This window comes from Carcharodon carcharias, chromosome 9, assembly GCF_017639515.1.
Source record: "Carcharodon carcharias isolate sCarCar2 chromosome 9, sCarCar2.pri, whole genome shotgun sequence".
NCBI lineage: Eukaryota > Metazoa > Chordata > Chondrichthyes > Lamniformes > Lamnidae > Carcharodon > Carcharodon carcharias.
The window spans coordinates 11,075,867-11,364,224 of record NC_054475.1 but is presented as its reverse complement, the minus strand read 5'-3'; the positions used below and the strand labels follow the sequence as shown (position 1 = coordinate 11,364,224).

Genomic DNA, 288,358 nt, shown 5'->3' with positions numbered 1-288,358 from the left:
CTGGTCCCACTATGGTGGGGCTGGAAAATCCCGGCCAATGGAACAGGAAACCTTGACTGATAGTTCCCTTTCTGTTGCCCAAAGGGCTCAGGCTAATCAAAAGGCAGAACCCAGCGAAAGGAGCCACAGGATTTAATTGGACCGGGTACCATCCTGGATTCCACAGTTGCTAATACATGTAAGGGCCAATGGCATCTTACACATTATCCTGTTATGAGGAACTGCAGCCTCACAAATGAGGCATCAGATATCGCCATTTATTGTGTAAATATCATCATGATTTCTCCCTCTTCCTCTGTATATTTTGTTTATTTCCTTCTCTCACTCATTCTCTTACGTTTCACAAGCTTCAGGTATAGAATCAATATCAATTCATTAGCTTTCTTAGCTAATGAGGGTTACTACTACTTTTATTGCTGTTTGATCCTAGAAGGACCAGTAGTTTTGCTAAAGAAAATACATACGCATGCCAAAAAATAAGAGTTATATGTCTGTGTGGATTCTTTGAGACAGAATCTGGCTCTGCTTTCTCAGTTGAGGGCCTGAGTTGGTAGGAGGTGAGCTGGCTATTTACAGCCTCTTATTAAATTACTGGGAAGAAAGGCCTGGTCTGTAATCTAGCTGCAGGAGGTTGCAGGTTCGTCTAAAGTAATGTTCTGGCAACAAGTTCAAGAGAAAGCAATTTCCTCTTCTAAGGTGATGCATTTCAAGAGTTTTCATCACATGACCTTTTGTACTCCGCACCCCCCAGCTGCCCTGCCCCACATTCCTGCCATTGGTTGTCTGACGTGATGCTTGGCTATCAGTCAATCCATTTCAAATCATCTCCACTATTTTTATATCTAAATAATGAAACGGGAAAATAAAACCACATTTATTTATTTTAACATTCCTAACATTTTTCTCCCAGGCTTTGCTGGTGGTAGTGTCCTGGAGATTAATCTTTAATAACTTCAATCTTTAATAACACCTGGAGCTTGGATCACATGACCCCCATCTCCCAATCCTCAACCCCCATACCCCTACCATTGGCCACTCGTAACACTGAGCACCCAAAGCGCTGTTAGAGAAGTGGTTCCCAGAATTTTGACCCAGCGACAATGAAGGAATGGTGATATAGTTCCAAGTCGGGTCAGTATATGACTCGGAGGGGAGTTTGGAGGTGGTGGCATTCACAAGTGCCTTCTGCCCTTGTCCTTCTAGATGATAGAGGTTGTGGGTTTTGGAGGTGTATGTGTAAGCGAGCCTTGCTTTCCACACAGAAAAAACCCCTATGAGCTTGCTGAGCTTGAATTTATCACAGTTGGCTCTCGTCTTTTGAGTGAGATCTTAAACCAAGACCCTGTCTGCCCTCTCAAGTGTCCATATACGATCCTATGGCTCTATTCGAACAAAAAACAGGGGAGTTCTCCTCAATATCCTGGCCAATATTGACGTCTCAACAAACATCACTGAAATGCATTACCTGATAAATTTATCTAATCGCTGTTTGTGGGAGCTTGCTGTGCACAATTAGCTGCAACCTTTCCCTGCATTACAACAGTGGCTACACTTCAAAAGTGCTTCAGTGGCTATAAAGTGTCCTGAGGTTGTGAAAGTATCTGTCTGAATTCAATTTGTTGCTCTTTGCAGCCTGCACATGCTACAATCACGGCCCGCTCTAGTGAATGTTTTACAGGGCGAATGAGACCTAGAAGCAATGTTGCCACTAAGCTGAGTGCACAAGAGGCCATGCAGCAGCCTGTTAGGTACCATATCGGCCTCGACTGTGATAAGTACACCATGCACACGATTGTGCAAAACAAGTTGAGGTACCACACATTGAAAAAACTGGCTACGCACAACAATAAAGTTTTAAAGGAAACTTTGCCTGGAAGGCTCCTGGTTCCAAAGGAACCTTCATTGTCAAGTTGATTCCTGTAAGTCATATGTCATAGATTCACATGAAATCTTTAAAAAAAACACCATCAGGTCAAATTGATGAATGTGTCTGTTGAAATACCTGCGTGGGTGGTATGTTATCTTGGAATCTCAGCTGACGTATGTGTATGCGACCTTCTCCACCTTTCCTTTGGCTTCTCCTGAGTGAGTTATGTTTTGTACCTCCCTGTTATGCACTTAGTATAATACACTGCAACCCACTTTGACTTTAACCAGCTCAGTTTTGAAAAGTCTGCACCAAGTTTCATGATAGAATAGGTTGCTTTCTTTCCCCCCTATCGGATAATCTCACCATCTTTTCTGACAAAGAAAGACTTGCATTTTATTGTGAAGTTCAGGGGATGTCTCTAAGAACAGAGAAGAGAGATGCGGAGAAGTTTACAGAGGAAATTCCAGAGTTTAGGGCCCAGCCAGCAGAAGGCACAGAAGCCAATGGTGGAGTGGTGAAAATGCGGGAATCATGAGGTCAACATTGGAGAGATGCGAAGATCTTGGAGGGATGCAGACCGGGAGGAGATGACAAAAATAGGGAGGGGAAAGGCCATGGAGGGATTTGAAAACAAGAATAGAGTTTTAAAATTGAAGCATTGCTGGAACTGGAGATATCGCTGTTTGTAAGACTTTATTATAAACAAATTGACTGACGCGTTGCCTTCAAAACAATAGTGGCTGCATTTCAAAAGCAATTTTTTAATATACATTCATGGGGTGTGGGCATCACTGGCTAGGCCAGCATTTATTGCCCATCCCTAATTGCCCTTGAGAAGGTGGCGATGAGCTGCCTTCTTGAACCGCTGCAGTCCAGGCGGTGTAGGTACACCCACTGTTTGACTATGAAATGTTTTTGGACATCTTCAGGATGTGAAAGACATTGTATGTAAGTCCAAGTTCTTCCTACAACTCATGGTCTTCACACTGAGCTTTGGCTCAACAAATTTTGGAGGGTTTCAACGCTGTCCCCTGTGAATGGGGATACAACTTGCTGCAAATTGACGTTATTACTCAGGGAGTCCAAAGGGCATGACTGGAGTATGAAACAGAAAGGGAAAGGAGAGATATGAATGCTGTTCTGTGATCAGTGTTGAGGCACATTGCTGCGGGTGCTTTCCTGTACAACTGAGTTAGTTACATCTACCTCAAAGTGCTTGATGCTGACCCCAGGTGATGGATTAACTTTGACAGTATAGGAATTCAAACAAGGATTGAAGATGAAATCATGCAGGAGATTGAGGAAGGTTTTGAAATCTCAAAGCATTAGCATTCAAGTAAAATGATTCCTATGTCGGAGATGGAATTTTGGTATTTTACTCTATCCCTTTATCTAAAACCCTGAAATTTTATATTGAGTTAAGATCGACATCTCCAAAGCCAGATAATCTCACTGCTTCTTTACGCTACAGTTGATCAGAAAGGAGACTGAACAGAGACTCATTGCTTTCAGATAAAATGCACGCACTAAAATCTTAGGAATAAGCTCATAAGCTGGTCAGATAAACTAAAGAGAAGCAGCATCAAGGGCTGAATGAGGGGACCTGCTGCCAGTGCACCACATGGTTACAGATACAGTGATGCGTGTCAGTGCAATCTTACAGCTGTATGGCTACAGGTTATTGACATTAACTTTGCACCCCATGGTTGGTAGGAGGGAGATGATGGTGTAGTGGCAATGCCACTGGACTAGTAATCCAGAGGCTCAGGCTAATTCTCTGGGGACATGGGTTCAATTCCCACCATAGCAGCTGGTGGAATTCAAGTTCTATTAATAAATCTGGAATTGAAAGCTAGACTCAGTAATGGTGACTGTGAAACTAACATCAATTTGAAAACCCACCTGGTCCACCAATCCCCTTTAGGGAAGGAAATCTGCTGTCCTTACCTGGTCTGGCCTACATGTGACTCCAGGCCCACAGCATTGTGATTGACTCTTAACTGCCCTCTGAAATGGCCTAGCAAGCCACTCAGTTCAAGTGCAATTAGGGATGGGCAACAAATGCTGGCCTCACCAGTGATGCTCACATCCCATGAACGAATTTTAAAAACTATGCTGTTGTAAGTGGTGCCCATCCAAAATGAGCCTTGCAATTGAAAGCATTGAACAAGATGGACACAAAGCCCTTTGGGAGCTCTCACTGGCAACAAGACTTCAAACATGTATCTCTTAACTTCCTTCAACCTTTTCTTCCTCCCACGGGTTCTTACGCCCAAGTTTGGCATCCCCTAAGTCCTACTTCTTAATTTATCCCAACTTCTTTTCTACTCTTTTTAACTTTGGTAGTCTTTTGGATCATGGGCTCTGGTTCATAACCTGGGTGTCTCTAGAGAATAATGAAAGACTTAAGTCTTGTCTCATGATGCTCTCACATCCTAAGGTTTCAAAGAGTCATAACCTACTTGAAAAAGTCAAATCCACATATCTACAATAAGCAAATTGAATGACAGGACACCAAAATATTTCTGCAGGAATCAAATGGCCATAACGATACCAAAGGCCACTGGGCTTGTGAGCACCAGCACCATTTGCAGAGAATTTACACAGCTTCCTTGGTCCATCCAATACAATGGATGCCTTCCTTAGAACTGCACATCGATCCAAAATGGAAGACCATTCTACCCATCATGCCTGTGCCAACTCTTTGAATCCAATTCTGCCTCCTTTCATATTATTCCTCTATGTTCACCCCCACTACCTACAAGTCCACACTCATAGCATTGTCTTTCACTCTAATCCTTCCTTCAAACTTCAATAATGTGAAATGCATCAACCCTCTCAATCTTATAATCTGTAAACTCTATAGGACAAGTTTAGATATGACCCAACCAGATTTGTTTTCATTTATCCTATTTTCCCTCATATTCTTTTTAACTTTGGTAAATTCCTGCACAATGGATCATGGCCTGTCAATTTAACTCCTCAGTTTTAAATAACAGCTTCACATCTTCCTTTTATATGAATGGATCTGAACATATATGTATTGATGAGTCTGATTATACATGTGCTGATGGGTCTGTTCATACACTGACGTAGTATCACAGTATCTTTACAGTGCAGAAGGAGGCCATTCAGCCCATTGAGTCTGCACTGGCTCTCTGAAAGAGCATTCCACCTAGTCCCACTCCCCTGCCTTATCCCCATAACCTTGCACATTCTCCCTTTTCAGGTAGCAATCCAATTCCCTTTTGGATATCTCAATTGAACCTGCCTCTCAGGAAGGTTTTTACAGATTCCAACTACCTTCTTGTTGCAAATGTTTTTCCTCACATCACCTTTACTCCTTTTGCCAATTATTTTGAATCTGTGCAGTGCTGTGTTTTATTGTAAAGGCAGTGATCAGAAATTCAGCATTTATTCTCCAGATTTTCAATGGGAAGTTAAAGTTTTTTGTGTGCATCGAGTCATTGAAATTGTAGTGTGACTGCCTGAGGGTGAGAAGGGATCCAGCTCCCGATGTTAGCTATAAGGCTGGTATGTGACATGAAACATCTTAAAAAGAAATGAGACACTTTAAAAAAAACAGTAAACATAGTGCTGCAAATCTCCTTGGGCTGCCCTTGGTGACTTAAGTTAAGCAGAAGTTCATTGGCATTGCCAGCGGTGTGTGGATACTGTACCTGGTGACAATCAAGCTGTAAAGACCAGTAAGATCCCAGATTTGATCCTCCTTCTAGCCAAGCTATTGGGTCTCAAGACAGGGATACAATTGGACTCAGTGCCACTCTGTTATGAAACTGAAAATTGGGTAGGTTTTCTGTTCTTGTCGACTGTCCAGGAACCCACTCTGTCCCCACCGCTCACCCCCACCCCCCCCAACACACACACACACACACACACACACACACACACACACACACACACACACACACACACACACACACACACACATATCAGGATACCATTTGAGGGCAAGATCAGGCTCTACATTGATGCCATAATAAAGACTTCCATTTATATAACACTTTTCATGACCTTAGGCTGTCCTTTACAAGTGTTTTACAGCCAAGGAAGTACTTTTTGAAGTATAGTTACTGCTGTAATGGAAGAAACATAGAAGTTGATTTGCACACAGCAAGCTCCAACATACAGCAACGTGGAACTAATCAGAAATTTGTTTGAGTGAAGGTGGCTGAGGGATAAAAATTGACCAGAGAGAATTCTTCTGCTCTTCTTCAAAATAGTGCCATGGGATCTTTAGCGATCGCCTGAAACAGTAGAAGGGACCTTTAGTCTAGCACCTTATCTGAAAGATGGCAACCCTAACAGTGCAGCACTCCTGCAGTACTGCTCTGGGTTGTCAGTCCCAATTGCACACTCAGGTCCCTGGAGTGGGATCTAACCCCATAGCCTTTTGACCCAGAGGGTGAGAGTGCTACCCACTGAGGCAAGGCTGACCCCCACAAGGAGCATGCTGACACTCGCTGCCCAGATTCACAGACAATGGAGCAATGCAGTGTGATGCCTCTACAGCAGCTGGAAACCTATCCCTGCATGAATCAATGCAGGGTGCCCTGATAGAGACTTTTAAAATTATGGAAAGTTTTGTTAGTGTAAAGGTACAAAAAACATTTCCACTTGTGGGAGAGTTCAAACTAAAGGTCATAAATATAAGATAGTGACTAATAAATCTACTTGGGAAATGAGGAGGCAGTGGTTAGAATGTGGAAGTTGTGTAGTTGTTGAGGTGAATAGCATAGCAGCATTTCAGGGCAAGCTGGATAAATACAAGAAGGGTGCGCTTGTTTCATGACCACATACACACCCTATGGAGAACAGTGGGCAAGTATTGGAAGGATTAGCATCAACTTGTTGAAGAGCATCAGAAATGTTCCTTCTGCAGCCAACAAATCCTGGAGTGGGACTTAAACCTGGCTTCTGGCTCAGAGGTAGGGGTGTGACCCACTGAGCTCACCTAGTCATTGTCCCAAAGGACCCACAGGCATCTCTCTCCACTGGAGAGAGGCATTTTTGCCGACTTGCAGTTTGAGGGGTGCCACTCTGCAAACATAAGCCAAGGCAAGGAGACAGGACCTCCATGAATTACCATAGCCGGTGTGGAGATTGAACCCATTGTTGTTGGCACCATTCTACATCACACTCCAGCCATCTAGTCAACTGAGCTAACCAATCCCCACCCACTGGGCCACAAGGCCACCGGAGGATATGCTGATCAGATTAGATAAATAGGATAGGGAATATAGGTTTGTGTGGAGCATAAACACAAGCACGGATCAGCTGGGCTGAATGGCCTGATTCTGTGCTGTAAATTATGTGTAACTCGATGTAAGGCTCGTGAGGGTGATTGGGTGGGGGATGAACTGAAGCTACAGCTGGTGTTGCCGTGGAGCGGTTCAAGCGCAGAGCTGAAGTGGGATTAAGGACAGTTAATGGCTGACTGGCTCCAACTAACTGTGAATGCACTGATGTGGAAACAGAATGGAGCAGGTGCTCACTTCATATTCAATCAACATGCTGCTGCCTCTCGCAATCAGTTTGCCCTGGTCCACAGATAAGTCAGTTGGAGAAAGAGCATTGCTTCCCATAAATATTTAATTGTTAAGGCTGTGCGCTGAGCTTTAGTGTAAGGTTTCTTTTGTCTCTCACTGACAATCATACCATTGTCAAGAGCAGATTGTAACCCAACCCCCATTACTGCTATCTTCCCACTCCCTGTCAATAAATTGTGCAATCTCATTGGGTGGTCCTTGTTAAAGATTAAGAAAGAGATAAATAGAGAATTTATACCCGTCTGCTATTCCCTCTGAACATTACCTACCATAAGAAACAAGGCCAACACCCACTTGCTTTAGGGTAACTTTACTTCATATAAAATTAAATTAAAACTTACAGCACAGAAATAGGCCTTTCCGTTCACCCCATCTTATCCCAGCATTTTATAAAATGAAATCATAGAATGATTGCAGCACAAAAGAAGGCTATTCGGCCCATCAAGCTCATGCTGGCTCTCTGAAAGAGCAGTTTAGCCAATCCCATGTTATCACCTGTACCCCGAAGCCCTTTAAATTTTTTCCCTTCAGCTGCTTTTCCAATTCCCTTGCAAAAACCATGATTGAATCTGCCTCCAACACCCTTTCCTCACTCCGCACTGGCATTCTCCTGCTATTTATTCCAATCAAACCCCCGGTCCCCTTGTCGAACCAGGAAGAATGACCAGACCACCACCAGGATAAAGAAGCCCATTACTGATGTCAGCATCAGGAGCTGGCTCATAGACACTGGAGTCCCAGATCCGAATATAAACAGCAGCAAACTGGAGTGGCTTCACTGTGTGAATGCTCTGGGTTTCTAAAGCTGCCCTGGTATGTAGATTCGATAGAGAGGAAATATTGAAAAGCGTCCCCTAAAGGCCGCTCGTGACCCGTGCTGTGACTTCAGATAATGGGAGCTTTCAGTAGCAGTAACAGGGCTTCGAGTTGGCTGAGATAAGAAGGATCACATGGAATATAAACACTGGCACAGACCTGTAGGGATGAATGGCCTGTTCCTCTATTTCTCTCTAACTCTACATCATCCATGCACTCAGCTGTAGGATTGACAACCCTTCAGGATTGTCCAGGAATTAAGGATTACGCAGGAACAGTAGGACCAGGAGTAGACTGTTCAGCTCTCTTCGAGACTCCTCCAGCATTCAATTACTTCATGCTCGTCTGCGCCTCAACTCTATTTTCCCCACCTTCCCTACCCCCGCTTGATACACTTACCTAACAACAATCCATCACGGTCTATCTTTTGGGGAAACGAGTTTCAGATTTCCACTACCATTTGTGTGAAAAAGTGCTTCCTGATGTCCCAACTGGAAGGGCTCGTTCTAATTTTTTAAAGTCCCCTGCTGTACTTGATTTTGCCATCAAACAAAATAGTTCCAAATTTAGCCTGACAAATCCTTTTAACATCTTAAACACCTCAATGAAGAAGCTTGACACCATCCAGGGCAAAGCAGCCCGCTTGACTGGCACCCCATCCATCATCTTAAACACTCACTCCCTCCATCACCGATGAACTGTGGCAGCAGTGTGTACCATCTACAAGATGCACTGCAGCAACTCACCAAGGCTCCTTTGATAGCACATTTCAAACCCATGACTGCTGCCTTCTAGAAAGATAAGGGCAGCAGATAGATGGGAACACTACCAACTGCAAGTTCTCCTCCAAGCCACCACACCATCCTGACTTGGAAATATATCGCCGTTCCTTCACTGTCACTGGGTCAAATTCCTGGCACTCCCTCCCTAACAGCACAATGGGTGTACCTACACCACAGGGACTGCAGCGGTTCAAGAAGGCAGCTCACAACCACCTTCTTAAGGGCAACTAGGGATGGGCAATAAATGCTGGCCCAGCCAGCGACACACATATCCCATGAAAGAATAAAAAATACAGTCACTCCTCAATCTTCTATTCTTGGGGAAGTTTATGCAACCTGCCCTCATAATTTAACTCTCTGAGGCCTGGTATCTTTTTTTAAAATTAATTCCCAGGACACATACACATGGAAACATAACCACCTAAAAGTTCCCCTCCAAACCACTCACTATCCTGATTTGGAAATATATCGCTGTTCCTTCACTGTCACTGGGTCAAAATCCTAGGGCTCCCTCCCTAACAGCACTGTGGGTGTACCTACACCACATGAACTGCAACAGTTCAAGAAGGTGGCTCACTACCACCTTCTCAAGGGCAGTTATGGGTGAGCAACAACTGCTGGCCCAGCCAGCAATGTTCACATCCCACAAATGAATAAGCAAAAACCGAGTTATCTGCACAATAAGTGCCAATCACTCAGTGCTAATTAACAGCACCGATGTCAGATTTCAAACGATGGCTAGCTTGGAAATGAGGAATGCCTGCAGCACAACAGTTCCTTCACTGTCGCTGGGTCAAAATCCTGGAACTCCCTCCCTATCAGCACAGTGGGTGTACCTACACCACGGGGACTGCAGCGGTTCAAGAAGGCAGCTCACCACCACCTTCTCAAGGGCAATTAGGGATGGGCAATAAATGGTGGCCTAGCCAGCGACGCCCATATCCCATGAACAAATATAATAAAGCTAAACTTCAAAAGTATTTCATTACCTTGTAACATGAGGTTGTAAAGGCACTATGTAAATAAAAGTCTTTCCAGTGTTCTAGCACTCCTAGAATGCTAGTACTGCAAACTTTGTCCTGTCTGGAGGCATGATTAAGATATCGTTGGGTTAAGGCTGTGTACTCCAGTCTACTGCACTTAGGGGGTCAGTTAGCTCAGTTGACTGGATGGCTGATGACTAATGCCAACAGTTCAATTCCTGTAGTAGCTGCAGTCATCCATAAAGTGCCTACTCAACCTTGCCTAAGGTGTGGTGACCCTCAGGTTAAAGTCACCGCCAGTTGTTTCTCTTTGATGAGAGAGCAGCCTATGGTCCTCTGGGACAACAGTGACTTTCATTTCTTAATTCAAAGTTAATTATCTGACAATTCAATTCGTTTTTAGTACCAGATTCCCACTTTGCTGTGATATTCTGTCACTTAATCTGCTTTATTGGGTAATTTGAACTTTTTGTACAGAAAGCAACCATAAATCACTGTGAGCTGACACTGTTAGTAATTACATTACAGAAAGTATTCAATAGCTCTTCAAAATGTATTTGTAATAGTAACTGCAGCATTTTTCATTGGCTGGAATGCACTTTGGCACGACGTGAGGTTCTGAAAGGGGCTATAAAAATGCAAGTTCAATATTTCTTAATGAACGCAGGAGCTGATTATTTTAAATGAATTGAATGGTTTCAATAACATTTCTGCAGAACTCATTAAAGATTTTGTTGGCTAATATCACAAAGCATGATTTCCGTGTATGATACAACTGTGGGAGCAGAGCCTACAGAGAGCTTTACGCTCCATCAAATCCTAGACCATGTAACATCTAATCTGGGAGTGACATTGGGTGGAGGAAATAGAACAATTATTCCCAGCACTCCCTAATCTGGTCCAGAACAAAAAAGTTGCTGCTCAAAACACTGAGTAAGGTAATTTCTCCCTCAGGCTAATATTCCACTTTTACATTCACTAATCTGCTAGCACTGACTTTCAGCCCTTTTTAGTGAACACGGTGGGATATTAACAACAACTTGTATTTATACAACATCTGTAACATTGTGAAACATCCCGAGGTGCTTCACAGGAGCGTTATCAGACAACAAAAAATGACACCGAGCCAAAAGTGGAGACATTAGGACAGGTTGGTCAATGAGGTAGGTTTTAAAGAGCATCTTAAAGGAGGAGACAGTGTGAGAGAGGCAGAGAGATTTAGAGAGTTTAGGTTTAGACAGCTGAAAGCCGCCCACTAATGCTAAGTACAATGGACAGAAAATTGTATGGGGCTGTCTGATTTCTGTACCCACATTACAAAAGTGCTCTTGTTATGTGAATCTTTGTACTGGGAGCATTAATTGGTAAACTCAACCCATACAAGGCTACAAAACTAGCAACAATGGTGAGGCCAGAACTAGGGGCTGTAAATTTAGGATAGTTACTAATGAATCCAGCAGGGAATTTGGGAGAACCTTCTTTATTCAGAGAGTAGTGAGAATATGGAATTTGATATCATGGATTGCAAAGATGCATTTAAGGGGAAGCTGGATAAGCACATGAGAGAAAAAGTAGAAGGATCTGCTGATGCAGTTAGCTGAAGGAGGGAAGGAAGCTCATGAAGAGAATAAACACCGGCATGGACCAGTTTGGCTAAATGGCCTGTTCTGTGCTTGAAGTGCATTGTTATACCATGCAATGCAAAAGGGATGCACAAGCTTGTCCACTGGAGATAATTAATCCATATACAGCACAGGGAAGCTTGGCCTGAATAGCCAAGTGGTTATGGTACTGGGTTTGTAAACCCAAGATCAAGAGTTCAAATCTCCCAATGGCAAAAACTATGAAACTATGTAACTTCATCTGAAACAGATGGAAACGGGTTTGTACTCGAAAGAGTTACAGCACAGGGAAGAGCCATTGTAACTTATGTCAGGGCCCTACAGTGTAGCAATGGCACTTAGAGCTCCTAGCTATGTCATGATTGCTTTATGCTTGCCCAGATCAATGGGACCCCACCATGAACCAAAAGACTTACTGGCCCCACCCTGACTATGAAACTTCCTGAAGTTCCAGCTCAGTTCAAACAACATGCATCAGGATCTGAATTACCTGGAAAAACTCAGCAGGTCTGGCAGCATCGGTGGAGAAGAAAACCTGCTGTGTTTTTCCAGGTAATTCTGCTTTTGTTTTGGATTTCCAGCACCCGCAGTTTTTTGTTTTTGTTTTTACATCTGTGCATCAGAATCTATCTGCTAATCATCAATACAATGAAATAGCTGCCAAGACTCCAGATTGTTATGCTGCCTCGCATGTCAGATACCAGGGTTGGGCCACAGGAGCATGGGAAACAGTGGCATAGTGGTTATCTTACTGGATTATGATCTGGAGAACATGGCAGTCCACAGCAGTGTGGCTGACTTTTAATTGCCCCCTGAAATGGGTCAAGCCACTCAGTTGTATTCAAGGAGGTGGCTCACCACCACCTTCTTGAGAACAATTAGGGACAGGCAATGATTGCAGGTTTTGTCAGCTATGGCCACATCCCATGAATGAATTAAAAAATAGGCCTTTCAGCTCCTGGGGCCTGCTTGCTGTTCAAAATTAGGTTGTGAATGACCAACACTTTGACTTCATTTACCCATTTTAGCTCCATATCTACTGATAACTTTCTGGAACAAAAATCTATCAAGCTCAGTCGTAGAAGTTCCAAATGCTCCACCAACATTTAGGAGTGAGAGTTCCAGATTTCTGCAATACTCAGTGAGAAAAAAGTGCTTCTTTCCTCCTGAATTTTAAGATTACGTGGCCTTATTCTGGATTCCCCCCACAGAGGATATCATTTCTCTCTAGCTACTCAATTGAAACCTTTTCTGATTCTAATCACCTCAATCAACTCAATCTCTAACAGCACTGTGCTCCACTGACAATACAGATACTGTTCGATGCCGTGCATTTGACAGCAAAAACCTTCCTTAGATCTTCAGGAAGAAATGAAAGAATCGGACAGGATGGGGTTTGTAAAAATCACTAAGATCGTACAATTTGTCAACCCCACCATCCACCCTGTTCCTTCTACAACTCAATTGTAATCGGCTAATTCTGCACAAACCAGGAACATCCCAGTGCATGAATTCAATACGTTGAGTTAGCTTGTCCCAATCAAGCTGAGGGGGTGTGGGATGTGAGTGGGGGGCTGGGGTAGGTTTGGGGGGTGGGGGGGGGGGCGGGGCTGCTGGGTGGGGGTGGGGGGGAAGGTTTATTACAATCAGCTTTAATGCTCTGAGGCTGGGAGTGGGGAGCCTGGGCTCCTAGCCCTGATAATTTTTCAGTGGACCCTGCTGGACTGTGTACACACAGCAAATGTATACATATTTGGATTCGGCTCAATGTAATTGTCTCCCGACTGAGTTTTGTGAAGTCTCATTTAGAAATAGACAGGAACGATAACAATTTGCATTTATATATAAGGGCCTTTATCAATGTGAAGGGACTTCCCAAACTGATAACCAGAAGAAGGAAGCAGAGGGAAGATAAGGGGGAGTTTGTTTATGCAGTGAGTTATTGTGATCTGCAAGGGTGATGGAAGCAGATTCAACAATAAGTTGCAAAAAGGAGTTGATATCACAGAATCACAGAATTGTTACAGTGTAGAAGGAGGCCATTTGGCCAATTGTGTCTGCACCGGCTCTCTGAGCATTTTAACTTGGTGCCAATCTCCTGCTTTTTCCCCCTAACCCTGCACATTGTTTCTATTTAAATAATCATCCAATGCCCTCTTGAATGTCTCAATTGAACCTGCCTCCACCACACTTCCAAGCAACGCATTCCAAACCCTAACTAATCGCTGTTTGAAAAAGTTTTTTCTCACCTCACATTAGTTTCTTTTGCAAAACACTTTAAAACTGTGCCTTCTTGTTCTCGATCCGTTTACGAGTGGGAACAGTTTCTCCCTATCTACGCTGTCCAGGCCTCTCATGATTTTGAAACTTTTATCAAGTCTCCTTTCAGCCTTCTCCTCTCCAAGGAAAACAGTCCCAACTTCTCCAAAGTTTCCTCATAACTGACGTATCTCATCCCTGGAACCATTCTCGTAAACCTCTTCTGCACTCTCTCCAATGCGTTCACATCCTTCCTCTAGTGTGGCACCCAGAACTGTACACAATACTCCAGCTGAGGTCTAACAATATAAGTTCATCATAACCCCCCTGCTCTTGTACTCTATGTCCCTATTAGTGAAGCCTGTATGCTTTAGAAACAGCTCTCTCTACCTGTCCTACCACCTTTAATGAATATACACCCTGGTCTCTCTGCTCCTGCACACCCTTTAGAATAGTATCCTTTATTTTATACTGTCTCTCCATGTTCTTTGTACTGAAATGTATCACCTCACACTCCTCTGCACTGAACCTCATCTGCCACCTATCTGCCCACTCCACCAATGTGTCAATGTCCTTTTGAAGTTCTACACTGTCCTCCTCACAGTTTACAATTCTCCCAGTTTTGCTTGAACAGGAGAAATTTCAAGGACGATCAGGAAAGGGCAGGTAAGTGGGATTAATTGGATAACTCTTTCAAAGGGCTTTTATTTTATTTATTCATTCGAGGGATGTGAGCATGCCTGGCTAGGTCAGTATTTATTGCCCATCCCTAATTGCTCTTGAGAAGGTGGTAGTGAGCTGCCTTCTTGAACCACTGCTGTCCATGTGGTGTAGGTACATGCTGTTAGGGAGGGAGTTCCAGGATTTTGGCCCAGTGACAGTGAAGGTACAGCGATATATTTCCAAGTCAGGACTTGGAGGGGAACTGCAGGTGGTGTTCCTATCTATCTGCTGCCCTTGTCCTTCTAGATGGTAGAGGTTGCGAGTCTGGAAGGTGCTGCCTAAGGAGCCTTGGTGAATTCCTGCAGTGCATCTTGTAGATGGTACACACTGCTGCTACTGTGAGTTGGTGGTGGAGGGAGTGAATGTTTGCGGATGGGGTGCCAATCAAGCGGGCTGCTTTGTCCAGGATGGTGTCAAGTTTCTTGAGTGTTGTGGGAGCTGCACTCATCCAGGCAAGTGGGGAGTATTCCATCACACTCCTGTTCCCTATAGATGGTGGACAGGCTTTGGGGAGTCAGGAGGTGAGTTACTCGTCACAGGATTCCTAGCCTCTGACCTGCTCTTGTAGCCACAGTATTTATGCTATTTTTCCTTAGTTCTGTTAAAGGGTCATTCGGACTCGAAACATTAACTGTGTTCCTCTCCGCAGATGCTGTCAGACCTGCTGAGTTTTTCCAGGTATTTTTGTTTCTGTTTTTGTTTTGGTTTTCCTGCATCCTCAGTTTTTTGCTTTTATCTATATGGCTGGTCCAGTTCAGTTTCTGTTCATTGGTAACCCCCAGGATGCTGATATAGACGTTTCTTCCTGTGATGTCAATGATACTTTGATACCGTACTTCACAGAGACCCAGTGAAACAAGCAGTAAAGAATCTAATGAGACAGGCTGTGATAAGAAGCCTGACAGGAAGGAAAACTTGTTCCTCATGGCTTCAAGTGGAGGGGGTCTGAGCTCGCATGCTTTCTCAGTTAGTAAACTTGTTCCGTAAATTCATTCTAGCTCTTGTGGGCAAGGCCAGCACCAGCATTTATTACCCATCTGTAGTTGCCCTGAGAGGCCAATTCAGAGGGCAGTGAAGAGTCTACCACATTGGCGTGCGATTAGAGTCACATATAAGCTCAGGTTGAGTAAGGTCGGCAGGTTTACTTTCCTAAACAATATCAACTTGCATCTATATAGCACTTTAATGTTTAAATAGCCCCAAAGTGCTTCACCAGAACACAATCTTTGACATTGATCCCCATAAGGAGAATTATAGAACAGGTTACCAAAAGGCTTTGTCACAGAGGTAGGTTTTGAGGAGCAACTTAAAAGAGGAGAGAAAGGAGCAGAGGTTTAGGGAGAGAGTTCCAGAGTTTGGGATCTAGGCAGCTACAGACATGGCCACCAATGGTGGAACCATTAAAATCAAGGATGCGCAAGAGGCCAGAATTGGAGGAGGTTATAGCGAGCTTGAGGGCTGTTGAGCTGAAGGAGGTTACCAGTTGGTTTTCTAGAATGATCTCATGGCTTTGTGGTCACTTTTTTTCCTGAAGGCAGCATTTTTAAATTTCCAGATCTAATATTTCCACCGAGGGTGGTACTGAACCCACTGATTGCCCTCAGCAGTTTGCAAACATCTGTCATTAACTGGATTTGCCCATTTACACCACTTTCCCATACAGAACAATTGAGCGTGGTCCCTAAAAGGAACAGGCAGATTAAATAGAGTTCCACTTCACATACTTGCTCCATACCCCAGATGACCCTCGAGCAACACCACAGGAGGTCTAAAACAAAAACAAAAATATCTGGAAAAAAACTCAGCAAGTCTGACATCTGCGGAGAGGAACACAGTTAATGTTTCGAGTCTGTATGACCACAGGTGGTCTGCTAGATTATTACACAATAGTGCAAAAATTGTCCCTTTTCTTTAGTATCCCACTTTCCTAAAATATTATTTTGATATTTTTAATAAAGAAAGACTTGCGTTTAAATAGCACCTTCATCACCTCAAGACATCCAAAATCATTTTACAGCCAATGTAAATGTACTTTTGAATAAAAAGCAAAAAACTGCAGATGCTGGAAATCCAAAACAAAAACAGAAACAGAAATCTCTGGAAAAACTCAGCAGGTCTGGCAGCATCGGCGGAGAAGAGCACAGTTGACATTTCGAGTCCTCATAACCCTTCAACAGAACTAAGTAAAAATAGGAAAGGGATGAAATATAAGCTGGTTTAAGTGGGGTGGGGGGGGTGTGGTTGTTGGGACAAGCAGCCAGTAATAGGTGGAGATAACCAAAAGCTGTCACAGACAAAAGGACAAAGAGGTGTTGAAGGTGGTGATATTATCTAAAGGAACGTGCTAATTAAGAGTAGAAAGTAGGACAGACAAGGTACAGATAGCTCTAGTGGGGATGGGAGAATACTAAAAGGTAGAGATAAACAATGGGTAGAAATATATTTAAAAATAATGGAAATAGGTGGGAAAAGAAAAATCTATATAAATTATTGGAAAAAATTTTGTTTTTTCCAATAATTTATATAGATTTTTCTTTTCCCATCTATTTCCATTATTTTTAAATATATTTCTACCCATTGTTTATCTCTACCTTTTAGTATTCTCTCACCCCCACTAGGGCTATCTGTACCTTGGCTGTCCTACTTTCTACTCTTAATTAGCACATTCCTTTAGATAATATCACCACATTGAACACCTCTTTGTCCTTTTGTCTGTGACAGCTTTTGGTTATCTCCACCTATTACTGGCTGCTTGTCCCAACAACCAACACCCCACCCCCCCGCCCCACAATTTAAACCAGCTTATATTTCACCCCTTTCCTATTTTTACTTAGTTCTGTTGAAGGGTTATGAGGACTCGAAACGTCAACTGTGCTCTCCTCCGCCGATGCTGCCAGACTTGCTGGGTTTCTCGATGTACTTTTGAAGTAGCCACAGTGGTAATGTGGGAAACACAGCAACCAACTTGCGCACAGCAAGCTCCCACAAACAGCAATATGATGTTGATCATATAATCTGTTTTTGTGCTGCTGATTGAGGGATAAATATGGGTCAAGAAACCAGGGGGAAGTCCCCTGCTTTTCTTTAAAATAGTGCTGTGGGACTTGTTATGTCAGATGGGACCTGAGTTTAATGTGTCATCTGAAAGATGGCATCCCTGATAATGCAGCGCTCCCACAGCACTGCACGGGAGTGTCAACCTCAATTTTTCATGATCAACTGACCAGAGTGGAACTTGAACTCACACTCATCTACTTGAGGGGTGAGAGTGCTACCCACTGAACTGCAAGTGACAAAGACAGCCTAATGATCATAGAACCAATAATGACATTGCTTGGGAGGCAATGGTCTTTTAAATATGATGGAATAAATGTCAATGGGATAAGAGAAAAGCTGCTTTCATTCTAGCTCCTGAAAGGGGAAAAACCTGAGCATTCCTTTCCAACCACCCCCGCCCATCATCCAATACCTTCCCAGGGTCAAACACATTACAAGAATACATGGCTTTGAGTGGAAGCTGAATACCTTTGATCAACTTAATCTGTTCTCGTTACAGAAACAGACATGTGGTATTTCAGCAATGCCCCGCCCTCTGTCTGAATTGGTTTTTATCAGTTTGAGACACGCGCAGCCAATGCTGTTCCCCTTTGATCAGAAAAACAAAAGAATCTGAATTTCTCAAACTGGATTATATTTATTAGCGATCTAGTATTTTAGTCTGATACTGGGCACTTTGTTATGTCTGGAATGGTATCTGGAATAACACACTGTAAAGGGTCCAGTTACAAGTACTCATTGAGCAATAGGCAGCATTTTCCTACCAGGTTCCTCACACTTTCTTTCTGCTTAGTTCCTGGGCCACAGTTGTACATAGGATTGTCAGCACCCCCCTGATTATCCTGAAGTGTCCAGGAATTAAAGACTAACCGTCATGAACAGCCCAGGAGCAAAAAAAAAACCATTAAAAATCAAAAACCACAGAGAAATGGACACATTTGTGTGTTTGTAGGTCATGATCAGTTTTGCTCCAATCTTGCCAACACATCTAGGCAGAAACCACAACCTCATCCAAGAGGAGCGGGTTAGATTTCCCTCCCTCACACAAGGAATGTGTGAATGCAGCACCAGGTTGGAGAAAAGAGATTAGAGGAGCAGAACCAAGAGTCCACGCAATGTGATGAAATCACTGTTGTTGGCATCCTATCCAATACGAGAGACGATGGACACACTGCAAACAATCCTGTTAGGTTGGGGGAGTGGTGGTTTGTGGGGGAGGTGGTGTCTTCATATAACTCATCTTTGCTGATGGCTGAAAAGGCCAATCCTTGAGAAGAGGCAGGTTCTGCCACAAGTGCCACACATGAAGCTACTGGGTGTTGTTTTGGGCTAATGTTTTGGTGTTGCCAAGCCGCTGTAGCCACTAGGTCACTGCGGTGGTGCAAGACAGCCCACAGGTGTTGCCATTTTGCCATTCTTTTCTGTCTAACTAGTGCCTCCCAGATGTAATAATCAATGCTTAGGGCCTTCATGCCACACTTGCAAGCACTCTTGAAGCGGGTTTTGGGCGCCCAACTGGTTGCCTGGCTCAGTCTACCTCACCATACAGAAAGTTCTTGGGTATATGATTGTCATCCATCCTGTAGACCAGCCCAATCCAATGAATCTGCCTCAGTTTGATAACTGCTATCGAACTTGGGAACTCTGTCTTTGAGAGGACTGCCCCACTTATGACTTTGTCCCGCCAGGATATACACCTAATGCTCCACAGACAGCAAAGGTGGAAACTGTTGAGCTTCTTTTCTTGATAGCTGTAGGTCGTCCATGTTTCACAGCCATACAGTAAGGTGCTGCGAATGCAGGCTTTATGAATTATCATTGGTGAAAAGGTGATAGCTGCTATGGTGGAATCAGCAGTTCTAATTCTACAAGTGCTAGGTCATTCTTCATGACTGCACTCAAAAGGCCACTTTTTGTACGCCAGACGCGGGGCAGAATTTCTTGTGTATTTTGCACCACAATCACATGTATTCAGGACGTAAGGTTGAGGCAATTTACACACTTGTATCATGTACATGATTACGCTCCCCCAGAATTTTCTCACTTTTTTGTGGTTAACTATTGATCCCTGTGCCCCAAACCATCTTGGCTTGTTATATGGTTTCACCAACTGCCTCTCCCCGGGCTGCAAATGTAAATTTCCTGTAATTGCACTGGTTTAAAACAGGTTTAAAATTATGCCCAGAATTTTAAGTGCAGCAAGAAGCAAGCTAATTTTTCATGTCTTGAATGATTTCATTTTCTTCACTGAGATTAGATTGCTGCATTTTTTTTCTGTTTCTTCAAATTCATCTTAATGACATCAGTATGAGTCAGATTAAAAATTGAAAACCTTCCACAATTGCATGTTCTTACACACCCTGTGCTGAATGTGCGTGACCTGTGGTTATGCTTGAAGCTTTTATTTCCATATTTAAAGAAGGAATATATGGCGTGACTTCATACCTTCCTCCAGCCAAATTAAATCCAGCGTATGTTACTGAAATTGGCAGGAAACTTGTGTCTACATCCCGAATTATGCTCACATAGGAAGTTCCAGCTCTGAATATCCGCAGGCTGTTTGATCTGCAGGAGGAGGTGTGAGAGAACACTAGGGGGTAATAACAGACTTATCCTGACTGAGATACCTATAGCGGGAGAAGAATTGTGAAAGAATGTATGAGAGGGTTAATAGTTAAATGTGAGGGTGAGAAGAATGTGAATGAAATGAGTGCTAATAAACATATTTGAAAATGCACTTTGTAAGGGACCAGTTGTGTAGTGGTATTACTACTAGACTGATTATCTAGAGGCTCTGATGAATGCTCCAAAGACAGGAGTCCAAATCCCACCAGGACTGTCGTGGAATTTAATTCGATGAATTAATAACCTGGAATAGAAAGTTAGTCTCAGTAGGGTAAGTATGAAGCTACCCGATTGTTGTAAAAGCGTTCACAAATACCCTACAGGAGAGGAAATCTGCCCGTCTGGCCTACATATGATCCACAGCAATGTGGTTGACTCTTAATTTTCTGCATGGACTGCAGCGGTTCAAGAAGGCAGCTCACCACCACCTTCTCAAAAGCAATTAGGGATGGGCAATAAATGGTGGCCCAGCCAGTGAAGCCCTTATCCTGTGAACAAATCCATGTTTTATCTAATTGCCCTCTGAGATGGCCTAGCAAGGCACTCGGTTGTATCAAAGCGCTTCTGTGCTTATACCTGGGCCACAAGGGCTGTAGTGGTTCAAAAAGATGGTTCACCACTGCCACCTTCTCAACAGCAATTAGGGATGGGCAATAAATGCCAGCAATGCTCCCATTCCTTAAATGAATAAAAAATAAACCCTTCATGTGTGGGAACTTTCAAGGGGCTGTACTGTACACCTGAGTTCCCTAAAACAAGAGCCAATTTATTCAGCAAGAGGGGGGAATTAATGCAACAGGAATCCTAAGTCTCTTGAACTGGCCCTGCAGCCTACTGGCTTTTAAAGCATAAGTTTCATTTCATTTCATCAGGACTTTCCAATTTACCTCCCCTTCACCCTTTGACCCTCTACTCTGGCATTTCACCTCAAGTTTCCCCAATAAAACTTTTAAAAAGTATTCTCATTGTTCCCAAAAGAAAACAAAATTTGGAACCGGGCAATAAATCTGAGTCATTTCAGACTGTCAAATCATTAACAGGATCTCATAAAGATAAGGAAAGTGTGGTTATCAATAGTCCCCAGATATCTTGTTCTGGTGCCTGTGAGAGTTAAAAAAAAACACAAAGGCCCACTTTCTATTTTGCCTCAGCTTAATGCACAATAATCGGAATGAACTGTTGCCCACTATTCCCAGGAGCGTTTGCTGGAAGGGTGTGTTAGTCTCCTGATACAGGAAGTTAATTGCTTCAATCTGCCTGTAACGTCTCCTCAATAATCCCACCTTCTTCAACCAGCCACCTTTCTCACTCCTTTAGGGGAGAAACCTCAACCCTCCCTTGCTTGGGTTATACAGGCTGCACGCTTATCATATTACAACTCGCAAGCCGTCCCATGTGCCCCTTCCTTCCCTGTGCGTCGAGAGGCTAGCTTCAGCCGTGGGCAAAAAGAAGAAGCTTTGAACTAATTATGAATTTGATAGCAAAATGTCTGGCTGTTCCCATCGTGTGTGTGATTTTTAAAAAGTGATTGATGTACTGAAACACTGGGATGAGATGGATGGAATGGTAATGGATAGGGTACAGTAGCATGGTGGCTACGTCGCTAAACAAGTAATCTAGCAGTTTAGACTAATGATCTAAAAGCATGGATTCAAACCCCATGATGACAGCTAAGGAAAGTTAAATGTAGCTAATTAAGTGAAAAAAATCTGGAATTGAAAAGCTACTATCAATAATGTTGACTACAGAATTATCAGGTTGTCATAAAAGGCTTCATTAATGCGCTTTGGGGAACGAATTCAGCCACCCTCACACAGACACCGACAAGTTTCCTCACCTCCACTGTGATCACGCAGGAACAGAGCCGATGGTGTTTCACTGCCTCCAGCCTCCCCCTCTGTTCAATTAGAACGTGGTTCATCTGTACTTTAATGCCACCCACATGCCTTGGCTCCATATTAGGGTTGCCAACTGTGATTAAACGTATTCCCGCAGGTTTCAACACATGACCTCCCCCATGCTCCAGCCATTAGTTGGCCAACACGTTTGTCCTTGTGGCGCATTACCTTCCTATGCTAATTGAAGAGCAAAAAAGATTCATTACTCAATTGGATGATGCTTGACTGTCAGCCAAACAGCCATTCTTCTCCCCCCTTTTGAATATTGTTAAATCTGGTAAAGAGAAAATGTTTAAAGAAAAGGACAAAAAAAAAGGATCTTTTTTAATGTCCCACCGATTTTTCTCCAGGGTTGCACACTGCAGTGTCCTGGAGATTGATCTCCGATTCCTGGAGACTCCAGGCTAATCCTGGAGAGTTGGCAAGCCAACTCCATATCTGGTAATAACTAAAAGCGAACCACTGTGGATGCCGGGACTCTGAAATGAAAAACAGGGGCAGAGTTTTGCACCTCACGGGCGGGCGTGGGCCCAACCCGAATGAATGTGAAATAGCGGAAGATAACATTGGGCGAGAGTCCCAACGTTATCGTTATCCCGATGAGGGCAATCTTCGGGTTGGCGGGCGTGGGCAGGTGTCTTGGTGCGCCACCACCCCCAACAATTTAAAGGCCATTTATGGCCATTAAAAAGCCAATGGCACTCGATTTTTCGTTGCCCGCACAATTTCGCGTTCATCACAAGGGTGAAAAGGGCAGGCAAGCAGCCCACTTCTAACGAAACCCCATCCAAGGGCAGGATAAACAAGGGTCTGCAGCATTGCCATTGTGAGTACTGAGGAGTTTAGGAGATAGTTTGCTGCTGGTTTCTTATTTGAACTTGACGGACTCACCTCTGTTCCGAGCTTCATTTTTAGCATTTCCAGGCTTTGTTTCAGGACTCATTGCTGTCTCCAAGGCCTCCGGAGAATTTGGTGTGGGCCCTTCCAGGTAACAGGCAGCCTTCCCTTACCCTGGGAATGGGGATTGTGGTCTCCGCTGGTGGCACCTCCTCTGAGGAGGAAGAGAGGGGCAGAAGGGAGACAAGACCAGGTGGCCCTATGCAGCCTCGAGGGGAGGGACCTGTGGGAGGAGAGGTGCAGGCACAAGGGGCGCAGGACCAGCAGGTAGTCCAAGGCGGAAGGGGCTGCAGATGATGCCACTATTCTGCTGCCAGGGTTCACAGGCGATGCAGCTACCTCAACATGTCCGAAGTGCAAGGCCAAAGGAGGCTCCGCCTCTCCAGGGAGGCAGTGACCTCCATTTGTCAGATGATTGGGCCTGAGATCAGCTCCGACTGTGTGGGTGGACAACCATGCCAGAGGCTCTGAAGGTCGCAGTGGTTCTCATCTTCTATGCCTCTGGCCTTTCCAGGGCTCAGTGGGGGAATCTGTGTGGAGTCTCCCAATCAGCTGTCCACAGTTGTGTCAAGCTGGTAACTGAAGCTCTGTTCAGGTTGATACTGAGATTTATTCATTTCTGAATGAACGAGGCCAGCCAGGCGGAGCGAGCCACAAGGTTTGCAGCGATTGCTGGGTTCCCCTGCATCCAGGGTGCCATCGACTGCACACATGTGGCCATTAAGGCACCAGTGGGTCAGCCGAGTGCCTTTGTCAACAGGAAGGGATCCCACTCCATGAATGTGCAGGAAGTGTGTGACCTTAGGATGCAGATTCTGCAAGTCTGTGCAAGGTACCCTGGCAGCCCCCATGACGCCTACATCCTCAGACACTCACGAGTACCAAGGCTCGTCAGTGCTCCAGCCCGACTGGATGGATGGCTGCTGGGTGACAAGGGCTAACTGTTGAAAAGGTGGCTCATGACGCATCTCCACCACCCAAGAACAGAGGCAGAGCAGAGTTATAGTAGGAGTCATGCCTCCACAAGGACAATGATAGAGAAGACCATAAGTCTTCTGAAGATGCACTTCTGATGCCTGAACCGATCAGGGGGAAAACTACAATACCCCCCAGAGCAGGTGTCACTGATAGTGGTTGCATGCTGCGCTCTCTACAATCTGGCACTGGCAAGGGGGGACCCACTAGAGGAAGAGGATCTAGAGGCAGCTTCACAGGCCACAGAGGACGAGTCCAGTAGTTATTCAGAAGATGAGGACAGTGAGGAGAATGCTGAGGGCGTGGAGTGAGACCTCTGTATCCTTCAGGGAGGCAGGGACACCAGGGACGCCTTGACCCAACGCTCCTTCAGCTCAACTGCCAAAGAACCTGCTTCCACCTCATGCCAGGGCTGCTGCCTCCATCCAAGATGTTTGAAATGACCCATTCCTTTGAACCCAGAGTCCACTCAGTGCCTGTGCAATAAAGTTTAGAGCCACTCGCGTCCAGCATGAGATACTGACATACCCTGCACCTACAAAACAAGTGAAGCATACTTAGGTCATTAAGACAAAAGCAAAATTTATATCATTTTGACACTCAAATCAAATGAATATAACCATACCTGGTGTTAATGGCCACACCAGTGAACATATTTACAAAACATGGCGTAACAGAAGATCCCTCTTGTGCTCATGGTGCCTTAAACTTACGTCTGTGAGTGCTATGTCTTGTTGACCTTGGCGGTCGTCCTCTGGCCAGTGGAGCCTGTGTTGGCCCCGCCAGGGAGGGAGTGGCCAGTGCCATGGCTGGCATCACCCCAGTCACCGCTGCCTCGTCAGATGCCAGGGTCAGTGGCAGAGGAGCAGAGGAGCTGCTGCCCTCATCCAGAGCGCCCTGAGAGGAGCCCGCAGAGACAACAGGCAGCTCGTGCGCCAACATGAGGACACTTTAGACCTCCCTGCTCGGCATTTATGGACGGGCACCTTAGCTGGGATACTGGGTGCCTCATCCATCTCCCACACTGACACTGACCACCTGATTCTGTCCTGGAGCTGCCTCTCCATGAGAGTTGCCACTCTCTCAATGAAGGAGGCAGTGCGCTCGGCCATGAGGGTCAACACAGTGCTTATGATCCACGTGGACTCCTCCACAACAGAGACCAAGGCACGCAGACCCTCATGGATCTCTGCCAGATCCTCTCGCACATCCCACTGGACATCCAGCACCTGCTGCCTAATGGATGACTCCAGTGTCTCCTCATCTGCCTTTGACTCAGCATTGTCCTGGTCTCCGGCAGTTCCCCAACTGCCGGCAGACTGGGCATTCTCTGCCTCCGCCTGCACCTCAAGGAAGTGTGATGTGCCCTCATCGCAGTACATTATAGCCGATGATCTAATGCCCACCGAGGTGCTGGTGCCTGCGCTGGTGTCTGGTTCAGAGAGTGGGTATGATGCAGGTGCATATGAAGCCCAGTGATCCTCTGGCATCAAGGGTCCTGCTTTCGTATGTCTGCTGGCGAATCTAAGGGAGGACAAAGGCATTTCATTAGTTAAAGTCATCACACGGTTACTGTGCATGCCAGGCACCCTGGTGAGACAATGGAGATCTGCATCACGGTGCCATCATCTTTCAATGATCAATGGGGACTCCTGGTTTGAGGCTCCCATCAATGAAGAGACTACACAAGAATGGTTGCACAATCCAAAACTATCACCTCTGTGCACTGCCCACTGACCTTGGTCAGAGGCACTGGCCTCTTCGCAAATGGCTGACTGAGGTGGGAGGCAGCTCTCCAGCTCCAATGCATCCATTTTGTACCTCTTCAAGATTAAGAGGTTTGGGGGGCCTCTGCCTCTCTGCAACCTCTCGATGGTGTTATGGCTCCTCTTCTCCTGAAAGGACAGAAGAGCATTGATTAGTCCACTCTCTACCTGCAGCGCCATTGCAACCTGGTCAACCTCAGCTGAAGAACACCTCGCAGGGCACAACCAAGCCGTGGCCCTTGAGCCGCAAGGCACTCAGTCCAAGCAGCCAGGGCTCACTCCCTTGGCCCTTGGCCAGCTCTGGCGTCATTGACAGTTGGTACTCAGACTCTAACACCCCTGAGCCCCAAGTTGAGGGGGGCGGGGGTGGGTGGGGGGGTGGGGTGGTGGTGGAGCAGCCAGCCCTTAACACCACCAAACTGACCCATGCCCATTCGGTACTCACCCTTGCCGAGCACAGCAGGTCGTTGAACCGTTTGCGGCACTGGACCCATGTGCGCCGCACAACGTAATGGCTGTTGGCCTCGGCTGCCACCTCCTCCCAGGCTTTTTGGTTTTGGCGCAGTGGCCTCCTCCTGCCATTGCTGGGTACGAGAGCGCCCCGCCGGACGCCGAACTTCTCCGCAAGGACCGTGAGGCACTCATCCAAGAAACGGGGGTGGGGGTTGGGGGTGGGGGGGGAGGAGGCGAGTGCTCACCTGACTTGCCCTCCCGCCTGATGTTTCTTGCCACTGGTGAGGCCATTGTTCCAGTCTCCGGACCGACTCTAAAGATTCTCCCCTGGCGGCCTTCAAGGGAGCTGCCTTTGCCGGTTTTAAAAGGCCCACCAGGTCGCCATTGGGCCCAGTGCCTGACAGATCCCCCGTCCCACCCTGCCCCCAGCCCTTCCCGACCATTCAGAAGACGCGTTTCATGCTGGGCGGACCTTAATTGGCCAGCCAGGGTGAAATCACACGTATGCCAAGTTGTGAAATTCAGGCCCAGAAAACGCCGGAAAAACTCAGCAGGTCTTGCAGCGTATGTGGAGAGAGAAACAGAGTTAACGTTTCGAGTCCAATATGACTTCTTCTTTCTGTTTTTATTCCACTAATACCCTTGCCTAGCAAGAGTCCTGCAATTTCAGATTCAAAATTATTAATTGAGCTAACATCTGCTACTTTATGCGTGAGAAAGTTCCACACTTCTACCAAACCCTGGCATGAAGGGATGCTTCCTAGCTTCACCCTGAATGGCCTGGCTCCCATTTTAAGGTTCATGTCGCCTTGTTACGGATTCCTCCCGTCAGTGGAAAATATTTCTCCAAGCGCCCCCATCAGTTCCTTTCAGATTCCTAAAAAACTGACAGTCGAGTCAGCTCCTAATCTTCTGTATTCCAGGGAACACAATCTCAGTTTATGTAATCTCTCCTCATAAGGTAGGCCTTGGAGCCCTGACAACATTCTGGTGGATCTGTCCTGTGCTCCATCCAAGACCAATATATCCTCACAAAGGTGCGGTGCCCAGAGTTGTTTGCAGTGCTCCAGATGTAGTCTAACCAGGGATTTGTACAGCTGGAATACATTACCCTTGGGGCTCAGTGAAAGAGCGAGACCATTGTCGTGGTAATAAAGTGGGCGGGTGTTGTTCCAGCTTTCCAATTTTCCCTCTCCTTTTTCTTGGGATGCGGTTGTTGACAGAACTAAGGGAAAGCTTTTAAAGTCAGTGTGATATTTCCTCTTCTGCTGAGGCCATGACTTCAAGGGGTATGATAAGGTAAATATTAATAGATTATTTCCACTGGTCAGTGGAATGGTATTGAGAAAGCATAAATTAGAACATTTGCTTCAGATAGTGTGATTAGAATAAGGAATTTTCTGTCGTTGCTTAAACAAAGTGCAATTTTTTTTTACAAGGTGTTAGCTATTTGCTGTAGCTCAGTGGGTAGAACTTCCCACCTCCTAAACCACAAGGTGCTGGCTTCCAGCCCCACTCCAAGCCTTGAGCACAGAAATCAAACCCGACACTCCACTACAGTGCTGAGGGAGTGCTGCATTTTGGAGGTGCTGTCTTTCAGACGAGACATTAAGCCAAAGCTCCATCTTCCTGCATCAACACCTCTTTGTCCTTTTGTCTATGACATCCTTTGGCAATCTCCACCTATCACTGGCCCTCTATCCAGCTCTACCTGTCCCACCCCTCCTTAAACCAGCTTATATTTCACCTCTTTTCTATTTTTTATTGGTTCTGTTGAAGGGTCATACGGACTCGAAACGTTAACTGTGTCCCTCTCTGCAGATGCTGTCGGACCTGCTGAGTTTTTCCAGGTATTTTTGTTCTTGGGTGGATTTAAATCTTCCCATGGCGCGATTTTTAAGGAAGGGCAGGGGTGTTGTCCCTGGTCAATATTTATGCCTCAATCGACATCATAAAAGGACAGATTGTCTGGTCGCTTTCACATGTGTGGGAGCTTGCTGGGTGTAAATTGGCTGCCATATTTCTACATTACAATAACTACACTTCGAAAGCGCTTCATCGGCTGTTAAACGCTTTGAGACACCCAGTAGCTGTGAAAGATGCAAGCTTTTCTTTCCTGAAGTGAATGTTAGAGAACGTGGGGAGCGAGGAGGAGAGTGAGATTGAAAATTGGGCTGTGGGGCTTGCTGGAATTTTCCAGACCCTCATGCCAGTGGGATCTTCCCATCCCGCCGAAGTGAATGGAGGTTTCAATGGCTCACTGGCTGGAATTCCACCATGGGAGGCTTGGCCGTGGCAGTGGGGGTGAGGGGGCAGGGGGTGTTTTGGAAAATTCCGGCCTGGGATTTTAAAAGAATTATGGGATGCGAACAGGAAAGAGGGATTAGACTGGGTGGGATATTGAAGGATATGGAGAATTTGTGAGGGAGCTTATTCACTTTTTAGCTGATGTGACAGAGGACAAGCTGGGCTGGATTATGACGGGGTGAGAGTGAATCCAGAGCCCACTTTACATCTCTCCTGACGAGGACTCGTAACACTTAGCCTAAACATTTTGGGTTCAAGACTCGGGAGGCTTGAGCACAAACTCCAGTCTGGCACCTCAGTGGAGTACTGAGGGAGTGCCACACTGTCAAAGGTGCTGTCTTTCAGGTGAAGTGTCAAACCAACGCCTTGTCTACGTGAAGAAAGGGCAGGGCTGTCTTGGTGTCCTGGGCAATAGTAATCCCTCAGCTAACATCACCATATCTATTGGCTGGAGTATGTATCACCTTCTATAAAGCCTGACCTGAATCGGGGGTGAGTGGTTCCCTGAACAAGTTTCAATTTCCCAAGGGAGTCAGAGGAATTTCAACCCCAAAGATCAGTCTGAGTTTTTAATCTGTGTTCTTTTCACCTCTCCAAGGATCTCAGGAATTTCAAATGAGGTGGGGAGTGTATTTATTGTGTTGTACAGTCTCAGATGTGTGGGACAGACTGCAGGGAATAAAGAGTTTTTTCCTGTCTGCTATTGCTCTTTGTATCTCATTGGTGTTTGTGGGATCTTGCTGTGCGCGAATTGGCTGCCTTTATTCCACACCATCTTCCAGCAGTGACTACTCTTCATTAACTGCAAAAGGCTTTGCAATGTTCTGAGACGATGAAAATTGCTTTGTGCAATCCTTTCCCTTCTGAGACCACACTTCCACTCGAACCAGCTGGAGAGGGAGAAAGCAGATGAAAGAAAGACGAGGTCTCTAGCAAGTAGAAACTCGGCACTGAACGAGTAATTACTGGGACAGTGGTTCAGACAGGCAGGAGATGCTGTGAGCATGAGGTCAGACTCTGCTATGCCAGCTGTCCTAGGCTCCCGCTCTTAGACCAGCCCAAAGTCAGATCTGTGGCTAACCATGGCAACCGTTCAATGAGACTTCAGAAGCATTGAGGAATGTCAAAGATCCCTCAGAACATTGAATGCTGAGCCACCCAAGGCCTTCGGAATGTGGCTGTTTTTCAGAAGTCGCTTTTGTGTGGTTCTTTCTGGTTATGCAGGTGTATTAAACAAACACATGCATGCAAAGCTCCTGCCAGGAGATGGGCGAGAATCCAAAATATTTTTACCTTTCGACTTGATTTAACACCTCATTACCCTGGAGATGATGCACTGTCCCTCTCTACAGTTCTCTCTGGACTGGCGGGGGCAGGGGGGTGGGTTAATTTCATTGCTTAAATTACCCCCAGGAAGGCACACCCCCCACCCCCCCCCACCCCCCAACTTTAAAAATCCAACTAAAGTTTACAGATGACGTGGTGAGGAACTATTAATCTAGTGAGCAGAGAAGGCGCCAGACTTGGTTTCCCAGCCTCAGGCAGACAGGGTTAGAGAAGGGAGCGCTGGCTGGCCCTGCTTCCAGCCTCTATAAAGCAACCCCACCTGGAACTGCGTGGACAGTAAGTAAATGCATGATCCATCCCCACTGCAAAGTTTCTGGGTCAATTATCCCATTACCAGTGTTCACACTCGAATAAGTTGAGTGTCTTTGGAACTCTCTTCCTCAAAAGGGCGTTGGAAGCCGAGCCTTTGAATATTTTTAAAGCAGAGCTAGATAGATTCTTGACCAACAAGGGGGTGAAAGGTTATCAGGGGTAGGCAGGAATATGGGGTTGAGGTTACATTCAGATCAGCCATGGTCTTAATGAATGGCGGAGAAGGGTCAAGGGGCCAAGTGGCCTACTTCTGTTCCTAATTCGTAAGTTTGTATGAGGCACCATAAGAGGGGAGAAAATTAACATGGAAAGCCATTTTTAAAAATGTATTCTTTAATGGGGTGTGGGCAAGGCTAGCATTTGTTGCCCATCCCTAATTGCCCTTGAACTGACTTGCTTGCTTGGCCAATGCAGTGGGTTGTTAATAGTCGACTACATTGCTTTGGGTCTGGAGTCACATGTAGGCCAGACCAGGTAAGGAGGGCAGATTTCCTTCTCTAAAGGACATTAGTGAACCAGGTGGGTTTTTACAACAATCAACAATGGTCTCATTCCAGATTTCAAATTTTTCAAGTTTAAATTCCAGCTGCCATGGTGGGATTTGAACCCTTGCCCTCAGACCCTTAGCCTGAGCCTGAGCCTCAGGATTTCTAGTCCAGTGGCATTGCCACTACACCACCATCTCCCCAAGTCCATGTGAAATACTCTGACCTGAGAGGAAAAGCCTTTGTTAATGTAAGTGAAAATCCACCATGAGTGTTTTTAAGCGGAAGCATTAGCTTGAATTTATACAATCGTATCGGCCACCTAGAAATGGAAGATCCCATTGTCAGCTGACCTGGAACGAGTATTCTGTTCACTGGTAGTAAAACAGGGCGGAATCTTCCGGTCCAGCTAGCAGCTGGAAGCTGGGCGGGTGAGGGTTTGGGGGGGTGGGGAGGAGTCTTAACTTGGCAGGAGGTCAAAAATCAGATTCCTGATGACGGGGTGGATTTTTGGGATTCTGTTCTGGAGACGTTAAAGGTGGGTCAAGTTTCCCAACGAACAATGTCGGGAAGCCTGTTTTCATCTATTAGCATCTTGTGCATGTTCATGAAAAGGCCACATCACCGGAATTAAGTTCCTCCTCCAAATTAAACCCCCCACCCCACCAGCGAGAAATTAAAACGTTCACATTCACAACTGCACACAAGTGGCATGCACCTGACCAGGACTTGGAGGTGAGGAAACACTGCTTTGGTCTCCTCGGGGGCCGCTCACAAATCTCAGCTTGACTCAGATCGGGTGCCGCTAGGCCAAGCTGCACAAAGACTGGATACGAGGGCAGGCTAAAGATGGAAGGGTGGGTTAAGGTGGAAGGGTGGAGTGGAGGCTGGACAAGGTAGGAAGGCTAAAGGAGGAGGGGAGGTTGGCTGTCCAGGGAAGGAAGACAGATTGCCCTGGGCAGGGAGGGAGGCAGTGAGGGAATGCGAGGGGGCAGTGACACTGGATGGAGGGGAGGGCCTTGTTTCTTGGGTCTAGGGGGTCCTGGGGTTAGGTGGGGGAGGGGGTTCCTGAACAGAAGTGGTGAGCGAGAGATGGTCCTAGAGGGCAGGGTCGCTGCTGTCGACAGTGGCACCCTGGGGGCTGAACTGAGGGTACTGGGCAGCAGAGGGGACAGTCACAGTGAGACAAAGGAGTGGGAAGAGGTAGGGTGGCAGGTCCAGTGTGATAGCTGGGTAGGTGAAGGCTCAGTATGTGGAAGGCTGGGGAGGACGAGGGGGTAACAGAAATGGATGAAACAGGTGGCTTGGATAATGGGAGGGGTCAGGGTTAGGCTGGGCTTGGGGATGGTAATGGGTGTAGCTCAGTGGGGAGGGAAGGCATGTGGAAGTGGATGGTAATTGGTACAAGGGTAATGGGGGGAGGTTCAAGAGTGAGAGAGGGGAGAGGAATGGCTATAGTGGGTGAGTCAAGGGTGATGGGGTGAAGTTGGTGGGTGACGGGGGAGGGTAGAAGGCAGTGGAGAGAGTCTCGCATCTCACATGCACCACTTTGGGATTCTCACCAATGCAGCTGATGTAAAACTGTGATACCTCGAAGCGGGAGGAGGGTCTTTTCGGGTGGGTGGAGTTAAAGGTCAGCACAAGTGGCCAGTTAAAGGGACATCCTAATAATCATGAGGAAACTGGATGTCGAAGATGCTCAGTTGTGTTCTCCTCTCTATGGTGAACCCACACAGCAACAGGTTTGTTCCCGACTCATGGGTCTCATAACATGGAGATCCCAGCAAGGTGTGGAGCTGCCGTTCATTCTGTGCCATATGACATGTGCTGCTGTCAGGGGCAGGGATGAAGGGAGGGATGAAGGGAGGGAGGGAGGGATGAAGGGAGGGAGGGAGGTGGATGCCTCCAAGGGGAACGGCTGGTGGACGGCAGCAAACTCCCGACTCCAAACCGCCATCCTCCTGGGTGGATGGTCATGGCTGACAAGGACTCGTGTGGTTAGTCTCTCTATGCTGCCAAGGCAATGGTCTCTCTATAGAGTCTCGAGGGTAGGGGAGGCAAGTGGGATAGTGTCAGAGGGAGGTTTCCTGCACATGACCCTCATCACTCTGGTCAAAGTGCAATGTCTCCATGTACAGTCATGTATGACCCTCCAACTGCAGAGACCCCTACAAGTCTCAGTCCTGGATGGCCTTAGTATTAGTGTGAGACAGTGATCTGTCCTCGTGGACACTCCAGCCAAGGTAAACATCTTTCCTGCATAGACCCTATAGAGCCTTGTTAGAGCTGCTGATGCTTCACATGGATAAGCTCACAGTCATGGGTATGGTCCAACACATAGACCCATTCTACTCTCTCTCACCTCATGGACTAAGACCCTGCTCCTTCAATGTGATCCAGTGCACTTTGGTTGCAACCTCTTTATGAGAGGTCTATCCCAACCCTTGATAAAGAGACGAGCAGGCCAAACAAATCTCCATGTGAGGTCTCACAAAGGCTTCAGCCAACTGCACACAACTCTTTAATATTACACTCAATCCTTCTTGCAGTCAAAGCTAACTTGCCCGTTGCCTCCTTATTTGTAGCCTTCATCTGCATGTTGGCTCAAAATGCCAAATCACCAAGGACGGCCATTAACAATTGGACGTGCCCACAACAGCTCTCTCCGAATATGTAGGGCAGCCCCGGGTTTTCCACTGTTAAGAAGACAGTGTAGAGCTTCACTCTCTCAGCCCTGCATCTACAGTGTTCTTTGCCACTCACATAACAGGCTTAGTTCCACTAGAGTACCCGTGGCATCCACCCACATCTCATGTCAGGGCAACAGCTGCAGGAGCTGCAATGGCCTCTCTGAACACCTTTTCAGAGGCTAGAGTCTGGTGAGCTGCAAGTAATGGTGTGTACGACGTGTGCTCAGGCCTCACACTCACAAGTGATGGCTAGTGTTTAATCATGCACGTGTGGGATTATTGAGTAATCACTGCGTTGATGATGTGAGAGAACAGAATCAATAGGAGTTCATTACTGGACTTTGATGGGGGCCCAAGTTCCATACTGATAAATGCCAATGACCATTGAAGCAACGAGCAGCAAGATGAGAATCCAGGAAACTTCCAAACAACGCAATATTATATTTACAAGTGCCAAAACAATATACAATGGTTGTACACCTGTGCCACCTGTGTGCCTTCAAAACTTCTTTATCTTTCTTTGCCTAATCCCATGTCTAGGTGCAGTCCCGACATCCGCAGCAGAGAGGGAGGCAGCTGCTGACTGCTATGCCCTGTTGACTGTGTTGGCTTTGACAGGCATCCTATGGTGACCTGGGGCCCTGGCCTGCTAAGGGTCTCCTGTTCAGATACAGGTGCACCCACCTCAGCCTGACCTGCAGGAGGCCATGGGGTCACCGGGAGAGGGGAGGTGCAGCGGCATGGAGTGTCCTGGGGTGAAGCACCCAGGGTGTCTTGCTGGCACGTCTCCTACCTTGGGGATGGCACCTCCCTGACTCTTTGAGGAGAAGGGGCGCCTGGAGCAAGGTCGAGATGACCCGTCCATCGCTCACCTAGCCACTGCCGCATTGCACCCATGGATGGAGTGATGGAGTACAGGTCCGAGCGCATATCCGGCAGCCACTGTGCTGGACCTGGGTCTCCAAGGCGGCCACCATTCTTTCCATTCGCATGCTGGAGTCACGACAGCAGATGGAATAAGGACGGACTCCTGGCTGTCTTCGGTCCAGTCTGCACATGGCCTCTGGCATCTCTGCCTGACATTCCCCTGCCTGTCTCTGCATCTGCAACAGGTCTCTTAGGGCCGAGTCCACAACTCATCATCTGCATAGGGCTGAGCAGGAGCCTGGTCTCCAGCAGACCTAAGAGTGTCAGCGACATCAACTGTCCCTTCTCTGCCAGCTGTTGACCCGTGCTCACCAGATTGTGGCCCCGAGCCTACTCTAGGATGTAGACAGACTGAGGTAGCTGGTGCAGAGTTCAGGTGAACGCCGTGATGGTGCATCCTCTGAAGCATCCTCCTCAGCGGTGGGGTTGGAGATGGAGCTGTGGCTGTTCACTGCTGTGAGCCTCCCGCTTTTCTTGCTGGTACCTGGAATGGAGAAGAGAGAGATTTAGCGGATGCCTAAGCAGGCTCCTCAATTAAAGCAATGTGTCACTCTGAGGGGCACAGCTGACAACTGCAGATTCGAGGTATCCTCACTGGCTTCCCGGGGAGTCCTATCTCACCTTCTGCACAGGCATGATCCTGCCCCTTTCCGACTATCTCAGCGGCCTGCTCCTCATTGGGGTGAGGGCTCGAATATCCAGAATGCTGCCTCTGATCTTGGCCCACTCCCTCTTCTTGTGGGCAGTCTTGTCCTATAGACTGACAGAAGGATCGAGTGTCATCCCAATGGATGCATGAGCAGTTTAGGAACATGCATGCCTATGGTAGCTGCTGAGCCCTTCCCAGTAAGTGATTAATAAGCAGGATGTCCTGCAACTGATCGAACATTCAGAGCGTGAAGTGACTGGTAAACATTTAGCACGCATCAGCTGGTGAGTGCTGCAACCCAAACTCCTATCTGGCCTCCCGGTGAACTCACACGCTCACACTGCCTAATGTCCTTATGAGCATCAGTTTGTAGTGAGTAGGTGGTGCCGCTTACCCGGGCGGAGCGACGCTCTTCCTGCACTGCTGGGCATTTCTTTGGTGGGCCCCACGGGTGCTAATCTCCACTGTGACCTCCGTCCAGGCTGCCGTGGTCAAACAGGAGGGCCTCCTGCTACCATCCCAGGGAAGCAGCACCTCCCAGCTTTCCTGGAGGAGAATTTCGAGGGAGGCTTGGCTGAATCGTGGGATCACATGTTTGGTGTCTTCTCTGCGATATTCTGGTTGATGCAGAGTCTGGAGCTCCTGGCCTGCAGTGAGTGAATGGCTGCCTGGGTGCCCTTTAAATATGGCACCCAGACCTTTGTGACCCCCATGAGGTAATGGCAGGGACAGCGACTTCCTGCCCACCCCCACCATGAGACTGGCCGAGCTCCTTGTGAATGCATAAGTAGTGAACTGAACTGCGCGAGTTTGCATGTGGTCAGCCTCCCACTTCCGTGCCCGCTGCCAAAGTTAAACTCCAGAATGGAAGATTCCACCCCTGGTCTCTGAAGCATGAAAGGTGCAGGGCTTCAATCCTGTTCCACACAGCCCCAGAGAGCGTGAACTGAGCCTGCAATACCTCAGTGTCAGCAGTGGCTCACTTCGTAGCACTCTCTCCTCTGACTCATCAAGGCTCTGGGTTTAAATCCCACACTAGGGCTTAAAAATCAAGGCTGACACTCCAGCGTAGTACTGAGGGAATGCTGCATTGTTGGTGGTGCTACCTTTTAGCTAAGATGTCAGCCCCATCTGCCCACTTGGGGGGGATTTAAAAGATCCCCTTACTGCTATTTTGACAAAGGCCTGGGGAATTATTCCCAGTGACCTGGGCATTGTTTACCCCTCAATCAACATCACAAAAAACAGAGACAAAAACAAAAAACTGCGGATGCTGGAAATCCAAAACAAAAACAGAATTACCTAGAAAAAAACTCAGCAGGTCTGGCAGCATCGGCAGAGAAGAAAAGAGTTGACGTTTCGAGTCCTCATGACCCTTCAACAGAACTATGTAAGGGTCATGAGGACTTGAAACGTCAACTCTTTTCTTCTCTGCCGATGCTGCCAGACCTGCTGAGTTTTTCCAGGTAATTCTGTTTTTGTATCACAAAAAACAGGTTACCAGCCATTGTCATATTGTTGTTTGTGGGAGCTTGCTGTGCGCAATTTGGCTGCTGCATCTCCTATATTACAACAGTGACTACACTCTAAAAAGTACTTCATTGAATTGTAGACATACCACTTTGAGACTCCCTCTAGAAAAATGCTATAGAAAAACAAGTCCTTTTTTTGTGGTATTCTTATATGTCATCGTTTGACCATATTGGACCAACCCCCACTCAACCCCTATTGGCTGGTATAGCGATGGTCAGGGCCGTGGAAAGAGTTGTTCATGTCAGAGCCTGTCAGATGATTCAGTCTGTGAATACTTCCTCTATTCTCCAAGGCCAGGGTGTAAAGATAGGAAAACAACATCAGCTGATCTACTGTATTGAGAACTTGTTAAGTCCTTAGCATAATAGAATCTATTTCGAGAGCAGATATTCGGTCTGAAATCTCTTTCAGTTCCTCTTGGCTTGTACTGTACGTTGACAGCGTAAACAACTTAAAAGCTCCCACATATAGAAATACTGATGCGCTGCCCATATCTTAATGAGCCAAGTGCCCTCTACACTGACTCCCTGTCCAACAGTGCCTCGATTTTAAAATTCCCGTTCTTGTGTTCAAATTCCTCCATTCATTTGCCCCTCCCCCTCTCCTAATAGCCACCTCCGCCCCTAAAACTCTCAGGGGTATCTATACTCCTCAAATTCATATCTCTCCTGCATTCCCTATTTTACCATTCCACCACAAGTGGCCATTTTCTTCTGCTGCATAGGCACTAAGCTCAGGAATCCCCTTCCTTCTCCCCTCTGTCTCTCTACAGCTCTCCCCTCCTTTAAGATGCTCCTTTTCTTTTCTCCCTTCAACCAAGTATTTGGCCACTTGACCCAACATCTGCTTATGTGGCCGAGGGTGTCAAATTTTGATTGATTACGTCCTATGAAGCACCTTGGGGAATTTTCCTATCTTAAAGGCCCTATATAAATGCAAACCATTGTTATTGTTGTTACAATCCATCAGCTGCATTGCCAAATTTGTGACCACCCTTTCATGTTGACATATGGCGTCATCCAGAAGTTATACTCTTGACTATGTTTGGCAGTCACATGCTTTGTAACCACCCGTATTGGCCAATTGTTTAGCAGACATCTTTGGCTGTCTAAAGATCTTATTCGGTTTCTGTTATCTTTTTGGCCCCATCCCTTGGAGTTGCCAAGGAGGCTCCTTTGATGGTTCACCCCAGTGGCCACTCTTCATGCTTGAGTCTAAACAGTGAGTTGTGATAGCTCTCCTATCACAAATAGAGTTGCCAACCCTCCAGGATTGCCCTGGAGATGCCAGCAGTTAATGATTAATCTCCAGAACACTCCTTTGAGTAGAAATCCAGGAATAAAATCATGTGGGCATTAAAACTGTGCTTTAATGTTTTTTTCTTTCAAGTTTTCTATTTATTTGTTAAAAAATGGGGAAATGCCGCTTGGGGGCAGGTGATTAGTGGCAGGAGGTCACATGATGACACCTCCAGGAAGATGTCCTACCAGTGTTGGCAACCCAACACAGGAGGCTGCATAGTCAAGCCTGGCCTTATCCTCACCTGATACCAACAAGGAACCACCCATTAACAATTGGGAGTGCAAAACCATCTATTCTTGTTGACCTATACTGGCTTCTCGCCTGTCAATGGATCAAATTTCAAATTCACATCCTGACCTGCAAATCTTTCAATAGTCCCACCTTACCTTTATCAACGTATCTCACATTCTCCAGATAAGAGTTACCAACTCCGCTTGGGCATATTCATGGAGGCTTCATCACATGAACTCTCACCTCAAACCTCTCACACTCTGCTGCCATTGGTCCATCCTCCAGCTGAACTATCTTCCCACAGCCAATTGGAAAGGGGACAGACGTTTTTTTACCTATACAGATTCACTTTGACTATTGTGGAAGAGATGGGTACACCTTAGTCCTAGGCATTCACCGGCAGTAATGAAGAACAAGAGCCCAGGTTATTGTTCTCCAAGGATTGAGGCCAACTCTTGCACACGATAGTTGAGGAGAGCTGGGTAGTCCCAGCAGTTGATGTCTCCATGGACACGGTTAACGCTATTTACGCTGGCTGACTCATCTATTCTAACAATGTACAAAGGGGTATTACGTTAGCTACTGCGTCACCCTCACCTGACAAAAACACCTATAAATAAAACCCAGAAACTTGATCTCAACCAACGGGCAGTCCAGTGCATGGCAATTAGCACAATGTTGTCAACAGATTGCTTCGAAAACACCACATCACTCAGGAAGCTTTGTGGAATTTAAGGCATCCTCGTCATTGTATTACAGGCAAATAGCCCACTTGAATGGGAAAGGATTGCACGCAGCTCCATAAACAGAGATTATATGTGGGCCCCATAGACAGAGCTGTGCACAGTTGAGTGGTTCTGTAAACCTTCCCTCCACCTCTCCGCCCCCCTCTAGCCAGCTCATTAGGATTTCTTCTTCTGTCTTCTCATTACAATCATGCAGCTGAGGTCATTCATACTGACACTGCTGTCAATAGATGCTCCCACTGTCTGGGAATGTGACAAGGGCAACTAAAGACTTAAACAGTTTTTTATAGAAACATATGAAAAAAAAACAAATGCAAAGGATTTTGAGTAATGCTGAAATATAATTTCGTGGATAGTTTATTCTACATTTTGAATAATATTTACATCAAAGATGTGAGATATAATCAACTCAGAAAACCTGCTCTGCTCTCTTTCTCTACCCTTCTCGCTTCTTTCTCTGCTTTTGTGGTCTTTCCCTCTCTCCTTTCGATTTCTTCTGTTTCCTCACTTTCCTCTTTCTCTATTTTTTCTCTTTTTCGCCTCTGTCTCAGCCCACCCCCTCATTACTTTCTCTCTCCTCAACTCTCTCTTCTTTCTCCATCTTCTCTCTCTCCTCTCTCCCCTCCTTACTTTCACACTCGCCTCTGTTTCCTCTCTCACTCTCCTCCTGCTCTTTTCTCTCCTCTTTCATGGTCTCTCCGTTCTCCTTCGCTTGGAAGTCTGTTTCTCATTCGCTCTGAGCAGGAGGTTGATGTTTGGTCACAAGGGAATCTCTCAAACGTGGGGAAATAGCTCCCCCGATGGTGTATTAGATAATTGCGCCAGACAATGTGTATTGATCCAGAGACATTAGAAATTTCCACACCCAGAGTGTGCTGATTGTTGATGACACAAAATATACGGTGTTATAAGCAGTGTAGATGGAAGCATAGAATTACAAAGAAATCACAGATATTGATAGATTAAGTCAATGCACAAAACTATGGCAAAAGAATAGAATGTAAAAAGCGAGAAACTTTGGAGGTCCAAAGTGATTTGAGAATTCAGCACTGTTACACAGGTCATTAAAATGTCATGAACATGCACTGAAAGTAATCAAAAAGGCTCATGGAATACTTGTGTTTATATCTAGAGGACTACAATACATACTTCAGCTATACAGAGCCTTGTTTAGACCACGACTGAGTACCCTGAGCATTTCTGGGCACCACATCTTAGGAGGGACATATACTTACCTTGGAAGGTGAGCAGGTGCCATTGTCGGCATCCGTCCACCTTGGAAAGACGATGGACACGAGGCAAGCAATCTATTTCAAGATGGGGTCTCTTGATATGACATACTTTTGTCGATAGCTGAAAAGGCCAATCCTTGAGAGGCACACAAGTGCCACACACGAAGCCATTGTGTGTCGTTGTGGGCTAATTTTTTGGTGTTGGTGCCTGTTACCCAAGCCGCTGTAGCGACTGGTCACTGTGGTGGCGCAAGACAGGCCACAGGAGGTATCACTTTTTTTGCCTGTCATCAGCTGGTGCAATAAACCTGAGGACTGCCCCATTTGTGACCCAGGATATACATATAATGCTCCGCAGACAGCAAAGATGGAAATTGTTGAGCCTCTTTTCTTGGTAGCTGTAAATCACTATGTTTCACAAGCATATATATAGCAAGATGCTGAAAACACAGGCTTTGTGAATCATCAGCTTGGTCCTAAGGGTCAGTTTGATGTTACTTCGTGTGTGTTTCATAAGTCCACTGTGATAGACAATCTGAACCTTGATGCAGAACCTGATACACACATAAGGAAAGCAGCTACCACCTTCAGGGTGTGCAGGGTAAGTTTACCAGAATGTCACCCGGACTCCAAGGGTTAAATTATGAGGAGCGATTATACAAACTAAGGCTGCATTCACTGGAATTTAGTTGGCTAAGCAGTGCTTGATCAAAGTTTTCAAATTGTTAAGGGGAACAGATCAGCTAAGTAGACAGAAATTATTTCTACTGGTTGGGGAGTCGAGGATTAGAGGGCGTTGTGTAAAAATTGAAGCCAGACCATTCAGGAGTGAAATTAGGAAACATTGCTTCACACAGAGGGTGGTAGAAGTTTGGCATCCACTTCTGCAAGCAGCAACTGATGCTCACTCAATTGTTAATTTTAAATCTGAGATTCATAGATTTTTTTTATCCAAGGGTATTACAGCATAAGGGGAAAATATGGACTAGGTATTTATACATATTGTTAGGTCGCAGATCAGCCATGATTTCATTGAATGGCGCAACAGACACTGGGGGGTTGAACAGGCTCTTCCTGCTCCTATGTTCCAATTTCAGGTAAGGAGGAGAAGCAGCTGGGTCTCTGTGACTGTAGAAAGAGGGAAAAAATCATAAACACAGCCCTAAGGCCTCTCTGCCTTCTCAAATGAACATAAAGAGCTCGACAGCACTCTTTGGATGAAGAACAAGGGAGATCTCCCCTGGTGACCTGGCCAATACCTATCCCTCAATCAACGTCACTAAAAACAGATTGTCTGGTTCTTATCGCATTCTTGGAGTCTTAAAATTTAAAGTATCAACTCATTTAACCATCATTCACATACATCAGGCACAGCTCGTTTAGGAAGCGACAATCGGGGAGGCTTTTCAATTTTTAATCTGACTTAGAATTGATACCATAAAAAATGCATTCAAAGTAGCAGTTCTCAGTGATGATAAATTATTTAAACAAATGCTCAAAACATTGCAATTAAAAGAATAGAAAGGTGACTTTGTTTCCTGCACAGCCTGAAAATCTGAGAGCTCCCTCCCCAGCAATCCTCAAGCATGAACAATGTGAGGATTTAAACAGTCAGAAAAGATCCAGGAGACTTGGGTGTCTTGCAGTTACCCACATAGCTCTCTCAAGCCCAAAACTCCATGCTACTTTATGCCACGCAATTAATTTGCACCTAGATTATGGTGGCCTCTAAGACATTAAAGAAACCTAGAAACATCTCAAATTTATGGCTCGGGGGGGGTGGGGGGGGCATTCCATCCGACAGGTCTGTGCCAAATGAGAAAGAGCTACCCTGTCTATTTCCACTTTGCAGCTCCTGGTCCATGACCCTGTAAGCTATGGCACCTCAAGTGTACATCCATGTAATTTTTAAATGCCAGGAGTGTTCCTGTCTCTACCACACTTTCAGGCAGGAATCAGATCCCAACCTGTGGATGAAAAATATGACTCAACTGGCCTCTAAACCTTCCAACAATCACTTTGAATCTGACCATTGTTTATCGACCTCTCTGCAGATGGAAATTGAGCCTTTCTCTCCACTCTATCTGGGTCCCTCATAATTTTATACATGGCATTTAAATCTCCCCTCAGCCTCCTCTATTCCAAAGGAAACACCCCCTATCCAATCGGTCCTCACAGCTAAAACTCTCCAGTCCCGACAACATCCTCTTAGATTTCCTCTGTACCCTCTCCAGTGTGATCACGTCCTTCCTGTACTGTGCTGAGCGGAACCAAATGCAGTAATCCAGCTATGTTCTAATTAATGTTTTATAAAACTCTGGCATAGCCTCCTTGCCCTTATGTTTTATGCCTCAGTCAATAAAGGAAAATTAAATCCCACTTACCACCTTATACAAACATATAACTTCGGATCAGGATTAGGCCATTCGGCCCCTTGAGTCTGCTCTGCCACTTGTTAAGGTCATGGCTGATCTGATTGTGGCCCCAACTCCACATTCTGCCTATCCCTTTAACTCCCTTGTAATTCAAGAATCTGTCTAACTTAGCCTTAAAAATATGCAATGAACCTGCCTCCACTACTCCCTGGGGAAGAGAGTACCACAGACTCACAACCCTCTGGGAGAAAAAAATTCTCCCCATCTCCATATTAAATGAGAGAACCCTTATTTTTAAACTGTGTCCTCTAGTTCTAGTCTCCCCCACAAGGGGAACACCCTTTCAGCGTCCAATCTGTCAATCCCCTTAGGATCACATATGTTTCAATAAGATCGCCTCTCAAATTTTCTAAACTCCACTGGATGAGGTCCAACCTGTTCAACCTTTCCTCATAAGACCCCTCCTTCATTGCAAGAATCAGTCAAGTGAACTTTCTCTGAATTGTGTCTAATGCAATTATGTCCTTTCTCAAATATGGAGATGAAAACTGTACACAATACTCTAGATGTGGTCTCACCAATGCCCTGTACAAATATAGCAAAACATCCACACTTTTATATTCCATTCCCGTTGCAATAAATGATAACATTTCATTTACCTTCCTAATCGTTTGCTGTACCTGTGTACTAACTTTTTTGTGATTTGTGTACTAGGACACCCAGATCCCTCTGCAGCATGGAGTGGTACGTTATCTCCAGTATCTACCTGCCCAGCCACCTTCAGGATTCTGTGGATGTGTACTCCAAGGTCCCTCTGTTCCTTTACATTCCTCAGTATCCAACCATTTATTGTGAATTCCTTTGTCTTGTTAGCCGTCCCCAATACATTACCTCACACTGGCCTTGATTGAATTCCATTTACCACTTTTCTACCCACCTGACCAGTCCATTGAAATCATCCTGCAGTCTACAGCTTTATTTCTCACTATCAACCTCACAGCCAGTTCTTCTACTGCATGTAGATTTCTTAATCATGCCCCCGACTTACTAGTCGAAATTATTGATCTATGCTATGAAAAGCAAGGGAACAAGTACTGAACCCAGCAGAACTCCACCAAAAAATAACCTTCCAATCACAAAAGCACTCATCCATCATTAACCTTTTGCTCTCTGCCATTGTGCCAATGATCCCATGTCTGTGCTGACTGTCTTTGATTAATCCATGTCTTTCTAAATAACGATTTATATTGTCCCTCGGAAATGTTTCCAGTGATTTTCCCACCAACGAAGTTAGGCTGTCTGGCTTGTAATTAGTCGGTCTATCCCTTTCTCCCTCTTTAAACAATGGTGCCATATTAGCTGCCTTCCAGCCAGAGAGGATTGAAAAGTGCTGGTCAGACCCTGTGCTTTCACCTCCCATGATTTTTCTGAGCAGTCTGGGACGCATTTCATCTCACAGGGTGATCAACTGTCCCTTAGTTGACGGGATTGTCACACAATTTTATGTTTTGTCCCGGATGTTTGCTCTCCGGGATGCGATTTGTCCCGTATTTCTCAAGCAATGACTGCTGGGGAATGTCCTCTTGCTGCTGGACATGTGTCCTTGTTGTTTGTACATACTCACTGGACACCTATCCATGCGTTCTGCCATTGGCCCACTCGACCATGAGCAGGGGAGCAGAGGAGGAGGATTGCCTGGGGATATGTGGAAAAAGCCGTAAAAACGCTTTCCACTTTGCGCAGAAAATCAGCTCTCAGCAGATAAAATATGCTCAGGCTCAGTATGATATCTGTAAAAATAATAATAATAATAATAATAATTTTACTTGTTCCTCACATGATCTCACTCCTCTGCTCAGCAGTCTCCTCTATTCCACAATTGCATCTGTGGGAGCCCACCATTACCCAGAGCCAGGCGAAAGGTGGGGGACGGAGTTGGATCGGACTCAATCTGCTGTTACCCTCGACATGCTCGGGGAGTCGGCCGGCTCAGTTGGGACCCAGCAGCTAGGCCCAGGCACCAGTCAGCTCTGGCCAAGGGCTGGAGGCCTGGTGATTTTACTACTTTCACAGATGTTAAACCCCTGGCATAAAACCCTGATATTTCCTCTCTCGTTACATTTATCCCATTAAATGTTTCACACTCCTCCTTAACTACAATGTTTCATCATCCCTCTCTTATGTGAAGACGGTTCCAAAGTATTCATTAAGAACCATGCCTACATCTTTGGCCCCTACGCAGGTTTCCTTTTTGGTCTCTAATGGATCTTACTCGTTCCTTCTAACTCTCTTGTTCTTCATGTACCTACAAAACATCTCTGGGTTTTCCTTGATTTCATTTGTCATTATTTTTTCATGAGTCTCTTTGCTTTCCTAATTTCCTTTAACTTAATTTCACCTCTACTCTTTCTTTATTCCTCTCGGCTCTCTGCCTTTGGCACCTGAGGGCTCAATTGGGGTCTTTAATAAACAGGTATTTTCTGCATTTTATGAGATTAGCTAATCAGCATTGATTCTCTCTCAGGAAAGAGAATTTCTAAACACTTTGGCCTCTGGACAGTCTATAGAAACATCAAAAACAAAAACAGAATTACCTGGAAAAACTCAGCAGGTCTGGCAGCATCGGCGGAGAAGAAAAGAGTTGACGTTTCGAGTCCTCATGACCCTTCGACAGAACTTGAGTTCGAGTCCAGGAAAGAGCTGAAATATAAGCTGGTTTAAGGTGTGTGTGTGGGGGGCGGAGAGATAGAGAGACAGAGAGGTGGAGGGGGTTGGTGTGGTTGTAGCGACAAACAAGCAGTGATAGAAGCAATAATAATAATAATAATAATAATAATAATAATAGAAGCAGATCATCAAAAGATGTCAACAACAATAGTACAATAGAACACATAGGTGTTAAAGTTAAAGTTGGTGATATTATCTAAACGAATGTGCTAATTAAGAATGGATGGTAGGGCACTCAAGGTATAGCTCTAGTGGGTTTTTTTTTATTTTATATAATGGAAATAGGTGGGAAAAGGAAAATCTTTATAATTTATTGGGAAAAAAAAGAAGGGAGAAACAGAAAGGGGGTGGGGATGGGGGAGGGGACTCACGACCTAAAGTTGTTGAATTCAATATTCAGTCCGGAAGGCTGTAAAGTCCCTAGTCGGAAGATGAGGTGTTGTTCCTCCAGTTTGCGTTGGGCTTCACTGGAACAATGCAGCAAGCCAAGGACAGACATGTGGGCAAGAGAGCAGGGTGGAGTGTTAAAATGGCAAGCGACAGGGAGGTTTGGGTCATTCTTGCGGACAGACCGCAGGTGTTCTGCAAAGCGGTCGCCCAGTTTACGTTTGGTCTCTCCAATGTAGAGGAGACCACATTGGGAGCAACGAATGCAGTAGACTAAGTTGGGGGAAATGCAAGTGAAATGCTGCTTCACTTGAAAGGAGTGTTTGGGTCCTTGGACGGTGAGGAGAGAGGAAGTGAAGGGGCAGGTGTTGCATCTTTTGCGTGGGCAAGGGGTTGTGCCATAGGAGGGGGTTGAGGAGTAGGGGGTGATGGAGGAGTGGACCAGGGTGTCCCGGAGGGAGCGATCCCTACGGAATGCCGATAAGGGGGGTGAAGGGAAGATGTGTTTGGTAGTGGCATCATGCTGGAGTTGGCGGAAATGGCGGAGGATGATCCTTTGAATGCGGAGGCTGGTGGGGTGATAAGTGAGGACAAGGGGGACCCTATCATGTTTCTGGGAGGGAGGAGAAGGAGTGAGGGCGGATGCGCGGGAGATGGGCCGGACACGGTTGAGGGCCCATCGTTGACAGGGCCCTCAACCGTGTCCGGCCCATCTCCCGCGCATCCGCCCTCACTCCTTCTCCTCCCTCCCAGAAACATGATAGGGTCCCCCTTGTCCTCACTTATCACCCCACCAGCCTCCGCATTCAAAGGATCATCCTCCGCCATTTCCGCCAACTCCAGCATGATGCCACTACCAAACACATCTTCCCTTCACCCCCCTTATCGGCATTCCGTAGGGATCGCTCCCTCCGGGACACCCTGGTCCACTCCTCCATCACCCCCTACTCCTCAACCCCCTCCTATGGCACAACCCCTTGCCCACGCAAAAGATGCAACACCTGCCCCTTCACTTCCTCTCTCCTCACCGTCCAAGGACCCAAACACTCCTTTCAAGTGAAGCAGCATTTCACTTGCATTTCCCCCAACTTAGTCTACTGCATTCGTTGCTCCCAATGTGGTCTCCTCTACATTGGAGAGACCAAACGTAAACTGGGCGACCGCTTTGCAGAACACCTGCGGTCTGTCCGCAAGAATGACCCAAACCTCCCTGTCGCTTGCCATTTTAACACTCCACCCTGCTCTCTTGCCCACATGTCTGTCCTTGGCTTGCTGCATTGTTCCAGTGAAGCCCAACGCAAACTGGAGGAACAACACCTCATCTTCCGACTAGGGACTTTACAGCCTTCCGGACTGAATATTGAATTCAACAACTTTAGGTCGTGAGTCCCCTCCCCCATCCCCACCCCCTTTCTGTTTCCCCCTTCTTTTTTTTCCCAATAAATTATAAAGATTTTCCTTTTCCCACCTATTTCCATTATATAAAATAAAAAAAAACCCACTAGAGCTATACCTTGAGTGCCCTACCATCCATTCTTAATTAGCACATTCGTTTAGATAATATCACCAACTTTAACTTTAACACCTATGTGTTCTATTGTACTATTGTTGTTGACATCTTTTGATGATCTGCTTCTATCACTGCTTGTTTGTCGCTACAACCACACCAACCCCCTCCACCTCTCTGTCTCTCTATCTCTCCGCCCCCCACACACACACCTTAAACCAGCTTATATTTCAGCTCTTTCCTGGACTCGAACTCAAGTTCTGTCGAAGGGTCATGAGGACTCGAAACGTCAACTCTTTTCTTCTCCGCCGATGCTGCCAGACCTGCTGAGTTTTTCCAGGTAATTCTGTTTTTGTTTTGGATTTCCAGCATCCGCAGTTTTTTTGTTTTTATTATTATTATAGAAACATCAATGTCACTTAGTTCAGGCTGCCGTGTTGACATTTCTGAGCAGGTAGAATTGTGGCTTGCGAACCCCATTTCCTATGCAACTGTTTAGAAAGGACTAGGGTATGAACTTCAGCAGGATGTAAACTAAAAAGCTGACCTCGAGCAGGATGACAAACAGGGGAGGCCGGTAACCAGCTTGACAATTTAGGTACCTGTCCCATCTCCATTGGTCAGAATACTTCAAATAGATGATTGGCACTGGGTAAGCTACAGGCCCCTAGGAAAAGGGTATATTAACAAGTGCTCATGCACAGGGGCAAGGTCCTGGCGGGGTCATATACTGGTGAGATACTGCCGAAGGATTGTGTACGGCTGAGGTGCTGGTGAGGTGACAATGCTCGTGGGGCAGCTGCATTCTTCAGATGGAAGATGGGCCAGAGGAGGAGGAGGAGGATGAAGGGAATGGTTTCCTAATACTTCGACTAGAGAGCAAAATGCTGGTATCACAAGCTAATGAGATCAACACGCTATATGTATTATACGTAAACTGTGCTTCTTAATAAACTTAATAAACTATCTTAAAATACTTGACTACCTGTCTTAGGTACCTGTGGCCCAAAGCCCCTGAAATCTTACAATAAGCTTCCCCTTTTTGCATTTTTACTAACCTATATCCAGGGTGGCCTGGAATTGGGAGTCCCAGCCTTTTTTTCTTGTGGGAACTTTTTTGTTCTGAACGCCTCCTATTTCCTCCAATGCCTCCCACTGCTCTGATACTGATGCACCTTCAAGTAACTGTTTCTTTTGCCAAATCACATTGGCCATTCCCCAGTCTGGGTATAAATGAGGAGGTGAGGATAAGGAAACCGGAAGACTTTGGTTCCGAATCTCTGTAAGCCACCCGGTCTCCTGATGGAGACTGCCCTTGCACTTGAAGAATAGTTACTTGGTACTGGAGCCTATGGCAGGCCGGATCAGCAGCTCCAGAAAAAGGAGGCATTGCGGGGGTGGGTGGTGGGAGTTGGGGGTGGGGGGGGAGGAGGGGGGGCTGTTTGGGCAGTGGGAGTGGGGTGAGGTGGCGTTGGTGGGAGTGAGAGGTGGTGCGGAGGGAGAAAAAATGTAAAGCAACTGAAGGAAATCTATCAATATATTGACATTGGGCAATTCTTCAACGCATTGACAAGAAGGGACTATACAGCACAGGCTACCTTCAAATTCCCCACATAATGACTTGGCAATCACCAGTAATGAATTAGCAGTGAGAATAGTCACGTCAGCCAGCAATCGCTTCCTCGAGCTGCACGTCCTGCTCACACCAAATAGCAGACGAAAGGTATCTAAGCAGGTTATTATTTAATCAAGGTGGAGACAGGGACAGGACTCAGTGGACTGTAATCATCGTGTTGCAACTCCCAGTAACAGTAAACTGATCAAATACTCCAGGAATTTCACTGCTGCATTTGTATTGGAAACTCAATATCTGTGACAATCCCTTGGTTTGTGTTATGTAATTATAAATAACCCTTATTTGTGACTTATCACTGTTGGCAAAAGCTCTGACCCCTTTAGCCAAAAGGCTTAGGGGGAAGTTCCAGATGCAATGGCTACCAACACATGAATCAATAAACAAGTGGCACATTTGCATTCTCTGACTGGTAAAAGAAAGACTTGTATTTATGTAGCGCCTTTCACAACATCAGGACATCCAAAAGTGCTTTACAGCCAATTAAGTATTTTTTGAATTTAGTCACTGTTGTGGGGAAACAGGACAGGCAAGGCCATGAATTGTTCCTGTTGGCAGCAGGGTCAAGAACCAGATGGCAAGGTCCCACAAATAGAAATTTGATATTGATCAGATAATCTGTTTTCAACAATGTTGGTTGAGGGATATATTTTGACCTAGGACTCCCCTGCTCTTCTTCGAATTAGTGCTGTTCGATTTTATTTATATCCACCTGAGGGGGCAGGCAATGCCTCATCTGAAATTTAGCACCTCTGACAATACAGCACTCCCTCGCTACTGCACTGAAGTATACACATCCACAATGTATGAAGGATTAGAGAGAGATATGGGAAGGTAAGTGTAGCATGTCACCTCTTCTTGCTTACCTCAAGTTCCCTGTAATGAATCACACAGCTGAACATTCGTCCTTCTACACTGTCTCTTCTCTGTCAACTATCTCCATAGCACTGTCCCTTCCTGATTTAACACCAACCTATCTCAGCAAAGCCAACACATCTCCTGCAATGGCTTCATCCTCCTTCTGCTCTTTAGACTTTGATCCCTTTTGCACATCCCTCGTCCATCCGTCCTACCTTGACTGGCAGGATTGTCAGCCACCTCTGGGATATAACAATAGCACCTCCTTATGATCTGTCGTATGTGTATTATTGCTTTCTAAGAAAATTCGTGGTGAAATGGGGACTGATGTGAATTGATAAGATGTGTTCTTTCATTTTGAGGTGAACATGCAGAGCATAGGGGGAGGCGGTGGCATAGTGGTATTGTCACTGGACTAGTAATCGAGTGAACCAGGGTAATACCCTGGGGATCTGGGTAGAAATCCCACCAAGGCAGTTGGTGGAATTTGAATTCAGTAAAAAATCTGCAATTAAAAGTCTAACGATGGCCATGAAATGATTGGCGATTGTTACCCTTTAGGGAAGGAAATCTGCTGTCCTCATCTGGTCTGGCCTACATGTGACTCCAGACCCACAGCAATGTGATTGACTCTGAAATGGCCAAGCAAGCCACTCAGTTCTCAAAGGGCAGTTAGGGATGGGCAATAACTACTGGCCTAGCCAGCAACACCCTACCATGAACAAAAAAAAAATTTGAATTCCAAAGCATTCGCATCCTTCTGAAAGTGTAGCTCCTATAACTGGATGCAATACTCCAGCTGAGGCCAAACTAGTATCTTATGCAAGTTCAAATTAACCCCCCTGCTTTTGAACTCTATGACCCTATTAATAAAACTTAGGATACTGTATGTTGATTAGCCACTCTCTCAGCCTGTCCTGCCACCTTCAGTGACTTATGCACATATATACCCATGTCCTTCTGCTCCTGCACCCCCTATAAAATTGTATCCTTTATTTTATATTGTCTCTCCATGTTCTTCATACCAAAGTGAATCACTTCACTCAGTTGTATCAAACCGCTACAAAGTCTCAAAAAGGGAATGAAACCAGACGGACCACCTGGCATTGACCTCAACACCAGAAACAACAACTGCAATCACAGCCCTGTTGACCCTGCAAAGTCCTCCTTACTGACATCTGGGGGCTAGTGCCAAAATTGGGAGAGCTGTCTCACAGACTAGTCAAGCAACAACCTGACATAGTCATCCTCATGGGATCATATCTTACAGATAATGTCCCAGACACCAACATCTTCATCCCTGGGTATGTCCTGTCCCACCGGCAGGACTGACCTGGCAGAGGTGGTGGTGGCACAGTGTTTTCAGTCAGGAGGGAGTTGACCTGGGAGTCCTCAACATCAGCTCCAGGGCCCATGAAGTCTCATGGCATCAGGTCAAACATGGGCAAGGAAACCTCCTGATTACCACGTACCGCTCTCCCTCAGCTGATGAATCAGTGATCCTCCATGTTGAACACCACTTGGAGGAAGCACTGAGGGTGGCAAGGGCGTAGAATGTACTCTGGGCAGAGTCTTCAATGCCCATCACCAAGAGTGGCTCGGTAGCAACACTACTGACTGAGCTGGCCGGTCCTAAAGGACATCGCTGCTAGACTGGGTCTGCGGCAGGTGGTGAGGGAACCAGCAAGAGGGAAAAACATACTTGACCTCATCCGCACCAACCTGCCGGCCACAGATGCATCTGTCCATGACAGGATCGGTCAGGAGTGACCACCGCACAGTTGTTGTGGAAACGAAGTCCCACCTTCACATTGAGGATACCCTCCATCGTGTTGTGTGGCACTACCACCCTGCTAAATGGGATAGATTTCGAACAGATCTAGCAACTCAAGACTGGGCTTCCATGAGGCAGTGTGGGCCATCAGCAGCAGCAGAATTCTACTCGAACACAATCTGTAACCTCGTGGCCCTGCATATCCCCCACCCTACCATTACCATCAAGCCAGGGAATCAACCCTGGTTCAATGAAGAGTGCAGGAGGGCATGACAGGAGCAGTACCAGGCATACCTAAAAATGAGGTGTCAACCTGGTGAAGCTACAACAAAGGACTACTTGCATGCCAAGATAGACAGGGCTAGGTGGTCCCACAACAAACGGGTCAGAGCTAAGCTCTGCAGTCGTGCTACATCCAGTCATGAATGGTGGTGGACAATTAAACAACTCACTGGAGGAGGCATCTCCACAAATATCCCCATCCTCAATGACACATAAGTGCAAAAGATAAGGCTGAAGCATTTGTTACAATCTTCAGCCAGAAGTGCCAAATGGATGATCCATCTTGGCCTCCTCCAGAGCTCCCCAACATCACAGATGCCAGTCTTCAGCCAATTCGATTCAGTCCACGTGATATCAAGAAATGGCTGAAGACACTGGATACTGCAAAGGCTATGGGCCCTGACAATATTCCGGCAATAGTACTGACGACTTGTGCTCCTGAACTTGCCGCACCCCTAGCCAAGCTGTTCCAGTACAGCTACAACCCTGGCATCTACCTAGTTATGTGGAAAATTGCCCAGGTATATCCTGTACACGAAAAGCAGCACAAATCCAACCCAGCCAATTACCACCCCATCAGTCTACTCTCGATCATCAGTAAAGCAATGGAAGGGGTCATCAACAGTGCTATCAAGCAGCACTTGCTTAACAATAACCTGTTCACTGACACCCAGTCTAGGTTCTGCCAGGGCCACTCAGCTCCTGAACCCATTACAGCCTTGGTTCAAACATGGACGAAAGAGCTGAACTCCTGAGGTGAGGTGAGAGTGACTGCCCTTGACATCAAGGCAGCATTTGACCGAGTGTGGCATCAAGGAGCCCTAGCAAAACTGGAGTCAATGGGAATCAGGTGGAAAACTCTCCACTGGTTGGAGTCATACCTAGCACAAAGGAAGATGGTTGTAGTTGTTGGAGGTTAATCATCTCAGCTCCAGCACATCACTACAGGAGTTCCTCAGGGTAGTGTCCTTGGCCCAGCCATCTTCAGTTGCTTCATCAATGACCTTCCCATCATCAGGTCAGAAGTGGGGATGTTCGCTGATGATTGCACAATGTTCAGCACCATTTGCGACTCCTCAGATACTGAAGCAGTCCATTTCCAAATGCAGCAAGACCTGGACAATGTCCAGGCTTGGACTGGTAAGTGGCAAGTAACATTTGCTCCACACAAGTGCCAGGCAATGACCATCTCCAACAAGAGAGAATCTAACCATCGCCCCTTGATGTTCAATTACCATCACTGAATACCCCACTATCAACATCCTGGGGGTTACCGTTGACCAGAAACTGAACTGGACTAGCCATATAAATACTGTGGCTACAGGAGCAGGTCAGAGGCTGGGAATCCTGCGATGAGTAACTCACCTCCTAACTCCCCAAAGCCTGTCCACCATCTTTGGCACAAGTCAGGAGTGAGAATGCTCCCCATTTGTTTGGATGAGTGCATCTCCTACAGCATTCAAGAAGCTTGACACCATCCAGGACAAAGCAGCCTACTTGATTGGCACCACACCCACAAACATTCACTCCCTCCACCACAGTAACAGCAGGAATTCACCAAGGCTCATTTGACAGCACCTTCCAAACCCACGACCATTACCACCTAGAAGGACAAGGGCAGTAGATAGATGAGAACACCACCACCTGTAAGTTCCCCTCCAAGTCACTCACGATCCTGGCTTGGAAATATATCGCCGTTCCTTCACTGTTGCTGGGTCAAAATCCTGGAACTCCCTCCCTAACAATACTGTGGGTATACCTACACCACATGGACTGCTGCAGTTCAAGAAGGCAGCTCACCACCATCTTCTCAAGGGCAACTAGGGATGGACAATAACTGCTGGCCCAGCCAGTGAAGCCCACATCCCGTGAATGAATAAAAAATAAATCAGATTCTTTGAATTTGGATAGCACAATTTAAATGGTGGTATAGGCTAATTGGGCCAAATGACCTGTTCATGTGCTGTAAATTGTATGCAATTTATCTTTTGATAAATAATACAAAATAAAGAACATTCCACATTTCATTACATCACTGGATTGCCTTAAATAAATTGGCTTATTTAGATCAAATCGTTTCTGACCTCTCAGTTTGCTGAAAGCGCTTACAGATTTATTTCCCTTTCAAATTCTGACTCTTCTACATTCTAATTCTGTGTTTTTTCGCACTCAGAAATGGGGATAAAAGACTTGCCAATACAATGGGCGTGAAGTGTTTTTTAAATTAATAAGACAGCCTGACAAATTGTTTATTTACAATCAAGGGAAAAACAACATTAAGGCCAGCTCATTGGTATGTCAATGACCTCCCAGAATTTGTGTCAGCCAATCAGTCAGAGGGCAGAAGGCAGCATAGCAAACAGTCTACAGTATCTATTTAATCTATGAATAGAATCATTGAATGGTTACAGAACTGAAAGAAGCCATTCGGCCCATTGTGTCCATACTGGCTCTGTGGAGGAGCAAATCACCTAGTTCCACTTGCCGGTCTTTTCCCCATATCCCTACAAACATTTTCACTTCAGATAATAACTAAATTCTCTTTTGAAGGCCTCATTTAAACCTGCTTCCAGCACACTCTCAGACTGTACATTCACGACCACTCGCTGATGTTATAGAGTTAATCTTCAGACAACCTTTCTTAGTGGAAACGTTTAACTTTATTTACAAGACAGCAGCAGGAATTACACGTGTGCATCAAACTCCATAACTAAAGAAGAACTCCCTTGTAGAGGTTCCCCACATTGCTAACACATTGGTTTACACAGATCATGAGATCTTACAGCGCAGGATTATTCTTAAATCTACAGTCCTCCGTTTCCCAAAACTATAGTTACTACATTCCTCCCCCTTTAACTTTTCTGTACATTTTGTGTTTACAAAGATATTTATCTCGTGACATTACAATATTTACACAGGTCATGAAATTTACAAGTTCAGTCTTTAAGGTGGTTTCCTGATCCATGTGGAACATCGCAGCTCCATAACTTCCAGTTCTTTGGCAGGAACCACATTCTCTGGAACTGCACTGACATCAGGTACCTCATTAAGCACATGCAGTTCAGTGCCTTCAACTCTGACAAAGACATCAGGCATGTTTGCCCTTGGTTGAGCAACTTCAACAGGAATGACAGGTTCAGCAATGGTTACAGGTGGAACATCATTTTGTTGGGGTATCTCTCTTTTTCTTAAATGAGCCACATGTTTATAGGTGATCCGGCCCTCCACTTCCATGTGGTACAACAATGGTCCAGTCATAGAACTCACTTTACCAGGTAACCATTTTGGTCCTCCATCGAAATTCTTCACATTTACTGCTTTTCCAACAGTAAATTGTTGCTCACGACTATGCAAATCATAAGTCACTTTTTGGCTCCCTTGACTTTTCTCCACCTTCCCCTCCAAGTTGGGAAGTATCAGGCTTAGTCTTGCCCAAAGATGGTGCCTCATCAGTAATTCTGCATTCTCTTTCTATGTGTCTTCTTCATTTTACCACAGAATTTAATCTCGACCCTCTTTTTGACTTCACTGTCGGGCAGACTTCTCTCAGGTAAAACCTCAACTTGCCTTAGTTCAGTAGTTGAGCTGCCCATGACTTCATTACCTACTCACATCTTGGAATGATCTATGACTTTTGCTTTCGAAGCCTCTCCAGCTTCATTCAGCTGATTCTTCAGCTCTTCTGTCTCCTTCTTGTGTCTGTTGGCTTCCTCCTGGAAACTTGAACATTGCTGTGTCTTCTCTGCCAACTGGTTCTTCAGTTTGTTCAGAGTGACGTTAAATTCTTCCTGTTTCTCTTTGTACTTTTGCAGAGGCACAAACTTTGACCTGGGAGATCCTTGTCGTGCATGAATGTCTTTCAACAGGTTTTCCTTTTCTTTGCGAAGTTCACTCACTTCACCTTGAATCCTGTTATTCAGCAGAGTCTCCTTGTGTTTCTTCTGTTGTTCTTCTATGTCGTTGTTTAAGACAGTTTTCATTTCCTCAAGTTGTTGAATGCTTACACTCTCCTTTTTCATCCTGTTGCCGTCCTTGGACTCTCTAGGCTCTTTCCGAAGTACCTCGCCTTGTTCCTTTTTCAAGACATGAACTCTTCCTGCTTCCTTTTGAAATCTCACTGGCCAATCAAGATTAATTTCCCTCAACCAATTTCGATGTAGAAGGCTTGGTCCTCTGCTTTCTAATACCATCACTGGTAGCTGTGCTGATTGGTGTCTATAATGTACAGTTGCTCTGATGATACCTTTCACTTGGATTTCTTCATCTGTGTACGTTTTCAACCTGACAGATGTTTGTTCCAAATTTAATTGTTGAGCACCTTTATTTAAATATCTGAAAGTGTGTCCTCCTAATAGAGTGGTAGAAATGCCTGTGTTGACTTCCATTTTTAATGGTTTACTATTCACTTGCACTCTAACACTAATTGGCTCTGTCTTCCCAACTTTTATGTTGAATAATGAAAAAATGTCAGAATTGGTTGTTTCTGATTCTTCTATACTATATACTTCATCGGACTTCGATTGTTGTTTACAGGCCTGTTTAAATCTCGCTTTGCATTGTCTCATTAATGTGTCCACTTCTATGACAAAAATACCATTCTACTTTTTAAAATTGCCAATTGCCAGAAGACTGATTGTTTCCACATCGAGGAAAATTATTTTTCGATTTAGTTGCTAAGCTGTTTCCTATCTTTTTTTGGTTAGCGGGGGCTGTCCCCCGCTTCACGGCAGAGTCCCAGATTTTCACGCCACTTTCGACTGACTGTTCCTGTCCGACTAGGAGAATGGTGCTATTTTGAGCCCCTTGAATTGCCTGTGAATCCCTGACAATGATTTCCATCACCAATGCTATTTCTAACACTTTCTTAAAATCAAGAATCACTTCAACCAGCAATATTTGCTGAATAGTATCTCCCTGCATGCCACATACTAAATGATCCCTGAGCATGTCACTCAGGATTTCACTGAAATCACAATATTCCGTTAGTTGTTTTAATTTTGCCATGTAGGTAGCAGTTGTCTCCCCCGGGGCTCTATTCTGTGAATTGATCCTGAATCTCTGCAATTTGACTGAGGGCTTTGGGTTGAAAATGTTCCTTTACGAGGTCTACTAATTCCACTGAAAGTCTTCGAATCTGGGGCACTGGGGGTTTAGCTTAAAAGCATTCAGTGAGTCCTGAAAGACTATATTGTCATGGAAATGGGTGGAGCTTAGAAGGTTCTCTGGTTTCAATTTATCTGAGTTTTCACCAACAGGAGAAATGGCTCTACCCCAAAAAGGTGCTGCTGTTAGTGCTCAGAGAAGCTCTGAAAGCCATTTATAGCTTGGTGCAGTCGGGAGACTGGAATTCAGAGAAACCCAGGTTAGTCCCAATTTAGTGAAGCGAATGATCTTCAGAAGAGTTGGAAATGCGCTGGTAATTAGACACGGGAGTGCAGCTTTGTGAATTCCATGGAACACTGTCTCAGGAGGAGAGATTGAACCATCAGGAGATGGGCAGTCATTGAGGCATTCTGAGTTAGAGCAGCATTTGAGAGAATTCAGAGGCTACATCTCTGAAAGTGAAGAGTTGAAATCTCTCGCGAGGCAGACAGAGTTTTACATTTTTTGTGACTCACAGTGGTCACTGACATCTGGGTGGGTTGCTGAGAAATCTGTGGGATCTGTTTTAGTTGCATTTGCCATTTAATGTACAATGTGGTGTGTTTGACCACATTTTTCTCATGAATTCATATTTACCTCATTTTAATTCTAAATGTTAAGAGTATAAGGTACATATTGTAGATTGTTTTACTTTTCTGGCTTTGTATAGTAAAGTTAATTTTGTTGATTTAAAGTCATGGAATCTTGTGGCTTTATTTTCTTAGGGGGTAACTGGGATTTCAAAGTTTGTCTACTTTAAACAGCAAATTACAGATTGTGACATATGGCTGTGCAATAAGCAGAATTTCTGTGAACTACAGCAAACAGAACTAATAACCAAAACTACAGCAACATCTCCTGGTAAAATCAGGGTGGTTTCTTTTTTAAAAAACTGCAGTAAGTGGAGGATAGTTAAATAATGAAATACTTAATGCTATACTTAAAATCAATCCCAATCACTTACAGCAATGTGGTCCCCAGGTGTGTTTGATGGGGGATTTACTGAATCATTTCCATTCTGCCCAGGAAGAATGGCACCAAATGCAACAAATATCTACTGACTTAGAGCACTTTCTTGTTACATCTGTGAGTACACATGCTTTAAAAAACAGCATTTAAAGTACAGAAGTTGATTATTGCTGAAGAGAGAAATGTTGCCAAAACTTTTCATCTTACACTCACCAGGACAAACACAAGAATGTCAAATTTCAAACGATCACGACAATTTATGCTTCAGGGGAAAAGGGTGTGGATTGGATGGCAAGTTAACTCTGATTGGCGAAACAGTTGCTATGGAGAAAGCAATGAGGAACTCCCCAAGCTCCCAGTTAATTCAAAAAAATTTCAGTGTGCTAATAGCTACACTAACAACAAATTCAAGGTAATCAGTTGAGCTCATAACATGACTCGTTTATGCTTGTTAGAAATAACACACATTCATACGCAGGGACCCATTCTCTGCAAACAAAAGGAATATGTTCAAGCCTTGCGCCTTTATTGAATTACCCAGGAGCTTGGGGAGCCTATAGTTTCCCCATTTGAAATTTGGCATTCTTGCATTTGTCTTGATGAGTGCAAGACGAAAAGTTTTGGCAACATGACTCTCTTTTCAGCAATATTCAACATTCAAAGTAATCAGTAACAAGAGAAGACATAACCAGTCTTTGTCATATTTACAGCTGCTAAATGGCCTGCAGTGTTTTTCTAAAAATGTTCTGCTCTTAGTTCTGATTTTCAATCTCTTCTTTTTATTTCAATGTCCTTTGGGGGAGGCGGTGACATAGTCGTATTGTCACTGGACTAGAATCCAGGGACCCAGGGTAATGCTCTAGGAACCCAGGTTCCAATCCTGCCACAGCAGATGGTGAAATTTGAAAGCAATAAAAAAAATCTGGAATTAAAAGTCTGATGATGAAACCATTGTCGATTGTTGTAAAAACCCATCTGGTTCACTAATGTCCTTTAGGGAAGGAAATCTGCCATCCTTACCTGGTCTGGCCTACATGTGATTTCAGACCCACAGCAATGTGCTTGACTCTAAAAAATGCCCTCTGAACAAGGGCAATTAGGGATAGGCTATAAATGCTGGCCTAGCCAGTGATGCCCACATCCTATGAACGAATAAATAAAAAATCAAACAACGATAATCTGAGAATCTGAAGCCAGTTTCAAAAATCATGAAATATGGAAGTGTAAAAGTGACCATGTAGCTAATGCAAAAGCAAAATACTGCAGGGACTGGAATGACCTGAGATGTTAACTTTGTTTCAACAGATGATGTCTGACCTTACCATGAAGATGTCGAATAGTTTAAAAATCCAACTGGTTCACTAATGTCCTTGAGGGAAGGAAACTTACCCTCCTTACCTGGTCTGGCCCCTATGTGATTCCAGTTCCCATACCAATGTGGTTGACTCTTAACTACCTCCTGAAGGTCTCAATGGGAGCTTCTGAATGGAAACGCTTACATTCTGTCCTTCTGCTTCTGTCTCCAGAGGCAGCGGGAAAGCTAATTTTTTTAAGATGTATCTTCAGAGGAAACAGCGATATCCTACAACCCTTATAAGCTGGAGTTGGAAGTGATACCATTGGGAAAGTTTTAAAGTAAATACGGCTTTGCAGGGGCTTGTGTGGGTGTCAGCAAGTAGCTTTCATTAAACCATTGGGTTTATCCATAATCGTTTCTCAGTGCATGTTCAAGGTCTCACCTGCTCTGGGTGTGCCAGAACCTTGCACTCCTCTAGGATAACATAATGAGATTCTGTTAATGTATGTGTGTGTGCTTATGTATGTGCATGTGCATGTGTGTGTGTGGGTGCATGCACGTTTGTGGGTGCATGCACATGCATGCATGTGTGTTTGCGTGCTTGTGTATGTGTGAGCGTGCGTATGTGCACATGCTCATGTGCGTATGCTTGTGCATGTGTGCGTTTTATTGTGTGCATGTGCACATGGATGTGCGTGTTGTGTGAGAGAGAGTCTGTGTGTGAATCTATCTGTAGATATCTAATCTATTGGTAGAGGGTGAGGGAATATATATATATATATATATATCTATATTTGGGAGTGTTTTTGTGTCTGATGTATGTGGGTGTAAGTTTCAGACATGGATCTGTACAACCAGTTCAACTATAAAATCATACTCAATGTGTTCACAATGCATAATGAATTCCATTCCCTGTTCAAACATGTAATAAGGCCCACTAACTAAAGTCAGGACAACATCCTGTTTTGTCCATTCTCTGCCCCCACCCTATGGCACGAGTGGTATGAAATGATGTGCGGTTGGGATATGTAAAGGTGGAGTAAAACTGAATATCTGTACGTTCAACCCTGGTAGAATAACCCTGGTTAATTTGGGAAGCAATTTGAGTCTCTGCTTGGATTTGATATCGCTTTTGAGTTCTGATTTAAGGTGTTATCAGAATTTTTCTCTGACCCAAAATAAAGATGCATACATCCTTTTAGAATGTAGACATTTGTTTATATTGTTCCTAAGCCCTAGACATTCTACATGAGCTACATCACTTTTACATCAATGGAAGGTGAATTGTTCTTGCTATTTTTCTGAGGATATGTTTACCATCAAATAACCAATGTCATCCAATTTGCATAACTATTAGAATATTGATTAACATAAAAACTATGAAAAATGGGTGTGATCTGTTAGGGTACATCTTTCATGTGCAGATGTGTGTTTGTGTGTGTGTGCACGTCTGTGTGTAAATACGTATCTTGTGTGTGTGCGTTTGTGTGTGTGTGCGTGTGTGTGTGTGTGTGTGTACACATATCTTGGGTGGAGCTTTCCCAAATTTGCACTAAGTGAGATAGTGGGCGGGTAAAACGACATTCTGCCCGCAGGCTGCGAGGGTGGGTTTTCACGCTGTATCATCCCAAACCCGTCTCATTATTTATGCACTCCTGGGAAACACACCTTTCCATGGCGCGCAGGCTCTCGTTCACCCACCCACCTGTCGCCGCTGTGTCATGCCAGACGCCATGTTTTAAAGTCCAGCCGCAAATGCACATCTCAGTGCTTCCAGCTCACCACTGCTGCATGGAAGACATGGCCCTCAAACTGAAGAAGACGGCAGCCCCCAGGTTCAGCAATGCATCTCTCAAGTGACATTTGGATGCCGTGGAGGCCCGCCAGGGTGTCCTCTACCCCCGCTCTGGCCGCAAGATGGGCAGTAACAGCACAAGCCTGGCTTGGGTTGCGGTGGCAGCGGTGGTCAGTGCCAACGCCCTTCAAAAGAGGATAGCCACCCAGTGCTGCAAGAGGATGAATGATCTCCTCCATTCAGCTAATGTAAATCACTCTTCTCCTCACTCAACTCACACACTCACAAACCCATCACATATCCACAGGGCCCGCATTCACTGCCAGTTCAAGGGACATTACCATTCACTCTCTCACACTCACCGTCATTGTCCTCATCCCATCCATGGGACCACTCACCACCTACAGGCCAGGCATACTTATCATCTGGCCTGGCAGACATCCTGCTTACACTCTCTCCATCTCTGTTCATGGAGAACAAGCTGGCATACAACAGGAGGGAGATGTCGCTGACCGGTGGAGGAATTCCTGAAATCAAGGTCCTCACGGACTTTGAAAACAGAGCCATCCAGCTGGCCAGAGACAATCTGGACTATTCCTGTGCTAATGGTGAGGTCAGTGCTGCTCTACCAAGTGAGGATCCAGCAGTGCAACATCTAGTAGACAACCATGCTGTGAGTGACGTGTCCTCTTTCACAGGCCACAGCCATGCACTAATTATCTCCCCTTACTTTCGCAGGCACATCTGCCAAACAGCCAACAAGAGTTCATGACCCAGGGCCTCCAATCAAGCCCCGAAGAAACCTCTGTAGAGGAATCTGGAGGCACCCTACCTAAAGTCACGTCACAGCACCCACCCACACCCTCCACTAGCGCAGAGACACACACCTCGGGGGGACCTAGCTTTAGACTAGCCCCAGGATCATAATCTGGTGAATACATCACACTGTCTGATCCACAGCAGGCGGCAGCAGGGACTTTCCTGGTGTCCGGCATTCGGAGGACTGCTGGAGGCCAGAATGTTGCTGAGTCCAAGTCAGATGACAAGCCTCAGGGCTCAGTCATGTCACAGTTGCTGGACCTGCAAAGGCAAACTCAGGAACATCAGGAAGAGATGTCTGCTGCACCCCTCAGATTATAAGCCACAATGGAGCAGTCTGTCTGCCTTCAGTTTGAGGTGATAGCACCGTCATGCCAACACACCAAGGCCAACACTGGTAGGATGGCGGCTGCCATGGAGACCTCGATCTGAGATGTTGCTTGGACTCAACTCCATCACTCATGCCAGTTGGCCTCCAACAATGTATACGCGAGAGGGGTGCTGGGCAGCTCAATCTCACTCCAGTTGCCCCTGCTCCTCAGGGAGTCAGCCAGGGGCCTTTGGGCACCCATAGGGAGTAGGATCAGCAGGTGCATACTCTGGGCCCATCCATCCAGGTGACTCCGAGAGTTTCCGGCCCATCCCACTCCCCTCTTCCTGTGACCACAGGCCAAGGAGGGTGTCACTGACACACAGCAGGACCCCGAAAGCAGGCTGGGGTCCTCCAAGTCTCAGCCCTCCAGAGGACACCTGCCAAAGTCATCACAGACAGGTCGTATCTGTCAGCAGGCTCCCCCCACTTCCACTGTGGATGTCCAGGGAGCACCAAGACGTAGCGACAGGGTTGGGACAGTTAGGGAGAATTAGTTGCACAGCCTGGGCACGGGTGTTAATCACTTGTACATACTGTTCACTATTGTCAATAAACTCCCAAGAATGTCTCCCTGCTTGTGGCTCCTTGTTCTGATGAGCAGTGTTCTTGCCACTCGGATGTGAAACCTTCCTGCACAAGATAAAGGCAGGTGTCTCAGTCCAGGGCCTCTTCCTTGTTCTCTGTGCAGCCTTCAGACCAAAGTGATGGTCCAGCCTCACACTCCCTGGAAACATTACTGATGCCTGCAGCTCGGTGGTGCTGGTCATTGCTGCCAGAATGTGGTGGGCAAGAGACACAGAGTTCTCTCATTCTCTCCGTGTGCTCTCAGCACCTTTAAGGAGGGGCTGGCCCCCATCTTTTCAGCCTCTGTGACCACTGATGCTGTGCTCCAGCTCCTGAAGGGCTCAGGTGCTGAAGATGGACAAAGCATCAGAACTTCTAAAGTTTCATGGCTGCATCTCTATGATATGACCCTGATGACAGGGCACAAGCAAGCTACCCTCAGCCAAACAGGAGTCAGAGATTCTCAGAGACTGTCAAGATTTATGGAGTGTCCTCACTGCATGTTGTCATCATCCTCCTGCAACTGAGAGACTATTAGGGCCTCCACCACCTCTTTATGACAGGAGCATTGTCATAGAGGGTATTCACGCTGCCATAATCCAGACTGAAGTCAAACGTTCACAAATGCGATGTGAGGAACTATGGGGTCACCTCACTGCATGTTGTCATCATCCACCCCAAATCTAGCAGCTATGAGAGCCTCCCGAGCGTGCCTGCCTCATATAGTCAGTGCGAGGGCCTCATCCCCATCATCATCGCCTACGAGGACTCCCTCATCCTCATCGCCGTCAACATCATCCTCACCGGGGGAGATGTGCAGCACCTCCATCTCCTCCTCAGCCAGCTCCTCTCCCTGTTGCAGCGCCAGGTTGTAAAGGGCGCAGCAGACAATGACAATTTGTGACACCCTCTGTGGACTGTATTGCAGGGGTCCACCAGACCGGTCCAGGCACCGGAACCTTATCTTCAGCATCCCGATGGGCTGCTCCACCAAGTTGTGAGTTGCAGCATGAGCCTCATTATAGTGTCGCTCTGCTGCAGTCTGAGGCCACCACACGGGTTTCATCAGCCACAGCTTCTGCAGGTAGTCTTTGTCCCCAAGAAGCCAACCCTGCAGCTTCTGTGGACCCTGGAAGATGTCAGGGATCTGTAACCGACTGAGGATGTAGGAGTCGTGCACCTTCCCTGGAAACCGTGTGCAGACCTGCAGGATGCGTTTCCGGTGGTCGCACACCAGCTGTGGGGTGCAGGGGCGTGGAGCTCTGCAGAACTTGGTGGCACTTTGATGTCTCTGCGGCAGATTGGCTAGGAGCCCGGCCCCAATCATATCAATGTGGCTGCGCCTGAACTGTCTCAGCTGCAGAGAATGGTCACTTTCTACAGGCTTCCCGAATGCGTGGCCACTTACTTCCCTCGCCCACTCCCCCGCCCCCAACGAATGCTTGTGCGCTATATTCAAAGGCTGCGATGCCATTGTCCACCACTCCTCACCGCCACCAGTCGCCTCAACAGCAAGGCCGCACTTGCCCCCTGCTCCCCCCTCACCCTAAAAAGGTCACCTCAGAGGTAGGGTTGCACTTGCCCCATGATGCCTCCCGCCCCGACATGGGTGGACGATCCAGCAGGGGCCGCAAGAGCCTGGCAGGATGGCCTGATAACAATATGCTGATGTATTACCATGAGTTCCCAACAATGGGTGGCGGGAAACACAGCCCACCATCGGCAGGCTGAGCGGACAGCGGTGACCAGCCTTCCCACCGTCGCGAAACTGATTGCGCCCATATTGTCTGCTCACGCCATCCTTCAGGCACCCCCCCCCCCCCCCCCCAACAACCGCCAGCGGGCACGGAAAATTCCATCCCTTCCGTGTGTGGATGTCCGTGTGTCGGTGGTCGAGTGTATAGGTTGAACCAGAAAAATCCATCCTTTCATTTTCCTCCTGCTCTCTTAGCCCACACTGTGCACAAGATTACGTGGGTGAGGTTGTGAGGAGGAAACGATATCCCAGGAGCTTGATAAAGTCGAATTGCCTGGCCGGCTGGGCAAATCAGTATAAAAATATAATCGGTGTGAAAAGGGTTACAAAGCAAAATGCTGCGGACACGGGAAACCTGACATAAGAGCAAAAAGTGCTGAAAATACTCAGTAGGTCTGGCGGAATCTGTGGAGAGAAAATCAGAGTTGTTTCAGGTCGAGATGATTCATCAGAATGAAAGTTTCGATGAGAGGTCATTCCGACCTAAAGCGTTAACTCTGTTTCTCTCCATCTGACCTGCTGGGTATTTCCAGGATGTTTTCGTTTTATTTTATCAGCGAGTGGCACTCGCTGAAGAAAAGAGAAGATGGCCAGCTCATGTCATACTTCAATGGCCCAGCTGATCTTAGTGCTCGTCATTGCTTCCAAAAGGAATCATTTGGGGCAAAGTAGGTGCTTGCTCCGTTCACTCTGGAACTTTAGCTGAAAGAACTTGCATTTATTGTCACGCCTTTCACAACCTCAGGACGCCCCAGAGAGCTTTACAGCCAATGGAGCGTTCAGAATGTGAGAAACAGAACTTGTGCACAGCAGGATCCCACAAGCAGCGGCATGATAAATGGCCCAGTGATTTGTTTTTGTGATGTTGGTTGAGGGATATCAGGCAGAACTTGCCTGCTCTTCTTCAAAATAATGCCATGAGATCCTTTACCCCTTTTTTAAATTAAGTCACAGGATGTGGGTGTCATAGGCTAGGCCAGTATTCACTACCTACCCCTGACTGCCTTCACTGAGTGGCTTTCTAGGCCATTTTAGAGGGCAGTTAAAGCCAACCACATTGATGTAGGTCTAGAATAACCTATAGACCAGACTAGGAGATTTCATTCCCTAAAGAACATTTTATTCTGCTTTTACTTCCAGATTTACTTATTAACTGAATTCGAGTTCCCCAGCCACAGTGTTGGGATGGTAGATTACCTTTCCTAAAGGATATTAGTGAACCAGATGGGTTTTTACAACAATCAATGATAGTTGGCCACTATTACTGAGATTTTGAATTCCAGATTTTTAATTAACTGAATTTAAGTTCCAGCTGCTGTGGTGGGATTTGAACCTATGCCCCCAGAGCTAGATCACTAGTCCAGTGATATTAACACTAAGCCACCATCACCCGCTAATTTTGCAACTCATCCATCAATAGCACTATTATCTGTTGCTACCACTATGACCACAATCAGATCAGCCATGATCTTATCAAATGGCGGAGCAGGTTCAAAGGGCCCAATAACCTACTCCTGCTCCTAAACCCTGTGTTCTTATTCACTGTATCCACCTGGGAGGAAGGCCAGGATTTGGTTTGATGTCCCAACTGAAAGATGGGACTCCCAACAGCACTGGGGTGTGTAAGATTAAATTTTTGTGCTCAAGTATCTGGACTGGGGTTTGAACCCATAATCTCCTAATCCAAAGGCAAGAGTGCCAGTCACTGCTGACCAGAGTCATAAGTGCCAAGTGACAAGGTATGAGAGAATAAAACCCTCACTGAACATTTTTTCCTTTATTCTTTCGTGGAACATGGACATCACTGGCAAGCCCAGCATTGGTTGCAGTTATTTCAGAGGGCAGTTAGGAGTTAACCACTTTGCTGTGGATCTGGGGTCACATGTAGGCCAGGCCAGCAGATTTCCTTGCCTAAAGGGGTATGAGTGAACCAGTTGGGTTTTTATGACAATCAATGATAACTTCATGGTCACCATTGCTGAGACTAGCTTTATATTCCAGATTTATTAATTGAATTTAAGTTCCACTAACTGGTGCAGTGGGATTTGAACCTATGTCCCAAGAGCATTACTAGTCCAGTGACATCACCACCATGCCACCGTCTACCCCAAGCATTGGGACGATGTTCACTTATCAGTTATGGTGAGAAACTGATAGCTGCTGCCTACCCATCCACCGAGGTCAAAGGATTTTCAAAGGGTATAGACATATGAGCTGGAGGTCTGTGTTGAGTAAACCACAGATTATACACCCTTGTGAAAAAGGTCATCACGTTGGACATCAATGATAAAATTTCTCTCAGAGGTGTCATCTGAAACTTGGCTGTTGGTGAATCTAAGCCTAACGGGAGGTAACCCGTGCCAAGGGACCATCAGAGCACCCAAAGTGCTGATTCAAGCATGTGGCCAAGAGACATGAAAACCCTCAACGTCAATCACCACAAGTGGGAAACTCCAGCAGGTGGTACCAGCTGTGGGCAGGAGTTCAACGCCCACATGACAATATATGGTTTCAGAAGCCCTGCAAACAAGGCAGCAAACAAGCCCTGCAGCGGCACCGACAAGGGGAGATGTGTGGCACTTTTGGCAGACTTGGCCTTTCCAGAATCGTCTTGTTCAGCCATGAATATGGAAATAAAGCAGAGATGAGAAAATTGGAGAAAGCACAACAGTAGCTGGAAGATCAGAGCAGACACTATCTAAACACATTAGTGCACAATTATGCCTAAATCCAGGTCAGATTAATTTTTCCTAACTGATGTCTTTGCTGCTTCTTCAGAATGAGAGGGACTGCAAGAGAATGGTTTACCTGTAACCTGATCGTGAAGAAGAGAACAGAGTTTGGTAACAGCTGTCAGGCTGTTTGCCAAGAATTTGTTTCTATCAGGATTAAGCGTCATTCTCAGGTTCAGCCACCCAACCATAACAGGGCACAGGGACAGGTCGATATGAACTTACTGACTAATGAACTACTGACTAATAGCACCAGTGAGAACACGGTTTATTTAAAGGGACAGCTGGTGATAACTTTACTCATCATTTTATTAAACTTTATTATGATTGCTTCAACTTATACTTCACCAAGCCTCCCCGCACAGAGAGTAATTTATTTTGCCTTTCAATTTGAATATAAAGAGCATCTCTGGGCTATAAGATGCCCAAGTGAGGATGGGTTCTGGATTTAATGCCCTTCCACAGTCGACTGGTCCACAGAGACTTAGAGGTCAGAATTCCTTGGAGGGGTGAGCTCAGTGTTTACCCTAAGATGTTCCTCCTCCTCCATCAGTACTGACTCTGCTCAGTTTTGTATGCTGAGAGGGAAGAACCCCACTAGCATGAGCCAGAAAGGAAAAGGCGTCACTGTGGGTATATCGCCAGCACTTTCTTGTCCTGTGCAACTGGAATTTTTTTTATACTTTCACAGGATGTGGGCATCCTGAGCCAACGCTTATTGCCCACCCCTAATTGCCCTCAAAAAGGTGGTGGTGAGCTGCCTTCTTGAACCGCTACAGTCCATGTGGTATAGGTACACCCACAGTGCTGTTAGGGAGGGAGTTCCAGGATTTTGGAATAACCATCGCCCACCCTTCACAGGGCCTGGATAGGAAGTGTTCCAGTGTTGGGCCAATATTTATCTCTCAATCAACATCACTAGGAAACTGATGACCTGGCTATATCTCATTGATGGGTGTGGGAGCTTGCTGTGCACAAATTGGCTGCCATGTTTTCTACATCACAACAGTGACTACATGTCAAATGTATTTCATTGGCAGTCAAGCTCGTTGACCCGTGTTAAGGTTATGAAAGAGTCTATAGAATGGCCCTCTTTCTTTCTTTGTTTTCATTATTGATTTTATACACCTCCTCCTTCTAATCTGTTTAATCCATCTACAGGTATGTCAGTCATGGGCACAATTGTGAGATGTTTTGACTATTCCTGCTGGTACCTGAGCCCATTTCAAATGCAATTTCACGGCTTTAGGAGTGAAAGGAATGTTTATCCCGAGCGCTGGATCTGGAATGAGGTGTAGCCACGTTTATCCGAGTGTGACAGATTGGAATCTCGCAGCTGCCGCTGTTCCCAACTACCACCCGCCCCCGCCAACTCTACACCACCCCTCCCCCTTCCGTGTGCGAGTGTTGAAGGCTTTACATGATATCTGGCCACTAATGTTTCGGCTCACTCTTTTCTTGGGGAGTACAAGTGTGAGCAGGTACATGGAGTACGTGCACCAACTCAAGTGTATTGTTTACCATCTCTCTGTTGAGTCCTTATGTCACTCAAAATCCTGTTTTGGAAAGATTCTGCAGATAACATTAAACTTATGCAACCCAGTTTTATCTGATTGACAGATATATGGGTCCAAAATCCTAGATTGTCAACATGTTAGAGGAATCTGTTTGACAGATAAGATGCTTTTATTTATGGATGGTTTTATCACATTGTCAAAATACCTCAGCTTCACTCGATGAAATACTTTTCTTTGGGGTGACTGTTATGAAGAGAAATGAAGCAGCAAGGTTCCACAAACAATAATGGGAAACTCTATGTTCCTCGAGGAACAGCACTTCATCCTTCAGTTAGGCACTTTACAGCTTTCTGGACTCAACTGAGTTTAACAATTTCAGATCATACCCATTGGTCTCAGTTTTTCAGACAGCAGCTGTTGGTGATGGTTCTATTGCTGCCATTCACACCTCCTCTATACCCTTCTTTTGTTTCTTTGCTTGTTCCATTACCATCTCCTTTTGCTTTGCACCATCATCCCTTTTGGCATTTAATCACTCCAAGCAGAATTACACAGATATTATGGGAGGCCATTTGATCCATCATGCCTGTGCTGATTCTTTGAAAGAATAAGCTAAGTAACCCTATTCCCCTTCTCACCTCCGACTGCAGGACAAATTTTTCACTTCCAAGCATATATTTTGAAATTTACTCTTGACTACTTCTCCACCTTTTCAGACAGTGCAATCGAGATCATAACTCACTGAGTAAAACAAGATATTCCCATCTCCCCAATACCACCCCCACCCACCCAATCCCCCAGTTCTTTTGCCAATTATCTTCAATCTATATTCCTTAGTTGGCGACCCTCCTGCTAATGAAAACAATTTCTCTTTATTTAACTTATTTATTCAAAACGCCTCATTATTCTGAACACTTTCCATCCTATTACAGGCCTTCCCTTTTATTTGTATCCTTCCTTCCCCTCCCCCCTCCTTTCTCCGATTCTATATTTGCTTAAAATCTGTTAAATCTCTAATTTTTTTTCCAGTTCTGGTGAAAGGTCATCGAAACATTAACTCTGTTTCTCTCTTCACAGATGCTTCCTGACCTGCTTACAGTACTTCCCGCATGTTCTGCTTTTAGTTAATCAGAAGATTGACCATTTAATCCGTTTTGGTGCTAATGATTCAAGGGTGAATAATGGCCATGACATCAGTGATACCTTCCTGTTCTTCTTCAAGTAATATTAAATACTTTAGCCACTGAGACCGAGGAACTCCACTTAATTCTCTTTTGAAAGACTGCACCTCTGACAGTGCAGCAGTCCCACAGTTCAGTTCTGCACCCAAGCATCAACCTGGTTTAGGAGCACAAACCCTGCTGTATGATTTGAACCCACAACCTCTTGACCCAGAACAGTGTACTAGGCTTTGCTGTGTAACAGAGGTATCCAGCGTACAAACAAATGGGACTGATCCTGGGATTTACTTAGGAATATTGTAACAGGAAAAGGCCTTTCAGCTCCTCCAGCCTTTTCCACCATTCACTTACATCATGGCTGATCTGTGTCTTAACACCATCTCCTTGCTTTGATCCCATAATCTCTATCATCATTGCCTAACAAAAATCCAGCAATCTCAGATTTGGAAATTGCCAATTGACCCTTGCCTCGACCACTCTTGCATTTATACAGAAACATTTCATGACCTCAGGACATCTCAAAATATTTTGCAGCCAATGAAGTGTAGTCACCGTAGGAAACACAGTAGACAATTTGTGCACAGCAAGCTCCCAGAAACAGCACCATGATAATGAGCAGATAATTTGATTTAGGTGTTGTTTGAGGGATAAAGATTGACCAGGATGCCAGGGAGAACTCTACTGCTTGTCTTCAACAAAATGGACAGGAGTTCTTACACACCCACCTGAGAGGGAAATAGGACCTCATCTCATCCAAAGGACGACACCTCATTGACTGGACAACAGGAGAGTAAATGTGAGTTCGGAAGAAAAGTCATATTTGTCTCGAAACATTAACACTCCACAGATGCTGCCAGACCATCTGAGTATTTCCAGCACTTTCTGTTTTCATTTCAGATTTCCAGCCTCCACAGTGTTTTGCTTTTATTATAAGAAAGCAAACTTAGCGGGGCACAGGATGTGGGCAGCAGAGTTTTAGATACGTGGGTACTGAAGAATGCAGTTGATGATGGGAGCAACACATTTCTCCAGTCTGCTGCACTCCAGCAATGTAAAGACACTCTGAGCTAAATAACTCCTACCTGTTGTAAAGGTGAATGAGAAAGGCAATTGTCCCCATTCCCACACTCATCAGGCCATGTCTAAACATCACAAAGGCTGCCTGTAGGCAATTCTTGTAATTAATACGCATGAGAAAAAACACAGCAAAGAAAGGGGGAAAGGGAGGAGAGGTCGAGGGTGAGATTATAAAGGTTAAAATACCAGAAAATTATGATCAATTCTTTTCAAAGACGCCAAACTGTGATAGAGTCTCTTCACATGCAGATAAAATATCTTGGAGTGGGGATGAAATATTCTTCAGATAGGAAAAGACCAGCTGTGACTCAATGTCACCACTTCATTCAACTCCTCTATCTCTGAGCTGAGGGGTGCTGATGCCCTTGAAAACCGAGGAGTCGGGTTAAAAGTCATGGCTGCCATTTTTGGAGCAAGTTAGGCTGGTTGGAATGATTGTTGAAATCACTGATGTTGGCTGCCAAGTCAGACCGTAACATTTCTCAATAAATGTTCGCTGTGTCATCATTCATTTGCTTATGGATATCAGGGCAAAGAGATTTCCTCACAACGTCACTGAGGGGAAGAGCCTCCTTTAATGTGGGATCTCTCACGGAGCTGAATACCTTGCACCAGGACTGGAACCAAAGCTGTTGACTTTTAGCGGGTTTGTTTTTGTGCTGCTTTGAGCTTAGCCACAAAAAATAACAACCACTTGCATTTGTTGCAAAACTAACAACCACTTTTAACATAGCCAAAACACCCCAAGGTGTTTCGCAGGAGTCTTATCAGATCATGCCCCATAAAGAGATATTAGAACAAGGGAACAAAAGCTTGGCAGAAGTAGAGTTAAAGGAGCTTCTTAAAGGAGGAGAAATGGAGGAGGTTTAGGGAGGGAATTCCAGAACTTTGAGACTAGGCAGCTGAAGGCACTGCCACCAATGGTGGAGAGATTAAAATGAAAGCAAAATACTGCGGATGCTGGAAATTCGGAATAAAAACAGAAAATGCTGGAAAAACTCAGCAGGTCTGGTAGCATCTGTGGAGAGGGAAACAGTTTCTATGTTGTGTTTTCATAGAGCGCTGACTTTTGTTCTGCTATTAACACATTCCTTACATCTATGCCACTATCAGCATCATCTTTAGTCTTTACCATTACCATCAACTCTCTCTTTGTCCTGTGTCCATGACATCTTTGTCAATCTCTCCTTGCCTCCCACCCACACCCGACCTTCTATTTTGTTTCACCTGCTCCATCCCCTCTTAAACAGTATAAAATCCATCACACTTCTACTTCTCTTTAGCTCTGAAGAAGAGCCATACAGACTCAAAATGTTAACTCTGTTTCTCTCTCCACAGACGCGTTTCTAAAAATTCATTTGTGGGATGTGTGCACCGCTTGCTAGGCCAGCATTTATTGCCCTAGAGAAGGTGATGGTGAGCTGTTTTCTTGAACCGCTGCAGCCCCTGTCATGTAGGTACACCCAGAGTGCTGTTAGGGAGGGAGTTCAAGGATTTTGACTCAATTGCCAGACATGCTGAGTTCTTCCATGTTTTTATGATAGTGGAGAGATTAAAATCAGGGATGCACAAGAAACCAGATTTGAAAAGCATGGGGATCTCAGGTGGTTTTAGTGTAGAAAGAGGTTACAGATTTAAGAAGGAATGAGACAGTTGAGGGATTTGACAAAAAAAATGGGAATTTTTAAATTGACGGGACCAATGTCGGTTAGTGAGAACAGGGGGTGATGGGTGAGTGGCACTCGGTTCCAAAGCTATTGGTGAAGTTGGTAGATATTGGCCAGAGATTCCTGAGGCTCCATATTACTGGCGGGTCCTTGCCTGCATTGGGATAGTGGTTGGAAAATCACAAGCTGTGTTCCCAATGAGTTGTCTATTATGCATGAAGCCTCTGGAATCTTCTGCTTGTTTGCTTCAGCAACTGTTGGTTGTAACACTATTCAATGTTAGAGTTCCAAAGGAAGAAAAAGGCCTGTCAAACACAGTCAAACCTTAGGCACGAGACAGTGTGAGAAGGGCTTGTAATGAAAGAGGTGCTCAGCGCAGTAAAGACACTCTGTCAAGTGGATTAATTCACACAGACCACAGGTTTTCAAACTGGGATCTACAACATGTGGGAGCTCAAAGACCCACGAGGATTCTAGGTGTTTATTTGTTGATTTACTAATACCTTATTTTGGTAACTGTAAACACTAATTGTTTACTGGCAATGTAGCCAAAACTAACTTTTGGGCACTTCTCCTAACTCCTGCACCAGACATCCCTCGTCCTTTATTACTTTTGTTCAGCGCCAGTACTGCGGGAGTGCTGCACTGTTGGAGGTGCCATCTTTCGAATGAAATGTTAATTGGAGACCCCGTCTGCCCACCCACGAGGAAGCAAAGGGCCTTATGGGGGAGGGGCTGAGCAGCAGGAAGTGTGCTTGGTGTGAGTCACGAGGTGGGAGCCTTATGTGCAATGCAGAGTGGGCTGGCTGTCTCAACCAGGAGGGGAGAGTGTGTGAGGAATGCGGAGTGCAGCAGGAAGATTGCTGTATCCATAAGCAAACGTAAACATCTGTAAGCCTGTTTTCCAAGCATTATTCCAACACACTTTATCTACGGCGCTTCCACATTTTGAGTATTATAGAGTGTTTGATATAATGTTGGATGGGAGGACCCTTGATTACTAATTCATTTGAAGAAGATCCTTCAGTCAAAAAGGTTTGAGAATCCCATCCAACATTAAACAGTGACTACACTAACAGGCAGGAAAGTGGAGTTGAAGCCAAAGGCCAGTCCTGATCAGACTGAATGATGGAGAAGGCTTGACGGGCTGTATGGTCTACTCAGGCTCTTATCTCTTATGTTGTTATGTGCTTACCTCATAGTACTTCCAGACATCCTGAGATCGTGAAAGGCGCTATGTAAATGCAAGTGTTTTTTTAAAATTCCCTACTTATTATTTCTTCCCCTTCACGGCTGTGGAGCTTTTAAGAATTCTTGTCACAGATATTGTGATTATTTACTGCAGCTGTGATTCCACCACGAGGAACAAACTCCATCCCTAGGGCATTGTGACACACCAGCAACTCACAGAGCACAGAACCAGTATAATGAGATCATAATCCAGCAGACTCAGAAACCAATCTCAGCTAAACCACTCAGTGAGCAGAAAAGAGAAATGATACCAATGACAAGCTGCATTTAAGTGGCGCCTTTAAAAGAGGGAAATGTTCCATATGGAACTGGAGCCTTATCTCGAGGGGGACAAATGGAAGTGGGGAAATCATTAAGGAACAAATGTCTGTATTTCACCTATTGAGGTTTGTTGTAGGTGCCTACACACATGTGGCCTCCACTTGTGTCACTCAGATGTGTTCACCAGTTCTCCGTCTTCCTCTGTTGTTTTGTTAGTGGAAATCGTTCCACATAATATTCAACACAAGATAGAACTTACATTTCTATAGCTGCTCCCAAACTGCTTTACAGTAAATTATATACTCGCGAGTTGTAATCACTGATATAGGAAATGTAGCAGCCAGTTTGTGCACATCAAGCTCCCACTATCAGTGAGGTAGATAACCAAATAATCCGTTTTTGAGGAACACTTGGTGGACAAGGGCGCCAGGAAATCTCCGCACCTCTTCTTCCAATAGTGCCAAGGGATCTTTCAACCGTGAATGCAGGCCAGGTCTCAGTTTAAAGCTTTACCTGAAAGATGGTAGCTCTGACAGTGCAGCTCTACCCTAGTACTGCACTGGAGGAAGGGGGGGGGGTCCATCGTTTTGAATGAAACTGAGGCCGTGTCTGTCCTCTGAGGTGGACAGAAAAGACCCCGTTGCATTATTCAAAGAAGAGCAAAAGTCCTGCATACAGTTCTGGTCACTGCAATACAGGAAGGATGTGACTGCGTTGGAGGGGGTGCAAAGGAAATTTACGAGGATGTTGCAGGACTGGAAAATTTTAGTGGTGGGTGAGGCTGGTGTTTTCATTAGAACAGAGGAAGCTGAGGGGAGATTTAATTGGGGTGTGTAAAATTATGAAGGGGCCTCAACAGAGTGGATAGGAAGGACATATTTCCATCAGCAGAGAGGTCAAACACCAAGGGACATAGATAAAGTAATTGATAGAAAGGTTAGAGGGAAGTTGAAGAGGATTTTTTTTTTCACTCAGAGGGTGGTAGGTGTCTGGAACTCACTTCCTAAAAGGGTGGTTGAGGCAAAAACCCACATCACATTTAAAAAACACTTGGATTTGCACTCGAAGTCCTGCAACCCAGAGGGCTGGAAAGTAGGACTAAGCTGGATACCTCTTTCTAGGCAGACACATTGGACCAAATGATCTCCTTCACCAGTGTAAGTATCTATGATTCTCTGATAGTGTACCACTCCCTCAAGACTGCGCTGGAGTGTCAGCCGTTTCGAAGTACCGTCTGAACAAAGAAATGTTTTTGTAACCGTCACTTTACCCCTTCATCATCTTGACTTGATGCCCTCTCATTACCATCTCACTGCCCAGGGAAAAGTATGGTTGCCAACCCTCCGGGATCGGCCTGGAGTCTCCAGGAATTGAAGATCAATCTCCAGGACACTGCTGTGTGCAACCCTGGAGAACCATCACAGGGACATGAAAAAAGATTGTTTTCTTTATTTTCTTTGAACGTTTCTCTTTACCAGATACAAAAATATTGAAAATGGGAAAAAAAAAGAGACTGTTTGGCTGACAGTCAATGACTGTCTTTTTGGTAATGAGTCTTTTTGCTTTCCAACTGGCATAGGAAGGAGTGAGTCACAAGGATGGATGTGTTGGCTGATTAATGGATGGAGCGTGAGGGCAAGTCATGTGAAGAAACCTCCAAGAATACATTTAATCACAGTTGGTAACCTTAGGAAAAAGAATCTATCACTATTTCCCCAAATTTTAATGCAGATTAAGAATATTGGAATGTTTTTAAACTGGAGCTTGACAGCAAATTCCTAGCAAAAATATAGTTTCTGGAAATATTTTTACTGGAGCCCGAGGCAATGATATTATAATGACAGAGAGTTTACTAATCAAAAGCTATCATTAGCTGCAACAGGAAATGAGCTATTTTGACATTATCCACTTTACAACAGAAAATGTTTGTAATTACCTATCAGGAGAGAGCTGGGTGATGTTATCAGTGAGGAGGAACACTATTCTTTCCACTCTGAAGCCTGGGTTCAGATGAGGTTGGACCAATGAAATGGAATCTTGCTGTGCACCCAGGTGATAAGGAAATCATGGAGTCTGGGGCAATATGCATTTCCTAGCAGGAGTGTCTATGGCCCTAAATTAGCCCAAATTACAGGTTGTACTAAATGAAACTGGGAGGCTGGTGCACTAAAGAGGATGCTCTGAAGTCAGAGTGTGTTGTTGAAGGAGATTAGGGAGGGTTTACTTCTGCACCTGGTCTATTATGTAGATTGGCAATTGCAATTCTGGAGCACCGAATTTCCCTCACACTCTTCTTTGTGTCATTAAATAAAGACTCCGGGGTCCTGGGATAATGCTGTGGAATGCGAGCAGCCCAAAGCTTAACACATCTGTCTGAAATTCCTCCTGCTGCTGCTTCAGTGGAGGTATTAACCCATTGAATTGAAACAGGTGAACCCGCCGCTGAATTAGCTGGGAGAAATGTCATGCAAATGCATTAAAGTTTGTCCGTGGATAAAGAAAGAAAGACGAGAACGTTCCCAATTGCTGAGAGTAAGTAGAGAGTTGGTGACGCCTACTTTGGTGGACAGGTTGCCTGTGGCTCAGTTGGCAGAACTCTTGCCTCTGGGTTGTGGCTTCAAGTCCCAGTCAAGTGTTGTCTATGAAGACCTAATGATACCATCTCTGCCCCAGTCAGGAACCAATCCAGCTCTCAACTGAAAGCAGAGAGTCAATACCCACCATTCCAGCTGGTGTGTTTGGCACTTGGTGGTGGGTTACAGAGCAGTCAGAGAGTCCAAGTTGCTGTGGCAACATGCGTGTTATAGCCTGGAGCTGGCGGTGGTAAAGGCCCCAATTTCATTCCATCACAACGCTGACCAGGAACCTCTCCTGCTCTTCCTCCCTGCCATTGGTGTGATTTGGCAGGAATTGTAGATTGATATACAACCTGTTTGGCCACGCTATGAACACACCTCCCACAGCAATCAGGTCCTGGGGTGGGACTCAAACCTGGAGGTTCTGGCTTAAGGCAGGGACACGACCCACTGCAGCACAAGACCTCTGCTGTTTGACACTTACAGCTCCAATATTACCCTCTACTTACACACATATAATTCCCAGAAGGGGTTCCTGGAGATCTCTGGCCGATTTCTTTCCAGTCTCTCCATCGCTCTGGTGACATTCCTGTCTGCTATGTATTATAGTCGTATTTATCCGCTGAGCCGATGAAAGAAATATTGTTGGACATTTAAAGGGGGCATTGATTCCTTTTCTGGCTGGGGAACATTTTGGCCACATGTCACATGCTGTCTCAACAGAGGTCAGCTAACTGAGTCCAAGGTCAATGCATAAACCTGGACCCAGCCCAGGCTATACAGAGCTGCACCATACTGGGTAGTAAACACAAACAGTGAGCCAACAGGAAAACACATTAACCAAATCTACCTCAAATATTCTATTATAGATCAGACCTCTACTGCCAAAAGGAACCTTGATACCAGGTGGAGAAAGCTGATTTCCCCATCAATGCTACATCAATGTTATAGTTATACAAGTAAATGCGTGAATCAGAATTCAGCCTGGGAGGAAAACCAAATCAATTTTTCCAGCTGGTTAAACCTTTTGCCCCTCCAATCGGAATATAAAATAAAGATTTGCTTTTATATAATGACTTTCATGACCTCAGGAAGCTCCCAAAGTTCTGTACAGCCAAGGATGTATTTTTGAATTGCAGTCACTGTTGTATCATTGGAGGTGCAGCAGCCAAATTTGTGCATGGCAAAATGTCAATTACAGCAATGTCCTGAGGACAGATAATACGATTTTAGGTGCTGGTTGAGGTATAAATATTGGCCAAGACACCAGGGAGACCTTCCCAGCTTTTCAGAACAGTGGCCTTTCACATCCATCTGAGAAAACAGAGAGGGCCCTGGTTTAACTCTTCACTGGAAAGACAACATCTCTGACAGTGCAGCACTTACTCAACACCGCACTGGGAGTGTTAGCCTGGATTAAGTGTTCAAGTCTCTGGAGTGAGATGTAAATCCACAGCTTTCTGCAGGGATGGGAGCGCTACCCACTGAGTCATGACTGACTCACAGCTGTGAAAGGAGTCGAATGTAGACCTCCCAGTATTCACACATTGAATCGCATATCAGCTCACTTCTTGTCTGTAATCCGATGATTTTTGCAAATGCAATCCCACCGGACTTCCAGGAAACCTCCATATAAGGAATTCTAGGTCAGGAAACAAGAGCTGTGCAGCTGATACACAATGAGTTTCCGTTAGAGCCAGTCTTTTAACAAAGGAGGTCTGCTCAGGAAATATGGGCATTCAAAGGCTCTGAAAGCAGGGCATGCGCCCACATCTCAATCCCAAAGGAAGGAACTTCATTAACCAATCCCACACAATTATGCAGCCTGGTGCCTTGCTAATCTGTTGACAAGCTGATGATTCACGCCACTGGCTTATAATGTGAGTGGAAATGAGACAATCACATCACAAGCACATTCTGGATCTTTCCACAGAGGGATCCTTATTTGGCAGTGCAGTCAATATGGTGCTATTCCCTCGCAATAGCCACCCCCCCCCACCCCACCACCACCCCCCCGCAATTCTGACTGCCCTCCATTACAGATGGAGATTGGGGACAAATGGGGGAAGGTCTCTGAGGAGCAGTTCCCCAGCGTGGGCAAACCAACCTCAGCAGCATGGGGGATACTGTAGTTTCCTCGTGCGCTTCAAATGTCTGGAGCAGCAAATCAGTGAAACATATTTCTTCAAAGAGGGAAGATTGTAAAAAGCTCATGAACATTATGGCCTACTGGGGTGGGTTAGTGCTGGGAGCTTGAAGCTGCTTTGTGATATTTAACTATATCATTAAAGTATTCATCTTCACAACAATAACAGGCTGTCTGTCTTTCATTTTCTCTCGTCTCTTTCTCTCTCACACACTAAGCATCTTTTACCCTTTAAGGCAGGCTTTGTTAATGCTACATGCCTCAAGAAGATTTCTTAACCTCACAGAGAGCGAATGCAATTCAAGCTAAAGGAAGTGACAAGAATAGTGCAACAGACAGAAACTGATAAACAGTTTCCTGGAATGTTCCTCCCTCTCAAGACTGATAAAGGTTTTCTCAGGCAAGCAGTGAATTTTTTAAGAATGTCTTTGCACACAGACTGTGTCACCTGTACCAAGACTGGAGGAAAGCAGCAGTGAACTATCTGGCCCTCACTGGGGTACATCATCAGGGCAGATATTTGTGGAATAATTTGCATTGAAATAATTGGCATAGATTTACTGGCTTGATAACATAATCCACATCCTCCACTGATCTTTTTTGGTAGGAAGAATAAAGTAGCCATATTCTCCTTCCCCCACTTGTCTCCAATCTCCATCTTTAATGGAGGACAGTCAGCATTGGCGGGTTACTCCAAGGGAATAGCATCATATCAACCACTCTGCCAAATAAGGATCCCTCTGTGGAATGATCCAGAATGTGCTTGTGACGTGATTGTCTCATTTCCACGCACATTATAAGTCAGTGGCGTGAATCAGCGGGTGGAATCCTCCCAGATTTGCACAAAGTGTGGTAGCGACGTTCTACCTGCCCACCGCAATGTCAGGTTTTCATGCCATATTATCCCAAACTTGCCGCATTAGTTATGCATTCCCAGGAAACGCACCGTTTCGATGGCACATGGGCTCTCATTTGTCCGCCATGCCATCACCCCGCCACTTCATCAAGCCAGGGCCATATTTAAAGTCCAGCTGCACACATCTCAGTTCTCCCAACCCATGAACACTGGAGGGAAGATGTCCATGAAAGGCAACAAGACGGCAGCCCCCAGGTTTAGTGACGCGTCATTGGAATGCCTTTTGGACGCTGTGGAGGCTCGCTGTGATGTCATCTAACCCCGCTCTGGCTGCAGGATGGGCAGCGGCATCACCAACCAGGCTTGGTAGGCAATGGCAGTGGTGATCAGTGCCAACGCTGGACAGAAAACGTTGGCCGTCCAATGCAGATAGAGGATAAATTATCTCATCCATGCAGCCAGGGTATGGCAACCAACTCATCATTCTAAACTCACACACTGAAGCCCATCACACATTCACTGGCATCTCACTCACTGCCAACACAAGGGACATCATCACCCATTTCCACACACACCCCCTCACATGTCCATCTGGCCTCATTTCCTCTGGAGACTGCCTCCTCAGCCCTCACCATCTGGAGAGGTCACATACACAGGTCAACATCTGTCCCCACACACACACACCTTGGGATATCCTCCTTCCCCAGTACAACCCTCATCCTGCAGCCTCTTCCTTTGCCTGAGGCCACTTCTCCCCCTTCCCCAAGCAAGCCCCAACCCTGCAGCCATTGAAAAGCCACCTACATATGGCTGGACTGGCAGGTAGGGACCTGCCCATGAGCTCCCCTAAAAGTGATGTGGTGCTGTCTGTGAAGCCTGGCACTGCTGATTGTGAGTGCTGCCCTTGGCAAAGTAGGAAATCAAACCTTGAAGCCCCAAGTGGAAGCGCAGCCCGACAGGTGCACGTCGCTTATGTGCTGTTGTAAAAAATGTCGGCGTGTTTTCCTGCTGATGTGAGCAGATTATCCAGTGGAGGGGAGGTGGGGTGGGGGGATCGCTTCCCGCGGGCAGGCCTGATATTGATATGTTGATGTATTACAGTGAGGGTCCCGATGTCCGGTGGAGGAGAACGCAGACTACCATCGACAGGCTGAGCGGGCGATCGAGAACTGGTTTCACGCCATCATGAAACCGATTGTGTCATATTGGCCGCTCACACCACCAAACATGCCCAATGCAGGTGGGCACAGAAAATACCAGCCGGAGATTATCAAAGCATTAGGGCTGCACAATTGTGTGGGATTGGTTTAATGGAGAGGAGAAGCAAGATCTAAGTGTATGAATGCAGAACACGTTAAAAGTGGCTACACTAGTTAATCCTCTTGGGTCAGGTACCATGCCCTAAAAGGGCGTTGGTGACCATGGACCTCCATTGAATTGGTCCACGATTATGCTTGGCAAAGTACTGCAGTATGGTTGACCAGGAAATTCTCCTGCTCTTTATCACCGGCCATCAGGCATCTTGGAAGGACTTACAGGTTGACAATCAACCCATTTGGTCACTTTATGAACATACTTTCAATGGCCATCAAGTCCTGAAATGAGACTTGAATCTGGAGCTTCTGGCCCAGAGATAGAGATGCTACCCACTGTGCTACAAGACATTGGTTAATAAGGAGATAAAAAAAAATGTCAATAAAGTGTTGGTGTTCATTTCTAAAAGAACAGAATTAAAAAGCAGAGATGTTTTGTTAAAATTGTACTGGAACTTCGGTAAGAACACACTGCCCACAGTTATGTTCTTCGGTATTGTGTAGTAGTGAACTACCTAAGGACAGGTGCTCTGTTCATTTCCCCACATCTCACAGTCTTGCCCTTTCCTCTCCAGTTGCTCGTAGGAGTTTCCCGTTTCCAATTTCATTGGGTAATATGACTAGGGAAAAGAACACAAGGGTGTTTCCCATTGCCTTCTTCATGCGTACTTAGAGGAAACACAATCCTCTTCCCAAAAGATCCTCAACCTGAAAGCAGACGTTGGTCCTTGAGGCTCTATCTCTTCTACTACTGCCACCCAAAATTCCCTGCCTCCACTATTTTACTCCCTGATTATGGTTCCCCCTACCTCAGCCAGGGGTGACTCGCATGAGGGCAGGGCCAGCCACCCCCAAGGTCACAAATAATCCTGCTAGATACCCCCATATTAGGGAAAGGATACAGAGGCACTGGAGAAGGTGTAAGAAGGATTTACAGAGATGACACTACAACCTAGAGATTATATCTACCAGGAAAAATTGAACATGCTGGGGGTCTTTTCTCTGGAAAAGAGAAGGCTGAAGGGGTGATCTAGATGTCTTTAATATTTTGAAAGGGTTTGATAGAGTCAAGGTATAGATGTTTCTGCTTGTGGGCAAGAGTGGAACTAAGCGCCATAAATATGAGATAGTCACTAATAAAATCTGATAGGGAATTGAGGAGAAACTTCTTTACCCAGAGGGTGGTAAGAATGTGGAACTTGCTACCACAGGGAATAGTTGGGTTGAATAGTGTAAATGCATTCAAGGGGAAGCTAGATAAACACACGAGAAAGAACGAAATAGAAGATTATGCTGGGAGGGTGAGATGAAGAGGGGTGGGAGGAGTATAGTGTTGAGCATAGAGCTTTTGGGCAGAATGGTCTGTTTCTCTACTGTAAATTCCACGTTGCTTTCCCTCGGATGACTTGCTGCATTGAGCTTGTGCCTTACACTACTGGCTTGCTCAAAATGGACATGGAAGATGAGGGTGGTGTTATTATCGGGAGGCCAGTTGGGCTCCTGCAAGTCTTCGTTCTTGCCCCCATCCCACCTTTTGGTCTCCTCCCTGCCCCATCTCTTTGTGCCTCCTGCTCCAGCCATCCATCCTGGCAAGGCCCGACATGTTGGTCCGGTCCCATTCTGGACTGGCGTGAAATCCCATTGGCGGGGCGGTTGATCGGACAGTGGTTGGGGTGGGGGGAGGGACAATTCCAGTCAGATGTTAATTTGAATCCTGACAATGAGATGCAAAATGGCTTCCCGACAGCCTTTGGCAGGAATAGCGACCGGCCATTATCCCGCCATGACGGTGCGGACCGGAAGTTCCCTCCATCAGGCGTCTTGGTTAGATGAGGTGAGGGAATGGAGCATTTCAAGGGCTGTGGGGGACAGCAGTGATTGGTGGAAGTGGTTGGAGAAGGGGACCAATTGGAGAGGAAGGGTTCAGAGGGAGGGGTTGGTGATATTGATAATGGAATCCTGTGGGGCAAATCCCAGGGTATTGGTGGTGGGAGGGAACCGTCACTGTCCACTCTCCCACTTTGATGTGCCAGTCTTTATGACAGAAAGGTCACAGGATCAGGACCATTCGATGGTTCAGTGAGTAGAACTCTTACCTTTGAGCCAACAGCTCGTGGGTTCCATAAAGGCCCACTCCAAGAGACAACCGAAGCTCTCACTTCTGTGAGATACCCCACTGTTGACACGTTAAATCAAAACCCTGTCACCTCTCTCAGGTGGATGCAAATGATCCTGTGGAAACTTAATCCAAAAAAAAAGTAAGGAATTTGTCCCTGCCAAAATTTAACTCTCAACCAGAAACAGCGAGCGGAACTGTCCCCTCCCACCATTCGCAGGCTTCGTAGCAGGTGGAGTGACAATATGGCAGGGAGTGAAAAATCAGTTTCCCAACGGTGGGAAATGATGGCGTGAGTTTGCAGTCCGCAGCGTCATAGCGGGATAAGGGCCGGTCGCTATTCCTGCCAAAGGCTGTCGGGAAGCCATTTTGCATCTCATTGTCAGGATTCAAATTAACATCTGACTGGAATTGTCCCCCCACTCCCTCCCCACCCCCCACCCGCCCCCTCCCCTCACCACTGTCTGATCTACTACCCCGCCAATGGGATTTCACGCTAGACCAGAATGGCGCTGGACCAACATGTCAGGTCTTACCGGGATGGATGGCTGGAGCAGCTTGGAGACATGGAGCAGCAGGTGGACGGCTGGAGCAGGTGGACGGAGTATGGTGACCGGGTTTGGTGGAGGGAGGGGAGCTATGGAGCACAAAGAGGGAAGATGAGGCACAAATAGATTGGGGGAGGGTGGGGAGGCCAAATGGTCAGATGGGGGTAAGAACGAAGCCTTGCAGGACTCATGGTTGGATGAGATGGAGGAATAGAGCATTGCAAGAGCTGTGGGGACAGCAGGGAACCGTGAGTTTGGGGGGGGGGGGGGGGGGGGGGGGGGGGGGGGGGGGGTTGGTTGGAGAAGGGGACCAAGTGGACGGGAAGGGTTCAGAGGGAGGGGTTGGTGGTATTGATAGTGGAATCCTGTGAGGCAATTCCTAGGGTATTGGTGGTGGGAGGGAACAGTCACGGTTAAAGGGGGCAGTGGGATGTGGTAGGGTGGGGTGGAGGTGGTGAGTGTCCATTGATGGCGGGTGAAGGGGCTGTTTAGGGTTGTTGGATGGGACTGTGAAGTGGATATGGATCTTAGCGGTAGGCAAGACAAGGATGGGCATCTGGACCGTGGCTGGGGTGGGCTTGTTGGGGAGGGGGCGCACATCCACATTCACAGTGATGGGCTGAGGGGAAGGGGCGGTAGGTTCAAGGGTGATGGTAGGGAGGGTAAAAGGGGGTCGGTGGGGATGGCGGGTGGGGGGGAGGATGTGGGTCACGGGTGGAGGGTAGAAAGTGTTTGAGCAGGACTGGGACATAATACGCGCCATTGCTGCTGCAGCACTGACCACTATCTCGATGTCCAGCTCCCTAAATGCTGAATGGGAGGAGGGTCATTGGTGGACGAAGCTGCAGGTCAGCTCAACTGGACAACTGAAGTGAACTCCAGCATTTATTCCTGACCAGGGAAAGGTGTTCAAATGGAATAAGCTGTGAAGGGCAAGGGAACAGGGTGTGTGGGCTGCTTCTCATACACGGCTCACCAGGGCCCAGGTGAAGCTCTGAAGAAGGGTCACACAGACTCAAAACGTTAACTCTGTTTCTTTCCCCACAGATGCTGTCAGACCTGCCATGTTTTTCTCCCATTTTCTGTTTTTATTTCAGATTTCCAGCATCTGCAGTGTTTTGCTTTTATTCCCCTGTCAAAGATCGACACCTCCATGCGCAGGCATGATTCAGGGCAACATAGACCCTGCCCGGCTCGGCCCCTTGGATTTGGGGGCGTGCACAGGCATTAACGGAAGCAATAAAAACCAAGAGACCTCCGTAAAGTGCAACTATACATATATTTACAAGTGTGCAGCAACAATGAACAATAATAGTGCCCCCTTGCCACCAGAATGAACTCAGAATTTCTTAATTTTAAGGTGTCTCCATGACATCCACAGCAGGGGCGGAGGCAGCCTGCTGACTACTTTGCCTTCTTGTCTCCGATGGCCTTGGCAGATGTCCTCTGGAGGCCCGAGGCCTGAAGGCCTGTTCCCTTGTGTTTCCTGCTCTGGGGCAGGTGCACCCTCAGCGGTCCCAGAGGCTGGAGCTGTTGGGGGTGACAATCAGAGGGGCCTCCAAAAGCCTGGACATCCTTGGAGAGTCCTGAGTGGAGGTCCCAAAGGTGTCCGTCTGAAGTTCCTCCTCCCTTCGTTTGCCCGAGGGCCCCTCGCTGACTCCTTGAGGGAAAGGGACACCTGGAGGGAGGCCGAGTTGCTCTGTCCCCATCTCGTGTAGCCCCTGCATATGCTCACCCATGGCTTCAGTGATGAAATGCAGGTCTGTGTGCATTTCTGACAGAAACTGGGTGTCCTGCTGGACCAGGTTCTCCATGGTGTCCACCGTCCTCCCCATGGAGACTCTGACGTGCACACATGTCAGGGCCACCACACCAGGGAGCTGGTGGACAGACTCCTCTGCCTTGTGTGCCACTTTGTTGAGGGCCTCCGACACCTCTGCCTGATGTTCTCCCTGCGTCTCCAGCATCTTGTCCAGGACGGCTCCCAGAGCCTCGTCACCTGACTCTGGCTGAGCAGAAGCCTCTTCCCCAGCAATCCTCAGTGTGCCGGTGACCTTGGCTATACCTGCCCCCTCCCGCTGCAGTGGTCACCAGACTGCGAGACCCAGCCTAAACTAGATCTAATGCCCACCGAGGTGTGTGTCCCTGAGCTGGTGGAGGGCGGGGGGGTGACAGCTGGCACGGCTCTACAGGTGAGAATTCATCATCGTTGTCATCCTCCTCGCTCCTCTGCGGGCTGGAGCTGCTGCTGGACCCCGGTTCAGGGTCTGGCCTCACCCTCTTCCTGTTAGCATCTGTAGTGGAAAGAGGAGAGAATGGGCGACTGCATGGGCTGCCTCCTGCATTGCACCGAGCATCACCCTCAGGTTTCTATGTGCAGAGATTAAGCATGCTTCCTCACGGGATGGATGGGGGAGGCCGGCCTCACCATTGCCACAGGAGCATTCAAACATCCGCGGTCCTCCCCTGCCAACTTGGGAGCCCACTCTCCGTACCCTGAGAGGGGCTCAAAGATTGGGTACTCCCCCTCCCATCTCATCTCTCTCACGCCTGTTATGTGTTAACGTGTCCTGCATAAGGAAAAAAGATGGTTAGTGAGCACTTGTCATGCAGGTGACATTCGCATGCTGCCAATCTTCACCACCAACCCGCTGGCAACTGAGTGCCATATGAAAGGTGCACTGCTGCTGAACCCCAAGGGTACTTCAGCAGCACCCTCCAGAGCTGTGAGCTCCAGCAGCTATAAGGATGAGGACAAAAGAGGCATGGTAGCAGCAGCGCCTGCATTTGCCCTCTATGCCAACCACTTCTCCAAAGAATTTGAGCCCTTGGTGTTGCCTTCCTACCTGCAGACCACATGGACTGCAGAGGAGCTATGAGGCAGCAGCTCAGCACCTTTTATGCATGAGCAGCACAGATGATGGCCTTGCCACTGAGGCCCATTTCCCAATCCCCATTCAGTGAGGTAAACGTGGGGAGTAGAGGTAGTGGTGTAACACTGGGAACCTGGGTTCAAATCCCATCACGGTAGATGGTAGAATTTGAATTCGAATTGAATTCAGTAAAAATCTGCAAATAAAATGAATGACCTTGAAACCACTGTCGATTGTTGTAAAAACCCATCCAGTTCACTAATGCCCCTCTCGGGAAGGAAATCTGTCGTCCTTACCTGGTCTGGCCTACATGTGACTCCAGAGCCACAGCAATGTGGTTGACTCTTAAATGTCCTCTGAACAAGGGCAATTAGGGATGGGCAATAAACGTTGGCAGTGACACCCACATCCCATGAACGAACTTTTAAAAATCCATCCTGCTCCTGCACTGCAGGGCGTTCCTCCTGTGTGTGGAGTTGGCACTCACCACCCTGGCGAATGCCTCCCATGCAGAAGCGGTGAGAGAATGGGCAGGCTGCCTCCTCCCATCTCTCAGATAAAGGACGTCCCTCCCTTCCTCCACTGCATTCAAAAGTATGTCCAGCGATGCATTGCCGAATCTGGGGCCGGTGCTGGTCGGCTCCCTGCCTATCATGTCCTACCCCGAAGTCCAGCGCGTGCTGAATGAATTGCTGTCCGAGCACTGTTTAAATATGGCGACCTGAGATGACAGCTGGGTGCATGGCTTCCTGTCCACCCTGCCACTTGACTGGGCAGGAAATCCCCGGATGAGTAATTTATGAGGCCAGCATCACGCAATTTGGCGCAGGCTCTGCAGCCGAAAACACTCCCGCTTCCTGCCCCTTGCCGCAGGACTTAGGCCCGGAGCGGACAATGCCACTCAGTGTATCTGGTCATTTATCACATTGCTGCTTCTGTGGGAACTACGCCTGGCCTTATAATCCAAAGTCCACTGGCCCAAGTCCCATTCCAGAGGACCTTTCCATCATTTGGCAAAGCTTCTATCATCCATGGGCCCTTGCTGTCCACAAATGGACAGCTGCATTTCCTTACACTCTTCTCTACACATCAACCCGCCACTGGCTGTAAAGCATCTTTCGACATCTTGAGGTCATGAGAGGCACTCTCGAAATGCAAGTCTCTCTTCCTTCCGTGCAAAACAATAAAGATGCAGTCAACGGAAGCGCCATCCCTGGACTTGGCAGTTTGGAGATGTGGATCAAATCGATTCCTGGAAACGATTGGAATACAGTTTCCAGCTATCTCACATGTGCCTGCCACTGAGCAAGCGTCTAAGAGAAGGTGAAAAATAAAGTATGCACTTTGTCTACTCTGGAGCAGCACATGCACTTTAGATTGGCATGAAATTATGGTTGAACTAAAATTGCCCATACAGTTGGCATGAAGGGAAGACTAGTGAGTTGTGGATTACAGAGAAAGGGCCCATGGATGATAGAAGCTTTGCCAAATGATGGAAAGGCCTCTGGAGTGGGACTTGGGCCAGCTGACTTTGGATTATAAGGCCAGGCGTAGTTCCCTCAGAGCCACATCTGCACCTCTTTTTATCTGTTCATGGGATGTGAGCATCACTTGCAACACCAGCAGTTGTCGTTCATCCATCACTGCCCTTGAGAAGGTGGTGGTGAGCTGCCTTCTTGAATTGCCGCAGTCCATATAGTGTAGGCACATCTACAGTTGGGGGGATGGTGGTGTAGTGGTAATGTCACTGGAATAGTAATCCAAAAGTCCAGGCTAATTCTCTGGGGTCATGAGTTCAAATCCTACCACTGCAGCTAGTGGAACTTAAATTCAATTGATACATCTGGAATATAAAGCTATTCTCTGCAGTGGTGATCATGAAACTACAGTCATTAAAAACCCATTTGGTTCATGAATGCCCTTATAGGGAAGAGGACTTTGTCACCCTTACTCAGTCTGGCCTATGTGTGACTCTGGGTCCACAAAAATGTGACCCTTAACTGCCCTCTGAAATGGTCTAGCAAGCCACTTAGTTCAAGGGAGATTAGGGATGGGCAGCAAATGCTGGCCTTGCCAGTGACACCCACATCCCATGAAAGAATAAAGGGGGAAAAAAAGTGCTGTTAGGGAGGGAGTTCCAGAATTTTGATCCTGTGACAGTGAAGGAATGGTGATCTATTTCCAAGTCAGGAGGGTGAGTGGCTTGCAGGAGAACTTGCAGGTGGTGGCATTCCCATGTGCTTACTGCCTTTATTGTTGTGGGTGGTAGAGGTTGGATCTTTGGAAGGAGCTTTTGAAGGAGCCTCGGTGGGTTGCTCCAATGCATCTTGTGCTGTGCGCCAACAGTGCAGGGAGCGAAAGTTTAAGTTGATGGATGGGGTGCCAATCAAGCGTGTTGCTTTGTCCTGGATGGCATTGAGCTTCTTGAGTGCTATTGGAGCTGCACTGATCCAGGCAATCATCCAGGGGAGTATTCCATTAAACTCCTGACTTGTGCCTTGTGGACAATGGATAGTCTTTGGGAAGCCAGGAGGTGAGTTACCTGTGATTGTAATCTAAAGGAACACCTATTGCAGCAGCCCTAATCTATTCTGTCAGCCATCAAAAAAAAATCTGTCCCCATCTGGCTGGAGACTGGGAATTGGGCAAAGGAGCTGGATAGTCTTTTCACATCATCACGTTCCAAAGTAGTTTTACTCCCGAGTCCTTTTTCATTGTTCTATTAAAAGTAGAGACATAGCCTTTTCATATGATTAACTAGTCCGATCTCCGGAAAGCCCCAGCATTAAATCCAACATCGCAACGGGCAGGATTAGCCTGCTACAAATTCTCAAGGGTAGCATCACTGGGTTTATAATTTAGGCTGACGCTCCCAGTGCCAGTACTGAGGGGGTGCTGCGCTATGAAAGGTGCCGTCTTGCGGATGAGGCATTAAAAACCTCTGTCCTCTTAGATGAATGTAAAAGATCCCACTGCCACTGCTTTGACGAAGAGCAGGGGAGTTCTTCCTGGAGTCCTGGGCCCATATCTGTTCCCCAGTCAACACTTGGAATGGTATGTCATCAGCTGCGTATAAGTGCAGGATTGTCTCTGGCGGCCAGCAACCAGCTGTTTGAGGGGAGGCTACATCCACTGGATACGTCATGTTGAAGACACATTGAAAGACAAGGTTGGGGGGGGGGGGCGGGGGGGGGAAAATGCAACTGTAAATCCTTGAAACTCCAAAAGGGTTTGAATCCAGACCCAGCTACAGATTAATTAACGCGTCTAAAGCACACCTCAAGCACCCCAATCAGCGTGTTCAGTGATTACTCTGGGGGGGGGTGGGGGGGGGCGAATCAACTTCATTCTCAGTTCGCATCTTGGCGAACATTGTATCAATCATCGGCCATGACTCCAGAGGATAGCCAATTTGTGCCCAGCAATCTTCCACCAGGGGTCACTTAGCTCAGGTGGATAATGGCTAAAGTGCAGGGCAGAAGGCCAACAGAGACCATTCAATCTCCGAAATGGCTGAGGTGGTTCTTGGGGCCTGCTTCCTCGCCTTGCCCCGTAGTGATATCGTGACACGAACCAGGATTCCCAACCCTCGCTCAACAAGGATGCTACACAGAAAGAGAGAGAAGGTCCCACAGACAGCAATGAAATACTGGCTCAACCAATTTAGATGGCGGTTGACAGGTTTTGCTGGCCAGATCACCAGGGGGAACTCCTTAGTTCTTGTCTGAATAGCATTGTAGGATCTTTTATGTCTACCTGAAAGAAGGGGTGGAGCCTTTGAGAGATGGCACCAGTGATGGTGCAGCACTCACTCAGTATTTATCCTTCAAGCATTACCACTAAAGTATATGAGCTGATCATTACAATATTGCTACCATGAAACTACAGTCATCTGCTGTGCATAAACTGGCTGTTGCAGTTCCTACATTATAAAAGTAGTTATACTTCAAAGGTACTTGACTTGGCTGGATGGAAAACACTTTGGGACATCCTGAGGTTGTAAAAGGGGTGAAATAAATGCATTTTTTTTCTTTTTTAAACACATGACATGTTGGTTTGTAATTGGAGGAGATAGTTTATATGAGTCTCATAAACACTTGAACACATCCTTTATTAAAACATGAATTGAGTTTTATCCAAAACAAATATATATACTATATGATGATGTGGAAGCATTCCTGCCTTAACCCTTCCTCTCCATAAGACTGCTCTGACTGCAAATGTCACACTGATTCATTGCTTTACACCAACAATTACTGGAATTGATTCCCACAGAAGTTTCTGGTGAATTGTTTCATACATAGGCATTCAATTGAAAAATTTCCAAATTGTGATCCAGCATTAATTTGTGATTGCACCATAACCTCTCCTCCATGTTCCATCGATGCATTGTGATGAACTTTTATTGTAAATCATTAACAAGCACCAGGAGAAAGAAAAAAAAATCACTTAGTGAGAAGGTGTAACATTTTGTGCTTGTTTTGGTTAATACCCTGTAATAGGACATTTTCCAAATATTTGGCTCAGCATCAAGCAATTCCAGTTCAACTACAGGCCAGGTAAATCTCCTTCTATATTCTTCCCATTCAATCATCAATTCTTGTGGTGATTGCCGGCCTACACTGGTTCCTAGTCCAGCAATGCCATAATTTTAAAATTCTGACCCTTGCGTTTGATTTTCTCCATTGCCTCATTCCTCCCTATCTCAGTAACCTCCTCCAGCCTTGCAGCCCTCCTAGATCTCAGCGTTCCTCCAGTTCTGGTCTCTTGAACTTCCTGTTTTCCTTCACGGGTGGTCATACCTTCAGATGCCTGGGGACCCAGCTCCTAATTCTCTCCTGAAACCTCCCTGCATCCCCATCCTCTCTCTCCTTTGCATTCTTTCATGGGTGTGGGATATGGGCGTCACTGGCAAGGCCAGCATTCGCTGCCCATCCCTAATTGCCCTTGAACTGAGTGGCCTGCTAGGGCATTTCAGAGGGCAGTTAAGAGTCAACTACATTTCTATGGACCTGGAGTCACATGTAGGCCAGACCAGGTAAGGGTGGCAGATTTCCTTCCCTAAAGAGGCATTAGTGAACCCGTTGTTTTGTTTCATGATTTTAATTCCAGACTCTTATTAATGGAATTCAAATTCCACCAGCTGCTGTGGTGGGATTTGAACCCATGCCCCCAGAGTCTTATCCTGGGCCTCTGGATTACTGGGCCAGTGACACTATGCCACCAGTTTCCCCTCAGATGCTCCTTAACACCTACTTCTTTGACCAGATCCTGAACGGTATTGACAGAGTGGACGTGGAAAGAATGGGTTTCCTCTTGTGGGTGAGTCCAGAACTAGGAGGAACTATTTTAAAATTAGGAGTCACCATTCTAGGGCAGAGATGAGGAGAATTTTTTTTTCTCTCAGAGAGTTGTGGGGCTTTGAAACTCTCTGCCTCACAAGGCGATGGAAGCAGGGTCATTGAATATTTTTAAAGCAGAGCTAGATAACTTCCTGTTAGGCAAGGGAATCAAAGGTTACTGCGAGTAGATGGGAGTGTGGAATTCGAAACACGAACAGATCAGCCATGATTTTATTGAATTGCAGAGCAGGCTTGAGGGGCCGAATGGCCTACTTCTGCTCCTAGTTCGTATGTTCACCTGTACTAATATCACTTTATGTGACTTGGATTCAAATTGTGTTTGATAATGCTCCTGTGAAGTGCCTTGGGCTTTTTACTGTGTTAAAGATGCAATATAAATGCAAGTTGTTGTTTTTGCATGAAATAGAATGTGCTTTGAAAGCAAGATGCTTCCACACCATCTCCTTTGTCAGAGATGGGGCTGATAAACCTGTCACAATCTATTAGCGCACACTGTGATTCCTGCAGGATGCCCTGAGCGTGGATATTTTAAGCATGGCCATATTTAGTTTACAGATCATGGCACTGAGTTATTGCTATACAGCCTCTCACATTATCTGGGACAGTCTGTCCCGTTGGCTGTTCTGGTTTCCTGCTGTTCATAAATTGTAAGGGAATTCAGTAATGAGGCCAAATTTTGAAAAATGTCGGTGTTTTTGTCCTTCAAAAATACTTTCGCTTCGTCATAATTCTTAAGGCAGGTAGAGAAATACATGTTGCCCTTTACAGTTCATTATTAATTCAAATATTTAAAATTCTTGTCCACCAACCTTCTGACTGCTGGAAATATTTATACGCAACTGGTAAAATCTTTCAGATGAGGCTTATTTTCCAAAGAGAAACATTTCACCTGTATTCCACATTAGGAACATACAACCCTGGGACAGACAGTTAGCAGCACCTAGAGGAGAGTGCAAGAGGAGGATCTAGCAACTAGTCTATACTCAAGTAGGAGTATGGGTAAAATAAAAGCAAGGGTCCATATTCTATTTTGTTAAGATATGTCTGGGGAGCTCAGTCCTGTGATTTGCACATCCTGCGCTATGTGGGAAATCCTAGATGCTTCTGGTGGTCTGGATGACCATGTGTGCAGGAGGTGCCTCGTGGATAGCACGTTTCAGGATGTGGTCACCTCGCAGCTTAAGGAAGTGCAAGCAGAGAGGTAATGGGTGACTGCCAGGCAGAAGGAGGGGACAGGCATGTAGTGATGGAATCCCCAGAGTGCATCTTGCTCGCAAATGATTTTTTGGCCTTCAAAAAGGGTGAGAGTGACAGCTCCTCTGTGGAGGTCAACCAAAGCAAAGGCCACAGCACTGTGGGTGGTCCAGGTGCTCAGGGCAGGAGGAAGAAGTGTGGAAGGGCAATAGTGGTAGGGGTTTCGTTAGTGGGGGGAGTAGACAGGTGCTTCTGCGGCCGCAGAAGTTGCCACCCTGGTACCAGGGTCAGGGACGTTATGGAACAGCTGCAGGACATTCTGAGGGGGAGGGTGAATAGCCAGAGGTCATGGTCCAGGTTGGGACCAATGACATAGGAAGAAAGAGAAATGAGATCCTGCAAGCAGAGTTTAGAGAGTTAGGTAGGAAATTGAAAAGCAGGACTTCAAAGGTAGTAATCTCCGGATTACTCCCAGTGCCATGCAATACAGAGTATAGGAACAGAAGGTTAGAGCAGATGAGTCCATGGCTGGAGAGATGGTGCAGGAGGGAGGGCTTTAGATTCCTGGGACATTGGGGCTGTTTCTGGGGGAGGTGGGACCTGTAGAAGTTGGACGGGTTACATCTGAACAGGAACGGGACCAACATCCTCGCAGGGAGGTTTGCCAATGCTGTTGGGGTGGATTGAAACTAAAGTGGCAGGGGGATGAGATCCTGAAAAGTAGTTCAGAGGGGAGAGAAGATGAGATGGAATTAGAAGTTAAAACACTAGTGAGTGAGTCTGGAAGGCAGAGGAAACATAGGCTAGATAAGAAAGAAGTGAGTTTAGCAAGGCTAAATGGGGTATATTTTAATGCAAGGAGCCTGAGGAATAAGACAGACGAGTTGATGGCACATGTAGGCACGTGGGAGTACGATATCATAGCTATGACCTAGACATGGCTAAAGGAAGGATAGGATTAGCAGCTCAACATTCCTGGTTATAGGGTATTCAGACAAGATAGAGGGAATGGAAGAGGAGGGAGGTTGCAGTATTGATCAAGGAATCAATTATAGCGGTGAGGAGGGATGACATATTGGAAGGATCATCAAATGAAGCCATATGGGTAGAAGTAAAATACACAAAAGGGGTAAACATGCTGTTGGGTGTGTACTATAAACCCCCAAACAGTCAGGGAGAGATAGAGGATCAAATATGTAATCAAATTTCAGAGAAGTGAAAGAATATGAGGGCAACAAAAGTAGGGGCTTTCAACTACTCAAATATTAACGGAGTTAGTTTCAGTGTGCAGGGTGGGAAGGGAGCAAAATTCTTAAGTTGCATCCAGGAGAACTTTTTTAGCCAGTACGTAGAAAGCCCAACAAGGGATGGGGGCAGTTCTGGACCTAATATTTGGAAATGAGCCTGGGCAGGTGGAAGACATATCAGTTGGGGAGCATGTTGGAGATAGTGACCATAACTCACTTAGATTTAGTATAGTTATGGAAAAGGATAGGGTTGGGCCGGGAATAAAAGTTCTAAATGGGGAAAAGGATAATTTTATTAAAATGAGGTGCGATTTGGCACAAGTGGACTGCGAGCAGCTACTTGCAGATAAAACTGTGTCAGAGCAGTGGGAGGCATTCAAGGAGGAAATAGTGAGAGTACAGGGAAAATATGTTCCCATAAAGACAAAGTGTGGGACCAAGTCTGGAGAACCCTGGATGGCAAGGGACATAAAGGTTAGGATTAAGGAAAAAAGAGAAGCTTATGGTAGATACCGAGGGCTCAATATGGTAGAGTCCTTAGAGGAGTATTAAAAGTTGAGAGGGGAACTTAAAAAGGAAATTAGGAAATCTAAGTGAGTGTATGAGAAAGCATTGTGGGTAGAATAAAGGAAAACCCAAAGGGGTTTTTAAAATATATATATAGAGCAAGAAATTAACTAGGGAAAGAGTAGGGCTAATTAGGGACCATAGAGGTAATGTGTGTGTGGACCCGGAAGATGTGGGTGCAGTCCTCAATGAATACTTGTGTCAGTCTTCATATTGGAAAAGGATGACGCTGATACAGACATCAGGGTGGAGATCTGTGAAATATTAGAGGAAATTAACATAGAGAGAGAGGAGGCACTTACAGGTTTAGCGGCCTTAAAAGTGGATAAATCCGCAGGCCCGGATGAGATGTATCCCAGGTTGTTGAGGGAGGCAAGGGACCTCTGGCCACATGTGAGGTGCCGGAGGACTGGAGGACTGCTAATGTTGTCCCATTATTGAAAAAGGGATAGGCCAAGAAATTACAGGCCAGTCAGTCTAACCTCAATGGTGGGGAAATTACTTGAAAGAATTCTGAGGGACAGAATATATCTGCACTTGGAGAGAAGCAGATTAATCAGGGATAGTCAGCATGGATTTGTTAAGGGAAGGTCGTGTTTGGCAAATTTGATTGAATTTTTGAGGGGATAACCAGGAGTGTTGATGAGGATAATGCATTTGATGTGGTCTACATGGACTTTAGCAAGGCTCTTGATAAAGTCCCTCATGGCAGATTGGTCAAGTAAGTAAGAGTCCATGGGATCCAAGGCAAAGTGGCATGTTGGATCTAAAATTGGCTGAGAGACATGAAACAGAGGGTGATGGTAGAGGGATGTTTCTGTGATTGGAAGTCTGTTTCCAGTGGGGTCCCGCAGGGCTCGGTACTGGGGCCTTTGCTGTTTGTGGTGCACTTAAATGGTTTGGACTTAAATGTAGGGGGTATGATTGCAGATGACACAAAAATTGGTAGGGTGGTAAATAGTGAGGAGGATAGCCGTAAACTGCAGGAGGATATCAATGGACTGGTCAGGTGGGCAGATCAGTGGCAAATGGAATTGAACCCAGAAAAGTGTGAGGTAATGCACTTGGGGAGGGCTAACAAGGCAGGGGATTACACTATGAATGGTAGGACATTGGAAAGTACTGAAGATCAGAGGGACCTTGGTATACATATCCACAGATCCCTGAGGATAGCAGGGCAGGTAGTTAAGGTAGATAAGAAGGCATATGGGATACTTGCCTTTATTAGCCGAGGCATAGAATACAAGAGCAGAGAGGTTATGTGGAACTGTATAAAATGCTAGTTAGGCCACAACTGGAGTACTGTGTGCAGTTCTGGTCACCACATTATAGGAAGGGTGTGATTGCACTGGAGAGGGTGCAGAGGAGATTCCCCAGGATGCTGCCTGGGCTGGAGGATCTGAGCTATGAGGAAAGATTGGATAGGCTGGGATTGTTTTCCTTTGAGCAACAAAGGTTGAGAGGGGATATAGGTGTATAAGATTATGAGGAGCATAGATAGGGTGGATAGGAAGGCACCTTTTTCATTAGTAGAGGGGTTAATAACCAGGGGGCACAGATTTAAGGTAAGAGGTAGAAGGCTAAGAGGGGAGTTGAAGAGAGATTTTGTCATCCAGAGGTTGGTGGGAGTCTGGAACTCACTGCCTGAAAGAGTGGTTGAGTCAGAAACTCTCAGAACATTTAAGAAGTTCACTTGTGTTGCCATAACATCCAGGGCTATAGGCCAAGCGCTGAAAAATGGGATTAGTGTAGTCAGCTTTTTGTTGACCGGCATGGACATGATGGGTCAAATGGCCTCCTTCTGTGATGTAGACGTCTATGAGTCTAATTAACATCTGCTGTGGTCATAATGTCAATGACTTAGGTGAGGGGACTGAAGGCATGGTAGCCAAATTTGCAGATCACACAAAGAAAGGTAGGAAAGCATGTTGTGAAGAGGGCATTAGGAGGTTGCAGATGGATATAGATAGATTGAGTGAGTGAGCAAAAATCTGACAGATGGAGTATAATGTAGGAAAATGTGAAGTTGTTCACTTTGGCAGGAAGAATGAAAAAAGCAGAGTATTACTTAAATGGAGAACAGCTGCAGAATTCCAAGGTGCAGGGGGATCTAGGTGTCCTAGTGCAGGAGTCTTAAAAAGTTAGTATGTAGGTACAACAGGTAATTAAGAAGGCTACTGGAATGCTATGCTTTATTACTAGAGGAATTGAACATAAAAGTAAGGATGTTATGCTTCAGTTATACAGGGCATTGGTGAGACCGCATTTTTTTTTGTTATTCATTCATGGGATGTGGACATCGCTGGCTTGGCCAGCATTTATTGCCCATCCCTAATTGTCCTTGCTCAGAGGGCATTTAAGAGTCAACCACATTGCTGTGGGTCTGGAGCTACATGTAGGCCAGACTAGGCAAGAATGGCAGATTTCCTTCCCTAAGGGACATTAACGAATCAAATGGGTTTTTACAACAATCACCAATGGTTTCATGGTCATCATTAGATTTTTAATTCCAGATTTTTATTGAATTCCGGGTCCCCAGAGCATTACCCTGGGTCTCTGGGTTACCAATCCACTGACAATGCCAGTACGCCACCACCTCCTCTACATCTTGAATACTGTGTGCAGTTTTGGTCTCATTTAAGGAAGGATGTAAATACGGAGTTATAAACGTGGAGGCGGTTCAGAGGAGGTTTACTAGATTGATACCTGGAATAAGCAGGTTGTTTTATGCGGAAAGGTTAGACGGACTGGCTTGTTTTCACTGGAATTTAGAAGAGTGAGGGGTGACTTGAATGAACTATATAAGCTTCTGAACGGTATTGACAAGGTGGACATGGAAAGGATGATTGTTCTTGTGGGTGAGTCTAGAATTAGGAGTTACCCTTTTAGGACAGAGATGAGGAGAATGTTTCTTCTCTCAGAGGGTTGTGTGAATTTGGAACTCTCTCCCTCCGAAGGTGGTGGAGGCAGGGTCATTAAATATTTTTAAGGCAGAGGTAGATAGATTCTTGTTAGGCAAGGGAGCCAATCGTTATTAGGGGTAGATGGGAATGTGGAATTCGAAACACAAACAGATCAGCCATGATCTTATTGAATGGTGGAGCAGTCTCATGGGGTCGAATGGCCTACTTCTGCTCCTATTTCATATATTCTCATGAAATATTTTGCCATTTGATATCTTCTGCCCTCCGTCTATCAGAGATCTCCCACTTTGTTCTTAATCCAACCATCATGCCTTTAATTTGCTTAAAACCTATTCCATAGGATAATTTGGGATATATAGCATAGAAACAGCCCATTTGGCCCAATCAGTATATGTCAATGTTTATGCTCCACTTGAGCCTCCTCCCGATTACATTTCTAACTTTTCCCAGTTCTGATGAAAGCTGGCAGACTTGAAATGTTAACTCTGTTTCTCTTTCCACAAATGCTACCAGATCTGCTGAGTATTTCCAGCATTTTCTGTTGCACATATAGTTCTGAAATTAGGGTATTACCTTCTAAGTAAGGTTGAAATGGAAGGTTGTTCAGAGATGGCGTTTCTATTTCAAAAAATTGTTTTGATTGAAACGTTCTTGAAATTTAGGTACTCTTTCACAAAAACCTGTAATACCCCAGGAGGTAAAAAAAGTAAAAACTGGGAAATAACTGGTCCGAACTGGTTTGTATACCTTATAACGGAACACCAGTAAAAACTGGGAAATAAGAGTATTGGTCCAAACTGTTTTTTTCCTTCAGGGAATGAAAGCAAAACCTTCTTTCACACAAAGGCCTTCAGGCACAGCCCTGTAGTATCTGGTAATACAAAAAGATACACACTGTAGTATTAGTTCGACATTACTTCTCTCAGACAGGCTTGCATTTCTTGCACAGGCAAGAATTTCTCCTGGTACTGGACCTTCTTGCAAATATCAATATCACCTCAGGCAAGCAAAGCCTTACCTCACGCAAGCCCAGGAAAGCAGCTCACTTGCAATCTACCCAAAAGAGGAAATGCACTAAGTAAGCTGCTGACTTGCAGCTCATTCCATTGCCCTCATTACCAAGGGGGATCACAACTCACTGCTTTCTGGTGTTCGCCAAACATGCATAAAGTGAAAGGACACAAAACAGGAACATTTGGATAAACCAAAAAAAAAATTATTTTAAATAAACACAATCATTACAAAGTCGCACAATTTTCTGACAAACTGTTAGTACACTCTTACACACCCAATCCTCATTATAAAGCACTTGTATTATCTCTGTTATCCACATTATATAGCACTTGTATTATCTCTGTTACATATTCCACTGTTTTTATAATCCCGTTTGTACAATGAACCCATTGTCAATACAAGGCTATTGATTAAAAATTTCACCCCCCACCCTGCCTCAGTAAAAGACTCTCAGTTATACATGGTTTCTATTCCCTAAAAAATTAGATAAATACCATAAGGGGAACAAAATTACAGGGGTATGGGGAAGGATCAGGGGATTGGGATTAACTGGATTATTCTTCAAAAGAGCCAGCGCAGACTTGATGGGCCGAATGGCCTCCTTCTGTGCTGTACTACTCTATGATCCTATAACCTGCTTCTATTAAAACTTTATTTTAAACCCTACCTTAGAACAAGACTTTTAATTATAGAACATTCTCAACTACGGATGTATCTCCGTATATAATCTTTAGTCATAGAACAATTTCTATCACTCATCTTACCTCAGTGTAAGATTATTAGTTGTTAGAACCCTATTACATATCATACCTCCATATAAGGCTTTTAATTCCAAAACTCTCCACTGCATATTCTATCCTCTGTTTAAGGCTCTGAATTGTTGCACATTTTACTTGTAGTATAAGTCTCTCAGTTCTCAAAGCAGCTCTGTAATCCTGTATAAGATTTTCTGAAATTACTCTATTGCATCCTCTGTCTGAATGCAACACTTTATTTAAAAGAACTATCTCTGTTACATACCCCACTGCAGTATATGCCTTTTACCTATAGAAGAACATTCTCTAACACAAATTCCACCTCAGTACAAAGCTTTTGGATTTAAAACAATCCCTCGTACCCACTCTACTTCATTACAAGATGTTCAGTGATGGAATAATATCTATTAAACACCCTACCTGTATAACGGTTTTGGCTATAAAATAATCTGTATTGTACACCCTACCTCCATTTAAGGTTTTTGGTTAAACAATGATTCCTATTACACACCTCACTTCAGTGTAAGATGTTTACTTATTAAAAACAACTCGTATGCACTCTACCACAGTATTTCTATTACACCCCTTCCTTAGTAAAGGCTTTAGCTAATAACAAACTCTATTACACCTCTTACTTCAGTACAAGCCCCCTGGTTGCCACAGTATGTATACCTACAAACCGGGACTAAGTAGTAACATGTTTGCTCCTGAGGAAGAAAGTTGTGGTTTCAAGTCCCACTTCAGAGACTTGGGCATGTAATCTTGAATGCATTGCTGAAAGGATGATGAAAGTGGATTCAACATAACTTTCGAAAGAGAACTTAAACATTTGAAGGGGGAAGCATCTGAAGGGCTATAAGGAAGGAGTAGGGCAGACACCATTCAATGTGCTGCATTATGACACTTCAGTGCAGCACTGAGGGAGTATTACACTTTTGGAGGTACTGTCTTTCAAATAAGATGTTAAACCATGGCACCATGAGCCCTTCAAGTGGACATAAAAGATCTTTTGGCACTATTCAAAGAAGAACAGGGGTATTCTCCCAATGTCTTGGCTAACATTATCCCCGAACCAACAGCATTAAAGCAGGTTACTTTGTCATTTGTCTCATTGTTGTCTGTGGGAGCTTACTGTGCACAATTTGGCTATATTTCATTACATTACACATTAAAAATAATTAATTTGCCGTAAAGTGGTTTGGAATATTGTGAAAGAAACTGTATAAATGCAAGTATTTTCTTTCTCATACCCTCAGTATAAGATTACTTTTTATTCCTCTATTACACTCTCTACCTCAGTATAAGGCTTTTAATTATAGCAATCTATATTAAATCTCCTAAGTATAAGGCTCAGAGTATTTGAAATATCCCTGTACACACAGCTCACACTCAAATATGGCTTTCTTATAAAACTACCCTACCGCATTCATTATAAGGCTATTTTGTTATTAAGCTCTAATTCACACCATCCTGAATATAAGGCTGAAAATTGATTACTGACTCTCATGCACATTTCGCCCCCAGTGTAAAACTATTAACCATTAAATTATTTCTATTGCTTTCCACTTTCACATGACTATAAATTACACACCTATCTTAGTTGTAAATTCATTCCAGGAGCAAAGGCCCACTCCCCACCCTGTTCATTCCACTCAGGAAATTATGATTTGTGGCAAATTGTGGAGCATGGAATAAACTTGTAACATAACTTTTAAAGAAATGTTTTTCCAAAAATGTACTGTATAATATTCTGAAAGTTTCATCATTAGCTGCACTGTGTACCATATGTGAATATCATATGTGAAAGAAATCACTCTAAACAGGTATATAACATGTGAAAGACGGTGCTTAGTGACCTATGTACTTGTAAAGCTGTACCTTGTGTATATAATATATATATATATACACCATTTGAAAGACAATGTGGTAGAAACTAGTGTGCATTGAGTTCATTGTACAGGCAGAAAACAGACACAAGCGGCGGGATTTTCCGCAGCTGCTGCAATCTTCCGGTCCCGCTGCAAGTCAACGGACTTCTGACTGGGGAGCCTCCTCGCCCGCGGAGAATCCCACCTGCGACGGGGCTGGAAAATCCCGGCCAAAGCATATCAGGTTGGCAGAGGGATGGTCAGCGGCCAATCTGCACTAGCGATGGCTCCACTGCTAAATTAGTGTGGCCTTCTTTTTAGGTAGTCCGGACATACGTCAAAAACAGGCATCTGGCTCCTTGAATACGTTAACTAGGGTCCTAATGACAGTTAGGGGACCTCTCGTTGAAGTTAGTCAGTTATGTCTTGGACTTGCCTAGCTTAGGATTCTTGAATGGCATCCATGGCTGCCAATGACAGGTATTTAAAAAAATATTTCAAACAGATCATTCTATGGAGCCAAGGGAAAGCAGGGAGGAGTTCTCCCAACTTCTCTGGATCTTCTGCCATAGCCCACCCTGATACCAGTACTTACCTGTGGGACACTACACTCAAATGACTGCACTTTACAAATAATTCACAGAATATGAAACATTTTTGGATGTTGCGAGCATGTGAAAGGTACTATATGAATGCAATTTTTTTTCTTGAAGCATTGGACAGAGAAACTGCATTTTGATGAGAGAGTGATTGCATCCAATGCTGCTTTTGAAGCCAGAAGGTACAGAGTTGCCTCAGAAATGGTTTGACACACTGTTACCTGTATGACACCCAAAAAATGAAAACACATTGGGTGGAATCATCCCAGATTTGCACTAAGTGTGGTAGCAGGTACAGAAAACAATGTTTTACCCGCCAGCCACAATGGTGGCTTCTCAGCCCGTATTGTCCCAAACCCGCTGCATTAATTATATATTCCTGGAAACATGCCGTTTCAATGGCGTGCAGGCTCTCATTTGCCCACCACGACATCACCTTGCCACTTCATCATGCTGGGTGCCACATTTAAAGCATAGCCTTGTGCAAGCTTCTCAGTGCTCTCAACCCAGGACTGTGGCACAGAAGACAGGATGGATGGTCCTGAAAGGCAAAAAGACTGCAGCTCCCCGGCTTAGTGATGCATCCCTCGAGCACGTTTTAGACTCCGTGGAGGCCTGCTGTCATGTCCTCTACCCTCAATCTGGTCGAGGAGGGGCAGCGGCATCACCAATCCAGCATGGGAGGCGGTGGCAGCAGTGGTCAGTGCCAATGCCCTGCAAAAGAGAACAGCCACCCCAGTGCCGCTACAGGATGAATGGTCTCATCTGTTCCACCAGGGTAACTCACTCTTCTCATCACTCTCAACTCATACATTCACAAACCTATCACACATCCATAGGGATTTAACATCTCAAGAGACAACACCACTAACTCTCACACGCACCCTTACATCTCCATCAGGCTCATCTCCTCTGGAGCTCACATCTTCATCCTGTCCATGGCTCTGCTCACCACACAAACATTCCATGCACTGCCATGTGTCTTGCTCACTCTCTCCATCTATTTCCATGCAGGAGAAGCTTGCTTACATTAGCAGGGAGAGTTCCCAGACCGGGGGTGGAGTGGTCCACAGTAGGCCTCTCACTCACTTTGTGGAACGTGCCATCGTGCTGACCGGTGAGGATGTGGACCATGCCTGTGGTGACGGTGAGGTCAGCAGTGAGCACCCTCATGAGGATCCTGCACCACATCATCCCTCTCTCAACGCAAATGTGAGTGCTTTCTCTCCTGCTTTTGACTCTGCTGCCATGCACTTTTTATCTCTACTTTGGTTCTCAGGGAGCAAGCAACTGACACCCTCAGCCAGCCAGTCCCTCAGCTCCATCCAGGTCCTCATCTCCAGCCAAGGAACTGGAAATAAACAGCCTGGAAGACCCATCACGGCGCTTACCCACACCCTCTACCAGTGCAAAGACACGCACCTTGGCGGGACTTAGATCCAGAACAGGCTTGGGTTCACAAACTGGTGGTCACCGCATGGACACATGTCCGCAGCAGGAGGAGGCAGGTTCAGCTGAGCTCCGCAGCACTTGGAGGACTGCTATGGAACAGGCATCTGTGGGGTATGTGTCAGGTGACAAACCTCTGGATTTGCCCTTCCAACTCACCTTGGAGACTCAGCAGAAGCGTGGAAACACAACGCAGAGCTGTTGGAAGCCCTCAACAGAGTGGCTCATGAGTTGGAGGATTGCGTCTGTCTGCTCTCTGATGAAGTGGTGCCCACATGTGTGTGTATGGAGGGCTCATGGGGAGGATGGCGGATGGCATAGAGACCCTGGTCCACCAGAATGTGGAGATGTGTGCAGACCTGCACTCTATTGTGGGAGCCAAGGGTGATTTCCTGCAGTGGCAATGCAAGACAGAAATGGGGCACCTCGATGTCCCTCCAGTATTCAGGCTAGGGCCCCCGGGCACCGGAACGGAGGAGGTGAGCTGAGGGCACAGATAGGCACGTGGGAGTATGATATCATAGCTATGACTGAGACTTGGCTAAAAGGGCAGGATTGGCAGCTCAACATTCCTGGTTATAGGGTATTCAGACGAGATAGAGAGGGGGATAGAAGAAGAGGGGAGGTCACAATATTGATCAAGGAATCAATTTTAGCAGTGAGGAGGGATGATATCAACAGAATCACAGTGCAGAAGAGGCCCTTCGGCCCATCGAGTCTGCACCGACACGTGAGAAACACCTGACCTACCTACCTACCTAATCCCATTTATCAGCACTTGGCCCATAGCCTTGAATGTTATGACGTGCCAAGTGCTCATCCAGGTACTTTTTAAAGGATGTGAGGCAACCCGTCTCCACCACCCTCCCAGGCAGCGCATTCCAGTGATTCCCGGAAGGATCACCAAATGAAGCCATAATGGTAGAAGTAAAAACACAAAAAGGGCAAACCTGCTGTTGGTGGTGTACTATAGGCCTCAAAACAGTCACAGAGAGATAGAGTATCAAACATGTGATCAAATTTCAGACAAGTGTAAGAATAAAACATTGCATCCAGGCCAACTTTTTTTTAGCCAGGACGTAGAAAGCCCAACAAGGAAGGAGGCAGTTCTGGACCTAATATTCGGAAATGAGCCCGGGCAGGTGGAAGGTGTATCAGTCGGGGAGCATTTTGGAGATAGTGATCATAACTCAGTTAGATTGAGGATAATTATGAAAAGAATAAGGTTGGGCCAGGATTAAAAGTTCTAAACTGGGGAAAGGCTGATTTTACTAAGATGAGAGGGCTCAATACGGCAGAGTCCCTAGAGGAGTATAAAAAGAGGGGAACTTAAAAAGGAAATTAGGAAAGCTAAGAAAGTGCGTGATAAAGCATTGGTGGGTAGAATAAAGGAAAATCCAAAGGGATTTTTAAAAACATGAAGAGCAAGAGAATAACTTTGGAAAGAGTATGGCCAATTAGGGACCATAGAGTTAATCTGTGTGGACCCGGAAGACGTGGGTGCAGTCCTCAATGAATACTTTGCGTTGGTCTTCACAATGGAAAAGGACAATGCAGATATAGACATCAGGGTAGAGGACCGTGAAATATTAGAGGAAATTAACATAGAGAGAGAGGAGGCACTTGCAAATTTAGCGGCCTTAAAAGTGGATAAATCTGTTGGCCTGGATGAGATGTATCCCAGGCTGTTGAGGGAGGCAAGGGAAGAGATATCAGGGATCCTGGCAGTAATTTTCAAATCCTATCTGGCCACAGGTTAGGTGCCAGAGGACTGGAGGACTGCTAACATTGTCCCATTATTAAAAAAAAGGAAGGGATGAACCAGGAAATTACAGATCAGTCAGTCTAAGCTCAGTGGTAGGGAAGTTGCTAGAAAGAATTCTGAGGGACAGAATATATCTGCACTTGGAGAGAAGCAGATTAATCGGGATAGTCAGCATAGATTTGTTATGGAAAAGTCATGTTGACAAATTTGATTGAATTTTTTGAGGAGGTAATCAGGAGTGTTGATGAGGGTAATGCATTTGATGTGGTCTACATGGACTTTAGCAAGGCTTTTGATAAGGTCCATCATGGCAGACTGGTCAAGAAAGTAAGAGCCCATGGGATCCAAGGCAAAGTGGCATGTTGGAGCCAAAATTGGCTGAGAGACATGAAGCAGAGGGTGATGGTAGAGGGATGTTTCTGTGACTGAAAGTTTGTTTCCAGTGGGGTTTCGCAGGGCTCGGTGCTGGGGCCCTTGCTGTTTGTGGTGTACATAAATGATTTGGACTTAAATATAGGGGGTATGATCAAGAATTTTGCAGATGACACGAAAATTGGTAGGGTGGTAAATAGTGAGGAGGATAGCCGTAAACTGCTGGAGAATGTAAATGGGCTGGTCAGGTGGGCAGAGCAGTGGCAAATGGAATTGAACGCAGAAAAGTGTGAGGTAATGCATTTGGGGAGGGATAACAAGGCAAAGGATTACACTATGAATGGTAGGACCCTGGAAAATACTGAAGATCAGAGGGACCTTGGTGTTCATATCCATAGATTCCTGAAGGTAGCAGGGCAGGTAGATAAGGTGGTTAAGAAGGCATTTGTGATACTTGCCTTTATTAGCTGAGGTGTAGAATACAAGAGCAGAGGAGTTACGCTGGAACTGTATAAAATGCTGTATAGGCCACAACTGGAGTACTGTGTGCAGTTCTGGTTACCACATTATAGGAAGGATGTGATTGCACTGGTATGGGTGCAGAGATTTACCAGGATGCTGCCTGGGCTGGAGGGTCTGAGCTATGAGGAAAGATTGGATAGACTGGGGCTGTTTTCCTTGGAGCAGTAAAGGTTGAGAGGGGACCTGATAGTGGTGTACAAGATCATGAGGGGCATGGATAGAATGAATAGAAAGGTGACTTATTCCATTAATAGAGGGCTCAATAACCAGGGGGCATAGATTTAAGGTAAGAGGTAGAAGGCTAAGAGGAGAGTTGAGGAGAAAGGTTTTCACCCATAGGGTGATGGGAGTCTGGAACTCACTGCCTGAAAGGGTGGTTGAGTCAGAAACTCTAGTAACATTTAAGAAGTATTTAGATAGTCACTTGCATTGCCATAGCCTCCAGGGTTATGGGCCAAGCGCTGGAAAATGGGATGAGTGTAGTCAGATCTTTGTTGACTGGTGCAAACACAATGGGCCAATGGCCTCCTTATGTGCTGCAAACATCTATGAGTCTATGAACAGGAGGAGGTCATTCAGCCCCTCGAGTCTACTCTACCATTCAATTAAGTCATGCCTAATCTGAACTCCTACTCCATTCATCGATATCCCCGTGATACCTCCTACTCAACAAAAGCCCATCACTCTCAACATTCAGATACTTTATTTCCAACTGGCTCCTTTATTCTCCTGATGTCCCTGAATAATACTGGGATACAGCCCTACTAGCAGAGATGGCTGGCACTTGCCTCACCAAAATGGCCATTCTCCATTTGAAAATTTAGACACTGAGCAGTGGCAGGCTATTCAACTCTGAAAGATATCACAAAACCAGAAACCAAGGCTTATTCTCCCCGCTCCTTAACCCAGGACTGAAGACCAATTGCATCATCCCAACTGTATTAAAGATGTCAGGCTGGTGATATTGGTGCACACCAATTATTGTACATGATGGATCTATTTAGCAGTCTTCTAAGTTACAGAAAGAACTGGCATTAATTTAGTACTTTTCACAACTTCAGAACATCCAAAGGTGCTTCAAAACTAATCAATTACTTTAGAAATCGAGTCACCACTATAATGTCACAAAGGCAGCGATTAATGTACACAGCGATCTATGCGATCAGATCAGATCAACTACTTTTTTGATTTTGATTCAGGGATAAATAATGGCCAGGACATCAGGGGTGAAACCAGCTCTTTTTTGAAATAGTACCACGGGATCCTTTACATCCATCTAAGTGAGCAGACGGGCCTCCATTTAACGTCTCATCCGAAAAATGGCACCTCCAACACTGCAGCACTTCTACAGGCACTGGGAGTATCAGGCTCAATTCCGTGGAGTGGGGGGTGTTGCAAAGTATATACGGATAGCAAGCCAATGTTTAGGAAATGTTTAGGGAGGGAATTCCAGAGCTTAAGACTGAAGCATTTGAATGACTTCAGTACGCTATTTGTATCTGTCAGTAGCCAGGGTTTCCCCAAGAGTAATAAGAGCATTAGGAACAGGAAGAGGCAAATCTGTCCCTCGACTGCCTCTTCAGCCTGTTCAGCTCTTCAGTTAGTTCTGCAACGTACTCAACACCATTTACCAGTTTTTGTTCCATACCTTTTAACACTCTTACCCATCAACAATCTATCAGTCTCAGTCTTGAAAATTTCAATCGATCCCGAGCTTGGACTTTGTGTAGGGCTGGAGGGGGCGGGGGGTGCAGGGGGGTGTTGGACAAAGAATTTTGTATTTTCATTACCCTTCATGTGAAAGAATGCTTTATGTTTTCAGTGCTAGCTGACCTAGTTCCAGTTTTAAGATTGCGCTGTCTTATTCTGGATATCCCCACTGGAGCAAATAACTTCTCCTGTACCTAATTTACTGAATTCCATACTCATTTTAAACACCTTGATTAGATCATCCGCATTCAACCTTCTATACTCAATGGAATACAAACAGAGTTAGTGGAAAATGTCTACATTATTTAACCCTTGATGCCCTGGCATAATTTTGGTCAATCTATACACCTTTCAAGGTCAACACATCTTTCTAAAACTGAAGGCAGATGGGGTGTGACCAAGGCTTTGTAAAACTGAAGCACAATCCTTCCATTTTCCTATCATAGGGGAGGCAGTGGCATGGTGTTATTGTCACTGGACTAGTAATCCAGAGATCCAGGAAAATGCTCTGGGGACCAGTGTTTGAATCCCAAATTGAATTTGAATTCAATTTTTAAAATATCTGGAATTAAACATCTAATGATCACCATGAATCAATTGTGGCAAAAACTCAGCTGGTTCGCTTATGTCCTTTAGGGAAGGAAATCTGCCATCCTCACCTGGTCTGGTCTACACGTGACTCCAGACCCACAGCAATGTGGTTGACTCTGAAATGGCCAAGCAAGCCACTCAGTTCTCAAAGGGCAATTAGGGATGGGCAATAACTACTGGCCTAGCCAGCAACACCCTACCATGAACAAAAAAAAAATTTGAATTCCAAAGCATTCGCATCCTTCTGAAAGTGTAGCATCTATAACTGGACGCAATACTCCAGCTGAGGCCAAACTAGTGTCTTATGCAAGTTCAAATTAACCCCCCTGCTTTTGAATATGACCCTATTAATAAAACTTAGGATACTGTATCACCTGGAAAAACTCAGCAGGTCTGGCAGCATCGGCGGAGAAGAAAAGAGTTGACGTTTCGAGTCCTCATGACCCTTCGACAGAACTTGAGTTCGAGTCCAGGAAAGAGCTGAAATATAAGCTGGTTTAAGGTGTGTGTGTGGGGGGCGGAGAGATAGAGAGACAGAGAGGTGGAGGGGGTTGGTGTGGTTGTAGCGACAAACAAGCAGTGATAGAAGCAGGTCATCAAAAGATGTCAACAACAATAGTACAATAGAACACATAGGTGTTAAAGTTAAAGTTGGTGATATTATCTAAACGAATGTGCTAATTAAGAATGGATGGTAGGGCACTCAAGGTATAGCTCTAGTGGGTTTTTTTTTTATTTTATATAATGGAAATAGGTGGGAAAAGGAAAATCTTTATAATTTATTGGGAAAAAAAAAGGGGGGAAACAGAAAGGGGGTGGGGATGGGGGAGGGGACTCACGACCTAAAGTTGTTGAATTCAATATTCAGTCCGGAAGGCTGTAAAGTCCCTAGTCGGACCCCTCCATCATTTTCACGTGGTCCATCTCTGACACTTCCCTTCCCTTCCTTGACCTCTCTGTCTCAATCTCTGGTGCTAGACTGTCCACCAATATCCATTACAAACCCACCGACACCCACAGCTATCTCGACTACAGCTCCTCACACCCCACTTCCTGTAAGGACTCCATCATATTCTCTCAGTTCCTTCGCCTCCGTCGCATCTGTTCCGATGATGCTACATTCAAAAACAGTTCCTCTGACATGTCCTCCTTCTTCCTTAACCGAGGTTTTCCACCCACGGTCGTTGACAGGGCCCTCAACCGTGTCCGGCCCATCTCCCGCGCATCCGCCCTCACTCCTTCTCCTCCCTCCCAGAAACATGATAGGGTCCCCCTTGTCCTCACTTATCACCCCACCAGCCTCCGCATTCAAAGGATCATCCTCCGCCATTTCCGCCAACTCCAGCATGATGCCACTACCAAACACATCTTCCCTTCACCCCCCTTATCGGCATTCCGTAGGGATCGCTCCCTCCGGGACACCCTGGTCCACTCCTCCATCACCCCCTACTCCTCAACCCCCTCCTATGGCACAACCCCTTGCCCACACAAAAGATGCAACACCTGCCCCTTCACTTCCTCTCTCCTCACCGTCCAAGGACCCAAACACTCCTTTCAAGTGAAGCAGCATTTCACTTGCAACAACTTTAGGTCGTGAGTCCCCTCCCCCATCCCCACCCCCTTTCTGTTTCCCCCCTTTTTTTTTCCCAATAAATTATAAAGATTTTCCTTTTCCCACCTATTTCCATTATATAAAATAAAAAAAAAACCCACTAGAGCTATACCTTGAGTGCCCTACCATCCATTCTTAATTAGCACATTCGTTTAGATAATATCACCAACTTTAACTTTAACACCTATGTGTTCTATTGTACTATTGTTGTTGACATCTTTTGATGACCTGCTTCTATCACTGCTTGTTTGTCGCTACAACCACACCAACCCCCTCCACCTCTCTGTCTCTCTATCTCTCCGCCCCCCACACACACACCTTAAACCAGCTTATATTTCAGCTCTTTCCTGGACTCGAACTCAAGTTCTGTCGAAGGGTCATGAGGACTCGAAACGTCAACTCTTTTCTTCTCCGCCGATGCTGCCAGACCTGCTGAGTTTTTCCAGGTAATTCTGTTTTTGTTTTGGATTTCCAGCATCCGCAGTTTTTTTGTTTTTTTTTTAGGATACTGTATGTTGATTAGCCACTCTCTCAGCCTGTCCTGCCACCTTCAGTGACTTATGCACATATATACCCATGTCCTTCTGCTCCTGCACCCCTTATAAAATTGTATCCTTTATTTTATATTGTCTCGCCATGTTCTTCATACCAAACTGAATCACTTCATGTTTTTACACACTGAACTTCATCTGCCACTCCTCTGCCCATTTCACCAACTGGTCAAACTCCTTTTGACATTCTACACTACGCTCCTCACAGTTCACAGTGCTTACAAGTTTCATATCATCCGCAAATATTGAAATTGTGCGCTGTACACCAAGGCCTAGATCACATCAGGAAAAACAACAGTCATAACATTGAGCTCTGGGGAATTCCTCTACAAACCTCCCTCCGGCCCAAAAAACATCCATTATTAACCACTCTGTTTTCTGTCACTCAGCCAATTTTGTAGCCATGTTGCTACTGTCCCTTTTATTCTATTAGCTATAACTTTGCTCACAACCTGTCATGCGGCACTGTATCAAATGCCTTTTGGAAGTTCATATACACCACATCAACAGCATTTACCCTCGTCAATCCTCTCTTTTACCTTTTCAAATAACTCCAGCATGTTTGTTAAATGTGATTTTCCCTTAAGGAGTCCATGCTGGCTTTTCCTAATTAACCCACATCTGTTCATGTGACGATTAATTTTGTCCTGAATTATGATTGTGGAGTTAATTGCAGAAATTTGACTTGTGTTTCCGAGTATAGGAGATCAAGGGGTCATCTGATCAGGGTGTTTAAAATGTTAAAAGGATTTGGTCGGGTAGATTGAGAGACACTATTTCCTTTGGTAGGGGAATTAAGAGCATAACATTAAAATTAGATATCAGCCATTTAGGGGGCAAATCAAGAGGCACTTCCTCACACAAAGGGTAGCAAAAATCTGGAACTCTTTCTACTAAAGGCTATGCATGCTGGGGCCAATTGGAGTTCAGAATTGATAATTTTTTGGGGGGGGTGTGGTGAGATGATCAAGGAATATGAAGCAGGCTTGAGGGGCGGAATGGCTACCTCCTGTTCCTAATGTTCCTCTTTATTACTACTCAAAAGCCAGGTTTGAGACTGGGCTCCATTCAACATTCCTTTGAGAATTTTCTGACCAGGGTTGCCAATGTCACACACGCAAAGCGACTTCCCGTTCAGGAACTGTTCCTGACAAATGATTATGACTTAGTCTTGAAACATTTTCAACATTTAAGGTCACAAAATTCCGCTTATTAACGAAAAACAGGAGGTTTTCTTCTATAATTAACCCACTAGCAGAATGACAGGAATGCATGACTTCAAAGTAACAATCTCTAAGTAATTTTATTACCATGCCATTAATTTTACAGACAGAAGAAACATTCTTTAGCTTGAGTTAAATTGTACCTTCTGTAGACACAATTGTTCAGTTTAAAGTCTGCAGACAGTGACTCCTAGTGGTATTGGAGATTCATGCTGGTTTTGGAGATTCATGCTGGTTTAGAGTCACGGTTACAGTTTAAGCCTTAGCTGCTGGAATATTGTGTCCAGTTTTGGGAATTAATCTTTTGGAAGCATGTTAAGGCTTGCGAGAGGGTGCAGAAGACATTTATTAGAGTGGATTGGGATGTGGGGGTTATGTGGGGAGAGGAGTGACGCTGGGATTGATTCCCCCAGAGCAGAAAACATGCTGTTGAAGGATCCTTAGTGAGTTGCTGCAATATTATCTTGTAGATGGTAGACACTGCAGCCACACTGCATCGATGGTCGAGGGAAGCGAATGCTTAACGTTGGGATGCCGATCAAGCAACTGCTTTGCCTTGAATGATGATTGAGCTTTTTGAGTGTTGTTGGAGCTGCGCTCATCCAGACAGGAGGGAAGTATTCTATCATACTCTTGACTTGTGCCTTGTACATGGGCCATAAAGGGGTTGCAAGTTCATTTTACCTCTTTCTATTGATACAGAGCTGAAGATAGTATGTTTGACTGATTGACGGAGCTGTTTTCAGCAACAGCATTCCTTGACAGCAAGAAAGAGCAAACTTGCATTGATAAAGCGCCTTTCAGAACTCAAGGCATTCCAAAGTACTTTACAATCAATGAAATACTTTTGAAGTATAGTTACAGTTGTAGGAAATGTGGCAGCCAATTTGTGCACATGATGTTCCCACAAACAACAATGAAATAATGACCTGGTAATCTGGTTCAGGTAATAAAAACAGAAAATGCACTCGCAGGCCAGTGTGCGCAAAGAGAGAAACAGAAGGGACATTTCAGATTTATAACCTTTTAACAGAAGTTCTCTTTTTATTCAGAGTTCCAGTATCTGCAGTACTTTGTTTTTGCAATCCATTTTGGGTGTTGGTCGAGGGATAAATATTGACCAGGACATCGTAATATACCACTCCCCTGCCCTTCCACAATAAGCGCCACAGGATCTGAGCACATCCACCTATGAGGGTTTAACGTCTCACCCGAAGGACAGGACCTACCAACAGTGCAGCATTCCCTCAATACTGCATTGATATGGTCAGCCTGGATTTCATGCTCAAATCTGGAATGGGGCTTGAATCCACAACCCTTCTGACTCAGGCAAGAATGCTACCCACTGACCCATGGCTGACATCACATATCTGTAGCATGGTAAAGAAAGGAAAATCATCAGACAAAAACTTTGTTTAAAATTCCTGCAGTTTGGAGCACATGGCACCGAAGGCCAGACCGCACATTATGTGTCAGGATATTTATGTTGCATAATTTGCTCTGTGGCAGGGGTCCGGGAGAACCTTACATGGAAAAATTGAATCAGTGAATAGTTTGAAATGTGATTTGTAGAGTTATAGCACAATGATTAGGAATGTGTATTAGTACTGCACATTACCCAATCGCTTTGAGATTACTCAAATACTTCCAACTTTTTGTTTTAATCACAGCATTGCAGCTCTGAAACTGCTACCAGAAAGGATTAAAATGCACAACTGCACAAGGCTGACGTAAAAACACCAGAGTGCATGGCTTCCAAAAGGTGATTTCTGAAAATACATCACTTTAAATTTCCATAATCATCACCACTGGCACACAGTTGCAGTAATGTGCACCATCTACAAGATGCACTGCAGCAACTTGCCAAGACTTCTTCAACAGCACCTTCCTAACTTACGTCTCTACCACCGAGAAGGACTAGGACAGCAACTGCATGGGAACACCAGCGCCTGCAAATTCCCCTCCAAGCCACACTTCATCCTGACTTGGAACTATATCGCTGTTCCTTCATCGTCACTGGGTCAAAATCCTGACATTCCCTCCCTAACAGCATTTTCGATGCATGTACGTCACATGGACTGCAGCGGTTCAAGATGGCTCATTACCACTGTCCGAAGAGCAAATTGGGATGTGCAATATATGTTGGCCTTGCCAGTGACATCCCGTGAACAAATAAAAAAACATTTTCATCAGTGGATCACAGAGAATAGCAGTTAAGCGAGATTGTGCTTATTTTTATTTATTTATTGTGTCTTGAGTAGGTTATGACAGCAACTCAGGCTGGGAGTCCTGGTGAATATTCCCTGCCTATGCCTAGGGGTGCTAATGCCAATTATTGTTTTCCAATTGGTACTCTGGCTGAGGGAATCTAACTGAGCAGTTATTGTCAGCACCACATATATCACAAATCTGTTGTATCTGATTAGCCCCTAATTCTCCAAAGGAATCTTCCATTTATTTAGGGCCAGAACTTCCGATCTCCAGATGTTCATACACCGGAGGTAGTCCCCAAGATGTGCTATGGCTCTCCTCATAAGTCCCAACATACTGATTACGTGGGAATTACCTGGGAAGTTTGGACTTCTGATGGGCAATTCCCCTGCATCCCGAACCCTCCAAAAAACATTACCAATTCTGAGTTAGAGTTGGAGACTTCAGATGGTTCCAACTTACTTACCTGAAGAGTTACCCAGGAATAATTAGAAGGATTAAAATCAGTTCTCACTCCTGGATAAATATACTACTGACCCCCCCCCAACCATTCACATGACCCAACCACCCTCTGATACGACCCACCCCCCCAGCTATCTCCAATCCACCCTAGCCCCTCACCCAATTACCTAACATACTGACCTTACACTCCATAAGCTTCTCAAAGTGGCTTTGAGACATTTAAACTCTTTACTTACCAGGATATGGCAGCAAGTGCCATAAAAAAGGAATGCAGCTTCTACAATGATTCCACTGCTCCCTGCAAGGATTGTTGCACTGCAGTAGTTTGGAAGGATCCTCCATCGGAAGACGGGCCTGAAAAATCATAGGCAGGTAAGGAGGTAACTTTTTTGTCTGATAGGGATCCGGACCCAGATTGGAAATTCTGAGTCTCAGTATCATTCAGCACAAAAGGAGGCCATTTGATCCATTGTGCCTGTGCCGACTCTTTGAAACAGTTGTCCAGTTAGTTTCACTACCCTGTTCTTTCATCAGAGCTCTTCAAATTTCCCTTGTTCATGTATAAATCCAATTGCCTTTTTGAAGGTTTCCATTGAATCTGCTCTCATCACCATTTCAGGCAGTGCATTCAGGGTCATAACAACTTGCTGCATAAAAAAAGTTCATCTCCTTCTTGGCTCTTTTGTCAATTATCTTGAATCTGTGCCTTCTGATTACTAATCCACCTATGGAAACGGTTTCCCCCTACGTGCTCTATCAAAACCCATCATAACTTTGAACACCTGTTAACTTGCTCTGCCTGAAGGAATACAGCAGCTTCTTCAGTTTATTCACGTAACTGTAATCCTTCAACCTTGGAACTGTTTTGAGTAAATCCCTCTCTATCCTCTCCAAAGTCTTCATGTCCTTCTGAAAGTGTTGTGTCCAGAATTGGACACAATGTTTGGGAAATCCATTGCCTGTCAGAGTCAAACACAATTTCTGTGTTGCAGCTGGGGTAAACTGTTAAGTCTTTGAGTCACCTTTGGTCCTTTCTGTTGTTACATGAATTGCAAGAACAAAAAAGCAGAGTATTACCTATATAGAGAACAGCTGCATAATTCTGAGGTGCAGAGGGATCTAGGTGTTCTAGTACATGAGTCACAAAAAGTCAGTATGCAAATAATTAAGAAGGCTAATGGAATGCTATCCTTTATTATGAGAGAGATTGAACATAAAAGTAAGGATGGTATCCTTCAGTTATACAGGGCATTGGTGAGACCACATTTCGAATAGTATGTGCAGCTTTGATCTCCATGTAAATGCATTGGAGGTAGTTCAAAGGAGGTTTACTAGATTGATACCTGGAATGAGTGGGTTGCCTTATGAGGAAAGGCTGGACAGGCTGGGCTCGTTTCTACTAGAGTTTAGAAGAGTGAAGGGTGATTTGATTGAAGTATACAAGATCCTGAACGGCCTTGACAAGGTGGACATCAAAAGGGCGGTTCCTCTTGTGAGTGAGTCCAGAACTAGGTTGGGGGGGGGGGGGGGGGGGGGGGGGGTCACTGTTTTAAAATTAGGGGTCACACTTTTAGGACAGAGATGAGGAGAAATTTTTCTCAAATAGTTGTGCGACTTTGGAACTCTCCGCCTCAGAAGGTGGTGGAGGAAGGGTCATTGAATATTTTTAAGGCAAAGGTAGATTGCATAGCAAGAATCTAAAGTTATCAGGATTAGATGGGAATGTGGAAGTTGAAACACAAGGTGGTCAGCCATGATCTTATTCAATGGCGAAGCAGGCTCAAGGGGCTAAATGGTCTACTCCTGTCCTTATTTCTTATGCTCTAACCTGAATGTAGAGTGGGGTAGGGGAAGGAGAGGGGGGTAGGGGAAGGAGAGGTGGGGAGGGAAGGAGATGTGGGGAGAGAAGAGAGAGGGTGAGGAGGCAGAGTGGGGGAAGAGGCAGAATTGAGGGAGGAAGGGAGAGTAGAGGAGGGAGAGGGGGTTAAGGAGGGGGAAGAGACAGAGTGGGAGAGGGAATCATATGGGGATCCTGCTGGAATTTTATAAATCGCTGGTTAAGCCTCAGCTGGAATATTGAGAGCAATTCTGGACACCATGCTGCAGGATAGATGTAAAGGCCAAGATAGGATTTGGGGGAGGTTTACAAGAATGTTACCGGGGATTAGGGATTCCATTACGAGGAGAGTTTAAAGAGTTATGAATCTTCTTGCAACAGAGAAGCTGGAATGTGGGATTAGACAGGATATATTTTTTCCACTGGCACACACATGATGGACCAAATGGCCTCCTGCTGTGCCATTAAAAAATACATTTTCGCTATGAAATGATAAGTATGTTTAATATTTTACTTGAATCCTGACACTGTTTCTGCGCATCCTACATGCAATCCACATTTATATTTTGTTTTACCTTGCTTGCCCTAGGCTCGAGAATTGGAAATTGAGGGGTGATCTGATTGAGATTTTTAAAATGTTAAAAAGATTTAATGGGGTAGCTACAAATAAACTATTTCCTCTGATGTTAGAATTGAGGACAGAGAAACCCAATCTTAAAATTAGGTGAATTAGTGATTCAAATTGGTGTGGAAGGAGACTCAAGGCAAGAGGAAGTTGAAAGATGGTGCAAAGACACAAAGGTACTTAAAATTGAGGACAAGCATTTTCAATTCAATTATTTGGGGGATGGTGAACTAGTCTACTTCAGCAGAATCTATGAAAGGATTACCTTGAATGCCCTGCTGTCCAGTCAATGGTATGCAATGGGGAGACCTAAACTGGTAAGAGGACAAACAAATATTTTAGTAAACTGAGAATCCCCTGTACAGGGGTCCCCTGTAGCTCTATGGAGCAAGGCATCATATAACGAGGCCAGAAGAGAAAGGACCTACATTGATACAGCATCATTCACACCCTCAGGGTATCCCAAAGTCCTTCAAAGCCAATGAAACATTTTAAAGGGTATTCTCGGTTGACATATAAGAAATGCACACAGGGTAATTTGAATACAGCAAGATTCCACAAACTGCAATAAAACAAGTAACCAATTAAGCTGTTTTGTTTGGGTTGATTGAAAAGATTTGCACTTTCAGAGCATCTTTCATGGCCTCAGGACATTCCAAAGCACCTTACAGCCAATGAAGTACTTTTGAACTGCAGTCACTTGTATAAAAGGAAACGCATCTGCCAATTTGCACACAGCGAGGTCCTACAGCAATGTGATAATGACCAGATAATCTTTTCCAGTGATGTAAGTCATGTTGATTGAGGGATAAGTGCTGGGCAAGTCACTGGGAAGATTGCCACAGCTCTTGTTCAAATAATGCTGGGCAATCTTTTACATCCACCTGAGGGTAGATGGAATAATGGTTTTTAAGTATCATTTGCAACAAATCAGTGCTCTATTGAAGTATCAGCCTATAATACATGCTCAAGACCTTAAATAGGCACTAAACCCACAATCTTCTACCTCACTGAGCCAAAGGAAAAGTTCAATCTCCGGTTTTTGCCAACCTAGCTGGTTTCAGCCTAAGCAACAATAGGGAGTGTAACTAGCATCAGTAGCCCCAAAATAAGATTTTAAAATTCCAATATCTACGTGGATGTTGGATAAGGACAGAATTGGAATCAGCAGCAATGATTTCCACAAGTTACACACAAATAATGACTATTAAAGCACTTCCACAATGCAGGGTGTCCAACCATCCCTTACTTGATGGAATTGCCCTGTAATTGAACCCATTGTCCCGTGTTGCACGAATCATGTTTTTTTTTTTTACATATCTCAGACCTTTAAATCTCAAGCAGGCACAGTAACTGCTCTTTCCATTTTTCACCTTCACTACTCAGGCAGCACTCCCCCTCCCCCACCCTTATGCCAGAGTGTCCCTTATTTTTCTCCACCAGAGTTGGTCACGCCGCCACACTACGTGTTTAATTCAGGTTCCGGGATAGCACCTCCTGCATTTACACTAACAAATTTGGCTCCCTTTTCCCAATGGCAGAATCACAGACCCTCAACAAACTAGGGTCTACAACCCTGCTGCTATGACAAGGGATTTCCAATATAACCTAAACTTTAGAAGGCATCGGATGAACGTTGGTCTCCCATAATCTGAGCCAAATGCGCCACAGCATAAAAATGGTTCCGTGTAAGATACTGAAGGACTATTGGCACCTATGGCACCATACTTTGGGTACTGTGTTAGCAGATGGGAGAAACTAGCCGCTGGTAGCTAGTTCCAGTAGGATTCTTGGCTAAAATCCTTCAGAACAAATTATAAACTATGCTGTAGGCAGTCTGCAGTACAGCTGCAATCAAATTGTTTTATGTCATGGAATTTTGCTGTGCGAAAATAAAATTTTGCAGCTGTTACTCTCGGAAACTGTGGGAAGCAGAGAAGGCACACCCTAGACTGTTTGCAGAGTGAAGTGTGGCCTCTGTACAGCACAGCTGAAGCAAAGGCCTACACTTGTTTCATATCCTCCAAAGTATCTGTAACTTCCTGTAGCCTGGGCGTACCCCTGGCTCACTGGACAGGCACTGTCATTAATGATATGTTTGTTTTCTGCTGTTAAAGAACCAAGTGTACAACTAAAAGGTGCTTGGTTCAATGCCCTATCTCCAGGATAGCATCAGGAAGGAGCTTCATTACCACAGCCAGGCTTCCTCCTCCTGATGTTAAATTCCTCATTCTTGTTTTCAAATCTGTCTAAAGCTTCATAACCCCCATCCCTCATCTCTGCAACCTCCTCCAGCTTACATCCCTCATACCTCTATGCTTCATGGCTCTTGTGCATCCCTGATTTTTGTTTCATTAGTGAGCAAGCCTCAGCCCTAAGGTCTGGAATTTCCTCTCTAAACCTTTTTTCCCTCTCTTCTTTTAAGACACTACTTAAAACTTACCTCTAACCAAGCTTTTGGTCACCTTTGCTAATACCTCATGTAGTTCCATGTCTAATTTTGTTTGGTTATGTTCCCATGAAGCATCATGGGATAGTTTGCTTGTTAAAGGTACTATATAAATGCAAACTGTTGTTGCTATTCATTGACCATTCTGGACAATGTGCATGTGTGGTTGTGTGGAGGGTGGGATTTTAGATACGATGTCCCCACCAGCTGTCTAATTCATACAAAGTACAGCCCTGAAGATGATCAATATAGTTAAGCAGCAGTCAGTGCCTTTAAGAAAATGGACAAAAAGCCAGCATCACCTACTGACCATTTTAGGAGTTACACCACAGTGCTCATAATAGGAATCCCTTGAACAGATTAGGATCAATGCAATGGCATAATCGAGAGACATCAGGACTGATACGTCAAACTGTAGTCAAGTAAACCAAAGAACCTTCAACTTCCTGTATGAAGCAAAAAACTTAAACTGTTGAATAAATTTATTGAAAAATTGGTTTATTTTTTGACAATTTTATTTCAGGTTTTTGTTTCGATTGTATGCAGAGGTGTACATTTATCTAGAACATTTATTCTTCTAGAAAATAAAATACAATGAATGGATGATGGGAGATTCCGATATAAAGTGTATCCTTGAAAACTCTTGGGCCCAGATCTTTATGCTGAGCACATATGGATAACAAGGAACACTGGCAGGTGAAGTTTCCCAGGGGATCAGTGACTATAAGTAACCAAGAACTTCTTCATCCTTGCCATTTATACAGAACAATGTTAATCGGATAATGTTGCCAATTGAGTTATTGCCCCCCACCCAAAAAATGTATAACTCATTCCATGATTCTTTGTCAACCTAAGTAAACATCTCAATGACAGAACCAATATCAAATTCTTTGGCATGGGGATGTGTTTTGCACGGCAAAAGAGTTCAGCTGCATGGTTAATTAAGCACCTTGAGGGCCAAAGAAACTGGCATTGAAATTTGAGATTTTAGGTTTGGACAAACCAACTATATAGCTTTGATAAGTTCCCCGTGGAATCCAAGTGTTAGCAGAGCTTGCCAAACATACAGAGAGGTTTTAATTTTTCTCCCTCACCAGCCATCCTAACCACCCCCCACCCCCCCAACATTGTTTCCAATCACAGACTCCTCGTGATAGTTCCAAACAAGTCAGCAGCCCTCTGGTATCTCCACTCTCCTTCCGCTGGCTATTCTGAGCTTGGTCAGGCTATTCAATAATAGACAGCATCACAGTCACACTTGTGCCTGACGGCCACACACATGCACACTTCCCAGCCAGCATCACTGAATAGCAATTTAGGAGTGGGAACTTAAGCTCATTTTGCCCCTCCCCACTATAGTGCCCCAAGTAAAGCTCAACTCTTAAGACCAAAGGCAAGTAATGAAGCACAGCCTGTGTAGTGTGAGCACCGGGATGGAAATGCATCAACTAATCTGATTCTCTGGGAAAACTAAGACTTTGAAATGCTGAGGTAGGGGGTTGTTAATTTCCCGATATTTTAATATATTCTAAAACATCAATTCATACTTTGGACACACGAAAGCCATCTGTGGTGTCCAATAGGTGACAGGTTCAAACAATTAAAGGATAATTTTGGGGATGATAACAGGAACAATTTCTTCACACAAGAAGTGATCTGCACGTGGAATGGACTTCCAATGGACCAAATTGCCTTTCCCATCCTTGAGGCACCTTGAAACAGGGATCGTATTTAAATACAAGCACAGAATTCTTCCAATCAGAATTTGCAACACAGGAATGCTTTTTTCTTAAAAAAAGCAATGAACATATTTGTCACCTGCAAATAAGTACTCTCCTTTGTAATACTTGTGGAAGAAATCTGTAAAAGGTCACTGCTCTCAAGTAATAAATAAATATTTTGCAATATGAAGATGAAAGCAAAATAAATTTAAAACAGTACAGGTTATCTTGAAATAACGGAACTGCAAATAATAAACATTTACACCCTCTGGAAATACCACAGGAACAGTCCGTGAATTGTACAAAGTTGTTCCCCAGGAGTTGGTGCAGCAATAAAACTGATCTGATGTCTGCACATAGGAAAACAGGTAGAAAAGGACATCAGAGTCAGGAAGGCATGTTATCGGAGCATCAGCAAGAATAGCAACTTAAATAATTCAGTCAATAATAAAAACATATTATAACTTAACTTCAGGTATCTCTTCAAATAGCTTGATAAAATAAACTTTAGAGCTTGCATGTAAAACAAGGACTGCAATAGTTTACATTCTTTACAGCAATTGGAGAACGTACGACCCAGATGGGCTTAGAATCTGTAATGCACAACACCCCATGAGAAGGGTTTCTATACTCTCTACTGTACCACAATAGACCTTTAATCAATAAGGTAGACCGATCCCTTTAATCAATAAGGCTGTCTTTGGGCTCTGTACAACATGTGCTATAAAGGGAGTGTTTTACACATGTTTTCTGTTAAAGGAGAGAACATAACCAGAGATGATTATTTATACAGCATTACAACTAGCCTGGCTTGCTGTAGGATCATGTTCCATGCTTGACTCGAAAAGCTATGTACTTTTGAATGTCCACTAGTTCTAACGCCTTTTGCATCTTTGAATTCTCAAGAATACAAAACTAGAAAATTTTTTTTGTACGTAGCATGAAGGTGAAAGACACATTACTGCTGTAAATCCGCTCTTTCAAAGCACTTTAAAAAGAGGACCCAATTTTATGCAATTGAAATGGAAAGGGCCACCTTGTAGATCAATGCAAACAGAACATTAAAACAAAAATACATACTCTGCATGGAATCAATTTCCATGCTGTCTCCTTGCCTCATTTACTAAACCAATGTAATAGTGTTTGAAAACTTAGTTAAGCTCAGAAGGTAAGTTGAGGAGGGAGCACTTTTTGTCCGTAGTACTTCCCAATTGATGATGAGAAAAACACTTGGATTAAAGATTTTTAAAACTATAGTCATGATTTTTCTTGGCTACAGAGGTATTGAACAGCTCTTGCTTCTCATGATGGGGAGTGTCCCTATTTAAAACACCGGGCTAACCAAAGAATTAATCCGGCACAATCCAAACTCAGTCATACAGCAAATTAGCCGGGAATGAGAACTAGAAATGACATTAAAATAAAATAAATCCATTTTCACATATTTTTACTAGAAGGTGGAGGTGTACCTCAAATAAAAAGTATAACCCCACCCCCGCAACTTCTTTAATGCCACTTTTGAGGACTTTCAAAAAACTTCTGTAATAGCAGCTGGCCATTTTGGGAGAAAAGAGGAAACTAGTTCACACAGCATAATGGTAAGCATTAAAACATTCAATTAGGACTTGGAAAATAAAGATAAGTTGTATTATGCTGTTATATTAAACAGGAAGCTATCCTTTTTCAGTTCTTTGAATGTTCTTCATACACTCAAATAACCATCACTAGTGTGTTACCAGATCTTTGCCACCAATGGGATAAACTGGACATTTAGTTGCTTTCCACATCTAATTGTTCTCCACAACATTCTCTATATATTAGGTTTTTTAAATAATACAAGAGTGCAGCCAATGGAAAACACGCTGTTCTTCCTCTGTCAGTGACACTCTTTGATGCAAATAACCTGATATTCAGTGAACCAACAGTACTATGGACCAAAAAAAAAATGTAGGTCCACAAATCTGCCACCAAATTGAGACTGCCTGTTCCAGTAAAGCAAATGGAGGAATATCAGGTCGTGTGCATTTGCTCTTGCAGCCCGTTATTCACAGCAAAGTCATGTGCACCTAAAGTAATACAGTACAGCACTGTGGTAACACTCCTGAACAGGATCTATTACCTCCTGTACTTAAGCACTAAGATAAATGCGCCTTTTGACTGCTTTACGATAAAGGTCTATTGTGCATAAAGTGCTTGATGCTGCAAGAACTGCAAGATCTCCAGGGAGAACCCTGATTGGGAAGTGGCAGTAAATCTTCAAAGTACAGTACTGTTAAAGTGGAAAAGGAAAATATCAATTAATTGTTTAGTTGCTGACACACGAAGAATGAATCTGATTCCTTACAATGAAATTGTCAACTCATGCAAAAAATCTTTTTCAATTTTATTGTGGTGAGAGTAGAAATGCTTTCCCAATATTGGATAATTTCTGCAATGAAAACTTTGGTTTTAATTCTGTGTTCAATTAACTTTACTATTGTATGACTCACAATATTTACGATTTAATGTTTGTGACAAAATGACAAATCCAAACTTTGTGAAAATAAGATCCACTTGAAAGCTTGTTAAGTTGTAGGCTTAGCAACTTGCTTTGTTCTATTCATTTTGTCTTTTGTACTCCTGTCAGCCAGTTACATGGCCATAAATCAGGGAAACAAATGTGTTGTGGCTAATGATTTGCTTTAGCGTAGATGCTCAGGAACTGGCACATCCACTTCCACCTGGGCTTTTTGTGCAAAATTAATGTACCCAGGCAGCAAAACGCGCAGTAGGTGTGGTTAATTTGTGGGATTCATTGCCAGCTGTTAAGGCATAAACCGATTTGCCTCAGGCTTAACCAGGGATCAAGGCCCTGATGGAAGGCCTAAATCCAAATCACACAATTAGCTGAATCAAAAAATGCTGGAAACACACAGCAGGCTAGTCAGCATCTGTGGAGAGGGCAGATAAGTTAATCTTGGGATGCAGACCTGCCTTCAAAACCGAAAAGAGGCACACAAGCATGGTAATGCATTCAGGGAAAGGGAAGCATATACATATGCCCACAAAGAGAAGTCATGAGTGAAATGATAAAACACAGATTGGTTCATCATTCCAATCATGCATCTTTAGGTTTGCCTGTGTGTGTATAGTTTCTCCCTCACCCTTTTCTGACTGTACTAATGTGCCTGCTCACCTCTTATTTTTCAGGTTTTCCGTTCCCATCACAGATGCCTGCTGCATTTGTCGATACTATATTTCTATTATAGATTTTCAGTATTGTAAATTCAGTTATTATCCATGTGACTCATTGATTGCATCCCTTATGATTATACTTGCATCAATGTGATGGGCTACAGACTAAGAAATGTTGGAACCAGTAGGCGGTGAAAAGAAAAACACGTTATACAATTCAAACCACTAAAATCCAGCCAGTACTTGTGTAGCAATCTGGTTGCCAAGGCCAATAGGAGCAGTAATTACTGATGTTACTGGAACAAGTGGAGCAATAGTCAGCATTGCGTATGTCTAATTACCTCTCTTGAAATTGTCCTAGTTCCAGGAATCGGTTTCCTTAGAATATTATTTTGAATAACTCATTGATACATAGGTATTGTATTAGTTAATGTCCTGTAGCATTGCAGAGAGTCAAAATCAGTTAAACAAGGGTTAGAAGCTGGGGATAAATTTACCAGTGCATGCAAATATAATTCAATCCTCATTTTAAAATGTTACATTTCCATTTTAAATTCCTATGCCCACTTTATTAATGGAAACACCAATGTAAACCTGCCACCCTACAACTGCACCCTCTCGCTGGTGGAGGTACAGCAGTGCTATCACTGGAAGAGAGTACCTTTGTAGCAAGACAAGTCTACAAAGTAAGCTTCGATTTTAAATGTGGACGTCGAAATTTATACTGGAAAACTAAAACAGGAAGCACGCACAGATTTAAGATTTTTAATATATTAAATTCCTGCATCAAACAGATCAGGACAGTAATGCTCCATCATCAATCTTCATAAAGCTGTAGATTTATAACTCTGACCAACCAAGCAAATTTGCAACAAAGGCAACGGTTCAAGTTACTCTTTTCAAAACAGGAAAAAAAAATGCTTTAAAGAAAATGTTTTAACTAAAAGTACTTCACATAAAAATATTCTGTCTTGTTAAACTGAAGATTACAAACTGACCTTCAAACTGTGCACTCCTTTTTCCTCATGCTGCACCTACACCGGAAAGCACACCCCTTCCTAAATGGTGAGAATTTCCATTGCGTTAATGGCATATTACCTTGCATTATCGCCCTTCCTGTTACACACATTGTAATGTACTATTGGTGTTAGAATGGCCCCACTGACACCACATCCTTGCATAGCATTGCATTAGCCCCATATCTCCTGTGGCTATGTTTTTGCAGTAAAACTGGACTAAGATTATTTAACTTGCAACTAACTGAGTGGCCATATTATATATTTATGACCTTATCATCTTTCTCCTTCCATACTGCTTCTCCTTCCCTTTTCCTTTTCCAAAGACCCGTGGTACAGTTTCTCCCTACTATGTTTAAGCAATCATTCTTGTGAACAAGCCTAGAAATTCAGTGCAAGCCTGAAACCTTCAGGTCTATTTGCCTCAGTCTCACCATTTGACGTAATTACTTATCAAGGCAAATACAAATCATGGTCCTAGCAAATTCCATAAAACTACAACACTGCCATTCTCACTTATAACCTGTTTTCAGGCCACTGATGGGAAGGCTCTCTCTGTGCAGGCTTCAATAATTCTGAGCCCATTTAAGTGCACACAGATTTTCAAACCAGTACTCAGTCTGACAATGCTTCCTTGGTGCTAATGGCTTAAAAAAAATAACCAAAAGAGATGGCAATTCTCAGATTAAAACAGGAAAAAAATGTTAAACGTATTGTTCTCTTTGGGAATGTTTTTATGGTATTCTCTCTACTGTAAGTATCTTATGTTCTATTCTAAATCACCTTTGCTTGAGGGGGCTTTTTATTGCTGCGCTCCCCAACTCTCACCTCTGGATTGATTCCCAATATAATCTGTATTTACTTGGCAGTTTACCTACTGGAATTACAAACTTACTCAACCCTACAGTAAATATTAGAAACAATGAAAGCACAAATTTCCCCAAGTAGTTAATGCAGGAAATGAAATGTGGCAAAAATAATGCTCAAAAAGTGGGACATACACATTGTTGTCATGGCTTGGGTAGATAAGAGCAAATAGGTAAAACAGCTTTCTTCATATGAATCCATGGTATGGGCTGGAATTTTGATTTTAGATGAAACAACCTTTCATTGAACTATTTGATTGCTTGATGTGTGGACAATTCTGTGACCACATCTTAAGCACATTATGAGCTCTGCTAGCAGTTTGGGCTATTGCCACAATCTCTGCTATTGCTGTTGTACTGTGTTGCTTTTCTCATGCCTGCTGAAGGTCAAACACCCGATTTCTTCTTCCCAATAATTCTCTATTAGCTCACAATGTCTTTGGAACTAAATATGAGAATGAGAGAGGGTGTGGTGCGGGTGGAAGAAGAGGGGAGAAAGGAAAAGGGGAAACATGCCCCCATATAATCTCCTGATCTACTGGGTGCTGCTCAACTGGCACCTGGATGGAAAATATTCCCATGTCGCTTCACCAAATTGTCCTTATAAATAAAAAATATAATCTTTAAAAAAAATTCAAGAAGTGCACCACAAAAAGCCACTGCTTTCTGATGAAGCAAACTTAAGTCAATCGTTACTTACCCACACAAAGCTGATACATACCCTGCAACGACAGCACAGCAGCTGGGAAAAATGTACTTATCTAATTTTAATTGTTTAAAATATTCACACCAAACCCAACATGTAGACCTAAATCTCTCTCTCCATCAGAGAGATGTGTCCATTGCCTGGTTAACAGGTCAAGTGATTGCAAAATATGGGGGAGAGAAAAGTGGAATAACCCATCGTGCTTAAATACATTTAAAAAAATAACAAATTGTAAAAAATCTACCTAGTAACGCATATCATGATGGTCTTAATTCCTAATAACACCGTCAATTGAATTTTTGAACAGGTTATAATGTATCTACTTTCTACTGCACTAATGGATCCTACTGTGACTCAAAATACTTTCCCACCCACCTCAATTGCAGGTCATGTGTCATAATCCAGCAATATCTCAGTGACCAAGACATCTCTCACCATTTCATGTTTGCAGTGGCTAGCCAACATGTGACTACAACAGTTTCCCCATTTACTGATGCTGGCAGCTGCAGCAGCAAATGAAACCACCGACAAAGATTCAAGACTGGGAAAATTAAAATAAAATTCTTTTTAAAATATGGTCCAGTGTGGCGGCATCCTTCTGTCACGGTAGCATCTGCAAATTTTCTTCAAACGTTCTACCCATTTCTTCAATTGCAAATATTCCCAACAGGGCCAAGCAAATTTCCTCCACTGCCTGTTCAGCAGTCCCAAAGAAATATCTTCAACACCTCCCATCCTCCCAGTGCCTTAAGAAGAAAGAATCTAATTTCTACTTCTTGCAAGGACTGTTTTCACATAAACCGGAATGTGCAATGTGATTAAGCTTAGGGGATTTTGCAAACCATTTGTGCTATATCGAATGTATATTAGTTATAAATAAACATATAAGCAGTCAGTCAAACAATATCGATTCTCTCCCTGCCCCACAAAAAAGACTCTTAAATATTTGTTATAAGTTAACAAGAAAACAAAAAAAAATACTGAAATGGTACAATTCATTAACAGTGTCTTCCTCAAACTTCCTTCCTTCGTTGCCTCCTTCAGTCGATGTGCAACTAGTTTTCACAGCCTGTTCCGTTAAGGTACTTTAAAAGAGCAACGCAGTTCGTCAGCTCTTCCTTCTAATCGGGCCTCGTCGCATTGTGAATCACATTGTTGCACGTAGCTGCCAAACCAACAATGTCATCGATATCGATGTGAGGTGGTGGGGTGAGAGAGGAGGAAGAGAAAAACAAGAGGTTAGGAATCTTTGTCTTAAAAAAAAAAAGCACGCCGATCTGTCAGCTATCAAAAATGTCCAGATCAGCTGGGCAACTGGATCTGTTCTGACAAGTACATAATATTTTCCCATTGCTTCCAGAGGGACACGAGGAACAGCACCAGCAGCAGCGTGCTAAGCACCCGGAACCGTGTCTTCATGAGAGGAGTGATGAAATTGGCTATGGTGGAGACAAAGACCAGTATGACAGCCATGAGTGCCAAGATAACATTGATGAATTTGCCCAGCAGTGCCCTTGCATTAGCGTTCTCCACCCCTTCCAGCTGCACCACCTGCTGCTGCTGTTGCTGAAGCTCCAGTTTGGTGATCCGGGTGAGACACGACTCCAATGCTTCCTGCAAGGAGTGAACAAAGAAAAGGGACCAGTAAGCAAGGCGTTAGGTTCATTACAACATACTGACTCTCAAAACTAGCATGAGGGCAGTGTCAGTCTGATTACTTGACAAAATAGTCGGTAACAGACCCTAGACTGGAAATCCCTGCTATGAGATGATGGTTGCTATGAGAAACACGGTTGCTCTATGGGGTGCTCTAAGTTTAGACCCAAGGTAGATTGTCAGAGCAGACACAACAAGCACACAACTATACTATGCTTGTCTTGAGAATAATGCATGCCCAAATTGAAAAGCATTCTATTCTCAGCACTAACATCTCTCAATGGCAAAAACCCCAACCTCTAAGACACTGTGGGTGAAGATGGAGGAGAGGATACAAGGCAGAAAATACTAAAAGTTACAAAACAAAATGTAGAGACTCTCCAGGATATTATCAATATCTACTGAAAATCCACTGAAATAATTCAGTCCTGCCAGGGTGATAAAATGTTTCTTACAGCCATGTGGCTGGCTGCACCCAGATCATCTACTTTAGAAACATTCTGGCCTAACAATCAACCCTGGCTATGTTGGTGAAACATGACCTACTGCACCTAGCTGTTATATCAAAAAAAATGTTAAGGCAAAGCAAAAAAAAACACCAGTCAGCCCATCCAGCGCACTCCATTCATGATTATATAGAATGTGTAATTATATTGTATAAACAATATAGAATTTATACAGCAAAGGAGGCAGCCATTCAGCCCATTATGCATCTACAGGATCTTTGATAGAGTTATACAATTAGTCCCACTGCCCTGTTCTTTCTTCACAGTCCTGCAAATCTTTTTCTTTATTAAGTATTTATTCAATTCTCTTGAAAGTTACGACTGAATTTGCTTCCTCTGCCTAATTGGGAAGTGCATCCCAGATCATCACAACACAGAGTAAAAAAAAAAATTTCCATCTTCCCTCTGTTTTTGTCAATTATGTTAAATGTGTCTCCTCTGGTTACTGACCCTCCTGCAAGTGGAAACAGTTTCTCCCCATGTACTCTAAAATAAAGCCCTTCATGATTTTGAAAAACTCTCAGCAAACCTTCCCTTAACTTCCTCTTCACTAAGGTTATTAATAAAAATACTTAGGTGCTCTCTTCTGCGTCCTCCAACACCACCATCTGTTGATACCCTACTTTAAAGAAAAGTTCCATAATGCACATTTCCTGAAAAAAAATTTAAGTAAAAATATATTTATAATCTTCAAACGCCTGGAAGTCAATGAGGTGGGTTACTGTGGCAAATGTTTCCAGCTTATTCAAATTAATGTTATTTTGGTTTCATTTCTCAAAGTCTACATAAAAATTTGAAGACACTAACCATTAAGAAAGGAAAATCTGCAATAAAAAACCATGATGTGTCTACTGCAGAAAGAACTGTTGCCAAATCCAAACTAGAAAATGAAGGATGGATGAAAATGGATACTTAAGGGTGGAGTAAACAAAAAAAAAAAATCAACGAGGGGAAAATTACTTTTACAGCGGATACACATGGGACTTGTGCAAAGGACATTCAGTTTTTTTTTTTAGAGGTTAAAGAGCAAAGAGCAAATGAAGTTACAGCTGGACTGCTGTGTGGTCAGTAGACAACGCAGAGTGGCTGTAAATGAGTCAGAACAGGATCAGACAGCTCAGGAATGTGTCTGATCAGGCACTCTTGCACTTATCAGCAACATCCTTCTCTGAACAATACATTTAGTAGTGTGAGATTAACTTGGATGTACCGTATCAAAGCAAAGACTGATAGGAGTATCCTAAACCTCCTAGACACCCCCACATATAGAAACCGCATGCATTCCTCAGCTCCACAGAATGTGCTTTTTTTGCATATTTTTTCATGCCTAATTGCCACACATACCACGTCCTGACCAAGAAGAAGATCCTTTGTTTGCGGTCCTCCGTCAATGTCAAGCTTCACGCTGCCATGCAACGTGCATAATGGCAACTGAGGAGCAACTATACCTGCACTCTTCCCTCCTGCAGAAGGCATAGCTACGATCAAGAATTTACCACTCAGGGAATTACAAGGATGGGAATCTGCTTCTTCAGACTCTACAGCACACTACTTCTGACATTTCCACCGCTGTTTATAAAAAAGAATAGGAATAGACCATTCAGTCCCTCAGTGTGTTTGCCATTCACTAAATCATGGATGATCCACACACATCTTAACTTTATTTACCTGCCTTCATTCTGTAACCTCTAATACACTGGCCAAACAAAAATCTTACCAATTTCAGTTTTGACATTTTTAGCTGACCTAGCCTCACCAGTTTTTTGGGGCAAGAGTTTCCTTTCCACTACCCTTTGTGTGAAGAAATCTGCCCAACATCACAACTGACCATTGTTGCTCTAATTTTAAGGCCACGCACCTTTGTTCTAGGTTTCCCCAACAAAGTAAAGAGTTTTTCTCAATGTACCCTATCAACTCCTTTAATCATCTGAAGCGCACTGTTAGATCAGCCCTCAATCTTCTATACTCAATGGAATGTAAACCTAATCTATGCAATCTGCCATCATAATTTAACCCTTTTAGCTCCAGATATGTATTGATTATTTCAACGCTCAGTTCCTGATTTGTGCAGGTTAAATGATTGCAGCTGAGGCAATAGTAAGGCACTTCAACTAGCATGGGAAAAAAGACACCCAGGTATCTGCTCAAAATCAGCATTCTGTGACTCCGAACAGAAAACATACCAGGGTACATGCAATGATGTTGAGATTAGATCCAACTGTGATGCTCAATGGTCAAAGAGCCTACTGACATTCACTGTCCTTTGAAAGCACCTTCCAAACCAATGACCTCCACCATCTAGAATAAGGGCAGCAGGTCACACACCATCTTGACTTGGAAATATATTGCTTCCCTGCCACTGGGGTCTAAATCCTGGAACTCCCTCCCTAACAGTAGTGTAGGTGTACCTATAAACACCAGATGAACCACAGCGGTTCAAGAAGGTGGCTTGAACCACATCTTCTCAAGGGCAATTAAAGATGGGCAATAGGTAATGGCGCTGGCAGTGACGCCCATATCCCAATAGTGAATTTAAAAAATATTGAAAGATTGGGCATTTGAGTAAGCTTGTGAAGAAACATTTATGCTTAAATTGCATCATCACATAAGTCAGCACCTTCAGGAAAGATTGGAAGAAAAAGAACTGCATTGCCAAACAGACAAATAAAAACACAAAAGCAAGGAAAGAGGGAGGAGAGAGAAAATAAATCTGAGTGCGTGCACAAGCACACACACAAATGGAGGGAGATGTCTGTGTGAGATGGTGAACAAAAAGAAATGAAAAGAAAAAGGAAAACAGTTTTCTGACCAAACAAATTAACTTTCAACAGTTTGTAAGTAAACAATGCTAATGCTGTTACTACGGTTTCATTAAAGCGTGACCGTGGGCTTGTGATGGTTTCATGCCATGTCTAAACAAGAATTATGTCTGAAGACCACATCTAGTTCAGTGAGTGGGGCTGGTGGAAAGAGGGATGAACGAGGATTGCACAGCAAGTATGTTGCACTCAGCTTGACTGTGATATTTCCAACACTATCAATACGCTTGAATACCAAAATCTACCAATAACCCATGAGCGTTAGATTCTTGTAGAGGTCTAGTCAAATGGATTTGGAAGCACTATATTTTGGATAACTTCAACACTGTTTCATCAGATCTACATACATGGGACAGAGAGTTGGCAGCAGACACCGAGATTTTTAATCTAATTAGTAATCACTAGAAGTTCAAATTGCCAGTTATCCGACAGCTCCCAATTCATTTGCTTCTGTCAATGCTATTCTGTAGCCTGTTAATAAAAGGTGTATGAGAGCAGTCCAGGGTTATTCGCCCAATGGTGCGGACTTCACTCCTATCAGGAAGTACCTCATCCCCTTGGAAGCACAGTGAAACTTGCACCTTGGGAATGTGCAGGCATGTTCACCAACCAAAGGAGTTCATTTCTTAGCGGACAGTGTACCTGGATATCTCTGGCCCTCTCATCTGACTGGTATGCCACTTTTTCCTCCATACTGGCAAGCTCCTGTTTCAAGTTAGACATTTCATTTTGATGAAGCTCAGTCAGATCATTCAGCTGCTCCTCCAGGCGTTCATACCTGTATAGAGAGAATTATAAAACTACCATTAAAACAATTAACAGTGTTACCTGCTGATAGCACAAAGCAACAAGGGGGAGGTAGTGGCATTGTGGTATTGTTAGTGGACTAGTAATCCAGATACCCAGGGGTAATGCTCTAGGGACCCGGGTCCTAATCCCACCATGGCAAATGATGAAATTTGAATTCAGTAAAAAAAAGTCCGGATGATGACTAGATGTTGATTGTCGCAAAAAAACCTATCTAATGTCCCTTAGGAAAGGAAATCTGCCATTCTTACCTAGTCTGGCCTGCATGCGACTCCAGATCCACAGCATTGTGGTTGATTCTTAAATGCCCTCTGAAATGGCCTAGCAAGCCACTTAGTTCTCAAGGGCAATTAGGGATGGGCAACAAATGCTGGCCTAGCCAGCAATGCCGACATCCCATCCTAAATTGGTATAAAACCAGAAAATGCTGGAAATACTCAGTAGATTAGGCAGCATCTGTGGCCACAGAAATTGAATTAACATATCAAATGGTCATCAACCTAACGTTAACTCCATTTGTCTTGCCACAGATGCTTCCAGACCTGCTGAGCACTGCCAGCATTTTCTATTTTCCAGAATCTACAGTATTTTGTTATTGTATTCTTAAATTGGACCCTGTCCTCCTCTCAACATTGGTTGAACCATTACATGGAGTGGAAGAGGTACTCAGTCTACAGTGGTTTCAGGGTCTGTTTCTTGCATTCTTAAAAGCTGGGCTTGTACAGACGATGCAGAATATCCTACTCCAAGTCTATGCCTTTGTCAGTCGCATATCTAGTAGGAAATGCATTCTACTTGGCAACACTTACAGAAATGAATGAACTCAAGAAGCACATTACTCTCCAGGCATACAGTGTTTGCTTTGAACATAGTGACAATATCTTCAGTATCAAGAGGACTGAGGAAAAGTTAGATAAAGTTTCTTCATCCTTGAAAGGAGGCTAATCAAAGGTGACCTGTAGAAGCATACAAGATACTAAGTGGGATAGGAAAAGTTAATCTTGAGCAGTATTTCAAATTAAAGTCCAACTGCTGGACAATAGGGCAAAAGTAAAAACTAGGATTGGTCTAGTTCAGGACCAATATCAGGAAGCATTTCTTCACGTAAAACAATTAATTAATTGTTGCTAATGACAATTTATTCTGCATTTATTTGTAAAATTAATTCCAATAAAGATGTAAGATATGCTGTTCTAGCCCAGGAATGAATCTGCTCTTAAAGTGGACCTTTCACCTTTTAATGTCACAAAGTCTAATTACTGACAAGCATAAACATGATGATGTCAAACTGAATTGCAAATTAGAAGATGCTTATTAATTTCAGCCTCCAGGTTAATAACCACAAAATGCAGCTAAATGGAGTTGAGGTAGAGACTAAGTTTCAGCTAATCGAATGGTGGAACAGGCCCCAGGGGCTGAATGGCCCACTCCTGTTTCTAAATTCTTTTTTAATTTAAAAAAATTGCTTTACACTTGAACATGGGAGCCAGAATATAATGGATGTATGCTACATACACCCCAAGTCTCCCATGGCAGTATTTACAGTGATCAGGTGATTGGAGTGTTATTTATTTCTATTATTTTGCTGTCGAGGTGGAAGTGTGTCCTTTAGTAGTCCTTGAATTGTTAGGTCAGAGCTTAGTTGTTTAACGAGGTACTGTGCGATTGGACTATGCCTTTAAGTTTGTAAGAACAGCCAGCATTAAGTGGCTTAACAAAAAAAAAGCTCGTTTTGCACCTATAATAAATTCTGACATCGATTGTGTTGCCACACAGATACATTCACCCACCTCCACCCAGGCTGCAAGCTGCTGCTTATCGACAGGATTGACACATTTATAACAGAAATACTGGGGCTAAAATTTTAAGATCTAAATAATCAATGCTAATATTTTACTAGTAGCAATCAAATATGGCCATTAGGGAATAAAATTTTAAATTCATTTATTTTGTTCCTACTTGACTGGAAGCTTAGCTTTTAATACATTATAGGAGCTACAGTGTGCTTTGCTTGTTCTTTCTCTGGGGGACCTCAGCATCGCATTTTGTAATTAAACTGCGAATGAGGTATTCAAGGAGAGGGTATGTAGCAGATCTGTTTTGGGGATTTTTAGCTGATGTGGTTTATAATCAGTGATTATTTCACGAGACTTGAAGCTGGGCAGAAGAGGATTTGGGGCCAGTATTTGGGAAGCTTGGAGTTCGGAGTAACAGGCAGGAAAGATTGGGTTCAGGAACTGATGTGATGGACTGAGCAAAAGGAAAAGTTGGAGTCTGTCTTTACAACATGGTGGTGAGAAGGCAGAACATGACATTTGGAGTACAGGCAAGGAAAAAGGCAGGAAATCCAGAAAGTGAACATGGAGAGGGGGTTGAGTGGGGCATGGGGAAAAGAGAGGAGCAAGGGAGGAACTGGAAACAGACATAAATTAAGATTTGAATGTAAGCCTCAGAGAAGAATTTTTTGGAGTGTGAAACATGTAAGTGTACAAGTGAGAAGAAAGATGAATTTACATTAACTTTTCATACATTTGTTATATAACAATGCTAGTTGTGGTGTCTTCTGAAAATTCGGAATTTTGTAAATAAGCTAATAAACTGGAAGAAATTTGTCTGATTAGTGCATTTGCCTGAAATGTGACAGTTAAGTCTGATACTGTGACAAAAAGGAAGCTGCACTACACCAATGGATGGATGAGCTATGTGGGAGAAATGCAAGAGGATTAAAATGTAGTTACAGAAAATACTTGATACAATCAGGAGGCCAGCAGCATCTGTGGAGAGAGAAACAGAATTAACATTTCAGGTCAATGATCTTTCATCAGAACTGGAAGACATTAGAAATGGATGAGGAGGGGGCAAAACTAAAATGGGGACAGAAAAGGACAAATGGGAGAGGTTTGGATGGAGTGCAAGAGTAATTTAATTAAAAGGCAGAAGTCATGAGAGTACAAGGCAAAGGGGGACAAGACCAGAAACAGGAGATGGGTCTGGAGGAAGTGCCAATAATTACAGCAGAACAGCAAAGGAGTGAGGGAACCGTGAACAATCTGGCGAAGAGAAAGTGGTTCCTGTGGCCCAGGAATGTGACAGAGGAAGGGCTGGAAGGCCCTAAGATCAGCAGGTTCCATTTACACTACCTCTTCCTGACCTTTTTTCCTGTCTCTTGTGCTTGCTGAAAAACTGTTCATCTCTCAACATCTTCCAATTCTGATAGAAGGTCATGGACTTGACATGTTAATGCTGTTTTTCCCTCTCCACGGATTGCCAGACCTGCTGAGCACTTCTAGATTTTTGTTTTACTGCAGATTTCCAGCATCCGAAGTTATTTCACTTCTACTTAAATAGTAATTAATTAGTTGACCACAGCCAGGGCATGAGTGCTACAACTTTCTGGGTCCTCCTGCACTCCAAATTTCTGTAAAATGTGCTTGTGGGGACATCAGGTAAGCAAAAGACAACTTGGCATTGATAATAATAGCAACACTTGGTATCTAGGCATCCTTGAAACCATATTCTGGCATCAATCTATGACTGTAGGGCAGGAAGGAAAAACAGTAAACACGTGGAGGGACAAAGAGAAGTTTAGTTATATATTAACTAGCTTTTATATTAATAACTTAGTTTTTCACTAGTGCTAGGATACTTGGCTGCAACATGCAAAGGTTTTAATATGGCACACGCTTACACAATGCGAGAGAGAAAAAAAGTTAGTAAGAAACCAAAAATGATTGACTGCAGTAATATTGTTCCTCCCAAAATTACAAAATTAAAATTTTACAATTTGTTTTATTATCGCTTCACCGTGTAATTTATATATTTAACTGAGAAATTTGAAAAATAAATATATTATGCATTTCTGATGTACTTTGCCAGCAGGTGCACTGCATTGAAATAGCTGGTGGAGCAATTGAATGTGGAAGTCTGTAGTAGGCAGCACCACCACCAGGCATTTCAAGGTACTGCAATCATGGCGATTAAGTCAATTACTACCCACTTTGAATCCTTCACATTCTTTTCTCATCTTCCCGAGCCCAATTCTACCATCAACGCCTGACATAACCAAGCCTTTTACACCAAAGATTCTCCTCAACCAAGCCTGGATGGACAGACCGGCTTTTATGTACAACCAATGTCAGCCCTCAACTGATGACCAGCTGGTCCTGTAGAGGTTTCTTCCCTGTCTGTTAAAAATAACTTTGTCTTGTCTTCCCATCTTTCTGCTCGTCCCTTATTTGAGAATAACATAACTGGTTAAAGCACATATTTTTCAATCCTGTTCACTAATTTTGAAATGTAATTCTGGGCAGATAACATTAATATGATTCCAGATCTTTGTCTCTGCCAAACTCTTTAATGTGTTAAAATTCAACTGAGCAGACTTAACACTAGCCCAGGTCACTGGTTACATGATTTTTATAGATACATGTAGTGAGGATCAGTACAGAGTTCGCCATGTTTTAACTGCATTTTGAAGGACCAGGGTCATTCCCTGGTTAGGGTATAGGTGGGGTGTGGTGGTGGCAGCAGCAGCTTAGATCAAGTCCAGGTCATACACAAGTTACTTTCTTTCCCTTCTGTTAGGTTCCCTTCCACATCAGCCCAGCAATGATGTCATTGTACCTGTCAGGTCAGGAGCTGTGCTGCCATTCCAGGGTTTAATGTTAGCAGTCTAACCTGACCATGCATGAACACATCAAGTCATCAGTCAGCTGGATCCCAGATAAGTTTTTGCCCAATTTTTCTCCCTTCTCCCTCCAGAAGGCTCTCATTGCAGGGTGACTGTCAGGCACTAATTACCCTAAAGCAGCCAACTCAAGTACAAGTTGGCTATATGAACAAGGAGGGCATGACCACTGAACCACATATTGTCCTCAACTGACATCCACACACATGCACTATTTTGTAGGAATCACTGGGGAATGATTAGGCAGAGATGTCCAGGTTAACATTTCCCTCTCCCTAGTTTAGTAGCGCTTATTTCAAATCTAGCACACACCATCTGCAGGCACAGCTGAGGTGTACACCTTAAAAGCAATTTGACAAAAGAGATTGGTTGGCTTCTGGTGGTGCCGACTCATTATGAAGCGAAAGGGGCTCTTCAAAACATTGAACGTGAACATTGAGAACATACTGCAGCAATCGCAACACCGTAAAGTCAGATATCATTAAAACTGCAACCGGACAAAGATTGCACTGGTAGAGAGTGCTTACTGGCATTGAAGTGAAACAGGACCTTTCATCATGGGCTATATTATTTCATGGTTATCAGTGAATGCACCAATGCTATAGTCTTAGGAGTGAGATTGAGCATGTTGACATAGAAAACATAATTTGTAAACCATTTTAATCCTAAACTTAATTTGCATGTTGATGGGAATTGGGATAAATAAAAGAGAAGTTTGCAGGGCCAGACCAACATTTGAATTTTATGACTAGTGTGGACATCCATTTGCCTGTTCCTCCAGCCAATATAAATCAACTGTAAGAAGCTAGATACCTGTATCGTTCTTCTTGCAAACACTGCGTCATATAAGCATAGTCTCTTTGTAGCTGCCCTTTCAAATCTTCCATTGCATCCTCCAGATGTGATTGGTTATCTTTAATTTCGCGAAGTTCATCCAGGATAGTATCGAAGTTGTTATGATGGCTGTCAAGCGTATTCGATTTGGGGCTCCCCATGCCTCCAGCTCCCGCCCCAGAGTTACTCCCACCTGCAGAGCCAGATGTTGCACTGGAGCATTCATCCTCACTTCCATACTTGGGGCTTGACACTAATGTAGCACTGCCACTCAGAGTCCTGGTGGTCTCTTCCTGATGTGACTCATCCAATGTGTCTTTCAAGTGTGCAATGTTGTCGGCGCTGCCAAATTTGTTTCGTATCAGACTGGCAAACTCTCGTGGTTTGGAAACTACAGCCGTGTGAGTGACTTGAGAGAGACCGGACAGGCCTCCCTTCACACCTTCCACCACACCTCCACCAAATCCGCTGATTCCAGCTCGAACATTGGCACCCACATCCTTTAGACCTTGCTGCATGTCCCGCAGAACATCCTTTGGCTGCCTCGAAAGACCATTTTGTTCAATCTCTGTAAAAGTTCATTCAAAAATTTATATTATGAATGAAACAATATCCATATAATTTGGCCTTTTTCAATCTCTTAAATGCACAATGCATCATATATGCTCCCTTCAAGTACTCTACTACACAATAAAGGGATATATAGACCTGTTCCCAGACATTCATCAATCTCACTCTACAACTGAGCAGTTGGAAGTATGCAGAGTCTAACACATCCGTGTAATTTTTCATGAACACAACAAATCACTCAACATTTGCTTTGTACCTCCCTGATTAAATACTGGTAATCCAGAATCATAGTAAAACAGAAGCACAGATTATATTCCGTTTTAAAAGTTAACTGCAGAATAAGGAAGGTCAATGGCAGAAAAAGATCTCAGCACGTAAGAAGCCAAGTAGTTAACCATTCATTTAGTTTTCACTTTTCTTTATTTCCCATCTCTTTCCAAGTCTGTGGCTGATACTTGGGTGCAGCTCCACAGAGGGGTGGGTGGGGGGCGCTCAGTACAAATGACGTTCAAATAGCCATTTCATTAGCTTAGATTGTAAAATTATTTGTTTTCCTCAGCTGACAATCACATAAGTGCTTTCCAACATAAGGATCACTGCATTCAATCTGGAACAGAGCCCCCTGCCTGTGAACGATGCTACCGACCTTAGCTCAGACACAAATAGTGGTGCCCCAGCTGCCGCTCTAACCCTAACTCAATAGACTGAGGATTAAAATTCAGACCCTCAGCTCCCTGTGTTATTCTCTCATGAGATCAATGAGGGAATTATCCCTTCAGTTTCTAGAGCAAAAGGTTTATACACCTTAGACTACATGAATAACATTGAGCTTGTTTGCCATTATCAACTAATCTGTTCAAATGAATTTCAGGCTTTTAACTCACCACTTTTCACTTGCAACTGTGCTTACTTTAATTTAAGTGACCATTAGATTTCAATGACTATACCTTAAAAGATAAACATGCAGGGGAAAAAGTATTTTTCAGCCAAACTCAAATTGGTACAACTAGCTCTGCAAATCCAGATATGAAAACAGGGAAGCAAAAAGTTAATGGGCCCCACTGAGTGTGCTCCTTCCACAGATTAGAAAATTTATCTGACTGGCGACTCCATCTATCCCCAAAGGAATATTTCTTGATAAGTGCTTCTTGATCTCTAAAAACAAACATGCAAAATTTCTGAAACTCTACCCTTGCTTTTAGCTACTCAACCCTGGTTTGCTGACTTCCATAGTTACCATGCCGCTCATTCTTGCTCCAGCGGGGATGGGAATCATTTGTTCTTTTGGAAGACATTACGAAAGATATTTATTGCTCGTATTTTATTTTATAATGCTGAATCAACTAAGTATCTAGCCTTTTTAAAGTTTAATGTTGTTGGGGCTGCGAGCCCAAAAGAAAACAAATATTTTCTTCTATCTATTTAACTAGAATTAAAAAGAGTTTTAAACTTTCCTAAAGTCTTTCAATTCCATTCCTAGCCCCAGTTTCAAATTCTCTATTTCACTTTATATTAGGTGGGGGAATTTATCCATGCCCACAGATTCCATTACTTTAATTATTTTCGCTTTCTGTTTCCACAAAATTGTTAGTGTGGCAAAACAAAATGTATATGAAAAACATTTTGAGTAGAATTGATCCACTCCGCTAATCTGAATTTCATTTCTTGCATAGGGTGGCTTGCTGGGTTCTGAGAAAATGTTTCCTTGTGACCCTGTCCTAAGCATAGCACATTGCAGGGAAACCAGCTAGTATAACAGAGCCTTTGAAGGCAGAATACTTTGGCTTTGATTCCTGGTTGGTGCTGAGTTAGGTGATTTCACCCAGTGCACATTAGGTGCATTGCAAACAGCTTTGATGCACTGTTACAGGTGCCGGGGCAGGGGGAGGGGCTTAAATAAACTTGGGCTCTCATTCCTACTTGTTAACAAGTGACCTTTTGAGGAATTTGTATCTGTACGGGTATGGAGTGAGGACTGATTTAAACTCAGTTCACAATCCTCCACATTCAAACAGACAGCCAGCACTCACTGCCAAGGCTAATGTGAAGAGTGGCCATTTGGGTGAGACATTAGAAGATGGCTGGGGACACGGAAGGATATGCCAGCATGAGTCAGCACCTTCATTCAGGAAAGGAAAAAAATTTATAAAGCAGTGTTTCTCAGGTGAAGGCAGCAGAAGATACTGGAAAAGCACTCAGCAAGTTCCAGGATTGTCAGTTGTTGGTTCTGATTTCCAGCACTCACAGCATTTTGCTTTTGTTGGTTCAAAAGTGGTTCAAAGATACTCCAGTACATATTATTGATTGTTCCTGATAAAAGCTACTAGAATCTTTAACTTAGATTGGCCAGAAAAGTCTTAATGATCTATTTCCACAAATTATCTACCTAAACACATTTACTTATAATTTCAAGCTAATCAGAGCTCAGTGTTGAGTGTGGGGGTTGCCGAGCAAAACTTGTTCTTACCATACTTGCGGACCAGGTTTCCAAGGTACTTTGAGGCAGGAAAAGATGAGGCAGTGAGATGTCGTTTGGGAAGGAGTGAAATAGAACAGCTGGATTAAAGCTCCACCATTGCCACCGAAACAAAAATTATTATTTCTCCTTTCAATTTCCTTCTGTGTTAAAAATCAAACTGAGCTAGCTAGGGTAGGCATAGCCGTGTTTCCGACATTCCGGGGACATGACCTAGCTAATCAGTATTTTCCCTTACATCAGTGAAAGCCTGCCAACATTTACTGTTTAGGCCCACAGGTGAAGTATCACCACTTAAATGAGCACTGGGGAAACTATATTGTAAATGTGAACCACATCTTCAGAAAACAGCATGAGAGAATTGGTGGGGCCAAAAAATGAAAACGGACTTATGAAAAAAAGTTTTCTATTTAAAATTTTAAAAACTGACAACATACTCTCATCTTTAAGTGAATAGTTACCAAGGTCAACCCTTACCAGCTTCACACTGTGGCTCTCATCAGAATATATCAACATTACTGACAACTCCAGTTCTCAATGTTACCTTTCAGTTTTCTGTGGTAGTGTTCTAGCTTCTTGTGCAGCTGTGCAATTGTCTGTGCCGATTTCTGGTTCTTCTTCTCAAAGACCTGCTTGATACGCGAAGCTTGCTGTTTGTCTGCATTGTTGGCCAACTTCAAGTATTCGGCTACATTATCATCCCGTGCAGTTTGCTCGATTTTTATCTGCTCTGTGATTTTCAGGATCTTCTGGTGAAGGTGGTCTATGGCGGCTTTTGTCTTATGAGGATCTGGGGTCCCATCAGGCACATCAAGGCTGATGTTGGAGTCTGAGCCCCCATGGCTGGTGTTTGCTGGCAAACTGAGTGTACTCACATCTCCCTTTTCAAGCTGAAAGATGTAGGGAAAGTAAACTTTATTAATGCAACTTTTAACATCCATATTCTTTTTCTCCTATAAATCTCTCTAGTCTTCTCAAGGATGCTGACTCATGACGGAGTATAACTCCTCAGGCACCTGCAGATAATCTGGTGACCATGGCCATTCATGTGTAAGCATATACATGGAGCATCACTGGCAAGGCTGATTCTTGTCAAGTATCCATGCAAATGCACTTTCCAGCAGGGCAGCAATCTGGAGCAGGAACCCAGAATAATTTTGCTCCCCTTTTCCCCAACCCAGGGACACTCATGGTGAAACTGACCTTCACCAGTAGCACAAGATGGATTGTTAGCAAATTGGTAGCCAATTTTACACTGTATCCAATTTTCTTTTTCATTTTCAAAGTGTAAAGCAAGTAGTCAATTCATGATGAGACTAACGCACATCAATCTCACCCTCCAAGCTAGACTGTAACGTCTCCTCACTGCTGTACTGGCTGTAATGTACTAACTCAGCTCAAACCAAGGGTTGGCGCTATGACTTCCCTTGTTTATATAGTTTGGACAGGTGTTTTACACATACAGACTTCCAGAAGGCATTCAATTAACAGCCTCTTATCAGGGACTTTAAATTGAAGTTCATGAAATTGAGAGCAAATTATTAACCTAGTTATGAAATTGGCTGAGTGCCAGGAGACAGAGGGTAAGAATAACAGGCAAGTAATTCTAATTGGCAAAATAAGACTTACTGGGGCCTCAACTTTTTGCTGCATTAATTAACTTGAATGATGGGATACAGAACCACATATCCAGGTTTGCTGATGACACAGCAATAGGCAACAGTGAAATCTACAGTTTAATTTCTGTAGTTGCCTTAAGCAGGGCTTTTTCAAGGGTTCCCGTGAAAGGGCAGTTTAATGAAGATCCAGTTGAAACTGGATCCTCATTAAGTGACTCAGATAGGCCTTTTGTGTTTAGAGCATATATAAGTAGCCAACTTAGTGCAACTTAGCACTTAAGTGCGACTATTAATAAAGCGTCGGAGTTGAGTGCTTCAGGGAATTAAGCGGAGGAAGGGAAAGAGGTGTTTGGTTGCTTTTGCCGAAACTTCTTCAGCCTCCAGAAATTGATTCTTGCTCTGCTACAAAGAAGAAGCTGGTTAATTGGTGAGTATCTGGTAAATGATTGTTTATTCTATTCCTAAGGCTCAAAATAATGTATTTTGAGCGAGTGGTGAGCGGGAGTGGATAAAAGGTGCGGATCGAGAGGCCGACCTGCAATGAGACCAGCAGCAGAGAGATGTCACAAACCACAACGTGATGCAAGTGCAGGGGGAGCAGCTGATTGGTGAGTATTTCTAGTCTTTAAAGTAAAAGTAAGGTCTTTAGTTTGTTTTTTCTTCCTCTCTTTTTGTAAAAAATAGCTCAAATATAAGATCGATACTGGTGTAAAAATAATTAATTACAATAAAGCGTAAAGAGCAGGGATACCACAGTAATTAATTAATTATTTAAAAATACGACAGTGATGGCAGGACGGGTGATGTGTTGCTGCTGCAGCGTGTGGGTGCTGCTGGACACCAAGGTGATCCAGAGCCAACACATCTGCAGTAAGTGTCTGCAGCTCGAGGAACTTCAGATCCGAGTGGAGGAGCTGGAATCCGAGCTACAGTCATTGCGTCACATCAGGGAGCAGGAAAGTTCCTTGGACACGTTACTCCAGGAGGTGGTCACACCTCTCAGATTAGGTCATTCAAATTTGGTCTGTGACCAGGGACAGGGGGGGTGTGACTGCAGGTGAACCAGGTATGGAGACCCATGTGGGCAGCATTCGAAAAGCCTCAGTGCCTGTAACTGTCCAATAGTTACGAGGTTTTTGCAAGCTGCGTGGACGAGAGTAGGAACTGCAGGGAGGATGAGCGAACTGACCATGGCACCCTGGTACAGGGAGCCATTCAAGTGTGGGAGGAAATAGGAACGTGGTAGTGGGAGGGGACAGTATAATTAGGGGTACAGATGCTGTTCTCTGCAGCCATGAACTTGAATCCCAAATGCTGTGTTGCCTGCCCGATGCCAGGGTTAAGGACATCTCCGCAGGGCTAGAGCGGAACCTGGAGTGGAAGGGGAGGGATCCAATTGTTGTCATCCATGTTGGTGCCAATGATAGCGATGGGACTAAAAAGGAGGTTCTGTTTAAAGAACTTGAACAGTTAGGGTTAAATTAAAAAGCAGAATCTCCAAGGTAACGACCTCGGGACTACTACCTGAGTCAGGGCAAACTGACATAGGGTAAATAAAGTCGAGGAGTTAAACGGTGTGACTCAGAGATTGGTGTGGGAGGAATGGATTTCAGTTCATAGGGCACTGGCACCAGTACAGGAGTAGAAGGGAGCTGTTCCGGTGGGACGGGCTTCACTTGAACCGTGCTGGGTCCAGGGTCCTGGTGAATCGAATAAGTAGGGCTGTAGAGAGGGCTTCAAACCAAATAGAGGTGGAGGTTGGGGGAGGTTCTGGAAAGGGGATATGAAGGCTTACAAAGCAAAAGGCTATGGCAGCATTGCAGGGCAGCTATTTAGGTAATGATACCCAGAATGCAACAGGAAAGGACAGAGTACAAACAAAAAAACAGCAGCAAATAGAGTCAAAGGGAGAAAAAAATGGTATAAGGCAAAATTAATGGCTCTTTACTTAAATACACATAGTATTCGGAACAAAATAAATGAATTAATGGCACAAATAGAGGTTCATGGGTCTGATCTTTTGCCACTAAAGAGACATGATTACAAGGAGATCAAAGCTGGAAACTAAACGTTGAGGGGTATGTGACTTTTTAGAGGACAGGCAGGAAGGAAAGGGTGGTGGGGTAGCTTTATTAGCATGAGATGGAATAAGTATGACAACAAGAAATGAACTTGGATCGGTAGATGTAGAATCCATACGGGTGGAGGTAACAAATAACAAGGGGAAGATGACACAGGTGGGAGTAGTCTATAGGCCCCCAAACAGTAGCTATACTGTAGGACAAAAAATAAATCAGGAGATAATGAGGGCCTGTAAAAAAGACAGTTAATTAATCATGGGTGGCTTTAATCTTCATGTCAACTGGGAAAATCAAATTGGCAGAGGTAGCCATGAGCAAGAATTCATAGTGCATTCCTCGAACAATATGTTGTGGATCCAACCAGGGATCAGGCTATTTTGGATCTGTTAATGTGTAATGAGGCAAGTTTAATAAATGATACCTGAGTAAAAGATCCCCTAGGAAACCGTGACCATAACATGGTAGAATTTAGCTTTCAGTTTGAGAGCGAGAGACTGGGTCAGAAACAACTGTGCTAAACTTAAATAAGAGTAATTACAAAGGAATGAAGGCAGAATTGACTGGAGTGGACTGGGAAAGCAGTTTAGCAGAAAAAACAGTTGATGAACAATGGCAGACGTTTAAGAAAGTAGTTCATGACTTGCAACAAAGATATATCCCTGTTTGGAAGAAGGATTCTAAGAAGGGGATAAACAACCATGGATAACCAAGGAAGTAAGGATAGTATCAAATTGAAAAAAAAAACATACAATGTGGCAAAGATTAGTGCTAAGCCAGCGGACTGGGAAAGCTTTAAAAACCAATAAAAGGTGACCAAAAAAGAGAGAAAATAAACTTTGAGGGTAAACTAGCAAGTAATATAAATATGGACAGTAAGAGCTTCTTTAAAAAGGAAGAGAGAGGCCAAAGTGAACATAGGCCCCCTTAGAAAATGAGGCTGGAGAAATAATAAGGGTGAAACCAGGAAATGGCAGAGGAGTTGAATAAACGCTTTGCTTCAGTCTTCACGGTAGAAGACACTAAAAGCATTCTAAATATACTAAATAATCATGGTGAAAAGGGGAGGGGGAGGAAATAAATACAATAACTATCACCAGAGAAAAAATACTAGGGAAACTAATGGGGCTACAGGCCAATAAGTCCCCTGGACCTGATGGGCTGCATCCTAGGATATTAAAGGAAGTAGCTACACAAATAGTGGATGCACTGGTAGTAATCTTCCAAGAATCCTTAGATTCTGGAAAGTCCCAGAGGATTGGGAAACTGCCAATGTAACACCCTTATTCAAAAAGGGAGGGGGGCAAAAAACAGGCAACTGTAGGCCAGTTAGCTTAACAACCATCATTGAGAAAATGTTAGAGTCAATTATAAAGGATGTAATAGCAGAGCATTTAGAAATGCATAATATAATCAAGCACACTCGGCAAGGCTTCATGAAGGGGAAATCATGCCTGACAAACTTATTAGAATTATTTGAGGTAATTTGCAGGACGGATAAAGGGGAGCCAGTAGATGTGATATATTTGGATTTACAAAAGACATTCAATAAAAGGTACCATGCTTAAGGCTACTTAATAAGAGCCCATGGTGTTGGGGATTGTATATTAGTCTATAGATAGAGGATTGGCTAACTAATAGAAGACAGAGAGTTAGGATATGGGGGGCATTTTCAGATGGCAACCTGTAACCAGTGGAATGCTACGGGGATCAGCACTGGGGCCACAGTTATTTACAACATATATTAATGACTTGGATGAGGGAAGTGAATGTACTATCACCAAGTCTGTGGATGACATTAAAATAGTTGTGAAGCCAAGTGGCAAGGATGACACAAAGTGTCTATGGAAGGATTTAGACTGGTTAAGTGGGTGCGCAAAAACTTGGCAGATGGAATATAATGTGGGAAATGTGAGGTTATGCACTTTGGCAGGAAGAATAGAGAAGTTGAATATTATTTAAATGTAGAAAGACTGCAGAAGACTGCAGCACAAAGGGATTTGGAGGGGTCCTCTTGTATGGATCACAAAAAGCTTGCATATAAGTTCAGCAGGTAACAGGGAAGGCAAATGGAATGTTGGCCTTTATTTCAAAGGGAATGGAGTGTAAAAATAGGGAAGTCTGGCTACAACTGTACAAGTTAGACCACGCCTATAATACTGTGAACAGTTTTGATCTCCTTATCTAAGGAAAGATATACTGGCATTGGAGGCAATCCAGAAAAGGTTCACTAGGTTGACCCCAAGTATGGAGGGATTTTCTTATGAGGAGAGGCTGAGGTTGGGCCTGTACTCATTGGAGTTTAGAAGAATGAGAGGCGACCTTATTGAAACATATAAGATTCTTAGGGGGCTTGACAGTGTAGATGCTGAGAGGTTGTGGGAGAGTCTAGGACCAGGGACCAGAGACCATAATCTCAGAGTAAGGGGTGGCCTATTTAAGACAAAGATGAGAAGGAATTTCTTCTCTCAGAGGATAGTGAATCTGTGGAATTCTTTACCGCAGGGGGCTGTAGGGACTGGGCTGTTAAGTATATTCAAGGCTGAGATAGACAGATTTTTAATCAGTAAGGGTATCGAGGGTTATGGGGACAGGCAGGAAAGTAGAATTGAGGATTATTAGATTAGATATGATCTCCCTGAATGGTGAAGCAGACTCGATGGGCTGAATGGCCTACTTCTGCTCCTACGTCTTATGGTCTAGTGTAAGCAGTGTATAAGCATAAAATTATAAAGAATTAAGTGAGTGGACAAAGCTAAAGTAAATAGATTTCAATGTAGGCAAGCGGGAGATCATCCACTTTGAACTTAAAAAGGATAGAACAGGGTAAATGTGAAAACCTAGAAACACTGGAGCACCAAAGTGACATAGGGTCCATGTACATGGATCACTGAAATGTGAACAGGGTAAAAAAAAAAAATAAATTAAAAAAGCTATTGGAATTCTGGATTTTATGTTGAGGAGTCTAAAATGCAAGGGATTAGAGGTCATGCTACAGCTATACAAAGTCTTGGTTCAGATCACACCTAGAGTATTGTGTTCAGTTCTGGGCACCATACCGGAAGAAGGGTTGACTGACCTTGGAAGGACCACAAAAAATAGATTTAGCAGAATGTTACCTGGGCTTCAAGGGTTAAAATATAAAATGACACAAACTAGGGTTGTGTTCCCTGGAATTAGAAGGATAATAGATGATTTCATCAAAGCTTTCACGATATTAGGGGGAATTGATAGGGTAGTTAGAGAGAAATTATTTCAGCTGCTTTGGGATTCTAGACATCTGGGACATAGCCCAAAAATCAGGCCTTTCAGGAGTCAATTTAGGAAACACTCCGACACGCAAAGGGTTGTAACAAGTTTGGAAATCTTCCACGAACGGCAGTTGCAGCTGTGTCAATTGTTAATTTCAAAATCTGAGACTGACAGACTTTTGTCAACTAAGCTCTTAAGGTATAATGGCGCAAAGATTGGTCTATGCAGTTAGGTCACATATCAGCCAGGGTCTCATTGAATTGTGGAACAGGTTCAAGGAGCTAAATGGCCTACAGTTGTTCCAGTGTTCTTATCTCCAAAGCGTGCGCACACACACACACACACACACACACACACACACACACACACACACACACACACACACACACACACACACACACAAAGTCTGATAAATTGAGGCATTTCAAACTGATTAACAAACGTTCAAAAATCCCTCGCATATGGTTTGCCATGTCTGGCATTCATGGTCTTTAAGAATTTACAAGGAGTTAGGTTTTTAGTTATACACGAACACATGTTGCCCATGCTAACCTTGTATCAAGCTGTAATTTAACTTTTTCTGCCAGTTCACTTACTGGAGGAAGGACTCATTAACCTAGTAAGGACTGCAACAATAGATTTACCTTATTACATTACAAATCAATCATGTGGCTTTTCTCTTCTTCCTCCCTTCTAACCTGCACTGCTAACACTTTAGTCACTAATAAATCCAGTAAGGAATTCAGGGGAAATTTCTTTACCCAGAGAAAAGTGAGAATGTGGAAGTAGCTACCATGATAAGGTGAACGGCAAAGGTACACTGAAGAGAAGGTTAGATTAGCAACTGAGGGAGAAAGGAATAGAAGGATATGATGATAGGGTTAGATGAAGATTGGTTGCATAGACTAGCATGTACTAGTTGGGCCAAAAAGCCTGGTTGTGCTGTAAATTCTATTTAATTTGGTGCAAAGGGTTGCTCCCTAACATCATTCCTGATCATGCCTTTTTTTAAAGCCAATTTGCACTTATGTCATCATGTCTTTTGCAGTCAATAGTTCAACTTGAAATTGTGCTTGACATTAACAGTTCCTTTTCTTCTTTGTCTCTATTTATATACCCTCCAGGAGGCCCCTTCTCATTCAACTGCATGCAACATTGGACAACTCACCTTTTTATAAAATTGTCTCATGATAATCCTACACAATTCAAATTCTAGTCTGAAAGCTTGATTGCTGTGTGTTCACTCATGCTGAAGTAAGTGATGGAGTCAGTGACAAACCAAGCTCAACATTATACTGCCGTTTTTATATTGCTACGAAGTAGGAAGACAGTACTTTTCCCTTACGGAAGAATAAGCCCATAAGTAAATAAAAAATCTTACTGTGGCTTTCAGGTGAGACATTTCAAGGGAAGTAATCGGACAACATGAGATACTATGCCTAAAGACAGGAATAACGTTCGTTTGCATCGTATCTTACTAAAATGCCCTCAGGGCTCCCATAGTGCAGCACAGTCAATAGATTACCTTTGAAAGACAGCTACCTCACATAGATAAATGCAGCAACCAATGTGCACAGAGAAAAGTCCCAATAGCAAATGACAGCCAGATGCTCCGTTTTGATGGCACAAATCAAGGACTTTATTAAAGTCAGGTTAGGGAAGGTATGCGACATTGAGATAAAAGCAAGCATTTCCTTTCTGTTATGTTCAAGATGAAAGAAAAACAGCAACCTAAATCATATTATACTCTCAAAAGAATGCTATCCCTCAAAAATTTAAAGTTACTTTTTTTGTTTTATTTTCAGAACAGAAATAGCCATTCAGCTCAAAGCGTCTTGCTTTTTTTGCTTCAGTCCACCTCCATTAATCTCTTCTCTCCACATCTGAGGATTCCTTTCTCCACCAGCAATATATCTAGTTGCCTAATCTCATGTACAACAGCAACAGAGTGCCTAACAATTGATCTTGGGGACATTTGGGTAGAGAGAATTTCCATTGACAGTCACTGCGCAGTGACTCCTCCTAAAAAATGTATGAGTGGATAGGACAAATCTCTTGCAAGTTGCTTGTGGACAATCATGGCCTTAACTTGAAAATATAGAATGTTCATTTGGACAAAGTACCAGAAATTGCCAATGGCATGGAATGGTGCTTCAAAAACAATTACCAGCAGATAGCAAGAGGAATGAAAACTTACTAGCACACCATGGCAACTTTCCTCATTGGAAAACAACAGGAGTAATATATATTTGCATGAGCAATTGCACACTAGCTGCTTTAATGAGGAAAAAAATACCATGGCTTACCTCAAGTGATTTGACATTAAAAAAAAAATGGCAAAGCTAATGGGTGAAAATTGGTAACAAAAATGCAGCATTCCAAACTACAAAACATTTGACTGGGTGAGTTAAAGTACAACAAAAGAAAAAAAAAAGATTTGCATTTATATAGTGCCTTTCACGAACACCGGATGCCTCAAAGCGCTTTACAGTCAATTAAATACTTTTTGAAATGTAGCCAACATCGTAATGTAGGAAATGTGGCAACCAATTTGCACACAGCAAACTACTACAAATATCACAATGCTATAGATGCTTGCTAATGATCAGGGATTCTGTTTCAGTAATGTTGACTAAGGGAAAAATATTATACAGGATACCAGGGCCAACTCCCCGCTCTTATTCAAAAGAGATCTGTTACATCTGCCTGAGGGGACAAATTGGGCCTCAGATCAATGACTCGTCTGTCAGCGCCTCTGAAAGTGCAGCACTTCCACAGTGATGCACAGTAATAACACTTTCATTGTAAACTTGCCCCATGTTTATCATGGGCAGAATTCAGCCCTTGTCAGGTGAGCTCGGCGGGGGCGGTCGGGAAGCCGACCACCACCCACAATCGGAGCCAGACAGTGATTTCACACTGGCAGATCAATTAAGGCCCAGCCAACGTGAAACGTAAGCGGCAACGCTCAGCACTGCCATTGCAGGCGGGGGGGGAGGAGGGCAAATGGGGTAAGCGTGAATTTCACAGAGCTGCCTCAGGGAAATGAACAATTTTCAAAAAAAAATCAAGTTGTGAAAAATATAATAAGACATGTCCCTTCATGTGACTCTGTCAAATGAGCAGGAGCATGTTATTAATTAAATTTTTTATTGCATTTTTATCTGCTTTTTTTAAATTGTATTTTTATCTGCGGGGCAAGTTTTTTATGCAGAGGGTAGTGAGTGTCTGGAATTCGCTGCCAGAGGTGGTAGTGGAAGCAGGTACAATAGTGGTGTTTAAGAGGCAGTTTGACAAAGACATGAATAGGATGGGAATAGAGGGATACAGACCCCGGAAGTGCAAATTGTTTTAGTTGACGAGCAATATGATCGGCGCAGGCTTGGAGGTCCAAACGGCCTGCTCCTGTGCTGTACTTTTCTTTGTTCTTTAGGAAACCTCGTCCCACCCTTAAATGAGCTTTCCTAAAAAGCGAAAAGGCTGCTTGGCCTTTTCACCTGCCTGCCAACTGTAAGGTTGGATGGGCAGCAAGCAATTTTGTTCAGTTAATTTTTTAATGACCTTAACAGGCCTTTAAATTGTTGGTGGGCACGCTGCTGACTCCAGAGTGCGCCCACCAAATGAAATATTGCGCGACTGCGCGTTGACATCAGGACACTCACCCAACATCATCGCACGTCATTTTACGCTTGAGCAGGTCAGGCACACGCCCGCCCGCCAAGGTAAAGATTCTGCTCCATGTTTACACCAAAGCCTTCAGACCAGCTGCCTTTAATCCAACTGAGTCACACACACAGACACACACACACAGACACACACATCCCAGCATTACTCCATTTTACGATAAATTCTAATAACATGAAAATGGTTATATCTTACTGACAGTGTTCAGTCTCAGGGGTTGTGGAAACTGGTGGCAAATGGACAAACCTAGAAAATTGGATCACTTAAAGACCCAAAATTACAAATCATGGATAAGCTTATTTTTGGTAATGTTCCCAGCGGAGTGGGAGCAATGTTAATAAAAACACCTTTATCAAGATTTAGATTAATATCTTATGAGGTTTCACCTCAATATCCAAACTACATTTCTGTCATTAGTGATTTCTCATTACGATAATCTCTCAACAACAAGTCACTGCTTCAGGCAAGGTTTTACTGTAAAGTGTCATATGCAAAACCAATTACATCTTCCACAGACTAACTGAACAAAAATCTAGGAAGTTTATGCGATTTAAAACTGATAATACCAATGAAATATCAACATATCAGAAACATTACTTTTTGAGAAAAAAACTTTTATCAACACTGAAGTGAATTCACAATTTTTTTCATTCAATAACACTATTGTACACCGGCACCAAAATCAACTGATTCACTACCGCTTAGGCAATGCCACAATTGATAGCAAATTCTCCCACATGTTTTAATGTGTGCTTTAAAAACAAATTCTGTAAATTAACTCTGTTGAAATTCATGGGATTCTCTAACCATTCCAAGAGGCCCTAAAAATTATTTGCAGGAATTTCTAAATCTAATAAACAGAAGTAGTAATATTGTAGAAATGTCGAGAACCAAAAGACCATTCTTTTAGCACAAATGTGTTTTCCTAAACAGTAGAGGCTGCTGCAATCCTCAGGCAGTTCCCACATCCCCCAGAGAATTCGGCACCAAAAAACAGTCACTGTACCTTTGGTTTGTTTCCATGAAATTTCTCTCCGCATGATAGGAAAAGGTTGGTGTTGTCCATACTCAGAAAATCAGCACAGGGGTGGTGGTGAACCGGTCAGTGCGGCTCAAGACACAACATGCCTATCATTAACAGTATGCAGCAAAGTTGCACCACTGTCTCTGGTGTAAGATCCATCCTCTCCAACAAATCAGAATGGCGCCTTTGTCACACCTAGCTATTTAACTGTGGAATGTAGATCTTTTCTCTAGTACATGACTTGAAAAATCTGATAATTGGCATTACCTGAAAATGCATTAGATAGAAATTACACTGAACGCTGTACCACTTTCGTACAAAACAGCGGAAATTAGTTGAACTTCCCAATATCCAGATCATAAGTTTGATAAATGATCAACATTAAAGGCAAACAGTGGTTGCATCAGAAGTGGTTTCCTTTCTGATTTTGCTGAATTTCAAATGTTTTCATAACATGTGCCACTGTATGCAAAATAAAGTAATGAGACTTACATTGGGCCCATATAACTTTTAAGTGTCACCTTTCACCAAGTTTCTTATTGTTAGCATGAACAGTTCTTTTTAAATGCAAACTCTTGAGGCAAGGCTTCAACGGCTCAAATTACTGTATCACTTTACATCAGCACTGTGCTTTCAAAGGGTGTTTGTGATTCTGTGACAGGATGCTGAGGATTCATTTGTGCCTGGTCTCATTTAGAAATGCTGCACCATTAGCAGGCTGATGCAATCATTGTAAATTCCATTAACTATCAACAAAATCTTTGGGACTCTCCTTTTCATTTATGAGGAGAGGAGAGAGTCACTGCCCTTGACATCAAGGCAGCATTTGACCGAGTGTGGCATCAGGGAGCCCTAGCAAAATTGGAGTCAATGGGAATCAGGAGAAAACTCTCCATTAGTTGGAGTCATATTGAGCACAAAGGATGATGGTTGTGGTAGTTGGAGGTCAATTATCTCAGTTCCAGGGCATCACTGCAGGAGTTCCTTAGAGTAGTGTACTAGACCAAACATTCCTCAGCTGCTTCATCAATGACCTTCCTTCCATCATAAGGTCAGAAGTGGGGATGTTCGCACAATGTTCAGCATCATTCACAACTCGTCAAATACTGACGCAGTCCATGCCCAAATGCAGCAAGACCTGGACAATATCAAGGCTTGGGCTAACGTGGCAAATAACATTTGTGCCGCACAAATGCCAGGCAATGACCATCTCCAACAAGAGAGAATCTAACCATCGCCCCTTGACATTCAATGGCATAACCATCACTGAATCCCCCACTATTACCATTGACCAGAAACTGAACTGGACTAGCCATATAAATACTATGGCTACAAGGGCAGATCAGGGGCAAGGAATCATGTGGCAAATAACTCACCTCCTGACTCCCCAAGGCCTGTCCACCATCTACAAGGCACAAGTCAGAAGCGCGATGGTATACTCTCCACTTGCCTGGGAGAGTACAGTTCCAACAACTCTCAAGGAGCTTGATATCATCCAAGATAAAGCAGCCCACTTGATTGGCACCCCATCCACAAACAAACAAACATTCAGTCCCTCCACCACAAACAAACATTCAGTCCCTCCACCACAAACAAACATTCAGTCCCTCCACCACAAACAAACATTCAGTCCCTCCACCACAAACAAACATTCAGTCCCTCCACCACAAACAAACATTCAGTCCCTCCACCACCGACACAGTGGCATCAGTGTGTACCATCCACAAGATGCACTGCAGGAACTCACCAAGGACCCTGAGACAGCATCTTCCAAACCCATGGCCACTACCATCTAGAAGAACAAGGGCAGCAGACATATCACCACCTGGAAGTTCCCTTCCAAGTCACTCACCATCCTGACTTGGAAAGATATTGTCGTTCCTTCACTGTGGCTGGGTCAAAATCCTGAACTCCCTTCCTAACAGGACTGTGGGTGTACCTACACCACATGGGCTGCAGCGGTTTAAGAAGGCAGCTCACCACCATTTGCTCAAAGGCAATTAGGGATGGGCAATAAATGCTGGCCTAGCCAGCAGCACCCACACCCCATGAATGAATAAAAAAAATTTAGGGCCTATATTACACTGTGAATTGGGAGTAAAATCAACAGCCTTGAAGATCCTTCAATGGTGTAATATATTCAAGGGGCTCAAATAATGCTGAATATAATCCAAGGTATATCGAAGTTCAAGACCTTTATAATAGCTTTCTTTTAATTTGTGCATGACATGGTGAGCTACATTCTTGAATCGCTTCAATGCATCTGGTGTAGGTACACCCACAGTGCTGTTAGGGAGTTCCAGGATTTTGACTCAGCAACAGTGAAAGAACATTGATGTAGTTCTAAGTCAGGATAGTTTCTGGCTTGGATGGTAACTTACAGGTGGTGGTGTTTCCAAGCGTCTTATGCGCCTGTTTTTCTAAATGGTAGACGTCGCAGATTTGGAAGGTGCTGTCAATGGAAGCTTGACATGTTGCTGCAGTGCATCATTTGTATGATACACATTGCTGCTACTGTGCACTGGTGGAGGGAGTAAACGTTTAAGGTACTGGATGGGGTGCCAATCAAGTGAGTAGCTTTGTCCAGGGTGGTGTAGAACTTTTTGAGCGTTGTTGCAGCTGTACTCATCTAAGCAAATGGAAAATACTTCATCACACTCCCGACTTGTGCCTTGTAGATGGACAGGCTTTGGAGAGTCAGAAGGTGAGTTACTCACTGCAAAATTGACACCCTCTGATGTACTCGTACAGCCACTGTATTTATATGTCTGGTCCAGTTATGTTTCTCGGCAATGGTAAATCCTGGGATGTTGAGGGAGGATTCAGCAATGGTACTGCTGTGGATCATCATCAGGGGGAGATGGTTAGATTCTCTCTTATTGGAGATGATCATGGCCTGGCAGTTGTGTGGCATAAACGTTACTTGCCACTTATCAGCCCAACCCCAAATGTTACCCAATTCTTGCTGCATGTGCGCAGAGACTGCTTCACTATCTGAGGAGATGTGAATAATATTGAACATAGTGCAATCATCAGCGAGCATTCTCACTTTTGATGTTATGATATAGAGAAGGCCATTGATGCAGCAACTGAAGATGGTTGAGTCTAGGGCATTACCTTGAGGATCTCCTGCAGTGATGTCCTGGGGCTGTGATGATTGACCTCCAACAACCATCACAGTTTAAAGCAGTAAGAGGAGAGTTGGAAATTTTTACAGTTTAAAACAGCGAGATGAGAGCCGGGAGCACACAGAGAGTGGACATGGTTGAGAAGGGCAGCGGTGACGGGAGATAAAAACCAGCGGCAGACAGCCCCTTCAACCTGTTCTACCTGTCAGAGCCAAAGTGTGACTTCACAAGAAAGCAGGTAGGCATCTCTTCCTATTGACCAAGTGGTTTAAGTCAGGAGACTTTATTACAGCTGCAGAGTACAGTTAAGAAATTCACTTTTAAAATATTTAACATCCAAATTAATTAATTATATAGAATAGAGATGGCTGGGCAGGCGACGTGTTGAAGCTGTAGCATGTGGGAACTGGTGGACACCAGTGCGATCCAAGGAGACCACATCTGCAGCAAGTGTTGGCTGCTTGAGGAACTTCGGCTCAGAGCTGATGAGTTGGAGTCCAAGCTGTGGACACTGCGACATATCTGGGAGGGGGAGAGTTACCTGGACATTGTTTCAGGAGGCAGCCACACCCCTTAGATTAATTGCATCAAATTTGATCCATGGTCGGGGGTGGGGTGGGGGGGGTTTAATTGAAGGGAAGTTCAAAAAAATCAAAAAGCAATGAGAGGGCAGAGGTGCACAGTAGTGAAGGGGCGAATGATAATCAAAGTGTGACAGGAAGAGGCAGAAAATATAAGCAGAAGAGTGCAGAAGAAATTAGAACCAGAATGAGTAATAATGGTAAAAAGTCGAAGCTTAAGGCTCTTTATCTGAATGCATGCAGCATTTGTAACAAGATAGATGAGTTGACGGCACAAATAGAAATATATGGATATGACTTGATAGCTATTACAGAGACATGGTTGCAGGGTGACCAAGACTGGGCACACGATATTCAAGGATATTCAACATTCCAGAAAAACAGGCAAAAAGGAAGAGGAGGTGGGGTAGCTTTGTGAGTAAAGGAAGGTATCAGTGCGGTGGAGAGTTGTGATATAGGTGGCATAGATCGTGATGTGGAATCAGTTTGGGTAGAAATAAGGAATAGCAAGGGGAAGAAGTCACAGGTGGGAATCATCTATCGGCACCCGAAGAGTTGCCTCTCTGTAGGACAAAGTATAAATCCGGAAATAACAGAAGTGTGTAAGAACGGCGCTGCAATTGTTATGAGTGATTTTAATCTGCATATTCACTGGACAAATCAGGTCAGCAGGGGTAACATGGAAGATGAATTTGTAGAGTGCATCAGGGATTGTTTCCTTGAGCAATGCACTTCAGAACCTACCCAGGAACAGGCTAGTTTAGATCTAGTAATCTGTAATGAAGTGGGATTAATAAGGACTCTCGTAGTTAAGGATCCTCTAGGGGGTAGCGATCACAACATGGTAGAATTTCAAATTCAGCTTGAGGGTGAGCAACTTGAGTCTCAACCCAGTGTCCTCAACTTAAATAAGGGCAATTACAGAGGTATGAAGAAAGAATGGTCTAAAGAGGGCTGGGAAAATAGACTAAGGGGAAGGTTAGTGGATAAGCAGCAGCAGACATTTAAACAGATACTTCAATTATCCTGGTCAAAAAGGACTCGATGAGAAGGATGAACCACCCGTGGTTAACAAAGTTGGTCAAGGAGAGTATCCAATCAAAAACTAAGACATACAAAGTGGCGAAAACTAGTGGTAGGCCAGAGGATTGGGAATTTATTATTTTTCTTTAGGAACCAGCAGCAGCAAGTAAATTGGCAAGAAATATAAATTGGGAAATTGACCAAGATGTCATGGACATGAAACAAGGAGTGTTAATGGTAGTGGCAAGGACTAAAGAAGGTGCTGATAGTGGTATAAAGGTAAGATAGCAGAATGTGTTAATAGCAGAACAAGGGTCAGAGCTCTGTGAAAGCGCAACATAGACACAAGTGACAGATGGTCCTGTGGAGTGGGGGCGGAGGGGCAATGGGAAGAATAAAAACTGAATAGATAAATTTAAACATTTTTTAAAAAATTTGATTAAGAAAGGGATGAAGATAGACAATTGTGTTGATGGTCTCAAGTTGTTGCACTCAATGTCAAGTCCGGAAGGCCACAAAGTGCCTAATTGGAAAATGGTGCGCAGTTCCTCCAGCTCCTGTTGGTCTTCACTAGAACATTGCAGTAGACCAAGGACAGATATATGGTGTGTTGAAATGACAAGTGACAGGAAGGTCTGGGTCATGCTTGCGGACTGACCAAGGTGTTCCGCAAAGTGGTCACCTAGACTGTGTTTAGTCTCCCCAGTGTAGAGGAGACTGCATTGGGAACGGTGAATACAGTAGACCAAACTGAAGGAGGTGCAAGTGAAGCCCTGCTTCACCTGAAAGGAGTGCTGGGGCCTTGGGTGGTGAGGAGGGAGGAGGTAAAGGGACAGGTGTTACACCTTCTGCAACTGCATGGGAAGGTGCCGTGGGAAGGGGATGGGGAGTTAGGGGTGAATGGGGAGTGGACCATTGTCATGGAGGGAATTGTCCTGTTCCTCCCCCACCTCGGCCCATCTGTCACTTGTTTCTACGTTGTTTTCACAGAACGCTGACTCTTGTTCTGCTATTAACACATTCTATCTTGCCTTTTGCCACTATCAGCACCTTTAGTCTTTACCACTACCATCAACACTTCCTTTGTCTTGTGTCCATGCCATCTTTGTCAATCTCTTCTTAACTCCCACCTATCCCTGACCTTCTATCTTGCTTCACCTGTTCCACCCACTGAAACAATATAAAATCCATCAAATTTCTACTTCTCTTTAGCTCTGAAGAAGTCATACGGACTCGTTAACTCTGTTTCTCTCTCCACAGATGCTGTCAGACCTGCTGAGTTTTTCCAGCATTTTGTTTTTATTTCAGAGTTCCAGCTTCCGCAGTATTTTGCTTTCATCTTTGTTGTCATATCTTACCCACACCCAAACCAACTGCCCTTGCTGACCTATACATTTTGCTGGACTCCCAATGCCTTAAATTTAAAACGTTTATCCTTGTGTTTAAATCACTCCGAGACCTTGCCCTACTCATCTATGCCACCTCATTCAATGTTACAACATGCCCCAGAATTTTTCACTTCCTTTTGTGTATTTCTCTGTACTTCACCAATAACAGTCATGCTTCAAATCATTTGAGGCCTCATACCCTAACACTACACTCACCCAAGGAAAACAAAATCCTTTTTATTTGTACATAACTTTATATTTTTTGTTACAGAAACTTTAACATTTTCATGAAGTGCATTTTGAGCCAGATGACTGAGAACGAACACCAGGAGACTGCTAGGCTTTCAGCTCAAATCTCAAGCTTGACCAAAGCTGGATTTCTGACAGCTCATTACTGCCAGTGTGTCTATTATTTAAGAGACTCAGTTATACCATTCATATACCAGTTCATAAGTTTGTGGGCTCAAACTCCTTGTCCAGAGTTTGAACTCAATCTAAGCTTGTACAGCAGTGCAGTACTGAGGCAGTGCTAAATTGTTCAAAGTGTCACACTTCCACTGATGTTAAACTGAGGTCTTGTTTGCCTGATCAAGTGAATCTTTAAAATTCCAAAACACTATTCAAAAGGGGAACCAGAGAATTGTCCGAGATAGCATTCCTTCCTCATCTGCTGCTACCAAAAACAGACCGTCAATAATCTTAGTTGTTTGAGAGATCTTGCTTCCTCATTTGTCCAAGTAACAATAGTCACTGCATTTAAAACCAATTCACAGTTTATAAAAAATGTGATAAAGTACTGTATAAATGTTTTTCCTCCTCCAACATGAAACACCAATGACAGTAAGCCATAGAATGAGCTGTTCCAACCTCTCATGTGAGAATTGTATGGATCCTGAGGAGGAAGGATGAAAAGAATGGACGGAGGACAGAACAAAACAACTAAACATTTCTGAAACTGCAAAATAGAAGGCACACGATGGGAATAACTGGTTAAATGTTTCCAGCTGCTCAGACTAGTTATGGGCTCTCTTCATTGGATAATTATTGTAGTTCACCAGTCATTAACACAGCTTCTAATTATACAATGAATGTAATATAGATAAACAGATGAAGAACAGCCTTTCCCCATCTCTTAGACCTGTTTCTAAAAGTATTGATTTCTTGCTGAGCTTTGGTTCGATGGGCGTTTGCAATACCCTAGTATCTTTGCCCAACCTACAAACGAGTTAAACTGTGTTCCTCCGAAAGTGGCTCCAGGAGGCATCAAGGATCAAATCAGGTAACGTCCTGTATTTTTCAGCTACTCTGGGCTAAGTAAGCAGAAGTGACCTTTTTTTTTTTAGCAAAATTGGACTATCACGTATCATCACAAAACTAAAATGCATGGAGGCCTTTATGTTGATATTTTTCAGTTAAACTGTGAGTGTCTCAATTTCAATTCCATCAGTACTTGATGGAACAGTCAACATTTTCCAATCAGGAGCATCTTGCCACTCGAATGAATCATGGCCTGTGAATTTCAGCGTCATACTGCCAATTCGGGCACAAAATATTGCACAGCAAAACATTTCCTAACTGACACATTAAACAGCAATTTAATTATTTGTGTTAACCATACATTCGTTCCTGTTTTTAAAGAATTGAGACATGGTGATATCTGTTTCACATTCAGCAAGTACAATATTAGGAACAAACCAACAAGATGGAAATCTGACATAAGGAAGAATAAATGCTGCAAACACACCATGGGTCTCAGAATCTGGAAAGAGACAGCTTGGCCCTCTATCGGAACAACTTTGATGGAAGGCCCAATCTTTTAGAATACTTGAACCCCAACACACCGTTCACAGGTGAAACACAGTTTATGATGTTATATATAAAATATATTTCAGATGCAGACACATTATCAGAGCATAAATGGTCTCCAACTGAAACTTTAGCAGGTCCAGTGCATTCTATTTTAATTTCAGATTTTCAACTAAAGTTTTACTTTTTATCCATATTAAGTTTACTTTACTTGGATTTTATAAAGTTGTTACAATATTTATCCATTTTCTCAAGTACATCATTCACAAAAGCCTTGAAAATTCACACACAAGAGATAATCACTGTGTAATTTGTATTCTAGGTTTCTGCTGTTCAAGGGCTTCCTGTTTCCACCCACTAAGAAATTTTCCAATGAAAGGTCCTATTGTGAACAATTCTTTCCCTTTCTGCAAAAATCACATGTTTCACACTAAAAGAACAGCCCTCAGAAAATGAAAGAGGATTAAATGCCAGCACATGCGCAGCTATCCCGCAGTCCTGCTGATGTAGGAGACTTCTTCAAACTTGAAGTTCAGATATAGATATTTTCCTTTAAGGAAAAACCTTTGACAAAATCACAGCCACACTGCTTGGGTCAGGAACAGATAGCAAACAAGTTCAGTGAAGTGAAGAAGCTTTTTTTTTAAATGGGTCACCTTGATTCTTGTTTATGCAAATACCCTCTGACATGCGCATAGACCCGGATTTTCACAAAATGCTGCAGCGCAGAAGGAAGCCATTCAGCCCATTGTATTGATACCAGCTCTCTTATGAAATAGTGCCATTCTTCTGCTCTTCTCCTGTACCCTTGCACATTATTTGAATAGAAACAATCATCTAATGCCCTCTTTAATGCCTTGATTGAACCTGCCTCCACCACACTACCAGGCAGTGCATTCCAGACTCAAACCACTCACTGTGTGAAAAGCTTTTGTTTCTTTGGCAAATTACTTGAAATCTGTGCCCTCTCATTCTCGATCCTTTTACGAGCGAGAACACTTTCTCCATGTCTACTCCATCCAGCTCCCTCATGATTAAAACAGCCTCAGAGTGCCTGCACCATTTCATTTTCACTGTTCGATGAAGGGATGAAATGTAGAGAAATTGCAGTAAAGCTTTGTAAACTTGCTTGTTGAAAACACTTTTTTCATTTTACAACTTGAAGGGCACAAGTGTAAACTGTTGAGTTTGGGGGAAGCGGCTGTGAAGACCACGAAATAAAAACCCATCAAGCTAAATTCTCAATATTTCCTTCCACCATTCAATATATACTTTCCCTCTTATAGAAATATACAAAAAAAGGCTAAGGTTTTAAAAAATAAACTGATGAAATGTGGTTTTACCGTATTGCTATTAAAAGCAAGAGCATTAACCGTATCCAGGTGAAAGTGATCTGCTGTTGGTGGCACCACATCAGTCCCTTGCATGGTTAATTGACACAAAAGCCACTTTTCACCTCCTCTGTCTTTCCCCTTTTTCTATCTCATGCTGGGTCCGGAGAACGGTTCTTTATAGAGATGGGCAGATCACCTCAGGAAGCCTGTGAACTGCTCTGCTCACAGCCCATGAGAGCATCTACAGTCTTCTTTAAACATATCACTTAACATGGAATGAAACAAAATAGAACCAGGAGTTGCTTTGAACTTGATATATCTATTATCTTCAAGGGTTGGCCTGCAACTTCAAATGAACACAAAGGTTGATGTTTCATACATTTGATTTGTTTTGTAAAAGCTGCATGTCATTAAAGGAAACAGCAGCAGTGTTTTGTAACGATTAATGCCTTTGGTCGAACATCTACATTTCTTCGAGCTTCCTCATGCATTCCACTCCCCTGTTAAATTCAGCTTTCACTTTAATGGTTCAGACCAAGAGCCTGCAATATGGAACATCTTTTTCCCTCTTGGGAGCTGTACTACTTAGACATCCGTACAGATGGATTCAGAGGCTGCAAACAGAAATAGCTACAGCACATACTTCAACAGAACTAAATAGGGATGCTAAGAGGTGTGTGTGTGTGTCAGGGCAGAATTTAAAAGAAACATTCAGTAGACTCGGAATCAAAAGGCAAATATACTGGGTCAGGTATTTCAATCACCTAAATGCATATATATGGTTCATTATTGTGAAAGGCAATTTTCGTTTAGTATAGTTATCTTCTGTCTTTTCACTAGTTTGAATGTTTAATACAGAAAAATTTCATTTTTTGTCAAAGATGTAAACTAGCAAAAGAGAGGATGACAACCCCATCAACAAAAACATTTTATTCCTGAGGATGAATTTTTAATAATCTTGACATAGCTATTATCCTCTGTCTTTTCTTTTATTCTTTCATGGAATGTGCGGGTTGTCACCAGTTTAAATCTTTGACAAATAATTTTTCTTTATACTAATTCTTCACACAACAAGTTGGGGAAAATCCAAAATATCCTATTTACAAAATCAACTTTTACTTATTTGACTCGGCAGATCAATGATTTGTCGATTTCCAGCAGCTGAAAACAGCTGCTTTGAATTTTGATATTTCTGTGGAGTATGCAATATATTCTTTTTTTCCCAATTTGCATTAAATTTCTAAGAACAAGTCTCTTTCTTTCTTTCTCTCTCTCTTCAGGTACCATGCCCTAAGAGGGCATTAGCGACAATAAATTTCCATGTGCTGGTCCATAGCTATGCTTGGCAAGGCGCTGCAATGGTTTGCAGTTGCCTTCTGCAGGTTTTGGCTGATCAGAAGACTCTCCCACTCTTGCCACCTCCCATAACGCAATGGAAGGATTTTCAGGTTGATAATCAACCTGTTGGCCACATTATTAACTCACCTTCTATGGCCATCAAGTCCCCGAGTGGGACTCAAACTCAGAGCTTCTGGTTCAAGGTTTTAAATTTTTTCACACTATGTGGACATCACTGGCTAGGCCAGCATCTATTGCCCACCCCTAATTGCCACTGAGAAGGTGGTGCCGAGTCGGCTTTCTGAACTGCTGCAGTCCATGTGGCTTAAGTACACCCACAGTGCTGTTAGAAAGGGATTTCCAGAATTTTGACCCAGCGACAGTGAAGGAATGGCGATGTAGTTACAAGTCAGAATGGCGTGTGGCTTGAAGGGGAACTTACAGTCGGTAGTGTTCCTATGCACCCGCTGCTCTTGTCCTTCTAGGTGGTAGAGTTTGCGGGTTTGGAAGGTACTTTTAAAGGAGCCTTGGTAAGTTGCAGCAGTGCATCTTGTGGATGATACACACTGCTGCCACTGTCGGTGGTGGAAGGAATGAATGCTGAAGGTGGTGGATGGGTTGCCATTCAAGCGGGCTGGTTTGCCCTGGATGGTCTGGATTAACATGGATCTTACACCTGATTGCTAACCAGTTATACCGGCTACCATCCAAGTAACCATAGATCAACTTGAGTCAGATGCAGGAGAGGAGAATTTTTGCAGACAAAAGGAAATGCAAACTTGAGCAAGTCAGAAATTGCATGACAGCAAACTCCTTAAACACATTGTGGGTAAGTTCCACTACAAGCTCATTGCTGATGCATAAAAATTGCAACAATTATTTTAGTACAAACGGTGCAGCTGTTTACTCAGCTACTTAGTCCTGTCAGGTTGAAGTGCAGAGGCCATCAATTAAGATCTTGAGCTGACAATACAGCAATTGAAGACATGCTTATAAAGCAGATCCTCACAAAAATAGCAGATCTACTTTAACATAGGGAAGTTGGAAACAAGAAGGAAGTTCTGCTAACTAGAATCTGAAATAAAGTCATGACAATTACCAACTTCTCCATTCATTGGTGTCATGAAACACCGGCCAGTGCAGATAATGCTATATATAAAAAAGACTACAACCGTTGCATTCATACGTCATAAAACAAGATTTAAGTAAGCAATTTTATGTGACAAAAGGTTAAAATATAGCTATAATTCTCCACAAGTGCTCCTTCAGTTTCTTTCTCAGTGTAGGTGTTGGAATTAAGTAGTGTACATATTTGCGCTTCTCCTGAAGGCACTAATTCATGCTGCGTAGTTGCACAGGCTGGAGCAACACATCTATGCCTTGTCCACTATTCATTTGTGGTTTTTGAACATAAGAGAAGTAGACCAACTGGCCTGTTGAGCCTGCTCCGCCATTCAGCTAGATCACGGCTGATCATCTATCTCAATGCCATTTTCCCCACACAGTCAAGCCCAAGGCTGACCAGACATTCACAAATGAATACTTCCCATAATGGTCACTGGATAGAGATCAGGGGTTGAACTTTACATGCCCAGCAGATGTGTTTCCCACGGAGGGGGCATGTAAAATGGGGTGGGTGGCCATCCCACTACCTTCTCGGCCATCCCTGAGCTTACCCTCATAACACAAGGCAGGTGGGCACCAAAATCAGCAGCCCACCTGCCGTATTTAAGACAACAATAAAGGGTCAATTAGGCTCATTATCAGCTCTATTGACCGTGATGATACACTTTCCAAGCCATATGTTTGGCATGGGCAGCAGGCTGGGAGTGGGAAGCCCGATCTTTAACCTGACATGATTAAAGGGCGGAAAGGGGGTGTGTGTTACTCTTCGGGACTACCCTTTGGCGATCACAGGGCAGCTCCCCCTTAAACTGAACACCCACTTCCTTCCTACCCACTGCCCCCGTTAAAACCACCCCTCTTCCCGCCATTGCTCCTCTTCTGGGCCAAGACCCCGTACTTACCTATTCAGGGGATCCGAGGCCTTGGGCTTCTCTCCTCACCTGCAGTACCGGCAGCTGCTACTGATGCCTTCCTGGCACTGCTTGGGACTGAGGGAGCTGCCGGGCAGGTCGACATGGAACATGTCGGCTCCACGTCAACGTGGGGGGGGGAGTGGTGTGCATACTCAAGGTCAAGATTAAATTTGTTACCCTCTTGCTCTGCACAATCAAGTTACCACCAAACCACTGGGCAACCTCTTGAACACACTTTAAAACGTCTGAGATTTAATGTTCTTCTTTCATTTTGTGCAAAAAATATTCGCGTTTCTGGCCAGATATTGCAACACCAACAAGCTGTAAACTAATATGTGAAACTGAACTCATCATATAAACAACCCATGAAATACCAACATCACTGACTCAGCAGATGCAGAATTAAAGTCACTTGCATTCCAAAGATGAAATGAGGAAAAAAAAAATTCAAACTCTTTCACCCCGTGCTCACGCCTCTTCCAGGAACCTCAGTTACAGTCAGGCATTGACACAGTCCGAGGAACAGGCTACTAGATGCTCTCCTCTGCTTGGGGATGGGAAGAGGTTATACAAATACCCCTTTTGATGAACTAAACAATTAAGTGCCCCATTTGAAATACATGCAACTAACCCACTGTAACAAAAGCAAATAAAAAGTTTAAAAGAAACATAATAACTCAAATTAAAATACTATTCCCAGGATTGATAATACATCCCAGCCACACAATCCAATCCCTGTTGCAGAAGACTTCAAACATACCGGAGGACACTGTGTGCTTCTTTTCCAGAGATACCTGGATGGACATAGCCTTAGAAAAGAGAGGCAGACAATCAGGCCGAACAACCACTCGACCACCCACTGCCAGGACCTTGACTAGGCCCAGAGGCAGTCCAAAGCTGAGGTGTCCAAACAGCAGGGAGGAAAAAAGACAAAAAAACCCTCAAGTTTTCACTACAATGAGTTTTCAGAAATAAATGATTTGATTCACCCCTCCATGCTCTATATGCTGGGTACTAATATTGAAATTTAGAGTAACCTATAAGCATTAGCACACAAACAATGCATTTCTGAAATTGATTCCTGCAGAACAACCACAAATATCTTCATATCAAGACAGTCGCATCATCTTTAAATCAGTAAAGAATTATGCATAAAGATAGACTTGCATTTATATGGCGCCTGTTAGAACCACAGACGATCTCAAAGTGCTCTACAGCCAATGAAGTACTTTTGAATTGTGGTCTCTTGTAACGTAGGAAACATGACAGCCAAATTGTACACAGCAAGCTCCCACAAACAGCAATGTGACCATGACCAGATAATCTATATGTGTAATACTGATTGAGGAATGTTGGTCAGGATAAAAGGGATAATTCCCTTGCTCTTCTTCAAAACAGTGCTACAGGTTCTTTTACATTCATCCAAGAGGATATTCAGGGTCTTGATTTAACATCTCTTCCAAAAGATAGCATTACCTTGCAGCATTCCCTCAGTGCTGCTCTGTCAGCTTTGATTTTCTGATCAAGTCTTGAAGTGGGATGAGAATCCAAACTTTCTAATTCAGAGGTAAGTGCAGCACCAAATGAGCTAGGTAACAACCTGAGCAATGAGTTACTTGGGCAGGGCAAGGTAAGTTGCTCTAGCCTTTGAAACTACACAGCATGTTACCATGCATCAAGAAAGTTTTGATTTGACACAGCTATGGGCAACTTCTATTATAAATCGGATAGAATTCCTCATTCTAAAATCTGACATATGCAGCAGGTTACAAACTGGAATTAAATAAAATGGTGAGTTTTCTTGTAATTACCTGGCAGTATGATTTGCATGATCCAACTACCTTCTGATTGTATGAACACATAGCAAAAACTTACTTTCAAAGTTGCTACATCAAACTTTAAATTAAACTTAAAAAAAATAAAAGCAAAAAACTGCAGATGCTGGAAATCCAAAACAAAAATAAAAATACCTGGAAAAACTCAGTAGGTCTGGCAACATCTGCAGAGAGGAGCACAGTTAATGTTTCGAGTCCGAATGACTCTTCAACAGAACTAAGGAAAAATAGAGAAGAGGCGAAATATAAGCTGGTTTAAGAGGGGGGTGGGACAAGTAGAGCTGGATAGAGGGCCAGTGATAGGTGGAGATAACCAAAAGATGTCACAGACAAAAGGACAAAGAGGTGTTGAAGGTGGTGATATTATCTAAGGAATGTGCTAATTAAGGGTAGTGAGCAGGGCAAGCAAGGTACAGATAGCCCTAGTGGGGGTGGGGTGGGGTGAAGGAATCAAAAAAGGCTAAAAGGTAGAGTTAAACAATGGATGGAAATACATTTAAAAATAATAGAAATAGGTGGGAAAAGAAAAAAATTATTGGAAAAAAGTGGGGGATCAGAAAGGGGGTGGGGATGGAAGAGAGAGTTCATGATCTAAAATTGTTGAACTCAATATTCAGTCCGGAAGGCTGTAAAGTGCCTAGTTGGCAGATGAGGTGCTGTTCCTCCAGTTTGCGTTGAGCTTCACTGGAACAATGCAGCAAGCCAAGGATGGACATGTGGGCATGAGAGCAGGGTGGAGTGCTGAAATGGCAAGCGACAGGGAGGTCTGGGTAATGCTTGCGGACAGACCGAAGATGTTCTGCAAAGTGGTTACCCAGTCTGCGTTTGGTCTCTCCAGTGTAGAGGAAACCGCATTGGGAGCAACGAATGCAGTAGACTAAATTGAGGGAAGTGCAAGTGAAATGCTGCTTCACTTGAATGGAGTGTTTAGGCCCTTGGACGGTGAGGAGGGGAAGTAAAGGGGCAGGTGTTGCACCTTTTGCTATTTAAAAAGGCAGGTAAAACAAGTTACAAAAAATTGTTTTATCATTTTGACAGTGATAACAAGTATACCTCTGAATTTAAAACACATGAAGGAGAGGCAGTGGCATCGTGGTATTAGTTGTCCAGATGCCCGGGCTAATATTCTGGGGTCACGGCATCAAACCCATCACACAGCTGGTGGAATTTCAATTCAAGGAATTTGAATTCAATTAACAACTGTGGAATTAAAAGCTAGTTTATTGGTGACCATGAAACCACTGTCGATTAAACCCATTTGGTTCACTAATAATCTTCAGGAAAGGAGATCTGCTGTCCTTACTTGGTTTTGCCTACATACGACTCCAGACACAGCAATGTGGTTGCCTCTTAGATAAAAGCAAAATACTGCGGATGCTGGAAATCTAGAACAAAAACAAAAATACCTGGAAAAACTCAGTAAGTCTGACAGCATCCGCGAAAGGAATACAGTTAATGTTTCAAGTCCAAATGACTCTTCATCAGAACTAAGGAAAAGCAGTAAAGAGGCGAAATATAAGCTGGTTTAAGAGGGGGGTGGGACAGGTACAGCTGGATAGAGGGCCAGTGATAGGTGGAGATAACCAAAAGATGTCACAGACAAAAGGACAAAGAAGTGTTGAAGGTGGTGATATTATCTAAGGAATGTGCTAATTAAGGGTAGTGAGCAGGGCAAGCAAGGTACAGATAGCCCTAGTGGGGGTGGGGTGGGGTGAAGGAATCAAAAAAGGCTAAAAGGTAGAGTTAAACAATGGATGGAAATACATTTAAAAATAATAGAAATAGGTGGGAAAAGAAAAAAATTATTGGAAAAAAGTGGGGGATCAGAAAGGGGGTGGGGATGGAAGAGAGAGTACATGATCTAAAGTTGTTGAACTCAATATTCAGTCCAGAAGGCTGTAAAGTACCTAGTCGGAAGATGAGGTGCTGTTCCTCCAGTTTGCGCTGAGCTTCACTGGAACAGTGCAGCAGGCCAAGGAAGGACATGGGCATGAGAGCAGGGTGGTGTATTGAAATGGCAAGCGACAGGGAGGTCTGGGTCATGCTTGCAGACAGACCAAAGGTGTTCCGCAAAGTGGTCACCCAGTCTGCGTTTGGTCTCTCCAATGTAGAGGAAACCACATTGGGAGCAGCAAATGCAGTAGACTAACCCTTAAATGCCCTGGGCGCTGTCTTGGGCTGCATTTGAGTGCTTTAGTTGGAGTTTGGTGAGTGAAGGAGTTTTAAGGGTTAATCTAATTTAACAGTTAATTTCTATCTACAGTCTAGTTTTTCTTTAATTAAGCAATTAACTAAAAGTTGCTCTTTGGGTTGGGAGATGCTAAGTTTTAGTCCTGCTTTAAAACAGGGCTGTTTCAGGCTCTGCTTACAGCTAGTTAATTGGATAACTGACTTAAACAGCTAGATTCAGGGAGCATAAAAGCAGGTCATCTACAATGCTGCCTTGTCTGCACTGAATGCTGTCTTGGGCTGAATTTGAGTGCTTCAGTTGGAGTTTGAATGAGGGAGTTTGCTGAAGGGGAAAGGAGGTGATCCTTTCATTTTCTACCATTCTTCAGAAAGAAGAGCAGCAGTCTTGGTGAGTAGGATTTGGTGAATATTTCCACTGTCCTTAATATTCCCTAAACTAGAGGAAGTAAAAGTAAAGGGAGTAATTTAAGGATAAGTCATGACAGGGCAGCTCATTAATGTGCAATGCTCCTCCTGTGCAATGTGGGAAGTTAGGGACACTTAGTGTCCACGGTGACCATGTGTGCACCAAGTGGCTCCAGTTGCAGCTACTTGAAATCCGCATTTTGGATCTGGAGCAGCGGCTGGAGTCACTGTGGAGCATCTGCAGAGCTGAAATCTTTGTGGATAGCACATACAGTGAGGTGGTCACACCGCAGGTAAAGAGTGCACAGGCAGAAAGGGAATGAGTGACCGCCAGACAGAGTAAAGGCACTCGGCAAGTAGTGCGGGAGTCTCCTGGGTCATCTCCCCAGATTTTCCATTCTGGATACTGCTGGGGAAGATAATTTTTCAGGGGAATACAGCGAGAGCCAAGTCCATAGCACCACGAGTGAAAGACAGAAAAGTAAAAAGCAAAAATGGAAGGCAGAGGAAACGGGCTAGCAGCAAATAGGGCCATAGTACAAAAAAAGACATGTAAAAAGACAAGTCTAAAGGCACTGCATGTGAACGCACAGAGCATGCGCAATCAGGTAGATGAATTAACAGCACAAAAAGATGTAAACGGGTATGATATGATTGCGATTACAAGGCCATAGCTGTAGGATGACCAAGGCTGGGTACTGAATATCCAATAGTATTTGATATTTAGGAAAAACAGACAAAAAGGAAAAGGAAGTGTCATGGTATTGTTAGTTAAGGATGAAATCAGAGCAATATAGTGAGAGGGGATATTGGTTCAGAAAATCTATATGTAGAATCAGTGTGTGGAACTAAGAAGCAACAAGGGGCAGAAAACATTAGTGGGAGTTGTATAGAGGCCTCCAAACAGTAGTGGTAAGGTAGGGGACGGTATTAAACAGGGTATTAATGATGCATGTAACAAGGGTGCTACAGTAATCACTTTAATCTACATATAGACTGGGCAAACCAAATTAGCAATAAAACCGAGGTGGTTGAATTCCTGGAGCGTGGATTTTTAGACCAATACGTCGAGGAACCAACTAGGGAACAGGCTAACCTAGATTTGGTTTTGTTCAATGAGAAGGGTTTAATTAACAATCTTGTTGTGCTCGGTCCTTTAGGGAACAGCGACCGTAACACAATAGAATTCTTCCTTAGGTTGGAAAGTGAAGTAGTCCAATCCAAAATTGGAATCCTAAATCTCAACAAAGGAAACTACAAAGGTATGAGGCGTGAGTCGGCAAAGCTAGATTGGGGAACTTCATTAAAAGGCATGACAGTGGATAGACAATGGCTAATACTTATGCACTGCAACTTTTATAATTCCTTTCTGGCACAAAAACACAACAGAAAAAGTGGCCCAACCATGGCTAACAAAAGAAATTAAGGATAGTATTACATCCAGAGGAGTCATATAAAGTTGCTAGAAAAAGTAGCAAGCCCAAGGATTGGGAGCAATTTAGAATTCAGCAAAGGAGGACCAAGAGATTGATTAAGAGGGGAAAAATAGAGTATCAGAGTAAACTTGCAAGGAACATAAAAGAGAGCTGTAAAAGCTTCCACAAGTATATAAAGTGCAAAAGATTGGTGAAAATAAATGTAGGTCCCTTGCAGTCCAAAACGGAAGAATTTATAATACAGAACAATGGCACAGCAATTCAACATCTACTTGAGTTGTCTTCACGGTGGAAAACATAAATAACTTCCCAGAAATACTCGGGAATAGAGGGTCCAGTGCGAAGGAGAAAATGAAGGAAATTACTATTGCTAAAAAAAGTGCTGGAGAAATCAATGGGACTGAAAGCTGATAAATGCCCAGGGCTTGATAATCTACATTCCAGGGTACTAAAGGAGGTGGCCATGGAAATAATGGATGCGTTGGTTGTCATCTTCCAAAATTCTGTAGATCCAGGAACAGTCCTGGTAGATTGGAAGGTGGCAAATGTAACCCCACTATTTAAAAAAGGGAGGGAGAAAATAGCGAATTACAGGCCGGTTAGCCTAACATCATTAGTAGGGAAAATGTTAGAGTCTATTTTAAAGGATGTGATAACAAGACACTCCAAAAATATCAACAGGTTTAGACAAAGTCAACATGAATTTACAAAAGGGAAATCATCTTTGACAAACCTGCTCACGTTGGGAGGGTGGGCGGGTTGCAGGATTGGTCAGATATTGGGTGTGGGGGGGTGGATGTGGGTGTTCGGACATTTGGGGGGGTTGTGGGGAGCCGGGTCAGACATTCAGGGGGTATGGAAGGGGAGGTTAAGAGTCAGGCCCACAGCGGGGGTGTCAGATGAGGGGTCCCACACAGATGGGGGGAGGGGGGAAATCGGTGAGTGGGAATACTGTGGGGCTGGAGGGGGGGGCATCCCCTTAGGGGTCAGGGTTGTGGGGGCTGTCCCATGGCGGGGGAATTGATCTGGGTCTTTACAATAGTTCCCCACAAGTTAGAAGAGGTTTTAATTCTTCTAACTTTTTCTGGGTAACTATTGAAATAACTCTGGTGGAATCATCCGAAGTTTGCAATTTAAACGCATTTTCAGATGGTTCCTAGCGCAGCACAATTGTCCAGATGAAGTGTGCACTTCTGAGCAATTGCCGTGAAAACCCTTACATGGTAACTTCACAGAGGGATTCCTGAGCTCATCTTTGGGGTACCCCTAAAATCTGATGTTGGGGAGCTCAGGAGATTATGGCCCAGCTTTTCAGGTCAATGGACTTTCATCAGGCCACTGACTTGAAATGTTAACTCTGTTTCTCTCTCCACAGATGTTGTTGATATTTCCAACATTCTCCATTTTTATTTCTCTGTATTTCCAGCATTAGAGTCATAGAGTCAGAGTTATATAGCACAGAAACAGGCCCTTTGGCCCATCGTGTCCATGCTGGCCATTAAGTACCTATCTATTCTAATCCCATTTTCCAGCACTTGGCCTGTAGCCCTGTATGCTATGGCATTTCAAATGTTCATCTAAATACTTAAATGGTGTGAGGGTTCCTGCCTCTACCACCCCCTCAGGCAGTGTGTTTCAGATTCCAGCCACCCTCTTGGTGAAAATATTTTTCCTCAAATCCTCTCTAAACCTCCTGTCCCTTACCTTAACTCTATGGCCCCTGGTTATTTAAGCCTCCAATAAAGGGAAAATGTTCTTCCTGTCTACCCTATCTATGCCCCTCATCATTTTGTATACCTCTATCAGGTCCCCCTCCCCCTCAGCTTTCTCTGCTCTAAGGAAAACAACCCTAGCATATCCAGTTTCTCTTCATAGCAGAAACATTCCAGCCCAGACAACATCCTTGTGAATCTCCTCTGAACCTTCTCCAATCACATCCTTCCTATAGTGTGACGACTAGAACTGCACACAGTACTCCAACTATAGCCTAACTAGTGTTTTACACAGCTCCACCATAACCTCCCTGCTCTTACCTTCTATGCCTTGGCTAATAAAGGCAAATATCCCATATGCCTTCTTAACCACCTTATCTACCTGTGCCGCTGCCTTCAGGGATCTATGGACATGTACCAAGGTCCCTCTGATCCTCTGTACTTCCTAGGATCCTACCATTCAATGTGTATTCCCTTGCTGTGTTAGTCCTCCCAAAATGCATCAGCTCACACTTCTCAGGATTAAATTCCATTTGCCACTGCTCTGCCCATCTTACCAGCCCATCTATATCATCCTGTAATCGAAGGCTTTCCTCCTCACCATTTATGACACCATCAATTTTCATGTCACCTGCGAACTTACTGATCATAACTCCTGTATTCACATCTAAATCATTAATGTGCACCAAACAGCAAGGGACCCAGCACCGATCTCTGTGGTACACTACTCGTCGCATGCTTCTAATCGCAAAAACAACCTTCAACCACCACCCTCTGCCTCCTGCCACTAAGCCAATTTTTGATCCAATTTGCCAAACTGCCCTGGATCCCATGTGCTCTTACTTTCTTGACCATCCTCCCATGTGGGACCTTGTCAAAAGCCTTACTGAAGTCCAAGTAAACTAAATCAACTTCACCACCCTCATCTACGCTGCTAGTCACCTCCTTGAAAAATTCAAATTTGTTAGGCATGGTCTCCCTTGACAATGCCATGCTGAATATCCCTAATTAATGCCTCTCCAAGTGGAGATTAATCCTGTCCCTCAGAATATTTTGCAATAGTTTCCCTACCATTGATGTTAGACTCACTGGCCTGTAATTATCCGGTTTATCCCTACAATCCTTCTTGAATAATGGTACTACATTCACTGTCCTCCAGTCCTCTGGCACCTCTCCCGTGACCAGTGAGCCCCTGCAATCTCCTCCTTTGCCTCAATAGCAGCCTGGGTACAGTCTACAGGATTGTGTAGAGGCTAAAACCTCCTCCCTTTCAATGCTAATTGCTAATTTGTTCAAGTATATCATAGTCCCCCTTCCTGATTTCTACACTGTCATCGTCCTTCTCCAGAGTTATCACAGATGAAGTAATCATTCAAAACCTCACCTACGTCCTCCTGCTCCACACACAGATTGCCACTTTGGTCCCAATTCTTTCCCTGGTTATCCTCTTGCCCTTGATGTATTTATAAAATGACTTGGGATTTTCCTTCATCTTGCCCCCAGCGTTTTTTCATGCCCCCCCTCTTTGCTCTCCTAATTACTTTTTTTTTTATAAGTATGCCCTACACTTTCTATACTCCTCTCGGGCTTCTATTGTTTTCAGCCCTCTGTATCTGCCATAAGCCTCCTTTTTTTTCCCCCTTATCTAATCCTCTATATCCCTTGACATCCATGGTTCCCTGGGCTTGTTATTCCTACCCTTCACCTTTATGGGTACATGTTGGCCCTGAACTCTCACTATTTTCTTTTTGAATGACTCCCACTGGTCTTATGCTACTCCCAGTCCACTTTGGCCAGATCTTGTCTTAGCATATTGAAATCGGCCTTCCCCCAATGTAGGACCTTTATTTCCGGTTCATCTTTGGCCTTTTCCAAAACTGCCTTAAATCTTAGAATTATGGTCACGAAATGGTCCCCCACTGACACTGCTACCACTTGCCCGGCTTTATTCCCTAGATTAGGTCCAGTACCGCCCCTTCTCTTATAGAATCCGAGTTGGATACTACCTTGTAATTCATTTAAACCTATCCGCAATTTTTTGTTTCGGTTCTGATCTGTAACCCACCTAAGCAACTGAAGGTTACTTTGTAAGCATCTTTATTTAGTGTATGATGGTTCCCTAATGCCTTTCATCTTTCAATCACTCCATTTATAACTTAGAAGCTGCCAGCTCCTAATACTGAATATCAGCAAAATGACAGGTGTCACATCACAGCACTTTCCAACAGTTACGTAAAACACTGCAATCAGCTAAAACTCAACCAGCCAAACTGTCTTAGATCAGTTTCACTTGCAGCTGTTGACATTTTTTTTAAAAAAGTATTACTAATGATGAAAAACTGTTTTATTCTGGCACTTAATAATATAGCAAATCTGGGACTAAAGCAGTGGGAAATCACTATCTGATATTGACAATGATATTAAATTTATTATTAATTTCAGCAATAATGCAGACCTAACTAAGCAACAGCTAAACCTTTAACACAGTAAATTTTTGAGGCACTGGAATTGAAATTCCTCTGATTTTACTTTAAGGCATTTATTTATTAATTCTATGTTACTCGTGTGCCTGGACTTGAAAGGTCTCACTTTGTATACTCAAATAAAATCATGCAACTATGAGAGAATTTTACAGCACAGGAGGCCATTAGGCCCTTCCTACCTGTACTGCTTCTTTGAAAGAGCTACCAACTTATCCTTCTCTCCTGCTCTTTCCTCAAAGCCCTACAATTCTTTTCTTACCAATTATTTATCCAATTCCCTTACGAAAGTTACTGCTAAAATATGCTGCTACCAGTTTGTTTCAGACCATCTGAAGTTCCCCTCCAAGCCACTCACCAGCCTGGCTTAGAAATATATCGCTGTTCCTTCACTGTTGCTGGGTCAAAATCCTAGAGCTCTCTCCCTAACAGCACTGTGGGCATACCTACACCGTATGGACTGCAGCAGTTCAAGGCGGCAGCTTACCACCACCTTCTGAAGGAAATTAGGAATGTGCAATAAATGCTGGCCTAGACAGCGAAGCCCACGTCCCTTGAATGAATATTTTAAAAATGTAAACACACTCCACAAGTCCCATTTCCAATCTGGTTCTTGAAGCTGTCAGTCATTACTGAACCACCCGCCAAGAGAAACAGTTTCTGCCTACTTAATCTATCAGAACCCCTCATAATTTTGAACACTTCTGCTAAATTTCCCTGAACCTTCGCTGTTCTAAAGAAAACATTCCCAATCCCTAGTCTCAACATGTAACTGAAGTCAATCATTTCTGCTATTATGCTTGTAAATCTTCCCTTCACCAGATTCTAGACAAATACTCTAGCTGAGGCCTCTTGTGTTATAAAACTTTAGTTTATGAAAGTTTTAAGTACTGGAAAACATTGTTCATTTTTTTGATTTATCCTTATTTGTTACCCAATATATTTTTGACATTTGGAAATACCATGAAAAAACTAGAGACCTTTCATCTTTTAATTTTAAAATTAGGTTCAATCTCCATCTTCTAATATCTAAACAATAAGAGAAATATCATCTGGTTACATGGCTTTAAGAGCTGACAAATTTATTTTTTGCCCCATTAACATATTACATACATCTTTCTCTTTAAATGCTACTGATATTGTCCTCTTTACAAAGGCTATGGTCTGACCAAATGGTCCTGCACCTCAGCTTCAAGCAGCTTTCAGCTATCCATGCAATGAGTACAGAATATAATGCTCACACAATTATATTAACCTCTCTCATGCACTCACTCTCCCTATCACATGATTATTTCTAAGATACACAAATGATTAACGGGCATTCATTTTTAATTTAAAAAAAAAATCCAACTTCTTTTCTGTCACTCAAAATTGAATCAGAATATGTGAATCCCCAAAATACTGGTATATTTGATAAAGAGCAAAGCAGAGAGAAAGTGATGCAGTCAGTTGCCAAGGAATGAGGGGAGCAGGAATATAGAGAAAACAATGCTAAACGCAAGAGAAAGAAACAGTGATGTATTATCAGTATGCAGGCCAATTACCTTCTTTCTTAAGTGGCATGTATATGCTAAGACGTGACCCTCCAACAGTACTGCAGAAACCACAGGACCAAAATTCCTGGAGCCCCATCTCCGCCATCAGGATCGAAGGAGCTCATGAATTCTGACTGTCAATTACCCTATCCCAAATTCCAGAGGTAGGGTTGCTAATAGAAAGACAGAGGACCCTTACATATTTACAGTAACGCATGGGGCCAGGAACTTCAGAGCAAGACCTATACATAAAAAGTATGCCACCACAATACGATGGAACAGCCAAAAGTGTCACTGAACCTCTTCTACCATAACTTCATCACTTAAAAAGGAGCAGGAAAACCACATCCTACACCAAATACCAACCTCCATATTGGACTTAATGACAGTGGCTAAACTTCAAAAGTAATTCATTGGCTATGAAATGCTTTTGGATATCCGAAGTCCATGAAATATACCATATAAATGCATCTTCTTCCTTTAATCTTGATGGCTTTTCGTCCATTTTACAACTGACCGATGACAATTCTGACTCTTCTCCGACTCCATTTTGGATTACTCATGCATTGTACAGTTTGTAAGGGATCAGTACCTCACTTACTCCCAGGGTTTCTACTAAAGTTGTCTGCATTTGACCACAAAGACATATGCATCAAGGTACGCTCTTCCCGATTTCCCACATTCCCCAGTTAATAAATTCTTCCACTTTATTTTGCACCTCTTCAGGTTTAGTTGCACACACTTTTGAACTGATGCATTTGTTGTTCTTTGAAGTTTCAGGTTCTGCTCATATGCCATTCTTTCTATTAGCTCCTCTGCACCACAGCTCTGAACCAAAACCTTTTGTCTTTCAGTTGAGCGCTCTCAGTGCTTCCACAAATAAATAACAGGAAACATCTGATGAACACAACCAAGCCAGCCAGCCAATTTTCTATCCATGTGAATGTTACACCCTACACCATGAGCTTTTATTTTCCACAATAACCTTTGATATGGAACCTTATCAAATGCCTTCTGGAAATCCAAGTACAGTACGCTTACAGGCTCCCCTTGATCGACAGCGCATGTTATTTCTTCAAAGAACTTCAATAAATTGGAGAGACATGATTCCCCTTTCACAAAAACATTTTGACTCTTCCCAATTGCCTTGACTTGTTTTTAAGTGTCCAGCTATAACCTCCTTAATGATCGATTCGAACACCTTCCCCACAACAGACATCAGGCTAACTGGCCTACAATTTGCTGTTATCTGCCTTCCTCCCTTCTTGAATAGATGGGTTATATTTGCTATTTTCCAGTCTGAACGAGCCTTTCCAGAGTCTAATGAATTTTGGAAAATTAACACCAATGCATCTGCTCCCTCATTAGCCACCTCTTTTAAGACCCTAGGATGAAGTCTATCAGGACCCAGAGACTTGTCAACCCGCAGCTCCATTAGTTTGCTCAGTACTACTTCCCAAGTGATTATAATTTCACCAAGTTCCCCTCTGCCTTCCACCCCAAGTTACAGCTATTACTGGAATGTTTTTTGTATCTTCTATAGTGAAGATGGAAATAAAATATTTGTTCATTGCATCCGCCATTTCCTTATTATCTACTATTAATTCCCCATTCTCACTCTCTAGAGGACCAACCCTCACTTTACTTAGTCTTTGCCATTTTAAATACCTGTAGAAACTCATATTGCTTGTTTTCAGATTTCCAGCTAGGTCCCTTTCATACTCTAATTTCTTTCTCCTAATTAACCTTGTAGTCATTCTCTGCCGTTCTTTATTGTCTGATCAATCATCTGACCTGCCACTCATCTTTGCACAGTTGTATGCTTTTTCCTCAAGTTTGATGCTTTCCTTAACTTCTTCAGTTAACCAAGGTTGGTGGGTCCTCCTCTTAGAATTTTTCTTATTCTAAAATATCCCCTAAAGTGTCTGCCACTGCTTCCCTATTGATCGATCCTCTAGCCTAGTATCCCAGTTAAACTCAGCTAGCTCAATCTTCATGCCCACAAAGTTGCCTTTATTTAAGTTTAAGATAGTAGTCATAGGCCCACATTTCTCCCTTTCAAATTGGATGTAAAATTTAATCATATTGTGGTTGCTGCTACCCAGGGGTGCCTTTACTCTGAGGTCATTAATTAATCCTGTCATCTTACACAATACCAAGTCAAACATTACCTGTTCTCTGCTTGGTTCCTGAGCATGCTGTTCTAAAAAACATCTCTCAAAAGCATTCTATGAACTCCTCATTGATGCCACTACCACCCAAATGTAAATTAAAATCACCCATGATTATTGCTGTCCCTTTATTACAGGCACCCAATATTTCTTCTTGTGTACTTTGTCCTGCATTGCGATTACTGTTATGGGACCTGTAGACCACTCCCCCCAGTGACTTCTTTCCCCTACTATTCCTCATCTGCGCCCAAACAGATTCTACATCCTGAGCTCCTGAACCAAGGTTATCACTAACTACTGCATCAATGCCATCCTTAATCAACAGTGCTACCATCAACTAACTTCCTATTCTTTTTGAATGTCATATACCCCATAATATTCAGGACCCAATGCTTGTCATCCTGCAGCCACGTCCCTGTAATGACTCTCAGATCATACTTATTTACTTCAATGTGCACTATCAATTCATTTACTTTATTATGAATGCTTTGCACAGATACAGAGCCTTTAGTTTGGTTTTTATGTTATCTATGTAACATATAGTCTTGACTATTGGTACATTCTGAGGATTTCTTCTCTGTTCCTTGCTGCCATTCTCTGACCCTCATTTCCTATATTACTATTTGGCACTCCTGCCTTGACTCTACCCCAGCTTGATCCCTCACCCTCCTTGTTTAGTTTAAAGTTTTTAGTCTGGTCAGACCACATTTAGAATATTGAGAGCAATTTTGGGCCCCGTATCTCAGGAAAGATGTGCTGGCCCTGGAGAGGGTCCAGAGGAGGTTCACGAGAATGATCCCAGGACCGAAAGTTTTAACATATGAGGAACGTTTGAGGACTCGTTGGAGTTTAGTAGGATGAGGGGGGATCTGATTGAAACTTACAGAATACTGAAAGGCCTGGATAGAGTGGACGTGGGGAAGATGTTTCCATTAGTAGGAGAGACTAGGACCCGAGGGCACAGCCTCAGAGTAAAGGAAAGACCTTTTAGAACAGAGATGAGGAGAAACTTCTTTAGCCAGAGAGAGTGGTGAATCTATGGAATTTATTGCCACAGAAGGCTGTGGAGGACAGGTCATTGAGTGTATTTAAGACCGAGATAGATAGGTTCTTGATTGGTAAGGAGATCAAAGGTTACAGGGAGAAGGAGGGAGAACGGGGTTGAGAAACTTATCAGCCATGATTGAATGGCGGAGCAGACTCGATGGGCCGAATGGCCTAATTTCTGCTCCTATGTCTTATGGTCTAAAGCCCTCTCTACTTCCCTAGTTATGCGGCTCGCTAGAACACTAATCCCAGCATGGATCAGGTGTAGGCCATCCCAACGGTACAGCCCCCACTCTCCTCAATACTGATGGCAATGCCCCACAAACTGGAACCCACTTCTCCCACACCAGTCTTTGAGCCATGCATTCATCGCTCTAACCTCATTTGCCCGATGCCAAATTGCACATGGCTCAGATAATAATCCACAGATTATTAACTTCGAGATTTTGCTTCTTAATTTGGTATCTTGCTCCTCATACAAACTATGCAGCACCTCGTTTCTTGTCCTGCCGATGTCTTTGGTCCCTATATGGGCCATGACAACTGGATCCTCCCCTTCCCACTCCAAGTTCCTCTGCAGCCCTGGGCAGATGTCCCAAACCTTGGCACCAGACAGGCAACACAGCCTTCTGGGTTCTTGCTCTCAGCTGTAGAGAACAGTGTTAATCCCCATCACAACACTGTCCCCTATTACCACTACATTCCTGTTTTCTCCCCCAACTTGAACAGCTTCCTGTACTATGGTGCTATTGGGAGCCTGCTCATCCACCTTGCAGACCTCTCCTTCATTCACATTGGTTGTGAGCACCTCAAGCCTGTTTGACAATTGCATGGTCTGAGACTCCACTACTGTCTGCTCGGTACCTCGGTGCCTCACTTATAGTCACATCCTCCCGTCCCACACCATTGCCCGTTGACAGAAACAGAGGATACAGGGGAATTTATAACGGGGAACAAATAAATGGCTGACCAACTAAATACATACTTTGGTTCTGTCTTCACTCATTAGAGCGTAAAATGGCATCAGGGCCACTGGAGTCGGTGGGATGTGTTCCAAGCCCCCCGTCATCCTGAAAATTGAAGCCCTGAAGTCACAGCAACTGCTAATGGTAGAACCTAAATCTGGGAATATAATGTCTTTTTATTGTTCCATTATCACACTTATAATGAAATATGGACTAACAATATCTAGCATCAGCATGGCATGATCAAACTCTAACCTCCCATTTACCCAGCTCACACGAAATCTAAATCAATAACTGTTCGAGAGTCTCCTAACAAACAGTAATATCAATGAGCTTTGATTCAATAGTTTAGCCGGTTTACAAAATCATTTTCTGTATTTCATTACCCATAATTTACATTGGAGTTGCAACAAAGATAATTTACTTGGGGCAAGTCTGGCCTAGAATCAGCATCAGGAACAACTTTGCTATTTTTAATCATGTGAAGATGTGGGGTATAGGGGGCGGGAAGGGGGGGAGGCAGTCATACCATTGGTGCTCTGCTACTAATGTAAAAGTTACAATTGAAAATTCATTGACAACCTTCACACAACTGTATTGCCTCATGACCAGTGGGTTTATCCAGTATATAGCTTAACTGCAGCCACTAGGAAGTTCCTAGGCTTAATTCCCAGTCTGCAGTGAGTTAGCTAACCTCGCCCTGGGCAGTGCTATCTGACTCAGTAGGCATTTACAGTGCGCTGCATCACATTAGGCCACAGGCTTAATAAATTGCCAGATTAACCTTGGCCTACACTAAATTAGCTAGGCTAATAATGACAGTGGATAGGGAGGCTAGTACAACTGTCATCAGTGTCCCTGAGTGAGGGAAGAGAGAAAATAATTAGACATTTCTGCTTCAGATTAGCATCCATGAGGCTGCATTCCCTATAATGCCACTGCCTTAATTTTTCTAACAAATCCCTTACGTGGCACTTCATCAACTTCACCTGAGATCTCTTTGTGCAACATGCTTTGCATTCTCTTTAAAAGGAAACAACTAAATTAGTCAAGCACATTATCCTAGACTAGTCCAAACCTTTCTAAATATTCATTAGTTTCATCCGACTTCATGGATTTTACTATTCTGCCCACAAACATGTCAAGACACACATTACTAAGCATACATTTTTTTTTCTGTTCTCCATCTTCCCAGACAACATTTCACTCAAGAATTTTCTTCTTTGTAGAATGACCCTGGCCCAGCCAAAGCCACGTTACAGGCAAAACCAGAACACTAAGTTTGATTTGTGTATCTTATATCCTGACTTTAATTCTAATTATTTGTTCTGAACTCTAACCAAATTGATAGTTTCTGTACCTTTTTGCTTTGTTTACCTTTCCTCACCAGATTTCTTAACCTCTCTCCGATCTGTTTGAAGGTATGCCCTGCCTTATACTCCAACAACTCTAAACACTTTTGCTATTAAAATATTAGCATAATAAAAGTGATGTGATTCATCCCAGAGTCTGTTGCCCATCATACAATAAAGTCAATATGCTAGTTTTTAACATGAATTTCATTTTGAATATGATATGTTCAAAAAAAACCTAATAAATTAAGTGGGTTTACCCAGTAACTAGCTGAATCTCATACAGTAGGAAGTTCCTAGGTTCACTCCCCAGTTTGTGGTGAGTTAACTAGTCTCAGCCTGGACAGTTCTGTCGCTGATACAAGTTACACAATAAACACAGAACACATATTCACACAAAGCATTAATCCAGTTTTGCCACAACACCTTTATATAACAAAGTGAAAAATATTAGTGAATAGTTAAGACCACTGTGCAGATCCTCAATAATGTAGCACAGAATAGGTAAATCTCTGATTGCTGACAGCTTGAATTATGTTCTTCCTGGAAACAACATTTTTTTAAAAAAAAGAATTTAAATATCTTAAAAGATTATTGTAATTAGTTATCAGAAAGCACAAGCACAGTTTTCTTCACTGGTCAAGAGAAGCTGATCTTGTCGGCGTGACAACAGTCGGCTCAATTTCTCTGCTCCTCTCACCCACTCTAACCTGTCTCTTTCCGAACTTGCCGCACTCTATTCTCTCCGGTCCAACCCTGACTCTGTCATCAATCCTGCTGACAAGGGTGGTGTTGTTGTTGTTGTCTGGCGCAATGACCTCTACCGTGCAGAGGCTGAGCATCAACTCACAGACACTTCCTCCTACCTCCCCCTGGACCATGACCCCACCTCTGAATATCAAGCCATTGTTTCCAGGACTGTCACTGACCTTATCCCCTCTGGAGATCTTCTTTCCACAGCTTCCAACCTCATGGTCTCCCAACGTCTGTTGTGACCCGCTTCTACCTCCTACCCAAAATCCACAAACAGGACTGTCCCAGCAGACCGATCGTGTCAGGCTGTTCCTGGACTACAGAACTCATTTCTTGCTATCTTGATTACATTCTCTCTCCCCACCTACATCCATGGTTCCTCTGATGCCCTACATCTTATAAACAATTTCCACTTCCTTGGCCCCAACTGCCTCCTCTTCACCATAGACGTCCAATCCCTCTATAGCTCCATCCCCCACCAAGATGGTCTGAGGGCTCTCCACTTTATCCTCGAACAGAGGCCTGAACAATCCAAATCCACCACCACTCTCCTCTGCCTGGCTGAACTTGTTCTCTCACTGAACAATTTATCCTTAAACTCCTCTCACTTCCTCCAAATAAAAGGTGTGGCTATGGGTTATGCCTGTCTCTTTATGGGGCATGTGGAACATTCCTTATTCCAGTCTGACTCAGGCCCCCTCCCACAACTCTTTCTCCGGTACATCGATGACTGTTTCATTGCCGCTTCATGCGTTCGTCTGGACCTGGAAAATTTATTAATTTTGCTTCCAATTTCCACCACTCCATCATTTTCACATGGTCCATCACTGACACTTCCCTTCCCTTCCTTGATCTCTCTCTCTCTCAATTTCTGGTGATAGACTGTCCACCAATATTCATTATAAGCCCACCGACTCCCACAGCTACCTCGACTACAGCTCCTCACACGCTGCTTCCTGTAAGGACTCCATCCCATTCTCTCAGTTCCTTCGCCTCCGTCGCATCTGTTCTGACGATGCCAATTTCCAAAATAGTTCCTCTGGCATGTCTTCCTTCTTCCTTAACTGAGGTTTCCTACACACGGTGGTTGACAGCGCCCTCAACCGTGTTCGGCCCATCTCCGGCGCATCCGCCCTCACACCTTCCTCTCCCTCCCAGAACCATGATAGGGTCCCCCTTGTCCTCACTTTTCACCCCACCAGCCTCCACGTTCAAAGGACCATCCTCCGCCATTTCCGCCAACTCCAGCATGATGCCACCACCAAACACATCTTTCCTTCAACCCACCAGCGGCATTCTGTAGGGACCGTTCCCTCCTGGACACCCTGGTCCACTCCTCCGTCACCCCCTATTCCTCAACCCCCTCCCACGGCACCTTCCCATGCAACCGCAGAAGGTGCAACACCTGCCCCTTCACTTCCCCCCTCCTCACCGTCCAAGGACCCAAACACTCCTTTCAAGTAAAGCAGCATTTCACTTGCACTTCCCTCAATTTAGTCCACTGCATTCGCTGCTCCCATTGCGGTCTCCTCTACATTGGAGAGACCAAACGCAGACTGGGTGACCGCTTTGCGGAACACCTTCGGTCTGTCCACAAGCATGACCTGGACCTCCCCGTCGCTTGCCATTTCAACACACCACCCTGCTCTCATGCCCGCATGTCCGTCCTTGGCCTGCTGCAAAGTTCCAGTGAAGCTCAACGCAAACTAGAGGAACAGCACCTCATCTTCCGATTAGGCACTTTGCAGCCTTCCAGACTTAACATTGAGTTCAACAACATCAAATCATGAACTCTCTCCTCCATCCCCACCCCCTTTCAGATCCCCCTTTTTCCAATAATTTGTATATTTTTAACATATGTATATTTTTTTATACATATTTTTCTTTTCCCAACTATTTCTATTATTTTTAAATGTATTTCCAATCATTGTTTTATCTCCACCTTTTAGCCCATTTCGATCCCTTTCCCCTACCCCAGCCCCACTAGGGCTATCTGTCACTTGCTTGTCCTGCTTTCTACCCTTAATGTCACCATTTGCACATTCCTTAGCTACTATCACCACCATCAACACCCCTTTGTCCTTTTGTCTATGACATCTTTGGCAATCTCTTCTTTGCCTCCATCTATCACTGGCCCTCTAGCCAGCTCTACCTGTCCCATCCCCCTCAACCAGCTTATATTCCATCACATTTCTATTTTTCATTATCTCCGATGAAGAGTCATATGGAATTGAAACATTAACCGTATTCCTCTCCACAGATGCTGTCAGACCTGCTGAGTTTTTTCAATTATCTGTTGTTGAAGCTGATCTTGTAACTGGTTCAAATTCTGTTAAATTCTGTTAAAACCTGATGCAATTCCTGGCTCAACATAGAATGCTTCAAAATAAACATAAAGGCGTGTCACAGAATGTCAATATGTTGCTAAGAATATAAAGGCTTGAATTTTGAATAAGAATTGAGCAGCACACAGGAAGAGGAATTCTCAGTGTAAGCTGAGTAAGTGGCCCTCGACGTACAGCATCTTGCTTAGAAAAGGATTAGCTTGTAAGTGTGAACTTGAGGTTCATCATTCGACTGTGCCACATGACATCACTGTCCCAGCCTCTGCAAAACTGAAAACACATTTCTCATGATTTCTATTTATTCATTCCATTTTTGCACTCCTGTGGCCAGCGGCATACTTTACACTGATGCAGGGACACACAGTGTCTGAGTGTCATACCACATATTTGCATCTGTGCAAAGAGCTTTCAGATCCCAGGTGCCAGGCAGAATCAAAATGTTCTCCCATTGAAAAGCAGAGAAAACCAGTGCCCAAGTTACCAACCACAATTCTTACAAAGTACCAATAAATTCAATGGTCTAGGCACAGGCTTCAGATAGCCAGCTCACTTACTCTCCTCACAACAGAGCAATAAATTGCATTTGGGGAAGAAAATAGACACGAATGTGTCTGTAACTGACAACCTCACATAGCAAGGCAGAATTATGTCCAAGGCGGTAAACTGAAATTTGAGACTGATGCAGCAAACAGTCCATCTACTGTAGTTGTGGTTAAAGTATATTGTTGGGGTAGAGCATATGCTCTTTTCACTCTTCCTAGCAAACTTCCATGACTGAAAGACCTTTCCATATACATTCAACATTGTATAAATACATAAAGAGAACATAATTTGAAAAAAATTAACTTAACAATCCCACCCCCACACACAAATATCTCTAAGTTTCCTACGGAAGTGACTACATTTCATAAGTGTTTAAGTGGCTGTAATGCACTTTGAGATGTCATGTTAGGAATGGCGCTTTATATAAAAATGACTTGCATTTATGTAGCATCTTGCACTTCTTTTTGGCTTTCTTTTAGAGACAATGAAGTACTTTCAAATTGTAGTAGTTACTGTAATGTAGACAGCCAATATGTGCACAGCAAGTTCCCATAAACAACAATGCGATATCAGGTTGACTGAGGAATACCTGCTTGCCAGGACAAAAGGGGTAACTCCCCTGCTCTTATTGATTTAGTGCCATGGAATCTTTTACATTCACCTGAGGGGACAGACAGGGCCTCTGTTTAAAATCTCACTCTGACATGCTGCACTCCAGTATTGTGCTGGGTGTCTCAGCCTTTGTGCTCAAGTCCTGGAGTGGAATTTGAACCCATAACCTTCTGAGTCAGAGCCGAGAGTGTAATCAATTAAGCCACAGATGACATTGCAAATCTTTTTTTCCTATGCAAGTGTATCCTTCACCAAAGGGGTTAGGTTCAAAAAGAATTCTACATGAGGCCCTGCATGTGTGTATGTACATTAAAAAAACTTACTTTGTTAGAAAATGCCTTAGAGGTTCAGAATATGTGAAAGTTTATTAAATACTGTTCTTACCCAAAAAATTTTTTTTTTTTACTTCAGTTGGAAAACCTTGATGAAGGATTCAGACTTGCTTGAAGTGCAGATGTGCATGTGAGCATCATTGGAAAGGCCAGCATTTATTGCCCACCACCCATTGTAGCATTGGGCCAAATAATTTTTGCTTCTCAACCCAGTAAACTTGGATGAATAAATGCATACTTAAGTATTGATCTGACTCCAGAGCAGAATAGATTATGACTTCCCTCAGGGAGTGTTCCTCTGCTTCATTCGAATGTCAGGCCAGGCCAGGTTTCTGGATTTAAGTTAGTCTATTACTTAAGTTGTGTAATTAAGTATGGGTACTAAATTTTAGTGTAACCCAACCATTTTCAGATTAATTAAAATTATATTCATTGTAATAAGCTAACAAGGTCAAATGCCATTGTTTGTAGACACTAAGATAAGAAGTCATTTTGATGTTCTTTTTTATTTGTTCACAAGATGTGGGCATCACTGATCAGCCAGCGATTATTGCCCATCCCTCATTCAAAGGGCATTTAAGAGTCAACCACATTGCTGTGGGTCTGAAGTCATATGTAGGCCAGACCAGGTAAGAACAGCAGATTTCCTTCTGTAAAAGGACATTAGTGAACCAAAAGGCCTTTTTTATGACAATCACATGATCATCAAACTCTTAATTCCAGATTTTTATTCAAATTTCACCATCTGCCATGGTGGGATTCAAACCCAAGTCCCCAGCATTACTCTGGGTCCATGGAGTGACAATACCACTATGCCACCGCCTCCCCTAAACCTGTTAACCTTTTACAACAATCTAACCGAAAACAGTATTACAACGCAGCCACTAACTATAGCAACAGGTGACTGACCAAATAGTGTACCTCAATTAAGTTACAGTTGAAGGATAAGTAATTAATAATCTTTGGTTAATTAGCAGTCACTTTATGTTATTTCTATATTTCTCCATTAGCTTTTATGAGAAAATTAAAATGCTGTAACAGCTGGGAAAGAAATGGGATAAGCCTTGGAGTCCCTGCGTATCAGGAACACACACTGTCCTTGATTTTTAAGTCTGTCTTAATGAATGGGAAACAAAAACAGAATTACCTGGAAAAACTCAGCAGGTCTGGCAGCATCGGCGGAGAAGAAAAGAGTTGACGTTTCGAGTCCTCATGACCCTTCGACAGAACTTGCGTTCGAGTCCAAGAAAGAGTTGAAATATAAGCTGGTTTAAGGTGTGTGTCTGGGGGGCGGAGAGATAGAGAGACAAAGAGGTGGAGGGGGGGGGTTGGGGGGGTGTGGTTGTAGGGACAAACAAGCAGTGATAGAAGCAAAACAAAAACAGAATTACCTGGAAAAACTCAGCAGGTCTGGCAGCATCGGCGGAGAAGAAAAGAGTTGACGTTTCGAGTCCTCATGACCCTTCGACAGAACTTATAGAAGCAGATCATCAAAAGATGTCAACGACAATAGTACAATAGAACACATAGGTGTTAAAATTAAGGTTGGTGATATTATCTAAACGAATGTGCTAATTAAGAATGGATGGTAGGGCTCAAGGTATAGCTCTAGTGGGTTTTTTTTTATATAATGGAAATAGGTGAAATAGGTGGGAAAAGGAAAATCTTTATAATTTATTGGAATAAAAAAAAAGGGGAAGGGGGAAACAGAAAGGGGGTGGGGATGGGGGAGGGAGCTTACGACCTAAAGTTGTTGAATTCAATATTCAGTCCAGAAGGCTGTAAATTCCCTAGTCGGAAGATGAGGTGTTGTTCCTCCAGTTTGCGTTGGGCTTCAGTCGAACAATGCAGCAAGCCAAGGACAGACATGTGGGCAAGAGAGCAGGGTGGAGTGTTAAAATGGCAAGCGACAGGGAGGTTTGGGTCATTCTTGCGGACAGACCGAAGGTGTTCTGCAAAGCGGTCACCCAGTTTACGTTTGGTCTCTCCAATGTAGAGGAGACCACATTGGGAGCAACGGATGCAGTAGACTAAGTTGGGGGAAATGCAAGTGAAATGCTGCTTCACTTGAAAGGAGTGTTTGGGTCCTTGGACGGTGAGGAGAGAGGAAGTGAAGGGGCAGGTATTGCATTTTTTGCGTGGGCATGGGGTGGTGCCATAGGAGGGGGTTGAGGAGTAGGGGGTGATGGAGGAGTGGACCAGGGTGTCCCGGAGGGAGCGATCCCTACGGAATGCCGATAAGGGGGGTGAAGGGAAGATGTGTTTGGTGGTGGCATCATGCTGGAGTTGGCGGAAATGGCGGAGGATGATCCTTTGAATGCGGAGGCTGGTGGGGTGATAAGTGAGGACAAGGGGGACCCTATCATGTTTCTGGGAGGGAGGAGAAGGCGTGAGGGCGGATGTGCGGGAGATGGGCCGGACACGGTTGAGGGCCCTGTCAACGACCGTGGGTGGAAAACCTCGGTTAAGGAAGAAGGAGGACATGTCAGAGGAACTGTTTTTGAAGGTAGCATCATCGGAACAGATGCGACCGAGGCGAAGGAACTGAGAGAATGGGATGCAGTCCTTACAGGAAGCTGAGTATGAGGAGTTGTAGTCGAGGTAGCTGTGGGAGTCGGTAGGTTTGTAATGGATATTGGTGGACAGTCTATCACCAGAGATTGAGACAGAGAGGTCAAGGAAGGGAAGGGAAGTGTCAGAGATGGACCACGTGAAAATGATGGAGGGGTGGAGATTGGAAGCAAAATTAATAGATTTTTCCAAGTCCTGACGAGAGCATGAAGCAGCACCGAAGTAATCATCAATGTACTGGAGAAAGAGTTGTGGAAGGGGGCCGGAGTAGGACTGGAACAAGGAATGTTCCACATACCCCATAAAGAGACAGGCATAGCTGGGGCCCATGCGGGTATCCATAGCCACACCCTTTATTTGGAGGAATTGAGAGGATTTGAAGGAGAAATTGTTCCGTGTGAGAACAAATTCAGCCAGACGGAGGAGAGTAGTGGTGGATGGGGATTGTTCGGGCCTCTGTTTGAGGATGAAGCTAAGGGCCGTCAGACCATCCTGGTGGGTGATGGAGGTGTAGAGGGATTGGACGTCCATGGTGAAGAGGAAGCGGTTGGGGCCAGGGAACTGGAAATTGTTGATGTGACGTAAGGTGTCAGAGGAATCACGGATGTAGGTGGGAAGGGACTGGACAAGGGGAGAGAGAAGGGAGTCAAGATAACGAGAAATGAGTTCTGTGGGGCAGGAACAAGCTGAGACGATCGGTCTACCGGGGCAGTTCTGTTTGTGGATTTTGGGTAGGAGATAGAAGCGGGCCGTCCGAGATTGGGCGACTATCAGGTTGGAAGCTGTGGGAGGGAGATCCCCAGAGGAGATGAGGTCAGTGACAGTCCTGGAAACAATGGCTTGATGTTCAGTGGTGGGGTCATGGTCCAGGAAGAGGTAGGAGGAAGTGTCTGCGAGTTGACGCTCAGCCTCCGCGAGGTAGAGGTCAGTGCGCCAGACAACAACAGCACCACCCTTGTCAGCGGGTTTGATGACAATGTCAGGGTTGGACCTGAGAGAATGGAGTGCAGTAAGTTCAGAGAAAGACAGGTTAGAATGGGTGAGAGGAGCAGAGAAATTGAGACGACTAATGTCGCGCCGACAGTTCTCAATGAAAAGATCGAGAGAAGGTAAGAATCCAGAGGGAGGGGTCCAGGTGGAGGGAGAATATTGGAGATGGGTAAAAGGATCCGTTGAACTGGGAGAGGACTCCTGCCCAAAGAAGTGAGCCCGGAGACGAAGACGGCGGAAGAAGAGTTCAGTATCATGCCGAGCCCGAAATTCATTGAGGTGAGGGCGTAAGGGTATGAAACTAAGTCCTTTGCTGAGCACTGAACGTTCAGCATCGGAGAGGGGAAGGTCAGGGGGTATAGTGAATACACGGCTGGGGTTGGGATTGGAAGAAAGGGTGGGGACGGAGGAACAGGCAGGGGTGGGGGGTCCTAGATGGGTGTTGTAGCTTGCGTTCCTTAGCACTTGAGAGAAAGAGAAAAAGTTTCTTGTTGAGGCGTCGGATGAGCCTTTGTGAAGACATCAAGATAAGAGACATAGCTGAAAGGAAGGCATTGTCTCAAGTTTAAGACAATGTGCTTAATTAACTAGAACCAATGGAATCAACTCATCACATTATTGACAATTATAGACCAATTAGGGACTGAGTATTTTTAAAAAAGGGGGTTGCGGGAACGATCTTTGTGTACATCAAGTATGGAAGAACCAGTTTAGATCTTTGAGTAATAGTTGAGTGCCCCATCAGCGCGGATGTCGTTTGCAATAAACTTCAGGCAGATGAGTGGTTAGTACTGTGACTAGTTCAGTGACGGATTCTCTGCCAGTAGAAATCCAAGGAAGGTGCAGTGTTTCTTGGAGGCAGTTACTGTTTATCTGTTGGTGTGAGAATTTAAAATTGTTGTCCACTTCTCTTGGACTGATTACCCATTTGAAAGTGTGGAGTTGGTAGAATTTCATTGATAAGTATACTTTATCTATATTCTGGCTCTGTTAGTTAGTTGATAAGTTTCTAAAACTTGCTTATAATCAATAACCTTCAATACTATTTACTGATGTGGTGTCTGAGTCTGTCAGTTATATCTCTGTCGAATTCAGCAGTTTAAAAGGACAGTTTGGGTTCCAGTATTAGGCATTGCACAGCTAAACTGGAACAGTCTAAAATAACAAGCACCCACTTTTAACTTGTAGCAGTTAGAATTACTCTAGGGTGTCCCACAATTTAATTTTAAGTAGCATATCAACCCTTGTTGTCTATACCATACTAACTTATATACCATTTTAAGATGTCAAGCTATCTACTTAATTCAATTTCACCATTTGGCAGGGTTGGATCAAACTCAACATCTGGGTTATTAGTGCATAGTTGCTACACTACGATGTTAACACTCCATTGTAATAAGTCTCATCAAGTACATCTGTGACTTCAACGGAATGATGATGAGCATCAGCCCACAAGACTGCAGATTCATTAACTTAACCGCTAAACATATTTTGCACCACCTTTTATAGACATGCACTCACATAATCTTCTCAAGGGCAATTAGGGATGGGCAATAAATGCCGACCTAGACAGCAAGGCCCACATCTCGAGAATGAATATTTTTAAAAAACCACATGTTGAAGATGGCTTAAACAGTCAATAGAGAAGCTTTCTGGTCAGGACTGTTGCAAAGTGAGCTTAACTTTCGTCAATGAATCATTGATTAAAATGAGTCACATCATTGACTTGTTGCAAAATATTGAGATTCCAATCTCCCAGACAACTGTTAATTTTAAGCTGTGATATTGAGAACAATGAACAAGCAATTATTTTACTGGAATTAACAAAACATATATGAGTCACAGCTGTTAACTCTCACTCCCATCCAGGCACCCAATTTGTCCAAAAACAAACTCACGTCAAAATACCTGTTAAAAAGGGTGACCAAGTTAAGTGAGCAGTAATTTCAGCATCTTTTAAAGGTAGGGTGGACTAACATTTGATTGATAACCCAAATTAGAGGGTAGACAGCATTATGCGTGGAGCAAACATCTGAGAGATAATAACAAGGATGGAATTCAACTGGTGGAGTCATTTCCAAATGCAGAACATCAAGGTTGAATTTTCAACACTTTGGATTTTATTTATTTTTAAACAAAGGAATGAAGCACACTGAACATGGCAGCATGGATAGAAGCAGCAAGACCAGGATAAAAGACTGGTAAGGGATACACCAATATAGAGAGAGATGACTGTTAATATGACTGTTTAAAAAATTTTTATTTTTTAAACAGTAGGTGCAATGAACAAAAATTCTGACAATTTACCGACAGCGACTCGAACAGTGTTTTCATTCACTCCACAGTTTATTACTTAGGTTTTACAGCACCACAATCCACTGTAAAATGCACAAGCTACAATCAGTGGACGAGAATCACGTTAATAGTATTGACCTGATGACAGAATGGACTGGACATTAAATACATACTTCATTGCCAATTTTATTTTAAGCAAGCAATGTAGTGGAAATTTCCAATGGTATGACACTAAATCAGCATATTATTTAGAGACTGGTAGTCAACGTTTATTGCTCAGTTCAGCATCACTGCTACATGGAGACACAAATTAGGAACCTTTTGTGCCAATAAAACATGTAATACTCACAAATGTTCCCAGCAGCGAATTAAGCAGAAAAATTCTTCCCCCTGCAGAGGAGTGGTCCATCTGCATATCCCCCGTGTCACAATGTACAAAATCGATCAAGTAAATATCCGGTCTGTGGTCATCATCACTGCTCGAGTGGAAAGCCCTCAACACAAGGAATCCCTTCTGCCAGCGGTGGTTAAGGAAATTAAAAGAGACTGCTCTTCTCGAATGCTTCAGTGCAAGAGCTGATAGAAACCGGTTCCTGCTGGTTTAAATAGAACCATTCTGCAATGCTCCATGAGTTGCCGACTGAGTCTTTAATTAGTGTCTCTCATAATAAATGTACAAAAGGTGACATGTGCATGATGCACAATTTAAGCTATTCATTTCCTCAATCTAAGCTCATTCACTAGGATCACAACAGTAGCATTACTATAATGCAAAATTATATAAAAATGATCACAGCCTTGAAGCCTGTAAAAAAATTATACTCTGAGCGAGGGATGCTTTGTGGTGTTACACAGCTTCACTTTTTTTATGGAATGGACTGAAGGGGGACAAAAATGAATTATATTCAGAACAGGTGGCATTATATTGTGAGAACTCCTAACTAATTGAGAACATATGTGGAACCACAAATTTTGACCAAGCCACTGTCAATCTGGAATAAAACTTGTGTGGGAATGATGTTTACAACATATAAAGTGATGTATAATAATGTGTATGTAATCTATCATGCAGCTATGTAAAAAATACAAACTGCCAAGATTAAAGCCAGCATGTTTCAGATTCCATGATTCTTTGCTTCATATTTTTTGCTTCAATAGATCTTCAGCAACCTGAAGGTTGTCAGCCCTTACTGGCAGGATTACATCTGTACAGTGTTCCTATTTTCCACAGACGAGTTGCCCCGACTCAGTCTAACAATGATGAGCTCCACAGCAACCATTCTGAAGAACGGAATAGCAAATTAAATAGCAATTTAAGCCAAAGCTGCTGTTTATTTTGCATAGTTGCATCATTGTCAAGTGACACTGGGTGTTCATCAGTGCAAGAAGTGGCAGCATAACAGGCCAGCCACTGGCCACAAAACCATGAAATGCCGAACCCCTTCCTGGAGGCCATCTCACACCAACTTGAATTCCCATAGCATGCAGTATAATTCCAACTAAATATCTAGTGTGTCCAAGTACTATTCTTGTTATATTGGCCATGAAGTTTAAAATAAAATACATTGTAGGAGGGAAAATGTCTTTATAGACTGACGTTCTCTATTTTATGATACATTAGTCTATCTTAATATCAATGCTACTTCAATTACACAACTGGGATCTGTGAAAATAGACATTCATTTATCATGGCCACTACACGGAGGACAGTATGAGCATAATTCAAACCTGAAAATGTTACTTAAGGTCTGCCAAATGTCTAGCACATACAAGGGGAGACTGATCTTTGTCAGTGTTACGTTGATTGTATGCTGTGTCCCATACCCTGTTGTAGGATATGCAATCCTCATTAATATATCGTTAAGACTCACTAAACATTGCACTCAACACAAAAGGACTCGAAACGTCAACTCTCTTCTTCTCCGCCGATGCTGCCAGACCTGCTGAGTTTTTCCAGGTAATTCTGTTTTTGTTACAAAAGGATACTTGACTACTTTGTCTCTCCCACTTGGGACTCAGCATGAACTGCAAAATCCAACTAACTACAGTGGTTCAAGGTTCAGAAATCAACAAGTATTTTCCTCTGTACCTTTTTTTCTCTTTCACATACAATCCCAACGATGCAATCCGACTCTGCCACACTGCAATCAGAGATTTCCAGACCATGCTTCATGCTGCTTGCACTATTCAAGCTCTGAAGCCGAGGCTTCTAACACCAGAAGCCCAACTGGTAATTCACCAACCAGACAATTTGCAACATGATCCATTCAGGCCAAAAGTGACTGTCACTCACAAACCACCAGCTGAAGTCAGCCTCAAATTAACCACACTACACTTTTCATGATCAAAATTCCTAGAATGCGACCAATTAGATATATTAGTGCTGGCAGGAAACAGTCTTGATCATCCATCCTCCAATTACAGTTGTTTCTGAAACAAAAATAAAAATACCTGAAAAACTCAGCAGGTCTGGCAGCATCTGCGGAGAGGAACACAGTTAAAGTTTCAAATCCGAATGACTCTTCAACAGAACTAAGGAAAAATAGAAGAGAGGTGAAATATAAGCTGGTTTAAGAGGGGGGTGGGACATGTAGAGCTGGATAGAGGGCCAGTGATAGGTGGAGATAGCCAAAAGATGTCATAGACAAAGGACAAAGGTGGTGATATTATCTAAGGAATGTGCTAATTAAGGGTAGAAAGCAGGACAAGCAAGGTACAGATAGCCCTAGTTGGCGTGGGGTGGGGTGAAGGAATCAAAAAAGACTAAAAGGTAGAGATAAAACAATGGATGGAAATACGTTTAAAAATAATGGAGATAGGTGGGAAAAGAAAAATCTATATAAATTATTGGAAAAAAAAGGGGGGGGGGGGAGAGAATCGGAAAAGGGGTGGGGATGGAGGAGAGAGTTCATGATCTAAAATTGCTGAACTCAATATTCAGTCCGGAAGGCTGTAAAGTGCCTAGTCGGAAGATGAGGTGCTGTTCCTCCAGTTTGCATTGAACTTCACTGGAACAATGCAGCAGGCCAAGGACATTCATGTGGGCATGAGAGCAGGGTGAAGTGTTGAAATGGCAAGTGACAGGGAGGTTTGGGTAATGCTTGCCTGTCGCTTGCCATTTCAACAGTCCACCCTGCTCTCATGCCCACATGTCCGTCCTTGGCCTGCTGCATTGTTCCAGTGAAGCTCAACGCAAACTGGAGGAACACCACCTCATCTTCCGACTAGGTACTTTACAGCCTTCCGGACTGAATATTGAGTTCAACAATTTTAGATCATGAACTCTCTCCTCCATCCCCACCCCTTTTCCGATTCCCCCCCTTTTTTTCCAATAATTTATGTAGACTTTTCTTTTCCCACCTGTTTCCATTATTTTTAAATGTATTTCCAACCGTTGTTTTATCTCTACCTTTTAATCTTTTTTGATTCCTTCACCCCACCCCCACTAGGGCTATCTGTACCTTGCTTGTCCTGCTTTCTACCCTTAATTAGCACATTCCTTAGATAATATCACCACCTTCAACACCTCTTTGTCCTTTTGTCTATCTCCACCTATCACTGGCCCTCTATCCAGCTCTACTTGTCCCACCCCCTGCCCCCGCACCCCCCCTCCCCACCCCAAAACGAGGTTATATTTCACCTTTCTATTTTTCCTTAGTTCTGTTGAAGAGTCATACGGACTCGAAACGTTAACTGTGTTCCTCTCTGCAGATGCTGCCAGACCTGCTGAGTTTTCCAGGTATTTTTATTTTTGTTTTGGATTTCCAGCATCTGTAGTTTTTTTGCTTTTATACAGCTGTTTCTGGCTTATTCTGTCAGCCAGGGAGATGCAGGAATTGATCAAAAATGAATTCCCAGTCATGCAAGCCCAAGAAGGGATGGCAAAGGCCGTCTCCCAACTGTTTACAAAACACAAGCACATTTGCTGCAATCAATCTGCTAAAATTACACAGTATTGACACTACGGGCTTGGACACTTAACACCTACATACATTCCTGAGGGGATTGGCACTAGAACCACGGGCAACGTTTTATCACTGAGACCTTCATTCAGTGTGAAGAAAATAATCATCAGTTTGCAAACATTCAAATCAAACAGCATGGCAAAACGTCACAAAACATTATGCAGCTACGAAAACACTGAATGTAGAGTTGGATACCAACTAGCCTTAAAGCTCAGCAAGCATTCCATTCTGTTAAGTAAGAATTGAAGATAGCAAGTAATGCATAAATTACAATGGTGCACTCCACTAAGCTACATTAGTTTAGCACAAGGGTTAACAGAGAACACAACTAAATAACTATAGGTTAAAAGAAAGACTGAATACTGAAATACTAAAATAACACAAGAAAATAGAAAGATCAGTGAACAGAGAAAAGATAGGTTCAAGGTTTGAGTAGCTAAACCATGAGAATGAAAGACTCCCTCATAAAATATTACCTCCTGTAATCAAGAGTGAGAGAATTACTGTTTAGATTCCATACTCTCAATTACAAAAGAAATTACAGGCTCTGACTATAACTATTAACTGTTGTTGGATGCAGCAACTGTGACAAAATATTAACATAATCCATTTGTAGCATTATTAGAATGTATAAGAGAACGTAAAATGAGTGAAGGCCATATCCTTTATGAGGCCCTCTCCTCCCATAATTAAGGGGCTTTTTATGTTTTTCAGAATACGAGGCTTGGAAGAGCAGCCTACGGGCATCAGCCTCCACATTTATGGAGTGAAAACATAGCTGGCCTATGTGTAGGCTTAGTTCCCAAATGCTTCTCCATGCTGACTGGACTTTTTGGACACATCTGTAAATAGAAAGGCCTGCCTCAATGTGTGATGCCAAGCCCAGTCTGGGCATAAACATACTTCAGTCATGATATGCACACACTGACATACTATACAAGCTCAGCTGGCTTATGAAGGCAGCAAACAGCTGAGCATTGTTGAAACATCATGAGATCCAGAAAAAAAATCTTATCCCCATCAGTCAGTTGTCCACCCTGAGGCTGAACAGCATGTATGCACTTAAGTGAAAGCTTCACAAGTACATGAAGGGGAATGGATTAGAACAATATGTTGAAATAGTTAGAAGTTAGAGTGAAATAAATAAGAGTGGGGGGAGGTATGTGTGGAGCATAAACACTGGCATAGACCAGCTGGTCTGAATGGCCTGTTTCTGTGCTGTAAATTCTATGCAATTAAATACAGACCAAGCGATTTATACTTGATAGCGGTAATGATCACGCAAGGCCTGGGAGTCATGAGGCCATGACACTGCAGTAGTGTAAAAGCACCTGTTGCAAGTCTCAATGTGGCAGTTTATTGGATAGCAACCAAGTGTAGGAAACCTGACTGATTTTATTTTCCTAGCTAGTGATGCTGTGACCAAATCAGAGGAAAAGCGTATACTGAACAATGTTAAGAATGAAGATCACAAACCTGGTTAAAAAGATGAGTTTTGAAAAAGCAATTTAAGGGATGGTGCAAAGTAGCAAGACAAAGAGGTTCAAGGAGAAGAGTAGGGTCAAGAAAATTAAAGCCCTCACACAAGTAGTGTGGAGGGAAACAAAAGTCGTAGGGCTGAATGCCATCTTTCAGTCTCTTTTTCCCGCCCAAAATTAGAAATGTAAAAGGCAGCTATGGTGAGTATTGTAAACAACAAGGATTTAAACTCAATGCCTTGGACATTTGGAGCCAGTCAAAGTTAATAAGAATAGAAGTGATAGATGAGTGGAAGACGTGGTAAATGTTTTGAATGACTTGGGAGTCCATGTGGAATAAGACTCAAAAAACCCAGCAAGGAAGACACTGGAGAATTTGAGCTTGGAATATAATAAAAGCACAGATAAAATCTCACTTACAGCTGGATGAGGTGACTGAGGCAAATAGGGGAAGGTGAATTGTGATCCTCTTGGTATGGTCAAGGAATCAAAAAAATAAGGTAGCAAAGGAGCTGTTGCTTGGGTCAGAAAAATATTAATATAAATAGATTCCCTTTGTGTATGGGTACCTTGGTACGTCTGACAGGGAAGAGGGCAGGTGAAATGTCACTGGTGATGATCGTAGACAGAAGCTGTGGGACAGTCAGCTCAGCTCCATTATTTTGGGTCTGGTCACCTTCACACTATACTAAGCCATGCAGCACATAACATTCTATAGATAATAACTCAACAGGTGCATTAGGGCTAAAGGGAGGGAGGGAGAGGTAAATTATGCTTTAATGTTACCATCCCTACTATTTAGCTCACTGATCCCAATACTATATTAAAATTGCATCATATTAAGTAAAGCCTGTAGCACATAAACGGACCATTTTCACCAAAGTGTTTATGCTCGACTAAAGACTCCCCACACTAGTTAATTACTTTTTCTGCCCTACAGCCATATCCAATCAGTTACAGGTACACTGCGTAACATGGTTGATTTACTTCTGCATGCACCTTAATTCATCACTTTCATCAAGTGATAGATCAGCAACCATCAACACTTCACTCAAAAGTTGTAAAGATCAAAATATTTTCTTCATGTGACTTTGCCAAACACATTTCAAATTTTCAAAGCCAAAATCACAAATTGTACAGATGGGTGTTTTCCCACAGCTCAAGTTGACACAGCATAAGAATATCAAACACCTGCTTTGCTGGAATCCTAGCAAGGAAACAAATGCCTTCAGTACAGCAGCACAAAGAAAATAGACACCCACCATTACACTTCACTGGAATGAATGTGTGAAATATCACTGTTTCAATAAGATGTATCCGATACAGCAGTAATTTTGACCAAGAACACTACTGTGAAGATGTTTTTAAACTTACTTGAGAAACAACAGTATAATTAAATTATTTATAAAATTGCAAACAAATTTAGAAATTGAACCAAATGTTCAATTGCAAAAATGATGTTACCTTTCAGAAAAGTTGATGTAAACACGATATAAGGCTTCCTCCTTGGCCTACTGGGTAAATCCAGTCTGTACTAGGGCAGTGAGCTATGCAAATAATCCCCTAATCCAATCCCCAGTTAAATTAGCTGATCGCATCGGGGAATATGACAACTGAGCTCAACACCTCCAGGCTAGCAGAGTGGGGAGGGAATACCTGGTTTTCATTCCTGATCTGTAAGCTAAATATTTACACAAAACCTGGTCACAGTAACTCCAAGTACATTTTTATACACTGCACAATGTAACCTATGGAGTAAAAGCCGGCAAACGTTCACAAGCAGCATTCTAATTAAGGGAAGTGTTGTTTCTTCACTTGCTATTGACCACTATAAAGTGTGCATATGTGGCAATCAGATGATAACAGGATCAGGGATCAGAGATCAGATATAGAAACATGGAAACTAGGAGCAGGAGTAGGCCATTTGGCCCTTCGAGCCTGCTCCACCATTCGTTATGATCATGGCTGATCATTCAACTTAATAGCCTGCTCCCGCTTTCTCTCCATACCTTTTGATCCCTTTCGCCCCAAGAGCTATGCCTAACTCCTTCCTGAAAGCATAGAAAGTAGTTGAGACCAAAACATTGTGGGGTAACGAATTCCACAGGCTCATCACTCTCTGGATGAAGAAATTTCTCCTCATCTCAGCCCTAAACGGTCGACCCCCTATCCTCAGACTGTGACCCCTGGTTCTGGACTCCCCCACCATCGGGAACATCCTTCCTGCATCTAATAAATATAAAAACAAAAATCTGCAGATGCTGGAAATCCAAAACAAAAACAGAATTACCTGGAAAAACTCAGCAGGTCTGGCAGCATCGGCGTAGAAGAAAAGAGTTGACGTTTCGAGTCCTCATGACCCTTCAACAGAACTGATTTTTCTTTACAAGGAGAGGGAAATATAAGCTGGTTTAAGGTTTGGTTGGCGGGGGGGGTGGTTACGATAGGAGCAGATCATCAAAAGATGTCACAGACAAAAGAACACAGAGGTGTTGAAGTTGGTGATATTATCTAAACGAATGTGCTAATTAAGAATGGATGGTAGGGCACTCAAGGTATAGCTCTAGTGGGGGTGGGGGAGCATAAAAGATTTAACAATAAGGGAAATAGGTGGGAAAAGAAAAATCTTTATAAATTATTGGAAAAAAAAAGGAAGGGGGAAGAAACAGAAAGTGGGTGGGGTTGGAGGAGGGAGCTCAAGACCTAAAGTTGTTGAATTCAATATTCAGTCCAGAAGGCTGTAAAGTGCCTAGTCGGAAGATGAGGTGTTGTTCCTCCAGTTTGCGTTGGGCTTCAGTCGAACAATGCAGCAAGCCAAGGACAGACATGTGGGCAAGAGAGCAGGGTGGAGTGTTAAAATGGCAAGCGACAGGGAGGTTTGGGTCATTCTTGCGGACAGACCGCAGGTGATCTGCAAAGCGGTTGCCCAGTTTACGTTTGGTCTCTCCAGTGTAGAGGAGACCGCATTGGGAGCAACGAATACAGTAGACTAAGTTGGGGGAAATGCAAGTGAAATGCTGCTTCACTTGAAAGGAGTGTTTGGGCCCTTGGACGGTGAGGAGAGAGGAAGCGAAGGGGCAGGTGTTACATCTTTTGCATGGGCATGGGGAGGTGCCATAGGTGGGGGTTGAGGAGTAGGGGGTGATGGAGGAGTGGACCAGGGTGTCCCGGAGGGAACGATCCCTATGGAATGCCAACAGGGGGAGTGAAGGGAAGATGTGTTTGGTGGTGGCATCATGCTGGAGTTGGCGGAAATGGCGGAGGATGATCCTTTGAATGCGGAGGCTGGTGGGGTGATAAGTGAGGACAAGGGGGACCCTATCATGTTTCTGGGAGGGAGGAGAAGGCATGAGGGCGGATGTTCGGGAGATGGGCCGGACACGGTTGAGGGCCCTGTCAACGACCGTGGGTGGAAAGCCTCGGTTAAGGAAGAAGGAGGACATGTCAGAGGAACTGTTTTTGAAGGTAGCATCATCGGAACAGATGCGACCGAGGCGAAGGAACTGAGAGAATGGGATGCAGTCCTTACAGGAAGCGGAGTATGAGGAGTTGTAGTCGAGGTAGCTGTGGGAGTCGGTAGGTTTGTAATGGATATTGGTGGACAGTCTATCACCAGAGATTGAGACAGAGAGGTCAAGGAAGGGAAGGGAAGTGTCAGAGATGGACCACGTGAAAATGATGGAGGGGTGGAGATTGGAAGCAAAATTAATAAATTTTTCCAAGTCCTGACGAGAGCATGAAGCAGCACCGAAGTAATCATCAATGTACTGGAGAAAGAGTTGTGGAAGGGGGCCGGAGTAGGACTGGAACAAGGAATGTTCCACATACCCCATAAAGAGACAGGCATAGCTGGGGCCCATGCGGGTATCCATAGCCACACCCTTTATTTGGAGGAATTGAGAGGATTTGAAGGAGAAATTGTTCCGTGTGAGAACAAATTCAGCCAGACGGAGGAGAGTAGTGGTGGATGGGGATTGTTCGGGCCTCTGTTTGAGGATGAAGTGGAGAGCCCTCAGACCATCCTAGTGGGGGATGGAGGTGTAGAGGGATTGGACGTCCATGGTGAAGACGAAGCGGTTGGGGCCAGGGAACTGGAAATTGTTGATGTGACTAAGGTGTCAGAGGATTCACGGATGTATGTGGGATGGGACTGGACAAGGGGAGAGAGAAGGGAGTCAAGATAACGAGAAATGAGTTCCGTGGGGCAGGAGCAAGCTGACACGATTGGTCTACTAGGACAGTTCTGTTTGTGGATTTTGGGTAGGAGGTAGAAGCGGGCCGTCCGAGGATGGGCGACTATCAGATTGGAAGCTGTGGGAGGAAGATCCCCAGAAGAGATGAGGTCAGTGACAGTCCTGGAAACAATGGCTTGATGTTCAGTGGTGGGGTCATGGTCCAGGGAGAGGTAGGAGGAAGTGTCTGCGAGTTGATGCTCAGCCTCCACGAGGTAGAGGTCAGTGCGCCAGACAACAACAGCACCCTTTCCCGCTGACAAGGGTGGTGCTGTTGTTGTCTGGCGCACTGACCTCCACCTCGCTGAGGCTGAGCGTCAACTCGCAGTCACTGACCTCATCTCCTCTGGGGATCTTCCTCCCACAGCTTCCAATCTGATAGTCGCCCCCCTCGGACGGCCCGCTTCTACCTCCTACCCAAAATCCACAAACAGAACTGTCCTGATAGACCGATCGTGTCAGCTTGCTCCTGCCCAATGGAACTCATTTCTCGTTATCTTGACTCCCTTCTCTCTCCCCTTGTCCAGTCCCATCCAACATATATGGATACCCGCATGGGCCCCAGCTATGCCTGTCTCTTTATGGGGTATGTGGAACATTCCTTGTTCCAGTCCTACTCCGGCCCCCTTCCACAACTCTTTCTCCGGTACATCGATGATTACTTCGGTGCTGCTTCATGCTCTCGTTGGGACTTGGAAAAATTTATTAATTTTGTTTCCAATCTCCACCCCTCCATCATTTTCACGTGGTCCATCTCTAACACTTCCCTTCCCTTCCTTGACCTCTCTGTCTCAATCTCTGGTGATAGACTGTCCACCAATATCCATTACAAACCTACCGACTCCCACAGCTCCTCACACCCCACTTCCTGTAAGGACTGCATCCCATTCTCTCAGTTCCTTCGCCTCCGTCACATCTGTTCCGATGATGCTACCTTCAAAAACAGTTCCTCTGACATGTCCTCCTTCTTCCTTAACCGAGGTTTTCCACCCACGGTCGTTGACAGGGCCCTCAACCGTGTCCGGCCCATCTTCCGCACATCCGCCCTCACGCCTTCGCCTCCCTCCCAGAAACATGATAGGGTCCCCCTTGTCCTCACTTATCACCCCACCAGCCTCCGCATTCAAAGGATCATCCTCCGCCATTTCCGCCAACTCCAGCATGATGCCACCACCAAACACATCTTCCCTTCACCCCCCCCCCCCCCCCCCCCCCCCCCCCCCCCCCCCCCCCCCCCCCCCCCGGCAGCATTCCATAGGGATCGTTCCCTCTGGGACACCCTGGTCCACTTCTCCATCACCCCCTACTCCTCAACCCCCACCTATGGCACCTCCCCAGGCCCACACAAAAGATGTAACACCTGCCCCTTCACTTCCTCTCTCCTCACCGTCCAAGGGCCCTAACACTCCTTTCAAGTGAAGCAGCATTTCACTTGCATTTCCCCCAACTTAGTCTACTGTATTCGTTGCTCCCAATGCGGTCTCCTCTTCATTGGAGAGATCAAACGTAAACTGGGCAACCGCTTTGCAGAACACCTGCGGTCTGTCCACAAGAATGACCCAAACCTCCCTGTCGCTTGCCATTTTAACACTCCACCCTGCTCTCTTGCCCACATGTCTGTCCTTGGCTTGCTGCACTGTTCCAGTGAAGCCCAATGCAAACTGGAGGAACAACACCTCATCTTCTGACGAGGCACTTTACAGCCTTCCGGACTGAATATTGAATTCAACAACTTTAGGTCTTGAGCTCCCTCCTCCAACCCCACCCCCTTTCTGTTTCTTCCCCCTTCCTTTTTTTTCCCCAATAATTTATATAGATTTTCTTTTCCCACCTATTTCCCTTATTTTTAAATCTTTTATGCTCCCCCACCCCAACTAGAGCTATACCTTGAGTGCCCTACCATCCATTCTTAATTAGCACATTCGTTTAGATAATATCACCAACTTCAACACCTCTGTGTTCTTTTGTCTGTGACATCTTTTGATGATCTGCTCCTATCCTAACACCACCCCCCCTCCACTTCTCCCCCCCCTTAAACCAGCTTATATTTCCCTCTCCTTGTAAAGAAAGATCAGTTCTGTTGAAGGGTCATGAGGACTCGAAACGTCAACTCTTTTCTTCCTGCATCTACACTGTCTAGTCCTGTTAGAATTTTATAGGTTTGAGATCCCCCCTCATTCTTCTGAACTCCAGCAAATATAATCCTAATCAACTCAATCTCTCCTCATATGTAAGTTCCGCCATCCCAGGAATCAGTCTAGTAAACCTTGGCTGCACTCCCTCTATAGTAAGTAAATCCTTCCTCAGATAAGGAAACCAAAACTGCACACAATATTCCAGGTGTGGTCTCACCAAGGCCTCGTACAATTGCAGCACGCATCCCTGTTCCTGTACTCGAATCCTCTGACTATGAAGACCAACATACCTTTTGCCTTCTTTACCGCCTGCTGCACCTGCATGCTTACCTTCAGCGACTGGTGTACAAGTACACCCAGGTCTTGTTGCACATTACCCTCTCTCAATTTATAGCCATTCAGATAATAATCTGCCTTCCTATTTTTGCTACCAAAATGGATAACCTCACATTTATCCACATTATACTGCATCTGCCATGCATTTGCATACTCACTCAGCTTGCCCAAATCACACTGAAGCATCTCTGCATCCTCCTCGCAGCTCACCCTCCCACCCAGCTTTGTCTCATCTGCAAATTTGGAGATATTACATTTAATTCCTTTGTCTAAATCATTAATATATATTGTGAATAGCTGGGGTCCCAGCACCGATCCCCACTATTCACTGCCTGCCATTTGGAAAAAGACCCATTTATTCCTACTCTTTGTTTCCTGTCTGCCAATCACGTTTTCTATCCATCTCAACACACTACCTCCAATCCCATGTGCTTTAATTTTACACACCAATCTCTTATGTGGGACTTTGTCGAAAGCCTTATGAAGGTCCAAATAAACCACATCCACTGGTTCCCCCTCATCAACTCTACTAATTACATTATCGAAAAATTCTAGTAGATTTGTCAAGCATGATTTCCCTTTCATAAATCCATGCTGATTCTGTCCGATTCTACCACTGTTTTCCAAGTGTTCAGCTATTAAATCTTTTATAATGGACTCTAGAATTTTCCCTACTACCGACATCAGGCTGACTGGTCTATAATTCCCTGTTTTCTCTCTGCCTCCCTTTTTAAATAGTGGGGTTACATTAGCTACCCTCCAATTTGTAGGAACTGTTCCAGAGTCTGTAGAATCTTGGAGGATGACCACTGATGCATCCACTGTTTCTAGGGCCACTTCCTTAAGTACTCTGGGATGTAGATTATCAGGCCCCAGGAATTTATTGGCCTTCAATCCCATCAATTTCACCAACACCATTTCCCATCGAATACTGATTTCTTTCAGTTTCTCTCCCTCACTAAACCCTGTGTTCCCCAACATTTCTGGTATGTTATTAGTGTCCTCCTTTGTGAAGACAGAATCATGTGATGCCCTTAATGACTGAGCAGCTTACTTTCACTAACTACCCAGCCTTGCACAAAAGAAAATAGTACCTGGGGACGGGTGGTATCAGGTGCAAGATATTGGGAGAAAGTTAGAAATGAACCTCTTGACCTGAGTCACAATTAACTGATAAATTAATCCAAAGAAACTGTTGCTGAGGGAGTTCAAAATTAGGATGGATTCAAACACTCGACTCAGAAGTGAAACTTTCAAGTGTCAACCCATTGTGTCACTGAGTCCTCTTATGATTATGCATTTGAGATTTAACTCACTACAAGCAGCCATCAAAAGTAGAAATGGATTGGTTGCTTCAGTGAGGCAGAATATCAAGCAGCTACGGGTTGTAAAACCAAGAATTGAATCTCAGGCACAGATATTTGATGAATTAAATGATAATAAGCTAAAATCCGATGCAACTGACAGGTTAAGATCCAAACTAACAATGAAGAGCAGAAAGATTTTTTTTTTTAAATCAAAGCTACAAGCAATGCAACCTCCAAAATTTTTGCTGTCATGCACAACCAATTCATCTAAGTGTGCAGGCCCTTTAAAATTTTTGTGCAGCTGTGCAGAAACTTAAATGAGCTGACCTCTGCTCAGTCTGTGCTTGGAGCTTTCAGGTTGCCATGCAGCTTATCAGGAACATTGGTTACAAGGTAACCACAAATGATAGAGTTTCCGCTTTTTGTTTCTGTATCAGAACAGAATTTAATAAGGCATTTGCCTTCATGTTTTGGTCAGGTAAAGCAAAAATTTCTTCATTGTGTATTGCAACTTTTTTTAAAAATTCTTTCACAGAATGTGAGCATCACTGGCAGGACCAGCATTTCGTGCTCACCACTAGGTATCTTCGAGGTGGTGGTGGTGGCAGTGGGCTTACAGTCAGCAGGTGAAGGTACTAGTTCTGTTGAAGTGTCATACAGACTCGAAACGTTAGCTGTGTTCCTCTCCGCACATGTTGCCAGACCTGCTGAGTTTTTCCAGGTCTTTTTATTTTTGTTCTGTAACACTGCTGTTTGGCAGGGAGTTTTTAGATTTTTGACCTAGCTGCAATGAAGGAAAAGTGATCTAGGTCCAGGTTAGGATGGTGATTGAGTTGATTGGAACTTCAAATCAGCATCACAGAATCAGAATCACAGAACGGTTATGGTGTTGAAAGAGGCCGTTCAGCCCATCATATCTGCACCGGGTCTCTGAGGATTTTAACTTAGTGCCAATCTCCTGTCTTTTCCCCATAACCCTGCACATTGTTTCTATTTAAATAATCATCCAATGCCCTCTTGAATGCCTCAATTGAACCTGCCTCTGCCACACTTCCAGGAAGTGCATTCCAAACCCTAACTACTCGCTGTGTGAAAAAGTTCTTTCTCGCATTCACTTCTTTTGCAAAACACTTTAAAACTGTGCCTTCTGGTTCTCGATCTATTTACGAGCAGCAACAGTTTCTCTCTATCTACTCTGTCCAGACCCATGATTTTGAAAACTTCTATCAAGTCTCCTCTCAGCCTTCTCCTCTCCAAAGAAAACAGTCCCAACTTCTCCAATCTTTCCTCGAAATTGAAGTGCCTCATCTCTGGAACCATTCTCATAAACCTCTTCTGCACTCTCTCCAATGTGTTCAAATCCTTCGTACAGTGTGGCATCCAGAACTGTACACAAACCAGCTGAGGTCTAATCAGAGTCCTATATAAGTTCATCATAACCTCCCTGCCCTTGTATTCTATGCCCCTATTAATGAAGCCTAGAATACTGTATGCTTTTCTGCCTTTAATGACATATGTACATATACACCCAGATCTCGCTGCTCCTGCACGCCCTTTAGAATAGTATTTTATTTTATACTGTCATGTTCTTTGTACCAAAGTGTACCTCTTCTCCGCATTAAACTTAATCTGCCACCTATCTGCCCACTCCACCAATGTGTCAATGTCCTTTTCAAGTTCGACACTGTCCTCCACAATTTACAATTCTCCCAAGTTTTGTGCCATCTGCAAACTTTGAAATTGCCCCCTGCCAAGATCTAGATCATTTACATACATCAGGAAAAAGCAAGAGTCCCAATTCCAACCCCTGGGGAACTCCACTACAAGCCTTCTTCCAACCTGAAAAATACCCATTAACCATTACTTTGTTACATCCCTCAGCCAATTTTGTATCCCCGTTGCTACTGTCCCTTTTATTCCATGACCTATAAAAGTTTCCTCAAGTCTGTTGTGTGGCACTGTATCGAACACCTTTTGGAAGTCTATATACACCACCTTCATCAACCATCTGTTACCTCTTCAAAACACTGCAGCAAGTTAGTTAGACACGATTTTCCTTCAACAAATCCATGCTGACTCTTCTGAATCAATCTACATTTTGCCAAGTGACCATCAATTCTAACAAAGGAATTGTTTCTGTAAGTTTTCCCACCGCCAAAGTTGAACTAACTGGTCTGTAGTTGCAGGGCATTTCTTTGCAACTCTTTTTGAACCAAACTATAATGTTTGCAATTCTCCAGTCTTCCGGCACCTCCCCCGAATCCAGGGAGCATGGAAAGATTATTGCCAGTGCCTCAGCAATTTCCACTCTCATTTCCTTCAACATTCTTGGATGCATCTCATCCAGTCCCATTGCTTATCAACTTCTAAGTACCGACAGCTTTTCCAATACCTCATCAATTTTAAACCTTTCTAGTGACTGAGTTTCCTCCTCCGTCACCATGGCCTGGGCAGCTTCTGCATCGTAGGTAAAGACAGATGCAAAGTATTCATTTAACATCTCAGCCATGCCTCTTGCCTGTGTGTGTAAATCCTGTTTTTGGTCCCTAATCAGCCCTACTCCTCCTTTAAACCATTTTACTTTTGATGTGCTTTCAAAATACTTCGAGATTTCCTTTTATGTTAGCTGCCAGTCTTTTTTCACAATCCTTCTTTGCTTCTCATATTTGCTTTCTCACATCCCTTCTGAACCTTCTGCATTCAGTTTGGTTCTCAATTATATTTGCTACCTGACACCTGTCGTAAGCACCCTTTTTTCTTTAACTTAACTTTCATCTCCTTTGTGTCATCCAGGGAGCTCTGGATCTGTTTATCCTACCTTTCCCTTTTGGGGGAACATATCTTGACAGTGCCCAAACCATCTCCTCTTTGAAGGTAGCCCATTGTTCAGCTACTGTTTTTCCTGTCAACCTTTGGTTCCAGTCTATCTGGCCCAGCTCAGTTCTTGCCCCATTGAAGTCCGGTCCGTGCTAGTTGATTATTCTTACTCTGGATTGACCAATGTCATTTTCCACCGTCATTCTAAACCTGCAATGATCACTATCCCCTAAATGTTCCCCCATGGTCACATAATCTACATGGCCCACCTCATTCCCAAGAACTAGTTCTCGCAATGCCTCCTTTCTTGTTGGACTGGACACATTCTGCTGTAGAAAATTCTCCATACACAATTTAGGAACGCTTGTCCCTCACTGTCCCTTACACTACCACTATCCCAGTCTATATACAGGTAATTAAAGTCCCCCATTATAACTACACTATGATGTTTACACCTCGCTGTAATTTCGTGTCAGATTTGTTCCTCTGTATCCTTCCCACTAGTTGGCAGTCTATATATTACACCGAGCAATTAAATTACACCCTTCTTATTTCTTATTCTTTAGCTCTAGACATCCATCTAAGTGGTAGATTTTCAATGAAACCTCGGTGACTTGCTGCAGTAGATCCCACGGATAGTATATACTATTAGCCGCAGTATGTCAATGGTGAATGAAATCGATGTTTCAGCAGCTGGGGACGCAATCAAGCAATCCTCTTTGTCCTGGATGATGGCGAGCTTCTTGAGTACTGTTGCAACTTTTAAAAATTCATTCATGGGATGTGGATATTGCTGACTTGTTATTTATTACCCATCCCTAATTGCCCTTGAGAAGGTAGTGGTGAGCTGCCTTCTTGAACCACTGCAGTCCATGTGTTGCAGGTACACCCACAATGCTGTTAGGCAGGGAGTTCCAGGGTTTTGACCCAGCGACAGTGAAGGAACGACGATATATTTCTCAGTCAGGATGGTGAGTTACTTGGTGGGGAGCTTCCAGGTGATGGTGTTCCCATATGTCTGCTGCCCATGTCCTTCCACGTGGTAGTGGTTGTGGGTTTGAAAGGTGCTGTTGAAGGAGTGCTGGTGAGTTCCTGCAGTGCATCTTGTGGATGGTACGCACTGCTGCCACTGTGCGTCAATGGTGGACTGAGTGAAAGTTTGTGGATGGGGTGCCAATCAAGCAGGCTGCTTTGTCCTGGACGGTGTCAAGTCTCTTGAGTGCTGTTGGAGCTGCATTCATCCCATCAAGTGGGGAGTATTACATCACATTCCTGACTTGTGCCTTGTAGATGGTGGATAGGCTTTGGGGAATCAGGAGGTGAGTTACTCGCCATAGGATTCCGAGCCTCTGACCTGCCCTTGTAGCCACAGTATTCATATGGCTGGTTCAGTTCACTTTCTGGTCAATGGTAACCCCCGCAGGATGTTGATAGTGGGGGATTCAGCAATGATAATGCCATTGAATGTCAAGAGGTGATAGTTAGATCCTCTCTTGCTGGAGATGATCATTGCCTGGCACTGGTGGGGCACAAATGTTACTTGCCTCTTGTCAGCCCAAGTCTGAGTATTGTCCAGGTCTTGCTGTATTTGGATATGGGCTGCATACTTCCAGTCATGTGTTGGGTAATCCTTTGCCTCCTCAGTGGAGGAGAGGTTTTGGGGAGTCAGGTGGTGAGCCTTTCTTCCGAGTACATTCAGACTCTGAATGCCACCAGCTCCTGTTAGTAATCCAAGCTTGAGCTCGAGCATCTCGTGGTGTTTTTCTGATCTTTGTTGCTATCCTGTAATGGTAGGCAATGGCGATCTCAAAACCACCTCAAGGCAGGAACCATTGATAATTATGCTCCAGTTGAGTTTCTGGTCAATATCAACACCCAGGATATTCTGGTTTTAATTAGCTTAATTAATTTAATCTGTGACAAAGATTTTGATCACCTGACATACATTGTCTTGCGTGGCTTGATGTCATACTTTGTTTCTAATGTTCCGGTTAAGTGCCTTGAAACTTTTTTTTATTCTTTGATGGGATGTGGGATTTGTTGCCCATCCTTTTTTTGCCCATGAACTGAGTGGCTTGCAGCTTTTTCAGAGGGCAGTTAAGAATCAACCACATTGCTGTGGATCTGGAGTCACATGTTGGCCAGGCCAGATAAGGATGGCAGATTTCTTTCCCTAAAGGACATTAGTGAATCAGATGGGTTTTTACAACAATCGACAATGGTTGTGGTTATTAGACTTTTAATTCCATTCTTTTTTATTGAATTCAAATTCAACCATCTGCCATGGTGGGATTCGAATCTCGATCCCTGGAGCATTACTTTGGGTCTCTGAATTGTCACTAGTCCAGTGACAATACCACTACGCCAGCAACTGCACAGCAATTAAGATCGGCTCTGGTCATAACAGTCCTTTACTTTCAAAGTAATTTTCTGACTTTTTTTTTCCATACCATTAAACATTATATGATCCTACGATAATATGAAGTTGCTGAATGTCAAGAGGTGTGATTAGGCACTCTCTTGATAGAGGATTTCATTGCTTGGTTCAAATGTTCCTCACTATGGATTAGCTCAAGCCTAGATGCTGTCTAGGTTTTGCCCCACTCTGAACTTATGATGGAGGAAGTCATCAATGAAGCAGATGATAAATGCTTGGGAGGCTGCCTCAGGGACTTCCTGTCGCCATGTCCTGGGGCTGAACGATTGGCCTACAACAACACACATTTTCCTGTGTCAGGTAAAAACAGCACTGGAGAGTATTCCCACCCAATTTCTATAGGCTTTACTCAATTTTACTCAACTCTTTAATTACTTCACAAGATCTTTACAGTTGAAGAAGAATATTTAAACCATTGTAACTCAGCCATTCAAAAATACTATTCAGTACCATCACTGCCGCATCCAATTTCTTACAACTGAGTCCATGGAACTCATACTGAGTTTTAAATCACACACTGGATAAAAAGCAACAACCTGGTCTTGGTCTTAAAATGCCTTTGCATTGAACCAATGTCTCGATGAGAAATAAATTTTTCAAAAATATTTTTGGGGAATATAGTGTTATTCTTTGGAAAAGGCTGTGTGCATGTGCGATTTAATTAAGCTGGGCAGAAAATTAACAGGAGAGGTTGCCTGGGGAGGTGAAAACATTTAGAGGATAGAGGTGTTAGGTTTGCAGTACAATAGGTTACTTCTAACATTTACATTTTTAGATAAATTGAGAGTTTGTTTGAACATCAAAGGAAGTCAGAGGTGGAAAGGAACATGTCTGCATCCTGCAGCAGTTCCATAGGTAAACAGTAGTGGAGATATATTTTATTGACCCGAAAACAAAGACAAAATGGAGACATGAAAGATTTTATATTTGGAAGGATTTGAGTTTGTAAGAGGTGTGAGAACAATCGAACCTGAGATGGAAGGGGGGAAAAAGGTATTTTATAGTTAATGTGGAGAGCTTAGGGAGCTGTTGTTCTGAAGCTGTTTGAGCTGTTGGTAGCTGTTAGCTCTGGACTGGGAGAAGATGCAGGTTTAAATCAGCCATCCAGTCAAGCCAGAAAAGTCTTGGGCTGCACAAGTAGTGTTATTCTTAAGTTTGGATTCCACAGCAGAGGGGGAGATATTTGATAGGTCATGTGGTATGCCTCAATTAAAGCTGTAGCAGTTGGCTTTGGGTAATATTACTGGATTCTTTATGTTTAAAGATCTATAAGGGAGTGTTGCGTGGAAGATGTTTACCTGTGGGTCTGACCTAGTGGAGAGTCTTTCTGGGAGAATGTTTTGTAAGACTAACCTTAATTGTGCAACTGGAACCTTGTGTGCTTAAGTTTTCCTTTATTCCTGTTAATAAAACTTTTACTTTTAAATTTAAAATCTCAAAAGTGTTACTGGACCTCTTACTGCTGAGATCGGTAAGTATTCTTCTCATTTCCAGAATACAAAAAACGGTAATTGCCTGTAAGCCAAGTTTCCCTCTGGGATTTCGTTTGCGCAGCAATTAAGATCTGCTGTGGTCATAACAGCCTCCTTTACCTTAAAGTAATTTTCTGACTTCCTTTTTTCCATACCATCAAATATGCTGTGATCAAATATCCAGAGATCATCTCTGCAAAATCTTCTTTCAAGGTTAAAGCAGTAATTCCAATCTTCTCTTACATCAAGGATTTGAGTTAAGCGAAATCAGCCTCATTGTTATTCCCTGCATCGTCTCCAGCACTTGAATGCCTCCCTTTGATTCGTTGAGGAAATTGTATCTTTAAAGGACAATGGGGATTGCATGGGTGCAGAGTACAGTAGCAACACGAGTGGTATTTGCCACTAACAAGATGTTGCTATCAAGCCAAAAAGACATTTTGTCTATCACACAAATGAGTAACGTGGCATTTGAATTTCAGTGCCACTGGGATACTAGGTATGTAGGCCATACCTCCCAAAGATCAGCAGATGGTATCAAACAGCACGTCCCTGCTGCTGTTCACAATGGGCAATGGACAGATCCGTACCCAACCAGCCAGTGGTTATAAAACTCAATGCTGTGTCCAACATTAGATGGGATTCCATGACTGGATAACATGTGCCAAATAACCGTCAGTGTGCTAAGAATTACGCTGAAAACCAATTTAAGATTGTCAGTCGAACTCTCAATGTTGCACATGTGTGTGTACTAGAAGTTACACATATTAATACATGGGGCCCCGTTCTTTGCAGACGGAAAGAACATGTACACACACTGCACCTTTTTCAGCTAAACAAAATAAGTGACAGCCATTCGCTAACTCATTCCTCAGGGCAATGCCTTGACCAATTAGGGTCAAACTGCCTGGTTTAAATTTCAAACAATGCTCAGCAGTTAACTGTCAGTCACCATAAACTGGTTCATTCTCCATGGCAACGCCTCTACAATCGTCCACTTGCCAATCAACCAGCACTCTTCACATACGGTCTCAATTGTTGTTTTCCTCTTGTATTGGTATTCTTGAAGTGCCCTGATGAAAGCAAGATGAAAAGCTTCAACATATCTCTTTTTTCAGCAATACCTAGTGATGTAAGTTAGAGTTGGGGCTTCTTTCTGGGCAATACTCAAGCCCAGTTGCCTGCTTTAAATGCAATGGCATTAATGCTATATTGTCCAAGAGAAATTGCTTACAAGTCACAAGTAAGGCAACGATGACGCTACTTCAGCCACGTGCAATCATGCCAGCAAAAAACCTTATGTACAACTCAAATAATACAAATAAATGTACTTTGCTTGTGCTTATTTACTGAAATTTCTCCCACTATTCAGTATCTGAGGAAGTAAAGCACTCAACAGTCAAGGTACACTCGCTGCTTTTCAACCTACCATTTTGCCAAATGCAAAATGGTTAAAGTTCACATACATACATCAGATATGAGATCACATGCCCAAAGACATTCAACCATTCATTTTTAATTTACTAGTCAGAACTTCAATTATGACAAATGGAAATCCAAATTAGCCATATGCGGCTGATGATTCATGTATGGGAAACACTACATCAGCACATTCAGCGACCTGAAACATTAGAATAATCAATAAAGTGGGAATAAAAAGCTCCTTTAGTCATCTATTACTTTTCAATATTATAAACATCTAAATTGGAGACATCTGTTGGTCTGACATTGGCTCTCTAAATATTAACACAGTTCTGCTGCAATTTTGTTCTTTATAGGATAAGTCAGCCATGCTAAAACATGCATGACCGCCACAACACAGCTAAGAGCAACAAGCTCAGGTAGAATACACATATTACTTGGGCATGGATACCCCCACCCATAACTATTTTAATTTAACAACATTTGAGGTTTTTTTTCTGATGTCTATATATTTTTGAGGAAAATATGGTGGTCTACAGATAAACAAGGTAGAAACTTTCTCACCTTGTTATTTATTGACACAAAATGTCAGGATCAGGTGGCCTGCGACAATCAAGCTAGGCTGACTGACCTGGCCATTAATTGGTTAAAGGATACAAGGCCATTCACTGTTTCTCCATTGACAAAGATGGAATTGTTCAATAACTGTACTGCATTATGGCTTCACCAGGGATAGACACCCTCCTTTACTTCACTCAATTGTCATTCTTCACATGAAATTCAGTTGTGAAATTCACAGTGTAGCCCAAATAAATTTTCTCCCAAGCTTTAAAGTGTGCACATTTTTGCACCAAGGCTTACTGGAACATACCCAGAAGATGGAACATTGGCTTTTTTATCCCTCCCCTAGCCGGGGTGTAACGACACCAATTGTAGCCTGCTGCAATGTTAACCTCACTAAGTGACAGCACTCTCACTTTCAGAATTTAAGCACATAAATCAAGGTTAACAATTCAATGCAACAACAAATGAGTGCTAAAAATAAAATTCAAATAAAAAATAAATAAAATTTTAAAAAGGAGTGCTAGATTGTCGGAGGTGCTATCTCAGATGAGACATTAAACTGAGGTCCCATCTGTTTGTTAAATGTATTTGAAAGATCTCAGTCATTATTTGCAGAGAAAGAAATTTTCAGTCTCCTGGCCAACATTTATCCCCCAATCAAAACTACCAAGATAGATTATAGGGCTGCTTATTAAATCTTTGTTTATAGAACGTTGTTGAGTGAAAATTGGCTGTTTGACTGCATAACGATGAACATCATTCATTGGCTGTGAAAGGCTTTGCAACATCCCAAAGGAGAAGAAAGATATTTAAATATAATTGCAAATTCTTTCTTTTTATCCAAGTTAGCGCAGACAGGGGATGGAACCTTAGACTTTCATGGTCTGTATGGTCCAGCACTGTACCATGCAGTGCAATTACCGCCTGTGATTAAGGAAGCTATAAAAACATGAGTGATTGAAACAAGAGGTTTTCAGAAGGCACGATCCCTTCACAACTTAATGGCTTGCATTAATAAAGTCTAAACTGTGATCTTATTTTACCACACAAATTTCAAGCTACCGTGAGAAGGCTTAGATATTTTTGAATCTTTACTTTAAGAATAAATGCAATGGAGACAGCCAGCTGTACTATCTGTTGTTTACCACAAGAGGTCCATCGTGATCTATGCATAGACAACAGTACTTCTGGTGGCTGAATATAGGCATTGCCTGCCACACATGTTGACGTAACCCAGGTTCAGACATTTAGCAACAATTCAATTTCATCAAACGAACAAAAACGTTTTGCTACTGATTTAGGGCCTGAGCTGGCCATTCTGCATATTTTCCTACATTCTCCAACCCATATTCTACGCTCTTTGATGAAACAGAAATTGATTTAGTTTCTTTTTAAATGCTTCAACTGAGACATTATCAGCTCTACACTTGCTCAACAAGTTGGCGATTCTAAATACATTACTCCTGAAGACAAGTTTAGCTTAGGTCACTTCAAATGAAAATTATGTTCCAGCATCCACACGACTGACTTCATTATTTCACTGACAAAAAAAAAGCAAGAGAGGCAGGGATGGCTCTGCGAACACTGCACAACTGAAAGATCCCTATTGAAACTTGGCCTTTTCAATTGTACTATAGATTTTGAATAGCACCAGACAACATTCTCTTTCTTTGCCTCACTGGAGAGGAAATAAAAAGTGTTAAACATGAGGCATGAATAGAAGGTACTAGCGTTATCTATTGCAAGTAACAGAAGCAGGCATTCTCATTAAACTTTATGTGCTACCAGTGACACAAAAGAATTACGATATTGCAACAATGGCAGCATCCCAAATCTGAAGAGGGGCCAAGATAGAAATACATGTGCAAGGGCAGGTCTGCTGACTTCTGACGACCACAGGTGAAGAGGAGATCAGATTACTCCACTGTATTATAAAATCTACAAAAATGTATACACTGCATAGGTCTGTAGTCTTTGCTCACACTTATTTCGTTGACAGGCCTCATGTACCTTCTTCCAATTGGCCCTTCATCATCATAAGCAAGCTGAGGCAGGGAGCACAAGGCTATTTAATCATAGGAGCCACATCACAACTAAGGCTGACGTAGAATCCATTCAATCGTGTGTGTTCATTGTGCACACACATATGCTGTCCAGCAGGCACCACTGGAGAAAAATCAAGAGAGGTACATATTTAACATCTTCAATCCTAAATCAGTTAATCTCATGGCCTTGCTTGCTATGACTTGGAGGAAAAAATCGGCAATTTAGGCATACTTGTTGCAGAAAATAAAAATAACGGGGATTTAGGTGACTCACAACATGGCATCAACTAGTAGTGGGCTGAATAGCAGATGTCATTTTTACCCATTAAATGTAATAGATTCAGGTGTTGCCAATGTCACAAAATCATTACTAAATTGTGACAACAAGAAGTTTATATGTAACTAAACATTACAAGTATTATGCCTTTGCATAGATTTTTGCTGCCATACAATTCCTTGGACGCTAGCCACATTGAAGTGGCCATCGCTGCATTTGTCAGCAAGCTATTCAATAGCACAACCTATTATAATCAAACACAATCCTGTCCCCATCCAAAATCATCACCCCAATGACTTTCCAGTCATCCACAGATTAACAATCTGGAGCTAAAGCCTGGGCAATTTTACCTTCTTTTGCCCAGATGCTGAGGACAAATATGGTGCCCCTAGCATTATATCTGCTAACTTAGCATAGGTCAGGAGTTAGACTCAAGACATAGTTCAAATCAACAATTAAAAATGTCCCAATCTAATCCTTTAAATTAATTTTCAGCTGATCAGAAAGTTACTAAGAGTCAATTTCTCCCTCACAAAGTAGAATTAAGATTGTTATGGACATTCGAGATGTTCAAAACCCAGTCAATTCATAACGTTAATGCACCTCATACAAGCCAACTAATTAGGCAGGAGTCTATCAAAAATGGACTACATTTCAATACCCATTTTCTCTATTATTTAAATTTCCTATCACAGCACTCAATTACTTGTGATACGAGTTTCTAAATCAGCCTTATGCTCATGCCATATTCGCCAGATGCTTTTTTTAAAAAAAAAAGTGATCAGGAGTAGATAATCATAAATGACAGATTACAAGTTCAGAGGCACTATTAGCAGTTTGCACATAAGAACCACAAAACTTGCCTTCAACCTCAAAGGGGCACTAATTTTGAATTTTGAACCCCAATCACACAACCTTTCACCAACATTTCTAAAAAGCATACCTGTACACAGACCATCTCTGTGTACTGCAATGTAGCATTGAACGGCTTGCAAACAATCCTTTCCGTGTTCAGTAACAGGAATCCATTCTGTACTGCTCTATAATTCCCTAGAACAGAGTGCTTATTGTTAAACCGACATATCTAAAAACACGAAAGCTTAACAGGCTCAGCAGTCTAAAGCAAAGAAGGAACAAATGCCCTGCAATAACCTCTTCAACAACAGATCCATCATGAAGGAAGAAGGGAACACTTTTATTTGAAGCAGAGGAATGCCTCATTTGGTTGGCCTTGGCTGTAAAGCCTTTTCAGGCAGAAGTGTAGGGTGAGCCTGCTTTTCTATTTTTCATTTACCAAAAAAATTCCTAAGACAGTAACACGTACCAATTGGGTGAGCATGGTTAAAGAAGTCTATTAACATCATTCTCCTGTGCTTAGATATAATTCTGTGCCTCTTGCCTCTTGTGTATCATTGGAAGCCAACATGCACGTCACCGCAGGATTTCTGTTTGTCAGCTGAATGGAGAACAGTAAATTTATACTTGGCAGCACTGCCCAGCATGTGAGGCTGTGCTGCAGTCATGTAAAAGAATCATGACAGATTCTTGATAGATAGCAGATCACCAAGTCAAAATAGAGGCAAGATATCTTGAGGAAAATGGGGATGAACTAGCCTGAAGATGTTTATGCTTACTGATAAAATTAAAAGACTTTTCTGTGTGCAAAAAATCATGCTTTTACAGCTTCTTCAATGATCACACCAAACACTAAGTCAGTAGAATCAGTCATTTATGGCACAGGACACCATTCAATCCATCAGGGAGACTACAAAATCTCAGAAGGTGCAAAGTCTCTCATTTCAGGATATCACAAAGTGGTGAATTATCCAACTTCTCATACACACTCATTCAGAGTGAAGACTCTGTGCAAATCAGTTACTTTGGTGCAGGATGCAGATAACCTTTTCCAACCTCTCTTGTTTTTGTAGCTGTACCAATTGCCTTCAGGTAGCAATATCCTCCGAGTGGACTGACTATTCCAAAGATGTGTTTGCTGTTGTTTGCTTTTCTTTAGAAAAGCAGTCTGGAGATTTTTAATGCTCCTCTGATTTTAACAAACTACACACAAACAGAGATTCAGTGATCTATGTGCGAGCTTTGTTTAGTTTGTAACACTCTTGTTTCTGGGTCACAAGGTTGTAGTTTGAAGCCTGTAACAGGAATGTAAGCCCATAAGCTAAAATGGCAATCCAATGCTGTGCATCAATTTCGGAGCTGCTGTCACTTGGATTAGTTATTTAATCAAAGTCTGACTGACTATTCATGTGCATATCTAAGATCCCATAATCCTATTCAAAGAGGAGCACGGTTCTCTCCTGGTGTCCAGGTCAACATTCCTCCCTGAAGCGATAACTCCAAAAACTGAATTGAACATTCTTCTTATTGCTGTTTGTGGAATCTCGCTTTGAGTAAGAACGGCTGACAGGTTTGCTGACACAACAGTTACTCTATTTCAGAGTAATTCGTTGTTTGAGGCATGTGATAAAGCTACATAAATGAAAAAAGGTCTTTTCCTTCAAGAATGGTCTTGCAAATATCCCCTGTGCTTTTGGCATGAAAGGATAATTTAACAAATTTTACCAACTATTATTGGCACTATCTCCTTTACACCTTGTTTTGCTGTTGCATTTCCTAAAACATAAGAACATAAAAAATAGGAGCAGGAGTAGGCCATTCAGCCCCTCAAGCCTGCCCCACCATTCAATAAGATCATAACTGATCTGCCCCAGGCCTCAACTCCTCTTTCCCGCCAGCTCCTCATAGCCCTCAACTCCTCGATATTCCAAAAATCTATCTACCTCCCCTTTAAATATTGTCAGTAATATAGCCTCCACAACTCTCTGGGGCAGAGAATTCCAGACATTCACTACCCTCAGAAGTAATTCCTTCGTATCTCCGTTTTAAGTGAGTATCTTCCTTATTCAAGATTCCCCCACTAGTGGAAACATCTTCTCAACATCTAACCTGTCAAGCCACCTCAGAATCTTGTACGTTTCAATAAGATCACCCTTCATTCTTCTAAACTCTAATAAATAAAGGCCTAAACTGTTTAGCCGTTCTTGATAAGTCAGCTCCTTCATCTCAGGAATCAGCCTAGTGAATCTCTTTTGAACTGCCTCCAATGCCAGTATATCCTTTCTTAAATACAGGGACCAAAACTGTACCCAGTACTCCAGGTGCAGCCTCACCAATGCCCTGTACAATTGGAACAAGACTTCCCTACTTTTAAACTACAACTCCCAAGCAATACAGGCCAAAATTCCATTTGCCTTCTTAATTACTTGCTGCACCTGCATGCTAACTTTTTGTGCTTCATGCACAAGAACACACAGATCCCCCTGTGCTGTACTTTTTGATTCTGTTAGGAAATAGAGATAGCTTAAGTAAGTTGTACTTGTATTTGTGGGTGTTAGGAATGAGATTTACCTTTAAAGTTTAAGTTTGATTTGTATTTCTTTATCTGTGTGTTAAGAACAGTCAAATAGAGTTTTAGTTTCACTTCAAAAGGCTGCTTGCATTTCTAATAAGACATTTACGACCCCTATAAAGTAAAAGTAAACACACAAGAGTAGGAAGAACGGTGCTGTTGCCTAGCAACAGAGGGCAGGTAGACAGGTTCCTCCCAAAGATATACACACAGAAATAAAGAAATAGCAGGTTTAAGTTCAGTTGAAGCCAGGACCCAGAGAGACTGGACACGGAGAGGGAACTGCAGATTTCCCAAAATGAACAAAAAGGTCCCAAACAAAGAAAAACCCCAAAAATCCAGGACACTGGAAGAGGGAAAAGTCCAAAGAAGACCTACTAGTTAAAGGAAGGGCAGGAAACTGGGAAAAGGTCCTGTTAAGTGAAGTTAAGAGTAAGGGGCAGAGAGAAAGGCTCCAAGCTTCAGATTTAAAGTGAAAATAGGTTGCAAGAGGCAAGAAGGTTCAAAGAACCAACTGAAGGTCTGTAACTCTATGGCATGGGCATGTGAAGCAGTGGTGTACTGTTAACGCTGAGTTGGTGAGAGGGAGTGCATGGAAGACAGCCTGAATGCATGTGGTGACCCAGGGAAGAAGAACATCAGAAGGAAAGTTCGAAACCCTGGAGGTGAACCCTTCTGGAAGGCGTCTGTGGGAAAACGTTGGTTTGGGAGAAGATTCCAAGACGAGGTCCTGGAGAGTGGAATCCCTCATGTTAAAGACAGATTTCAGTGAGACTGGTTGGGTCAGTGTGTCAAGCGTCCAGAGAGAGTTGAAGAGAGATCCATAACATCCATTTGAGGTAGCTTGGTTTCAATGTGGTGTGTCTGACAGGCTACCATAGGTTTACATGGACTATGTTCTTACTGTGAACATTAGAGTATAAGATAGCTTTTGTAACTTGCATTATCCTTATAAATCTGTATACATCTGTAAAGTTATAGTTGTGGGTGAAGGAGTGTCCTAACATTGTTTATCTTTTCTTGTTGGATAAATGTTATATTCTTGTGTTAAAAGTTCATCAGCTGACTCCTATGCCTCTGTTCAGTAGCTACTCTCCACATTTCTAAATCAAAATAAAAGTTAGGATCTATCAATCTGGGTTCCACTCTGACATCAGGCTTGTCCATGGGTAACCTCAGCTTGGATCATAAGAATTCTTCCCACCAAAGTGCATGGCCTCACACTTAGCTAGATTAAACTCCATCTGCCAAGTTTTTGCCCGCTCACTCAACCTATCTATATCCCCTTGCAGATTCCTTATGTCCTCATCACAACATGCCCTCCCACCTAGTTTGGTATTGGCAGCAAATTTGGATACATTACAATCTGCCCCCTCCTCCAAGTCATTAATATAGATGGTAAATAAATGAGGCACTATGACCGATCCTTGTGGCACTGCACTAATTAGGTCTTTCCAATCTGGAAAAAGACCTATTAATCCTGACGTCCTGTTTTCTGTGTGTTAACCAATCCTCAATCCATGCTAATACGTTACCCAGGATTGAATTGCAACAACAAAATAAAAACCAATTGGTAAGAGAGACTTTGGAAGCCAAAGTTAGCACAAATGACCCAAATATTTACATTAGCAATATAAAACTTGATTTGAACACCCTTTTCTCAGAGCTAAAAAAGGGCAACAGCAGTTCAAAAATGGTGTCTGCTCAGTGAGCTCTCTTGACACTGGTGTTCCAACCAACATGGGGTGCCAAAGTTGGGTTCTGAGATGGGTAGCTGGAATGCCTACATGTTTCAGATGGGGAGCCATCTATAACATACAAATATGATAGCTATGAATGATTGTGGATGGGGTGCCAACAAGTGGGCTGCTGTGTCCTGGATGATGTCAAGTTTCTTGAGTTTTGTGGGAGCTGCACTCATCCAGGCAAGTGGGGAGTATTCCATCACACTCTTGACTTGTGCCTTCTAGATGGTGGACAGGCTTTGGGAGTCAGGTGGTGAGTTATTCTTCACAGGATTTCAAGCCTCTGCCCTGCTCTAGTAGCCACAGTATTCATATGGCTGGTCCAGTTCAGTTTCTGGTCAATGGTAGCCACCAGGATTGATCGTGGGGGATTCAGTGATGGTAATGCCATTGAACTTCAAAGGGCGATGGTTAGATTCTCTTTTGTTAGATTGGTCATTGTCTGGCACTTGTGGCGCGAACATTGCTTACCACTTGTCAGCCCAAGCCAGAATATTGTCCAGGTCTTGCTGCATTTGGACATGGAATGCTTCAGCATCTGAGGAGTGACAAATGGTGCTGAGCATTCGAACGTCCCCACTTCTGACAATATGATGGAAGGAAGGTCATGATGAAGCAGCTGATGATGGTTGGACCGAGGACACCACACTGAGGAACTTCTGCAGTGAAGCCCTGGAACTGAGATGACTGACCTCCACAACCACAACCATCTTCATTTGTGCTAGGTGTGACTCCAACCAGTGGAGAGTTTTCTCCTGATTCCCATTGACTCCAGTTTTGCTTGGGCTCCTTGATGCCACATTCGGTCAAATGTGGCCCTGAAGTCAAGGCAGTCACTCTCACCTCACCTCAGGAGTAAAGGAGACTGTTATGACCAAAGCCAATCTTAATTGCTGTGCAATTGCTGGCGTAGTGGTATTGTCACTGGACTAGTGACAATTCAGGGACCCAAGGTAATGCTCCGAGGATTGAGACTTGAAGCCCACCATGGCAGATGGTTGAATTTGAATTCAATAAAAAAGAATGGAATTAAAAGTCTAATAACCACAACCATTGTCGATTGTTGTAAAAACCCATCTAATTCACTAATGTCCTTTAGGGAAAGAAATCTGCCATCCTTATCTGGTCTGGCCAACATGTGACTCCAGATCCACCAATCAAATTGGCTGGAGACTGGCATTTGTGCCTCTGGGGACCTCCAGAGGAGGCCGAGATGGATCATCTACTCGGCACTTCTGGGTGAAGATTGGAGCAAATGCTTCAGCATCATCTTTTGCTCCCCCATCACTGAGGATAGGGATATTTGTGGAGCCTCCTCCTCCAGTGACTTGGTTAACTGTCCATCGCCATTCAAGACTAGATGTGGCATGACTGCAGAGCTTAGATCAGATCTGTTGGTTATGGGATCGCTTAGCTCAGTCTATTACTCGCTGCTTATGCCATCTGGCATGCAAGTCGTCCTGTGGTATAGCTTCACCAGATTGATATCTCATTTTTAGGTATGACTGGTGCTGCTCCTGGCATGCCTCCTGAACCAGGATTGATCCCCTGGCTTGATGGTAAAGGTAGAGTGGGGGACATGCCAGGCCATGAGGTTACAGACTGCATTTGAGTACAGTTCTGCTTTTGCTGATGGCCCACAGCGCCTCATAGATGCCCAGTCTTGATCTGTTCGAAATCTATCCGATTTAGCACTGTGGTGGTGCCACACAACATGATGGAGGATATCCTCATTGTGAAGACAGGACTTTGCCTCCACAACAACTGTGCAGCGGTCACTCGGACTGATACTGTCATGGACAAATGCTTCTGCATCTTGCTCATTATGATCCAGGGTCTCTTTCCTCCCTAAGTCTTCCTTTTCTCGAACAATCTTTCCATATGTTAGCTAGCAGGGAAAAACTGAAACAATCCTCTCCCAGCCTATAAATGATGATGGTCTTCAGTCAACTCACCCCCACTCTGAAACCCTTTGTTCTAAAATCTTCTGTCTTTAAAAATTCTTCTTAAAGTTATTTCTTCTGTTGCTTTCAGTTACCTTTCTTGACTAACACCTCTAATTTCTGCTCTATTACTGATTGGTGCAACACAGAACTGTGAACTTCCTTGAGGTATTTTGTTATGTTGAAGGCTATGCCAATATATATTTTTGGCCTAGAGCAGTGGTTCTCAAACTTGTTTATCCGTTGACCACTTAGGTGGGACAAGAGACCCCACAAGCCACCACCGGTCCTGCCCCACCTGCTTTCTCTTGCCACCACATAAAAACTTAATTAACAGGAAGAATGACACAGCTTTTGATGAGACACCAATGCGGTTACATCTGATTCCAAGCTGGAGAACTTGAGACTCAAGTTGGGCTCCCTGTTCAGCCAGTTCCTCCTCTGTTTTCAGCCCCACAAGTTTTGAAAATCCAATATTGCAACACTATGTTCTAACAGTAACATAACGCTTGCTTCTAAAGCCTCATGGTTATTGTCCCCGTGAATGACAATTTATGTCACACGCATAGGAGCAAGTATGTTTGTGTAAAGCCACGCAAGTAGTGGGGATGATGGCTCTCGCCTCCTCTAGTATGGCAGCCGTGGCATTGTGTGTCAATGACTTGCATTTTGGACCAGCCCATTTGGAGGGCCCTCATGGACCACTGCACCACATTTTGAGAACCACTGGTCTAGAGATGTCGTAATTTCTGTCATCTTCGGTGACAAAAGAATGTGTTGGCCATCTAAAACAGCTTTAAACAGTAATATGTGATTCAGGGCTAATCATCAAACCTAGGCTATATTTAACAAATACAGCAGAGAAAAGAGCAGCAAGTAGGTTTAATGGCAGCTCACCCTGCTTATCAAAACAACAATCTAAATGCTTACCTGATTAATAGTACTGGAAAAAGTCCAAAATTCCACAAGAAATGCAATCAATGATATATTTCGTCTTCTCTGCTCTTTTCAATCTTGGCTGAGGATATACCCTAAAGGGATTTGGCTCTTCCCTTCGTTCTTGGTAAAAAAAAAGCCATTTTGTGGCATAAAGGTTTGATGACATCAACTGCCTCTCTGTTTTTAAATGCAAGTTTAAGGCTTTTCAATTTCAAAGAAGCTGACAACTTTTAACTGTATTGGATAGTTCGAATGATTTTGTCTTTTTAAACATTTCCTGGGGCATTAAGAGAATTTAGCTGTTCCTGATTTGTTTGCCTAGATTTAGCAGAATTGCACACACACACACAAAATGGAAAACCTCATAAGTACTATCTGGAGATTACATTAACCCTGCTAACTGGAAGTGGGCCAATTTGCGTATAAAAAGCAAAATGGAAGATCTGATAAAAATAGCAACTGGATACCTCTCAAACATTGAACTAGTAACAAAGTTTGCTTCAGCTCTGGGGTGTCTAGTTCCCTATCTACCAGCCATACTTGTAGTATCAATTGTTTGTAATTGAATATACTCATCCTGGAGACTGTTCCATTTTGAGGAAGGCAATTGTGTTTCACTCTATAACATGCAAGTCTACCAGTATGGAGGTCAAGCACCAATACAGGTTAATAACTTTCATTGTATCTATTCCCCCATTAACCAAACAGTCATTGTTGAAAACCTTTCATCCTAACCTCTGATAAGAGTCCTGTTATCAAGGGCTTAAATTTGTGACAAAACAGGTGGGATATGATTCCTAAAATATCAGGGAACATTGAGCAATGAAATGCAGTAAAAATAAGCAAGTTTTCTTCTAGTCACCACTAAACAGGTTAGTAAATAGAAATGGCACAGTTCTCAGAGATCTCAGTTCTGATCAAGGGGAAACTGAAATCAGCAAAACAAAAGATGTGGTTAGTTGAGGGAATAGCAAGTGAAATGCTGCTTCACTTGAAAGGAGTGTTTGGGCCCTTGGATGGTGAGGAGAGAGGAAGTGAAGGGGCAGGTGTTGTATCTTCTGCGGTTGCATGGGAAGGTGCCGTGGCAGGGGGTTGAGGAGTAGGGGGTGAGGGAGGAGTTTTGTTGAAGGGTCATGAGGACTCGAAACGTCAACTGTGCTCTTCTCCGCCGATGCTGCCAGACCTGCTAAGTTTTTCCAGGTATTTCTGTTTCTGTTTTGGATTTCCAGCATCCGCAGTTCTTTGCTTTTATAAAAGATGTGGTTATCTTTCTTCGCACTGTCATTTTGATGATTCTTACATTGTCTTTTTACAGGTGTTGTGCTAATGTGTGCCAACTTCTGGTCAGTTGACAAAATATTGGCTTTCAAAAGAGTAAATGATCTAGATCACCGTAAAAATATAACAAGTACAGAAAGATCAGTATTGATTGTAAATGAAGTTACCTGGATGAAGCACCATTGCTCATAATGCAAAGGCATCGAGTTTGCAAAAAGGAAAGCCTTGGGATCTCTCGTCGTCCCATTTATTATCTGCTATGAAAGCTGTTGCTCAGGATTGAGTATTTCCCTTGAACAAGAGGATTAGTATGAGATATTCTGGAAGACTTGATGCAAACACAGTCACTATCACTGACATTATCACAGGAAAAGGCTACAGCAGACAGTTGCTTCTAAAACCATATGTTTGCAGTGTGAATAGCGTGTCTATTTCCCAAGTGGCAAGCTATACAATATAATGGGGTGCCAAAGCTCCAAGAAGGAATGTGACCAGTTACAATGACATGGGAAAGATCCCAATTAAGATTGTGAAGAATTTTTTTTTAAAAAGTCAAGAAACATGTTAGGAAACCAGGAGGTCATTTGGAATTTTTTAAAATTTTATTCATTCATGGGACGTCGGTATCGCTGGCTGGGCCAGCATTTATTGCCCATCCCTAATTGCCCTTGAGAAGGTGATGGTAAGCCATCTTCTTGAACTGTTGCAGTCCATGTGGAGTAGGTACACCCACAGTCAAGAGGGGAGTTCTAGGATTTTGACCCAGCGACATCGAAGGAACGGTGATATAGTTCTAGGTCAGCATGGTATGTAGCTTGGTGGGGAACTTGCAGGTGGCCATGTTCCAATGCATCTGCTGCTCTCGTCCTTTGAGGTGGTAGAGGTAGTGGGGATGCAAGGTGCCAGATGATTACTTGTGCCACATGTTACTCAAATTAGTGGGGTAAATGTGTAGCTACAGGCATTGTGCAGAAAAAGGATTTCAAATCCTGGAGCACTGAGATCAGTTCTGAAACAGGAGTGAGCTGTACTGGAAAGAGCTGGGGCCAGTATCTTTGCAAAGGAAGGATAGAGCCACAAAGAGACCAAAAAGGCAATCTTCTACCAGAGAGTGAGGGAATAACAGAGACACTAAATAAATGCTTTGACTCAATCTTCACAAAGGAGATCGATACTGAGATTGTAAACCATTCGACATAAGGGTAAAATAATTAATTGAAATTGCAATGAAAACAGGAAGTATTGTTAGAATCATATCTCTCAAGACTGAATTTTTCTTTTACAAAAAGGAAGGACATGGCATGGTCTGGACCTCTGGATGCTAACTTGGGATTTTTTTTAAAAAGGTCATAACTTCACAATGAAATGGTCAGCAAGCAGGCCTCTTCCAAGAAATCACCTGATATTTATGGCACTTGAGGAAGATTTGGTTGTTTGTTTTGAACTGCAATCACTTTAATTGATAAAGGAAAAAAAACTAAAAAGGAAGGTTAGTAACTTGCTGGAAATTACATGGGTGAGAGGAAAAAATCTTAAGTTGTGAACCTGCTTGTTTTGAAGGCAGTTTTGTTGGGGAACAAGGTCAGGAAAGAAAGCTGCCCAAGCTGGATCCCACTCTCGACCTTGCCTAAAATTGTGTGTGGCTATCAACCTGTAGCCAGAAAGCACTTATCTGAGTGTAGCTACTCTGCATTTGGACCTGCAAATCTGAGGCCAGTTGGTGAGATCTTCCAGACATCCACCAGGTCCAGCGGTTCATCTTCACACGAGAGAACTCCATCTCTATGGCGTCAAGACCCTGTGGATTTTATCCTTTATTTTATAACACCCATGCTCCAAAGTCCAAGAGAGACTTGATCTGTTTTTCCTTTGTGTGTGCACATGTGCATGCCTGCACGCACGCCAATCTGTATGTGTGATTGAGTGTGTGTCTGTGTGTGTGCGTGCATGCGCACCTCTGTCGCGTGCCTGCGCTGGGGGAATCCTTTCAGAAGTGATAGTTATATTTCCCGATTACAATTGTGTGTTAACCAGTATTTGCAACTTGTTAAAAGAAGTTTTGTTATAAAATAAATTAATCAATGAGTTTTTGAAACAAGCCTGGTCAGAGTCTCTTTTTTCTGGGTATGAGAAGTATAGATACACAACTGGCCATTTTGGTGAGTAAAGGAAACATTTAAATTCACAGTGTGGCTTGCGGAGTACTGTGGCTTGAAAATTTGTGCACTCCTCCCACCCCAGTCATAACAGTGGCAAAGAAGTTAGTCAAATGTAAATTTTAAAAATCCTCTGACGATTTCTGTCCCAGGATCCTGGTGGAAGATAAAGACAGCGTAACAGGCTCTGAATACAATTTTCAAAGATTCTATGGAAAGAAAAATGCCACAAAATTGGACGATAGTAAATTTGAACTTCCCAAAAAAAAGTTAAAAATCACCAAAAATATTTGATTCGGGGTTATAATTCTTCAAATGGCTCAGCAGGTAAAAGCAAAATTCCATGCAGCACTGTACCATAAAGCATTGCAAGATTTCCAGCTAAATTTTTGGTCTGTGTAGCTAGTATCAGCGAGGACATAAAAACAGAAAATGATGGAAAAACTCAGCAGGTTTGACAGCATCTATGGAGAGAGAAACAGAGTTAACGTTTTGAGTCTGTTTGACTCTTCTTCAGAGCTAGAAGATTTGTGCATTGCTCTCACCAAGGTCATAACAGTACCAAAGAAGTTTGCCAAATCTAAATTTTAAAAATCACTAATATCTGATGAAGAGCTCCGAAGCAGAGTCAGAGGGATTTGAAACGTTAACTCTGTTTCTCGCTCCACAGATGCTGTCAGACCTGCTGAGTTTTTCCAGCATTTTCTGTTTTTATTTCAGATTTTCAGCATCCACAGTATTTTGTTTTTTCGGCGAGGACATAATTGACTGAGGTATGCATGGATAAAGGGGTAAAATATAATCCTGTTCCTGGGTATTATCCTCCTGGGTAGTATGTGCATATGGACATTGAGTGAGCAAGGGATTATCACTGACATCCCTCAGCCATTTTGGTCCTCTGGTTGGATTTTTTCTAAGTTTCTTGAGGAAAAGATAAAGGACTTATCTCTATGCACCTGCTGTTACCAATGAGATTCATGAATTCCAAATAGCATTCATGCAGTAGCTTCATTTAGAATGGAGGCAAAAAGGAAGTATCCAATGCAGAACATAACCACAAAAACATCTCATAGACAAGTGATAGTAACTTAAGCTAAAGAAAACATTTTGAAGCTTTCAAAAATATTGATGTTTTGCTTAGAAGTCATTTGAACCCCAGTCCCCTAGCACATGAGATAAACTCAATGTTAGGCCCGATTTTTCTGAAGTTTCCAAGCATAATATATGAAAATAAACTGCAATTAATTTTCACTGAAATGTTCAGTGCACTCCGAGGACTATCTAGAAAGCAAGTGTAAAATCCTTCTCAGTGGCTACAGGAGCTATACATCTTCGACCTCCATTTAGTAAGCAACACTTATAGGTCATGACTGACAATTGCAAGCTAACATGCACATTGTTGTCACAGTCCTAGAATTGAAAGATCTAACCAACGTTAGTTCAAGACCATCACGTGATAGTGTATTTAAAACCGTTCTTTGTCCCCAATTCTGTGTTCCTTAAAATAAAGGCATATCACTACAGAAGAATCACATGCTTTCTACTGCAGGCAGTTAACATCTGTCCTGAGCACACCAAGGTCAAGCCGAACACATTTAGATGCAGACTAACACTCCCTATATTAAGCTGCAGCTAAGTGTCACAACCTTACCTTAGGAAAGCAGCTATTAGTGTTAGTGTAGCATTTTGCCACTTTCTGCAACTATCATGCTGTAGCCTCTGAGTGAGAATGACAACTTAGTATTAAATTAGAAAAGAAAATTTATTTTTTCTGTAGTACCTTTCACACCGTCAGGCCATCCCAAAGCATTTTACAGACGATTAAATAGAACTGACATGTAGACAATGTTAGATGGAAACATGGCAGTCATTTTAAGCACAGCAAAGTCCTGGGAACAGCAGTGAGATTACAATCAGAGAATCTGATGGTTGAGAGATGAACATTGGCCAGGACATTAAGGAAAACACTTGCTCTTCTAATATTCCATGGGATCTTTTATATCCACCCTCGAGGAGAAATCTCAGCTCCAACAGTTTGACACTCTTGTCAGCACTTCATTGTAATGCCAGTTTAGATTACTTACCAAGGTCTCTAGAGTGGGGCTTGTGTCCATGACATGCTAAACTAAAAGAGATTGCCACCAATGACCAAGCCTCATTAATGTTAAATTAAACACCGTTGTGTGTTTTAGGGCCATTCCCTACACACTCAGACTTATTTCACATAGAGCTGGGACCGGCGAGAACAATCTGGACTGGATTTAAACCCAGGTTCCAGAGGTGAAAGGCCAGTGTCTAAACCACAAGTGCGTGAGAGAAATATTTTATTCCCTATGATGCAACAAAACAACTTGCATGAATTGCACACCTTTATTGTACTAGGGAGTAACATTACTAAACAAAATTTAACGCTGAGCCAGATGAGGTGATAGATCAGATGAAAGTAGGTAGGTTTTATGGTAGTTTTTAAAGAAGCATCTTAAAAAGTAGAGAGAGATAGACAGCCAGAGAGGTTTAGGGAGGGATTTCCAGTGCTCAGGGTTCATGCAACAGGTGGCAGAGTCACCAATGGTGGAGCAATTAAAATCAGGGGTGCGCAAGAGTTCAGGGTTGGAGAAGTGCAGAGATTGTAGAGGGGTGTAGGAAGTTACAAATATAGGGAAGGACAAGGTCATCTTGGAATTAGAAAACAAACATGAGAACTTTGAAATTAAGACATTGCATTAACTGACAATAGTTCATACAGGCTCTTCTGAAGTCAAATACAACAGGAGACTTTTCTCCCAAACATTACAAAGTAATTAACTAAAACTTGAATAAATAGTTTAAGAAGATTTCCCCATTTAAAGGAAAGCTGTAAAGGTTTATTTATAGAAGAAACACCTAGGTTTTAATTAAAAAAAACCTCATGTTACATGAACGACCTGGGATTGCATATTGTAAATTTTCAATTCACTGATTTACCCTGATTGAATTTCCTAAGTCTGGAGTTTAAACAACTGTTTTTGCCTCATTTGTGGATAAGTTTTAAAACACAAAATAAAAATCCTCATTAATACTTCTCAAGGGAGTTCAGTGAGAAGGGGAGGGAGGTACTCCTTTGCTTTTTCTAACTTTTCCACCCTGCAGTAATTGGTTCTTGCTCTACTACAGGGAAGCAGCTAGCTGATTGGTGAGTATCTGATGAATATCCTCTAAGTGGTTAAGGGCTACTCTATTCATAAGGTTCAAATAATGTAGGAATTTGGGTTAGGATTAAATATATTAAAAAAATAGAATAAAATAGTTAAGTAATTAAAGCACATAAGGATGGCTTGAGAGGTGGTGTTTCATGACTGCAGCATGTGGGAGCTAATGGACCCATGTGCTTCAGTTAGTGTCTGCAGCTTGAGGAGCTTCAGCTCAGTCACTGAGTTGGAGGCTAAGCTGCAGACACTGACGCATCAGGGAGCAGTAAAATTACCTGGACGCTTTGTACCAGGAAGTAGTCACACCCCTTAGGATAGAGTCTTCTGATTTGGAAGGAGTCAGGGACAGAAGGATTTGACTGCAACTGAGGCAGGTAAGGGGAACCAGACGGCAGGAGTGTCAGCTTCTGCAATTGTCCAACAGGTTTGAGTTTCTGTCAGCTTTGTTTGGATGCGAGTGGGGGCTACAGGGTCGATGAGCTGACTGACCATGGCATTGTGGTACAAGAGGCCATTCAAGTGGGAGTGGGGGGAGCTAAAAGGAATGTAGTGATGGTAGGGGACAGTATAGTAAGGGGGATTGACACTGTTCTCTGCAGCAAAGAGCACGAGTCCAGAAGGATATGTTGTCTGCCCGGTGCCAAGGTTCAGGACATTTGCTCAGGGCTGAAGACGAACTTACACAGTGGGAGGGAGAGGGGGAGGATCCAGTTGTCGTGGCCCATGTAGAGACCAATAACATAGATGAAGAAGAAGGTTCTGCATAATCAGGATGAGGAGTGAGGCACTAAACTAAGAAGCAGAACCCTGGATTATTACCTAAGCCATGTGCAAATTGGCATAAGGCAAATAAAATTAAAGAAATGAACTCATGGCTCAAAAACTGGCGAGGGAAAAGTGGGTTCCGGTTCATGGGGCACTGGCAGCAGTACTGGGTAAAGTGGTGGCTGTACCATTGGGACAGTCTACACCTGAACCATGCTGGGGCTGGTGTTCTTACAAGCCGCATATCTAGGCAAGTAGAGAGGGCTTTAAACTAAATAATGGGGACAAGATATCAAATTTGGGAAGATGTGTTAAACTCAGAGTAGAGTCAAGGCAAGAGAGAAAGATACTAATATGGGAAATGATAAACAGACCATGACAGGAAGGGACAGAGAGGACAAATCTAAGAGTAAATCAGCAGATAAGGCTCGACGTTACAAAAATAATATAAGGACAAAACTAGGGCTCTGCATCTTAACACTGGTAGCATTTAAAACAGATGAACTGATCAGATAAATAGAAATAACTAAGTATGATCCGATAGCTATTTCAGGATGACATGGATCAGGACCTGAATGTTGAAGGGTACATGGCATTTAAGAAGGACAGGAAGTTTGGAAAAGGTGGAGGGATGGCTCTGTTACTTAATGATGGTATTAGAGAGGGATGACCCAAGTTCAGGAAACCAGAATGTAGAATCAGTTTGAGTCGAGATGAAAAATGTTAAAGACAAGAGGTCACTTATGGGAGTGGTGTACAGGCCTCCTAATTTTAACTACACGGTAGGACAGAGTATAAAGGAAAAGATGATGGGAGGTTGTCAGAAAGGTACAGTAATAATCATGGAGGATTTCAATCTACATATAGATTGGAAAATTCAGATGGGCAAAGGTAGCGCAGATGACGAGTTCATTTTTTAAAATTCATTCATGGGATGTGGGCTTCACTGGCTGGGCCAGCATTTATTGCCCATCCATAGTTGTCCTTGAAAAGGTGGTGGTAAGCTGCCTTCTTGAACTGCTGCAGTCCATGTGGTGTGGGTACACCCACAGTGCTTACTTTGTAGCAGCTTTGTGCTTTGTTACAACTGAATGGCTTGCTAGGCCATTTCAGAGGGCATTTAAAAGTCAATCACATAGAACGTTTTGAGGATAGTTTCTTCGAACAGCACATTCTGGAGCCAATCAGACAGTAGGCTATACTAAACATGGTATTGTGTAGCAAGATGGGATTAACTGATAACATCCTAGTGAAGGCAGCGATCATAATATGATTGATCTTTACATTCAGTTTGAGGCAGAGAAGAGTGGGTCCGAGGCTAGTATTTTAAACTTTTTTTTTTAATGAGGGTATGAAAGCAGAGCTAGTGAAAGTGAACTGGCAATTTAGGTTAAGGGTTCGGTCAACAGAGATGCAGGGGATGTTTCAAAATACACAGAATAGATACATCCAATGAGAAAAAACCTTCCAAGGGGAAGACCCATCATCCGTGGTTGTCTAAAAAAAGTTAAAGACAGTATCAAACAAAAGAAAAATATAATTGCACAAAGACCGATGGCAGCTCTGAAGATTGCACAGACTATAAAGAACAGCAAAGAATGACAAAGATTAGTGAGGGAAAAATTAGAGTACAAGAGGAAGCTAGCTAGGAATACAAAGTCAGACAGTAAGTTTCTATAAATATTTAAAGATGATAAGTTACCAAAGTGAGCGTTAGTCTTACAGAAAGTGAGTCTGGGGAATTAATAATGGAAAATAAGAAGATAGCAGATGAATTGAACAGGTATTTTGCTACAGAGGATACAAGTAACATCACAGAATTAAATCAGAAAATCGAAGGGAGGAAGGAACTCAGGAAAATCACAATCACCAGAGAAGAGATATTGACCAAAATTTGGATCTACGGGTCCTGATGGACTTCATCCTTGGGACTTGAAGGAAGTTGCCAGTGAGATAGCTGATGTATTAGTTTTAATTTTCCAAAGCTCCCTGGATTTGGGGAAGGTTCTATTAGATTGGAAAATAGAAACATAACTCCTTTGTTCAAAGCAGGGGGGTGGAGACAAAAAGCAGGAAACTACAGGCTAGTTAGCTTAACATCTGTCATAGGGGCAAGGTTAGAAGCTATTGTTACCGATGTTATAGCAGGGAACTTAGAAAAAATCCAGGTAATTAGCCAGAGTCAATACGGTTTTGTGAAAAGGAAGTCAGGTTTAACCAATTTATTGCACCTCTTTGAAGGAGACACATATGCTGTGGATCAACTGGTGGATGTACTGCACTTGGATTTCCAGAGGGCATTTGATAAGGTGCCAAATCAAAGGTTATTGCAGAAAATAAAAGCTCTCAGTGTAGGGGCTAACACATTAGCACAGATAGATGATTGGCTAGTTAACAGGAAATAGAGGGTAGCCATAAATGGATCTTTTTCTGGTTGGCGGGATGTAACTTGAGTGGTGCGCCACAGGGATCAATGCTGGGGCCTGAACTTTTTACAATTTATATAACTGGCTAGGATGAAGAGACTGGTTTGCTGATGATACAAAGATAGGCAGGAAAGTAAGTTGTGAAGAGGATGTAAACAGGCTACAAGGTGACATAGATAGGTTAGGCGAGTGGACAAAGATCTGGTAAATGGAGTATAATGTGGGCAAATGTGAAATTGTCCATTATGACAGGAGGAATAAAAAAGTAAGCATATTATACAAATTGAGGGGTTGCAGGGCTCTGAGATTCAGAGGGATCTGGGTGCCCTGGTACATGAATCACAAAAGGCTAGTATACACAGGGACAGCAAGTAATTAGGAAAGCTAATAGAATGTTATCGTTTATTGCAAGGGGAATTGATGACAAAAGGAAGGAGGTTATCCTTCAGTTATACAGGGCATGGATGAGACCACATCTGGAGTACTGTGTTTAGTACTGGTCTCCTTATTTAAGGAAGGATGCTAATGTGTTAGAAGCAGTTCAGAGAAGGTTTATTAGACTAACACCAGAAATGGGCAGGTTGCCTTCTCAAGAAAACTTGGACAGAGTATGCTTATATCTGCTGGAGTTTCCAAGATCCTGAGAGATCTTGACAGAGTGGGTGTAGAAAGGATGTTTCTTCTTGTGGGAGATTCTAGAACTCGGGGTCAGAGTTTTAAAGTAAGAGCCCGCCTATTTAAGACAGATGAGGTGAAATTTTTTTCTCTCAGAGGGCCGTGAGTCTTTGGAACTCTTCCTCAAAAGGCAGTGGAAGGAGAGTCTTTGAATATTTTTAAAGCAGAGCTAGATAGATTCTTGATAAACAAGGAGGTGAAAGGTTATCAGGGATAGACGGCAACGTGGAGTGGAGGTTACACTCACATCAGGCAGCATCCTACTGTATGGCAGGGCAGGCTCGAAGGGCTGAGTGGCCTACACCTGCTCCTAATTCATATCTCCTATGTCAATAATCTCCTTCCTACCATGGCCCCTAGGTAGAAACCTACTTCCTACAATTCCCTGGGGACACATCTTTGTTTATAACTAGTTACCAATGAAAATACATTGGCTGAGAAGAGCCCTGGTTTGATTTTCAGTCAAGTTTTAGGAGGGTTAATGACAGGTGATGGGAACTGAACTGTGGGTGGGGGGAGCAGGGAGGGAATAATGAGCCAGGGTTCCCATTTCTAATCATCATCAAACTGGAAAACATGTGGGCATCGATTGAGGGCATGATTGGGCTTGGCTGTGATTGTAATGCCTCCCCAAAAGTCTAATAGCCTGTTCAGCCTGTTGGCAATCACTCACCAGGCTCAGTCTGAAAAAATGGCCATTCGCACACAGTTCTGAAGGATTGTCAGAGTCTCCAGAATTGACAACAGGAATTGATAAAAGAACTTCAAACATTCGTATCTTATAACTTAGAATATTTGAACTATAGAGATGAGGACACTTCCTTAGTGCTCAGTGTTCAGAAAAAAATTGGAAAATTTACAGCCATTAACATTTCTAATATGGCACAAAACATTTGGGATAACGTAACCACAGATTCCAAAAAAAAAATTCTTCCACATTAATTTACTCACCATCCTGCAGATGTGCTGATTTTGACAAAATGCTGAGCTGTCTTGCAACAAAGCCTTTCTACAAAGTAGATTAACACACTAATTAATTCTCCCAAACCCGTTCAAGCAGCCTCAATCCATCTGCAATTGGCTGCAACCATCGACCTCAGGCAGCTGAGGTGCATTGCATTTTATCCCAGTGCGCGAGGTTATCAGCATCCTACGTTCAACATAGGATTCAAATCTCCTCGGAAACTCAGCTCACATACATTAATAAATGCATACATCTGCACTGAAGCTTGATATCTATACCTAGTGGCAAGTCATGAGTAATCAGGGTCTCATTTCAGTGTTTCAAAGATTTCTCAGTTTTTCTCAAATTGGTCACAGCTTTTTTAATTCAATCGAATAGTCACAGATGGACTCTGAAAAGATTAGGATTAATGAGCATTTTCACTTTGCATTTTTACACTAATGCAAATAACTTTCCACTGAAGTATATCAGTTAGTGAAAACTTATCAAACTAATCAAAAAATATGGCCACTTCCTTAACTTTATCTTGATTTTGATGACCAGGTGCTAATGAATTTGGGTCCTCCCTGAACATTGCCACATAGCAAGCTGCAAGTTTTAGACTGCAGTGCACACATACCAAATTACCAAACTCATGTGCATCAGTTGAGATGATGGCTAAAACTCAAATTTCAGATTGTTTTCAAAGAGCTGAGAAGCAATTTATCTCAAGTTCTATCACCAGAAGAGATAACAATAAACTGGGTACAGGCTAATTCAGACACATTGTCAGGCCTCTGCTACACATCCCACAATGTGGATAACTGCAACATGATTGTGCATAACCCCAGGCATGTGATTACCAAGTGATGTCACACATAAGCAGAAAAGAAACCTGGGAATTATGGCAGATGAAACAGTCAGAAGCAGAAATTTGTCTCTATCACACCCATTTTTTTGGGTGAAGTATTAGCAAAGGGTCAGGGGGAGAACCAAGTTCTGGGCACAAACTTGCACACCTGATTCCCCCCAGAGTGCCAAGGTCCCCACCTGACAGAGCCTTTAAGCAAATCATGGACTTCATTCCCAAAGCTGGCATTTAACAAGTGGAGCATGCATCATGCTCTGCTTTTCCTGGCTTAATCAGCAGTCCTTAAAGGGATGGTTGTCTAACCTGCCAATAGTTACCACCTGGGATGGGCTACTGGTACCTGTAGGACAGGAACATCGGAGAAACCTCAGTTGGTTGGAGGTGGGGGGGAGGCAACACAAAAACATCAAAAAAGAGAAGCCAGTAGCTTGAAGGTAAAAAAGCAAATCATGAAAGAGCCACAAGAAATGGGGACAGGAACAAGAGAAAGAAAGGAAGACTTGCATGCAATAATTTCTCAGAAAAAAAATAAAATTTGCAGTTAAATTTGGGTCAAGACCTCGAGGGAAGGTTGGCAATTAAACAAGCACTCCATTGAGGCTGGATCCATTTTCTTCAATACAAAAGGTGCATAGTGGGGACCACAGCATGAAAACACAGGACCATCAAAATTGTAAACAAAAGCGTATCAAAATAATAGGCTAGCACTGTGCTGTGAAAGATGAATGAACAATGCAGTTTATTAAAAATAGATGCTATGTCTTTGGTCCATCAGACATCCAGCATAAATAGTAACACAATAAACTGACAAAAAAACACCTGTAAAAATATGGGGTATGGAAAAACAGCTCTGTGCAATACATTCATTAAAAAAATCATGTTAATGCAAGAGATGCCTGCAACAGCATTTCAAAAAAAGAGGAAACGCAGTGTTTAAAAATAGCTCAAGATATTCTGGCAGTCAGAGATGTTTATCAGCAATCCTAGGGGACTGAAATTGTCTAATGAATGCAAGAATTGCAAAGTCCAACATATTGCCAAATAGTTATTTGCAATGCAGTGACAAAGAATACAGAGTCAGGAATTCATTATCTATAGTGTCAAAAATAGCATTTTAATTCTACTGCAGCTAACATACAGGGTAATTGATACAAAGGGTTGTATTACCGGGCCATAGACTCCAGTGCAGCTTAAGCAATTTACAAAGGCCATCTCAACACCCCAGAACACAGATTGCCACATTGCAATGAGTGCTGTTTTTCCTATTTCTCCCTTGACACCCTCCTATTTTGCAGCTCCTGATGTGCTGAGGTATAATTCTACATGTGCCAGTGATCTCAAGAACCTAATTCAAGTGATCATTTTTCATATGTTTGGAAAATAAGCACGTTTGCAGGCCAATCCATTCATCGGAGAGGACGATCACAATTGAGGTCATTCCTGTCTCCATCCAAACTCCATGTAAACATTCCTTCAGCATGGAAAATCAGAACTGGACCCTTGCTGATTTTCCCCTCTCAAGCCCACAAATCCACCCATCATATTGTTGAATTCTCACGTTACAACAATGCCTTCACTTCATAAGTACTTCATTGGCTGTAAAGCACTTTGGGCTTTCCCAAGGTTATGAAAGGTTTTGTGCAATTAAAAGCCAGAATCGACATATCTGATTTAGATGAGGGGACCAAGTGAAATGATCCAATTTTGCTGACAATACAGAACGAGGCAGGAATGTAAGTTGTGAGGAGAGTGCAAAGAAGCTGCAAAGGGATAGAGACAGGTTAAATAATCAGACAAGAATGTGGCAGATGGAATATAAAGTGAAAAAATTCAAGTTATGGGAGGAAAAACAGAAAAGCAGAACCAAGAAAAGAGTTGGAAATACTGGTGTTCAGGGGGACCCGGGTGTCTTTTTACATGAATCACAGAAAGTGAACATGCAGGTCCAACAAGTAAGAAAGAAAGCTAATTGTATGTTGGCCTTTATCATTGGAGTAACAAAGTCTGACTGCAATGATATCAGGCCTTAGTGAGGCCACGTCTGGAGTACTGTGTACAGTTTTGATCTCCTTACTGGAGGAAGGATATGCTTGCCTTAGAAGAGATGCAACAATGGTTCACCAGGGTAATTCCTGGGGTGGGGGATTTCCCATGAGGAGAGCTTAAGGAAGCTACGTTATTCAGAAGATCTCACTGAAGAATGAATTTTTTTTTTTAAAAGGGACTTGATAGGCTAGATGCTGAGAGAATGCTTTCCTTGGTTGGGGAGTCTCAAACTAGGGGCCTGAGTCTCAAGATAAGGGATTGTTCCTTTAGGGCTAAGGTAAGAATACAAGAGATTGTGAATCTTTGGAATTCTCTACCCCAGAGGTACAAAGGTGCAGTGGTTGAGTATATTCAAGGTAGAGGACAACAGATTTTTGGATGCCAAAGGAATCTAAGGATATGCAATCAGAGCAGGAAGGAAGAGTTGAGGTAAATGATCAGCAATGATCTTAGTGAACGGTGGAGCAGAAAAGGACCATATGGCGCGCTCCTGCTCCTATTTCTTGTGTTTTTCTCCTCTAATGGTGTAGAGCCTTCCTAATTTATACAGTCTAGCAGATCAGGTAGTTCTAGAGCAGATTCTGATGTCTAACATGATTCTGCTTTAACTTCAACAAAGGTTCACCATCACGGTAAAGCAGCAAACCTACTTGGCATTCTCTAACATGACCATCTATTGTAAAACTACAAATGTTCATTCAAGTTCAACTACCTCGCGAATCAAAATCTCATTCCCAGTTACTTACACTATCTTAAGCAAGCAGTACATATCCACTGATGGAGGGAAACTACTTCCTTTATTATGTTTTCTCTTAGTTAATAATTATAAAAATATTTTTTCTTATCTGGCTGCCGATGAGTGTTTTGTTTTTAAAGTTTCAGCAGTGTAGATTTTAAGAAGATCTTTTCTATTTCAATAGGTTATTTATTTTTAAAATGTCATGTCTTTGGAAAATTATATAATCATTATCCACAACGTGAGCAACAAGTACGGTGGCATCAAATGGTTCAAACTGAAATGGTTTGGATTGCTCCAAAAGTGGGATTCAATCTTGTGGTGGCACAGAAAGTGAAATCTCCAACCTACAGAGTCAATTACTCCCAACTTCAATCACTTCTTCGGATCAAGGAATGACTGATGCGACTTTAGAAATGCATAAATCCTTTTGTTAAACTTCTTTAGGACCTAATAATAACGGAACAATTGTGGTTGAGAATAAAATATATAACAAAATGTATGCAGATTAAACGTTAATCAAGAAATCACAAATGAGACTATTCCGATGAACAAGGAGCAATGAGATACTATCATAGAGAAAAAAATTGTTTTTCTTTCTTTCTCAATTTCTCTTTAAAACGTAGACTGAAATTTTCATTTGGAATTCTCATCCAAACAAGGATAGCCAAGCCTTCTGGATGCCGTTCTCTGCTCCATGAAGTTCAGCTAGAGTTTTGAGCAGAACCCTATATTTCCTAAGTGACCTAAGCTGTATTTCCAGCTTTTTTCTTTTAAGAATTCCCACATTGTGCATGGTTCAGATGCAAACTGAGAAGAACTTTTCTATGCGTCAACTTTCTCAGTTTGCACACTTGTCAATTTTGTGCCAAACTACTTGCAGTGCATGCATGTCCACTTGGAACGAAGTTTAAAGCACTTTAAAATAATTTAAAATAGGAGTATTAGAGCCAAGAAGCGGGAAGTGGGTTCAAATCTTGCTCCAGAGGTCAAATAACATATGCTGAAACACAATCAAATCCATTTCCACTTTTAAGGTCACAGTATGCTGTGGTACTTTTGCCACCAAAAGCACCTACTATATACGAGTTAAACACAACATTGGTGGCCATGTGTTCAGTTGCCTCGATCCTACGCTCCAAAATTCCCCTTCTAAATCTCTCCACCTGTGTCTCTGTTCCTCCTTTAAGATGCTCCTTAAAACTTAGCCCTTTGACCAAGCTTTTGGTCACCTGTCCAAACAACTCCTTGTGTGCCAAATTTTGATTACACTCTTGTTAAGTGCCTTGGGACATTTCATTACGTTAATGGGGCTACAATGTCACAGCTGTCCCTCAATTCAAGGATAAGATCTACTTGGGGTCATGAGTTTCTGCCATGGGTCTTCACATGACCAAATAGACTGATTCTCAACCCACAGATCTTTGAGCACATGGGGCAGGATATTCTAGTGGGGTCTGCAGTGTAGGATTTGCCTCCTTCTCTCCCAGCACTTTGCCTCATCATGAAGACATTGTGACTTAAAGCGTGATGCAGCTTGATGGACAAGTTGTCACTATTCTGGACGATTGATAGCAAGGTCCTAACCGGTCATCAATGTCAATGCTGCTGCACTTCAAGGAGAGGTTCAATGTCTTTGAAGCATTTTCTTTGTCCTCCCCTAGAACACTGGCCATTTGAGATTTGCAAAAGCAGACCTACATAAATGTTATTGTTGTTGAAGATCACGTGCAACCTTGCCTTTCTACTGACTCTCCAAAAGAAGCTACAATCAGTGGCAGTTTATTGATAAAAGAAAAAAATAACGATGTTCATGTCTGGTGCCATTGCTCTGCCAGCACCCCAATATCGATATCAATATAAATAAAGCAAGACTTAAAAAGTAAGACTTTGGGTTCAAGGAATATCTTTACTTCGAGTTAATTACAGATCAGATGGATAACTTGGGCCACGATTTTCCGGCCCCATTTTGGTGGGACCCGCCACGGCCCAGCCAAAAGTCCAATGATTTCTGGGGGAACCAAATGATCTTGATAGTCGGGAGGGCCAGAAAATCCCTGTAGTGGGCAGGGCCATAAAATCCTGCCCTTAGTTTTAAGCTGCCGTGGTTGATTAAGCATGTGACTCAAACTGAAACTGTGAAGCTCTGATTCACTGACAGCAGAAAATAGTCTTTAGGCAAAGTACTTGCTTTCTAACACTGGGTGAAAAGTATACAAAACGGTTATTGTCTTTGTAAAACAAAACATTTCCTGTGGGAGCTCCGACCAATCATGAAAGCAGAACAGGAGGAAGGCTGGAAAAATTAATTGGCAACTGGGATTGACACTTGTGTGTTTTTCTATTGCTATTTTCTATGGGAGAAAGGTACCAACTCCAAACCAACTGCCTGCATTAACTTAAGCAATAAAATGAGAATATCTGCCATCAGCCCCACAACAAGTCCATTAAAACAACAGACCATTTGTGACAGCAGATAAATGCCTGGCATAGTTCTAAGCCATGCAGAGCAGGAAAGGACTGGTGAAGTTTGTTGATGTCAAATAGGATTGCAGTTGGAAAATTACAAATGACTTCAGCAGCCTAAACTGAAGAAAGTGCAACAAAAAACAAAAAGAAAGTCAGTCTCAATTCCTGATCATCCTTCATGGAGGAGTATACCATAGATCATGGCATAGAAATCCACCCAACGTATAAGGCAATCTCATTTTCTCAGTGCCAAAACGCATACTTAGGCCTATACTCAGTATAAGTCAACCTCCCATTTTTCAAATAATAAATATGTATTCAGGGCTAAACACACATATTAGGAGTTAGCCTCACTTTATCAGCTCAGAGATGCACGTTTCAGATTATACGCAACTTAGAAGTTGGTGCATGAGATTAAACAGGCGACACAGGCAGTGTTGCTGAGAAGATGCGCAGGAGTTTAAGACACTCCCACAGAGAGCAGACCATACATGACGATTGATGAAGAGAACTGGGGCCTCCTGCACCAAAAATGGTAGTTTACATTTTATACTTAGCAAATAGATGACCTCCATTTTTGGAAGGATTTTGCGAAGCTTCAAAGTTGTCTCGTACACAGTGATCTACAGTACACAGAAATGCACAGGTCCTGATTTTGCATTGAAAATAACAATGAGGTTAACAGCGCTCAATGTGATTATGGCACAAAGTGGACAATGAATTCCAGGGAACATGCACAGTTAATTGCAGATTCCTGAAGTTATTGTCAGAGTTCCCCTGTTCATCCATAATTATACTTTGCCAGTAGACTCAGCATTGAAATCAACGTAAGGATGTTAAGTAGGGCTTCTTAGCCACTAGTTTCTCACGAAATACAGCAGAAAAATCAGTGTTGTGGCATTCAGGTGTAAGTGAATTTTAATAATTACTATCAAACAACCTCTCTGGCCCTGAAAATTTCATTTCCTTCAGAATTTAATTAGTGTTACAGGTTTAAAAATAAATACTTTTCTATCAGTTTCTTTTAACTTCTCTCTTAGTCCTGTCTTTATTTTCCAATCTTCCTTTTGCTCTCTGTGCCGAATTCAAATCCAATTCATACCTTCTAGTTTATAGTTTTCCCTTCGTTGCTCAGTGAGAATTCTTCAACCTGCCTGAAGAACTCTGCTGTTTCTTGCCGTACTCAGAGGCCACAGATCCCTCATTGAAGGTATTGTGCTGAATCAATTGCCCAATGCCAAGTCTCACTCAAATGTAAACTCTCTGGGCAACTGTCAACATGGTGAATGGCACCATTCTTTTGCCAATAAGGCAAGAAAGAAAAAATGGGTCCAGAGGACCTATAAATGACAGCAGCAGAACCATTATCATCACCTGCTGCTAAAGCGCTGTTCCTGGAGTTTCCCTTGCACTTTGTTTCAACTGAGCCTGATGCACATGTCAGAGGGGTCAAAATGGTAATGGCATGGAAAATTAAAATGGTAAGCAACCAGAAAGTCGGTCATACTTGCAAGCTGAATGAAGGTATTCAGCAAAGTGAACACCCAATCTTCACTAGTACCTTTGACCATCTTGCACAAATTTTTTCCCAACTCCTGGTTGTTTTCTACTAATATTTGTAAATACCCTTGGAACATTTTTTCCTCATTAAAGGTGCAATACTGGTCAAATTGGCTGTGCCTTCCATTAGGAAAGGAAGGTATAAGATTTGGGATTTGTTTTCAGTGTCCGCAGGTCAACTGGGATATAGCCAAGGGGGTCCCTTTCGAAAAGCAAATCATTATTCACATTAAAACTCTTGGGACCTTTCAGCTCTCTATTTTGAGAGGAGTGGAAATGAGAGGTGCTGCTTTCATAAAGCAAGTGCTGTTAACATAATGGGCAAAGTGGATTAGATTAATTACCAAAACTGGACATGAAGGAGCCAAGTCAGCTTGGATGTGAAATTAAACAAAATGCAAGCAAAAGGGATTCTCCAGACATCAGGGGAGTTAAAATTAAATGAAAATTATTGGGAGGGGCAGTGTTTTGACCACAAACTGTAACATTAAAACAACAGTGACAAGCTAATCTAGCCTAAAGGGTGGATGCAGAGCATGTATAAATAATCGAGAGGCAATTCTCAAAACAGTTCTTCCAGCAGTGGGGCCAGAGACCTTTTTTCCCGAGGCACTACTCACTTCAGCACCTTCTCTACAGCAAGACTTTGTATGAGGAAATGCCTCTTTTGAGCATATCACAGATGGCAATTTCTGCATCACATTTTTTATTTGCCAGACTAAGAAAATCCACTAACAGTAACAAACAGCTCCCTGGGAAAAGCAAAAATGGCGTTTGAGCTTCTGAACAGCAATAAAGAGCATGCCAGAGTACAGAACACTGTAATCTTGCTTCTGTTCTTCTAAACATTTGAACATTTATTTTTCTCTTCAAACCAACAGAGTAGCTGTATTTGAATTAAATCCACAAAATCAACAAAACTGGGTCACGTCCATTAGGATTCACTTGTTTAAAATTCCTAACAGAAACGCTGTGGTGTTATGACATACTGTTCTATCACAAAAGGGTTTTTACTGCCAAGTAAGGAATAAAATGAAGATAGAGAACGAGTGAAGAAGTCAAAGTTCAGGATGGTATGTTGCCTCCCTGGTGCCATGGTCAAGGATGCCACAGAGCAGCTGCAGGATATTCTTCTGGGGGAGGGTGAACAGCCAGAGGTCATGGTCCATGTTGGTACCAATGACTTAGGTGGGAAGGGGGATGTGGTCCTGCAGACAGAATTTAGGGAGCTAGTTGGAAAATTAGCAAGCAGGGCCTCAGAAGTAGCAATCTCTGGATTACTCCCAGTGCCATATGTAAGTGATAACAAAAATAGGAGCTGGAAAGATGGTCCAGGAGGGAGGGCTTTAGATTCCTGGGACAGGCTCTGGGGGAACTGGCACCTGTATAAGCTGGACAGGTTGCACCTGAACAGAACTAGGACCGAGTTCCTTACGGGGCATTTGTTGGGAGGGCTTTAAACTAACTCAGCAGGGATGTGGGAGCCAAGAAAAATTATTTGCTAGGAATACCAGGGTGCACAAAATACTAAGAGGGACACATAGCACTAGTATAGAGACTAGCAAGTTAATGAGTTAAGTCGGGGTGAGGGAGAAAGTAACAAAATCTGAATCAGGGGTACGAAGCATGTATGTGAATGTACGGAGAATAGTAAATAAGTTTGGAGAGTTACAGGCACAGATTGTCATGTGGAAATATGATATTGTGGTGATACCAGAGAGCTGGATCAAGGGAGGGCAGAACTGGGTATTAAATAATCCTGGCTACAAGGTGCTCAGAAAAGAGGAAAGGAAGGAATTGAGGAAGGGTGGCTGTATTGGTTGAGGAGAGGCATTGCAGTGCTGGAGAAAAAGGACGTCCTAGAGGGTTCAAGGACAGCATTGATTTGGCTAGAGCTGAGGAACAAAAAAGGTGCAATTACATTGCGCAGTGTAGTCTATAGACTACCAACTAGTGAGAAAGACGTAGAAGAATAAATCTGCATGGAAATTACAGAGAGATGTAAGCAGAGAGATGTAAGCATTATAGAGTAGTTATAATGGGTGACGTCAATTACCTGAATGTAGACTGGGACAGTGGTGGTGTTAAGGGTGGAGAGGGGCAAAAGTTCCTAGATTGTGTTCAGGAAAATTGTCTACAGCAGTACATATCCAATACAACAAGAAAAGATGCACTGTTGGACGTGGTTCTTGGGGATGAGGTGGGCCAAGTAGATCAAGTGTCAGTGGGGAACATTTGGGAGACAATGATCATTGTATTGCAAGTTTTGGGATGATGATAGAAAAGGATGATAGGCAATCCAGAGAAAGAATAGTTAACTGCACAAGAGCCAACTTCAATGGGGCAAGAAAGAAGCTGGGCCAGGTAAACTGGAATGAAAGATTGGAGGGAAAAGCTATAGCTGGACAATGAGCTACCTTCGAAAAAGAATTGGCTCAGGCACAGTCATGGTTTATTCCACCGAAAGGGAAAGGTAGGGCAAACAAATCCAGAGCTAACCTGGATGACAATGGAGTTAGAATTTAAGATAAAAAAGAAAAGGAAGTGTTCTTCTGACAAATGTCAGGTAGAAAATACAGTCAAGAACCAAGAGGAATACAGAAGGTTCAGAGGGGAGGTGAAAAAGCATATTAGAGAAGCAAAGAGGAGTTATGAGAAAAGACTGGCAGCCAACATAAAGGGGAATCCCAAAGTCCTCTATAGGCATATAAATAGTAAAAGGGTGGTAAAAGGAGAAGTGGGGCTGATTCGGAACCTAAAAGGGAATTTACACATGGACAAAGGGGCCATGGCTGAGATATTAAATGAATACTTTGCATCAGTCTTTACCAAGGAGGTAGATGCTACCCAGGCCATGGTGACAGATGAGGAAATTGATAAGGAGGAAGTGTCGAATAGACTGTTGGTATTTAAAGTTGACAAGGCACCGGGGCCAGGCAAAATACATTCAAGGATATTGAAGGAAGTGAAAGTAGAAATTGCAGGGACACTAACCATAATTTTTCAATCTTCCCTAGAGTCAGGGGAGATGCCAGAGGACTGAACAACTGCAAACATTACAACCTTGTTCAAAAAAGGTTTTAAGGATAAGCCCAGCAATTACAGACCAGTCAGTTTAACGTCAGTATTGGGCAGGGTTTTAGAAACAATCATTCAGGATAGAATTAATCATGTGGAAAAATATGGGCTGATAAGGAAGAGCCAGCATGGATTTCTAAGGGGGAAATCGTATTTAAGTAACTTGGGGTTTTTTTGAAGAAGTAACAGGAAAGGTCAACGAGGGAAATGCTGTTGATGTGGTGTACGTGGACTTTCAAAAGGTATTTGCTACAGTGCCACACAACAGGCTTCCGAAAAAAGTTATTGTTCATGGAATAAAAGGGACAGTAGCAACGTGGATACACAATTGGCTGAATAATAGGATACAGAAGCTAATAGTCAATGGATATTTTTCGGGCTGGAAGAAGGTTTGTAGCAGAGTTCCCCAGGGGTCAGTAATGGGATCCTTGCTTTTCCTGATATATATTAATGATCTAGATCTTGCTGTGCAGGGGACAATTTTGAAGTCTGCAGATGATACAAAGCTTGGGACTGTTGTAAACTGTGAGGAGGATGGTGTAGAACTTCAAAAAGGACATAGGCAAGTTGGTGGAGTGGACAGATAGGTGGCAGGTGAAGTTCAACATGGAGAAGTGAGGGGGTGATGTATTTTGGTAGGAAGAATATGGACAGACAATATAAAATAATGGGTGAAATTGTGAAGCGGGTGCAGGAGCAGAAAGACCTGGGTGTATGTGTGCACAGATCACTGAAGGTGGCAGGACAGGTGGTGGAGAGAGCAATTAATAAGCCACGTAGTATCCTGGGTTTTATTAATAGGGGCATAGAGTACAAGAGCAAGGAGATAATGCTGAATTTACATAAGGCACTCGTTAGGCATCAGCTGGAGTATGGTGCACAGTTCTGGGCACCACATTAAAGGAAGTATTCGAACACATTAGAGAGAGTACAGAAGAGGTTTACAAGAATGGTTCCAGGGATGAGAAACTTCAGTTACAAAGGGAGATTGAAGAGGTTGGGGCTGTTCTCCTTGGAGGGAAAGCTAAGGCATTCAATAGGGCATTAGATGATTATTTGAATAGAAACAATGAGCAGGGGTACAGGGAAAAGGCAGGGCAACGGCACTAGGTCATAATGCTCATTTGGAGAGCTGGTCCAGACACGATGGGCCAAGTGGCCTTTTTCTGTGCCATTAAAATCCTGTGATTCTGTGAAGTCCATTTTTACCAAATGGTGTTTCTGGATTTTTGAGGATTGAATACCACACCCTCAACATTATTTTGTGTTTTTTTTTTAAAAAGTTAACAGGTTTTAAACAGAGAACAAAAATCAAGATCATATAAAGGTGTGATGATTAAAGCTTGACACCATTTATTTAGGACTGCAGAGTGAGATTTGGCTGCATTGGCTTGAACAACACAGGTATTCCTGGGCTTTAAGTGCAAGCCCAGGAGTTAGGAAGCTCTGCAGTGGGTTACTAGGTTTTGCGGCAAGGAGAATAAGTGGAAGGGGAATCCTCCTGAAAAGGCTGCCAAATTAACACTGTGGGGCCATAATCTCAAAGGGCCAAGTTGACCATTCAAAATGCACTACACACTAACAGCTGTCAGTGCAATCTAAAGGTATTGGCCAGGTTTGAATCCATGTCCCAGAAATTAAAGGATAGGATTTAAACTTTTAGTCCTTTTAACTCCAAAACCTAAAGGTAATTAAAATCCCCCTGCAGGTTTTTCAGCAAGTCAGACCTGTCAGCCCACAGTAAGATGGAATCGCAGTGAGTTTTAATTATACTCATTTGTTTCACTTTTTGGGTAAGTCTAACTAACTAAACTTTCTTCATCCTTGTCTAAGAATATTGTATTCCCATCTAACTCAAATTATACTTCCTGAGGAAAAGCAGACTTCATAAACATATCACATCTTACTGATAAGTGATCTCTAAGTGTTTTCTCAAGACCAAACTAGTTCTTCTCAGAATCCGTCCACTTAATTTCAGGTGTTCTCAAACAACTTGACTTCAAAAAATATTCTTTATCAAACAAAAGCAGGATAAAGAAGTAGGCTTCTTCAGAAAACACCACTCATACAGGCTGTCAATTGTAGCATTGGTTCCCATACAGTAGAGCTTTTAATCTCACAATCCAGACGACTGCAAACAGCAGCTCTTTCCCGGCCTCATTCGAATTGTTAGGTCCGTGCTTTTAATGATATCTCTTCTCCATTGCTCACAGAAGAAACCTTTTATTTTCCAGGAAGCAGACTGAAAAAAACAATACAGCCTTTCACAAGTGATGGAACTTGGTTAACTCCTTGCAGTTATTTTTCTCCTCTATATTTGCCTGCACTGCTCAAATTCCAAAACATTTTAGCACAGCTGCTCCTTGCAACCCCACCCACAACATTTCCCTCATCCCAAACTGAATATATTAGTCATTTTTAGTCATATGTTGAAAGAGAAGTTATTACAGGCAATAAACTTAAGTGTTCAGTGCATCAAGCTGAACTTAGAGAGATCAAAAACGTCTTGTATAAATGTGCATATTTTTAGCTAGTCTGTCATGCCAATGATCAAAACCATGCACTTTAAATAAATTACTAATGCTAATTTGGAATATCGAACCACTGATAAAAACATACTATGTTGATCCTTAAAAATCATTCTATGTTTTCTTTTCCAAACAGCTTACACTGTCCTTTCAAATTTAAGGGCAGATTCCGACAACTGCAATTGTGCACTGTCCAACCTGAAATTTAACTCCGTCTCCCAGGCATGAGCTCACCAACAATTATCATTTGTCTCTAAAAAAAGTATTTCACTCTGAGATACAAAACAATCTTCAGAATTTGATATATTATTGGTAGCAAAACAAACTAAAATGTAATGATCAATTGCTGCATACATGTTTTTAAACTGGGGGAATAGTGGGGGGGGGGGGGGGGCGGGGGGGGGGCGTTCAAAAAGGAAATGGGGAGGGTACAGGCTCAACATGTTCCCTCTAGAGTGATAAGAAGGAGTAACAAGCCCAGAGAACCATGGATGACCAGAGATAGGTGAGAAGGAGGAGAGGCTTTTTAGCAGGTACAAGGGAAGCAAATCAGCGGAGGCAATAGTGGAGTACAGAAAGTGCAGAAGAAAGCAATTAGGAGAGCAAAGAGGGGAAATGAGAAAGCTCTGGCTGGTAAAAGTAGGGAAAATCCTAAGATATTCTTTAGGTATATCAATGGGAAGAGGCTAACCAAGAAAAGAGTAGGGCCCAGAAGGGAACAAGGGGGCGATCTATGGGTGGAGTCAGAGGACTTTGCTAGAGTGCTGAATGAATACTTCACATCCGTCTTCACCCAAGAGAATGAGGATGAAGGTATCACACTCGGGGAGAGAGACTGCGAGGTTCTTAAGCAAATTGATATAGGGAGCGACAAGGTATTGGAGGTGTTGGCAGGCTTAAAAGTGGACAAATCTCCAGGTCAGGATGATTAGTGTCCCAGGCTGCTGAGGAAGGCAAGGGAGGAGATCGCAGGGACTCTGACCCAAATTTTTAATTCCTCTCTGGCCACGGGAGAAGTGCCAGAGGACTGGAGAACAGCTAATGTGGTTCCAATATTTAAGAAGGGTTGCGGAGAGAAGCCAGGGAACTACAGGCCAGTGAGTCTCATGTCAGTGGTAGGGAAACTATTAGACAAAATTCTGAAGGAGAGAATCTATCTCCACTTGGAGAGGCAAGGTTTGATCAGGGATAGTCAGTATGGTTTTGTCAGAGGGAGGTCATGCCTAACAAATTTGATTGAATTTTTTAAGGAGGTGACCAGCTGTGTAGATGAGGGTAGTGCAGTTGATGTAGTCTGCTTGGATTTCAGCAAAGCCTTTGACAAGGTCCCACATGGGAGACTTATAAAGAAGGCAAATGCACATGGGATACAGGGTAATTTGATAAGGTGGATTCAAAATTGGCTTAGTTGTAGGAGACAGGGGGTGATGACAGAGGATGCTTTAGTGACTGGAAGCCAGTGTCCAGTGGCATACCACAAGGATCTGTGCTCGGTTCCTTATTATTTGTCATTTATGCAAACGATATAGATGACTATGTGGGGGGGTAGGATTAGTAAGTTTGCAAATGACACTAATATTGGCCGGGTGGTTAACAGTGAGGTTGAGTGTCTTGGGCTAGAAGATATAGACGGGATGATCAAATGGGCAGATAAGTGGCAAATGGAATTTAATCCTGAAAAGTGTGAGGTGATACACTTTGGAAGGAGTAATTTGACAAGGAAGTATTCAATGAACGGCATGGCACTAGGAAGTTCTGAGGAACAAAGGGACCTTGGCATGTGTGTCCATAGATGTCTGAAGGCGGAGGGGCATGTTAGTGGGGTGGTGAAAAAGGCATATGGGACACTTGCCTTTATCAATCGAGGCATAGATTACAAAAGTAGGGAGGTCATGTTGGAGTTGTAAAGAACCTTGGTGAGGCCACGGCTGGAGTACTGTGTGCAGTTCTGGTCACCACATTGTAGGAAAGATGTGATTGCACTGTAGGGGGTGCAGAGGAGATTCACCAGGATGTTGCCTGGGACGAAACATAAGTTATGAAGAGAGGTTGGAGAGACTTGGGTTGTTTTTGTTGGAGCAGAGAAGACTAAGGGGCAACCTGATCAAGGTGTGCAAGATTATGAGGAGCATGGACAGGGTGGACAGGGGGCAGCTGTTCCCCTTAGTTGAAGGGTCAGTCACGAGAGGGCATAAGTTCAAGGTGAGGGGCAGGAGGTTTCGGGGGGTATGAGGAAAAACTTTTTTACCCAGAGGGTGGTGATGGTCTGGAATCTGCTGTCTGGGATGATGGTGGAGGCGGGTTGCCTCACATCCTTTAAAAAGTACCTGGATGAGCACTTGGCACGTCATAACATTCAAGGCTATGGGCCAAGTGCTGTTAAATGGGATTAGGTAGGTAAGTCAAGTGTTTCTCACGTGTCAGTGTAGACTCAATGGACCGAAAGGCCTCTTCTGCACTGATTCTGTGAATATATTCTCCTATTAGTCATAACAAAGTAACCCCTGTTTATACGGCACTGTTGAGTTGAAATACTATGTGCCATGAAAAGTGCCAGGGTTTCTCCATGGTCAGATTGCGAATATACTAAACAAGTGGCAATTACCTGCAATTTATTCTATCTATTGTCTTGAGCAATTGGTTTCATTTACTCATTATTTCAGAATGAGCACAACATTCCTCAAAAAATACATTACTTCAAGGTTATGCATCAGTAACGTAGACATTTACCTGACAGAGCTGGAATGAAGTATTCTATATTAGCATCTTGTCTATTCAAAGTGAAGGATGTTAACGCTCAGAAAGAGAGCGCCTTGCATTTTGGCCAGCAAACAGTGAGGCACAGCACAGATTGAGGCAGAATGAGGCTTGCACTTTTCTGCCTCAACCCCAAATTCAGAGCAACACTTCTTAATGTACCACGTTTTCACAGTTAACAAACCAACAATCCTGTGATCTCTAAGACAGATTGACATTTCAAATTGGGGACATGCTGTACTGTGCACCCATGTCTATTATCAGCTGTATTTTATCTGCCCAAAGCTTACATCGTGTAAAATCCTTAAGCCAGCAAACAACACTGATATAATAGCTTGGATTTATAAAGTGCCTTTACAATATCCTCAGGCTCTTCCTGGAAGCGTTACATAACAAAATTTGAAATCCAGCCACATAAGACCAAAATCTTGGTCCAACGTTTCTTTTTTATTCATTTACGGGATGTGGGCATCGCCCATTCCCAATTGCCCTTGACAAGGTGGTGGTGAGCTGCCTTCTTGAACTATAGCAGTCCATGTAGGTGTAGGTACACCCACAGTACTATTAGGGAGGGAGTTCCAGGATTTTGACCCAGTGACAGTCCAAGTCAGGACGGTGAGTAACTTGGAGGGGAACTTGAAGGTGGTCGTGTTCCCACATATCTGTTGCCCTTATCCTTCTAGATGGTAGCGGCTGTGGGTTTGGAAGGTGGTGTCTAAGGAGCCTTGGCGAGTTGCTGCAGTGCATCTTTTAGTTGGTACACACTGCTGCCCATGTGTCGGTGGTGGAGGAAGTGAATGATTGTGGATGTGGTACCAATTAAGAGGGCTGCTTTGACCTGGATGGTGTCAAGTTTCTAGAGTGTTGTTGGAGCTGCACTCATCCAGGCAAGTGGAGATTATTCCATCACATTCTTGACTTGTGCCTTGTAGATGGTGGACAGGCTTTGGGGAGTAAGGAGTTGAGTTACTCACTGCAGGGTTCCTAGCCTCTGACCTGCTCTTGTGGCCACATTATTTATATGGCTCATCCAGTTCAGATTCTGGTCAATGGTAACCCCCAGGGTATTGATAGTGGAGGATTCAGGGATGTTAATGTCATTGAATGTCATGGGGCAGTGGCTAGATTCTCTCTTGTTGAAGACGGTCATTGCCTGGCACCTGTGCGGCATGAATGTTACTTGCCAATTGTCAGCCCAAGCCTGGATATTGTCCAGGTTGTTATGATCCCAGCTGAGGTTACCCATGGACAGGCCTGATCCCAGAGTTGTACCCAGCTTGATAGATCCTAACTTTTATTTTGTTTGCTTAGATATGTGGAGAGCAGCTACTGAACAGAGGTAAAAGGGTCAGCTGGTGAACAGTTTAACACAAGAATAAAACATTTATTCAACAAGATGAACTATATTACAACTCCTTCACCCACAACTATAACTTAACAGATGTATCTAAATTTGTAAGGATAACACAAGTTACAAAAGCTCTTACACTCGAATGAACACAGTAAATACACAGTCCATGTAAATCTATGGCACCCAATGGTCAGACACACCATACTCTGAAACCAAGTGATAGATGACACCTCAAACAGATGCTATGAATCGCTCCTCAACTCTGCCCAGACGCTTGTCATGCCATGAACCAACCAGTCTCACTGAATTCCGTCCTTAACACGAGGGTTTCCAATCTCCACTCTCCAAGACCTCGCCTTGGAATCTTCTCCCAAGCCAACGTCTTCTCTCAGACGCCTTTTGCAACAGTTCACCTCCAGCGATTCAAATTCTCCTTCCGATGTTCCTCTTCCCTGGGTCACCACATGCATGCAAGCTGTCTTCCACACACACTGTCTATCTGACTCAGCTGTCAACAGTACACCACTGCTTCACATCTCCATAGCAGAGAGTTACAGGCCTTCTGTTGTCGCTCTGGACCTTCTTGCCTCTTGCAAGCTGTTCTCGCTTTAAATCTGCTTTCTGTAGCTGTTGACTAAGTCTGAAGCTTGGATGCTTTCTCTCCACCACTCACTCTTAACTTCACTTAACAGGAACTTTTCCCAGGTTGCTGTCCTTCCTTTGACAAGAAGGTCTTCTTTGGACTTTCCCCTCTTCGACTCCCCTGGATTTGAGGTTCTTCTGCAGCTTGGGACTGGCAATCTGTCCCCTTGGCTCCAGTTTCTCCTGGGAGCAACTTTCAGATCCAACTGCACTCAAACAGCTTCAAAAACAACTGCTGTTTCTCTTCTTGTGCGTGTGTGTCTGTGGGAGGGACCTGCCTCTCTGGTCCCTTGTTGCTAGGCAACATTCCAATCTTTCTACCCTTGTATGTTTACCTTCTCTTGAGGGGGTCGTAGCACCTTTTTAAAGTGAAACTAAAACTCCATTTGACCTTTCTTACAACACAAATACAGAAATACAATTCAAACTTAAACTTTCATGCTAAAACTCATTCCAAATACCCACAAATACAAGTACAACTGACTTAAGATAACGCTATTTCCTAACAAGGTCTTTCTGCATTTGGACATGGACTGCTTCAGCATCTGAGGAGTCGCAAATGGTTCTGCACATGTTTGCTGATGATTGCACAATCCCCACTTCTGGATCTTTTCCCTGCCCAGATGAAATTACATTGTTTCATAATTTGCCATGGTAAGATTTGAACTCTTGATCTTGGGGTTTCAAGCCAAGTAACTCTTTCGAGTACAAACATGTTTCCATCTGTTTCAGATGAAGTTACATTGTTTCATAGTTTGCCATTGTGAGATTTGAACTCTTGATTCATAATTTGCCATGGTAAGATTTGAACTCTTGATACTCTTTTTGAGTAAACCTGTTTCCATCTGTTTCAGATGAAGTTACATTGTTTCATAGTTTGCCATTGTGAGATTTGAACTCTTGATCTTGGGGTTACAAACCCAGTACCATAACCACTTGGCTATTTAGGCCAAGCGAGTTACATTGTTTCATAGTTTGCCATTGTGAGATTTGAACTCTTGATAATCTTTTAAATGAAAACCAAATCAACAAAATTGGGATAAATCAGGCACAGCCCCTAATTCAGGTCAGCTGTAAAACCAAGAACAAAAAAGGAGTGTTGTGTTGTTGTAACTCTTTCGAGTACAAACCTGTTTCCATCTGTTTCAGATGAAGTTACATTGTTTCATAGTTTGCCATTGTGAGATTTGAACACTTGATACTCTTTTGAGTAAACCTGTTTCCATCTGTTTCAGATGAAGTTACATTGTTTCATAGTTTGTCATTGTGAGATTTGAACTCTTGATCTCTTAATCTTAGGGTTACAAACCCAGTACCATAACCACTTGCCTATCAGACCAGAACTAATCCCCACTTCTGACCTTATGATGGAATGAAGGAAGATCATTGATGAAGCAGCTGAAGATGGTTGAGCCTATGACAGCACCCTGAGGAAATCCTGCAGTGATGTCCTGAAACTGAAATGATTAACCTCCATTAAATCACAACCATCTTCCTTTGTGTGAGGTACGACTCCAACCAGCAGAGAGGTTTCCCCAGCTCTCCACACTCGATAAAATGCTGCCACGATGGCAAGGGCAGTCACTCTCACCTCACCTCAGGAGTTCAGCTCTTTTGTCCATGTTTGAACCAAGGCTGCATTGAGGTCAGGAGCTGAGTGGCCCTGGAGGAACCCATACTGAGTGTCAGTGAGCTGGTTATTGCTAAGCAAGTGCAAGTTTGATAGCATTGTTTCTATTTCTCTAGAACCAAACATTAAAACTCAAACTGGGTAGCAGGATTTTGATAACCTCCTTGCCATTCCTAACTGACAAGAATCCTTTAGAATGCAAACCATTAGGATTCAAGCCTTCTCAGTCCCTTCCTCACACTGCCAATACATAACCCTTCCATCACTTTACTGATGATTGAGAGTAGACTGATGGAGTGGTAACTGGCCAGGTTGGATGTGTCTTGCTTTTTGGGAACAGGACAGAACAGGGCAATTTTCCATATTGCCAGGTAGATGTCAGTGTTGTAGCTATACGAGAACAGCTTGGCTTGGGACGCAGCAAGTTCTGGAGCACAAGTCTTCAGTACTATTGCTGGTATATTGTCAGGGCCCATAGCCTTTGCAGTATCCAGTGCCTTAAGCCATTATCCCTTGTTATCTCCAGAGCCTCCCCCTACTCTCTTTTCCCCCCAACCAAGGAATTATTCTTGGCCCTCAACTACATGCTGCCCCTTTCTGACATCATCCAAAAATACAGTGCGAGGTTCTACTAGGGGCATTGGTAACACCCATTTATACCTCTTCAGCATCTTTCTTGACTCTTCCACTGCTTGATTTGGCACACTTCATGTCTGACATCTAGTGCTGGATGGACAGAAATTTCCTCAAACAAAATATTGGAAAACCAAAGCCATTGTTTTTGGTCCCCACCACCAACTCCATTTTCAAGCCACTGACTCCTTTCCTCTCCTTGGCAACTGTATCGGCAACATTGGTGCTGTATCTTACCCTAAGATGAGTTTCCACTCGCAATTTGCTCCACCTCCAAGCCATCTGCTTGCACCTCAGTAACATAGTCTGACTCCACCCCAATTCAGTTCATCTTCTGAAACGCTTATTCATGCCTTTGTTACCCTTGGATGATTCCAACGCTCTGCTGGCTGACATTGGTTAACTACCCCACGTGGAATCGAGCATCATGTTTTCGGGTGATGTCGGCAAGGGGCAACATGCAGTTGAGAGGGCCAAGGAAAATTCCTGAGGGGTGGGAGGAGGTGAGGCCCGAGAGGTTACAGGAGTAAGCAGAGAAATGATTGCAGATGATTGTCTAGTTACACAAGTGTGCACCATCTACAAGATGCACTGCGGGAATTAACCAAGCCTCCTTCGACAGCACCTTCCAAACCCACAACCGCTACCATCTGTAAGGACAAGGGCAGCAAACACATGGGACCATCACCACCTAGAAATTCTCCTCCAAGCCACTCCCCATCCTGACTTGGAAATATATCGCCACTCATTCACGGTTGCTGAACAAAATCTTGGAACTCACTCCTTAACAGCACTGTGCGTGTACCTATGCCGCCTGGGCTGCAGCAGGTCAAGAAGGCAGCTCGCCACCACCTTCTCAAGGGTAATAAATGCTGTCCTAGCCAGCGACCCCCACATCCCATGAATTTATTTTTTAAAATGATAAAAATTAAACTAGAAAAGTGCCGGATATCCATCCCATTAGTCTACCTAGATTTGAATCCAGATTTTTGTTCTGTAGAAATCAAACTCCACACATCACATCAAGTTAGGATACCACAATTGTTTTGCACAGGATGGTATTCCACCTCATTGCCACTTTCATCACCCATGTCCTAATCTCAATGAACTACAGAATTTCAGAAATCACATTAGCATCACACAGTAAAATTGTGGGTCAAAAATACAACTCTAATTCTTGTAAATATTCCATGGTTTGGCTTTATATATAACAGCATTTCAAGGTGTCCAATGTATTAACCTTCGTGGAGCACTCTCCAGTACCTCACCCAAGTGATCATCAGAAAATACAGTGGGTGCCAGCAGGAGGGAGAATGCTCCTGGGACTGTGGTGCACTAATTGTAGCTAGGTGAAGAGCAGGATCTGCAGATGCCTAGGAAATGGCATCCTTCCCTCAGTCACATAGGTGCATACACAAGGGAGAATGATGCACAATATATAGATTAATAATCTCAAAGGAAAAACGATACTGATTTTCCATACACTTTCCTAACTGCTGTATAAATATATACATGAAGAGGTGTTTTTTCCCTGCAAGTTGGTCTCTCAGCCTCTCCTGAAGACACTGATTTTTGGTACCAAATAGCTCCAACATCGTCAACAACCCTCTGTTAACTTCACCGAAGTAGCCATTTTTATCCAAAGGCAATCCAGTGAGGACCAGCAGCCTGTTCAACAGGGGAAGCCACCAGAGTCAAGCCCAATCCTGTCCTCAATTAACATTCAGACACAAAGGTGAGCTTTCCAGTGAGAGAGGCTGGTTCGTCATCAGGAGCAGAAATCTTGGCTAGTGTTATTCTATGCTTGTTTCACCCAGCTTAATCAGCAGGCATTAGGGATTAAGTGTGGGCTATTTAGTCCTTGTTGGTTAGCATCACAATGATTGAAGTATTTTCATGAGGGGCAGATTTACTGGAAAATATTGGTCAATCTTTTTCTTTTCACTGTACTCCAATGAAACCCATCAAAGATTTATTACACAGCTGCTGTCTATATTTCATTTTGTCTGACACTAAGATGGATAATAGCTGTAATATCTTAATTATACACAATGATATAGTGGGTTAAGTTTGCTGAACTATTAGATCAATATACAATATATATGTATTTTTTATATATATGCCTGGATTGAATTTAAAATGATTCTGATTTCTTACTGAGTGCACACAGAGCTATAATTAAAGTTTGACGATATGTTGCGGTTGAATTGAGAACAGAAGGCGAATCAAGCACAAGGTGCAGCCAATTGTCGTACTTGACTATTAAAATTCTGTCAGCGTACAAATCCACCATATACTCTTTCGAAATTCACACTCAAATACATTTGAAATCCCACTGTACCAGTCAGAACTTTTGACTTCAAGTTATTTTTCTGCTTCAGTGGTCTCACTCCCTCCAACGAGCAAGTCTGGTCATAATAGCTATTGGGCAATAAACATGCTCCAGGTCTCTGCCAATACTGCTTTACAGCCAAATGCTGTGCAAGAGCAGGCCCCCCACCCCCCTCAGGACCTTTGATAGAACAGATAGAGAAACTATTACTGCAGTAAGATAAAGGCAAAATACGGCAGATGCTGGAAATATGAAAAAACAAAGAATGCTGAGAAAACTCAAGTCTGGCAGCATCTGTGGAGAGAGAAACAGAGTTAACATTACAATGGACGGGGATTCTTCAGGCCTCCTTCAATTTGGTCGACTATATTCGCTGCTCCCAATGTGGCCTCCTCTACAGTGGGGAGACTTAACGCAGACTCAGTGACTGCTTTGCAGAACACTTTAGCTCAGTGCGCAGCAATACCTAGACTGTCCTGTCGCTTGCCATTTCAAAATACCATCTTGCTCTTATGCCCACATGCCCGTCCTTGGCCTGCTGCAATGTTCAGTGAAACTCTAAGCAAACTGGAGGAACCATGCTTCATCTTCCGATTAGGCAGTTTACAGCCTTCCAAACTTAACACTGAATTCGACAAATTCAGACCATGAGCTCTGTCCTCCATTTTTAACTCATTTTCAAGCCAATTTTTAAAAATCCTTTTCCTTTTGATAGCGGGAGATTCAACGACGGTAATTCCATTAAGTGTCAAGGGGAGTTGGTTGGATTCTCTCTTGTTGCAGATGGTCATTGCCTGGCACTTGTATAGCATGAATGTTATTTGTCAATTGTCAGCACAAATCTGGATATTGTCTGGGTCTTGCTGCATATGGACATGGACTGCTTCAGTACCTGAGGAGTTGCAAGTGGTGCTGAACATTGTGCAAACATCCCCACTTTTGACCTTATGATGAAAGGAAAGTCATTGATAAAGCAGCTGAAGATGGTTGGGCCAAGGACACTACAGTGAGGAATTCCTGCAGTGATGTCCTAGAATTGAGATGACTGACCTCTAACAATCACAACAATCTTCCTTTGTGCTAGGCATGACTCCAGCGGAAAATTTTCCCCGATTCCCATTGACTCCAGTTTTGCTCGGGCTCCTTGATGTCATACTCGGTCAATTGCTACCTTGATGTCAAGGGCAGTCTCACCTGTGGAGGTCAGCTCTTTTGTCCACGTTTGAACCAAGGCTGTAATGGGGTCAGGAGCTGAGTGACCCTGATGGAGCCCAAACTGACTGTCACTGAGGTTATTGCTAAGTGCAAGTGCAAGCTTGATAGTATCGTTGATGACTCCTTCCATCACTTTATTGATGATCCAGAGTAGACTGATGGGGAGCTAATTGGCCGGGTTGGATTTGTCCTGCTTTTTGTGGACAGGGCATCCTTGGCAATTTTCTACATTGCGTGGCAGATGTCAGTGTTGTAGCTGCACTGGACCAGCTTGACTTGGGGCGCAGTAACCTTACAACACAGGCAAACAACTCTGCACAAGCTACATAGTTCCCAAGCTGTATTTATGAACATTCAATACAACCAGCTTCTTCAAAAGTAATTACTTTGTTTAAGCTTCGCTAGTTTTAACGCATGCGATTAGCACATGTGTCTCAGCAGGGAGCAGAGGGCAGTGCAAAAACTGAAGGATTCTATCTTTCAGTTGGTTGTTCTGTCCTCACTCCCCTGATAGTAATTAGGCCCCTATGTCATTGCTTGAATTAGATGCCCTATATGATAACAACACTAAAACCTCTATGAGCTTCAACTGCAGTTTATTGGGCAAGGCACAGAGAGATAAGTTTGTTGCTTCAAGCAAGAGTCTACTCTTCCTGAATGCAGTGTGTTGAAGCTTGAACACTATAAAGATCTAGGTGATTGCTTCAGTGCAACTGAGGGAGTACTCCATTGTCAGAGGTGCCAACTTTTGGATCGATTATTAAACAGAGGCCCCACCTCTCTGCTCAGAGAAGAATTTTCCTGATGTGCTCACATCAGAGCTAGATTAAGAATTCTCGAAATTGCTGAAGTCCACTGCACCACATGTCCTTATGTGCACTTCTGCACTTCTTAATGGTTTGGACTCTTAGTTTACTTGGTCCCCAAGGGAAGTAAACAGCCACTGGCAAAACAAATCAAGTACCCCTGAGGCTCAAGTTTGACAGCAACCTGTACTGTGCTAGCTGATGTCAGCTGGGGCAGCATTTGTGCTGCTACGATTGCTTTCAGCGTCAACGGATCAGGGATGGTTAAGGTTGCCCCAGGACCATGCTCCAGGTCACTGTCAAGTGAGCTTTTCTGGATAGAACAGAAGTGTGAGGATCGGCTTTGTTGTGAAAGCTTCCTTTATTAAAGACCTGCTGGTAGTCACTGTCCAGGCTCACAATAACGGCCATCTGGCCAAGGAACTGACAGGGACATTACAGACGTGGAACTGTACCCCAGCATAAGTTGGAGGAAGGAAAAACATAGCCAGATGAGGGAACAAGGAGAAGGAATTAAAAGTAATATCTTATCAAGGGTCTGGCTGCCAAAATGGCCATCTGTACAGGGGCACAAGCAACACCCCCAGGTTCACAGGTCATTAAAACTGCTGATGGGAGAAATTTATGTGAAAGATTTAATTGTGTTCAGGTGAGAATTATAGAAGCAGAATGCCATCAAATTTTACCCAGACAATAGCAGCACCTTTCCCACTTTAAATGTAAGATTTTTGTTTTTACTTTCAGGCAATTTACAAGAGACTATAGATCAGAGCAAATCCTGCAACTCAGTTATTTTTATCTTGCATAAATTCATTCTATGCTATGTACTGCCAGCACACTCTAGACAAAATATTCAGAGCTATGACTTTATGTTATTTTCCTGTTTGATATATCTAGACATGATACAGGTCCTACTCTCGCAGTGCTTTTTCAGATGCTGTGTGCAGATGTACAGCAAAAAATCCTCCTGTCTGCACATATCATTTGTGCAGAACAAACACGACAACACGTTTTATTTGTTCAGAAGCTGAACTACTGGTCAACTCAAATTCTCCTCACAAAACATTGCCTTAATCAAATAAAAAGGCAGCTAACATCAGTGGTAAACATTAATCCCACCATCAATACTACATGACTTGGCAAGACAATGTATTTTAAAATAGATAATGTATGAACCACAGAAGAACATACATTATTAATAAGGGATTAGGCCTTGAATGGACAGTGTTATCAGTTGGATTTCAAAAAGCTAAACCAACATGTGTAATATACGTTACTACAAATACAGATTTGATTCTGCCAAATTTTACATTTCCAGAGTATTTTGAACTATTTAATAATAGGGCCAAGTACTAGCAGTTACAGATCTTTTACAGGCGGCAACAGTGGTGGGGGCAACTGAATGTGATGTATCAATACATGAAGTTGTGTGGGACAACAGTAAACACTGATGTGAATGTAATTTTCCCCTTTCATGTATTGATATACCAATAAGTAAAATACACTAACGCTATATTAAGCTTTGGGACAAACTCAATCAGCACGCAGATCACTCAAACTGAGGGAAGAACCATTTTTTTTCCAATTCTGTAATTATTTTCTCCCCTTTGCTCAGCAATCTCGCTAATCAAGAGGAAAGTACCAACATTTCCTCCAAAAGTCCACCTAATTCAATTACTCACATCTTTAGGAGTTGCAAGAGATGATTCTTCCTTTGCTTCCTGCTCGTATCCGGTATCCTTCAGTGCAAAGAGGATTATATATAATGCATGCATCACATGAAAGTTTATAACAATTAACTGCCAAGCTTTTGTTCAAATTCAAACCAGACAGGTCGACTCTGATTTTTTAAAAAATTCGTTCCTAGGACGTGGGCGATGCCGGCAAGGCCGACATTCATTGCCCACCCCTAATTTCCCTTGTTCAGAGGGCATTTAAGGGTCAACCACATTGCTGTGGGTCTGGAGTGAGATGTAGGCCAGGCCAGGTAAGGATTGCAGATTTCCCTCCCTAAAGGACATTCGTGAACCAGGTGGGTTTTTACGACAATCGGCAGTGGTTTCATGGTCATCATCAGACTTTGAATTCCCAATTTTTTATTGGATTCAAACTCCACCATCTGCCATGGTGGGATTCGAACCTGGGTCCCCAGAGCATTCCTCTGGAATACGAGTCAGTGCCAATACCCCTATGCCACCGCTTTCCCCTATCTAATTGGTCAATATGAATTTTAGTGCTGGTGTGATGCCAGGTATGCAGGCCATAAGTCCCAAAGACTGGCAGATCGCATCAACCAGCACATCCCTTTGGCTGTTCACAACAGGCAAAGTACACACCATACCCAGCCAGCCTGTGCTTGCAAAACTCAAAACATTTATGTGATTCCCCGATTGGACAACACTTGTTAAACAATCCTCATTGCACTGAGAATTACACTGAAGATCAATTTAAGATGATCAGTTGGGCTCGCAGTGTGGCTCACTTACATATACTCGAAGCTACATAATTACACAGATACACGTGCAAACAAACGCAGACAAGCTTTGGAGACAGCCATTCCCTGGTTCATTGCTCATCACAATGCCTTGACCAATCAAAGTCAACCTGCCTGGTTTGGATTTGAACTTGAACAAAAGCTTGGCATTTAACTGTTTTCTGGTGCATGCTCATGGCAACATCTGTACTAGAGTCCACTTGCCACCCAATCAGCACTCTCTATTCATGTAGCATAAAGTGTTATTTCCTTCACTATTGGCATTCTTGTGAACGGTCCTGATGAGTGCAAGACAAAAAGCTTTGAAGGCATGTCTTTTTTTTAAGCACTTACGTTCTGTACTACCAGAAGTTACTTATAATTCAGGTATAATTTATCCTTATTTTATGTAGAGCTCCCCACTCACTCCCAGGCAAAAATACAGTTTATCATTTCCTCATACAAGTCTGCGACTTTAAAAAAAAATATGCTAATATTTTTGAAACACTTAACAAGATGTTGAATCTTTTGGGGGGGTTTGCCTCAGCAACTGCAATATTTTCTCCAATCCCAATTCCATTCACTCAACTTTGACTTTGTGGTTTGAGAAAATGATGGCTTTCCACTCACCATCCTGCAACAAATTAGTATTTCACTGGAACGAGGACCAAATTTTGTGTTTATATGATTGGCCTGGACATGTAAATTCTATGACTATAAGTGCTTCAGGATTTTCTCGGGAGGCAGTGGAGGAATTTTTATCAAAACGGCATCGGGCGGAATCGTCCCATATGTGCCCTAAGTGCGGTCGTGGGCAGGTCAAACGATGTTTCACCGGCCAGCCGCGATAGCGGGTCTTCACGCCATATCGTCCCAATCCTGCCATATTAACTATGCACTCCCGGGAATCACGCCATTTCCATGGCGGGCTGGCTCTCACTTGCCTGCCTGCCATCACCCCACTGATGCCGGGCGCCATATTTAAAGTCCAACTGTAAAAACACATCTCAGTACTTCCATGGCACCACTTATGCACGAAAGACATGGCCCTGAAACTGAAGAAGTCTGCAGCCCCCAGGTTCAGTGTCAGGTCCCTTAAGCATCTTCTAGATGCCGCGGAGGCAAGCCGGGATGTTCTCTACCCCCGCACTGGCTGCAAGATGGGCAGCAACAGCACTAACACAGCTTGGGAGGTGGTGGCAGCAGTGGTCACCAATACCCTTCAAAAGGGGATAGGCACCGAGTGCCACAAGAGGATGAATGATCTCCTTCGTTCCATCAGGGTAAGTCACTCTTGCCATCGCTCTCAACGCTCTCACTCTCAAACTCATCATACTTTCACAGGGCCTTCGCTCACTGCCAGTTCAAGGAGCCTCACCATTCACTCAATCACACACACCATCATTGTCCTCATCCCATCCATGGAACCATTTATCACCCACACACGGCAGGCATACTTACCATCTGGCCTGGCAGGCATCCTGCTTATACGCTCTCCATCTCTATTCATGCAGGACAAGCTGGCACACAACAGGCAGAGGTCACAGACTGATGGAGGAGTGCCCGAGATCAAGGCCCTCACCGACTTTGAAAACAGAGCCATGCAGCTGGCCGGTGACAATCTGGACTAGTCCTGTGCCAACAGTGAGATCAGTGGTGCTCAGCCAAGTGAGGGTTCAGCAGTGCAGCATCCATCAGACAACCAAGCTGTGAGTAATGTGTCCTGTTTCACAGGCCACTGCCACACACTAATTCTATCTCCTTGCATTCGCAGGCATATCTGGGAAACAGCCGACAGAGTCCATGACTGGGTCTCCAATCAAGCCCCAAAGACACCTTAGAAGAGGAACTTGATGGCACCCTCCTTGAAGTCCTGTCACAGCACTTCACCCACATCCTCCACCAGCTCAGAGATACACACCTTGGTGGGGCCTATTTTTACAATAGCCTCAGAAGCATAATCTGGTGAGCACATCACACTGTCTGATCCACAACAGGCGGCGGCAGGGACCTCCCTGGCCTCCAGCGATCAAGTGACTGCTGGAGACCAGAAATTTGCTGAGTCTGAGTCAGATGACGAGCCTCTGAACTCAGAAATGTCACGGTTGCTGGAGCTGCAAAGGAAAGCTCAGGAACATCAGGAAGGAATGTCTGCTGCACTCCTCAGATTGCAAGGCACGATGGAGAAGTCGGTCTTCCTTCAGACTAAGGCGATAGCACCAGCATGCCAATGCACCGACATCAACATTGGTGGGATGGCAGCCACAATGGAGACTTTGATCCAGGATGTCGCTCCCGCACCACTGTGCTGGCTCAACTCCATCGCCAAGGCGATAGTTGGCCTCCAACAGTGCGCACGCGAGAGGAGTACAGAGCAGCCCGATCTCACTCTAGCTTCCCTTTCTCCTTAAGGAGTCAGCCTGGTGTCCTCAGGCACCCTGAGGGAGGGGGATCAGGACATTCCGGGGCCATCCACTCAGCTGACTCCAAGCGTGTCCAGCCCATCTGAATCTCCTCCTCCTGTGACCTCAGCAGCTCTCGCTCCTCAGGCCGAGCAGGGTGCCACTGCCACACAATAGGGCCCCAAAAGCAGGCCGGGGCCCTCCAAGACTTGGCCCTCCAGAGGGCGTCCGCCTAGGTCCTCACATACTGGGCCTCACAGTCAGCAGGCTGCCTCCAACTCCACTGTGGATGCCCAAGGATCACCAAGATATAGTGGCAGAGTTAGAAAAGTTAAGGAGAATTAGTTGCACAGCCTGGGCACGGGTGTTAATCACTTGTACATGTTGTTCACTATTGTCAGTAAACTCCCAACAATGTCCCCCTGCCTCTGGCTCCTTGTTCTGATAAGCAGTGTTCTTGTTGCTCAGATGTGAAACCTTTCCACACAAGATAAAGGCAGGTCTCTCAGTCCAGGGTCTCTTCCCTGTGCAGCCTTCAGGCCAAAGTGATGGTCCGGCCTCCCACTCCCTGGAAACATTACTGGTGCCTGAACCTCGGCGCTGCTCGTCATTGCTGCCAGAATGTAGTGGGCAGGTGCCACAGAGTTGTCTCACTCTCTGTGTGCTCTCAGCACCTTTGAAGTGGGGCTAACCCCCATTCTCTTCAACATCTGTGATCCCAAAGGGCTCAGGTGCTGAAGACGGACAAAGGATCAGATGCTTCTAAAGTTTCATGACTGTGAATCTATATGACCCTGATCACAGAGCACAGGCGAGTTGCCCTCGGCCAGACAGGAGTCAGACATTCTCAGAGGCTATGTGAAGACTTATGGAATGTCCTCACTGCATGTCGCCATCCTCTGGCAATCAAGCATCTATTACAGCCTCAACTGCATCTGCATGACAGGAGTATTCTCAGAAGGAATTCGCAGTGTATAAGCCAGACTGCAGTCAAACGTTTACAGATGCCATGTGAGGATCGATGGGGTCATCTGACTGCAAGTCATCATCCTCCAAAAATCTAGTAGCTCTGAGGGCCTCCCGAGTGCGCCTGCCTCATCTAGTCAGCGCGTGAGTCTCATTTCCATCATCGTCCCCTCAGAGGATCTCCTCACCCTCATCGGAGGAGAGGTGCAGCTCCTCCATCTCCTTCTCGGCCAGCTTGTCTCCCCGTTGGAGCACCAGGTTATAAAGGGTGCAGCAGATGATGATAATGTGTGACACACTCAATGGACTGCATTGCAGGGCTCCACCAGGCCAGTACAGGCACCGGAACGTCATCTTCAGCATCCTGTTGGAGATTGGTCCAAACCGGGATGCTGACATTGGCAAGGGCTATGGGCACATCCTGCAGTGACTGCTCCATGGCCAACTTTAGCAAGGAGATAGTACAACGTGAGCAGTCGTCCAACTTTTCAGCAGTCCACTAAAATACTCATGAATTTGCAGCCTGTGCCAGCGGCGGTGGGGGGGGTGTGGTGGTGGTGGTGGAAAACTCTGGGGCACTTGGTGGCACTTTGATCACTGTGCGTTTCAAGTGGACAGATAAGCTCAGAGGCCGATGTCAATCAACACACGCACACACGCACACACGCACACACACCCCCTCCCCACCCCACCCCCCTCAACAAACTGCCCCTGACAATTCCGGCAGGTTGGCCTAATAATTATATGCTGACGTGTTACAAAGAGGTTCCCGGCATCCGATGGCAGGAAACACAGCCCGCCACGGGCAGGCTAAGCGGACAACCGCAAACTGGTTTCCCGCCGTCGTAAATCTGATCGCACCATATTGTCTGCTCACGCCACCAATCACACCCGATGCTGGCAGGAACAGAAATTTCCGCCCACTGACTTCACAGGCCTGCTGACCCAAAACATTGATACTCTATTTATATTATGGAACCATTTCTAGTACAGCCAGCTCCCATTTGTAAAGAATTCAGCCCATCTAACTTACAGGCTGCATGTGGCAAATTTAGAGCAACCACAAGTTCTCTGATGCAGAGAAAGACCATTAAGGTAATAAAATTTTTGCAGTCTTACGTGTACTATGATAATCAGCCCACCTACAACCAGAGCAAAACTTTATAGTCGGTAAAAATCTCTTGATTCTGGCAGCATCTCATCTTCAGAAACAACAGCAAAGTCAACTTTCGAGGTGAATCTCAACAGCTCCCCAGTAACATTCTTGGTCTCATTTGTTTTGATGCACTGCTTATAGAGACAGCATAACACATGCTGCTTTTCTAACAAAACTTTTAAGTCGGGTGGAGGGGGATCTGTATCACCAGCTCCTCTTCAGCATATTCCATAGAGCTGGAAGCAGCCCCAGAGTAAACTTAAAATAAAAAGTAAAATACAGTGGATGCTGGAAATCTGAGATAAGAACAGAAAATGCTGAAAGAAATTCAGCAAGTCTGGCAGCATCTGTAGAGAGGGAAACAGAGCTAAAGCTTCGAATCTGTATGGCTCTTCTACGGATTCAGTGAGGCCACCTCAGGAAAGAATGTTCTGAATCATTGCCAGCCTGAGTGAATCAGGAATTGCCACACAGCAGGACTCACTGGCACTCAAATCACACTAATCCCAATACCATAGCAATTATAAATGGTGTTAACACAGGAGTACAGAGGAGGAAACTCCTATAATAAATGGCCTTTTAAAGGTCTTTCCAGCCCAGATCCAATATGCTCAAATAACTTCAGTAAAAATGTACCTTGCCTAATAACCAAAAGATGATAGTGATTCAATCAACTAGATTTAGTCAAGCTGATCAATATGAGAATTCAGTATCATTCACACTCACGTGCGAGTGACACTTTGAATAATCTTGCATGGTCGAACGATTACCTCTCTACTGACCAATACATGTCAAGCAGCATTAAAATTTTAGCAATAAATAAGAATTACATTGTAGCTGCAATTCTATGTGCAATGCCTTCCACCAACAAAATTAATTGATTAGCTTCATGATTGGTTAAAAGGATTTGTTAATGCTAACCAAGCAAAAGCAAGCAACATCTTTTAACCAACAAATTCTATTATCTAGTTTACAACATTAGTCAGGGGAGTCACAACCAATTTAGTGGTGAATATTCCATATTCCATGGTACTGTGCCACAAAGAAATCAGTTCATGAAAGTTGCCTGACGTACAGCCAAACGTTGACACTGAAATTTATTTTCGCAGATAATAAAAACAGAAAATGCTGGAAAAACTCAGCAGGTCTGGCAGCAGCTGTGGAGAGAGAAACAGGGTTAACGTTTCGAGTCCATTTGACTCTTCTTCAGAGCTAAGATGAAGTAGAAATGTGATGTGATGGATTTTATACTGTTTAAGAGAGGCTGGAGCAAGTGGAATGTCATAGAAGATCAGGGATAGGTGACATCTAAGGAGAAATTGACAAAGATTTCATGGACATAAGACAAATGGAGTGTTGATGATAGTGGTAAGGATGAAAGAATGTGCTGAGTGTGGCATAAAGTCAAGATAGCCGAAATTGTTAAGAGCAGAACAAGAGTCAGCGTTCTGCAAAAGCACAATATCAAAACAAGTGACAGATGGCCCTATGAGGGCAGGGGAATTTGGGGCAAAAGGAATTTTTAAATGAACAAATAAATAAAAGAATAAAATAAAAATTGTATTAAAAAAAGGGGTCAAGCCGTTCCTCCAGGAACAGCACCTCATCTTCTGATTAGACACTCTACAGCCTTCCGGACTTAGCATCAAGTTCAACAACTTCATGAACTCTCTCCTCCATCTTGACCCCTTTTTTAATCCCATTTTTTAATATTTATTTATTTTATTCTTTTGTTTATTTGTTCATTTTTTAAATCCTTTTTCCCCAATCCCCACTCCCTCACAGGGCCATGTCACTTGTTTCTATATTGTGTTCTCTCAGAGCGCGGACCCTTATTATGATTTTAACACCTCTGCCATCCTACCTTATGACATTATCAGCACCTTTTCTTTACTCTTCACCACCACCAAAACTCCCTTTGTCTCGTGTCCAAGACATCTTCGTCAATCTCTTCTTAGCTGTCACCTACCTCTAACCTTCCATCTTGCCCCACTTCCTCTTAAACAGGATAAAATCCATCACATTTCTACTTCTCTTCAGCTCTGGAGTGTCATACAGACTCGAAACATTAACTCTGTTTCTCTCTCCACAGATTCTGCCAGACCTGAGTTTTTCTAGCATTTTCTGTTTTTTTTTTTCAGATTTCCAGCAGCTGCAGTACTTTACTTTTATTTTCCCTGAGGTTGAAGTTCAAAGTACAGTATGCTCCAGGCATCAGACTGCCATTTTGACTCCGCTCAAAGAAAAATTGAGGCACAACACCCACCACTGTCCCTTTTATCTTGATATAAAAATGCACATTTTTTTACTGCAAAGACTGGTTTCTATACAGAAATAGAATTAATTCAAATGCATGGTTTCTACAACAACTCTGAACAATGCCCAAAAGAAGCAGCAGATGCATTGTTAATCCTGCAAGGTGGCATCTGTGTTACTGAGGCTTTGCAATATGTCAGTGATAAAGATCGTACTCTTTGTTGATTGTGTTTCAAATTTCACTCCTTTTACACTGCTGTGATACAAGTTCTTTGGAACAGCAACTACACTTTTTGCCTAAAAAATAAAGACAAAGAGGAGATAGAATTCAGATTTTTAAAAGCTTGAGTTAAGGAATCAGTTCAAGTTTTGAATTCCATCAGGCAATGTGGGTCATGGAGACAATTTCAAAATGTGAAGATATGAGAATAGAGAAAGAACCACAGCAACATCTGGGGTTGTCACCCAGTGTGGCAAATCGTTTTCTGCGCATCTTGTTCCCTAAAGATTGGTGTAAAATCAGTTTCAGAAATAGATCACAAATCGTGTTTTTTCCAATGAGACTTAGGCAGATTTTTTCAAAAACAAGTTGCCTGTTAATGTCCCTGTTTAGGAAAGCTCATTCAAGTTTAAGCCTCTGGCATTGTAATTTCTTGTAACCTCTCTTTCTCTCTCCTCCTTCAAGTTGTCTTTCGTCACCTGTCCTAATAACTCTTTATGGGGCTCAGTCAAATTTTGTTTGTTAATGCTCCTGCGAAGCATCTTCAGGCATGATTGTGCTAGAGGCAAGAGAAAAATCCAGCTTGATTATATTATTTTACTTCTGAACCTATTCTTGATTAGCCTTGCTACAAATAAATAGTTAATTTAAAACTTCAACTATGCAAAACAGACTTAAGACTTGTGCACCTGAAAAAGTGTTTTATAATCACATAGCTCTCTGGTCAAACCTCACCTCAATACCATGTCCACTTCCATTCAACAACTCTCAAGACATTCAAGTACTGGAGGTTGTTAGAGAAATAGGCTGGTCCCTCGTACCAAAGGTTTGTGACAGAAGGAAAGCTGAAGAAACTCAAACTTTAAAGCCTCAAAAACAAATTTACTTCAAAATAAATGACAAAACCTTGCAAAAGGCAAATTTATGACTGAAGTCAGGAGAGTCTTCACACAATGTGTAATCAACCCACAAGATGGATTGCCAAGTCGCGCAGTAATTGCTTATAACATAATTGCATGCACAAATCGGGGTGTGGGGGTGAACAGTGTGGGAACTGTCTGGTTGAATGAACTTGGCTGGGCTAAAATGTCCAATCTCATCCATATTTTCCTTACATTTACCACAGCATGGACAGGTCTTTGCGACTATAGGGTGTAACATGTAATTATAATGTTACACAGTGGATTAGTACATTGCCCTTTCATCACTGGGACATTCTAATCTAACTACCCTAGGGTTAACATGTCCTCTCCTGGGAATGACAAAAGCATGATGAGAAATTTATTTTGGAATTCTCTACCCAATTCCGAATGAGCAGGGTCCAAAGCAGAGTACTATCCATTATTAAGTAATTGCTTGAAAAAGAGAAAATTCAAAGCATGTGGGGAGCAATCAGGACATTCTAAACCCACCCATTCTAATGCTCTCCTGGTCAGCTTCCCACATTCCATTCTTCATAAACACGAGTGCATCCAAATCTTTTCTGTCCGTCACCTAACTTGCACCATCCCATTTACCCATGTGTGAGTGCAGCTCCAGCAATATTCAACAAGCTTGACACCTTCCAGGACAAAGATTGGCATCTCTTCCAAAAACATTCATTCCCTCCATCACAGAGGCAACAGTGTGTACCATCTACAAGATGCACTGCAGAAACTCACCAAGGCTCCTAAGGCAGCACTTTCTAAACCCACGGTCGCTACCATCTAGAAGGACAAGGGCAGCAGGTGCATGGGAATACCACCACCTGGAAGTTACCCTCCAAGCCACTCACCACCCTGACTTGGAAATATATCACTGTTCCTTCACTGTCACTGGGTCAAAATCCTGGAACTCCCACCCTAAGAGCACTGTGGGTGTAACTACACCACATGGACTGCAGCGGTTCACCAGCTCACCACTGCCTTCTCAAGGGCAATTAGGGATGAGAAATAAATGCTGGCCTAGCCAGTGATGCCCACCACCCCTGTGCTTGCTGATTGGCTACTGGTCCAACAACATCTGATGGCCTCACCTCACTCTGTTCCTGTAAGCTCAACCAGCCCTGTACCACAAGAGTACTCTGCAGTCCTCCAATTGTGGCCTCTTGCAACCTCCGTTTCCTTTGCCCCACTTTGGGACTTGCACGTTGTATCACCTAGACTCAAGTTCTGGAATTTCCTCCAATAAACCTCTCCACCACTCTGCCCTCATTCAAAAAAGCTCCTTAAAAACCTCTCTGACTAAAATTTTGGTCACCTAATGTCAGCTCAACTTATATAGCGTCGATTTTTGTCTGATTATACTCCAGGGACATGCTTTGGGATATTTTAGTACATTAATGGTGCTGTACAAATGCAAGCTGTTTTTTTGGTTGACAAGTGAGATTAAACTAGGCAGCCCTGATGCATCAAATGATCCATTTCAGTGCTGTAACATACAATGATACTATTCAATAAATGCAGCACAAAATGTCACAGAGTCCACAATGCTTGGCCCTCTATCTAGCTCTGCTATATCTGGCCAGTGAATGTTGAAACTGACTCTGGGTCAACAAAATAAAAAAAAGTGTACACTCATCAGCAGTATCACTTTCATTAGCAGAAAAAAGCAAAAAGATTGCAAGGTTACGGAAAAGAAAATGTATGGCAAGTACGTTATATTATGATGAGCAAAACTGCCAAGCCTGTGTTTTCCGCAAGGAAGAATAAAGTCACCACACATTTTCCCCGTAACAAATTGAGTAACCTGAACATAAACTTTCCAAATTGCTATGTAGACTCGAAAGAAATCAGAAGTTGATCTATAAACAACTTGCCGACAAGAAAAATTTACTACAATCTTATTTTGAAAAAATGAAAATAATTCCATCTGTAACTCCTGTAAAATCTATACAATAGTAAATCTTCACTCGAGTCTTTGATAGTCCCATTGTCCACCCTTAGCTTAACTGACCCCACACAAAAGGAGAATGGTGGTGTCTACAAGGTTTACTGATCCTTAGCAACATCTGGAGTATCCTACTCAATTTGACCAATTCTCACAAGGCTTGCAGCTAAATTTTGTGATATTGCACATAGTAAGAGATGCTGTACCTTATCAGTGATCCGCTCTGACTCGTCCCCTGTTAGGTGGGTGATGCTGATCTCTCCAGCAGCAAGTGATGTGTCTGTGGTGGAAGATGACCTGGGTCTGTATTGATGCTGCTGCAGGATTGCAGTCAGTGAACTGTCCTGAGGTGCCTTCCGCACAAGATGAGGACTCCCTTTCTGGGTTTCAGCTGGGCCACTTTTTGACCTTCTACTGCTGCTATGGAGGCTGGCTCCTCTCTTGATGGATGGCCTAGACCGGATCTGCTGTAACACCCTGTTGAAGGCTGTGGGACGAGCAGGAAGATCATGGAGAGACATGGCATAGGACACACGGTGCATCTCAGGAGACCGTTCCTTTTCATCTGCAGAGTCATGATCAGAGTGTCCATGAGGATGGTGGTGAAGTTGAGAAGAATCTTGCATACTCTGATCACGTTCTCGAGACCGCTTTCGATGGTGGAAAAGTTGCTTCAGACCATGTCCAAACATACCACCTGAACCAGCTCCTTCAGATAGCTGCTGGATTTTCTTTGAAAAAAAAAAAGAGAACAAACTATTAGATCCTGTTCCCACACTTGGAGATTTGGTTTTCTCCCCAAGAACTGTACACCATTCTACAACAGTGGCCAGGGAACTGTTCGACTCCCAAACTTGTGCCCATACTGGGCTATTAACATTTTGTTCATAAAAATAAGATTAAAATCAAACACCATATTCCAGTAACAACAGCAAACATAAGCATTTTGTGATTCTGGTTTTAATTTTTTCCCTCTATTTTCTCCTGAACCTGCCTATTTTATGCTGGAGCATTAGCAGCAAGTATGCAATTTGCCACAATACAACCTTGCAATAGGGACTCTGTTGTCAATGGACAGCTGCTGAACAGAGATACAGATATTTCCCTACAGAAAAGAAAACCTGATTGAGTGAGGGTTGTGGTCAAAGCCTGGGAACAATTCATGGCATGGGGAAGGGGAGAAAAAATAAAAGGAACACACAAATATAAATTGCCACATATATCAAAGAGTATGTATCTATCAAGATAGACTTTTTATTAAAAAGCAAAATTCTAACTTTTTTTGAAACCTTCTTCACACAGGAAGACAGTTTCACAACAGCTTCCTAGTATTATGCTCAACTGTCTTCTTTCCACATGCAGGCTTAGGCAAGGAACAGTGAGTGTTGTCAGACTAAGCAGCTGTGGTACACTATTCAACAACAGGGAGCATACCAACCAAGCCCAATCATGTCCTCACCTCAGGACCTCACGCACACTTTTCAGCAATAGTCACTGGATGATCACCAGAATCAGGAACTCGGGCTGTTTTTCTCTTCTCGCACGGTCCCTGGCCTAAGGGTGCTGAGACCAATTGTCTCATCTGCTGGCTTGGCTGAGATCCATATTCGTCATCATTGAACTTATTATTCTCACAATGTCAAGCACTAAAATATAATGTTAGTAACTTTCTTATGCTTCCAAGTGATTATGAATACCAGTAGACAAGTGCTCCAACTGTAGGAGGTTCACAAATGTTTTACATCAGCATGGGCGTGAAAGCATAATTGCTAACAAATACTGCAGACATGATCGGATTACAGTCAACATCTCATTCATAATTTGGGCAGAGGCAAAAATCTATTTGTAAATTTTCATGAGGTGTAAATATCTCCTGCTTATTGTAAAACTTTGTTTGATTTTGAACTCGGAGACTTTCAGCAAAGCAGCCGAGTCACAAATAAATAGACTGTGCTTTGAGTAACTTCTATTTCTAATCATTGATGGAGGAACTGGGTGTGTGCCAGTTTAGAAATTTCAGTTTGTACAAACTGAAGGTTATTTTCTTCAAAATAATATAATTTCCTCCAGCAATGGTAGAACTGGTGAGGTTTCATGTTCATTTCCTGGTCTGTGTTGACTATGATTGCAGTAGGTGGGACACTTGCTTTAACTTCTGCAACATTAGGTTTGGGAGGGATGGTGTGAGGAAAATCAAGAACCATAGATCCAAGATACTAGAATGTGCCTTCACCAGTGGCCCTAGCAAAGCAAAGTCATAGCTTACTTTTAGAAGGGGAGGCCAACGAGAACACCAAATCACAAGCAAGCCAAGAAAAAGTGCAGTACGTAGTCACAGAATAACAATGAGAATTCTCAGTCATTGACTCGAAACATTAACTGTTTCACTCTCCACTGATGCTGTCAGGCCTGCTGAGTGTTTCCAGTATTTTCTATTTTAATATTTCTATTTTAACTGCCTAACAGCTCTGAGACACATTCGTGAATTGGAGTTTCATTGTTGTATAAACAGAGTGCGGCATGACATTTTTTTTTCTGAAAAACACTCCCAGTCACGAAAGGCAAAAGGAGAGATACTTAGAAAAATTATCTTCTACTGAAAAATTCTCTTTTGCAGTAAACCACTGGCTTGTCACTTCTCTATCATTGTGTGGCTTGACACCTTCAGTTCTCATTCAAAATGTCTTTGACCAACAAGCTCCATTTTTCTAATAATTGTACCTCATTTCACCAGAGGTACTGAAATGGACCAAGTTCACTCTGCAGCACAGCTATTAAAACTTGAGCAAATATATCCTGCCCAAACCACTCGGTTCCTTTTAATCACTTGTAGTGTCATATAAAAGAAGGTTACTCGACCGAATCCATTGTTTATGATATGGTAAACTGATTGGTTTATCTTGCAAACCACAGTCAATGAATGATCCAGACGCACAATACACTCACCCTTCAGCCAATTCCCCTCTGATATACTTTACTGCAAGCCAGCATGGCCTGCTTGCTATGCAAAATTTAACTCATCACAAAAGCTGAAAAAATTTTGAGTACTTTTGCTCTTTACTTGCAAGTGTGAGAAATATCCCATCACCCAGCAATATCTCACTCACCCAGGAGGATAAAATAGAAATAAAGGCACAAATCAATAACTAAATTAACTGGAATATGAAATGAATTATCAATATTTGGTGCTACACTGCAACTCATGCTAAAACAGAAACAAGTTGACATGATAGGTACTATAATCTGATTAGAATAGCCAACTTGAAAGGCACAAAATATTGCTGAAAATTAAAAGGAACTCCAGCACTCATTACAAGTGTTAAAAATCAAACTTGAAGATAATAACTTGAATATTTACCCTTCATGACATTTTCCAGAGTTATTGTTCCTACCAATTGCTCACAGACAATAAGTCCTGGGAGTTGACCTCATAACCTGGGCTGTGATGAAACTTTTCCCCTTAATGAAGCCTCCCTTTTTGACATCATCCACTACTTGACCAAGCAAGCCCAGCGTGGTGGCAGTGTGGCACTTGCTTCCAGATCGCACCTTGGCCTGATCCTCTAGTATTCTGGCACTTATTCCTCTCTTTCAAAATCATCATTCTGTACCACCCGACCAAGAACAATAAAAAATTTTATCATTGAGATATCTTCGCTACTTTCCTCCTTCAGCCCCTGCACCAAACAACTACTCATCCTTGATGATTTCAAACACCATCTCAACTCATCATGCTTCCTCTCTTCCAAGTTCACTGCCCTCTTATCCTCCCTAAATTTCTCCCACCATATGAAGTCCACATCCCAAATTCACAGCCCTTGACCTTGCCAATTCATTGGGTCTTGTTGGTCTGACCCTATTAATTTCAGATAACATGAGTTCTGATCACTGCCTTGGATGAGTCACCACCCACATTCCTCTTCCACACCCCAACCCTACTCTCTTCTGTAATCATTCCTGGAAAATATCAACCAATTCAATTACAGCTGCACTTTCAAGATCCTAAATATCTAGCCTTTGGCCCTCCGTTCACCCAATGTTTCAATTCCATCTTTTGCTGGCCTAGACCCCAATAAAACTATTACGCTCTCTCACCCTGATCAGCCCTCATCTCCACTCCCTTAAGTCCATGGGATGCAGACTTAAAATGATATGGTAGATAACTGGTTTAGCCATCCACGGCCACATCTGGTTGGACCACTTCAAACATAATTGGTTTCAGCTCTCATATGCTAAAACTATTCTCCGTTCCAAGACCATCTGGAAGGCAAAGATAACCCCGGTTTCTTTTTCCCATTGCTAACTGTCTTCTTAAAGCCCTATCTTGCCACCTTCAGCCTCACCAACAACAAGCACAAGCGATGCATGGGCTTCTTTGAGACAATGCAAAGAGCTTTCTCTGCTGGATCCCTCCCTTCCACTAGCTCACCTGACCAAACCACATTATGATCCTCCCTGCCCTACTCTGAACTCATATTTCTCTCGCTTCTATCTCTGAGCTCATCTTGTCCAAGGGACTCACCTCCTGTTCTCTTGAACCTATTCCCATTAAGCTGCTGATTAACCAAATTCCCCTCCTGACCCTCATGTTAGCCTCTATCTTAAATGGTTCTCTCTCTTCAGGTGTTGTCCAACAATCCTTTAAATCTACCGTCCTCATCTTTCTTTTCAAAAAACCAACCTCAAACCCCATCATCCTTGCGAACTATCATCCCACCTCCAACCTTCCTTCCCTCTTTAAAGTTCTTGAACATGCTGTCATCTCCCCAATTCATCCCCATCTTTGGCAGAACTCCGTGTTTCAATCCCACAAATCAGGTTTCTGCTCCAGCCACAGTACCAAAACAGCTCTTATCAAAGTCACAAATAACATCCTATGTAACTAAGGTAAACTGCCCTCCTCATCCTTCTTGACATGTCAGCAGTCTTAGAGACATTTGACCGCACCACCCTTCTTCAATACCCCTCTTCTGGTATCCAACAAAGTGGAATTGCTCTCACCTGGTTCCATCATCATCTAATTGTAGTCAGAGAATCACTTACCACGGCATCTTCCCAATCCCACACGGCTACTTACGATTCCACCCTTCCCCCCCCCCCTCCCCCGCACCCACCCCCCTGCCACCAAAGGTTCGATCTTTGGCCCCCTCCTATTTCTCATTTACATACTGCATCCAAAGGAACAGTAAGTTAGTTTTTACGTGTACACAGGCGGCACCGAGCTCTGCCTCACCACTGCCCCCCTCGGCTCCTCTACTGTTCCTAACGTCAGACAAGCTGTCTGATAACTTAAGTATTTGAAGAGCAGAAATTTCTTCCAATTAAACATTGGGGAGGCTAAAGCCATTATTATCAGTCCTTCTCCAAACTCCATTCCCTAGATACTAACTCCATCCTTCTGAGTTTAAGCCAGTCTGTTCTCAACCTTGCTGTCACAACGGATCCCAAGATGAGCTTCCGACCTCATATTCATGTCATCACTAAGGCCACCACTCTCCAGCTCCGTAACATATCCCAACTTTTACCGTCTCAGTTCACCTGCTGCTGAAACACTAGCTTATACTTTCATTACCTCCAGACTTGACTATTCCAATGGATTCCTGACTGGTCTCCCACATTTCACCCGTTGTAAACTTGAAGTTATCCAAAGCTCTGCTCCTCAAGCCTTTTACTTGTAGCAAGCTTTGTTTCCCTAACACCCACCTGTGCTTGCTGACCGACAATGCCTTGATTTTAAAATTCTCATCCTTCTTTCCAAATCCCTCCTTGACCTCACTCCTCCCTATTCTCTGCAATCTTCCCCAGTCTCACAACCCTCCGAGATATTCATGCTCCTCAAATTCTGGCCTTTTGTGTATTCCCAATTTTAACTGCTCCACCATCAGTGACGTGCCTTCAGTTGCTTATAGCCCAGGCTCTGGAACATCCTCCTGACAGCTCGCCACCTCCTTAAAACCTACCTCTATAAGCAGGCTTTTGGCCATCTGACCTAATACCTCGTGATGTGGCTCAGCATCATATTTTGCTTTAAAATGCTCCTGCAAAGCACCTTGGGACATTTCATTACATTAATGATGCTATATAAATACAAGTACTGTGTTTACTGTTATAACTCCAGTCACATAACTCCAAATTTCAGGTTTGCTTACTATAATTCTCAATGCTCTAATGTTTTCTGAGAAGTTTTGTTCTGTAATTAAGTAAAAATATGCAACCAGTTTACTATTTTAGAATCCACTGGCTACCATGTTTCAATGTACGCCAAAAAGAAAAAGTCTCCAATTTTCAGAAGTCAGAATGAGTGCATGCATTGTGTACCAAAACATGTTACCAGCCTACCAAGGTTGAGAACTTAAGCTGCAACACTGCTTCAAAACTAGTGGACACTTCAGAACTAGTAGACACCGTAACCTGGGCTCCAACCATACCTCTCAATCTAGAAAATGGAATTTAGATCATTGCTTGAAACGAAAGTATGTGTTTTCTGTTAAAAACTGCATGTCAGCCAATCTGGTCATCTTGGATGCAGATGAGGCTTCTACAGTGGCCCGGTCAAACATTTGGGCAACTGAAATGTTCAGAGTTATGAGCTCAACATGCAGTGTCTTGACCCAATTCCTGTCTAGAATGAAGACCAATCATCTGTAGCTGTCTGACTCATTCAATGATCACTGTGGTAATTATGTAATCTCACTGAAAGAAAATATCCTAAACTTTTGATTCCCATGAGCATAAGAACTTGGAAACATACAGATTGTTAAATTACCTGGCCAGCTTCATTCAGTCATTTTCCATCTACCCAAAATCCATGTCTTCCTTTGCTAAATCAGAAATTGATGAAATTCAATCTTTGAAAGCTCCAGCTGAGGCAGAGTCCGCTTTACTAAGTGATGAGTCTATTTCACAAGTCAGTGACGAAGCAGTTAAGATTTTGCTCAATTCACAGCCTCTTTATCTTACATTTCAAGCACATATGTGGAAATACAATTCTAAAATATATACAACTCCAAGTGCTGTCCTTTTCAGATATTCCAATCAGATCAAAATGGATAGCTACACTTTTCCCAATAAGTTGCTGCATCACATTGTGTGGGGCTCATGCTCTGCAGCCCTAGAACTATAATCAGAGCCTTTCAGGTGGCCACAAATAAACTGGACATAGTGAATTGACACAGTTGCCTCACATTGTTTGAGAGACATGCCAAAGCTGTTCTGCATCATTTATTTTATTTACTTAATTGTCATTTTTGCTCCATGGCTATGTCCTTCATTTACCACCCCTCATGAAGAAAGACCTCATAGTTACATTCAGTTCCATACCTATCAGTATCTTGCCCAGGAAACCACTCTTGACAAATCAGCACAGACCATGAGTTCAGTAGTATTCAAATTCCACCTAGATGGTGAGAAGTAGGATTCCTGGCTGATTTCCTCCCCTCCCTATATGGGACACAGAGATTAAATACACATACTAACTTCTTTCCTATCTCAGGTGAGGTAAATCAGCATACTGGGAATTAAAACAGAGACCCTGGGGATAAAGGAGGGGCATGCACACCACATTTTTTGCTATTCTCTCCCTTTCCATCTTATCCAAAGCCCAGAGTTGACTTCAATATCCCCACAACTTTGAGTGCAGCTATGCTTCTATCACACCAGGCATTTGCCTTCAGTCACTCGGCCATTAAGAGAGATCGAATGGTAATTTTTAATTTCTCGTGGGAGAAGAGGGAGCTTTGGGCATTTTTTTCCATTTAAACTTGAAGTAGCTAAGCATCAAGGTCAGAAAACAATTATGCAGAGGCCAGGGGAAATCAAAACTCCTCTCAAAATGACTGAGACTAGACTGGGTAGAACTAAGATTGGATCAGAATGAATCAGTTCAGGAAAGGAGGGAGGAAGGCAAGAAAGAAGAAAACTCCACAATGTAAAACAAGAAATGCATCAAAAAGCAGAGCCAGCCACAGTACAAATTCACTGCATAACTAATCAGAAGGCACATCATCCAGATGTGCCAAATGATACTCACTTGTAAACCAGAACAAGTGACTGCACTTCAAGGCTTTGTGTGCGCGCGCATGTGCAGGTGCGTATCTCACTTCGCTGCAAGAAAAAGGGATAGTTGGAAAAAGAAACAGAATATATAAATATAATCTATTGAGGAAAGCTCTGAAATTCATGCCTACAATTCCCAGTTACAGATTTCAGACAACCCATCTACAGAAAGGTTGTTTCCCCAAATGGAAGGCGAGGAGCAGGGGGGACGGTGAGACATGACTCCTCCCAAATTTGTTTTACACACTTTGCAAATGATTGCAAAGCTGGAAACAGTGTCCATATCTCTTAACAGGTGCGCTCGCACAAGGAACTCAAAGTTAGCATACAGATGCAGCAAGCAATTACTGAAGGCAAATGGCATATTAGCCATTATTGCAAGGGAATTGGAGTATCAGAATAAGGAAGTCTTGCTACAATAAGGCTTTGGTGAGACTACACCCAGAATACTGTATGCAGTCTTGGGATCCATATTTAAGGATGGATATGCTTGCATTGCATGTTGTACAGCAAAGGTTCACTCAGCTCGTTCCTAGAATGAGGGGGTTGTCCTACGATGAGAGGCTCAGTAAATTGGATCTAAATTATCTGGAGTTTAGAAGAATGAGAGGTGATCTCATTAAATCATACAAGATTCCCAAGGGTCTTGGCGGGGTAGACACTAAGAGGTTATTTCCCCTGGCTGGGGAATCCAGGACATGGGAACACCATCTCAGGATAAGGGTGCGATCATTTATGACTGAGATAAGGAGAAATTTTCTTCACTCAAAGGGTTGCGAACATTTGGAATTCTCTACCCAGAGGGTTGTGGATACTCCAAAGTTGACTATATTTAAAGATGCATAGATAGGATTTTGGTTCGTCAGGAAGTCAAGGATATGGAAGCAGATGAGAAAGTCCAAGATCAGCCACGATTATACTGAATGGCAGGGCAGGCTTGACGGGTTGTAAGGTCTACTCCTGCTCCTTGTTCTTGTGTTCTTGTGTAACTGGGATTATTAGGTGAAAATGGGTGGAGAGAGGAAAGAAATCAAGTCAACCATGAACCAATCACCCACAGATCAATCTGCTTTGGCACCAAGATACCACATATCTTATGAAATATTATTGGCCTATTCAACCACATTGCACTTCCTTTAAATTTAGCATTTGTCCTCATAAATAAACCACAATAAAGTGAACCAATCTTACTGTTATAAAATGTTCTAGAGGTGTAATTTATTGGTAGGCATGGTGATGGAATGGCAATTCACTCACGCCACAAATTTTCAATTTAGCCTTGAAACTGTTGGGGACATGGGGGGTGGAGGGGGGAAGGGGAGTCAAACCAACGGCAGGCACTTCGACATAGAGAATGCAGGGCCTAAGTCAGATCAACAACCTATCTTCAATCTTCACAACCGGGCAAAGTATACAACACATATAGTTGGTGACACGGAGGAAAAATACTGAAACAAATTACTATAGACTTTAACAGGTTAGATTGTTTTGGGCTAAAGGTAAAGTATTCACAATTGTCCACATCAGCTGCCATGTGCCAAGGATATTAATTTGCAAATGGAAGAAATTAGTTTAAATTGAGGGCACGGCAGCTTTAAGTTTTATTTTTGCTTTCCTTCCAGGAAAAGCTCAAATTTGAAACACAGCAATGCAATACTAGTATCTATTATTCATAGTAAATTAAAAACATGGTTCAAAATGATAGGCTATTCGTTTCCACTATATCACTGAGTTATTAATCTTCCTTCCTTGTGGAAATAAGAGCATCCTGTTCAATGTCATGTGCTGTACTAGCCTCTATTTATAAAAATACACTGCAGTATGTGCTTCTATTAATGAGCAATGGGAGCACAAGGGGCAATAACTAGAGTGTAGTGAACGGCCATTGGTGAATTACAAAACAGTAATAAAATTGAGAGGTTCAGACAATGTCATGAATCATAAAATTGAAACGTGACCAATTTGCTTTCACAACTGCAAGACTGGATTAGGGTTTCAAGCTCCATGTCAACCACTTATTGCACTTACAAAGATAGAGAACCTGTAATATTTTTAATGAACAGAAATCACTGAAGATGACTTAATTTATTTGATTTTCTACCTCTTTTAGTTCTTTCTGGCTCTTTTCTTGGGCTATGATTCAAATTCAATACCTAACTTCAATGATCATTTCTCATGTGCAAGTTGAAGCTGCACGTCTATGCAGGCCATTTGAGTGTGCAGATCACAGTTAAGCCCGACACTATCTTCAGCCAATGTATCCACATCCACTTTACAACAGGATTTATTGGATAGTGATTATGACTGGGTTGATTTTCCACTCTGCTGGCAGAGACATTAATCAATTTGCCCCACCCAGATAGATCACTGCCCGGCTGAAACTAAGTAACTGCACAAATCAGCAGATTCACTGGGATTCAATCAAAGGACACTACTTTTTACAGCATGCACAAGTGAAATTTAATTTCAATACTGAATTATGCACCAAATGCATCTTTCACTGGACTTTTCACCTGTGACCCCAATACACCAGCTGCAGTAACAATTCCTTCCTGCCCAATTACTTGACCTTATATTTCCATTCCAAAAATCCACATTGAAAAAAGTGCAGCCAATAATCATTTCAATTACTCAGCACGCAACAAACCGCTGACCACAAATAAATAGAGCGCCAATGGTCTGCTAACCACCCTTGGGTGCAATACGATAGATCAGTTAGCAATACCGTATTCACACAAGGTTAAATTTGAAATCAGAAGAATCATACTCTCGGCTCTGAGCCTTAAATCTGGTTGTCACATTAATCACTCCCACTCCTCCCAAACCTCTTTCCTTCCAGGTGAGATGAAGCGTGGTGAAAGCAGGGAGCAATAATGTCAGGTGAGAAGTTCAAATAATTAAAAGTTTGCTTTTATATGGTGCCTTTGACATAGCAGACCACCCCCAAGGTGCTTCACCAGGGAGCATTGCCAGACAAAATTTAAAACCACACAAGGAAAGCTCGGTTAAAGAAGTAGGATTTTGGGGTATTCCCTCCCACCACCGCCCCCCCCCCCCCCCCCCCCACCCCCCCCCCCCCCCCCCCCACCACCCCCCACCCACCCCCCAAAAAAATATCAACCTATGTCATTATTAGAAGGAAAGAGGAACCTATTTGTCTACTGTACCTTCAGATCTTGAGTTTTGCTGTTGCGGGATGATGGAGGCAGTGAGAGCGATGGGCAGGCAGCATCTGTTGGAGCAGCATCACCTTGCTGCCTTAGTGCAGCATCAGCACCAGCTCCCTGCTTCACCCCCTGCTCCTCATCCAGGGGCAGCTCATCGGACTTGCACCGCTTCATCTGCAAAATAAAAGGGAGGGCGGAGGGGGGGGGGATTGGGATCTTGCTTTGTACATTCATTAAAGCTCCCACCTCCCCACCAGAGGCACAAATGAAAGAGAGAAAAAGCCCTGAATTAGATATTACCGGTGACCGGAAAAAAAAAAATTACTCTCCCACCCACATAAACCCTTCAGCCCAATTACACACACACACAAAAAAAAAATTAAGACTTTGGAGGTAAATTTTCATGGCGACACCGCCTTTTGATTTTCAGCAGGAAAATTACCTCAGCGGCTAAAATGCACAACACTTCACTTAATGAATTTATAAATCCTGTCGATTTAAGCAACCGCCGATGGATATTTACATTATTTTTTTTTAACCGCCATCACCGAAGCCCCTTCGACGCGCCGCCGTCTGACTGAGAGGACCAGCCATGTCCGCGGCTGGGGCTTGGGTGGGACCAGAGCAATCCCCGCCCCCTTTGCACCGCCAACCAAACCTGCCCACCAGCCGGAAGGGACTGCCGATGATGATTGACATCCTCTCCGGCCGATCGGGAGCGTGAGATGTGTGAGATGGTGTGGGCGGGGCTTGTGGGGCCACATTCAAGGTAGGTTGCAGCTGGTGGCTCACATTTGTGTGGTCAGAGAGGGAGGCAGAAAACTTATTAGAGCTCCTCTGCACTGCACAGGCATTCTAATGTTCTTACTATAACATTTATGGGGCACCTTTAACACAAAATATCTCACTGGAGCAATAACCAAAATTTTCACAATGACCCATATTAAGCCAATATTGGGTGACCCAATTGGTCAATGAGGTCAATTGCTCTATCCAGCTCTACTTGTCCCACCCCCCACCCTTAAACCATCTTATATTTCACTTCTCTTCTATTTTAACTTAGTTCTGGTGAAGGGTCATTCAGACTCGAAACGTTAACTGTGCTCCTCTCTGCAGATGCTGCCAGACCTGCTGAATTTTTCCAGGTATTTTTGTTTTTGTTTTGGATTTCCAGCATCCGCAGTTTTTTGCTTTTATCTTAGGTCAATGAGGAATGTTTTTCTTTCTTCTTCAGTTCTCTGCCTGAAGGCAAATCCAACCTACAGCGCCATGAACTCCACCATGGAAAGGAAACAGGTCCCAAATCCATCCCAGCCAGAACAGGGATTGAATTCTATGCCCTTGGCACAAATTTGCTTCACACTGGCTATCTAGCCAATTGGTCCACTAAGGACTCCAACTTCCTGTGGTAATATGCACTTTTGCAGGCATGCTGTAGTCCGGAGCTATGAATAGAGGCTCCAATTTTCTTTCCATCAGATGGCTGGCCAGGAATCTCTCCCACTCTTAACACATGACAATGGCATATGTTGGAAGAATTGTATATTGATATTCAACCTGGCTTGCAGCGTTATAAATGTAGCTTCCTTGGCCATCAAGTCCTGGGGCAGCACTTGAATCTGGAGCTTCTAGTTCAGAGTCAGGGACACTGCCCATTGTGCCACAAAACCTCCACAAGGAAGGTTTTAAGGAGCATTTAAAAGGAAGAGATGTTGGGGGTGAGGATGAGTGTAGAATTCCATAGCTTGGGGCCGAGGCTACCAATGTTACCATTTCCAAGGGTGGAGTAATTAAAATTGGTGATGCAGAAGAGGCCAGAACATATATTTAAATAAAGTGGAAATCTAGGGGTGTGTTCCATCTCTCTATCTGTTGCTAAATATTAATACTTAACAGGTTTTGAGGAATTTTTCAAGACAGGGTATGAATCAGTCAGAACATGCCAAACGGAAACAAGCCATGCAGCTCAACTAGACTGTGTTGGTGTTTGAAAGCTCTGCTGCCATGTGAGAAATCTAAGAGAAATGTGCAGGAAGCCACAGTCAGAGAATGTGGTAACTGGAGGAGATTACAGCAATAAGCTAACTTCGCATGGGGGAAATGTCATTTTGAGGCAGTTATAAATGAGAACAAGAAATTCCCTTCTTAAATCTCTTTGTTTTGTCATTGCCTTTTTCTCTTGTGAAAGAATAAATCTGGATTTACATAGCATCTTTCACATCCACAGAACATCCCAAATTGCTTGACAGCTAAATATTTACTTTTTGATAGTCACTTGTGTTGTAGGGAAATGCTGGAGCCAATTTGCACACAGTCAGGTGCCACCATCAGCAATGAGATAGATAACTAATAAGCTATGCTTATAGTTGCACTGATTGGGGGCTAATTGCTGATAACTCCTCTTCAATTAGTACCACTGGATCTTCTACATCCAAAGAGTTGCTTGGTAGGACAGAACTTGAATATTGTTGAAAAGAGAGACTTGTTCCTGAAAATGTTTGTCTTGCAATCACCAGGACAAATGCAAGAATGCCAAATTTCAAACAATCACAGCAAAAGCCGTGTGCCTTTTTTGAATTGACAGAAGTTCAGGGATCTGAAAGTTCCACATTTCTTGCTCCATGACAATACCTTGGACAATCAGAGTCAACTTGCCAACCAACAGCACCTTTCTCCTGTCTTAAAAATTGTTGTGATCATTTGAAATTTGGCATTCTTGCCTTTGTCGTGATGCGTGCAAGCCGAAAATCTTCGGCAACATGTCTATCTTTTCAGCAGTATTCAAATTATGCATTACTTATTAGGAGCAGGAATAGACCACTCGGCCCCTCGAGACTACTCCGTCATTCAATAAGATCATGGCTGATCTGATTGTAACCTCAAATCCACATTCCCACCTATCCTTGATAACCTTTTACCCCCTTGCTTATCAAGAATCTATCTACCTCTGCCTTAAAAATATTCAGACTTTGCTTTTACCGCCTTTTGAAGAACAGAGTTCCAAAGACTCACACCCTCTGAGAGAAAAAAATTCTCTTCATCTCTGTCTTAAATGGACAACCCTTATTTTTAAACAGTGACCCATATTTCTAGATTCTCCCACAACAGGAAATATCCTTTCCACACCCA

General features: G+C 43.4%; 1 protein-coding gene across 4 annotated transcripts; it reads right to left on the bottom strand.

Moving 5' to 3' along the window:
- Positions 1-119,836: 119,836 nt before the first annotated feature.
- tmcc2 (transmembrane and coiled-coil domain family 2) lies at positions 119,837-285,842 on the bottom strand. 4 transcript variants are annotated; one of them, XM_041195299.1, is made up of 7 exons: positions 285,753-285,842; positions 285,230-285,403; positions 274,214-274,738; positions 141,722-142,067; positions 138,111-138,699; positions 132,446-132,581; positions 119,837-128,436 (listed from the first exon to the last, which is right to left on the bottom strand). In XM_041195299.1, exons 2-7 carry the CDS (start codon positions 285,401-285,403, stop codon positions 128,125-128,127), a joined length of 2,082 nt encoding a protein of 693 aa, XP_041051233.1. In that variant the 5' UTR covers positions 285,753-285,842; the 3' UTR covers positions 119,837-128,124. The 4 variants fall into 4 exon arrangements, 3 of the variants coding, with proteins under 3 accessions (XP_041051233.1, XP_041051232.1, XP_041051235.1); XM_041195298.1 differs by having other exon boundaries at positions 285,672-285,831; XR_005943984.1 differs by lacking the exon at positions 119,837-128,436 and adding an exon at positions 133,420-133,566 and having other exon boundaries at positions 132,521-132,581; positions 285,672-285,831.
- Between the last annotated feature and the right edge of the window lie 2,516 nt (positions 285,843-288,358).

What these genes read in the sequence shown, in the direction of transcription:
- tmcc2 (XM_041195299.1), bottom strand. Translation starts at nt 285,403, where the DNA reads ATGAAGCGGTGCAAGTCCGATGAGCTGCCCCTGGATGAGGAGCAGGGG. An exon ending in CAGAGCGGATCACTGATAAG is followed by an intron (nt 142,068 to 274,213) that starts GTACAGCATCTC and finishes TACATCTTTCAG; the next exon opens with CTTGAAAAGGGAGATGTGAG. An exon ending in CTACCACAGAAAACTGAAAG is followed by an intron (nt 138,700 to 141,721) that starts GTAACATTGAGA and finishes GAACTTTTACAG; the next exon opens with AGATTGAACAAAATGGTCTT.